General features: G+C 40.7%; 3 protein-coding genes and 1 long non-coding RNA gene across 7 annotated transcripts; 2 read left to right on the top strand and 2 right to left on the bottom strand.

The window, feature by feature from the left end:
• The first annotated feature begins 5,615 nt into the window (after nt 1-5,615).
• On the top strand, nt 5,616-8,006 carry INSL5 (insulin like 5). Its single transcript, XM_005300163.4, has 2 exons — nt 5,616-5,887; nt 7,460-8,006. The coding sequence occupies exons 1-2, from the start codon at nt 5,710-5,712 to the stop codon at nt 7,702-7,704; spliced, it is 423 nt and encodes a 140-aa protein (XP_005300220.1). The 5' UTR covers nt 5,616-5,709; the 3' UTR covers nt 7,705-8,006.
• A 5,358-nt stretch (nt 8,007-13,364) lies between these two features.
• Nucleotides 13,365-26,347, bottom strand: DYNLT5 (dynein light chain Tctex-type family member 5). Of its 3 annotated transcripts, none has more exons than XM_024103845.3 (5): nt 26,038-26,347; nt 25,043-25,212; nt 23,083-23,168; nt 16,127-16,251; nt 13,365-14,767 (listed from the first exon to the last, which is right to left on the bottom strand). In XM_024103845.3, the coding sequence occupies exons 2-5, from the start codon at nt 25,153-25,155 to the stop codon at nt 14,564-14,566; spliced, it is 528 nt and encodes a 175-aa protein (XP_023959613.1). In that variant the 5' UTR covers nt 25,156-25,212; nt 26,038-26,347; the 3' UTR covers nt 13,365-14,563. The 3 variants fall into 3 exon arrangements, with proteins under 3 accessions (XP_023959613.1, XP_005300154.1, XP_023959614.1); XM_005300097.5 differs by having other exon boundaries at nt 25,043-25,166; nt 26,038-26,268; XM_024103846.3 differs by having other exon boundaries at nt 25,043-25,195; nt 26,038-26,183.
• A 14,415-nt stretch (nt 26,348-40,762) lies between these two features.
• SGIP1 (SH3GL interacting endocytic adaptor 1) lies at nt 40,763-205,307 on the bottom strand. Of its 2 annotated transcripts, XM_065553994.1 has the most exons (27): nt 205,140-205,307; nt 204,406-204,511; nt 134,352-134,415; nt 126,000-126,024; nt 122,920-122,997; nt 120,780-120,836; nt 119,129-119,183; nt 116,966-117,141; nt 109,093-109,104; nt 102,446-102,457; nt 101,554-101,578; nt 100,510-100,561; nt 98,715-98,800; nt 97,880-97,972; nt 96,141-96,215; nt 93,198-93,653; nt 87,215-87,342; nt 85,341-85,467; nt 80,218-80,277; nt 79,239-79,298; nt 53,205-53,316; nt 47,158-47,313; nt 45,738-45,870; nt 45,218-45,420; nt 44,358-44,422; nt 43,452-43,616; nt 40,763-41,677 (listed from the first exon to the last, which is right to left on the bottom strand). In XM_065553994.1, the coding sequence occupies exons 2-27, from the start codon at nt 204,470-204,472 to the stop codon at nt 41,655-41,657; spliced, it is 2,565 nt and encodes an 854-aa protein (XP_065410066.1). In that variant the 5' UTR covers nt 204,473-204,511; nt 205,140-205,307; the 3' UTR covers nt 40,763-41,654. The 2 variants fall into 2 exon arrangements, with proteins under 2 accessions (XP_065410066.1, XP_065410065.1); XM_065553993.1 differs by lacking the exons at nt 79,239-79,298; nt 80,218-80,277; nt 109,093-109,104; ... (6 more) ...; nt 204,406-204,511; nt 205,140-205,307 and adding an exon at nt 103,053-103,439 and having other exon boundaries at nt 102,446-102,491.
• On the top strand, nt 114,357-121,781 carry LOC112059299 (uncharacterized). The gene is made up of 3 exons (XR_002888585.3): nt 114,357-114,613; nt 114,706-114,766; nt 120,253-121,781. It is a non-coding gene; the product is annotated as an uncharacterized LOC112059299 (long non-coding RNA).
• Nucleotides 205,308-214,889: the final 9,582 nt, after the last annotated feature.

Here is a 214,889-nt window from a genome sequence, read left to right as displayed (position 1 = left end):
TCTAGGATTTCACCCCAGTCTTTATTTTCAAAGCACTAAACAGCCTATGTCCAGGACACCTAGTGTAGTGCTTCATCCTTCAGTACCTCAACAGCTCTGCTCAGAGACAACAGACCTGTCGGCCTGAAAGACAAAGCTCATTTATCCAAGAGACAGGGCTGGCCTGAAACTGTCCCCCTGAAAGAACCACCATGAACCTCACAATGTTCAGGTCCAAACATCACACATACTCCCTCAGCCTTGCCTTCCTGCCAACACCACATGGCACATCAAGGGCCTGAGCCAAAACCTAGTGAAGGCAAGAGAAAGATACTCACTAGAGTCACTGGGCTCTTGGTCAGGCCTTAACTTATTAGAGGAAGAATAAGAAAACACCTGGAAGAAAACTCCTATTTAGGCTACCACAGTGGGAATCAAGACATTGCCTCAAGTCTGCATTAGAAGCAGTCAATCTTCCGTCTCTTGCTCTCAACCTGGCGTTCTCTTGCCTGGGAATACCTCATATAGTGAGTGAGCAAGATCTTTTTCAGATCCCATGTGATCTGCATTCAAACCACAGCTAACGATAAAGGCAGACCTCCTCAAGCAGTTACAACTAAACTTCAGCAAGTAGCCAGTAACAGCTACTAAGGCAGATACACAGTACCCCCACAAATCATTCCACAGTGATGAATGACTGGCCAGATTTGAACATGGATTCCTTGTACAGAGGCACTTTACGCTCTTTGTAGACCACATTGCTAATTCTATTGAATAATGATACTGGACCTGGGGGTCCTTACATGAGGACAACTATATTATCCTAGAGGATTTGGGGTATTAGTTGTCCATAAAAATGAATCATCTTCCCATGTGACCAATTAACAATATTATTCCAAGTTCTAGCCCGTTATCTGCAGTTAGGGGGAGATTCATCTCTAGACACCGGAAAAATATAATCAAAGGCTTGAAGTGAAATGCTCTGCCTGTCAATTGATGAATGCAATATCTGTTCTGTCCTTGAGTGTTGTTATGCAGTAGGCCTTATTTTTTAAATGTACAGAACATTTAGTCTGTCTCATTTGTTTTACAGTGAATGTTCAATGTTTAAACACAACCTCAAAATTGTACATCATTTAGAGACCCATTACCATTAATTTCCTTTGACATTATACACTTTATGACAAAACTGCAAGCTTGACCCTTGACAGAGAACAAATTCACGTATGTTTCTGGGACGACAACCATTAAGGTGAATCATGTGTTAATCATTATTAAAAATCTGACAAAAACCACACCATTTCTTTTCATCAATGAAGATAGTTGTTTACTTACCGGTATTAGTAGTGAAAATGCCCTTTCCATCACACCCATAACACGCAGTAACTCACTCTGCACAAAACAATTAAAGTTTAATGTTATGGTGCTGGGAAACACTTCTGATGCTAGGAAGTGATAAAGATCTTCAAGGTTGCTCATGTAGTTTGTTTCGAAATAGTGAATTTCTGACCTCAATTGTCCAAACCATAGCAATTTCCTTAAGCATGTGTTATTGCAAAATAATGCTTTAGCAACCTACAGACACAGCAATACCATACCAACAAAATAATACAGATAGATCATAGAGCAGTGTCACAGATTTCTAAATCTCTCTTTATAGGGTCTATGCAGCACAGTCATAAAGCTTCTCAATCGAGCTCTTTTAAAAATTCCCATTTTTCAGATGTTACCAAAATAAAATACAGGCAGGGTCTGATCAGAAACAGTCAAATAAAAAGAGAGTCCCATTCAATTATATTGTGTAATGGCAGACAGCTAAAAGGAGACAAGTTTTTAAAGTGCTTATATACCAATGCTAGAAGTCTAAATAATAAACTGGGTGAACTAGAGTGCCTTGTATTAAATGAGGCTATTGATAGAATAGGCATCACAAAAACTTGGTGGAATGAGGATAATCAATGGGATACAGTAATACCAGGGTACAAAATATATCTGAAGGACAGAACAGGTCGTGCTGGTGGGGGAGTGGAATTATATGTGAAAAAAAGCGTAGAATCAAATGAAGTAAAAATCATAAATGAATCAAATTGTACCATAGAATCTCTATGGATAGAAATTCCATGCTCTAATAATAAGAATATAGCAGTAGGGATATATTACCGACCACCTGACAGTGAAATGCTCAATAATAATAATGGGGGATTTCAGTTATCCCCATATTGATTGGGTACATGTCACCTCAGGACAGGATGCAGAGATAAAGTTCCTTGACACATTAAATGACTGCTTCTTGGAGCAGCTGGTCCTGGAACCCACAAGGGGAGAGGCAATTCTTGATTTAGTCCTAAGTGGAGCACAGGATCTGGTCCAAGAGGTGAATATAGCTGGACCGCTTGGTAATAGTGACCAGAATATAATTAAATGTAATATCCCTGTGGCAGGAAAAACACCACAGCAGCCCAATACTGTAGCATTTAATTTCAGGGGGAACTACACAAAAATGAGGAGTATAGTTAAACAGAAATTAAAAGGTACAGCGCCAAAAGGGAAAACTCTGCAAGCTGCATGGAAACTTTTTAAAGACCCCATAATAGAGGCTCAACTTAAATGTATGCCCCAAATTAAAGAACATAGTAAGAGAACCAAAAAAGAGCCTAAACAACAAAGTAAAAGAAGCAGTGTGAGGCAAAAAGGCATCCTTTAAAAAGTGGAAGTTAAATCCTTGTGAGGAAAATAGAAAGGAGCATAAGCACTGGCAAATGAAGTGTAAAAATACAATTAGGAAGGCTAAAAAAGAATTTGAGGAACAGTTAGCCAAAGACTCAAAAAGTAATAGTAATTTTTTTTTAAGTACATCAGAAGCAGGAAGCCTGCTAAACAACCAGTGGGGCCACTGGACGATCGAGGTGCTAAAGGAGCACTCAAGGACGATAAAGCCGTTGCGGAGAAACTAAATGAATTCTTTGCATCGGTCTTCATGGCTGAGGATGTGAGGGAGATTCCCAAACCCGAGCCATTCTTTTTAGGTGACAGATCTGAGGAACTGTCCCAGCTTGAGGTGTCATTAGAGGTGGTTTTGGAACAAATTGATAAATTAAACAGCAATAAGTCACCAGGACCAGATGGTATTCACCCAAGAGTTCTGAAGGAACTCAAATGTGAAATTGCAGAACTACTAACTGTAGTCTGTAACCTATTGTTTAAATCAGCTTCTGTACTAGATGACTGGAGGATAGCTAATGTGACGGCGATTTTTAAAAAGGGCTCTAGAGATGATCCTGGCAATTACAGGCTTGACTTCAGTACCAGGCAAATTGATTGAAACTATAATAAAAAACAATATTGTCAAACATATAGATGAACATTATTTGTTGAGGAAGAGTCAACATGGTTTTAGTAAAGGGAAATCAAGCCTCACGAATCTACTAGAATTCTTTGAGGGGGTCAACAAGCATGTGGACCAAGGAGATCCAGTGTTCTTAGATTTTCGGAAAGCCTTTGACAAGGTCCCTCACCAAAGGCTCTTACGCAAAGTAAGCTGCCACGGGATAAGAGGGAAGGTGCTCTCATGGACTGGTAACTGGTTAAAAGATAGGAAACAAAGGTTAGGTATAAATGGTCAGTTTTCAGAATGGAGAGAGGTAAATAGTGGTGTCCCCCAGGTGTCTGTTCTTGGACCAGTCCTATTCAACATATTCATAAATGATCTGGAAAAAGGGGTAAATAGTGAGGTGGCAAAATTTGCAGATGATACAAAATTACTAAAGATAGTTAAGACCCAGGCAGACTGCGAAGAGCTACAAAAGGATCTCTCAAAACTGGGTGACTGGGCAACAAAATGGCAGATGAAATTTAATATTGATAAATGCAAAGTAATGCACATTGGAAAGCATAATCGCAACTATACATATAAAATGATGGGGTCTAAATTAGCTGTTACCACTCAAGAAAGAGACCTTGGAGTCATTGTGGATAGTTCTCTGAAAACATCCACTCAATGTGCAGTGGCAGTCAAAAAAGCAAACAGAATGCTGGAAATAATTAAGAAAGGGATAGATAATAGGACAGAAAATATCATGTTGCCTCTATATAAATCCATAGTACGCTCACATCTTGAATACTGTGTGCAGATGTGGTTGCCCCAACTCAAAAAAGATATATTGGAATTGGAAAAGGTTCAGAAATGGTCAACAAAAATGATTAAGGGTATGGAACGGCTTCCATATGAGGAGAGATTAATATGACTGGGACTATTCAGCTTGGAAAAGAGACGGCTAAGGGGAGATATAATTGAGGTCTATAATATCATGACTGGTGTAGAGAAAGTAGATAAGGAAGTGTTGTTTACTACTTCTCATAACACAAGAACTAGAGGTCACCAAATGAAATTAATAGGCAGCAGGTTTAAAACAAATAAAAGGAAGTATTTCTTCACACAACACACAGTCAACCTGTGCAACTCCCTTCCAGAGGATATTGTGAAGGCCAAGACCATAACTGGGTTCAAAAAAGAACTAGATAAATTCATGGAGGATAGGTCCATCAATGGCTATTAGCCAGGCTGGGCAGGGATGGTGTCCCTAGCCTCTGTTTGCCAGAAGCTGGGAATGAGCGACAGGGGATGGATCACTTGATGATTACCTGTTCTGTTCATTTCCTCTAGGGCACCTGGTACTGGCCACTGTCGGAAGACAGGATACTGGGCTAGCTGGACCTTTGGTCTGACCCAGTAGGGCCATTCTTATGTTCTAAAAAGAATGGATTGAATAATTATACTTATTTTGCAGTTTGTTTTGAGCATGTGGAAATAATCCATTTTCCACCGTATTCCCTGTTGTTTTAAATTTAAATTTCCTTTTAACACCATACATCTACAGGGTCAGATTTTCAAAACTAGCCACATACAACTGCACATGTACACATGTGCACCATCTAATTGATTGCATAAAGATACCTTGTGTGCAGAAGCAGATTAGGTGCCTATTTTGCCATGTGCATGTGCAAATCCCTGATTTACTGGTGCACAAAAAGAATCCACATGAATAAATTCATTACATGAAATGGGTCTGGGTACCTAACTTTGAAAATCTGGCCCATATTTTTAAACACAATTGCCAAATTACCTGAAGGAACACCTAGCAAGAGCACAAATGATGAATAGGCGTATGATTAAATAAATGAGAACTAAAGAACTGAAAAAAGTGAAATCACTCTGTAGCTTGAGCTTTTCAGTACAACAGAAATGACCAGATCTCTATTTAAATGGTCATCATTAGCACAGCTGTGAAACTGGCTGTTGAAGACTGAGCTTTTCCACAATCAAAACCAACATACACAGTTAAATGTGTGAAACATGCAATAAAACTTCCATTCATTTTTGCAGAAAGTACTCATTAGTAGTGTTGAGCTAAGCTAGTGCTCTATAAATATGCTGCACTACTGGATATGCTTCCATTGTTAAGCAATAGTGCTACCTAAATATACCCTTTAATAATTGTTTGCTCAGAATCCAAGTGGAAATCCTAAAGCACTTAAAATGTTACCAGAAACAGCTGATTAACTCACATGCTTGACAAACATTAAAGCCTCATGAAAATGAGCCCTTGCCCTATAGAGTCAATGGACATTGTATATAAATAGGCTGGATTCAGCAGAATCCTCAGATCTTGGCGTTGCTGGCCCTCTTACTTCCCCACTGAATTCTGATCCAACAGGTGCCATTTCTGCAAAATGAAGGGTGCAATCCAGGGTTTGGTTTTGATCTCTCTCCTGATAGCAGTCTCTGACGTAAAAGGTGAAGAGAATTTTATGAAGCTTTGTGGGAGAGAATTCATAAGAGCTGTCGTCTTCACATGTGGGGGATCCCGATGGAGAAGGCATCTGACTGACGATCCACAAGATCTATTTGGTAAGTGTTGGGTTATGTGCAGTGGGCTCACTGCTTCCCTCGTATGCATTCACAAATCTAACTGAATTCAACAGGGGGTGCTGTCACTTGGATGGCTCTAAGGGCCCAATTGGATGCTTAGTTTCTTTTATCTCTGTAAAATGTATTTCTTGAGTCGGTATTGTGGGGGCTTTGTTTCAGATAAGGAAGTGAAATTATGCACTATGTTTCTCTGAAGCTTATCTAGCTTAGGTTTGTTTTGTTTTTTTAAATAAAAAAGCATCTAGGTTGAGATTTTCAAGCCAATTGTGTGCTAAACACTTAGTTTTGAAATCCTCAACCCTAGTTTTTATGTCAAGGGGGGAAATCCTGCCCCCTTTGAAGTGAATGGAAGTTTTGCCATTGTCTTCAAGAGGCATGGCTTTCCCACAAGATATTTTACAGTACAAACTGATTTGCAAATTACTGGGAAGTTTCAGAAAATTCAGCAATATACATTAAAAGTCATACCAGGGTAATACACATTGCTAGTGATTTGTACTCAAAATTTGGGACCTTAATTATAAAGGATTAAATAAGTGAGTTTGGTTTTAGGAAACCATTCTTTGTATGTATTTTATATTTTCCAGTCAAGCATCTACTTTCATGGAAACTCTTATACTAGTCCATTCTATATGCATCCGAAGAAGTGGGCTGTAGTCCATGAAAGCTTATGCTCTAATAAATTTGTTAGTCTCTAAGGTGCCACAAGTACTCCTGTTCTTCTTTTTGCGGATACAGACTAACACGGCTGCGACTCTGAAACCTGTTCTTATACTAGTGAAAGCTTGAAACTCATGGCTACATGCAGAGAAAAAGGTTTGGCTAGAAATACTTCTGCAAAATATTTTAGAGAACTAGCCAAATGGGGAAATCACTTAACTCTGTATTAGGCAAGGAGTGGATGTTGCTGTACTTTATGATCCTTATTCTCTTTTTTAAAGAGCGCACCACATTGTATTGAGAGCTTCAAAATACAGTATTCCTTAAAATGCACCTGAATTACAAACAGCTGGGAAACAATTTGCAATACTAGGGTATACATTTTTGAAGATCTTGGAACTATTCATATCTGATATATAAAGCAATGGCACTTGAACTTTAGGAAGGAATGTACCATATCATAGTACAGTATGTTGATTTTAAATGTAATGGTCAGAATGAAGCGGCACTGTTAGTACTTCGAAACAAATGTACAGTTCGTTTCAGCCATCAAAGCAACTGCACTAACAGATTTGTTGTCCTCATTTAAACAGCTGCACAGACAAGCTGTAAAAGAATTACAGATTCTTTAATGGGATATTAATAGGCTCTTTAATTCTTAGACATCTGTTTCAGTGCAATTCTGGTGAAATAAATGTTAAGGATCAGGTAAATCCTAATCATTCAGACCACAATAGACATGCACAATGAACCAGCATGAGGTGAGAATACCTTTGACCTTTTGGTTTCTTTGGTGTAGGCTACCTTATCTTTTCTGTTAGAGCTGAAAGTCTACACTTTACTAAGGAGTCTATGCCCTCTAATTTTAGTTTGTTTCTAATTTTTATGCAGAAGACAGAGAAAGTCACCTGCATTTGCCACGTGAAAACAGTGATTCAACAGAACCCTTGGAATATGGCATTCAGAATCCAGAACCCATGAGGGAAGAAACCCTTAACAACAAACCCCAGTCTCAGAGAGACTTAAGAGGCACCAGGCAAAAGTCTATACAAGAAAGGCGGGAAGTGGTTTCGCTGCTTACTACATCCTGCTGCAGCATTGGCTGCAGCGAAAAAGATATAAGTTCACTGTGCTAAAATGTATCAGATGCTGGACGGATTATATCCATAGCTTTAATACATTAAAATAATCACAACATGTAACTGTCTGAAACTAGACTATTACAATTGTGTTTCTTGAATTCTAGCTTTATTTTCTGCATCACACCGAGACTTAAAGGTTAAATTTTAAATAGTATAATGCAAAGCAGCTTTGAAATGCCTTTTTGTGATGATTGTTCAGCTCTTTGTACAAGGCATTTAACATGTTTTAAATAGTTAAATTTCAAACCACATGTGCAAATATTTTTCCCTGTCCAATTATTGTACTAGTTTCAGTTTTTGTGGCTAAATTTTAATAAAATGTGCCATGTACTATGTATGTGTCTCATTGTGCTTTCTCATTTATGAACACCCCCAGCAGGATTACAAAGCTGGGGGTGTACATAGCTAATAGTGTCACTCAGAGATCAAAATCATAATAATGCAGTACATGTAGTATCCATAATGCCTTTACAATATGGGTATCAGAATGAAACTGTGATTCAAGCACCCACTCTCAACATCAGACTTGCAATATCAGATCAGACCAGTGATCCATCTAATCTAGTGTTCAGTCTCCAACAATGGCCAGTACCAGAAACTCCAGAGAAAGTTGCTAGAATTCTCATAATGGATGATTATGGAATAACCAGCAAAGTTTCTTCCTTGAAACCGCAAAAATTCGTAGCTGGCTTTTGCCCTGGGCATAAGGGTTTGTAGCCCTTATACTTGTATCTTATTGTGAGCTGTTGTTGTCCCCACATTTCTCCAAATAAAGTCTACACAAGGTCAATTCTGGGTACAAAGTCAAATTTTCCCCCTTACACAGAGATTGAAGATACAGTTCCGAGCTCAAGGAGGTACATTTCCTCTTGTAACTAGAGACAGATCCCAAAGTCAAAATACTTTTTTTTTTTTTTTTACCTTTATGCACCTTAAAAAAGGACATTTATCCAAAAGCTCTAAGCTTTTTGGATATTACTTAAAAATACATATCAAAACTCCTCCACTGCAATCAGGGCCAACGAGAGGGGGGGCAAGCCGGTATAAATTACTGAGGCCTGGCGGTCTGGAAGGGGGCCCGGTGTCGTCCCCCGCCTCGTTGGCCCTGTTTAGCCGGTCCGCCCTTGCTGGGGGGCCCAAAAAAATTCCGGGCCCGGCTTCCCCCCCGCCCCTCTCGTCGGCCCTGTTTAGCTGGTCCGCCCTGGCTGGGGGGCCCGAAAATTTTTTTTCACTGGGGCCCAAACCCCCTCTCAGCGGCCCTGACTGCAATGAGACAACAGCTATATCCTCCAGTATGACCCAAACCAGCAAGACAAGCAAACAAAAAGCTAGAACTACCCTCCTTCTCCAGCAATTCACCAACTTCCCAAGTCTCTCCCACTTTCAAATCCCTGGAATAAACAAAATGTGGCTTGCAGTTTGCCCTGAAGATCATTAGATCTGGCATAAAGTTTTTCCAAAAGTATTCAAGTGGCTTAGGACCCTGAATCTAATTTTCAGAACCTATGGCCAGGTCTACACTAAAAAGTTAGGTTGACCCAGCTGTTTGGACTGTTCAAAGTGTAGACATAACCCAATTCCCATTGACTTTCAAAGAGACATAGGCTTCAAAGTGCCTAAGTCGCTTTTGAAAATTAGAGTCAGGCTCCTAAGAATATTGTGCTGTTGAAATTTTACTCCGAGGGCATTTTGATTCAAGATCATGGTAGTAGAACTAGTTTATAAGCTGTGGGGGCAGCCTTAACTTCTGTGCTCTGACTGGGCTATTGGAGATAATGGTACAGACAGCTCTAACGCCCTGCACCAGCCGGGCTCTCAGGATGGCTCCAATATAGAAGAAAAAACAGTGCTTGCCTGGGAAGTTAGATAGGCACCATTGGTGCTAGAAATATTACCCAGTCAGAAGACCTGGTTGTAACACAATTAAATTTTGTAGCATGGATGGTACCTACTCATACCCCCATAACCAGGCCAAAGCCTTGGACTGTTCAAAGCTTTTGCCCAGTTATAAGGAAACCAGGAGGGGTCCCATCCACACTTCAATTTTTAAGTTGTATTGTAGTTGGACCAGGGGAGTGTTGTCAAGCAGACAATCCTGAAGTTAAATTGTGACAATATGGCACAATGGTCGATTCAGTCACTGCCCTTGATCTGTAACATCTGTGCTATTCTTGCAGCGAAACTCTCCTGAGCAGAGAATGAGGAATTGAGCCAAATTGCAGGGCTCCACTGAGGCCAAACGCCTTTCCCTTGGAACAAGTTCTGCAAAGGGGTAAAAATGAGGTGGGGTTTATTAAACCTCATCTGCTTTTCTATTTAGTGTTTTCAAAAACAAAACACATTGAACGACCCATTTTAAACAGATGGCGCCAAGGAGAAGTTCAGAACATAAAAAACTTGCATTAAAGATTAAGTAGTAAACCTAATGCTGCAATACTGGTGCAGAAGAGATGTACCAGTATACATTTATAATAATCAAATGTATAATCAAATATTAGGTATTTTTCCTTTACAGCAGTGGGTCGCAAACTTTTTTTTACTGGTAACCCATTTCACAGAGCAAGCCTGAGTGAGACCCCTCTAATAAATTAAACACATTTAATATATTTAACACCATTATAAATGCTGGAAGCAAGCGGGGTTTGGGGTGGAGATTGACAGCTTGCGACCCCCCATGTAATAACCTCGTGACCCCCCTGAGGGGTCCCAACCCCCAGTTTGAGAACCCCTGCTTTACAGTATTAACAGTAATTGGCCTAAGATTAAATATTCATATATGTAAGAAAATTAGTCCTGACCTTAGATCTTCTACAGCAATGGTTCTCGACCTTTCCAGACTACTGTACCCATTTAAGGACTCTGATTTGTCTTGCGGATCCCCAAGTTTCACCTCACTTAAAGACTACTTGCTTACAAAATCAAACATAAAAATACAAAAGTGTCACAGCACACTATTACTGACAAATTGCTCACTTTCTCATTTTCACCATATAAATTATAAAATAAATTGATTGGAATATAAATATTTTACTTACATTTCAGTGTGATACTTGAGTCTGTTTTTCACTTGTGAGCCTTGTCTGTGGGGCTGAAGCATGTAACTTAGCTTTGCAGGGGCCCCGGGTGAATGCCCTGCTTCCCCCCTCCCCCCCAATGCCAGCCCTGCACTTCCAATCCCCCTAAACCCATCCAATGACCTTCCCCCCGGGCTGCACACCTCAGGTTGTGAAACATTGATCTAGATTAGTTGAGTACTGCCTGAAAGACCTCTGTGTACCCCCCGGGTATGCATACACCTGGTTGAGAACCACTATTCTACAGAAGTCTTAGAGGCTTTTTTACCAGATTTTTACCATCTTTTGGAAACACCCCTGCTTTATCTTATAAAAAAAGGAGATGAAAGACTCAAAAAAAGTAAATGATCCATGGAGTAACGTACATCAGCTGGTTAAGCAACAAGCTATAAAAGTTAGGCCCTGGACACTCTACAACAAGATAAAACTGAATCCCCTGCCATATCTGGGTCATGGTTTTTTTTTCTTTTTTCTTTTTTACAGTTCAGTATATGATTTTTTTATGTTGTAAAGCTAAGTTTATTTAACATCAAGAGCTAAAACCAGTTGGTTCATATTGCAGACGCTGCAGTGCTATTTTCACTTTTGCTAAACTATAGCCACTTCTGATGGAACATTAACTATAAACCCACATGGCTCTATGTATAAAAATAAATAGAAACCAGCTCAGTGTTTCTCAAACACCAAGAGAGATTTATTTTTGACACTTTAGAAAGTCACTTAATTTAAAACCTGAGTTCTACATATTTGTTTTCTACTATAAAATTAAAACCCAAGCAGACCTGCTTGGAATCATGGTACATTTTGATCTTCCATGAAAATTCCTGGGTAAAGCTTATTATGGGAGTGATATGTGCATGAATATGATCTCATCCATCCAATAGATCAACAGGTCTCTAAAGTGCACAGATCTAAAATGCAAGCTGTATGGAAGGCGGACTTAATCAGGTGAAATTGACCTGCATACCATATAAGGACATTTCTCCCCTCCTCCTCCCACAACTCTGTGATGTTGCACTCTGTATGCTTTATGAAAATATGCTTATGAATGTGAATACGATGTAACTGGAATATGCTTTATGCAAAAGGTCTCTTGTAAGGTATCATTACAAAGCTTATAATCTACTGACTGGCCTAGCTTGATTATCACTTCAAAAGTTTTTTTTCTCTTAATTAATTGGCCTCTCAGAGTTGGTAAGACAACTCCCACCTGTTTATGCTCTCTGTATGTGTGTATATATATCTCCTCAATATATGTTCCATTCTATATGCATCCGAAGAAGTGGGCTGTAGTCCACGAAAGCTTATGCTCTAATAAATTTGTTAGTCTCTAAGGTGCCACAAGTACTCCTGTTCTTATAATCTACTGAGTGTGTTCATCCTATTTATTTGCATGTATTATTTCTATGTCTGAAGTTAGGAGAATAAGACAAACTTGTATTACTGATGTAAACATATTAAGTGGAAGCCATTAAGGGTGCTTCAGAATCAATGAACTGTAAATAGATGTTTACTTGCAAAGCTTCCTGTGTATGTGTGGGCCAACCCTGGAAGCATGGAGGCTGGGGGTCTTACAATGACAAGTGACCATGTCACCGGATAATGAAATCCATCTTAAATCTGGTACTTTTCCATTTAGGGTGGAAGCATCTCCTGCCACCCCTCAGGAGGAGTCCCCTTAGAACCAAAAGAAAAGGTTTTTAATGGTGCAAGGATGCTGCTTCTCCCTATACCAGAAGTTTGGAACCTGGCCCACAGAAATGTAATATAAAGGGTTTTGTATGGGGTAAAAATTCCATCTTTGTCCACAACATTTTTTGTATCAATGGGGATTCCATAAGTGAATCCAGAGCAGCAAATATCCCTAATATCTATATATTCTGTTTTCAGCATTTAAGATGACCTCATGCTCTGCCTTAGTGGTACCCTGATGTAACAATTAAAAATCACTTGGTACGTTTGGGTAGAAAATGGTATCTGGCAATGTCAAATTTCTTATGCTATTTAAAGAAAAGTGTTTTCCCCTTCTATTCTGAATATTGTCATCTCAACTTTTGTGGGTAATTTATCAACTGTTTTCAAGGTGTGTACTTGTAGGTATAAAAATGACAAGGAGCAGAACAGATAACACATTTAAGCCTTTTAAGGAACTACGGCTTTGTCTACGCTACCTCTTTTGTCAGTCAAACTTTTGTCGGTCAGGGATGTGAAAACAAACAAACAAAAAACCAACCATCCCTGACCGACAAAAGTTTGACCGACAAAAGTGCTGTGGACACGCTGTGTCGGTAGGAGAGGCTCTCCTGCCCACATAGCTAATGCTGCTCATTGGGGGTGGCTTAATTATGCCAGCAGGAGAGCTCTCTCCCCTCGGCATAGAATGGCTACCCACAGGAGACCTTACAGCGGCAAGGCTATAGCGGTACAGCTGTTCCACTGTAAGGTCTGTAGTGTAGACATAGCCCAAAAGATAAAGGTGAGTAGACAAGGATTTAACAGGATTTCTATATTAATCCAGAAACAAGAAAGAAATAAAACCACCTTAATTAAAACATTAATTCCAAGTCTTGCACAGTGCAGTTTTAACTAATTAAATTTACTTTATTATAAGTAAAATGGAAACGGAATTTCATATACATACCACAGATTAGACACATTGCTGCTTACAGTACAATAAAACATTTCTGAACATAATTAACTGTTGTTACCTGTCATGATTCTTATCCAGATTTTCCTCAGAGCTCTTAATTCTTACTAGTTAAGGGCCAAAATCCTCTCATTGCAAAAACAAAAAACCCCAAACAAACAGTGGAACATCTACAGTTCTCCAACACTGGAAATAGGAGCAGGAGGAAAGGAAAGAAGGTCTGATGGGGTATATGTAATTGGCCCCACCCTGCTTCACCTGCAAGAGCTGTCAGGCATGGAGAGGGCAGTTAAAAGCAGAAAGCCATCTTACTTGGGGACCAACCAGGAAGGACAGTTTAATTTGTTACCAGGAACCTGTTGGTGGTGGTGAAGACAAGCTGCTACAGCTGGGATCTGCGCGAAAGGAAGGGGGATGAAATTTGAGCCCAGAAGGCCAAAGATTCTTGTGGTTTGTGTTTACGTTGGACTTTGACTTGGGGACTTCGCTAACATGGAAGGGGTAGATCTTCCTCAGTGACTTGGCAAGAGGCCTAAACCACATCCATAACTAAAATGTGCTGAAGACTCCATTGGGGAAATTGAGCCAGAGATGCCACATGAGAAGGGGGTGGACATGGACAGTTCCTCTGCCAGAGGAGGGCTGAAGACAATGAGTTGTGTGGATCTCCCACTTGTAAAACCTTTTAGGGTACTGGTCAGAGCTCATGACATGGTTGTGCAGCTGCCCAACATTTTAACTCTAAGATGAGGGCGGAAGGGAAGGATTTTTTTTACTTCTGCAAATCCCATATTGGCCTTATGCACAAAGCCCTTTTACTTGGGACTGAAACTGAGGACCAGGATTTAATTAGAGCAAATAACAATGATACAAGTCAATACAGTGATATGTGGTTCTAAAAAACAATTAAAGAGTCAGGTGCAAAATGTCATTTTAGTATGAATCATTTCCTGTGGAAAGTAGCAAGAGTAGAAAATGGTTTAAGTGTGCATGATTATTACATTTACCACTGAAAGGTTTATTTCCCCCATTTTAAAACAAAATGTAAACTGACTGTCTTCTAACAGTTTTTCTACAATATAAACATGGTAAGTTAGATATTTTTCTTCCACTGATAAATTAGAGCTTTTCATTATTCAAAATAAACAGCATAGACATTTGCAAGACCAAACAGGGAGGTATTTTTGAAAGCATACGATGAAAACGTATCACTCGCAGGATCCCAAATGCATCTGCTTCCAATTCGCATGCTCTGTTCATTTAGTTGTCCAATATGTACAATCACAATAATTTTGTACCTTGGTATCATAAGGTCTTTTACCCGAGCCTTAATAACCTATAAGAGAGAAACATGTTCAGTAGGTTCACAGGTAAAAATCACTGCACTGATACAGTATTGTATAAAAATGTCTAGTAATACTGTATGCAACATGTTCAAGAATCTTGTTGGTAATCACCTAACCACAGACTTGCAACATCATCCTGTAAGTATTCCAGTACCACTAGAGGGTGGAATATGTGAGACTGAGGTTACAGTGCCAACAGTATTTTCAACACTGATTATAGTGATATCAGTTCTTGGAAATGCCATATCCCCAAAGGATTAACTTTAGGAGTTGCATTTAAAAAAGTAGTGGCAGCTTCTTGAATAGTTAGCGAGAGCAAAGCACAGTTCAAATATGAAAACTGTCTATGAAAAAGATGGCACCTTCACTCTTAAGAGATTGTCTCCATGTGTGTATTCAGTTGTTGACTAAAATGTACAAAACTAAACAAAAATACGCAAACACACAAGTTTTTACTGCCTTTTACTCCTGTTAGCCTTACAGACCCATTTTTGCTAAAAGAACAAGTTGCATATGCTATTCTTTCTCAACAAACAAATCTGTTGATGATGCCCAAGTTTCACTCTATTACACCTAAGCAAACTCACTGAAGACTTGCACATGTTACCAAGCAGAATTTGCGACAGCACAAATGCATAAGTATCACTGAGGGGCTATTCTGGATGTTTCTGGAGGATTAAGTTCAGTGAACTGAGGCCACTTAACTTTTAAATGAGAGCATCCACACAGGGATTTAATAGATTTTAACTTCATACCTTTGGTTCACTCGTTTTAGTTTCCCTAAACCCTACATTCTACTTACTAATATTGTGTCTTCCGACATGAAAAGCCAAGGAAAGGAGATTTTGAAGAAAAAAAATCTGAGGCATTGTCCTGCCAGGGGTACAGGGTTTGCCTATCCCCAAATCTGGTCCATGCTGGGGATCCATAGAAGGAGAGTTAGCACTATGCTCCCACATTGCCTCTGGTACACCTAATGTCCACTCACATGGTTCCTTGGGAGGACAAGTTCAATGGAGCCATTCCCCACTGGTCACAGTAGTCCCTGTGACCGTCCCAGGGGATATGCACAATAGTTACTACAGCTTGGGACTGTTCCATTTTCTGGGTAAATTTTGAGGACCAGAGGAAGGATGATGTGCAGTCTCTGGCCCGCCCACTTGTCACAAGCCTTACAAGTCATGTTCCCCTCCCCAATGCATACCCCAGACATACAGAAAAGGGTCCACCAGAGAAAGTGGGGAGACTGTACATGAAAGACCCCTCAATACATGGATTTGAGAAGGGGGTGAATCTGACCCATAATTTACTCCAAAAGCCTAATTGTACTAATAATTTATTTTTTATACCTCAGAGATGGTCTTGGTCATTTGTCTGCATAGCTCTGCTTCATATTTTTCTTCTTGAAGATAATTAGTCAGCACATCCTTCAAAATATTATTTACTGTGACCACTGGAAAACGTTTTGCAGGACCTGGTATATGTAGATATTTTATAGTGCTTTAATTTATAAATCCATGTTGAGAATAACTGAACACATTGTAAACTGCCTTTTTAAACCGACTAATCAAAATGACCAATGAAAGGGGGTTAATTAGAACAGTGAACTAGTATACTAGTTATCTCTCTCTCTCTCTGAATTCAAATCCTGGATCAGGTGAAAACTAAAAATATTTTTATGGATCTCTAATTATAAAGCTATCACACAATTTGGTATGGGTTTAAGTCTATTTAAAAGAGCCCCAGAACTGAAACAGGAGGGATGCTAGAGATCAGGACTGAGATGCTTCGTTTAACCTTGCACAGCAGCTCTGGTTCTAACCAGTGCTATGACAATATTTCATTTCAAGAACATTAATTCACCCACAAATTAAACAGAGAAAGAGTGGTTTTTATTATTGGAAAATAAAGCACCTTCAAATTCATATTTTTTCTCTTTAACTACAAGTTTGTAATAGATTTACCAGGAAATTAAGTATAAACAAGTTAAGGTTTGTAGCACTTTGGGAATTTTTAACGAGATTCCTTGTTTGTTCTCATTCCCCTCCAGAATTTTTACCAGAAAATTAAACTGACATGTAAAACAAGAATGTAAGATATCAATGGATCTTTCTAATTGGAAAAAGAACGAGGAGTACAGGTACTTGTGGCGCCTTAGAGACTAAGGCCTTGGCTACACTTACCCGCTAGTTCGGCGGCTGGCAATCGAACTTCTGGGTTCGACTTATCGCGTCTAGTCTGGACACGATAAATCGAACCCGGAAGTGCTCGCCGTCGACTGCGGTACTCCAGCTCGGCGAGAGGAGTACCGCGGAGTCGACGGGGGAGCCTGCCTGCCGAGTGTGGACCAAGGTAAGTTCGAACTAAGGTACTTCGAACTTCAGCTACGTTATTCACGTAGCTGAAGTTGCGTACCTTAGTTCGAATTAGGGGGGTAGTGTAGACCTGGCCTAACAAATTTATTTGGGCATAAGCTTTCGTGGGCTACAACCCACTTCATCTGATGCATGGAGTGGAAAATACAGTAGGAAGATTATTTTATTATATATCTACCTACATCTATACACACACACACACACACACACAATACAAACACACAGAACATGAAAAGATGGGGGTTGCCTTACTAATTCTAACGAGACAAATCAATTAAAGTGGGCTATTATCAGCAGGAGGAAAAATCACCTTTGTAGGGGTAATTAGGGTGGCCCATTTCAAACAGCTGACAAGAAGGTATGAGTAACAGTAGGGGGGAAAATTAGCATGGGGAAATAGTTTTAAGTTTGTGTAATGACCCATCCATGCCCAGTCTTTATTCAGGCCTAATTTGATGGTGTCCAGTTTGCAAATTAATTCCAGTTTCTAGCTGGGTCTGTTTTTGAAGTTTTTGTTGTTGAAGAATTGCCACTTTTAGGTCTATAATTGAGTGTCCAGGGAGTTTGAGGTGTTCTTCGGCTGGTTTTTGAATGTTATAATTCTTGACGTCTGATTTGTGTCCATTTATTCTTTTGTGTAGAGACTGTCCGGTTTGGCCAATGTACATGGCAGAGGGGCATTGCTGGCACATGATGGCATATATCCCATTGGCAGATGTGCAGGTGAACAGACTAACACGGCTACGACTCTAATTGGAGAGTAAATATATGGCTAGCTGTGATCTGCTAATAACCACTTGAAACAAATGTTATGACTAGGGCCCTACCAAATTCATAGCCATGAAAAATACATCACGGACCATGCAATCTGGTCTCCCCCAGTAAAATGTGGTCTTCTGTGTGCTTTTACCCTATACTATACAAATTTCACAGGGGAGACCAGTGTTTCTCAAATTGGGGGTCCTGACCCAAAATTGAGGCACGGGGGGGGGGGGAGGAAGTGGGGTCAGACGGTTATTTTAGGAGGGTCATGGTATTGCCACCCTTACTTCTGCGCTGCCTTCAGAACTTGGCAGCCAGAGAGTGGCGGCTGCTGATTAAGGGTCCAGCTCTACAGGCAGCAGTGCAGAAGTAAGGATGGCAGTACCATACCGTGCCATCCTTACTGCTGCTGGTGGTCGCTCGGCCTTCAGAACTGGGCTCCTGGCCAGCTGCCCAGCTCTGAAGGAAGCGCCGCCACCAGCAGCAGCGCAGAAGTAAGGGTAGCAGTACCGCAACCGCCCCTACAATAACCTTGTGACCCCTCCCCCACAATTCCCTTTTGGGTTTATTTTGATCTACGGTTTTTTTTAAACCTCTTCTCCATAGTATCTGAGTGTTTTTTGATCATTAACCAACTAAGGTGCACACAAAAAATACCTACAGATTGTTATACGCCTTGCATGCTGGATGGAATACCCTTCAAAATACTGGAAGTACTATAGGCATCAGAATACCAGCAGCTGGAGTATTTCCTTCCTCATTTGCCTCAAAATTCAAGCATACTCTATCATCTTCTTGGAAAAATGTGGTTGTGGATCAGGCAGTTATGTGGCAGAAACGTACACTTGTTTGATCCTATAAAGTGTTCTAAGTACATTCTTATGCACTGCCTTACAGGAAGATAATTTGCAAGATCTACAAGTGGGCCATGTACAGCTAGTCAGAATTTTTCAGCAAATCATCTTCCCATTGAAAAATGTTGATAGTCCTCACTGAAACTGTTTGTGGAAAAACGTCAGTTTCAATAAGTTTCTTGACTCGAACAATAAACATGGTGGATAAAAATCAATGATTTAAAAAAAAATAAAAATCGGATTTTTTTTTTGATAAAATGCTCTTTGAGGAAAAAACCTGCCTAAAGATCGTTTTAATCAAGCAAGATACATTGTAGCTCAAAGATATCTCATCATGGAATAGGGAATATAAATTCTAATTCTATAGTATGAGACAATACATTGATGTAATGTTTAAGAAAAGTTTTGTAAATGAGTTCCAATAGTTCATGGTTTAGGGACCCAATCTTATGGGGTTCCAGGGGCTTCTGTATAGATTATTTCGGTTAATCTTTCTATTTACCCCATGGGATTCAGTGTTCAGTCTAGAAGATACCATCAGAGATGCTTAGTTTTGCAGTTCTCAAACGGTGGATGTGTATCTCCAGAGAGAACATGCTTGTTACCAGCAAAAATGTTTTTACATGAATATATAAATAATATATAGAGGTGAGAAATAACAGACCTCAACCCTATTGTCCCTCTGCAAATTTTTGTACACGGAGTCAATCCCTTACTGCTCTCTAAAAGTGAAAAGTTTCAAAAAGTTCAATGAATAGAAGATTGTTGGGGGCAGAACAGATCTGGAAAAGGAGAAGAAGTCTGGAGATAAATGTGAGAAGGGAGAGACAGGCAGTAGAAACAAAAGTGAAACTGTTTGAGCAGTATATTCCAGAAGTCTTGAGGTCTTTCTGAGTGTAGCCTTTATTGATTTGAGATCTACCATACCATTCTCTCACTAGAAGGGAAAAACTATAATGGCAGCAGGCCATAAAAGAACACCCAGTTTGGGAATAAGAACCATTCAAGAAATATATGTTTGCTGATGATGTTTTAAAGAAAGTCACACCAGTGAATTGGCGGAAGTCACTTAAGCACTTGGATTCAGAGACTGTTGAAGTGATAATCTCATTTTTAACACCAGTAGCTTCTTCTGCCGGTGTAGAAAGAATATTTTCTTCCTTTGGACTAATTCATTCCAAATTGAGAAATCGTTTGGGACCTAGGAAAGCTTGTTTTTCTTTTCCAGATTATGAACAATCAGGAAAATGAAGCTGAAGATGACTGACTTAGCTGCAGAAGCCAATGTTTTAAGTTTCTCATGTTGGCCTGGCTGACATAGTCGATTTAATTTTTTTTTTATATTTCATTTAACTATTTTAGTTAAAAACCATTTTAACAAAAAGAAACCTGATTTAAAAAAACTTGAATGTTTAACTAAATTCAAAAATTCATATGCTTGTTTTGTTAAAATATTATATGTTTGCTGTTGAAGAAAAAAATCCAAAACACATAACGTTGTTGTTTTAGTTAAATAAAACAATTTAAATGTCTGTCTGGTGATGTTCTCCTCCTAATACAACATGACAAGAAAATCCTCCAAATATTAATGATTAACCTGTTGAATTGGAGATATTTATGAAGTCATTGGGAGGTGAACTATCTGGTTCAATTACCTTTGTAAGTGAAATAACCAAACATTCATTTTCTGATATAACTGTAAAATTAATCTGAAAAGTTTTCAAAATAAATCACTTTAAAAATGTATAGTGTGTGCCTTCTAAAAATGAAACCTACATCTATCTCTGAGTTGTGAAGATATGTATTAAGGTTATAACAACCAATAAGAATGCATTTTATGTAGAAATCCATGATTAAATCAAGTCTTCCTGACTCGTGATTTAAATCCACCCTGACAATAAGTTTCAAAATTGACCTTCTGTTTCAAACGGTTAGAAATGAAAAATTGCCGTTTCCTGTTTTGAAACATTTCATTTAGAAATTTAAGTTAGTTACAGTAAAATAGCACCAGAGAAAGCATTCACCAAGAGGTTGCAGAAGAGAATGAAGAGGAAATGGCACCTGCAAAGGAACAGGCTGGATTTAGACCAGACCGAATTACAACAGATCAGTTATTTGTGATAAAACAAATATCAGACAAATACACAGAACACAACCAAACCTATTACTACAACTCTATAGACTTCAAAGAGGCTTTTCATTTAGCAGAAAGGGTTATGGCAAGTTATGACAACGTATAGCAGCGCCCCAAAATTGATCAAGCCGATAGAAAATATCTACAGCAAATCAATGAGTGCAGCGAGAGTAGCCAAAAACCTGATGGAATGGTTCAGCACGACAACAGGAGTGCATGCAATCACCAGATTTGTTTTACTTGGTACTGGAAGCAATAATGGCTGTAGCACTGAGAGATGAAAAGGGAGGAGTCTTCGATTCAGAGATGACATGGACCTCCCAGAATTGACTAACGAGGATTTACAGAGAATAACTGACAAGGTAGAATGGGAAGGAGTATCAAAGAATGGGAATTGTGAAGATGACATAAAAAACAAGAATTGGACTAGCTACACCACTGCATTTGAAAAACTGCAAGATCTGGAAGGCTAAAGACATTTTGATAAAAACAAAAATCAACATATATGAGACAACTGTCATGCTGATACTTGCTATACAGATTGGAATGCTAGTATATGAGGAAATCTGAAGGACAAAAGATTTTACACTCCAGAAATGAACTGGCTGAGGGGAATATTGAGCTTCAAGACTGCAGAAAATGAAAAATGAAGAGAGAAGAAAACAGCTAGGGCCAGATATAATACACTTCCAGAAGACTCAAGAAAGACAACTGTGATGGGTTTGCACACATATCAAGAATGGACTCAGAAAGGATACCATACATGGCAATAAATACCAGAATGCATGGAACTAGAAACAGGAAGATGGAGGATGCATTGGATAAATGCAGTGAAGAATGACAGAACAAAAATGTTTAAAGATGTACCAGCTTCACAGCTTTGTTCAAGATAGAAAGTGGAGGAAAGACTTCATTTGGCGCATCATTGCTGTTGAGCTGATGGATGGGAATTAAAAAAAAAAAAAAAGTAAAAGATTAAAAATGAAAAATGGTTGAAATTTAACTGAAACAATTTGAAATTATCAAAACAAAATTTTGAACCCAACCTGAAATCTTTTTTGGTTTGTTAGTTCACGAAAGTTTTCAAGGTTGCAACTTTTTGTCCCAATTCAAAATGGGATTTTTTTTATTTTTTTTTAAATCTCAAATATCATACTGGGATGTGAAAACTGTTTCCCACCTAGCTCTAAGGACATGAAGTGGACAAGCTTTATCCATCTACCATGCTCCTATACCTTTTGCCAAAAAGGATAAACTCCTTCTCTTGCTATTATCTGGATTAGTAGTACCTTACACACGCCAAACTTTAGACACCTAAATTTTGTTTTCAGTCAAAATATACATCATGCGGTTTTCGATTCTAAACTAAGACAAATGTTGATCCCCAATATTCTCTTGTGCTGAGACTCTTATTATGATAAAGCTGTTTTATCGGGAGCCATCATGACCATAACAAAAAAACTGTCCCTGCCCCAAATTGTTATGAGTTTGTACAGTACCTACCACAGAGTGGACTTGATCTGGAGCCCTTAGTATTACCTCAATATAAATAAATCAAACCGATAAATTACTGTGCCTCCCAGTCTACAAATTAAGAGAAAGCACTCTTGATAAAAGAAATAGTTATCTTAAAGAGATCCTATCAACTTCAAAATCCCACTGCTCCCTGAACATTTTCAACTTACCATTGTTACAGATGGCACCTAATATTATAATAACTGAAAGTTTAGAGAAAAACATTTTTCTCTGAATTTTAAATTGTTAATTTGATAACGTGATGCATTTAACTGCAATTTGGCATCTAGCCTGTTTCAGTGTTTCCCCTGTCGGTTTTTTACACAGCAACAGGGAGAGGTGTGATGTGTTTTTGGTTTTGTTTTTAAACAGGGAGAGGTGATTGTAAAACCACAAAAACTGATAAAGAGGACTCAGGGGCAAATGTATTAATAGAAATGACAGTAGTTTTAATTATTTTCAAAACTGACTACATTTTGACTGTTTCTCGATTTAGGCAATATCTGAGTTATACAGTTCACATTTTGGATTCATAGAGTTTAAGACCAGAAGGGAACATTAGAGCAATTAATTTAACAGATATATCACAGACCATTAAATTTCACCCAATCACCTGTATTGAGCTTATTTTTTTAGTGTGAGATGGAGGAGGAAGTGTTCCATACCCAGCTGATAAGTGTTCTCCAACTGAATGGCAAGACGAGGAATATCATGGCCAGGTTCATCCATATAAGATACTGTACTCATGGAGCTAAAAATAATTCAAAAAGTGACTGTATAAACTAGTGTATATTGAAAACTATGTTGATAAAAATAGATTCAAAATTTTAGATGGTACAGAAACACAGCTCTTTCTCTCAGAAAATGTTAAGATAATTTTGGACTTGTTTAATTCAAAATGGGATCAGTTAAGAATGCCTTTTCTCAGGACATTAGGGACTAAAGAAATATGCTGCCACTCAGTGGGACACATCATTACACCCAGTTAAACACTCAAGAGTAGTGGAAACAAAAGATCTGCTCTTTCTTGTAAAGCTACCTATTTTCAAAGGACATAATGCATTAAATTTGCCAGACTGCATTCTAAACAAAGGTTATGTTTTGGAAATTAATGTGCATTTAAGAAAAAAAATTGAATTTTCTAGCTGCATGGGGTTGAGCAGAGTAAAGCAAAATGATCACTTTTAAACTTTAACTTGGTTTTACTAGAACAGAAATACAGCAATGAAGCCCAGCATTTAGAAGCAGCTAGGTGGCCAACTACTTAATTTTAAGTAGGATGGTGGGATCGAGATAAATAAAATCAATCTGATAGGAACTCTAATACCACAGAATTGGGTGCAATATAAGAAGCAGACAAAATTCACCTTAAAAATACAGCTTTACAAAATATAATTTTTGTAAATACTTTGTTATGCTTCTTTGTATCCAAACCACTGCCAAGCAAGTCTGTGGACTGAGGTGTCCCTTAAAGGAATACTCTAGAATATTTCACCAGGAGTCAGAGTAAATCTACCTTCTGGTTCCAAATGGAACCCGCTGGCGAATGGGTTATTGTTTCCCACTGTGCAAATCCACAGGGGATATGAGTTGTTATAGCCTCCACGCTTTAGCTCACAATGTAGCAGCTCATAATTTTCACTCTGGAGGTTCCTGGTTCAATCTCCAACATGGCAGCCATCAGCTATGCATTTATAAAGGTGATTGGAGAAACATTGCATTCTAAATCCATTCTAAATTCTCGGCTTCATTACTGTGTTTGCTATAGTAAAACCAAATTAATGTTTAAAAAAGTGATTGGTTTGCTTTACTCAACCCATCACAGCTAGCAAATTCAAAATGTTTTTTTCTTAAATACACATTAGTTTTTAAAACAGAAGCTGTGCTCAGAATGCACATTGGAAGGAATAATTAGAAGAGTGAAATCCCAGATATGAACTTTCCCTCTTCCCTTTAAAGATGGTGGAGGGAAAGGTTTCTGAGAGGGAGCTAGATCTTCAAAAAAATCTCTAAAAAAAAGGAATTTAAGCCTTTAAGAAGTTCCTCCCTCACCAAGACAAAAAACAAGGAAACCACCCAGTTACAATGAACATTTTAAAGTGGGTACTCTCCATGGGCTTGATCTCAGCATACGGGCCCTGATCCAAACATTTAAGCACTTGCTTAACTTTAAAATGCGAGTAATCCTACTGACTTCAGTGGGATTACTCATATCCTTAAAGTGTTTTGCTGGATTGCAGCCAGAGCATTAAGCAGTTTGAGACATGGGGCTAAGGATGAACCTTTACCATAGTTCTTCTTGAAGTAATCCCCAAAACAATTACATCAACTAACATTAAACTTGTTGCTTATGACTATAGGTTTGGACTAAAAGGGTCCCAAACATTTATGGGTTCCTCAGATTTAGTGAAGTAATCATGATGAGAAAAAGCACTCTTACAGTGATGCTTGAATCACAGAACTTTTTTCCTTTGTAATTACTGTGCAAAGAAGCTCTCTCATAATGCTTCAGAAACAGGAGTTAGATTCAAAACATCCCCTCATCCATTACCTTTTTTTATTTCTCAATGCAACATTTTCCTGATATATTTACATTTTATAATCCAAATTAGAAAAACTACTTACTCTTTGTTTTTTCCAGTGATTTCTTTTGCTCTTACTTCATGACTGCTTAGAGAGGATACGCTGCCTCTTTTCTTTAACAGGCGTGCTGCCTTATCCTTAGCTATGTCCGACATGTCTATTAAATCTGAGAACGTACATAGTATGATAGAGACCCTGAAACATACAGGTGGCTGTAGTAACAGTATAAATAAGTTAGCAAATCAAGTATATGGAAGTATGTGCTCTATCAAAAACTGATTGGTCCAAAGGAGATTTTACAATATTACAGTGAACCTTGGCCTAAAGTTTGTTCCACGTACCCAATCAGAAACAACTGAACTAGGAGTGGGGCATCATTGACTACAAAATGATATCTCTGTTTTGAGTTTGCAGTAAAGAGTTAGTACAGAAAGTAAAGTGATAGGATTTTAGCAACAGAATTAAGATGTTATAGCCCCACAACTAGGTTTCTCTTGGTGTAGCAATAGCCACGCTATAGTTAAGGATCGCTAACAAACCCTTTATCATCTCGCAGGACTAACTGGAGTAAAAAGTAATAACATTTTCGTCACTACAGTCAGCAGAGGTGAGTGACTGACACACAAAGGGGAGAACTACTGAGTAAGAAGAGGTCTCTTTTTACATAGTCTTCAGAGCAGAGCCACCTCTGAAAACCTGTGGTCTGATCTGCTGTTGGGGGACACACATTCTACTCAGTCCCTGCTAATCCCCGCCCTGCTGCAAAGCGCAGCCCAGGGCTACTACAGACAGAACGGGTGTGGCGAGCTCGGGGGTGAAAGGGGCTACAGAAGCGTTAGCCAGGATTCTATATGGAAAACCACGGGTTCCTTGAGGATACAGAGCAAACAGATGGGAGCTTTGGGTCAGCCCAGCCCCATTACCCTGCTTCCCACCCAGCAGCACAGCCCCCGCCATACCTCCAGCTCCCCCACGCCGATCCACCCCCGACCAGCCCCGCAGGGCCCGCACTCCCCCGGACCCAGCCCCGCACTCACCCCCGCCCGCAGCCGAAGTGCCGCTTGCCAAAGAAGCGGCGGCCGCTGCTGGTTTCCAGGGTTACGGCCAAACACGCCCCCCTCCAGGGCCTCCTGCCGGGGGCGGCTCCCACCCTGGGCCCGGCCCAGACGCTGCGGAGAGGGGCTTACCCCGGCCAGCGGGGCGGGGGCAGCATGTGGGAGCCGGGTTCTATCCGGGCCGGCTTGGCTCGCCCCCTTCCACCTCTGATTGGATGGCGGCAGGGGGCGGGGCTGCTGGCTTGACCTCCCCGCGGCGCTGCCCTCGCCTCCTCCCCTCTCGGGCGGGTCTGGCCTGGGAACGTTCGGGGGGGGTGCGGTGACCGTGAGCGCCCAGCCACGCGCGCGAGCCGCGTTCTGCCGCCCGCCCCTTTGGAACGCGAGGACTAGCGCGGGCAAAGGGAGCCCGGCCCCGCGCCGTCTCCTCGCCCGAGTTTCTCTCCGCAGGCTGCGGTGCAGCGTAGCAGCCCACAGGGCTCCAGCTCGGGCTACGCTCGTCCAGGGGGTTGCTGGGACCGGCGGGCCCTGAGCACGGCGACGCCCTCGGAGAGGGTCTGTCGGGCGCAGAAGGGCGGCCGTAGAGCCCGCGCAGGGGCAGCTGTGCTCTGTGGCTGGCGGGGTCCCTCTCTGCCCAGCAGCAGCATGAGGAGATCAGGCTCCTCCTCGCTGCCTCAGCCCTGGTCTACACTACGAGTTTAGGTCGAATTTAGCAGCATTACGTCGATTTAGCCCTGCACCCCTCCACACGACAAAGCTGGTTTTTTTACTTAGGCTGGGTCTACACTACCCGCCTGAATCGGCGGGTAGAAATCGACCTCTCGGGGATAGATTTATCGCGTCCCGTCGGGAGGCGACAATCGATCCCCGAATTGACGCTCTTACTCCACCAGCGGAGGTGGGAGTAAGCGCCGTCGACGGGAAGCCGCAGAGGTCGATTTTGCCGCCATCCCTACAACGGGGTAAGTCAGCTGCGATACGTCGAATTCAGCTACGCTATTCGTGTAGCTGAATTTGCGTATCTTAAATCAACCCCCCCCCCCCGTAGTGTAGATGTAGCCTTAAAGGGCTCTTAAAATCGATTTCTGTTCTCCTCGCCGGCGAGGGGATTAGTGCTGAAATCGACCTTGCCGGGTCGAATTTGCGGTAGCGAGGTGGCAATTGGATGGTGTTGGCCTCTGGGAGCTAACCCAGAGTGCTCCATTGTGACCGCTCTGGACAGCGCTCTCAACTCAGATGCATTGGCCAGGTAAGACAGGGAAAGGCCTGTGAATTTTAGAATCTCAGTTCCTGTTTGGCCAGCGTGGCAATCTGCATGTCAGTGCAGATCTCATCAGCAGAGGTGACTATGATGGAGTCCCAGAATTGCAAAAGAGCTCCAGCATGGAACGAACGGGAGGTACAGGCTCTGATTGCTGTATGGGGAGATAAATCCGTGCTATTAGAACTCCGTTCCAAAAGACGAAATGCCCAAACATTTGAAGAAATCTCCAACTTTTTTGGTGCAGAGCTAGGGGGAAAAGCTCTATAAACTGTTCTACACTGAAAAATTAGATTGACCTAGCTACGTTGTCAAGGGCCATGAAAAATTCCACACCTTGAGCTCTGTAGTTAGTTTGACCTAAACTAGTATAGATGCAGGTAGCTCAATCTAATTTTTAAGTGTGAAATTTATAGCATGGACTGCCCCAAGATCAACTATTGAACAGTAACAAGGACCAGTTTAGAAGTATTTTAAAAGTCATTGCACTACAAAAAGCCTTAGTACCCCGAGTTTCATTGTCCTCATTCAGTTGAGAATATCTCTTTGAAATTAATGGTCTACTTCATAACTCCCTGAGCTTCCTGTATTGAAAGTGAAGTGCAGAGCCTCTTCTCCACATACTAGGCCAGACTGTCCTGGGTCTAGCTGATACATGAACTTCTTACAGCACCACCAAATTCCCTCCTCCCCATGACCCTTCCAACTTTACCAGGCAGGTAAAGGTGACTGGTATGGGGGTGTATGGGCTCACAGCAGCAGTGGATGTGGAGTGGTCAAAAGCAATGGGCATAGCAGAGGAATTAGAGCAGTGAAGGAAGTATAGGGGGCATTGGAACAGTAAAAGGGGTTTGGAAGGTTATAGGAGGGTACTGCTGCCCTTTTGTCAACTTTTGCCCCTCAGTGCTGTGTGCTGGCACAGATGCTGAGTTCTGAGAGGGCAGCACAGCCCTAGATGATGACCCTCAATAATATAAGGAATTTCAGAAACCCTGTTCGATGACTAGAACTTTAATGAAGAGCTAGGTTTTCAAAAATGTCATTTTTTCAGATCATCATCAAAGGGCCCTTTTACACTGTGGGAGCTCAGAAGCGGTGATAGCAGAGGGAAAGTTGAGCATCTTCCTCTGCAATGAAATACTGATTGGGGGTGAGGAAGTGGAGCCATCTGTGCCCTCCTGCCCTTCCCCCCCTGCCTTTTCCTACAAATACCCCTCATCCCTAACAGTTCATCTCCATGACTGCTCCATTAAGCTGATGGAGGGGGCTCCAGGTCTCCCCTTTCCTCCACTGCTGCTGTTCCTATTATAAAGGGGAGGTCAGAGCAGTGCAGGAAAAATTTGGACAGGCATTGAGGAGACTACTCCAGCCAAGGGCATTCTCTGGCTGGAGTAATAGTTGCCAAGGAGCCTGAGGGAGTTTACGGGCAGAGTTGGCCTGTAGAAGAGGAGAGTGCTGAGAAAAATATTTAAAAAACAAAAACGAGGAAATTAATGGCCCAGAAACATCATTAACACAGAGTTAAGGTTGCCCAATGCTGCTTGTACTCTTCCAGAATGTGGGGAATGGCTAAACTTAAGCTTCTGAAAATTGGGAAATAAGTTAAGGTAAACTTATATCGCTGAAAACCATGACATATAAAGTTAAGATACATACCACCCCCACATTGCAACCTTAATTCTGCCCTCAGTGATGCCCCAATATGCCAACACCACACAGACTAGCACTCTACCCAAGTGCTGTAGGACACTTCAAAAGTAGAGTAGGAACCTCTGAGGAAGGAGAAACTTTCAGTTATGAAGAATGGTCATTTCTCCCCAATAACCGTAAACAAATTATTTATGTAGCCTCTGTACAAGTTTCCAATGAGTTTGAACTACATAGAAAGATTGAGTGAAGAGTGTGTTATTGTGTTACTGAGAGCGCTATGGGAAAAATTGGTCTGATGCTGGGTGATAAATTTCATGAAGGATCCATTTTTAAATAATTTTAAATCCTAAAACTAGTTGAGTTGCTTGTGAATTTTGAGAAGAAAATTCATTTTGTACTCAAAGAGTAAGTGCTGTATTTTTTGGAGGGGGGGAGGAGGAGGACGACATGCTGTATTTTTCACAGTCTCTGTTAAGTGCAAAATTCAACCTTAACTATGGAGTCATTACTCCATGATTAAGGCTGCAAGTTTATAGGAGGGTACTGCAGCACGGATTCTGTGAACTCTGTGACTTCTGCAGCAGCTGGTGCAACTGGCCCAGGGGCTGCCCGAGCTGCTCAGATGGCCTCTGGGCCAGGCGCACTGGCCACTGCTGGGACAGTCTCGGGTCACTGGGCCTCCCTTCCCCAGCAGCAGCAGGAGTTTGGGTGTGGGAGAGGACCAGGTTGGGGCACGGGACAGGGTGAGGGCTCAGGGAGGCGTTTACCTCGGGGGGGTGGGCTCCCCAGAAGTGGCGACATCCCCCTCCCTCAGGTCCAAGGCGGAGGCATGGCTAGGCAGCTCTGTGCACTGCTTCCGCCTGCAGGCACCACTGTGGGGCCCGGCCAATGGGAGCTGTGGAGCCGGTGCTCTTGGCGGAGGCAGCACACAGAGGGTTTTTTTATTTACTGCCCGTGACTATAACGTAGCCTTATCCATAATATCCTTTCCGAATACAAGTTATTTACACATTAGTGACACATTTGCCTCAAAATCAAGTCCACATACATTTGATAAATGTTAAACATTTATAAATGCTACATATACATTACTATTAACAAACAGTACATTACCAAAAACTATCACACACATCTGATTGCATGATCACTACCTATAATATATGAGAGACACAGGGCAGTGCCAGGGACCCTTCCCTTTCTTCATTAGCAAATTAGCAAAAGTGACTAAAATAAAACCATATAAATGTTTTGACAGGGGAAAGCATTACTCATCATTTATGGTGCCAAGGATAACAGCAGAAAATTCTGATTCATTGTCATATGTTTAAACTTGTGGTAATAACATTGCAAATACTACATTTGGAAACTGATCAAAACAAAAAAAATAGAGTATTTTAATGTTTTTCATTTATTTTCAAGAAAAAAAATCACATTTAAATTACAACTTAATCAGGTACTTAATTTTGTTCTTATGTATAGAATTAATAAACTTTGTTCTGAAATTGGGACCTTATTTGTTGTAATAGTTTATATGGTAAATAATTGCATATTCAGAATTTTGTGAAATGGGTCATTGGGAAATATCATGAAGGAAAGACATTTATAAAAAACATTATTTACAAAAATGATATCCACATATTTGTATCCTAATCTATAAGGCAAGTAACATTTAAAATATGTTGTTTCATGATTATCCTCAACAAGTCAATACAACACATTCATATTACCAGTGATCAAATACAAAGCTTTGCTGCACTATGTCAAGTGCAACAAATCTTTGTATCTTTTACAGTTTTTCTCTGAGAACATTAGGTAAGCAGCAAAGTTTTCATCACAGACTAAGCAGTAACTAGGGCATCATAGACTAAAGATACAGTATATTTAATTGCATGTGTAGGCTAAAAAGGCCAGACTAACTTTTTAACTTAAATCTTAAAAATATACTTGTGAAACTTAATCCACATATTTAAACATTTTATACACAAGGTATTTTATAAAACAATATATAGGGTAGTACACTTGGAAATCCAATTCACTTCTGGGACTTAGTGTGGGTGTTTGGAGCATTACTAACATAAGAGTTAGTAAATAGGGCCCAATCCTGTAAATACTTGCACTCATGCTGAAAGTTAAGCATGTGCGAAGTTCCACTGAAGACACATACATAAATGTTTGAGGGTTAGGGCTTTACATTGTAATATCTTAATTTGACTCAATCCACCCAATGACAATAGCAACAGAGGGTCCTGTGGCACCTTTGAGACTAACAGAAGTACTGGGAGCATAAGCTTTCGTGGGTAAGAACCTCACTTCTTCAGATGCAAGTAATGGAAATCTCCAGAGGCAGGTATATATCAGTGTGGAGATAACGAGGTTAGTTCAATCAGGGAGGGTGAGGTGCTCTGCTAGCAGTTGAGGTGTGAACACCAAGGGAGGAGAAACTGTTTCTGTAGTTGGATAGCCATTCACAGTCTTTGTTTAATCCTGATCTGATGGTGTCAAATTTGCAAATGAACTGGAGCTCAGCAGTTTCTCTTTGGAGTCTGGTCCTGAAGTTTTTTTGCTGTAAGATGGCAACCTTTACATCTGCTATTGTGTGGCCAGGGAGGTTGAAGTGTTCTCCTACAGGTTTTTGTATATTGCCATCGGGCATTGGCACTCTCACTGAAGGACTGTCTGGATATGTGGACTCCCTACTCAGACCCTACGCCACCAGCACTCCCAGCTATCTCCGTGACACCACAGATTTCCTGAGGAAACTACAATGCATTGGTGACCTCCCAGAAAACACCATCCTAGCCACCATGGATGTAGAGGCTCTCTACACAAACATCCCACACACAGATGGAATACAAGCTGTCAGGAACAGTATCCCTGATGATGACACAGCACAACTTATTGGTGAGCTCTGTGACTTTATCCTCACGCACAATTATTTCAAATTTGGTGACAATATATACCTCCAGACCAGTGGCACCGCTATGGGCACCCGCATGGCCCCACAATATGCCAACATTTTTATGGCTGACCTGGAACAACGCTTCCTCAGCTCCCGTCCACTCATGCCCCTTCTCTACCTACGCTATATTGATGACATCTTCATCATCTGGACCCATGGGAAGGAGGCCCTGGAAGAATTCCACCATGCTTTCAACAGCTTCCACCCCACCATCAACCTCAGCCTGGACCAATCTACACGGGAGGTCCACTTCCTGGACACCACCGTACAAATCAGCGATGGCCACATTAACACCACCCTATACCGAAAACCCACCGACCGCTACGCCTACCTTCATGCCTCCAGCTTCCACCCCGGTCACACCACACGATCCATCGTCTACAGCCAAGCACTGAGGTACAACCGCATCTGCTCCAACCCCTCAGACAGAGACCAACACCTACAAGATCTTCACCAAGCATTCTCAAAACTACGATACCCACACAAGGAAATAAAGAAACAAATCAACAGAGCCAGACGTGTACCCAGAAGCCTCCTGCTACAAGACAGGCCCAGAAGAGAAACCAACAGAACTCCACTGGCCATCACTTACAGTCCTCAGCTTAAACCTCTCCAACGCATCATCAGTGATCTACAACCCATCCTGGACAATGATCCCTCACTTTCACAGACCTTGGGAGGCAGGCCAGTCCTCGCCCACAGACAACCTGCCAACCTTAAGCATATTCTCACCAGCAACCACGCACCGCACCATAACAACTCTAACTCAGGAACCAACCCATGCAACAAACCTCGATGCCAACTCTGCCCACATATCTACACCAGCAACACCATCACTGGACCTAACCAGATCAGCTACAACATCACCGGCTCATTCACCTGCACGTCCACCAATGTTATATATGCCATCATATGCCAGCAATGCCCCTCTGCTATGTACATTGGCCAAACTGGACAGTCACTACGCAAGAGGATAAATGGACACAAGTCAGATATCAGGAATGGCAATATACAAAAACCTGTAGGAGAACACTTCAACCTCCCTGGCCACACAATAGCAGATGTAAAGGTTGCCATCTTACAGCAAAAAAACTTCAGGACCAGACTCCAAAGAGAAACTGCTGAGCTCCAGTTCATTTGCAAATTTGACACCATCAGATCAGGATTAAACAAAGACTGTGAATGGCTATCCAACTACAGAAACAGTTTCTCCTCCCTTGGTGTTCACACCTCAACTGCTAGCAGAGCACCTCACCCTCCCTGATTGAACTAACCTCGTTATCTCCACACTGATATATACCTGCCTCTGGAGATTTCCATTACTTGCATCTGAAGAAGTGAGGTTCTTACCCACGAAAGCTTATGCTCCCAGTACTTCTGTTAGTCTCAAAGGTGCCACAGGACCCTCTGTTGCTTTTTACAGATTCAGACTAACACGGCTACCCCTCTGACCAATGACAATGTACATTTTCACAGAATTTCTCTGACCTGAAGTAATTGGTTGATATCATTATCTTTGGAAAATCTTGGACTTCCTATAAGATGCCTATAAGATTTTTATTGTCTTAGATATACAGTGGGGGAGAAAGATGTGGTTTTAAACAGTGCACATTTGGCTTAAGAATTAAACTGCAATACCTCATTTACACAAAGATTTGCCAAGCAACTTGTAAGAAACAAGGAAGTTAATTTCAAACAGAGGATCAATAATATTCTAGACCCTCTCATTAAAAATGCTGATTCTGGACTGACTTTTCACATACTGCTTGGCCTGTAGTGAAGTCCTGCTTATATGTAAACCTTTGAATAACATCACCAAATGAACACATGAAATTGTCAAGAAAAATTGACCAAGCAGCAACATCTGTACTCCCACTCTTAAAGATAAAGGGGAAAATCGCACAGTGAGAGACCATTGCCTTACATTTCTATTGCTCATTTCTAGCCTTGTTTAATGGTGCAATAACTAAAATACTGGCTAGCATAAAAGATGTCCAACTCCACAAGAATTCCCTTCCTAGTAAACTTGCAAGGAAACAAAAACTCTGGTTTTGGAATGCAGTCTTTTGAGAGAGTAATTTCCTTTCAGGAAAATAGCATTTTGTGTAATAATAAATATTTTGGTCACGGTAAGCTTTAAAATGAAGTTTTTTAAACAAAGATTGTTTTTACATAAGATTACCCATTAATAAGAGTTGGGGAAATAAATCTATATTCCGTATATCAAACTGGTTCTGTTAAGTCTATGCCAAAATAGATGTCAGAAGTTTAAGTGTGACAATATTTTGTACTGTATTTAGGAAATTGTCAAGCTATTTTGAGTTCTTCTGTAAATGCAGAATTCTGAGTACCTTTCAGTGAAGTGCATACAGACAGGAACTGTACTCAACTTAATGTCAAGTTACTGTACAGCTAGAAAACTGAGGAACAAAGAATGGCATGAAAGAGTGGAGGAAAACCATCATTACCTTTTTATGTTGCATTGTAAACATTCAGTAAAAGATGTTTCACATTGTTCCTCTCAGGCTAACAATTACTGTTTATTGTGATCGAGCCATTTTAAAATGTCTTTGATTCAAAACATTAAACAGTGATTGTTCATATTATGCTTATGCTGAAAAGATCTTAGAAAGAACCATTAAAACATTTGCACAGGGTCATTCACCGGTGTCTTCTTGTGTGCAGCTCTTTAACATTAGCATTTCAATTCAACAAATTGCCATCATTAATAGGTGTTAGTCCAGAATTGTGTTGTAAAAAACCAAAAATATATTTTTCACTTTAAGGCCAAAACCTTTTAAGGGTCTCAGGCCAGCCTTCCAATTTGCTTATCTAGAGGACAGCAGGTGCAATAAATTGTGAACCCAAATTATATTATTTAAATGCTCAACAACTTGATTTTTGTGGGTATGTAGATACCGAAATGCCATGATGTGCACCTACAATTAATTCTGCTCACATTTATGAGTACAAAACTGCAAGTGCAAATGAGTGATACCACTTTTTAAAACTGAACACTAGAAGTTCAAAATAAATATCTAATACTTATCTTTGATAACATTAAAACAAAGCAAAAGCTGGACCTTCATTGTCAAAAGTGCAGATGTACATAATTTCAGTTATACATTTTTAATGACAGTTTCTCCGGCCCAGACTGCAAATATTGCATCATCCTACCAGCAGATGGCAAAGGGAAATAAATCCTGAATTTTTTTTGCAATGTTACTCTCTTCCAGTCCTGTCTCTAGCAGGCTGAAATAACTTTCTGGTTGGTTGAACATAACTCCCTGTCTATAAGGCTATGCTTCTGGGACAAATATTTTGTGTGCCATTTAAATCGCATAGGTTATACAAAAGGACCTTAATGGATCTGAGCAGAAATAGGAGCTTTGTGGCAAGTAGCTTTAAAACAAAAAGCTACACAGAAAGGAAGTGATATTTGAGAAGCAAAATAATCAAAAACCAAGTTGGGTACTTATTATATGGAATATTATGAAATACTACAATGATTTTACATAGCTATTAAGAGAAACATAAAGGTGGCCTAAAGAAGTCTTGCATAAGGAGGAATATAGGCTAGCTGAAAATTGTCCACAGTCAACCTGTTTAGGCTGAATATTTGGCTTTCCTTAGACATATACTCTGGTAATGAATGCTACACAGTTCTATTTAAAAAAATAAAACCACACAACTCTGTCATCATGAATTGAATGGAAACTTCATTTTGAGGTGAGACCACCAAAAAAACCCCTAGCTAGCAAAATCTCCATTTCCGATACTGTTCTGTACCGTATAAGGGAAACTAGAACTCTTGGAGTGACACATTCACATACAATGCTTACCAAACTGAAAAAGAAAAGAATGAATATTCTTAACATCTAAAAGACCCAAGTCTGTAATCATCATGGAGGTAAAAACTCCAGTTCAATTCAATGGGAGTCTTGCTTGCCTGCATTGAGATTTTGCAGGCTTGGGCCTTTGAGGGTATCAGAAACAATGGAAGAAAAAGCATACAGTGACAACTAACTGAGTACATCCTTTTAAGAAGACAGTCTACTTCTGCGAACTATTTTACTGAACCAGGCAAAGAGATGGGCCCAAATCCAAATCTGGATCCAGATCTGAATTTTGCTAATGATCGCTATCTTCACAATGGGCTAAACCAAACCCTGGATACGAGTGCTGCTGAACTTAAAAGAGCTTTACTCCCAGTTAATAACTCTGGGATACTTGAAATCAGAGTCAAGGTTTGCAGCTTCAGCCCACCTTTAGAGAAAAATATTATACTTGAGCATATTTTAATAAATTTGTGTAAATGTGGATGCTATTTAGTTATTGAAAACTAAATCACGCTACTTTAAAACAAATCTTATGTTCACACATGTTCTTCCAGGGATCTTGTATGTAGCAAAAAGAATGTATTTCCTGAATGGTACAGAGGTATACATATGTAAAGAACACCTTAACTATACATCAGCTTCTGAGATGGAGTTTGGTGTTTCTGAATTCTTTTGACTTTACACGGTAATGTCATATCTTACTGTATACTTTCTTGCCATGAAGAGGAAGCTTCCACTAGCTGCTAATGTAACATGAGAATCAAGTGGTAGGACTATTATACTCCCCTCATGCTCAATATTAGCATCTAATATCCCCCAAATTGCTGCCCATATATCCTTTTCTGTTAGTGTCAGCTCACACTCAAGTCGTGGGAGAAGGTCAAGTGCTCTTAAGCATCAAATATCAAGATATGATTGACACATTTAAATTCCTCCACCCTGAACAGGACCACTGCTGGAAGAGTAATAAAGTCTGCCAGTTGCCTCAACTGCAATGGCAAACAAAGACCTGAACCTAGAAGCTAGTCTTACTATCACTCTGAGGAGACGCTAACAGGGACAGAAGAAAGCATATATTAATGGAGTTTTCTCACAAAAGAACCTAAAGGGTTTGATTTGTTTGGATGGAAAGAGAAGACACAAGTAAGTGATACTGAAGAAAAGCCTGTTTGTCCTTAACATATTTGACAAACTGTTCTTGAACAATTTCTCCATTTGGCAAAAGTACAGGGGGAAACCTGATGATCTCTGATACTCTGGCCCAGATCCTTCCAACCAGTCATGCTGTGCTTGATGCAAGTCAGGGGTTGGGATGGGTATGCCAATATGATGTTAAGCCATCTCTGTGGGTCTTTGATTCTGGAGCTTTGACCCAATCCCCAGACTTTAGGCTGCTCTATTTTACATCAGTTGCCAACAGCCCACGGGGTCTGTTCTAGCAGCTAGTGATCAGCCAAGATGATCCTGAGCCTATGTGCCTCCTTCACTGTGGGGTAGGAAGGCGAGTGGTTTAGGTACCACTATGGCAGCCTTGGAGCATTGGAGAATTCAAGTATCCAGTTAAGCCAGGTTTAAATCTGCTTTGTTCCACTGGAGCCCCTCAAAGCGGAGTAACGGGCTGGAGAGTCTGATGCTATAAACTAGAGATGCAGAACACAGACCTAATGTATAAAACTCTGGAGCCTTGACATGTATGTACCCTTGTTTTCTTAAGACAGAATTGTTTAATTTTTATTCAAGAAAAGACGACTTGAAACTTATCCATCTAGCCCAGAATTTCTATGCATTTCTACCTAACCACACATTGTGAGAATTGTGATTAAGGGCTCAGTTTGCTGTCTCCATACTTTGCTTGCTCACATCTGAACATATGCATGCAATTTGCATGCATACACACTTGGTTGAAAGCTCACCTACAGCATCTAGCCATGTATGCACAAGGGTGCAAATGCACACTTACTCAAAGGCTGGAAATCAGACACATGATGCTGGTAAAGGGTGTTGAAGGACAGGACTATACAAGTGCTAAATAATATAATTTTGGACAGCCTGGCACAATGCTAAAGACACTCATTCAAAGAGCAGAAAATCTGAGATATGCTGAACGTAAGCTAGGGCAGAACAACGCTCCAATGTATAAGACTCGTCTTTTCAACAGAACTTCCCTAGTTACATGATCTTTTTTAATAATGAAAATTGTAGTGATGGATGTAATTATAGATTTGATTAAATCAGTCTTTCAGTTCTTGAAACAAAGTTATGGTTACTGCACATACTTGTTCTTCTTTGTGAAAATGTCCTGTTAGCCTCACCACAGCTTAGTCAGTGTAGGAGATTCATCTGCTATGAGAGTTTTCCTGAACTGAACTGAGTTTACAATATATGGATAACCTCTTTCCACAAAGAGTTAGTATTTACTACTTTTTTTTGGTACTTTTGATGTAGTAGAGGTGTATATTTATACAGGTACCTAGACTCTGGTCTATTCATATTCAGTTCACATCAGGGAGGCTATGCAGTTTAAGGACAGTTCCTGAAGATGTGTGTGTGTCATACTACAGTACGCACACTGTACTCTTGTCAAAAGTTACATTAGTTTTAGTGGGCATTTTACAGTATAAATAGAACAAGTTCTTTTTTGCAACATTTTAAAAAGCTGCCATAATTTGTGTTCATCATTATCAAGTTCTAAATCTCCTTAACATAAAATATAAAGTGAGTTACATGTGTACCAGTAATATTTACATTTAAAAAAACATTTTTGTATGGATTACAATTTTTGAAGCTTGGTTTTGCAAATTATGTATTGTATATTTCATAAACTGATTCGTAGAACTTCTCTTTTCTTGTAGGTTTTTATTTTTAAATTACTTGCCCTATATTCAGTTCCTATTTCAAATAGATGTTGGTTGTATAGTCAATACAGTCATATTTCCAATCAGGGGAAAAATCAAACCAGATTGGCAAATATCCTATTTAGGAATACTGTCATGTTCACTTTTAAATGTTTGGAGGATGTATGAATTTTGATAACTTAATTGTATTTTAATCTCTACCCTGTTACATTTTATTTTTTGTGAACATGCACAAACCAACAAAAGTTGTTTATCTTTAACATACATCTCAATTTATTAATCTAGGACTATGCTCAGAGTGTCAATATTTCCAGGTTTCCTTATTTGCTCTCAGTACATTTTAAAAGAAAGGTGCACTTAAAAAAAAAAGTACTAAAAGTTCAGCTGCTAATAAGCACTTATCAATATGTATGATCTGGGACATGTACATGAAAATAATGTTTTTATTTTTGATTGACATTTATGAGCCTGTTGCTGGCAACTTTTGGGACACTAATGATATGGGGAATGAATTTAGAGGCTGAAAATTAGCATTATTCAGTATTACACATATTTCTATAATACCAACATCATAATTAATGGATACTCCTGTAGTTCTCTGTGTACCTCAACATTAGAACAACTTTAATGTTTAATTTTGAACAGATATTTCATTTTCACACAGCACAATTCTTACATTAAAATAGGACAGAAACTACCTTTCTACCATTTCAGCTGACAAGCCATTAATGTCACAAATGACAACACTATGTTTGCCAGCAGTAGGCTAACACATGCCAATTTTACCTCAAAAATAATTTTCAATTGCATTTCACACAGTAATGGGTCTGTGTCACAAAATGTAAATTGCATTTGGATTGTCTAGAGCTGGGGGTGTTTGGATCAAGGGCTTGGTTCAGGCCCATCTTTAATTTTGCAGTTCATCCAAGATGAAACATGTTCCTCACTCAGTGACTTTTCAAGTATAAAAGCAAGATGTAGATACCTGTTTTTTTACAGCAGATGAAGATTTGTGAAATTAATATTCTATTACACTCTAGGATGACAGAACTCAAGAGAACTGTGAAGACAAACATAACTTCCTTTTTCTACTGAAGACTGACTCACCTATTAGGCTGCACATTGTTAAATCTGCAGTTTCATGAAGTTTTCTTTAAAATAAATAGTTTCCTATCCAAAAGAAAAATTTGTCATCTTAGAACCTCACAAAATCTTGATTGACATTCTGCTCTCCTTACATGCATGAAACTCAGTTCCACAAGCACAAAGTAGTATAGTGGAATTGAAATTGACTATGCCAATCTCAGAAGAAACATATAGGGCAAAATTGTCAGCCACAGACTCCAATTTTAAACACGCACTTTTATGCATACAACTATTTTCCCCAAGTACAGCTATTTTCTTATGCAAATGAGAAAACTGGGTATAAGATTTGCATGTACAAATGTGTACATTGTGCATGCAAAATAGACAATGGACAGTTAGCTGACAAACTAACTGTTAACCCCATTTTCATGTTTCCCTTTATAATATTTTAATTTAGCTCACATTACAGCTCAGTGTAAAAAAATGCTAGATTACCAAAATAAATAAAATAAATAAATAAAACCACAGACCTGACAAGTCATGTGACAAATATACAGTGGGAGCACTTTACAATTTTTTACTGGTTCTACTGGTCTGGTCTATTATAGACACAGGAGTTAGCTCTCTCAGTTCAAAATATTTGAAATATAGCCATTTTAACTACTCAGTCTTTGCACAACACAAAATCGTCCAGTTGACAAGATAAAAGACAGTGAGCTAGGAGACCTGGGTTCTATTTCTGACTCTGCCATTGACTCAACTCTGTCACCTTGGGCGGGACTTAAGTTTTCAGTGCCTCAATTTCTCCATGTGTAAAACAGAGCTAAATCCTTCTTCACTTGTATAAAGCACTTTATGATCTATGGATAAAAAGTGCTGTATCGGGGCTACATAGTAGGGATATATTGCATTCTTTCTCCAGTTATCTTTGTGAGGGTTTTGTTTGCTTGCTTAGGCTCTTAATTATTGAGACAAGGAACTTTTCTTACATGTCTGTGAAGCATCTTACATAGGGTGCTCCAAAATTCCCCAACAAACAGCATTGCAAAAGTGGAGGCGGTTGCTGAAAATGTGCTCTTTAATACAATTACTATTTGTGGACATACAGACTCCTGTAGGCTCAGAGTCATCACTGAATGTCTTAAACTGCCTGCTTATTTAATAATCTACACATTTGTGAAGTGTCAGAATATTGAGAAGAAACAAGAGTCCATAAAAGTAGAAGACAGTGTTTGGAAAAGTTGCATTATTTGTTATGAAGTTTGAAATAAGTATTTTAAGAAGTATGGACATTGGGTTTTAGTATTTTGGTTGATTGGAGTTTTTGGGGGGGAAGAGGAGAAAATATGTTATAACCTCAGCATTTATTAAAATATTCTTTTGGAGTTAAACCAGCTAAACAATTGAAGATAGACCTTTTATTTAGCACTATTATAAGACATACTAAGGACTGAAGAAAAAGTAAATCAGTTTGCAGGTTCTACTTAACTCTCTTTTTTCATGAGGCACCCCCTTTTTAACAGCTACCAGTATTGTATTTAAATCGTATATATATTGACAAAATGTAATCTACCTCTGTAAGCATTGTGCCATTCAACAGTACTACTATTAAATTTGTATACCACAGTTTAAATTACATCCATTTCATGAATGGTAAAATTCTAAAACTCAAGTGTCTAACTGCCAAAATACAGCCTTACTGGAATGAGTACAATTTACAAATACAATAATTACATTTTAAAACCATTAACAATGTTACATCTAGAAGTAAATACTGTAGGACTGGTCAAGACGGTGTCTTCTCAGGAAAAAATGCTGAAAGTTGCTGACACTTCCAACAGAAGTGCCCCAAGTGCAGGATTTAGTTCATTTCCCTTAAACCGTAATTCAAACCCGTTCCACACAGCAGTCCTTGGTTATATGGATTTTCCATATACTTGCATAAGCTTCCGTTAGTTATCAGCCAAGTATTTTCCTATAAATAGAATATGTTAAAAAAACAGGTTACTGAGCATATGCTTTCCCCCATCTATTTTGTAACTAGATCCATAGCAAAGTTAAACAGTGATACTTGATCTCACCCTGGTTCCACAGTGCCATAGTCCTGGCTTTACACTGATCACGGCAAAATCACACCCTGATGGTGTTTTTTGAATATGCATCTGTCTCACCCATTTACCAAATGCCACATTTCACACACAGCTGCTCATTCTCCCTGTCCTAGAGGAACCCAGGCCCTGCATCCCCAGATGCAGGAAGTCCGCTGAGAGCAGGGGTCCAGTGGCACATTATCTTCCCCCTCCACTCCAACCAGGGCCGGCTCCAGGCACCAGCCGACCAAGCACATGCTTGGGGCGGCACCTTGGGGCGGGGCGGCGCTCCGGTTTTTATTTAATTTTTTTGTGGTTCGGCGGCGCGGTGCTCGGGGGGGGCGGGGCTTTGGGCGGCGCGGCGCTGGGATTTCGGCAGGGCGGCGCTCTTCTTTTTTGCCTGGGGAGGCAAAAAAGTTAGAGCCGGCCCTGACTCCAACAAGGGGCCTGAATCCAGACAATATTATTCACAAACATGAAAGAAGTGGGGTTGGGCCAGCCTGGCTGGGAGCTGTGCTTATTCAATACATGTCCTGTGAAGATTCTGTCAGTGAAACACCTATAGAGCCCTTGATGGCACTTAAAATTGCTGTCCCTGGCGTAAAACCCAGTGGAGACCAGTGGTGATACCACTGCTTGCCTCTCTTAGGGATGAACCCTCCCCTTGTGCCTGCGAGAGTGAATCAAAACATTAGGCCAGAGTTTACTTTAACTAGGTGTAGGTAACAATAGTGAAAACTACTCAATCATTGTTTTTTAATATGTATATGCATGAAGGTCAAGTCTGCTCCCTGGATGGATAGACATGGACATACATACATACATACATGCACATAGAGGCGTGCACAAGAAGGGGGCAAGCAGGGGCATGGCCCCCCAATAATCAATGGGGGCACAGAGCTCCGAGGGCTGTGGCGGGAACACAGAACATGCCCCTCCTAAAGCCATCAAAATTTTATTTCTGAGCACTCCCCTGCACATATGCTCACACACATGCATCCCCTTCCAATCTTGTCCTTCATGCCTTTGAGAGTCAGTAACATATGTACCAAGAGCAAAACAGAGCCCAAACTCAAAGAGCGGAAGAATTTTAGCAGGATATATTAGCAATTTTTCAGAACAATATCGGTCTCTCACTCAGTTGGCAAAGCAGTGATGTTTCTTCAACGTTTAATTTCTAATAGCTTGTGTACAGTTAAATACACCTTTGGAAGATGCAGTAAAACCAGTCTTAAGTAGTCATCCAAAGGGCCAACAAAAATCAATCACTTGGAAGAAGTGAGTAATTAAACCCTGAACAAAATGGTTCTAGAAATCTTCATGAAACTTTAAAGCAGCCTCTTAAGACAATGGGTAGCTTTTGGGGATGTTTCCAAGTGTAGACTGTACTGTACTTTGTGCATGTGTGAACTCTTGGAAGAATTCTCCATATTCTTGTTGGTTAAGGCACAAAATGTAGTTTTTTGGTAAAACAATAATTGGTATTTTATATAGACACCTTTTATCAGAGCCCTATGTACAGGAGTTATCCCCTCTTCTTAGTACCTTATCTTGCAAACTCTTTCCTCACTGCAGGGATAAATGTATGGCAAGTAGCCAGCACCTGTGACTCTTACTGATACAACCCCCACCCAGTTAAGGGGTTTGTGACATGCTTACCTGCTGCAAATCTCTTTTTAATGAGTGAAAACCGGTATCCTGCTCCAACAAGTTCGATATCACAGCTGGAGAGAGTGCTCCCTTCACTCGTAAACTGCACTACCAATGGCGAAGGTTTGCTTGGTCCTTCAGACAGCTGGAATCTTGCCAGCAAAGAACCCACACCTTCGGATTAAGAATTCCAGAAGATCATTACAAGAGAGTAACACATACACTGCTTCTGGGATGGCTCTTAGCGTGGAATCCAAGTGAATGGAATAGTAAATAACATTCTTTAGTCCAAAAGTGCCCGGAAATAAATCTGGTTCCTCAAGTTATATAAATGGCAGCAAATGTACATTGATAAGAATGTGAGCATTTCATCAAATCATACTTCAGAAGACTGTTACCTTTTCAGACTTTAGAGATATAAATTAGATAGCAAATAAACTGCAGGAGTCACACCAAATAGAAAGTACATGCAAGTGTGCTGGATCCCTAGTATGTACAATATGACATGCTGAAGGGCAGTTGGCCCAAGGTGATACCTTGACAATAGAAAATGTTATGGGGGAAAATAATGGGGATTACTCAATCTTGGAGACAGACTTGTAGGACCTCCATGGGGCTGAAGACACTCAGTTGTAGAAATCAACTGGTTTTTCTTTGATGAAATTAGAGCCCAAACCATTACACATCTCCCTTTACACTCCTAAAATGGGCAGGAAAATGTGCGACCAAACAGTTACACTGATCTTGTTCACACTTTACATAGCTAATTTGCTTCTGTGCTGTGAACAGTACCCTATAATGTCAAGTTTCATCAGGAATTGGTTTGTTGATGGATGTGCACAAAGATAAACTAGTCAACGTCTTTAATTAAAAACAATTAACTGACATCAATTAAATGTAAACTTGCATTATTACCTCCATTTTCTGATTTTTGCGAGATATCAGGAATCTTCCACAATATTCTTTGCTGTTCAGCGTTCCTAAAAAAAGGAAGAAAATAGTGTAACTGTAGGAGACAATGGAGGTAATGAAGGAGCCCGTCTAAGTCATTTGCGTTCTAAAATAGGTAGTGGGAGCAGTGCAAAATTTGTTGAAAATGCTTTCTTCTGGTTAGGAGTCTCATGAGGTTGTACTGCGTTAGTTTTGCTTTAGGTTTGAATGTAAGTGCCATTCTGGCAGTTATCTGTGCTGTCACAGATGGACAGTGTTAACTGAGGAGTTAATTCAAATAAATGCAAAAAAATATACTAATAAAAAACTAATAGAAGGCAGTGTGGTGAAGTAGATAGGGACCAGACCTGAAAAATTTGAAGTCCTGAGTTCTAGCCCCAACTCTGCCAATGACTTACTCTGTGACCCTGAGCAAATCACAAATTAGATGCAGCAGTTCCCCTATCTGCAGGATATGGTCAATAATGCCTACCTATGATTGTAAAGTGCTTTGAGTTCTATGATGAGAAGCACTCTAAGTGCTAAGTATCATTAATATTAAGATTATTGAAGTGACTTTCACCTTAATGCATGCTGGTTAAAATCAGATCATTCATTTGTGAAAATGACAGAAAAAAATCAGAGTAGCATTTCATGTCTTCCTTTGCAACAAAAGGTAGATTCTAATGTCTAGCATCCCCATTGTGATCCTGCATGCCTCAGCTAGAGCCGTATAAATATCAGCATGTCTCTATACCTATTGGGGATGAAGTACTGTTATAATCCCGAAAGTGACAGGGTTGGCAAACAACAGGGAATGGCTTTGTTGAACTAGACTTTCATACCAAACAGCAGGTGGAAGCACAGCTTGAAGTTTCGTTACTCCTCCATCTATGGGAACGAGGAACTGGACATTGTTTAGAGCTACTGGTGTAGTCATTGCCTCTGTATTATATTTGTAGTCAATGCGAAGATCAGTGCTTGTAGATTCACACCGCCAGCTCACTGCAAGGTTTAATGGAGTAGACTGAATACCCTGGGCAGATACCTTAGAAAATGACAGAAAAACAATATTTAGTTTCCTCAGGGATAGAGGGAGAAATCTGCATCTATGGATATAAAATCGTTGTTGATTTTAGAGCAGAGAACTCCCCGCACTTCCCCAGTAAGTTTTTGTAAGGGACTTAAGTTACACCCAGTCCAGTGGTATTGAGAAGGCAACACCTCTGCAAAACTTCTTTCAATTCCTGGATTAAAGAGCAGACTATTTCAGGCAACTTACTTTTCTGTACTAGAGACAGGTTCTATTAATGCTACAATGTTAATTACCTTTTTGACAACGTTTTACTTTGCAGAAGAGCTTACCTGGTATTTGAGCATATCCACGTTGTAATACGTTGCTTGTGGTTTCTGTTCAGACACTTTTTTTAGATGAGTCATCAGATTTGGCATGTTTACCCAGAATTCCTTTGTGTTGGCATCAGTTTGTGTACTGTCACTATGGGTTTATAAAAAGGTAAAGGATGAGCTATTTTCATAAACAGAATCTGTAAACGGAAGTTCTTCTCAAAATGATCAGAGGACATAATCTTGGGCATGTTGTAGAACAGGATTTAATTCTACACTTATAAAACAATGCCCTTCCGTTTTTTGAAATGCTTCATGAGAACTCTACCATGGCCTCAACGGTAAACATCTCCACAGATGTATTATGTATATATAACTTTGTCAGTTAATTTCTCGAGAATGAGGGCCTAATAAGCACTGGCTAGAGCTGGACATAGTGAGAGAAAACTCTTAAAATTTTCTACTTAGCTGTCAGACTGGTATGTCTTTGGTGTGGCTAGCCTGTCCTGCAGCGTGCACTGCCAAGGCTACATTCTATTTTTAGCGCACTAGCTTGGATGAGAGTTAGTGGGAATACGTCTCCTCGAGCTGGGAATTGCACCCCCAGTTCAAAGTGGACACATATCCAAAGTGAATTTAGTGCCTGAGAGAATTGTAGCATTGCCAGGGTAACATTTTCAAAAGCACTTAAGTGACTTAGGAAACTATGTTCCATTTTCAAAAGTGAGTTAGGTGCTTAACGATGCAGAACGGCACCTAGTGGGATTTTCCGAAGCACCTAGGTTCGTAATCCCCCTTTGATTTCCATGGAAGTTAGGAATCTAGGTGCTTTTAATAATTGGCCCCTGAATTTACTTTAAAGTTTTGAACCCATAATCAGTGGTGAAAGCCTAATAAAGTATCACAATGCTTCTTCCATATGCAGCCTCCAACCAATAGCACTAAATTGGTTTAACATCAACAATATTGTGTAGAGGCTTTTCTAAATGAAGCCTGGGGATGGGGATGGGGATGGGTAGTTTGGTTGGTAGCCAGCCCCAGAATTAAGGAAGCAAAGAGGTGGCTGGGTCCTGCATAGAGCGCAGGTTGCCAAAATCTGAGGATCCGATCCATACTATCCAGGATACATTGACTATAAACTAAGTGTTGTCAAATGCACAAAGCAAATGAACAAGAAATGGAGGACTCATTGATCTTAGGCATTATTCGAACAACTAAAACATTCAAGCTAAAAATATTATTTTAAAATGGACTGTATCCTATTCAGCCTTATTCTCAATAATATTAAGAGAGGTGGTTTTATGAACAATTCTGCAGGTCAAGGTTTAAACCTCCATAGGATCACAGTATTTTATTCCCTTGAAATGTGTCTTCTAACACAGCTACCGAGTAACATTTCTTGTTAGTTTCTACAAAGTTTTTGTAAAATTATATTTACCAGCAGAGAAGTTGGGGATTTGGCAGGACGTGTTCTAACCTGTTGTAATTTATCACGCGGAAGGTTAGAACAGATGGGGCTGGATTATTGGCAAAATGTCTGGTAATTCCTGCAGGAAACGACAGCACCATTTCTCCAGTTATCTTCACTATACATCTTCAAAATCAAATAAAAGGAAACAAAGGGAGAGAAGAAAGAAAGCAGCTTAAAATATAGCCCGGAAAGTGAATAATCTGGATCAAGCTAGGCATGATGGAGATGGTGACATTTCATTCCTTCCCTATTATACTGGAAAGAAAATCATCATCTTCCTAAAACAGCATTAGTGTGAATAGAGAAAAATTCTGGTATTTGGACAACAAATTGAAAATGTGATCTTTCTGTGAATGCCTCTGGACTTGCTTTTAGAAACAATCTGCTTTTCTCTTCATAACAGAAAAACAAAACCAACCATCTTAAATCGAACAGTTGCCAGCAGCCCAGTTTTGCCTGGGAAAGCCCAAACTTTCTGCTCTCTGACCCAAGCAACTGGAACTGAGCTGTAATTTCATTGCAGGTCCCGATCCAGCCATATTTCCTGCTGTCTTGTGGCTGCAGAAGCAGCCCACTTTCAGTGCCTGTGCTGTATCTCAGTGTCTCTGCTTGTACAAGGGGTGGGGGGCAGCCATCAGCACCCTCACTAGCAGCAGCTCCAGTTTAGCCCATTCCCCCAGTGGATCGGCAAGGAAAAGGAATGAGTCCAATACAGATGCTGTGAATGTCCAAAATGCAGGGATAGTTATTTTGAGAGAGGAATACAGAAGATACTAGAAAGCATTGTTTCTGGGAGTCAGATGGCAAAAATCAATGAACTTACCAAAGGAAACTAACATACCCCACCTTGTCTGAGTTTTACCCACTCCACTCAGTGCTTTCCGATGCCAGGTTTATACATACATGATAAGCCCACAGCACTGCCGGAATTAGTGCTAAGGCTGACAATGTTTGTGTTGAGACCAGCATCTTTAATAATGAAGCAGGTGGTTTTAGGATTCCAGTATTCATGGAACAGTGATTCCATAAATAAGAGGTGGTGGATGAAGTGCACTCTGGATACAATATATAGACTAACTGGGAAACCTCCACATTGATTTTTGCCATTTTTATTTCCTTGCTGACTGGTTGTTTCTAGGCCTCGAACTAATTCAGTGATCACACTATTAGTTCTTTGCTTGTTGCTGATCCATGAACATTAACACAAAGAAGCAGACCACACTGTGCTCAGTATCCATGTGTTGACAGCAACTGTCTTATAGGACCTATCACTTCAAAATATAGGCTCTGAATTTATATTCCTGTATCTTTTAGAGGTCATATTATATCTCCAGCCTTCTTACACAGAGAGCATGCAATAAAAAGTTTAGTGCCAATGAACTGGAGTATATCTTTCTTTGCTGAAAATACAGAATGTGGCTGTGTATCAAAGTTATGCTGTAAATCTAAGTTTAAGAGAGAGTCATAGCAGGGAAAATATATAAATGGAACATGACTGTGACTTTTCTTGCTTCAAATTCAAGTATTGTCATCTGAAAACACTCAGATCTTACCAGTGCAAAGCAGTCATGAAGCTGGGGGTGGGGTGGGGTGGAGAGGGCAGCAAAGGGAGTACATGGTATGCTGCCAGTTTCTGGCTATGGTCTATGTGGCACCCATGGTCTATGTGGCACCCATAGGCTGTTCTAAGTTATGCCACAGGCTGTTTCAACCCCCATTTGGCCCAGTATCTTGCCACTCATTCTCAGTTGCCCTGACTCTGAACTCAGGGCTGAGAATCTAGCTCACTGAAGGAGATACATACATATATATTTAATGTTTGCAGGGAAATTGTTGAGGGCATTGCTCACTAACATGGATAGGACAACCCCGTCTCTCCAGTGAGTGGTAAAGAGCATATAAGGATATTCTGGCAAGGAGATGTCCTTTAGTACAGTACCATGTCTGCTGTATCAAAGGAAGGACTGATGGGTGAAATGGTATTCTAGTGGTATTAGTTTGTGTCTATCAACTACATGCTGAGGGAGGCAACAAGTCCACAGGACTGGAAATCAGGAAACCTGGGCAAATCACTTCACCTCTTTGTGCCTCCACTTCCCCATCTGTAAAATGGGAATAATGATACCCGATACCTTCCTTTGCAAAGCTTCAGAATAATACTCCGCTCCTATACAGCGCCTTTAATTCATAAATCTCAAACATACAAAAACTTCATTGAAAGCACTTAAAGCTGTTAAGGGCAAATAAGGTTCAAGCTGAAACACAAAAATCAGAAAATACAGACCAAAGCTAAAAAAAACCACCCCCTATATACATCACCTTTCTCTCAGACACCCACCCACCATCCTGAGAAAATCAACTATAATCACCAAGTATAAAGACAGGCTTTGAGTCCATCCATTTCTTTGTAGTTCTCTATGGTTGCAGGAAGTATAGACAAAGTAAATCTTGGTTTCTGATTGCCTGCAGGGCTTTGAAGAACAAAAAATCGCTTTCATGGAAAGTTGAGTTATTATGCTGGATTTATGCCATTGGAAATGAGAACAGAATTTGGCCCAGTGTACTGGTGTAGGAGGGATAATAGGTTAGTATAGCCACACTAGCTAGCATCAGGTCAGATTTTCAGAATGCAATATCCAGAAAGTAGGGAGGGAGAGAAGAATTGCAGATTACATGTATATTACGCCCCCAATAAACCCTACAGACTCAGTTTCTGGTCCCTCTCTGTAACGACATTTAAAATTAATTCCTTGATGAAGAGAAATAGATGTTAATTAAAAGTATTTTTCAGGCCATAAAACAGATAAGCACAGAAGCAGAACTTTTCTCTAGTTACTTGGGGGCATGAGAAAACTGGTAATCTTTTTACCATTGGAAAAATCAAACCTAGGAAGAGGATTTAACTATCTGTGCATCTCTAACCTATGAATAGCCCTTAAGAGAATATTATTTCACTCATATTTGTAAGATCTTTTATAACCAGTATTGCATATTTAATGTGCATAGTATATAAGTACATTAAATTATATTGATAAAACAATTAAATAATGAATTTAAAACTACTCAGTTATACCTGTTGTGTTAAACCCTATTCCAGGTTGAATTTTTAAATTGCTCAATGTGGGTGAAAGGTGGCAGAAAGGTAATTTTTACTTGCAACCGTATTATTTAGAATTGTTGTTAGACTATCACAAAACAGACAGAGAAGTGTTCAACTAAGCTCGTTAGAGCTAAAAGAATTGTTGATCAGGGGTTTTCAAGGCTTCTGGTGAGGCTACAAAATAGTCATAACAGACCAGAACCTTCTTAAAATGAGAGGAACCATCCATTCAGGGACCATCAGAAGCCTGTTTTGATTGGGTAGTTTAATGTGGTAGGGTAGCAATTCTGCCCTTTTTGCACATTTATTTTTTGAGGAACATTTGGCAACGTACACACAAGGCCGGCTCCAGGCACCAGCATTCCAAGCAGGTGCTTGGGGCCTCAATCTGCAAGGGGGGGCATTCCAGGTGTTTTTGCCGCCATAGCAGCGCGCCGAATTGCCGCCGCGGACGGCGGGGGCAGTCCATGTGCGTTAGGGCGGCACGCGTGTTTCTGCAGCGGCAGCAATTCGGCGGCAGCTTCTATGTTCAGCTGCCCGCGGGGGAAAATCAGTGGTTTCTGTCTTCCGGCTGAAGACAGAAGCTGCCGCTGAATTGCCGCCGCCTCACAAACATGCGTGCCGCCCTAACGGCACACGGAGTGCCCCCGCCGTGCACGGCGGCAATTCGGCGCGCTGCTTGGGGCGGCAAAAACAGTAGAGCCGGCCCTGCGTACACACCTGAACATGGCAGTGAGCTCTGAGAATGGCAGGGTGCTGGAACATTAGCACCATCACACTGCCCAGCATGACAGGACCTAAAGTACCATAATTGGTAAGTCATTTCCTTGATCCGGAAAGATGTTCGGGCAGTATCAGATGAGATGAGGGAACCAAATTACATCACTGTCTCTATGACCATATTCATTTCTAGCTCATCCTTATTCCCCTGTCTTTTTTATCCTTCTGTCTAGCCATGCAACACTTTGCTGTGATGAGGGAGACTGGCTATAAACAATGCCTTACCAGCCTGATTCCAGCAGAAGCTTGACTGGACACAGAGTGGCTAATAAGGTGGTGTGCCATGAGTTGTGCCTGCAGTTTCCCAGCAACTAAACTGTGAGCTTCAGCGACAGGAGCTAAGTTTTCCTATCTTTTGCTCTTCTTTTGTCTCTTCCACGTAGTGTTTGTTTTTGTTCTCCCCCACACCCTCCAGTGTTCATTTGTGCTGAAAAACCACACTTGAATCACAGAAGCTAAAAGCAACCATTTAGCCTGACCCTCTCTCTTCTCCTAAAGAATCACATTTGATGCCCTTCAAGAGCGTTTCCCTTTAAAAAGCATTATACCAGGAGCAACCACCTCTTACCTGTCTTGTGGAAACAGACAAAGGGCCAAATGAGAACCTGATAAGACAGGGTTCTCAACTTTTTCCTTTCTGAGCCCTCTCCCCCTACATGCTATAAATACTCCACAGCCCACCTCTGCCACAACAACTGTTTTCTGCATATAAAAGCCAAGGCCGGCGTTAAGGGGTAGCAACCAAGGCAATTGCCTGGGGCCCCACATCACAGGGGCCCCCATGAAGCTAAGTTGCTCAGGCTTCTGCTTCGGCCCTGGGCTTCATCCCTGTGTGGCAGGGCTTAGACTTTCTGCCCTGGGCTCCAGTGAGTCTAAAACTGGTCCTGCTTGGTGGACCCCCTGAAACCTTGCGGCCCCCTAGGAGGCCCCAGACCCCTGGTTGAGAACCACTGCGATAAGAGACATCAGTAAAGAGTGAGACAGAGGAGAAACTGACATTGATTTTCCAGTTCACTGTCCAAAAAAAAGGAGAAACTTAAGAAAGAAAAGTTATGCACTACCTTTGAGGAAATGAAAACAATAGCAGTCACATCTCTCAGTGTGAACAATAGTACAAGATGGTCTATTTCTGTCTACAGGATAGACATGCTGTATAAAATCTCCATTATCAGTGGGAAATCTATTCTAGACACAGATACGAGGGATGACATCCTGGCCCCATTGAAATCAATCGTTTTGCTAAAATAGGATTTTATCCTAGACCTTTTAACTTTGGCAACTCCTGTCTAGCCAATAAAATCATCATTCAAGAACTGTGTGTTTCTGTTTTATGGGAATACTTTCAGCTAGAAATGGGCACAAAATGTAACCCCAGAGCTGAATGCCCTTTGACTTTGGGTAAGATTCAGATACACCCAGACCTAAATCCTTTTTTGAACTTGGCTATTTGAGTATAGCTCTACCTAGCACCTATCTACCTGTAGCACTCTATAATCTGATTTCTATAAGTGATGAGCATCTTCAGCTCGCACTCAAGATTCTTATATAAAATGTGACCTTCAAAATGCTATCCAGACTTCATTGTCAGAACATCCCTGTAACATAGGCAGGCAAACATATTCCTCACTTTACAGGCGTGGAAAATGAGCGAAAGAGTGGTTGAGTAATTGTCCCAAGGCCTCACAGCAAGTCAGTGTCAGAGTCAACCATGTTATTGAGACAGTGCTATTACTCTTCAGGAGTCCCTGGTTCTTTGTGCTGTGCTCAGACCATGACACCACTCCACTCTGCTATGCATGCTTTGCACTGAGTTTTTTAATCTCTTCACCCACCTTTTAAAAAAAAAAAACCACCACACACTAACTAGTGGGTTTGAACAATAAGATGCGTTCACAGTAACTGATAAGTTTTACTGACAACCATCAATAAAGGAGGTATTTTCCTTTGATTCACACCTATAATTTCCTTTAACATTGATGGGACTTACACACATCCAGAGGCGTTAGAGCCCTGCTACATGTTTAAGTTGAGCCATGCCCCTGGAAAGCTCTGGAAATAATGACTAATGACCCAAACATTACATTGAAAAGATTTGTACCTGAAGTTGACTATTCCACTGGGTAGGGGTACCTACTTGTTAGGATCCGCTCCTTTGAAGTATGCATTAACAGTTTCTGTGAATGCTGCCGCTACAGGGAGGGTATCCTGTGCCCCCATCGTCAAAGGACTGGGTCCCCTAGAAGAGCCTGCAACGCAACAGAGGAAAAACTTTCACTTGTTATGTGCGTATAAAACATTACAGTTACTCAAAGCCAATTGTATCAGGGGTGGGGGAATAAAGAACCATTTACTGAAAATAAAAAGTCAAGTCTGGCATTTTGCTTTTATTTGTGAGCAGTAAAAGTCCCCTTGGTGTTCAGAATGGGACTGAATATGTTTACAGATGGTCATTTACTCTCTATATAACCAAAATTATTTAAGTTCTTTACTATGAACAGCATGTGAAAGCAGAAAAACACAGGTAGGGACACACATCTGTAGGAACTTCGATGCTTTATGAATAAGGCAGTATTTGCATGACAGTTTGTGCAGTACACTTCTGTGTTCTACAAAAGAGAGTTGGGTGATTTTTTAAACCAAAAAACTCAGTCGCCCCACAATTTACAGTAAAGCATTTGGCACCGTTTTGTTTTGAAGGGATGAGGCCCAAGGCCGCCTTTTCGCTTTTGTGCCTGATGGGAAGCACTAACCTATTCATCTATTCCAAGGCAGCACTGGCTCTGCAGTTCCCTTCCCTTTCCCCTCTACCCAAACCTAACTGCAGCTGCTGTCTGCAACATTCTCTCCTCTATAGGTAGCAGATAAATGTTGCTCCAAGCAGCGTTCACACAGACTAAATACCTGCATGCCTTTCTGAGATGGAGGTTTGTACAGGCACTGTTTGCCTGCCCCGCTGCAGCCAGGCTCTCATAATAACATGGCCAACAGAGGAGGGGTAACCTAGAGCAACAATGCAGAGGTCCAAGCTTCCATAACAGTAGGGATTCCTTTCCTTTTGGGTCTTGGAGAGCTGTGGGAATATTTCAATGAAACTCTAGCCCTGATTCAGCAAAACTGTAAGCACACATTTAAGTCCTATTGAAGACATTAAATAGGAATATGCTTTAGTGCTTTGCTGAACTGGGGCCTTTGACATTCACCTCAGGGCATTTCCAGCCCCTCCCCCACACAGGCACATCTGTAGGAGGATACAAGTTGGCCTGGGTGATTTGTGAACCTTTCAGCATGGCTAAGCCCACTTACAAGCAAGACTAGTGTAAATTATGGTTTCAGATGGAACCCACGCGAAGTTCTGAATTCAACCTGGAATCAGACAAAACTTGGCAGTTCAGGTTGAGTTTTGGGTTTAAATTAAATTCAGAGTGAAACTCAGGGATGCAAACCCACAGCAATTAATTCAGGAGAGTCATATAATTAGAAGAAATGAGGATTTCAGTGACTAATGTACCAAGAGATTTGCTCCAATCATGCACTGCATTTCTGTAATGGAGATTCTATGCAGCTACCACCAGGCATACTCACATGAACACTAAAATAACTAACCCCTGGGTGTTTGCAGCCATTGATTTTTCCTTTCCTGGCAATGAGCTTGCTTCTAGGTAAGAAATCCTAAATTAGCACCAAAGGGGTAAAAGCTGAATAAAGTCATGTTAGGGGAAAAGAGCAGATGAATTCAGAATTTGCATATAAATCAAAGATGGGCATGTCGGAAATTTACACACTACTTTCCACACTGACAGCTAAAGAAGGTGCCTTGTTTACTGAAAACAACAATAGAAAGGAGTATTTCCAATAACAAGTGCCTTGGGCATCAAATATTGTTTGGCAAAGATCTAGTTTCTCTCTTAATGGAAATTCTAATAGATTAGAATGACATTAATTAGTAGTCATTTACTAATGGCATGACATACTAAAGCTTTGAGACAATAATAATGAATGCCTTATACCTGTCATTCCTTCTCTGGGAATCTGAATGCCTGTTCAATCCTTCAGTCCGTATTGTGATAGACTATGCAAATCAATAAATTAGGGATGAGAATGGGGTTAGTGTGTGGGGGGTAGGGAATGTAGCATTGGCTTGATTTTCAAAAGGTACTGAGCAGTCATCGCAGTTCCCATTAGTTTAATTAGAATTGGAGGTGCTCAGCACATCTCTTAAAAGCAAGCTTTGTATTTTAACTAAAACCAGCCTGTAAAGTTCTCTATCCTACCCTGGCTAAATCTCTCCCAGAAACAAAAACCAATATGGATTATTTCAAAGGTAAGGCTGTGTTTTAGAGATGGGATTTTAAAATATAGACATCAAACTATGCCTGCCAAACCTCGGGGCTTTTATTTTGCAATAGGAAGTTTGTGCACTGCTGGCATTAACATATTTTGCAAATGCAGTTCAGTTTATTCGAGCTTCCAAGGCCTTGATGCAATAAAGATTAATGGGTTAGGTCATTCATTCACCTGCTGCAAGTGTAAATGCAGCAGCAAATCCCTGGATGTTTTCAATCCACCCATAATTTACTGAGCGAAGATACTGAGGTATAGGGATAAAGTGACAAATGGGGGGAGCACTAGATTTAAGCATCCTAGTATGGAGCAGGATTCCAGTGCCTGTCTGCCATTGAAATGCCTGTATCATCCATGTGGGACAGTTATCCTTACTGATGCATTTTGACTTAGAGTTCTTGAAGAGAGAAAGGATCAAACCCATGCAGAAGCAGCAGTAGTAAGGGAAATACAGGTCAGAGAGCTGTAGCTTTTAGATCTCCTCCCCATGAAAAGGCCCCAGAGATCTACCTATCAGTGAGAACACAAAACAGGTACAGCCAGGGATCAGCTGGTGGATTCATTACCCACCACCCTGGCTTTTCTGAATCTTAGAAATGGATACACCTCCACAGATTTATTCCAGACTTTGAACTGAAAGGCATATTCATTGTTGAGAAACATCAGAATGTTGTGACTAAAAACCAACCAAACCAAAAAAGCGGGAGAACAAAGCTGCTTCAGAACTGGAGACTGTGGAGTGTTTGTAAAGCTCAATGCACTCGGCTATTCAATGGACTGAGTGAGGATATGGAATTTAGGAGAATGGACTATATGCTGTTCTCATCTGGAGCTTTCTTTCCCCTTATGGGAACAATTTGAGAGTCTGAGTCTATCCTTCTTGAAGAAAAGGTGTGTGAAAAGTTTTCAAGGATCTATCAACTGCTTTTAAAATATCATTCATTGTCATATCTAGTCCAGACCCTCTATATAAGCAAACACATTTAGACCTTCATTGTATCTTTTGATTGTCCTTGGATCTGGATGTGAGCAGGGGTTTCTATCATGACCACATTTCTTTCAAACATTTATGATTGAACCCATTTTTTTAAATATGGGTTTGATCATTATATATTTATATGACACCACTCCCCACAAATTTGGATCTTTATGCAAATCTGATAGTACAACCTGGATCAGAATAGTATAGTAACTGAGATTAGCATTAAAGGAATAATTAAGTAAACTTTGGATGAAACATCAAATATCTATGTTTAGACAACATATATTCAATAAGAAAATATTAAGACATTTTAGACATTCCCCTCTTTCTCATACCCAGTACCTAAGGCATACCACTAGGTAGCTAAGTAACACGCACAAATGACCATTGCTTATTTTGATTGCTGAAATTTTCCCTTTTAATTTCGAATGTAGCTTAAAAGTGTGTAAAAATTAAGATAGCCAGGCATCTCCTCTTCGACTGGACTTCTGAAGAGGCTCAAGAAAGTGGGTTATTTCAGCAAAGGTCTGAAATAAAAGATGTTCAATAAATTTGCACCAGATCAACTTGTTTCAGTCTATAGGACAAGCAGAACAGACATTTGGATAATTGGCCCACTTTTTGTTAATCACACATACATACACATGCACTGTGTAGAAGGACGCATCGAACACACATCTAAATAAGATTCTTTTAGGATGAGGGCAGAAAACAAGTGCATTCACAGTTTAATGCAACGGTGCTAGAAGCTCCTTAAATGAGTTTGCCCAAAATTCAGAGATCCACCATGTAAACCTGAGTCCACAATTAGGCCTAAGGGCACGTCTTCACTTACCGGAGGGTCCGGCGGTAAGCAATCGATGTTCTGGGATCGATTTATCGCGTCTGGTTAAGACGCGATAAATCGATCCCGGATCGATCCCGGAAGTGCTCGCCGTCGACGCCGGTACTCCAGCTCACCGAGAGGAGTACGCGGCATCCACGGGGGAGCCTCCCTGCCGCGTCTGGACCCGTGGTAAGTTCGGACTAAGGTACTTTGAATTCAGCTACGTTATTAACGTAGCTGAATTTGCGTACCTTAGTCCGAAGTGGGGGCTTAGTGGGGACCAGGCCTAAGTAAAAATCCCCACTTTTTCCCTTCTGGACAAGCTAATTCATCCCTAAAAGCAAATATATTCACAAGTATTCCACAAAAGATTTGATTTCCGAAGCAGACATCATACTGAACTACAGAGCAGATTTTTCCAATGCAGTGTGAAGACTGCATGATTGTGTGATAACGTGCTATCTACTAGAATAGCAACCGATGCAGAAAATGATTGCTGTGCAGATTAAACAAGCCCTCTTGCACTCTCACACAAACTTCACTTCTGCACCTTCATTCCAAATTCCATGCTGCCACATTCTACTGATGTGCTACTGAAGTCAACAGACGTATTGTATCTGTCCAGACATCCCTAATACCAGCCCAGCCGGTAACAGACCTGATGAAATCCCTGCAGCTAGAGCCAGAGAAAAAAAAGTCTGAACAGCAGCAGCTAGATCCTTAAAGCTTAAACCTTTCTTGGTCATGAGGAAATATTCCCTAGTTTTCAGCACTCTGCAGACCCAAACACTATTTTGAGCCTGTGACTGCAGAATTCATTTTAAAGGCAAATATTTTATTTCTGCTTAAGTAATTTTGTGGGAGGCATCTCCAGTTTCCCTACACTATCACACACACATCTCCAACTTGGCAACTCTGCACTGAGCAGCATTTTGGAACAGAAGGTTATGGGTGAATGTATGAGACCCCATCCTTATCATAGAGAGTAGCTAGCTCTGGAAAGCAGATGGGCTGACATCATAAGATCCCTTGTACCTGAAGGAAGGAATGTCTACTAACAGCATTTTCCTTTCATAGACAGTACAGGATTTGAAACAAAGAATGAACAATAAAAAGATCTTCTAAAATACCCAGATACCTAGGAAGAGAGAGAACTGGGCATTGCATCAATCCAAATCATCCTAGGCAAGTATCTGTTATGACATTTACAAAGGCAGCACAGAGAGTTATTTATGCTAATGTGAAACAATTAGAATAGGGATGAAACAGGTAGAATAATGGGATACTGAAGGGCTGCAATATGATGAAGAGTTTCGCTTACATTTGGCAGAAACCACATCCATGTATTATGATAAATACAGAACTAAGATAGCACTTAATTTCCTATTTCCAAAATCTTAGTTTTCAACCAGTAGAAATTATTTAATATCTCTGCATATCTAAATTTTAAACCCCTTATTATTTATTCCAACTTGCAAAGCACAGCTTTTATTGTAAACATGTTCCATAATGTCAAAAATCAAAGTTCTGTTGGAGGAAGAAATGAGACTAGTAAAAAGATTTTTGCATTGATACTACAGCTGAAGAACTGAACTTCTTGGAAGTGAAATTCTGATATCTTTAGAATAGCTTTGGACGTGTATAAAATGATCAAGTAGGATAAAAGCAGATGATCTTTGACTTTAAGTACAAATGATGCTTTGTGAATTTGAGAGTAATGGCTACACATTTCTACGTTTGGCTCTTCAGCAGTCCCTAAATATAAAAATGATTTAACACTAGTCTTTGACTGATGTGTGTTGGTGAACTTGGTGCATTCTCTACTAATTTTCAAAACCAGTTCAGCCGGAGTATCCACAATACAATTTTCCCCAGACTTCCCCAGCTAATGTGCCTGAAGTCTGGCTTGAAATGATCATCATCTAAAATCAACAGGGTTTAATTTCCGTGCCCATTCAGTCTTAGCTAAAACTAAGTACAGAAATGCCAATTAAGATACAGTTCTTGTGATATGGACAGCTGCCCACCAGGAACTAGACTGAGACCACTAACTCATTTCACATAGCCCAGTGAACAGCCATCAGTTGGCAACAACTATCAGTCACAGAGCAAGGTGAATGAATGTTGTAAACAATTATGAATATTCAGTCATATTTCAAAATGAATTTCTTGGATTGTTATCACATCTCCTTTTGTGTTCATCTTCTGTGATTATTGGAGTGGATGAGTTTACCTGCAGGAATCTTCATTGAAACAAAACTCTCAGTGAATTGGGGAGAATATTTGTGGAAAGCAAATAGTGAATTCATTAATATGAATAGTCACTAGGAGTTAACCTCATACAACCAGGTAACAGAAATACACCCCGTGATCTTTGTGTCCAATCAAAACTAGGCATTTTTAATATTCACAGTCAGACACTCGCAGCAAATGAGCTACAGATTTAGAATTCTGTGAATAATTTGAATACAGTTCAGACAAATGTAAGCTTTTCACAGACAATTCATAAACAAAAAAGAGGCAAAGTTAATCAAATATCTGATTCACTGAAAATTATTAGCCCTGCTCTATACACTAGTGTCTTGTACTGGATTCAAACTGGTGGCATATTAGTGAAAAGCTACACAGAGCTCATTATTACAGACAGAATCAAACTACAAAATTCAGACCTGGCATGAGGAGACCTTGGAGTTCAGGGGTGTACAGAACCAGGATTTTGGTTTGGTCAGGATGGGGATAGAAGATTAGATTTCAGCTCCACAACATTTTTTTTCTTTCTTTCTTCTCATCCTGCATCCTCAGGAACATAGAGCATCCACCAGTTTATGCCACTTTTCAGTCTTGTGCTAGTCTGTTCAGGTTTCTGAGTGCCCTGCTGATGGACTTGCCTTCTTTCGCTACTGTTTTGCATAATGTTTCTCTATGTTTCCCTCGTTTTCTCTTCCCAGGTGGTGTTTATGTTATCACTTCCTGTGGAAGTTGTATTGGGGGCATCCTTCAAGTGTGTCCAAAATGTGTTTGTTGTCTACTTACACCATATTTGATGCTTTAGACTGCTTTGCTCTAAACTTAGAATATCTGATGTTGCAAGATACTCTTTCCAATGGACTCTGAAGATCTTCTACAGGTATTTACATTGGAATGAGTTGATCTTCTTATCAATTTCCATGACTCTGCTCCATAAAGGAGGACAGGCCTGATGTTAGTGTTAAAAATTTGTATTTTTGTGTCAGTGCCATCATGCTGCCTTTCCAAATCTTTTCAAGTTTATGAAAGTTGTTAGATGGTTTTATATTTGTCATTTGATTTCTAGCACGGTGTCATCATAATGGGACATCTCACACCCTAGATAGGTAAAATGACTTGCTTCTTAGTATTTCTTCAGCCCCTCTAATGGTTACTTTTGTGACACTGATGTTTTACCTTCCCCTTGCTGATGAACAAACCAACTGGTTTTGCTGTACTGCCAAAAGGTGAGTCTTTTCCTCCATTAAGGGATATGTTGAACTAAGCTGGAAAATGTCATCAGCAAAATCAAGGTCATCCAATTGTGCTTTACCATTTGTCCATAAAATCGATCATGTGCCTTCTGCAGTTATTTTCCTGATGATACGGTCAATGTCCAACAAAATTTGTGACATGTCTAGCGTAGGGCCATCTCTTCTTATTACCAACCCCTATGCGCACTCCAGTCCACCTACAAGTTATTCTGAAATATGCCCTTCTGGTCAAAACATTATTGTTATCTTTACTGACAATAGTCAACATGCTTTGATCCTTACCTTTATTCTATTAGCAGCCTGCACACTGATATAGCACTTTCTACCTCCACCTACTCTACTGCTTTTATCGTTCCCTTTTTAGAGACAGCTTTCGATAACAAAGGTACAGACAACAAACAGTGAATCAACAAAAACATTTTAATTTTAGGCAGTAGTGGCTGCCAGAGGGTTGTAGAGTGTGGATGCTGTTATTTTGTCATAATTTGTTTGAATGCAAACACCCAGCGGGGAACAATTCACTTGTTGTTCAAGCTGACACAGGACCCAGGATAAATCGAGAGTATTAATAGAGGAACTCTTACTCTGTTTGAAATCAGAAAATTTAGCCCAGGTCCCTCAAAACTGGAGCAGTGACAACAGCAGCAAGTGTGGGTTTGTAAAACCTCATATAAGAATAATAGCCAGGTGGGTGCAAACGTCCCCACCATATTTATACAAATATGACACACATTTGAAAAATATTATCAGGCATCAGAATCAGAACCATCAAAAATATCTTGACAGGAAAAGAGGGACTAAGGCTCGTTAGCCACTAAGCAGCAGAAGCTATTGTGCAATTGTTATCCCTTGAAGAAAAACAATCTGCACTTGGGAAGCAACATCATTAATGGCATAAGGATTTTTGGAGTAATTTATCTGGCCATCTATTTAGTAATTCAATTACTAATCACAAACCATCAGTGATCAACCACACCAAAAATTAAATAGGAATAAGGTTTTCCACATTTTTAAGACTTCGGCGCTGAGGGTTTACATGCATACAATGGAAACTAGCGTGTGTTCATTTGTTAGACAATGGGTTAAGTAGCATGTAGATTCTGCTCATAGGCAACAGATCCTAGAGGCATTAGTAAATTGCAGGAGGAGATTATACAATCCCATACTATTATTAATGAGAACTGCTTTCCACATAAACTCTGCTATAGGAAAGTTTCAGAGTAGCAGCCGTGTTAGTCTGTATCCGCAAAAAGAAGAACAGGAGGACTTGTGGCACCTTAGAGACTAACAAATTTATTAGAGCATAAGCTTTCGTGGACTACAGCCCACTTCTTCGGATGCATATAGAATGGAACATATATTGAGGAGATATATATACACACAGACAGAGAGCATAAACAGGTGGGAGTTGTCTTACCACCTCTGAGAGGCCAATTAATTAAGAGAAAACAAACTTTTGAAGGACACTAAACTAAAAGGACACTAAACTATCTAAACTGCTACATGCCACAAGCAGCCACAACAGCAGTTCCCTTAACCCACCCAGCAATATTGTTAATCTTTCCAGTTATACTCTTAGCCCAGCAGAAGAGTCTGTCCTATCTCGGGGCCTCTCCTTTTGTCCCTCCAGACCCATGAATATGATACAGTTCTGCGGTGACCTAGAATCCTACTTTCGACGTCTCCGACTCAAAGAATATTTCCAACATACCTCTGAACAGCATACTAACCCACAGAATCCTCCCTACCAGCACTACAAAAAAAAGGATTCTGCGTGGACTCCTCCGGACGGTCGAAACAACAGACTGGATTTCTACATAGATTGCTTCCGTCGACGTGCGAAGGCTGAAATTGTGGAAAAGCAACATCACTTGCCACATAACCTCAGCCATGCAGAACACAACGCCATCTACAGCCTCAGAAACAACCCTGACATCATAATCAAAAAGGCTGACAAAGGAGGTGCTGTCGTCATCATGAATAAATTGGAATATGACCAGGAGGCTGCTAGACAGCTCTCTAACACCACATTCTACAGGCCATTATCCTCTGATCCCACTGAGGATTACCTAAAGAAACTACACCATCTGCTAAAAAAACTCCCTGACAAAGCACAGGAACAAATCTGTACAGACACATGCCTAGAACCCCGACCAGGGGTATTCTATTTGCTACCCAAGATCCATAAACCTGGATATCCTGGACGCCCCATCATCTCAGGCATTGGCACCCTAACATCAGGCTTGTCTGGTTATGTAGACTCTCTCCTCAGACCCTACGCTACCAGCACTCCCAGCTATCTTCGAGACACCACTGACTTCCTGAGGAAACTACAATCCATCGGTGATCTTCCAGAAAACACCATCCTGGCCACTATGGACGTAGAAGCCCTCTACACCAATATTCCACACAAAGATGGACTACAAGCTATCAGGAACAGTATCCCTGATAATGTCACAGCTAACCTGGTGGCTGAACTTTGTGATTTTGTCCTCACCCACAACTATTTCACATTTGGGGACAATATATACCTTCAAGTCAGCGGCACTGCTATGGATACCCGCATGGCCCCACAATATGTCAACATTTTTATGGCTGACTTAGAACAACGCTTCCTTAGCTCTCGTCCCCTAACGCCCCTACTCTACTTGCGCTACATTGATGACATCTTCATCATCTGGACCCATGGAAAAGAAGCCCTTGAGGAATTTCACCATGATTTCAATAATTTCCATCCCACCATCAACCTCAGCCTAGATCAATCCACACAAGCGGTCCATTTCCTGGACACTACTGTGCTAATAAGCGATGGTCACATAAATACCACCCTATATCGGAAACCTACTGACCGCTACACTTACCTACATGCCTCCAGCTTCCATCCAGGACACACCACACGATCCATTGTCTACAGCCAAGCCCTAAGATATAACCGCATTTGCTCCAATCCCTCGGATAGAGACAAGCACCTACAAGATCTCTATCAAGCATTCTTAAAACTACAATACCCACCTGCTGAAGTGAAAAAACAGATTGACAGAGCCAGACGAGTACCCAGAAGTCACCTCCTACAAGACAGGCCCAACAAAGAAAATTACAGAACACCACTAGCTGTCACCTTCAGCCCCCAACTAAAACCTCTCCAGCGCATCATCAGAGATCTACAACCTATCCTGAAAGATGATCCTTTACTCTCACAGATCTTGGGAGACAGACCTGTCCTCGCTTACAGACAACCCCCGAACCTAAAGCAAATACTCACCAGCAACCACACATCACTGAACAAAACCACTAACCCAGGAACCTATCCTTGTAACAAACCCCGATGCCAACTCTGTCCACATATCTATTCCAGTGACATCATCATAGGACCTAATCACATCAGCCATACCATCAGGGGCTCGTTCACCTGCACATCTACCAATGTGATATATGCCATCATGTGCCAGCAATGCCCCTCTGCCATGTACATTGGCCAAACCGGACAGTCTCTACGCAAAAGAATTAATGGACACAAATCTGACATCAGGAATCAAAATACTCAAAAACCAGTGGGAGAACACTTTAACCTGTCTGGTCATTCAGTGACAGACCTGCGGGTGGCTATATTACAACAGAAAAACTTCAAAAACAGACTCCAACGAGAAACTGCTGAGCTAGAATTGATATGCAAACTAGACACAATCAACTCCGGTTTGAATAAAGACTGGGAATGGCTGAGCCATTACAAACATTGAATCTATCTCCCCTTGTAAGTATTCTCACACTTGATCTAACTGTCTGTACTGAGCTAGCTTGATTATCACTTCAAAAGTTTGTTTTCTCTTAATTAATTGGCCTCTCAGAGGTGGTAAGACAACTCCCACCTGTTTATGCTCTCTGTCTGTGTGTATATATATCTCCTCAATATATGTTCCATTCTATATGCATCCGAAGAAGTGGGCTGTAGTCCACGAAAGCTTATGCTCTAATAAATTTGTTAGTCTCTAAGGTGCCACAAGTCCTCCTGTTCTTCTTTCTGCTATAGGAGTCTCTAACATTGACTTAAGCAGAATGAACAATAGTCAGGATAGTTGGGGAACAATGTACTCAGAGGATGTTCTTCCTAGTATGGTTAGAAGAACCAAGAGTGGCTTTGTCTATCTAAAGGAATCTAAGTGAGTCACACCGTGCCATAGGTAAATCCAGGTTGCATAAAGCATGTGTGTGTTTCTTTTATGGACAGGAGGGATATTTTGGTCCTCCTTCACTGATAATCAACCAACTGTTGGCATACCTCAGTTGTTCCAGGTTATATATTCCATTCTGTATACATCTATAAGAGACTACAGTGTGGAGACCTATGTAATTACCTTAATAGGTAGATAATATACATCTTTTCTTTTTCTAAACTTTATTTTTCAGACAAGATGCATTTTCCTTAAAGGTGAAACAAAGCCTTTTAGCTGCCAAGTTTTCTGTCCCTGAACTCAGGGACCTCATCAACTGTAGCTGGAGGCACAGAGAATCCTCAAGTCGGGTCTTGTCACAAGTCACTTATCACATAATAGTTGGAAACATTTTCCTCATTTAGGGGCTCAATCCTGCAATCCCTTATGTATATGAATTGTCCCTTTAAAAGAATACTGCTCATTCCTGTTACTATTTTCAGGATTGGGCCCCCAACAGTGTTTCCAAACATTTGGTTTAAAAATCAGGGGTGGACTGAGCAGGCAAGCCCAGATTTTAAAAAAAATGTAGGCATTGCTGTACTCAGTGTACTTAAATCCCATTGACTGGATCTGAATTGGGCTAGGGTCTGAAACCAAATCAGAATGAGCAATCAGGTTTGATGGTGCCAAAATCTCATGAGGTGTTTTCCCAAGATTTCAGTGATTTCATGAGATTTCCACACAGTTTTATGAGTTTATGAGACTTCACCCATCTTGAAGAGTGCAAGTCACATAAAAATCAGCTCCTCTCATATTTCCACAATTATCAGCACAATACTCTTCATATAACAGTCCCCTTTTGAATTCAGGAACAAGAAAATAAGTTCCATCATATTTTAAATTCAACTTTGAAACAAAATCACAGGATGGGTTTAGGATTCAAACTTGTTTTGGATTATTTTTAAAATTACTACTTTGTATACAAATCTATAAGATTTTTCTGTTAATGATTTGAGATACCTAACAGCTTTTATGTAAGAAGGTTCAAGTTTAATGATGCTCACACTTATTTTTTAAGCACTAACATCAGTCATGCACTCATGTACTGGGGGCTATGGGGGAAGGACTAGCTAATATATGTACTGTGGCATCCCTTCCAGAGATTTTAATTGTTGCTTCAAGGTCCATATTTTATAAACTTTTCATTTTGGCAGGATGATCTGACAATGAAGATGAAAAACCTCCATTTTTAGGAGTTTATAGCGTTACATTCAATTTCTTTTCATAGATTCCAAGGCAAGAAGGGACCACTGTGATCTAATCTAGTACAACAGAGGCCCTAGAACTTCCCCAAAATAGTTCTTAGAATAGATCTTTTAGAAAACCATCCAAAATTGATTGAGTAATTGTTGGCGATGGAGAATACTCCATGACACTTGGTAAATTTTTCCAATGGCTAATTACTCTCACTGTAAAAATTATGACTTATTTCCTGTCCGAATTTGGTTAGATTCAACTTCCAAACATTGGCTAGTGTTATATTTTTCTCTGGTAGGTTGAAGAGCCCGTTACCCATGTCGACACTTATAGACTGCAATCAAGTCACTCCTTAACCTTTTCTTTTGTGACAGACCCAGACCAGTGGGGTACAGGAGTCTGATAGAGGGCAAATATACTGGTCACTGGATGAACAGTTTTCTGTTCCCTGAGTGACCAGAGAAGGGGCTGCACTAGAGTAATCAGGAACCTGCTAGAACCAGTTAAGGCAGGCAGGCTAATTAGGACACCTGGAGCCAATTAAGAAGCTGCAAGAATCAATTAAGGCAGGCTAATTAGGGCACCTGGGTTTTAAAAGGAGCTCACTTCAGTTTGTAGTGCGAGAGTGTGAGGAGCTGGGAGCAAGAGGCGCAAGGAGCTGAGAGTGAGAGGGTGTGTTGCTGGAGGACTGAGGAGCACAAGCGTTATCAGACACCAGGAGGAAGGTCCTGTGGTGAGAATAAGGAAGGTGTTTAGAGGAGGCCATGGGGAAGTAGCCCAGGGAATTGTAGCTGTCATGCAGCTGTTACAGGAGGCACTATAGACAGCTGCAGTCCACAGGGCCCTGGGCTGGAACCCGGAGTAGAGGGCGGGCCCGGGTTCCCCCCAAACCTCCCAATTGACCTGGACTGTGGGTTCCTCCAGAGGGGAAGGTCTCTGGGCTGTTCCCCAACCCACATGGTGAATCTCTGAGGCAAGAAAATCTGCCAATAAGCGCAGGACCCACCAAGATAGAGGAGGAACTTTGTCACACTTTGTTAAGCTAAACAGATTGAGCTCCTTGAGTCAATCACTGTAAAGCGTCTTTCTAATCTTGTAAACATTCCCAGGGCTCTGAACCCCCTCCAATTTATCAACATCCTGTTTGAATTGTGGGCACCAGAACTGGACACAGTATTCCAACAAGAGTCACATGAGTGCCAATGCAGAGGTAAAATAATCTCTCTGCCCCAACTTGAGATTCCCCTGTTTATACATCCCAGGATCACATTAGATCTTTTGGACATAGCATCACATTGGGAGCTTATGTTCAGCTGATTATCCAGCATGACCCCCAAATCTTTTTCAGTCACTGCTTCTGAGGATGGAGTCCCCAACCCTGTAAGGATGGCCTACGTTCTTTTTTCCTAGATGTATACATTTCGCTATATTAAAACACATATTGTTTGCTTGCGCCCAGCTTACTTAAGCAATCCAGACGACAGATCGCTCTGAATCAGTAACTTGTCTTCATTATTGACCCCTCCACCAATTTTTTGTCATCTGCAAACTTTATCAGTGATGATTTTATGTTTTCTTCCTGTTCATTGATAAGAATATTAAATAGCATAGGGCTAAGAATCAATTCCTGTGGGCCCCCCAGTGGAAACACCCGCTTGATGATGATTCTCCATTTACAGTTACATTTTGAGACCTATCAGTTAGCTAGTTTTAGGGTTACCATACGTCCGTATTTCCCCAGACATGTCCGGCTTTTTAGTTGTTAATTGCCGTCCGGGAGGATTTTTTAAATATATAAAAACGTCCGGAAAATACGGTCGTATGATAACCCTACCCACTGCCCCCTCTCCTCTTGGGGTGTCAGCTCGCTCAGCCTGCGGACTGCAACCCCCCCATGCTGCTGCAACCCTGCGCCCCACGGCTAGGGACCCGCAGCCGCTTCTCTCTCCTCCAATCATCCCCCGTGGCTCTGGCAGAGCCTCAGTCTCCCGCCCCCTGTCCTGGCCATGCAAGGAGCCCCCCGCCAGCAGTTCGTGCAGCCGGGGCTGTCTCCCCCCGGCGGAGCCACTGCCCGGGGGCGGGTCCCGGCGCAGGGGAAAGTTTCTCGTCGCGCGGCGGCGGCTCCTGGGAGCCCGAGCTCCCCCAGCCGGGAAGGGCTCGCGCTGCAGTACCTCCCGCAGCCTGAGCTGCTGCAGCCTCCCCGGGTCCAGCTGGGAGCAGGGTGAAGGCTCCCCTGAGGGAGGTGAAGGGTGGGGGGGATTCTGAGGGGAGGGGGCTATAGGAGGGGGTGGGGGGCTCTGAGGCAGGGGCTGTGGAGAGTGGGGGGCTGTGGAGGGGTTGGGCTATGGGAGGAGGTGGGGAAATAAAGGGTAGGGGTTATGGAGGGAGGTGAAGGGGAGGACTGAGGTGGGGGGTGCTATGGAAGGTGGGGGCTATGGGAGGGGGTGCAGGGCTCTGAGGCAGGGGCTGCAGAGGGCAGGCTCTCAGGAGAGGAGGCACTAAGGCAGGAGAAGGCTGAGGATGGGCCCTGTGGAGAGCGGGTGGCTCTGGGGTGAGGCCTGGGGGGTCTGGCGGGCGGGTGGAAGGCGGCTCTGGAGTGAGGCCCGGGGGTTGGGTGGGTGGGCAGGAGGCACCTCTGGGGTGAGGCCTGGGGGGGTCTGGCGGGCGGGAGGAAGCGGCTCTGAGGTGAGGCCTGGGGGTTCCGGCGGGCGGGAGGCAGCTCTGGGGTAGGGTTACCATACGTCCGGATTTTCTCGGACATGTCCAGATTTTTGGTCCTCAAATCCCCGTCCGGGAGGAATTTCCAAAAAGTCGGACATGTCCGGGAAAATAGGGAGGCATGGTAAGGCACCGCCTCCTCCCTGGGCTCCAACTTTCCCGGCTCCCGCCGCTCTCCACCGCAGCGAGGGCCGAAGCAACTTCCCCAGCACAGCAGTAGCCGGGGGGCGGGAGGGAGGAGGGGGAATGCGGGGTGCTCAGGGGAGGGGGCAGAGTTGGGGTGGGGACTTTGGAGAAGGGGCGGGGAAGGGGTGGAGTTGGGGCGGGGCCAGGGCCCCGTGGAGTGTCCTCTTTTTGCAGTATTGAAATATGGTAACCCTCGCTAGTTTTTAATCCATTTAATATGTGTCATGTTAATTTTATTTATTCTATTTTTTAAATAAAAATGTTGCATGGTACCAAGTCAAATTCCTTCCAGTATATTATGTCAACAATACAGTATTTTAGCTTTATCAACCAAACTTGGAATCTCATCAAAAAAAGATATCCAGATAAGTTTGACAGGATTTATTTTCCATAAACTCATGTTGATTTGCATTCATTACATTACCCTCCCTTAAATCCTTATCAACTGAGTCCTGTTTCAGACGCTCCATTATCTTGCCCGGAATGAATGTTGGGCTGACTTGATTATCTGGGTCATCCTGTTTGCCCTTTTAAAAAGTTGATATTAGCTTTCTTACCGTCTTTTGGAACATCACCAGTGCTCCAAGACTTATTGAAAATCAACATGAAGGTCCAGCCAGCTCCTCTAAAATTCTTGGATGCAAGTTATCTGGACCTGGTGATTTAAAAAATGTCTACCTTTAGTAGCTTATGTTTAATATCCTCCAGAGAGACTGGTGGAATGGAAAGAGTGCTGTCATCACAATATGATAATGTAGGAGCAGGATTTTATAATTGTACTATGAGAATTAATGTATGATTTGATTTCATCCTGCCAGCCACCCTTGTTGAATAACAGAAAGGAATGACAGACCAGAACAATCCTTATGACTGATTATGGTCACCCTTTTGTTTTAGGATAAGTTATAATGTCTACTATGGTTTCCTATATGTATTACACATTAGACACTCTATTTAAATATATATTTCTTTGTTTTAAGGTTTTAGTAAGTAAGAGACAGGATCTTGTATTGTATCTATGTTAAGGAGATTAGAGGAATGTTAAGGGCCTGAAGCCCCAATGGGAATTGTTTTAGTTATAAGATTTAGCAAGGCTTGATTTACAATGTATTCTGCTGAATATAAAATACTGCTGTCTGTATACCTTTGAAGGTTTCTGTAAGAGATTGTTTGTGTGAATGAGGAATGCATGCATCAGGAAAAGATAAGGTGTGAAAGCCATCACAAATGTCCAGATGGTCAAGAAAAAGTGAGAGACTTGAAAAAACCAGGAGACAATCAGAAAACATCCATTGGATCCGATGCTAAACATTCTTGACGACCTCAGAGGTGAGGCAGGCACCCCCGAAGGCGAGACAACAAATAGAAGATAACGATGGGAAGCCCGACAATAACCATCAAATGATAACAGCAGAAAACCCCGAGATTAACACCACTTAAGGACTAATGATTACAGGATGACATTGCAAAATGCGTGGACTCAAATGGGAATTTACAACTATAAAGCTGGGGTGTTTTGCCATGGAACTGTGGGTTCAGTCCTGCAAAGCCTCGGAGCATCGGATTGCGACCGACAGAGCCCAGCTCCACACTCGTGCTCAATCTAACTGGCCATTAGATTGACTTGGAGCTACAACAAACTGGTAAACATCAACTGGCAGGAGAGAGAGAGAGAGTGTGTGTGTCTAAAAAGCATATGCTAACTGTTGTATTTTTAATAAATGCGGCGTATTTGCCTTCTCCTCTATAAAAGATCCTGTGTGCTTTGTATAGCATAACAATGAGACTATATTATCTGTTTTTTCCCAGATACAGAACAGAAACATTTATTGTACACTTCTGCCCTTTCTGCATTATTATTGATAGTTCTACCATTTTCATCTAGTAATGGACCAACAACATTGTCAGGATTATTTTTGGTTTTAATATATTTAAAAATCTCCTTATTGTCCTCAACTGCTGGCTATAGATTTCTCTTTTGTCCCTTGGCTTTCCTTATCAATTCATTGAGAAGCAGCATAGCAATTGAACCTATGCATATTACATTAAATGACTTAGATAGGGTAGATTATAGTCATTGCACAGAGAATATCAAGTGAAATACCGTAATGAGAGAGTGCCTTATTTTGGACCAGCATTTGGGTCATTGACATTTATTAAACTAGGCAAATTTTAAAAAATTAATGGATTAAGAAACAGTATAAATCTAATCTATATAGCAGCAAATGTAGCCTGTGAATTTTGCAAGTTCAGTGCCTCCTTTAATTCTCTTAATATGATTTAACCATTTAATTTTATCAAAGACCCATCTATTGTACTAAATAACAGTGTACTTTTTCATTTTATTGCTATAAATTCAAGAAGGACAAAAAGTACCTGTTTTTAAATGCATGCTGCACCTTCCCCAATTAAAAACCTCCATTGTGAATGATGAATAACTGCTTTTTTTTAAAAAAAATCTAGTCTATTTTTTTCCCTTTAACATAGAGGTATCCAACATCTTTGTTAATTTTTAGATTTTTTTAATATACTTTTTTTTGCACTGATGATGATCCAAGCATTCATTTGGTCACGTCTGTATCAGAACTGCATTTTTATTTGTTGCCTTTTGTGGCTGAATTGCTTCAGCTTACTGCCCAAATTATAAAACTCTGCCCATGTTACCATGCTACATTTTCAGTAATCTATGGAAAACATGGTAATTTACAAAGGAAAATTAGTGATGTAAATCATATTAAGCACCATCAGTTTGGTAGATCAATTTCCAATCTCTTGAAACAACTTGCCAGCTTATCCAATCACTTTTTAAAAAATCCTGAACTTGAGTGTAACTCTAGAATTTAATGCATCTCTAACCATCCCTTGGGGACGCGGAGGAAATGATGCATCTGGGTTTTTAGGCCAGGTTAAACTAGGTTTTGTATTAGAAAAAGCCAAATCTGGTGTTTTGCCAATTGTCTTATCCAACCGATGCAATCCATTTTAACAATCCTCTTCTTTTCCTGTTTTGATGCCATACTTCATATGTGGAAGTGATAAAAAATTATTTAAATATACCGCTTCCTAGAATGAAGCCATGCTAGACTGATGATAGTATGGCAGGCATCACAAAACAAGCACTTACCATGCCATGGTATTTGATTTTAATCACAGTATCGGTGATAGATGCTATACATATTAGCATAAAATGCTGCCAGTAGTAAATGTTGCTTTAAAAAAATGTTGGTGTATATCTGCAATTTAGCATGCCAGTTTCATAACAAAACTGCATTACAAACTTTCTGTAGCACTCAGGGAGAAGTAAGCATTGAAAAAACTACAGCTGGTCTAACTAGCTTGGATAATAAATAATAAAACTTTGCACTTACACAACATGGCACCTTTCATCTAAGCATGTGTTGTGATAATTGCACCAACAAATTTACCTAATTGTGAGCTCAATTGTAAAAAATGAGCACCAGTTTATAAAGTATAACAACACAATTCGATGGATAAAGGAACACGGAAAGACTGAATTAGTCCAACCAAAATGGCCTACTGATGTAACTCAAGGACTGTGTTAAGATCATGGTAAACAAGGAAAGTGTGGGACTGGAAATTAATGAACCAAAACTGGTGTGTTAGAAATCAGGCCTAATTGGTGGACAAACTAACAAGGGGACAGACTATTATGCCCATCACTACCTTTTGGGGTTCTTAAAAAAAAGGGGGGGGAGAGTTGGAGGGGGGAAAATACGGATGGACAGAGGCTATCATGATACTGGTAGACTGAAAGAAGGGGAAGGAGTGAGCTTCACCCCCACCATCTCCTGAGTCCCTGGACCTTCTTCATCCTAATCCTGAGAGATCTCTTGACCAGACCAGGCCGGAGTGGGAACCAGATGGCACTGCTGCCTTCACCAGCTCAATCCCAAACACTATCTGGATGTGAGACTTTGTCTCTTCCTTCCCTAGTTCTTATCTCTCTTGTTTTCTTCTGTCTAATAAGAGTAGAGATTAGCTGGCCCAAACTGTTTTTGTTTGTTTGGGTTTCTCTGCGGGGGGGACATTGCTGTAAGCCTGTGAACAGGAAAGGCAGCTAAAAGCAATGTCTTGAATAGCTCGATACCAGCACAAGTTTGCCAGGTCTCAGACTGGCTGATCAGATTGTATGCACGGTCTGGGTTTTTCCAGACGCAAGGCTGCAAGTGAGAGTGAACACCAGAGACAGAAGCTGCATTTTCTATCTTTGTTGTTCTTTTCTTTCCCCTTTTCGGTGTTTTGTCTTATTTAGTCTTCTAGGAAACAGGACTGGACTTTAACAACAGCAACAGCACATCTCCAGCTCAGCTCAACTAACTTTTCTCTTTTCCCCAAAAGGACCATCTTTACTGCCATCTGAGAGACTGTCAAACCAGGTTCCCCCCTCCCCTTCTAAACATTCTCTCCAGCTAAAGGAACAAGGGATGCTGTTAAAATAAAAGTCTAATTTAATACATTTCAAATGCTTTAACTCTTTTTCCTTCTTTTCTGTATTTTTAATAAAGGGTCACAAATATTTTAGTGGTGTGTTTCCCATGGAACTAAAGGCTAAAGTCCCTATATACCAAACCCCGAAACTTGTTTAACACCCTTTACTGTTGGACAGTGACAGGGTCATATTAACACCTTTGACTTTTGGGGCCCATATATTCAATTTAAATTGATATAACAGATCTCCAAGCACTTTACAAACATTAATGAGTTAACTACCTCACAGAAGTGTTCTGAGAGTTAACTATTGTTATTTCCCTTTCTACGATAAGGAAACTGATGCTCAGATGACTAGGCCAAGGTCACACAAGAAATCCATGACATAGGGAGAAACAGAACCGAGATGTCCCAACATCAATTCCTGAGCCTTAATCAGAAGGCCATATTCCTAATTTAGTCGACACTCATCCAATGAGTATACCAGCACCATACAAGTTCCAAAGGAATCATACATGTTTCTCCCTCCCTTTCTCTGTTCCCCTAGTCTTGTCTACACTAGCAAAAAGAAGCACTCAAACCTTCAACAACTGTAACTTTGGTAGCAACATTGTAAGTGGTAGAGAAAATAGGTTTTCATGACACATAGGCAAGAATGACTGAACTGCACCACTGTTGGCAATTGCTGGAATACTGGAATATATAATTTTGAATAAATACTGTCCCCAAACAGGATAGTTAAATATAGTCAACTTTGAACAAACATTGAGATGGCATAACATCAGAACAAAATCATGCAGAACCCTTTCATATAGCACCTGATTCCCAAATCTACAGCAGCTGACTTCATCTTTAGCAAGAAATCCATTTTTCTGGTGTATCATTCACTGAGTTAATAGTGCTAACAAATTCCAAATGCTATAGATCTCCTTTTATACCATTATAGAACAACTCATAGGTCAAATCCAAAAATAAATCTGGACTCCAAAACTTAGGGATAGATAAAGGAATATTGCAAAATTAGAGCTGTAATGTGTGGAAGTGCAATTGCTTTATTCAATTGTATTAATTTCAAACTACCTATATTATTGTCTCACCACTTTTCCAGCAGGTACTCATCAAGATATACAAAAAAGTACAGATTACCCAGTGGGGATCTGCATGTAGAATGGGGGTGGGGTGAACAAGGGTGGGTCAGCTGTCGCTGAGACATTGCCACCCTACTAGTTTGAGAGGGAGTGAATCAAGGACTGGGGGATGGGTATACCATGTGTACATGGTTTTCCTATTGACAACCAGCAGAGAATCTCTGGAAAAATACAATACTGCCTAAGGTAGTACCATCATATCTACAAAGCCCCTCCATCCATCCACCAACACCCTCTCTTTGAGGAAGAGGATTGCTGATAGGAAAATGAATAAGAGTCCAGGAGACCGAGCAGAATCATAGGGCCTACATGCTGAAGGCCTTCTGAGGATATCTGGGGAACCAAAGCACATGTCTGTCTCACACAGATTGAGCAAGCCAACTCTGTTTAACGTCAGTGGACCCAATACCTCACTTGCTTTCACAAGCCACAATGAGTATAGGTCCACCTCACAGGCCACAGACTATGGTTCCCCTCAGCCCATTCAGAACCAAGGTGAGGAAATCTGCCAAAGCACTCCAGAGAAGAAATCCCAATTGTCTCCTCCAGACACGAATCCCCCTGAAATCCAGCTCCATGACCGGGCCACATCTAGTTTTGTTGATGAAACAGAGGGAAAGTTCTCTCAGTAAACATGATCTGACTATATTGAACAGAGGCAGCTGATATTTAGCAAACTGTCAACTGGTCAGAACAGCTACCTGAATAACTGAATGGTTGCGGGTGTATAGGATTGGCAGCAGTGCTTAACTTGTGATCCAACAGAACTCTGCCATGCTCTTCAAAATGTGAATCTTCAAGCCTGCATGGTCTCTGTCTCTATGATGGCCGATCTATTATCTCCAGATTAAATGGCCCAAGATACTTGGCTGAGTCATGTATTTTATTCTAATCTGGGGATTACTGAGCCAATTTGATGAATGTTAGAAACAATTAACTTTTGAAGGAATATGTAATTCTCTTGCATCTGCAGACATGTCTATCCAAAGGGGGAGCTATGTACAGGATTTTCTTCTTCCCTCTCTAACGTAGGAAAAAGGAACTGCATCACTGTAGTACACCTAGCCTGGTATCCTGTCTCCAACAACAGCCAATACCAAATACTTTGAAAGAAGATGCCAGACACTCCCGTTATGAACAATTATGAAATAACCTGCCCGTAGGGAAATTTCTTCCTAAACCCTGTCAGTTAGTGGTGGTTTTTACACTCCGGCTTTAGATTTGTGTAAATGCAGGTTTAAATACATGGCCTTTCCATTTCACTGGCTATCCCCTTGCTTTTGTACTATTAGAGTAAAAAACAGATTATGTGATCTCCATAAACCAATTAGGAGATTACATTGATCCACATATGTAGTGTTTTGTGACAGCAATAATATTTTGTTTTTACAATTTTATGTTTTTCTTTCAATGAATTTTTACAAGTTAAAGTACGTTGGAATATTATAAGAAAGCACACAAAAATCAGATTATAAAAATTGTTGTAATACTGAAGATCAAGAATGAGAGTGGGGGGAAATGAACTAATAGGGATTAAATAAATAAATGACAATGGTAGAATATACACCTTAGAACTGTGTAGTAAGTCTTCATATCAGAGAAGAGAGTAACTGTTTCATCATAGAAAACAACCAGGAAAGTCCCATCAGGCTATTGTGTCCATTCCCTTTCCCAGTACAGAACTGTTACCTAGAGTAATAATGTCACTAAACATCAAGACTAAGATCAAAATTATCAAAAACCTTTTTCTGTACCATTTAGGGATGATCCGCTACAAATGTTTAATATTCAGTCTGCCCGAATTTTTACCAGTGGTCTAGTGATTGTATAATGCACTAGATCTTAGCCAAGAGGGTAACCCTGGCCCACCTTCTTGAATACTCTCTGTTCCAAGACATCCACCTTGTTTCAGAACCAGTTCGGCATTATATTGGCAACAACTTCATTAAATGAAGCCTTAGAAAAATATCTGGTAGGAGATGGAATGTGGGCACTTTACCTCAGTTGAGCCACGTCAGATTAGTCAAGATATTAGCAGCTCAAAGGAAATTCTTGGCAGCTATAACTCTAATCATAGAAGATGCTGAAAGCCAGCTGATGTGTGCAACAATCTAAATGCTGAGTGATGAAAGCAGATTCTAGGATTGTTTACCCATAGTAGAGTTACTACAGAAGAAACCTGAAATAGTACATACAAAAGCCAAAGAGTTTTCTGTTTGGGGAACTTTTACTAGAGGGAAAAGAAAGAGAATGCTTTTTGGCTCTGATTCAGAGGAATCAGTTATCTACAAACAAAAAAAGTAGTAAGTCCCCCGAATCATCTGGCTCCTTGATGGTGAAAAGATCTGTTCAAGAATTAGTGCATCCAAAGAAGCAGCTAGCGGGAAAGAGAGCTTCAGTAAACATAAGCACAATCATAGAAGACTTCAGATAGCAAGACGGTGATGAGACTCTTATGATTTGCCTCATTATTCTTTTTTTGAGGATTCTAATTTAAGAAACAAGACTTGGCACATCTTCACTCTGGATGTCTTCTAATCCAAACACTTAGAAACAACTGTAGAATAAGATGCCAGATCTCACAGACCCACTGATACGACAACCATTGGGATAAAGTCAATGACCAGAAGGAAAGAAATAATTCCATCACGGATTTTGTAAACCTGAAGGGAGTTTAACCGTGGCAGCTTCCAATAGATGTTCAGATGAAAAGATTGTAAGAATGATACTCCTAGTTTTAGTTAAAATCAAATTGACTTACCGAGGTTATAGAAGCACTGTCCATTGTTTGCCTACCACTCTTTGCCTACCTTAGAGCTCCTGAACTAGACTCAGCATTTTAGAGGTGGATATATTCTAGCCCGGACTGAGAGAGGACTATAACTCCTCCCAAATACTGTGTATAAGTACTATATAAATTGTATTTTAAAACCCTGGAAATGTTGAGAAGCTTGCCATAAGTTAGGAATCGGATTTTATCCCTCCGTGCCCATCTCCCTGACCCACATTCTAGCTCAAGAACTAATTTTAAAATATAATCTATATACTTCCCTAAACACCACAACATAAGCTTCACATCTCTGCAGCATCATTTAAAAGCACTAAGACTGCCCTCATCAAAGTAGGCAAATAGACCATAAGACTTGTAGTACAGGTTTTACAATAAGGCTTATTGTAAAACAGGCATGATGTGTAAGCAGTAGCTGATTTTCCAATGTTAATAACTCAGCCAAAACTTTTTAAATATCAAAAAGCAGAGGAAATGGATGGCTCAGAGGATTACTCACTCCTGTTCTATTCAAATTAGCCATAGATACACCAGCTAGTTAAGTTGCTAGTGTCCTACAGTTACCACCATTTGATGGCTAATCTGCTGCCTATGGGAAAATTGATGGTCTCAGTCCAATCTCTATTAGACAGGTGCCCAATTCACTAAGCCACCATCACATTTGTCATCACATATAGTCATCTCTAATGGCAGACTAAACACTGAATGGGCATAGAGACTCAATTACTCTTTCACTTCTTAAAGTTAGTCCCCCCCAGATCAAGCTTGAGGTCCTTAGTGGGGAGGGGCAGCTTGCACTCCTTTTGTCCATGGTGCCTATTCTCTTTACACACAGACGACTTCAGTCTCCAGTGTTGTCAACCTGGTCATTCTTATTAGCAATAAACTCACGTAAACCACCCAACCAGTCAAGTGGACTTTTTTTTCTTTTGCACACACTTAAAACTTAAAGGCCAAACAGATTGTGTTTTAATTTGTCCCCAGGATAGATGATTGCATTTTTAGCCTCAAGTGAGTTTTTAAAATTGACTTAAATAAATCTCTGAAAACCAAAATTTATAAGGGACAGATTTTACAGACTCAACTATAATACAAGAGTTGGTAAAGGTTACTTGTAATTCAAAGTGAACAGACTAATTGGACTGCTCTCTAATTCAGAAGGATAACTCAATTTTATAGACTGACTGAAAATTAATTAGATACAATGCTGGGATTATGCAGATGCTGATGAATTTTGTACAGCAGCTGTAGGGCACATTTCCTGATTTCCTACTTTTACAAAATGACGAGTAGTACCCTCAAGATAATCATATAGATGTTATTTTCACATTACTCTCCAATATACCTTAAGTATGTCACAGGTTTTCTAGGAAGTTTAAAATAGGCAGTGTGCTAATACTAGTTAAATCACCCAGAAGAGGGTAAAGGCCAATAGAAAATAAAATAGTAATTTAGGTTTCAGTCATCACATTGTGTAGCGATACATTTAGTGTACCAAGTGGTTTGCAGAAGAGTGTAAAAAGAAGCCCTTGTTGACAGAGTCAAGTTCCTTGGCAATAGAAGTGATTTTGTTCCGTAGAATATATTCATGATTTACACAAGAATAGTCTCTTTTTGTCCTTTAAAAAAATGTAATTGAAGGGAGACAAATGTACAAATCAAATTTAAATGATCCTTGTTGAACTTGTGAGATGATGTCATCTAAGTAGCCATAGCATTTTCATACAAAAAGTTAGAAGGGAACTTTTGAAGGAAACCGTAGGACTTAAATATAAGAGCAAAGGGGAGTAAGTTACAAGCTGGTATGCTATGTACTACTTACCTTCAAAAGTCAAATAAAACTTTCCTCTGTCAAACCAAACGAGGGAAGGCTGTTCATTCTCTGTATGGCCAGGAGTTGAAGCGGGATGGGAAAGGTTAAGGAGAGGGAGAGAGAAGGACACAGTGTGAGTCACAGAGCAGGTAACTTATCTCACTATGGGGGAGGGAAGAGGCACTGCAAGCCGTTAACGTGCAAGGAAAAGGGGGATGGTGTTTAAAACTCTGTTTTTTGGTTTAGAAAACAGAAAGCAAAAAGCAAGCTATGGAAGACTAGATGGAGGGGTGTTTTTGCCAGCTTGATAGTAGTTGCCTATGCGTGGAGTAGAAGAGGCTTCCTGTTCATGCAGGCTGGGTTAGTATATTTAACTGCACTTGTTTAGACAAACTTTGTCACTTGCATTATCCTCTTCATCTCCAGTGGTGTCTCTATGGTGCTTAAATAGGATTAGCAAACTGTATTGGGCAGGATGCTGTACTTTGCATTGTCTGTTGGTGTTAAAAATATGTTTTCGTAAAATGTATGTATTTTTTTAAATTGTATTTTAGGCCATAAAATTCCAGGTCGAGCACCTGGAGTGAAAGTTCTAATTGAATTTTTTCCCCTTCCCACCAGAATTACCAGTTTACCTGGACTCACACCACCTTGAAAGTACCGGAGAACAAATATTAAAGATATTATGTACTGTTGAAATAATTAAAAAATGTACTTTTGAGCAGTTAAATTTATTCCTTCAATTTAAATTCACAAAACAGTAGCATATCACCTCTCTCAATCTTTTTGGTCTCTGAGAAACTGTCATGCAATGTGCTGCTATTTTTTGTGGCCCGAGTTCCATTTTTAAACATATGTATGTCATATGCACTGGACATTCATGGTGGTTGAGGAGAAAGCATGTCCGTAAGTTTTATAGGCATTCTTATGAGACAATGGCTGGGAGTTTTAATCCAGATTTCTTGAAACCACTCTGCTAATACAGTACCTGCAGGCGTTTCACAGCGCCTTTCAAACGTGGGCAGTTTGTCAATAAAAGCATCATCTTCTGATACCATCAGCAAAAGAAACGTAAAAGACAAAAGAATGAAAACACAAATCCCAAATGAAATCAAGCAGTGCACTATATCAACAAAACACAAGAACTTAAATGAGAAAAATAATGAAAAGGTCACTGAAATAAAAACGATGGCGTCTTTTTCTTTCTACAATGTGTTATTCAAACTGCACAAGCAACAACCAAGAAAGAAAACCAAATCACAAGAAGAGACAAATAAATAAAATCATTCTGTTCAATATTCTTTTGGATAAGGTCTATCAAATGGTATAATCTTTGCAACTCCGAAACAAATCTCTAACAGCATAGTGGAGATAGTTAAAAGCTCTGTTCATTACTATATTTGGACTTGCACAGATACGTATTTCAAGTGGACAGACAAATGGACAAGGAATATCTTTTTTATGGCTATATGAGTCTAAAGAGAAGCCAGTACATCTGTGCCTCAACACAATGCAAGTCCAATACTCTTAAAAATTAAGAAGACAAGACCACTTACTGTGCCACAAGGTAAACCTGTGGGGTTGTCAAATGTAAATACAGAGATCCCCTTCTAAGAGGCTAGTTCAGGAGTGGCCAGATGTAGCTTTGACTATGAGTCACTGCTAATGTAGGCTCTGAGCTACACAACTACTGCTCTTTTCTCTTGATGACACATAGCTGCCTTAAGCCAACCACTGATTGCTTGCCTCTCTGCTGCAGCTTATAAGGAAGTACTACTTCACACAATACACAGTCAATCTGTGGAACTCATTGCCAGGGGAAGTTGTGAAAGCCAAAAGTAAAACTGGGCTAAAAAACAACAATAATTAAATAAGTTCATGGAGGATAGGTCCATCAATGGCTATTAGCCAAGATGGTTAGGGATGCAAGCTTATGCTCTGGACATCCCTAAACCTCTGACTGCCACAAGCTGGGACTGGACGATCACTTGATAGTTGCTTGGCTCATTCCCTCTGAAGCATCCGACAGTGTCCACTATCGGAAGACAGGATCCTGGCCTAGATGGACCATTCTTATGACCCAGTATGGCCATTCTTATGTTCTTATTCAATACTCTTTTGGCAGCAAAAACATACAACTTTATTTGCTTTAGCATAGTTGCTACCCGCTGCCTCTGTCCCTATTAATTTGTAGCTAAAAAAAATCAACATTCGCTCAAAATGGAAGCAGTCAATGGCATATTCGGCTGCCATAGAGAGTGTCACACATTAACCTTTCTATTACACTGGGGAATCCTGGGGTGGGTTGCAGTTGTTTTCTGAGTGGCACTTGAATCACCTTTATATAAAATGACAACACACTAATCCATGAAAGGTTTAGCCATGCTTCTGAACTGCTGATACCTCTCAAGAACCCTCCTACCTCTGCTTTCTCTGCTAACATCTGTGCACACTTCCAGGTAATATGACAAGGATACATTTTGATTTTAAATGAACAGAATCTCAATCACCCCTCAGAACCACTCTGCTTCTGGGAGAAAGCAATAAGCACTCCCACGTGGCTTGTGACACGGGACAAATGAAGAAGGACTTCGGCAAAACAAAGATATATATGAGGAATATGCTCCCACACTCCAGCACTACTCAGGAAGAGGGTTCATATGGACACAGAGGAACTAGAACGTGAAATGGAGTGCATGGCTGTCCCGTCAACAACTACAATAAATACACTTGTTTACTAAAAAGATGAAGGGAGAAGACATTCATTCCTGATGCTAAAGAAAAGCCTGTCTGTGGCTAGTGCATTGAAGAATTTATTCAGTAACAACTCATCTATGTTAAAATAGGAACCCTGTAATGATGCCATGGTATGTAGAGATATACTGTGACTGGCTGAGTGAGCCCCTGATGAAGGAATTAGACTTGCCCTTTCTAGTACGTATACTCCCTCATGCAAAAATATTACTTCTTTCAAATTAGAGATCTAACATACGCAGGGGCCATTAGAAAAAATGGGAGGGGCTGGGGAGGGAAGAGTCCTGACACAACTGTTCCTTCTGCACTTGCTTTACCAAAAAGGAAGCAGCTTCCCTGCACTGTTACCTCTTCAAAAGTGTTGAAATCCTACAGGACTGAGTGGAATTTTGTGGGGCAATCTAGGAGCCACAATTTTCAATTTGCTCCAGGTGAAGTGTCAGTGCCTAGGGTCACTTAGGCAGCTTTTAGAAGGGTGGATCTTCAAAGCAATTTAAATATTGTTTATTGGAAGCATTGCCTACGTCTACTAAAACTGAAAAAACCCAACACTTTAAAAGCTTAAGCAGCAGCCACGGGGATTAATTTCCTGAAGGAACAAATCCAAGATGGCACCCAACAGAACATTCCATAGATCTTGTGATATGCAGTTGTGCAGGCTCTCTTATTTTTATGGTAATTGTACTGTGTGCTCCTAGTGCACAAGAAAAAATTAATTTATTATCTTGATGTGGGAACTATCTCAGTATAATTAGGAAGATCAGATTCTTAACCCCTTATTCAGACAAAAGCTACTTACTTCTTGTGAGATTAACCACCTGATTTTTAAACAAGAGAAGTTTAGATAGTTCAGTGATGGTTATAATAAGCATCTCATTTTTGGATGCTGCTCTGATCAAACCTCTGAACCTTTTGCAGTTCACCTATCACTCAGAGTAATTAACTCGTACCAAAGTTATACCCCAATAACCTTGATTCTGATGCTCAAAGCTGTAACCTTCACCTCAACTAGTATTGCTTTCATCCCCCAAAAGTACAATCCAACAATGAAAAGGGTAATTAAATACCAGTAGCTGCTTTTTTGTGCTAGAACCTTAAAGGAAGTATTTTTGCAACATTGTCCTGTGTTCTCCTCCTGGTACATTCAATACCGACTGAAGGAATGGAATGAAAATCATATATGAGAGAAGCAGAGAGATTTTCCTTCCACTGACAAAGTATATATGTCCAAGAAATTAAATAGGTAGAAAGGAATTCAACATGATTACTGAGGGGAAGCATTTTTATTTTTCTTACATTGGAAAAGATTGTTCAATTTAGTGAGAACATGAATGCTGAAGTGTTGGGAAAACGTGGCATATTTATCTCAACAGTTTGACCTGCCCGGAGACTCATCTAAATTTCATTCAAACTTTTCATAGCATATCTGAAACACAAATCAGCTTGCTCTTTATTTACCCTTGCTTTCTTTATGCTATCTGCTATTCTATTTTCAAAGTGTGCTCACTGATAAGGATCCAAATATTAAATGAAAACCTATGTTAATGAATACCAATTTCAGAGCTGCTATATGAGAATTACAAATCACACATTTTTTGCCATTTAGTCCTCATGACATTTAGCATGGATCCTTGCTCTGTGCAGTAGAGGAAAATACATCCTAATTTGGATTTAATAAATTATATGCTGACTGATTGAAATACATTTATTTCATGGACATGCTACTGCTGTAATGGTGACACCAGGAAGTGGGAACAGAGGATACAAACGTAAAGAAGGCTAGTGGAAAGCGAAAAAAAATGGTAGAATGGAGACATAATAAATCAAAGCTTCAGCAAACAATAAATAAAGAAATGAAAATGCCCTTGGGTTTAAACCAGAGACAGATGCAAACTGCAAACATTCAGATCTAGACTTTCTCCACGTTTGAGAAGAAAGGTTGAATCTAGGGTTCAGCTCAAACCACCTCCATTTTCAAACAAACAAAAACAATTCCTAAAATCCTCTCTTTGTATTGGGAATAAAGCCTAGGAATAAAGCCTGTTAATACTATACTTCAAGGCTCTCCAAAAGTAACGCCATTCAATATCAAAGTGGGGACAACACACATACTTGAGTTAATTCATTTTGATTTTCAGATGTCCTGGGTTTGAACATTCAACAATAGCAAATTGACTTCCATGGGGAAAGAGCTACACTGTTTATTTCAGACTAACCAGGAAAAACAATTTCAGTGGCAGTACAAGTCCCGTTTCCCCATGAAGCAAATCCCATATAGTAACTGAACTGAAAATGGTCCTGAAAGAAAATGGAGAATGTAAGCAGCAAGCAATAGGAGAACTGGCAAGACATAGTTCAGTCAGATGGTGGCGATGACAGTGGGACAGAGATAAGGGGCAAAAACAATGGAAAATGAGGAGAACACCTGGAACAGAGAAGGGATTGAAGATCTACAGAAGCGAGAGAGAGGTGTCCTGATGAAGACAGAGGGAATATGAGAGAGGAGAAAAAATTGACCTGCGTCTGCAGCAGATAAGAGTCCATATGAGGAGATGGAGCAAAAACCTCGTAAATGAGAAAGACGCAGAGACAGAGAGAATAAAAGAGTTTCTTGTACCAAGAAAGAGGAGGGAGGAGCCCCAGAGGGAGAAAGCCATGACTCAAAAGCATCCAAACCTAGGAGCTGTCAGCCTTACAATATTTTTTGTATTTATTTTTTCACACTACAGAAAGTGTTACCTAATCTACTTAGCAAGTGAATCAAGTTTTTAAAGAGTGTTTTAGTTTCCTCTAGAAGGAAACTGCACCATTTTTTCCAAGTTCTAAGATGTATCAGAAACACTAGTTGTTTTGAAAAGTTCTAAAGCTTTTGCAAGACCCCAAAGTTTTGCTATCTACCACTTTAAAGGCAAATATCAGATTGAAAACTTGACATGGTTTAGGAGTAATTGTTTCCAGGATGCCATCATCCAATTTCAAATCTTGGCTCCCCCAACCCGCCTCCTGCCAAAAAAGAAAAGAAAAATGTTCCCATTCTTCTTTTGACTAAGTTTACAGATATCAATTAAAACTAACACCATACCTCATTGGTGAGATCTTTTACTTTTACCAAATACCCATACTCTTAACAAACTTTTATATCCAACAGAATAAGAAAACTCCTGTATAGGCTGGGTAATAGTTTATAGTTCATATATAGTTCATATTTCTTTCACTTAAAACTGATTTAAAAGAATATGAACATGAAAGCAAAAATTTAGAAAATGATACAACAAAGTAGAGGGTTTCAGAAACTCAATTTTTTTAAAAAGCCATTCAACTCTATAAAAGATTACAAAAGAAACCTGTGGTTTTTACCAACTGTGGGAGTAGTGGCTGCACTCAAGGAATTGGTGGATGATATGGAAGAAGTACTTTCAGCACGGGCTAAAGGTGCTACCGGAGGAGGACTGGATGAGTGAATAGGAGGGCTAAAAGGCCTGGACTGTAGAAAAACACAAAATAACGCAAGATTAAAAATATACATACTGTAACATTTACACCAAATATAAACAGATGCCTTTGAACACAGACATAAGGCTTTTATATATCAGTAATCTTAATACCATCTTCACCCACAGTAAATAATGTGGATCTTAATGGGTCTCACACCTTTAATACAAATGAGGCTTTAAAGAAGATAGGGCCTAGGAAAATCGATGAAAAATTCTGTCTTGCAAGTCTAAGTTTGTTTTCTCCTCTTGGGCCACAAAGTATTTTTACAATTTTCAAAAAATGGCAGCGCTATAAAATTTTAAAACAAGCAGGAGAGAGACGGGAGAATTCTAGACATGGAAGGCCCAGCGTTTGCTTTAGACCCCGCAACACCATGTAACTACGAGATGGCAATTTAAGACTAGAAAATGCAGGACGGATGGTATGTTATGGGTAAATACCACACAAAGTAAATATTTAATGAGTTGCCACTTGTGGCTGGATTCACACACATTAAACCTTGTGATAAATCACTTGAAGCAGTAAGTGTGCATTAGGTCCTAGTGGAGCAACCCACTGTGATGAAAAGATATACGTATACATCCAAAGAAAGAAAGAAAATTATTTTTTCAGGGCATGATTCTGGAATCCTTCTGCAGGCCAAACTCTCGCTGGCTAGTAGAGTTCTAAACAGTACTGAGAGTTCTACATGCAATGTGCTTTCAGGAATGGGCCTTAATTCCACAATGCATTAATATAGAGAAAGTTTGTAGAAATATTTTACAGCATTATAAATCATACCATTTTAATGATACATTTTGTTCTTATTTATACAGCATTTAAAAATGGGGACACAGGATAATTATTAGGATAATGTAGTGTGATATGCCACCAAGACTAGAACACATCTTTCCCTCCTCACCAGCCAATCAGGATTTCCCAGTGTTCCTATGACAAGACACTTAAGCAAAATACTGTAAGAATGATACTAAGTCCCATGCAAACTAGAATACTTGCTAATTCTGTTGGCACAAGAACAGCAACCTATTATAATCACATGATCATTTCTAAGGATTTTCAATTGAATGAAAGTTTTAGGATGTGTAAAACATGTGTGTGAATGTGCCATCTTCCATCATTTAAAGACAATGTACACTTTACTGCAGGATACTCTTGGTTTTTAACCTGTAGGACTGAATAACTAGCTGAAAAAAAAATTATTAACTCAAAAATAATTCACTTTGGCTGCACTGGTGTCCCTTTTGTGTTGGCCTTCTGCAAACATTCTAGTGAACAAATTTAGTGGCAGGAATGTTTCAACAAATAGCACATTTTAAGGCAATGTCAGAAAACGTGTTAGGAAAGTGAATCTTGAATTCATAAACATGAGTATTTGCACCAAAAATCCTGATTCTAAGAGTTAGGGTGTATCCAAATCAGGGAACAGACAGTCTACTCTGTCCAATCAAAACTACCAAGCAGCTCATACTGCACATACTGAATACTCACAGTGAACTGTTAGCAAGCCATCAGCAAATCGAGAATCATTCACAGAAATTCTCCCATGTGTAATTTCCAATAATGAATAAATTATAGAAAACTGAACTGGTCAGGGACCATTTGCAGACTTATTTATTTGCTATGAATTACTTGCTCAGTTCTATTAACTTGTTTTATCAGACTGGAAACAAACACGAAATTCCTGATTCATTTTGAATTCCCTCTCTCATTAGTGGTTATGAAAAGGGTGAACATACCACATCGCCAACTCCCGGCTTCCCTGGAGGCAGTTTTGGCCGAGATGGGGGCCGAGGTGGAGGAGGCGGTGGCGTGGTGCTGCTGCAGGCAGCCAGTGGAGTCGCTGGACGAGCCGGAGATGAAGAACCTGAAATAAACACAGACTATAAATACAAGATTAAACTCAAGCTGCTCTCTCAACACCAAACTCCCCACAGCGTACTGCGTGCTATCAAGCAAACAAACACTAATCCAGCTTCCAACTCACATTCATAGCTACTGCATTGCAAGTCAATCTATAAACGTGGCAGTGTGGAAGAGTAAGTTACAGCTGATAACCAAGAAGGCCATAGTAAAACCCAAAACTCAATGATCTGCTGTGGAATTACAGTATGAAAGTTCTGGTTTGAGCTGACTTCCTACCAAGCTCTAAATTTGCACGTGCACATGGTAATGCAGACTTTGTTGGTGTGATTTTCTGAACACAAAATCAGAGGCTAAAATTTGCTCCATGGTGAAAAATTTTATTTTTATATTTGAAGTATCAGAAGTTTTAAATCTTCTCTCTTGAACACCAGTATCATGTCTGTAAATTACATGCTGACAGTTTGGGAGCAAGTGGTTACTTTGTACTTCTGTTTATTGCAGTGAGTTACTATGAGAGGCAACTACTGATACCGTAACAATATTTTTCAGTTTAGCTTTCACAATCTCTTCCCTTAGCCCCTGATTTCTCTTCTGGTTATATGTATGCAAGTCTCTCTTCTCTACCTCTGAATGTTTTAAATTCAAAATGTTGATACAGTCACATGTTTTTTGGATGAGGGGAAAAACTTTTAGTAATTGACATTTACTAATATATTTTCTGTAGTAAGGAGACAATTTTCAGATGTACGTGCAGTGGGGGCCTGCTTTTCTCAAGCATATTCATTGGTGTAAGACATTTGTTATTTCAGACATCATGGATTTACATGAAAGACTGTAAATGCAAGACAGGAGAGAGAGACATTTTCTTAGAATTCACTGAACATTTAAAACAATAGCACTGTGCAAACCACTGAGAGGGTGAGTGGGTGGGAGGGGGAAGGTCCATGCTACAAAACAGCTTTAAAAAAATGTTTTCAACCAGCATTATTTGCTAGTATGATGGCCAGGACATAACTGACTGGGAAGAATTTATCCTATTTTATAGCTGGAGAGACTGAATTTCTCTCAGTTTTTCTCATTATAAACACAGTAGTATGGAGGGGATTGAAATAACTGCAGTAGGCACTATGGTGACCATAATGGTTTGTAAGATTGGGCTTAATTCTTGATGCTGAATACATGATATATTCAAGTTTTACTTCGGATTTGTTCCTTTTTGATCTTTGTTACAAAATTACAGTGAGGCTCTATCAAATCCTGGTTATGCCACCGATATAAAGGCTGAGGTTAACAAAGATGACATTTCAGATAACTGACTCTGAATGACTACCTGGGTTTAAAAAAAAAAAAAAAAAGTCCTTGGCAGAAGTGGTTTTGATGGGGACAAACCTTGCACAAATCTTTTAATTTTAATTTCATTGCCTATTATCGTAAGATGGCAATCATTAAGCAAGAGTGAGGACCAGAATGGGGAAAGCGCAGAATGTTATAAGGTCTCTGGAGAGCCCCAAAGAATCCATTTAAGAAAATTATTTAAAAAAATATAGTTACCATAAAAGACAAATTTTAAGTAGCTAACTGTGAAGCTCAAATGTTTCATTTTGTCATTGATCACTGTCACCTTGCTGTGAAGATCGACTAGCTGCAACTTAATAAAAAGGAATGAGATGGGGTACTTAACAGAATACTTGACATACTATTTTGATGTAACTAAGAAAATTTAACATACCAGGATAAGTTCAGTACATTTTATAGTGTATTGTGCAAAAAATATCTTTAAAACTCCTTCAACCCCTAAACTAAGATTTACCGACACCTCTAAGTAGAAAAATCCGAAGATTAAGGATAGATACATTGGGTCTTTCAGGACCGTTGTTAATGAGTTTTACAGAATACTTGAAAGCACATTCTGTTTGGCACTGTACTGTCTAATTTTCTAACTATATATTAGGATGGGCTGCTTTGTTTTTCATTTTTCCATTTAAAACAGAATCATTTGCCATAAGAATCTAACATTTGATTAATTTAAAAACATGGAAGTTTGAAAATGAAATTTATAGAAACAAAAATTCGCCCCTATGTTACATAAAATCTTGGGTCAAAAATTAGGTTCTGCTTTTTTAAAATCTTGGCCACCAATTTCTGCACTTTGGAAAATCAAGCCACTTCTATTTAGGAGCCTAAAATTGGATTTAGGAGACTAACCTGAGGCACCAGTGTTTGAAAATTTTCTACTTCGGACAGAACCGGCTCCAGGGTTTTTGCCGCCCCAAGCGGCAGGGGAAAAAAAAGAAGCCGCGATCGCAATTGCGATCGGGGCACTCCAGCGGCAGCTCCACTGCGCCGCTTTCTTCTTCGGTGGGAATTCGGCAGCAGGTGCCTCCCTCCGAGAGGGACCCGCCACTGAATTGCTGCCGAACAGCCCAACGTGCCACCCCTACCCCTTGGCCGCCCCAAGCACCTGCTTGCTGGGCTGGTGCCTGTAGGCGGCCCTGACTTCAGACCATAAAAAACTTATTGCCCTACAAGAAGGGAATTATTCTAACAGGACTGCAGGAATTCTAAGGGGATAGGATTATAACTTGTATTCATCCATATTAATGTTTTAAGTAGTTAGAGAAGCAACAATTATTAATGTTCTAGATATAAGAATTTTAAAATGGATGATATTTGTTCTTGAAACATTCAGGATCCCTTGAATTCCACTGCGCTTCTACATCACTTTCTGCACCAAGTATATGCAGCAGAATTCCACTAATCAACATGTAACTGAATGTAATCCCACATCTGCAAAATCCAATTATAGCTGCAGAGCTACAGAATTCTTTGTCTTTAAAAAATGTTCTGCCATCAAACCATTTTATAGCTCTGGAACATATCCAACATCACTCTACTTAAAGTAAAGCATAAGCAGAAACTAAAAAATAGATATGCATAACAGACATGGGTGAGCATATATGTGTGTTTCTTCAATGGGCTACTGAAAGGGTTAAAAATCAGAGATTAGCCAACTAATTTGGAACAAAAAGAACCAACCCAATCATCCGCCTCAAATAAGGATCAGAAGCCAAATCCCTGTCCCCCACGTCTCTCCCCTTCCAGCCTTTTTTTTTTTTAAAGGTTTAGATGGCTGAGGCAAGGACCTCTCCATCTTTTCCTCTTATGACCCCCAACAGGCCTCCATTTTGGTGTTTGAGCAGAGCCAAGAGCCCCTGCTGCTGTATTCAAATCTCACAGCTTCCAGGACTTCCCAGGAATAGAAAGACAACACATTCGGGGACAGCTCTGACCTGAGGACATCCCAAAGCAAGTGGAACCTGAATGCCCAGTTAGTCAGAGCCTAGCAGACCAGGTAACTAAAGGAATATCACCAAAGGATTTGGAATGGAGTGGGAGAAAGGCCTGTTTAGAGTTTGGAGAAGTACTTATTATAGAACACAGGATGTGGCTGAAATGAGTAGGGAAGGGACTTATACAAACCCAAACTGTCAAACTTGCCCTCCACCAATGGTAATCTTCTCAACTGCTGGCCCTTTAAAAGTCACACAAGGCATTCTGCATCCCACATTCTTGTAGGGTGGCTTCCCACATCAGCATTATCAAGGAGGTCAGACATATGCTGACTGATCACATGCTACAAGAATAGTGGTTTGTTAATCACACACACAAAGGCCAACACACAGCTATCAGGGAAAAGAGGATGGATCTTCAAAAACACAGCAAAATTAAGGAAGACATTGTTTAATGAACATATATACAGCATGTTCAGAATTCCACCTTACCCCATAGTAGTATGGTCATCACTGGGTACTGTTAAATGACAATGGTTTTAAGTTTCTCTCACTCCCATCTGCATAGTATGTTCCATGCTGCCCCCGCCCCTTTGTGTGGACCATCCTCTTTATCCCAGTCCCCCAAGCCACCACCCTCTCCTCATAGAAATCCATCCTAAAAAAAATCCAATTCTGCAGTGTTTATAAGGGGTTTATAATTATTACAGGAGGTAGCCCCACATTTTCCAATGTGCTACATCTTCTGTGTGCCTGCTTTTAGAGTGCAAACACTTCAGAGCAGGGAACGTCTGTATTTCTGTGCATTGTACAGAACTCAGGAAACAGCTGGTGCTAAACAAAAATATCACCAGTGTCCAGGGTCCCTCTCTCACAAAGTGTGGAGCACCCTAAACTCCAACAGACATTAAGTGTGATCAGTAGCTTGCAGTACAGAGCACGTTACAAACCCAACACAGAAAAATCATTTTACCCACCACAGAAATGCTCACCTCCAGGGCAGAAGTCAGGATTAGTTAAAAAAAACAACCACCACCATCCCACCCTTCCCCACCTGGGGGATTTCATTGAGAGTTACATTCTGCCACATGAAGATGAGAATGTGAAAAGGATGCAAAATCTAACTCAGGAGCGTTCTCCAGTTTTTCATGCCCTCAGACACTACCTACTTGCTGAATACCATAGAAATGCTTATACATACAATTAAAACCATGGCCTAATTAAAGTAATCAGAAAATATCTGTTTTAAGTGGGAAATGCACTAATGTAAACAAAGAATTTCAAAACAACATGTTCAACACTAGCATCAGTGCCCAGTGCAAAACATGGGATTTTTTTTCTCCAAATACCAATAACTTCTATCTTGCTTAGGGCTTGTCTACATGGGGAAGTTGATCAGCAGAACTACACTGTATAATTATACCTCTATAGTTATACTGCTTTAACTTCCCATGTGGACATTCTTATTCCAAGAAAAGAGTGTCTTTTGCTGGGTTAGCTTATGGTGTTATGTCCATGTGGAGACAGGTACTGGTATAATTACAGCAATATGTAATTATATTGAACTATACAGAACTATACTGGTATAGTTCTGCCAGTAAATTTCCCCACGTAGACAAGCCTTTAAGTCATTAAAAATAAGGTGATCAAGTTGTACCCCTCTTGAGAAGGACATGAAAGACACTGGGAAAACCAACCTCCAACAAGGTAATTTGACCTAATGGACGTATACCAATTTAGAATTAAACTGGTGAAGCCAATCAACCAGCAAACTTCAAACAAATCCATGTTTTACTCTACAGTGTTTACTTTAAAAAGCCATTTATCAAAGCCTAGTTCAGCCTCGCACTATCTAGGATTCTCAAGGACATTCTCAGAATGGTGAAGTAGAGATATACTGAATTTATTGCATCACAACTTATATCTGCAGGGCTTCTGTTTATTTGGCTTTGGTAGCCTTTAAGGTGACTTGGCTGCACATATGCTGTCAGTGTCTCATAGGAACAGACAGTGAATTCAAAGAATTTCCTGCTTTACTTAAAAGTGACAGTTTTGTTTTCTGAAAAGTCAGCAAAAATTTGTCTGTTTTTCCATTATTTTTGTTCATTTTGCAGTTCCTGGAGGATATTATGGCAGGCTGGCAACTGTGCCAAATTCTGGGGCTGTCAGCAGTTTGGGGCGCTGCAAATATTCATGTATCACAGGTGGATATCTGGGAGAGAAGTTCAAACTGTTGAGCACGTGCACTTAATTTAAGGCAATAAACATGATCTTTGGTGAAAAGCTGTCTAGATTTACACCTTGGAGTCTGATTTGCGGAGTCACAACTCCCCCTCTCATGTCAGACATTCAACAATGACAGGGTAAAAGGAAACACGATATTTATGGTACAAGCTCAACTTGGACCACAAGAGCATTATATGAAAAGAATACGCCACTGGGGGCACAGTACAATCAAACAAAAGGGAATGACTGATGCTTAAAAGCCAGCTAAGAGGTTGTGTTCACACTGCAGCAAAAAGGCATTCATGGGCACACTGAAGCACACTCAAGCTATAAGACATACCACTGGTGCTTCCTGTGCCACTGATAGGGCTGGGTCCAGGTGATGACACCACTGTTCTGTAGGTAGGTGGTGGAGGGGGAGGTGGTGTAGCTCTTTGTCCCAACCCAAAATCTTTAGGAGATGCTGTTGATTCTAAGTTATCATCTTTAACGTGGGTTTGCTCAGAAATTTTCTTCTGAACCTCTTCTAAATTGAGAGGTGATGGAACATTGCGGGAGGTTTCAACAGCTGGAGATTCAGCTGGGATTTCTGATGCCACAGGTGGGGACACCACTTTTTCCCTTGAAGTCAACTCTGCTGTTACGTTTTCCGGGGACTGATCAGAAAAATTGACCCACTTATCTTCTGCATTAACAGCAATAGACTTGGGGGATAATACTGGACCAAAAATGCTGTCCAAGTCATTGATTGATGGTAGTTTGTCACTTTTGACCTCTGTTGCTGTCTGGTCACTTCCTGTGGTCAAAGTAGTTTATTTTAAACTTTAATATTGATGGTATAGCTGAAGTTGCACTATACTCTACATTTATATGGGGCTTGCAAAGTCAGCTACATTCCAGCAGAGATACTTAAAAAGCATGTTTTCTTACCAGCTATTGGAGATATAGTTCATGTGCATGAAAATATCTACGTAATACGGTTATGCACAATGTACAAAAGCATATATGGGATTAAAATATATACATTATATGAAAAAAGCATGCACTATATACCATATGTATACCTTTCTTGTATATTACTTTACATCATATCTGCATCCTACTGAAATATAGAATTGGCTAGTGATGTTCATTATGCATTGTCTAAATAACTTAACATTGTGTGAATTATTACTAAATTTTAAAAATACACACACAGCACAGTAACCTGAGATAACCTGCATATTTATACATGCACATATATTATTTTGGAACACTTATAAAATATACTGGCAATGTACATGCAGTATACTGTAGCATACAGTGTGTATGTATTTCAGTTGTAACCTACTGTGGATCTAGGTTTTTTAAAGGCTTTACTCATGAACTGAATCCTCACGCACCATTTGTTGTTAATTTTTGAGCAAATCTAGCCTTGTAACCAATATGGAAATAGAATTCATCAACATAGCTGTATTGCAGCCAATGGAAACAAACTCCACATATTCCTCTAATACTCAGATTTTTGTCTGTCCTTCTTCCTGTGGAATATTGATGATCAGACTGGACACTTACACGGTATAAAAAGAACAGGAGTACTTGTGGCACCTTAGAGACTAACAAATTTATTAGAGCATAAGCTTTCCTGGACTACAGCCCACTTCTTCGGATGCATATATATATCTATCTATCGCGCATCCGAAGAAGTGGGCTGTAGTCCACGAAAGTCCTCTAATAAATTTGTTAGTCTCTAAGGTGCCACAAGTACTCCTGTTCTTTTTGCGGATACAGACTAACACGGCTGCTACTCTGAAACCTTACACAGTATAGCATCTTTTATGGAAGATCTCAAAGTTAAGCAAGCCTAACCACACCCCAGGGAGGTTGTATTATACTTATTTAATGAAGGGGTAACTGATTAACACAGTGATCTGTCCAAAGTCTCAAAGTCAGTGGCAAAAGATGGTCAATCCAGGAGTCCTCGGCTATACCCACTACACCACTACTATAATGACTACATACCCTCCTTTGTACATCCATCTACATCTATTGCATATTCTTAGATTTTAGAAAACCACTCATGCTGTATTTTAGGGAGTAAAATGTATTCAATTTTAAAAAGAGACCTTTCTGTATTACCACATTTAATACACATACTGAAATATGCTGCAAGCCAAAAGCCAGCAAATATATAGTCACACATGGCTGCGTATTTCATTTGCTCTTGTTGATGAATGCTATTTTATGCAGGTTGACAACTGCCATCTGACTGCATAGCTATAAAATGGAAAAATGAAGATACGTGAGTATGAATAAAGATATTGATGAATAGAGCACTAAGTTCATTGCATAGAGATTCTATATGACTAAATGGATCAATAATATACCACATTTGCATTGTATGTTCATGTTGCATAATGTAACTATTGTTTTCCATACAATGCATCTGTTTCAAAGAACGATTGTATTTCTTTATGTAAACATACAGTTCTGATTTTAGTTGATAAATTTATGTCTGCTAGCCACATACGGCTATAAGCACCTCATTTACTCCTGTTGCATTCCACACAGCCTAGATTTCTTTCACCATACATCTTTACAAGTATTATAGTTAACAAAGCTATTTGGCATACCTCTGCATGAACAACACTGAAATTTTCTAATTCTAGATTACATCCTAACTTCGCACCCAAGCTTCCCATTGAAAAGCAACAGGAGTTTGGGGTGCAAGAATTACAGGATCAGACCCCGAATTGCTCTTAGAAAAAGGAACGTTAGTTTTGCACCCATATTTCACAAGAATTGAACCTTAAAAATACAGTCAAAATGAAAGTTAAAAGCCAATTTAAAGAGCTACAATAACAGTTTCAGGTCTAACTTTAGAACTAGTGTCACATTTCTTTACTAAAATGGCTCAGTACCAAAAAGTGGGAGAGGAAATAAACCAATAGATAGTAAAGATGACAAAATCATTCAAAAAACCAAGGGCTCTGTATGTAGGACTTAGGTAGTATAATTTTGAACACAATAGATGCAAAAACATCGGAAATAAAAAGGAAACATAAAATGCATGTGTTTTAAACATATACAAGTACGTTCAAATAGGTGGTCCTTATGCAGATTTCCTCAGAATGGACCTGATTCTGTAAGCATTTACACATGCAGAAATTGCACTGAAGTCGGTGGGGGGGGGGGCGTTCTGGAATCAGTGGTTACAGGACCATGCTCAGTTATGCACAGTACCCGGTATATATCTTATGCAGTATTATTTCATGAGCTAATAAACGTAATGCCTCATTCTTACCTATTCCAACTGTTAAGGGAGAACCAGTCCTAGGTGGTGTAGCTGGAATGTTTTTTGGTGGAAGTGGTGGAGGTGCTGAAAAACAGGTCAGAGGAAAGAATATAAATTCAAGAGACGCATTAAGCTGATAAAAAACTGTGTTTGATTCTTTGTAGGGTCCTCCTGTTCAGGGTGTCTTCTTTTTAATGCCATTGAAGGTGCAGAGTTGGTAAAGATTGCACACCTGTCCCAAGATTCAGGAATGTGGTACAGTGATATGACTCACTGCTTTTTATCATGGTAGATTATTTTAAAATCCTTGCGTAATTAAATGATTATAGGGCAATTAGTGTGCATCACCACCAGGGCCGGCTCCAGGCACCAGCTTAACAAGGTGGTCAAGGGAGAGGGGCGGCACCTGCGGCAATTCGGGGGCGGTAGGTCCCTCACTCCCTTTAGGAGCGAAGGACCTGCCGCTGAACTGCCGCCGCCAGTCGCAGCTTTTTTTTTTTTTCCCCCTTGGGACGGCAGAAATGCTGGAGCCGGCCCTGATCACCACTATCTGTATCAAGATGAACTTCAATAAAGGCAAGTGCAAAGTACTACACTTGGGAAGAAAAAAAAAATCAAATGCACAACTACAAAATGGGGAATAACTGGCTAGGCGGTAGTACTGCTAAAAGGGATCTGGGAGTTACAGTGGATTAAAATTGGAATATGATACAACAAAGTGATGCAGTTACTAAAAGGATAATATCATTCTGGGGGTGTATTAACAGGAGTGTCATATATAAGACAAGAGGCAATTGTCCTGCTCTAGTCAGCACTGGTGAGGCTTCAGTTGGAGTACAGTGTCCAGTTCTGGGCACCACACTTTAAGAAAGATGTGGAAAAAAATTGGAGAGCTCAGAGGAGAGCAACAAAGATGATAAAAGGTTTAGAAAATCTGACCTATGAGGACAGGTAAAAAACAACAACAACTGGGCATGTTTAGTCTTGAGAAAAGAAGACTGAGCGGGGCCCTGATAATCTTTGAATACATGAAAAGCTGTTATAAAGAGGATGGTGATCAATTATTCTCCATGTCCACTGAAGGTAGGACAAGAAGTAATGGGCTTAATCTGAAGCAAGGGAGATTTAGGTTAGATATTAGGAAGAATCTTTCAAACTACTGGAGGACAGGTAAGTACTGGAATAGGTTTACAGGGGATGTTGTGGAGGTTTTCAAGAACAGATTAGACAAACATTTGTCAGGGATATCTAGATATATTTGGTCCTCCCTCAGTGTAGCAGGCTGGAGTAGATGACCCATCAAGGTCTCTTCCAGACCGACATTTCTATGATTTCCTCTGGAGATATAACTGTGAATCGAATTTAGGATAGCGGGATCTTTCTTGGAGATAAGCAGGAGCTATAGTATCCATCATATGCTGTATTTGTTCCTAGATCTCTCTCTCTCTCTCTCTTCAGATAAATAGAGTCAAATTTAGTCTTGCAAATTCAGATACATTACAGGCAGAAGCTTCTCTCCCCAGGGATGAAGTGAATTGTTTCCTTCATTCTGAAAGCCGTCTATCCAACACATTATTAAACTAATGTCACCTTTTCCCATTCTAGTATGTTGCAGTTAAAGTCAGTCCAGTAAAAACAAACTAACTTGCCACATGATTACAGTGTTAGAGAATTTCATAGTATACCTAGCCCAGATAATAAAAATGAAACACCTGATTTTTCAGACTGATAATCCACACTTAACTTACTTCCAGTTGGAAAAGGTCTTGGTAGCTTTGGAGAATCTAGACTGGAATTCACTGGCTGGACAGAACCCCATATCTCTGTCTGATCTAAAGGAGCTAAGAACACAAAAATAAATCACATACACCAAAGCAATACAAAATACTTAATTTCAATTATAGAATCCACTAATTAATTATGAATATCAATTTCTACCAGACAGAAGATACACACATTCCATCGATACTTGGATTGGCACATGCTTCTCCCTGACTCAATGTCTGGCTGGAGCTGATGTTCCTTTTAAAAGGGTTTCAAACGCCTGGTCTATCTGCCTAATATAGAAAATCACATTCACAGAGAAAATGCCATGATGTTACATCCTCTGGGATGCTGTTTATATTTAACAGAGATACTCTCCAGGAAATTATAAACTTTGTGGTTCTGTTTATATTGGATTGAGGGGCCTACACCAGGAGCATACGATCTCCCCTGTGACTATGGTTTGGTTTGGTTTGTATCAGAAGTGTAAGTTCTTATGAAACTGATCACTGATTAAATTTTATTTTGCGAGAGGGTAATTATTTTGCATGCACTGGAACTACTAGTTAAATGTTTATCATCAATTTATAATCTGCAAACTGTGCCACTTTCTATGTATTGTACAGGAAGGAGTTACCCAGGTGCAATGTCTCAACGGCAGGAAGAGTGATCAAGTAGACTTGTTGCACATTTGACCTTATTACAGAATTCACTTATTTTTTTAAAAGGCTTATTTCAAACTAACATTCCCATTTTTTAAAAATGGCCAGGCTAGTAAACAAACAAGCAAGCAACCCACCCCTCTGTCAATTTTCATACCTTCCAACTTTTGTTCCTCAAATGCTGACTCCAGTGGTGGGCCAAACAGTGGGGCGAGGGCTGAAGGATCATCTGGGGCTTTTTTGCTGCAGGATAATACAAATATTAGCATAAGAAATGTAAGGAACAAACTGTAAATGGGCTTAAAGGATGAAGAGGTCCTGAGGTGTTAGCCTCTCGGTGCTATGTGTGGGATTAAAGGGCTAACTAGCAAGCATGCATACCACACTCTCTACTGGAGATACTGCCAGCATTGATCAAGTGTGACTATATAGCCTGCAAGCGGCTGACCCACAGGGAAGATGAAAACCCTTAGGTCTACTGATAATTGTCTGTACTGTCCTGTCGTTTGGACTACAGGGGTGTGAGGTGCAGCACACACCAAAGTGCTGTAACTGACCCATGTGGATGCTGCTGGCACAAACTAAAAAGTACCTGGTTTGCGTTAATGTTGTCCTATTTGAAAAGCACTATGCTAATACAAACTAGGTTCCTTTTAGTTCATGCCTGCACTGTCCACACAGGGCAGATACAGAGCACTGCAGCATTTCGATGTGTGCTGCGATTCACCCCCCCACCCATCCATAGTTGCACTACGGTGCACTGTAGACACAGCCAATGTGAAGATTCTTCTTTAGTTCAGGTGACAAGGATCTGTGCTATTATAGCAAAGGTGCCAGACCTGGGTGGCCATGGACCCATTAGATTGTTGCTCAAATAAATTTGTTAGTCTCTAAGGTGTCACAAGGAGCTAGGCACTAGAGAGAGAACTAATATAGACAGATTGCATACATAACTCCTGTTAATACAAACAAGTATTATTTTGGATATGAATTACTTGCACATCAGTGGCAGAACATCACCCTTAGGGTGATGTTTCACATTAAATGTTTGGCTTGGCTATCTTTTTTTCTGTTTCATTCCATACATTCCATAGCTTTATTCCAAAGATTAGAAGAGACCTGATTGTTTTATGATCATGGGATCATCCCAACATGAATAAAGAAAACTATAAATGGCCTCAGCAGGCCTTTATTTCTGCATTTGCTTTTGGTATGCTTCTAGATCTACTGAGATTTTTATACAGTGCCTATCACCATGGCATCTGATATCGTTACAAAGTTGTTACAGTCAGCATGAGAGGAAGCATCATGAATACATACAATCACTGACATTTATATAAGATTTGATTGCCCTTTCAACCAAAGGTCCCAAATAATATAGCTTGGTAAATGGATTACAAACAAGACAGACAATAGTGTGATTACACACTAGACACCCATCATTGAAATACAGCAAAGCCACCTGTGAAATGGAAGGTGGCTGTGTTAGTGATAACCAGACAGCTAAGTTGTCACAGGTAGGGAGCTAAATTTAGATAAATAAAGCTTTCTTATCAGCCTTAAAGCACACAGTGAACTCTTCAGGCTGGCACTGAGTCATCTTGACTCAGTAGGCAGAGGAATATATTAATATGATTTACTTTACTTCATGGAGGGCACTTCCACTTTTTTACATCATTCTTACAATTATGATTGGTTCCAGGAAGTAAGATGAAATGCTGGAGATGGTGTTTTTAAGAAATGCTTCTTTCCTGAAGTTGCTACCAAGAATGGTATCAAATCTAGATAGTTTTGCAGATTTTCATGTACAAACCTAACAGGGTATCAGCTCCCAAAGTAGTTGTGGGTTAGGTAATAAGTTAACTGCTCATCTCTACCTTTGGTGCAAGGATGGATCCAAGACTAACATTTGTGCAATATCTAGATTAATTTACAATTTCTTTCATACTGACCTTACAAGTTCTGGAGTTGGTGTTGAACGCCTAGGTCTTGCTATCTCTTCACCTGTCGCATATGATAGTTCTGTTTAGATCAGTTCTCACTTGAGTTCTCTATCTCAATTTTTCATATGAACTACTCAAAGATGTGGATCACCTCAACTACATGAAACTAGCATGCACTTACATGCTAAAAATTAAACGTGGACACTATGACATAGAAGTCAGAGGCTGAGTGATCTCAAGCCATAATAAGGTGATGAAGTGTAATTCCGCTCCCCAATACATACAAATATATTAATCTCATCCCTCTACGCAGAGATTTACAGTATGTGTGTAACTCCTGTCTCATATTCCCTGAATATATGTATTCAGCAAGTCGCCACATACCAAGCCCATTGTATAGCTGTCTGCGTAGAAAGCAGAATCTAATTGTCTGCTATCTAATTTTTCTGACTTGAGAGCACAAACGCGTAAGCACTAGCTTTGCCTTCTTTATTCCTCCTTATTAAAAATGTTGTGGTTGGGACTATTTGACATTCTAAGAAATATAGTCTGTTGAACAGGGTTGCATGCCACCAACTTAGAATGCTCCATGTGCCTTTTGAATTTAGAGGCATCATATCACATTAATAGTGGGGGGACCAGACAGCAAATGTGAAAAACCGGGACGGGGGTGGGAGGTAATAGGAGCCTATATAAGAAAAAGACCCAAAAATCGGGACTGTCCCTATAAAATCGGGACATCTGGTCACCCTACATTAATAGACTAAGTTAATTTTATAAGCAACACATTCTTGAAGGGTGGAACACTAGATACAGCAGTTCAACGGCACATGCATTACATCCCCCATCCATTTCAAGGATTCAGTCATTAATAATACAGTACCTAGAGTTCTCCTTTAAGAGTTACTCTTTGGGAAATGAAAGTTTAAGTGTACTTTGAAAACTACGTAGAGGAGCGCGTTTTGACATAAATTTGCCTTCTTTAAAGTTCACGAGAGAATCAGTCTTCTTGAGACACTATCTGTTCCTGCAAACTAAAAAATATATACTTACTGGATAAATTCCTTTTAATCGCACCCTGGAATTAGAAACAAACACTAAGGTTTAGGACCAGGTGAGCATAATTTATATGTAAAACAGGTAACAAAGCCAACATCTCAATTTGATTAAGAAGACAAGCATCAATACTAAGGAGTAAATGAAATTTGACTCCAATCCACCATCTATGCTGGTAATTACCTTTATGACACACATATACACGTTATGGAATCAGTTTTGCTCCTGAAGAGAATGGCAGGGGAGACAAGGATAGGGCATGGTTGAGGAATAGGTACTTAAATGCAATTGATATGAATGGCAGCCATTTTCAGGATTTTCATTTATTCCTACCACCTATCAGGGGTAGCACCTATTCCTGTGTTCTTTTAAGGCCAGCTCTCAAGCAACAGGGCAGGGGCAGCCATGGGAGAACACTTCAGAAGGGTCTCATGGAACATCTTCCGCAACAAGCTGCTCAATGCTTTCGTGTGTATGCTGGGCACAGTGTTCTTGCAATTAGCCTGAATCACCTTCTCCCTTTGGTTTTCTTCACCCTGTTGGACCGTGAGAACAACACTACACCATGCTCAGCAGCCCAATAACAAAGCACTGATGGCTCAGGCCTGCTTTCATAACTATAACTCATTCACACCGCTGCTGGACTGAACCCTGAGTGACTAATACAAATACATATGTATTTGAACAAAGAAGCATGTATATTGACTTCTCTCTGATACATCATTCAGAAGGTTAAAAAAAAAAACTTATACCAAATAAAGTGTACATTCATTTACTTCACTACAGATACGCAGAAAAAATGATTTAAGGCTAAATAAACCAGACTCCAACAACTAGTCAGCCATTTTCACAACAAATGTAAGGACTACAACATTGTAAGAGTTCTTACCGGGCTGCGCCTCTGTGATCAGCAAGAAGGAAGAGAGAACAGACACCTAGTCAGAGAATGACAGATCAGTAAACAGACTTGGGTAATATGAGATTTTTCTAATTAAATAAATAGTGTTTTGAAAAGTAAACTCCTGCACCCCCACTCCTACCCGAATTTGGGTTTTGCTCATTAATGGTGATGACCTTGACCCTGCTTTTTAGAGATTTACAAGGCTGTCAGGAATTTGGGGGGTAAACTACATAAAACATTAGGCTCCAGAATCACAGTGGGATGGAAGATGTCTGTTAGGGTGCCTGAAGTTCCCAACTTTAGGTGTAATAAGTACACCACTCAGGCATCTCTACAAACATCTTCTCCCTCCCCTCATTCCTGTGGCAATGGAGCTCTCCTCCTCACAACTCAGTTCTGAAGTTAGAAACCTCTTTACAAGCACCTTCCCCCTCTCAGGAGTACTGGGCAAGCAGATGGGCTCATTTCCTTTGCTCATGTTGTCCTCCAGGCTCCTCTGTTCTCAGCTACCATACTCCTCACAATACAACCAACTCATGGAAAGCAGAGGAGCTGGGAGAGTGCACAATGGAGAAGAGTTGTCTGAACCACTCACATAAGCAGTTTCAAGAGAAAAACCATGGGAGAAAATGCATGAGATTTCTTGAGGAATCCTGAGAGATGGTATCCAACCTGTGGAGACTTAACAGGTGTGCATCTGATCTCAAGATCAAGTTCCCTTCCTCTTGTTCTGTCTTTCTTGCTTGCAATAATTCCTCAGTCCTTTAGGACCATGCCATAAAATAAAGCTGAGTCAATGGATAATTTTTCAAGAAGAGGCAAACTAAAATGATCAACGGCACTATTTTAATTATTGTTAGGGGTCATCACAACAACAGAGTGAGAGAGAGAGCTGAACACTGGTGTGTACAACGCATTCCAGATTGTCCTTGAACCCAAGAAGCCAATGATTTAGGGCAGGCACAGTCCAGACATACGGATCTCTCTCTCCCTCCCTCTGAGATAGTAATATTAGAGCTACAGGGGATAGCTAATACTCAACATGTGTGGAGTGTTTTATATATTACATTTTTCAAAGTGCTTCGCAATCAATGCTCAGTGCACCTGGGAAGGAGGTACCACATTCTTATCCAAGTTTTACAGAAGAAGAAAATGAAAAGAGATAGAGGATTAAAGGCATGACTCTGAGGTGCTGAGCAACCTTAATTCCCTCTGAGCTGAGCTGTAAGAATGGTAAGTATTACCAATATTAGAGTGACTGGAGCTTACTGCAGGACTGGGGGCACGTGATTAGCCCAGAGTCATGATGAGCTGCTATTAGAACTCATTAGTTCCAAGCTCAAAGTGTCAGGAACTAAGCACTAGGTCATGTTGCTTTGTTACAGTAAAAATATCTACCAGAAAAAACAACAGTGTGTCCTAGTGAGCCCTATAAGAATAAGCTCATTTTGTTCCTTGTTCCTGTAGCACCTGGAATGGTCTCTGCACAATTTTCAGCCACATTAGCTTCCCTTACACTATGAGACTAATAAGCTAGAGTTAGAGGCACTTGTAATTCACAGTTCAAATCTCTGACCAACAACCCACTGAAGCACTAAGCTTAAAATAAGATATTAAAAAGCACCAAGTATCTAGCTTGGGGCACTAGCCTTTCGGCTCAAGACACCTGGAGTCAAAGCCCGGGTCAGATTCCAAGTGAACAGCAGTTGGCTGGTTTAATTTTAATCCACATTTGTAAACCACAAAATGCTGCAAAGCAATTTGGTAGATAATGATTGAAAGATTGACAGTTTCTTCTCAAGAAGAAAAATCAGGGAAGAGGCATCATTAGCGCTCACAGGACCCTTCCATGAGGAGGGAAAAAACCCAGGATTTAAAAAAAGATATATTAATATAAGCATAAACCCCAAAGATTTGAAGCATCATTTCCCCATTTAAAATATATATTTAATTTACCAGGCTATAGGAAGCCTTTTGTTAAAAGAAATTAAGTATTTTTGGGTGCTGAGTCAGGTGTCAAATGGTGTTTTAAAGACACCTCAAGTCTCATCCAACTCTACAAGGCAGGATAATGGGTTATGCAGTCTATGCAGGGTGTCGTCTCATCCTGAGGCATCTTTAAACTTTGAGAACACTGCCATAAACAAGCCACAGACTTCCCCTGGGAAGAGATTCTTCAAACCCAAATCTTGTGAGGATAAAGAAACTGCAGCAGACCAGCAACTATTTCAAACACGTGGCACCTAAATACCATGGTGGTGAGTACATTATATATGCATTTGAGAAACAGACCTGGACTGAGAGGCAGTTGGTTTTGAATGCCAAGGCAACAATGAATTTTTAAAAAAAAGCTCTACAGGAGAGAAATAATTGCCATTAACAAAAAGAGGAAATATTTCCTTGGAAATTTTCAGTTGATTGAAATGAAAATCACGGGGTTTGAGAACATGCTGTCCTAGCTCAATGACGACCCTATTATCAATAAGGAAAAATACTTGTTAATGTGAGCCAATGTAAAAAGAGTGAGTGAGAATACTCAGCCAGAGGCGGAGCACAAGAAGAATGGATTATGGGGAGCAATTACCCCCTCCCACACACACACATCCAAAAAAGGTCTGAACTTGTAAGGACACAGGAGTACCCAGAACCACTACTGTACAGAGGAAGACAACCCAGTAGCAGAACAAGAAAAGAATATAATAAGCCAACACCTTGGTGTATGCTTCAGAGGTATAATGGGGTAGAAAGTTGTACATATACATGGAGTCTATCAGTATTCTCTCCTAAGTGTCTTCCAATGAATATGAAAGCCCAAGGAGGTTGTAGAATCTCCGTCACTGGAGATTTTTAAGAACAGGTTAGACAAACCTGTCAGGAATGGTCTAGTTATTACGTAGTCCTGCCTTAAGTGCAGGGGATTGGACTAGATGACGTATTGAGGTCCCTTCCAGTCCTACTTTTCTAGGATTCACTTCTACGTTTCTATGAAAATCCCTTCCCTATTTAAAGGACACTAAGTCCCAATGAGAATCTTCTATGTGTGCACCAATCAGCTAAGTTACTAGCTTCACAGACCATGTTTGGACAACACAACACAGGTGGTTATTTCTTTGGCTTGGATTTCCTTCGGTATCACTATAACTTTACCTGCTGATACAAGCAATAAAGAAGATGCCAGCATATATCTTCAGCTGACAAGTTTGGTGCAGTGGGTGGGAGGTGGGGTATGCTTTGGTACTCTGAAGCTCCCTGATCCTGGGGTTAGGAACTCCAGCAACCTCAGATATCCTTTAAATTGCTCCTAGCTGCCTATGACTCCTAAGTGCTGTACAAGTAGCTGGGAACTATGAGAGCCCACTGGTGTTCCTGTCCACATCTCCTAGAGCTACTACATAGGGGTTCCTCCTATGCTGGAGGAATCCACAGAGGGCTGGATTGGCAGGGGTTTTTGGCTGCTGTGTGCTGCCAGAGCAAAGCAAAGCAACCAGAGGAAGGCTGAACAAATGGCCTATTGTGTGTGCTTGTATATAATTGAATGTATATACATATACAGCATGTGAGTGTTACAGCAGAGATAAGTTAAAATGTATGGATAAAACTAACAGTTTCATGAAATCAGTGATAAAGTTGAGAGTAAGGTACTACATATTCTTCAAAACCATTAATATTCTTCTCGCACCTGCACAAATACCTGAAAGAGAGACAGTCTCTTTGGGTTAATGAATTTGATACAAAGTATTAACCATTTTTGAAGACAATGCTAAGCTGAACTGTGGTGTATTTACTGCACCTAGTAATCGACAGTTCCGTAACTGGGGCAAGGACATCTCCCTTTTCCCTGCCAATACACACACACATTCGTAATGTCAAATGTCACATCAGAAGTGGAGGGGGAATTTTTCAGGGACCTGTAATCTGTAATCAAGTAAAGTTAAGTTCATCTAAGGTTTTAGAAGCAACTGGCGATGTTCCAAATCAAGAACCATACAAGTTCTTATGACCTCTCTGCCACATAAGGTCGGGGATTTGAGATGTTCACATTTCTCAGTGTTTGAGGTTCTTCTGTAAAAAGAAACTGGAAAAGCCATGGTACATGTGCCATTATGGCCAATCATGCCAAAGTCACAAAGAAAGTAAATGAAGGGATCAATGTCATTTTCCCACAGTTTTCCAAGGAACCTCCTAATCTGCCTTTGAGGGTTTTTTGTTTTTTCCTTTGGTGTAGCCAACTGGTAAAAATCTTTTTCCTGTAATAAACAACTGCAACTTACTATCACCACGTATGCGTCAATCAAAATTGAAGTTACTCATGACATATCTCAGAGTTGTGTTTCAGTTATCTAGGTGTTCTGCAAACAGATGGTGTAGGGTTTTGGAACTTCAAATGCTATCAGTCAGACATGTCAAAATCACAACTGCCTTGGGCATACTCTTCTCGTTTCGCAAAGCTTCGCAGTCAGTTTGATGTACAATAAATACAGGACTGTTCAGCTGATGTTTTACTGGACTTTTCCCACAACTCTGTGATATTTGTTAATGAATACTTGTCAGTTCCACTCAAGGTAGTCTTTGCTAGGTTAGTCCTTTTTCTATGAATTAAGGAATCTGATATGATTAAGAATGTTTCATTAATGGGGTAGATGTGATAAATTTATTAGTCCAATGAGGCTTCTGTATTTGTGCAAGTTTGAGAAGAATTTTATTTTTTTAAAAAACAGAGAGCACTTCAGTGGTTTTACATAACACATGAAACCTTCATTGCATACCTTTAGAGTGCCCCTCTCATTCTCCATCCCCCTAACCCTCCACTCCCCATTATCCCAGTGACATCTCATATTTTGGTCTTTTCCCTGATCCGTATTCTCCCCTTGTTCTGCACGTATTATTTCCATTAAGGTTAATGGGAGTTGTGTGCACAATGAAGACTAGACCAGACCTCTGCATCTTTGGTTAGCTCATCTATCCTACCATGGGACAAGTCATCTCTCATTTTGAAGCAGGTAGGCCATTTTATGTATATGAATGCAGCTGTCTATTCTGCCCAGCAAGGGAAATAAGTAAAGCAGGAAAAAAAACTACGTGAAATTCAACAGACCAGTGACAAAGTCCATGGGGTCACTGGGTAAACAAAAGTACCTTAGATAATTTAAGGCATGAGTGTTTTTTTAAAAGCCAGGAGAGCATTCAAATTCTGATTTAGATTTTCTAATAAAACTTGACTGTTATTTGTGAATGGTTATGCAGACAGCTAAGATCAAAAAGTCCCAGATTTCTGGAAAAGGAACAAAAGCCACATCGATACAGACACACCACCTGCAATACAGACAGACTGCAGGAAAGCTCCACCTAAAATTTACTAATTAACTTCAAGTTGAAGTTGCAGTGGTATGGAGAAAATGAATCAGAAAGGTATTTCTGTTATAGTGGGATGTTTATAGACCAGAACCTCAGCCAGTGTCAGATGCAATAGCTCCATCAACTTCAGTGGTGCGCTACCGAGTTAGGTGAGTTAAGGATCTGGCCCTACATTTTTTTCTACGACAAGGTCTATTTGCATAGTGTTCTTCTTAGTTAGCAAGTCCTCTTATAATTTATTTATTTGATCAAGGTAGTATTTTCTTCCATATTAAAAATTAAGATGCTTTGTAAAATTTCTTAAACATTTGGTTTCTTTTAATGATGAAACAAGTGGACTTTTACTTTACTTCAAATCTATTCAAAACTATTTTGGGAGAAAAAATATTTACCATATGCCACAAGAAAACTTAAGTAATAAGAGGTACTGTAAGGTAGCAAAGTGAAGAAAGGAGAGTTCATCTTTAGAACATGTACCTAATACGCCTAAATAACTAGAACTTATCACTCAGCTTATCTTACAACCCACTTCTCAGCCCAAACATTAGCCAACAAAACTCACAAGACTCCTGACTGTCAGGAAAAATCATTGTTTTACAGATGGCAAATGAGGCAGAAAGTTCAAGGGACTTGCCCAAGGCAATAGGAGGAGTAATTATAAGAGATGAGACTAGAATTTAGAAGTTCCTCTCTTGAGATCTGGTGCTCAGACCACACAACTCATTTAATGTTCAAAACTCTGTGTAGGCCTACACATTAAGGGATGAAAATTTATAACCAAGTATTTGGCAAGAACACATTAATATTGTTAATGTTACTACAGCAGCAAAGGTTACGCTATAAACTTTTGGTTTCCCCATCATCTGTTAACTGGACATGCAATGTAATGTGCATTAAACATATCATGGGTGAAATCCTGGCCCACCCAAGTAAATGGGAAAACTTTCATTGGCTACATTGGGAACAGGATTTCATCCCATAAATCTTTGGGCAAAAACCACCCTCAAACTTTCCTCTTCTCATACAACCAAAGGGGAAAATAATTAAATTTAATGGAAGCGAAACCTAGCTCATTTTAAAAATAGCTTTGAATTAAATCCACAGGAGAAAGAATAGACACCATCATTTGTAAACAATGATATACGGTATTTGCATTTTACATTTCAGTTCTACAGACAAGTGAAAAATGGACAGAGGAAACAGAAAAAACACCAAAGGAAAGTATTCTGTTAAAAAAAAAAAGTTATAAAAAGGTAGAAAAAGAGCAAATTATTTCTTACCGGACTTTTCCTCTAAAAGAATGCAGCCAAAATAAAAAAAGAAAATGAGAAAATAAGATATTTTCTAAAAGTAATTAACACACGGAGAAACAAAAAGATCTACATCTATGGAAAGCAGCATTAAACGGACCTGTTAAACGGGCAGCAAAGTGGTAATATTTTATACAAACAGTCTGAATATTATTCAGGTAGACATAAGATTATAGTAAAAAAATAGTATACAACAACACAGCACTTTTATTTAAACCATTTACAGAAATGATTACATGCTACTGACATAGCTGGCTATTTCTAACTACACTCAAAGCTAATTTTCAATTAAAAGTTTAAATTCTTAAAAGGGTTTATACGACAGGAAAATAAAGTGCCATACTCTACAAGCTTTGACAAATGCAAGAATGATGAAAGGATCCGATCTCAAGAAGTTGCAGGCTTCTAAAAAAACATTGCACCTAAGCTCAGCACTCTAGTATTTTAGGCAGGGGATGGAGAAATAGAGCCCCGCATGACTCAAGGGAGGTGACCGCAATTGCATCTGTTTCATCAGAAGCTCTTCCATTTTTAAATAAACTTTTTCAGCAGTCTTCCTGTCCCATAGTGAGCTTCAGCTGCTATGCTAGTTAGAAAGAGATTTAAATGATGCTGCTCACAAACTTGAGAACAATGGTCCATCTAGCTCAGTATCCTGTCTTCCAACAGTTGCCAATGCCAGGTGCTTCAGAGGCAAACAAACAGTACATGGCAATTAGTGCCATCTCCAGTTGTCCACTCTCAGATTCTGGCAGTCAGAGGCTAAGGACACACAGAGCATGGGGTTGCATCCCTGACCATCTTGACTAATAGCAATTGGTGGACCTATCCTCCATGAACTTATTCTTCCAAGATCTTTTTCTTGAATGGTACAGCTAATTTAGATCACTTAACACTGAATTTCATTTGCCATTTTGTTGCCCAATCACCCAGTTTTGAGAGATCCCTTTGTAACTCCTCGCAGACTGCTTTGGACTTAAACTAACCTGAGTAATTATGTATCATCTGCAAATGTTGCCACCTCACTGCGTACCCGTTTTTCCAGATCATTTATGAAGATGTTGAACAGCACTGGTCCCAGTACAGATCGCTGGGGGACACCACTATTTACCTCTCTCCATTCTGAAAAATGACCATTTATTCCTACCCTTTATTTCTTGTCTGTCAACCAGTTACTGACCCATGAGAAACTTATCTGTATGGCCACTCCATGGAGGAACTCAGAGAATGCACTCTAAGTTCCCCCAAATGAGTAAACAACCTCTCATAAAAGACACATTTATTTATATGTCATAAATACGGTAAATCTTTACTGGAAACAACTGAAACCGCTGTATATGCTGCCATGATGATGGCTGCTGCAGCAGCTATGAAACATAATTACACTTGGAAAAAACCTCATCTCTCTAAATGAGGTATTGTCTTCCAGCCTGGCTGTATCTGATTGGTGGCCACTCTAGCAAAGGCAACCAGCACTGTTAGGTTTTAATGGGTGGTTATATTACTGCACCAAATAGGGTGATCTATCACCTTGAAGTTCAGAGGTCAGTTGTGCAAGAAATAGAAGAAATACTGCATATGGTTGAGTTTTAATTTGTAAATCAAGAAGTTAACTTTTACAGTGAATGGTGAATTTCTCTTTTATTCAGAACACATGGGTGCACGTTGGGCTTATTAACAAGTTCTCTCTAGCAAAGCTGGTTCATTTACAAAGATCTGAAGAGTCCAATGCAATGAAAATAATGATTTCAAAAGTTTTCTAATGATTTTGACAGTTTCAAAAAGTTAATACTATTCCTGTAAACGTGTATGATAGCTTATTGGGTCACCCCGACTAGCTCTGGTTTTCCTACCAGGATGTTAGGTTCAGGAAAAAAAAGTGATTTATTCAGGTAATTATTCCTCTACATATGGACAAAAGGCCATGGCACCTAAATAAAAGTGACACGATTTTCAGAGGTGGGGAATGCCTTCACATCCCAAGGTCGTCTATAAAATCTGTGAGAGCACAACACTTCTGAAAAATCAAACCACTTTTATTTGGTTGTTGCAATATTGAATCGTGATTCTATCTTTTTCAAGCATGCATGCATAAATTTAGGTCAGGACCTAACTTATTAGCTTGTACTATAAAATATACTCATTTTAGCATAAATAAACATTGCTTAAGACCACTAAAAAACCCTTACTACTTGGGGCTGGATTTTCCATGGTACAAATAGCAGGCAACATGGCAGGGATTGCAGGTAAAAAAAAAAAAATGGAAGGAGGCTGGGGATGTAAAACTCTGGATATAGTATCTGATGTCGTCAGGTTGCATCATCATCATGAACTATCCCAACAAGTAAAGAAACATAAATTAAACTACTTCCAAACAGGAAAGAATAGGTGTATTCAAGCAAGCTAGAAAGAAGCATCTATCTGACCTTATTTATGTACTGAGAGATTCTAACAAAACAGAATTGAGCGATCATATATTCAAATAGAACTGTTCCTCTGGTAGTCTGACAAAACAGAGTGATTAAAACTTAGCAGGAGGCTCTCAGCTGTTCTCTCACCAAATAACTGCAGAGGTTTCATCTCTGCTAGGGTCAGCCAAGGAAGGTTTTGTTTGGCATCTCTGTAAGGATACAGTTGACTTTGACAGGACAACATCCCACTGTTAAAATCTGTGATTCTCACCTCAAAGCAACATATTTAACAGCTTAGAACTACTTGAGTAGCTGCAGTTTTATTTTTTATGAAAAATGTGGCAAGTGACTTTCCAGCTTCCTTCCCTAGTGACTGTACAGTTCTTTTTATTTCTATAGATTATATTTATGCTTCTAGACAAGTCTAATTATTCTTTCAGACCCTCCTGGGCCCACTTCCTGCTTTCCCACTGTACCTCCTTAGATCATTTCAGCAGAGCTCCAAATGCTAAAAGGGACAGGATGCAGGTAAATATTGTCCTGACAGTAAATATCACCCCAACATCCTGTCACCATGATATTTACCTGCATCCTGTCTAGGGAAGTTGTAGAAGCTGCTTCACTCCAAGAGGAGGAAGGTTGGGTAGCCATCTGTCTTGGATGGTTTAGACACAAACTCTTGCATCTTGTCTGGAGGGTTGACCCTTGCCTTCCCTTCTAACCCTATTGTTCTATGACAAGACTAGTAAGTTTACTTTTGTTTAGTCACTAAAAGGGTTTTATCCATTTGTACAAGGATGCAGTGCTACAGGTTCAGTTCAGTTTCCTTCAGTTCTGAAAATAATACCTCCTAGCACTTCTATAATGCTTTTCATCAGTGGATCTTAAAGCACTTTAGAAAGGAAATCAGTATCATTTTCATTTTACAGATAGAGAAACTGAGACACAAGGTCACCCACAGGCTAGTAGGAGAGTCAGGAATAGAACCCAGCTCTCATAAATCTCACTCCAGCATTCAATCCACTAGGCCACACACCTCTAAGTTAACTATTAAAAAACAAACCAACCTCGTTAAGGCAACTTTTAAAATACATGCATTTTTAACTTGACAGTGTTCTTTTCCCTGAATTGCATTGACAGAATTCAATACTGTGTTTGCCCATGGGAGTGAGGCAGACAAGTTGTAGCAGGAGATTAAAAGGAAGATAGTTTGGTTGAATGCAGGCTAAAATCCTTTCACTTTGTGGACATGCACTTGCATTCAGGGTTGCTGAAACAAATTTGTGTTTGTGGGGGTGCTGAGAGCTATTGAACCAAACTGTAAACTCTGTATATGATTGAAACCACTTCAAGCCAGGGGGTGCGGCAGCATCTACGCTTGTGTTAATATTATCTCGTAAATAAAGCTACATTTTCAAGGAAGCGTACCTAATTATTGAACCAGAAAGGGGCTCTAGTATATGGACCAGATCCCCAGGTCATCATCATCAGCAATCTCTCAATTCGAGATTCACATATGGGTTTAGAGATGACTCAGGATCCTGGAACCACAGATCCACCTGCAGTAGGTACAGACATTTCCTGGCGAGTCAGCTGCCTGCTGGGAGAAAGTGCTTTCTTTTTCCTTCCTCTTCTCTCTCTCTTTTCAGCTTGGAGGGCAAGGCACTTCTCCTTGAAGCGGGCCACTGCCTGATGGAGGATGCGGTGCCATTGAGGTTGGTTGGTGGCTTGCTCCTCCCATCTTGTGATGTCCATCAGTTTTCTTGAGATACACTTTCACTGTGTCTTTGTAGCATGTCCTCTGATCATCACAGGATCTCTGACCATGGGTGAGTTGAGAATAGAGGGCTTGTTTTGGAAGGCGAGAGTCTGGCATCCGCACACAATGTCCCCCCAGCAAATTTGGTGCGTGAGGATCATTGCTTCAGTGCTGGTGACGTTGGCCTCAGTTATATCGGCCAGATGCCCGGGGCACTGTGTCTGCTTTGTGCCAAGTTGTCACTGTTCTAAGATTGCAGAAATTGAGTAAGTGAGCCAGGGAAGATCACCAGTGTGCAGGGTTGATCCTGCAGAGGGCTACATCCAACGTAGGGTTTACATGACACATGCCTTCCTTTTTCAGTGTATGAGGAAAGGGGGACATAGTTAGAACACATATCTGCTATCCAGTCCTGGCCTAAGTATTCAGCCCTTCATGGTTCTTATAGGCCAATGTACGCAAGACCAGCCCTCAGGCTAGTTTAACACAACATATGGTGGTAGCTGCTAAAAATACCACCAGAATCAGAGCAGCACAAAGGAGTGCTTTATGCCAGCTGTGCACACTGCCCCTTGACTTCTGCTGCATGTATTTTGGGAGTGTCCATGAATCTGGATCTATGCCTTCATCTTACATAACTCCATGAGTGATTCCTCATTTCAGACAGACCACATATAATCCAGTTAAATTTAATGTTAATATTTTAGGGTCAGGTCCTCCAGCTGATGTGAACTAGTGTAACTCCATTGAACTGAATAGAGCTATGCTGATTTACCGTAGCTGTGGATCAGGCTCTTAGAATCTCTCTCCCCCATTTCATCTCTGCCTAATGTTTCTTTCTAATTCACATATTTCCCTTCTATGATCGGCATCGCAGCAACTAGCCTCAAGTCTAACTTCTTCCAGGCAGTGTCAGTGGATCAGGAAGCCGCATGCTCCACAGAACAATAAAGCCATCATTCTGCACGATTTACAGTCCCCACAGCTCCCACAGCCCAGGAAATGAGAGTCCCAAATTGACTCTTGAACCTAGCTTCCGCACACAGCAACAGAATACGCTGCTGTCCTGCCTCCAGGCCAGCTGCAGCATCTTTACGATTTCATAACTGTACAAGTCAGCTCACTAGAACAAAGACTAGCCACAAACCAAACTCTGACACGTTTGCATGCAAAAGGGAAGAGCTTCATGCAGCAGCAAATTAACAAACATGAATTTGTTTGCAAAGGGACTAAATCCTGCTCCATATCAGTCAAAGGCAAAACTCCCATTCAGTGGAAAAAGCATCACAGAAACAAGGAAACAGATACTTTCATTTAATTTGTAAGTGAAAATAGGCTTTGACCTGGCAATGTATTTAGTAGTGTGTGCAGTTCTGTGGGATTTAAGTTGTGTTTTTCTTATTTCAATTTCAGGAACACAAGGCACAAGAGAGCAAGTGGCCACATGAGCCTAATTCCTTTCATGTTGCTTCACGTGAGTTTTCTTTCAAAATTATTAAAGCAGGGTAACAGCTAAGAAAAATGTGATTGCCAAGAACCGACCAAATTTTGATGCTCTCTTAATGTATCTTCATTTGCCTGCAAACATATTTCGTGGTCTTTAATATTCTTCAGATGAGATCAACCCCAAATTCATAAGCTTTAGGGCAATTAGATGACCAAAGTACAGAATTACCTGATGAGTTAGTACCACACATCTGACAATCATGAATTATGGAGATATGAGTTATTAGCGAGGGTGATGGACCTCAGAATGGGGGCTGCATTGTGGGCTAACTGCTCCAATTTATAGATTTCAAATTCTACATAGAGCAGCTGCTACTTGTGAAGAATAGCAGTACTGGAGTTTCTGCTGCTTAAAATGAGGATAAATATTTTAATCCCAGAAGCAGAAATCAGACATTGAAGAAACCTATTAGGTCTTTTTGCCCCTATCTCTGCACCTGACAGTAAAAACCCTTTGGTATATTTTTAGTGCTTTCTCTATTTTTAAATTTTCCAGTATTTGTCCTCTCCCCACAAAATGATACCCTTGCCTATACAGATACACACAGACATATGCACATTGGACTACTGTGGCTGTGATGTGGCAAAGAGAATCACAAACAGATTTGGTTTAGATGATGTTGCATGATCCTAGAAACTTTAATACAGGTTCTGGGCTTTGAATGTGAAACTCCAGGAAGCACCCTGGTCACAATGAGGAGAAAGCATTTAAAAAAAAAATCACTAAATGGGCCAATTATCAGAGTAAAACTTCCATAGAGAAACCACACAGATAGGTTATCACCAGAGTTTGGGTTTCATCCCAGATCTAAAACTCCCCACTTCAGGGAAGGATAAATGGTGTTAGACACTCACAAAACTTAGTGATGTTGCACTGGCCTAGAATAAGGAGGGTGGGGAAGACTGCAGTTTTGGTTCATTTTCCCTTTGAGTTTTGGGGTGTATTCTCATCGCAAACTCAAAGCAAGATGCCAGACTTGCAAATCCATGCAACTTCAAAAACATTTAAGCTTTACCTATGGAGAGAAATCACAGAGCTTTGCACAGCTGAATAGATTGGGATAGCAAGTCAGAGATCTTGGTAAGCTTTGAAAAAGATACATGCTAATGGAATGAAAAAGAGGAAGGATTTAATGAACTATGGTTCTTCCTTTTAGAAATCTAGATTTATTTCTTCATTAAGGAATGCACATGTAACATTGTGTATCAGTATTATTACAAAGATGCATAGGTGTGATTGTGATCTGGAAAGTAACAGATCAAAACAAGAGGTAGTTCTGATGGATTTTTATGTACTGCAGAAAATGAAACAAAAATTAAAATTAAAACGTGAGGATGAAAGAAGGAAGGTAAAAGCAGGGAAATACACGAGGCTTAATTCCGATCTTACTTTTGCCATTTTTACATTTTGTAACACCAACAACTTCAGTGGAGTTTTGCCTTATTGTCTTATTGCTATTACAGTACAATCTCAATTACTCAAGTGTCATGAGAGATACTGAGGGCCCAATTTTCCCACCCTTACCCATGCTGAGAAGTAATTTTTTACATGAATTATCCATTCCATTGATTTCAATAAGATGACTCGTACGCTACTGCCCAATGTAAGATTGGCAGTATCAGGCACTAATAAGTTTTGACATCGGAGGGAAATTTCCACGCAATTAACAGATATGAGGGGAACATGACCCTGTTTTGGATAATGGGGAGTTTCAGATAACTGGAGTTTGGATTGTCCAGATTCTACTGTAATAGCAAAGACTAATTTTTTTAAATAAGAAAATAAGAAAAAAGTATACATGTTGGGTTTTGGTCATTTGGAGATGTGTGAAACTCACTAAAATAAAAGAGTACATAGAGAAGTTGTTATAAGAAGATTCTTCATAGTATTTTAACACATTCAGGAAACTTTATAATATTTTAGCACATTCTGAACTAAAAATATCTATTAAAAAGCATGACACAATCTCCCAGAGCTATTCGTGGCTGCTGGGTGACTAAACTAAGAAATAGTGTCTAAACTAGACAAAGTGCAAAAAAAATTGTATTTAACTATGAATCAGTTTGATGCTCAATTAACAGATTTGCTGACTACTAATACAGTTAACCAGGATAGGATGTTATTGTTCTCCCAACTCTGTAAAAGATTAAAACACAAGGCACTCACCACTGGAGATGGAGAAAGTGCGATGTTGCCTATTGATGCTTTCAATTCATCTACAGTTGCTGCACTCTTAAGAATGTCTTTAGCCTGCAAAGGCTTAATCTTAATGTTAAATTTCTTGTGTGACTCTTCTTCTTCTTCTGATTCGCTTGAGGAATAAAAGTGCTTTCCTTTGGTAGGTAGATCACAGTTAAAGAATTTTTTGTTCTGCTAAGAGGTAGGCTTTTCATACAGAGTGGAGGCAAAAGAGTACCCCCATCCCCATCTTTTCAAACTCCTAAAATCAAGTTTTCAAAAAGTGCCTTAGGCCCATGCTTTAAAGTGACATAGGTGCTTAAGAAGCCTAAATCCCTCTGATTTTCCGATAAGATTTAGGGTCCTAAGTCACTTTGGAAAATGGGATTTAGATGTTTTTGAAAATTTTACTCCAACTGTACACCAGCAAGAATGGGTAACAAAGGATACACATTTTTGCCAATTCTGTCACCAGTATTCCATTTTGTCATATTTGTATATAATACACACACACACACACACGGATGTAAATTGCTGACAGCTCATAAAAGTAGGTAAAACTGCACTGTGGGATAGCATTCATTTACGAGTCGTCTTTTCCCACCAGTCAGCACTGTACCAGTTTATACTCTGTACATTAATACGTAACCAGGAAGTTTCAGTGGCAGCAGAGGAGGAAGTTATGCGGCTATTTTCCCACGGTCTACTTACTAAAGGCAGCTCACGGCACAGGCCAGATTCTTGTATGCAGTGTGGCTGCTTTGTATCGCACCATTGACACAGACTACCTGTAAAGTGAGCAAAGCCAGTAAGGGAGATCACCCCCCGTGTAAAGGGTGTAGTAGCACCAAATCTTATGCCACTAACTTTCCCTGCAACATGGATATGGTTGGAGGAAAGGGGATATAGCCACAATATCCCTTCACTGTGCCAATCCTCAGCTGTGTGTTGTATCCTGGGATAAGAGAGAATCTTCAGCCTGTTCAAACAAAATGCAGAGGTCCTGGCCAGCAGGAGGAGGATGAAGGGAGAGCACATGAGAGCTTTAAGTCTCCTTCATATGCACACCTCATACCTGTGCTCTGTGCGTCACAGTGGAGGAGATGGGCCAGTGTGTATATATTGTTCTACATTTTGAGAATATCTAAAATGTTATGACTCCTCTGTACCTGGTAAATAAAATGTATAGCTATCTTAAGGGCTTTCTAGGGTGCCTATCACACCCTAGACACATGTATTTTAAATAAAATATGTATCTACGCTTTCACAGCCTCTTACACGTCAATGTAAATGAATGGTGATTTTCAAAAGGGAAATTCATTTGTGCTTAGATTTGCTTTTAGAAAAACAAGATGTCTCCTCTTGCTCCTGCTTACGTCCATTTAAATGGATTAAAGGAAGAGTGTCAACAATTAAACAGCTATTAGATCAGCATAAACAAGCTGGAGACTAAATACAATACTTTGCACATGTCTATATTAACTTCCATCAGAGAATCACAGCATGATTTATAAACACTCACTAGTGTCACTAGTTCGTTGAGAAGGAAAGTAGTAGCACCCCCATTTTATAGATGGAGAAACTAAAGAATAGTTAGGTGACTTGCCCAAGTGAATCTATGGCAGAGCTGAAAATAGGCTTGAGAATCTAGAGATCTGGGTTCTGACCATTAGATGATGATTCTTACTTTTCAAGACTCATAAATGTAACATTTGCTCAGCTCCTCTAGTTTTAATTCTCTCTTACAAGGCCAAAGGCGTTCTGCAGAGAGATGTAAACTGCTTCTTTCCTCCAATGAATGAACACACTGCTTCTGCAATCCTTCTAGTTTCTGCCAACCCAGAGAAAAGGGCTAGAAATCTGCTTCTATTCACTGTAAGCATTATAATCAGATCTGTTTTAGTGGCATGCACTTAACGTAATTATTTCCCAGTGCACTTCCTATCCACTTACTCCTTTCTGTTAATTTCTTATGAATAAAACAAGGCAATTAGAAGTGCCTTCTGGTTAACTGTATCAGGTGATTTTCCACTGGGCTTCACTTTTAGCTGAGGAATAATAGTGTACAGAAAAATTTGAGTGACCACTCCATGAACCCATGATCATATTACAGTTTGCAAACCAAGATGTAAGGCTAACAATAAAGGATATAGCCTGGTTCTTCTGGTCTGATGCTGTATCCCTCTTCATCAAGCTCAGGTGAATTCTGGGTGGGGTATAAACAAAGCAAAGTAATTAAGTTCTTGTTAAACATTTTATTAAAGAGGAGCTTAAGCTATTTCTTCTGTCGGGAGGATATGTCAAAGGCAACACTGGGCTGATTAAGTGAGCTTTACCCAAAATTAGAAAAAAATACTACAAGCTGAAGGGAAGGCTTTGTTTATAGGAGGCTTAACATGGCTGGAGCTGCGCTTGCTAATATCTATAAACTACCCTACCATGCCAAGGTAAATGATATTGCTGTTAACTCTGGCAGTGCCAATCAAGTCCACTGCACAGAGCTGACCTGGCAAGTGTAAGGGTTTGGAGAGAAAAGAAAGGCAGGATTGTAGGAATTGCACAAGATTTTAACAGTCTCGGTTGGGTTGCTGCAGAAACTACTGCAACTATGGTCCACAGAATTAGGCAGGTAAAAAGTGCTGGGAAGAGGGATGGAAACAATGGAAGGCAGACACCAAAAATAAGAAGCCATATAGTATAGAAACACAGTCGTTCTAGGGAAGGACTTCTACTCTAGAGCCCATACATCCCAGAATAGCATTCGACCTGGCAGGCCTTTGAGCCTGTAGAATAGGCTATAGAGTCAGACCTGTAGGCAGTTAAGACAGAAGTTATTAGTGCTGCATTTAACAGTTTTGAACTGTTCGTTTCTTTGCAGGTAAACGTCCTCAATGTTCAATTGAAATGTATTTTTTTCCTCAATTAACTTTGACATATTCCATATTGATGGTATAATCGGTCTCAAATAGACCTTTCCTTATTACTCAGGGTAATTGGTACTTAATGGGTAATTTGAGCTACCCAGTCTCTGGATAATTTTACACAATCTAATTAACATCCGGATATAAAATATATTTCAGAATAAGGTTAGGTTTCAACTACACATTTGTAGGGTGATAAAATAGCTGAATTCATTTTTTTCTCCACAGTGATGTAGTTCAACAGTAAGTTTCACTCCATCACTTAAAGAGGCACACTCAGCATGAAAAAACGGGTTAGTTCCCTCATATCCATTTTTGTGGTTTTACAATTACATTTTCCTATTTTTATTGCAGGTTTTTCTCTCTCCCCTATTGCTGCAGGATACATGAACAACAGGGGAAAACTACTTATAGTTAAATCAACTGCACATGAAACATGTCAAATTCACATCAAACAAAAAAAACCTGGAGATAATATTGTTTTCATGAATCACTCCAAATTCCAGTAATCTTAGGTGTAACTCATAACAACAGGCAAAAATTTTCTGAGGGAAGTTTGCCTTGTGACAGTCCCCTCCGCTTGCTCTAGTAATAGTCATTTCCACATAATGTGGAAAGGAAAACTGTGTCTTTGTCTGAAATATGTGGTAACATTTGAGCCAGGCTGGAGTTGTGAATACTCCAGGATGTGATCTTCATTCTGAAGCGGAGAGAGTGAAATGAAGATGAGGATGCTGCATATGAAGCAAAAACACTTGGATCAGTGAAAACAGTTGTCTACCAGAGTGAGATAATCCTGCAGCATATGAAGGTATATGAATTCCTCATCACATAGCATTGACATCTATTAAATGGGGGAAGGAGATCATCCAGATACTTACATATCTTTCCCAGTCAATCTCTGCATAAAATCCATTTGGAGCTCCATTACTTTTCTTCTGTAATACATTTGAGAATAATTTTACAATTTTTAAATTCAAGAGCTAAGAATCACACACAGTCTATCTGGAGCAAACTACTGAAATCGGTCACAGAATGGCCAGACTAGCAACACTCTAAAGAAACTGGTCAGTACAGTTAGCTGATTGTGATGTCCCTATATAACAAACAGCTATTTCATACAAACAATGAAATTTTTAAAATAATGTAAAAGGCTGATTTTTTGTAACGAATAGGGCAATTCAAAATCCACAGCCCAGCAAATAAATGATGGTTTGCATTTCTGTAGAATCTTCCACATGTCTGTTTCAGTGCACTTTATAAACAACCGTTAATTGAAATCCACAACACTCCTGTGAGGAAGGGAAGCAAAATTATTAATTCATTGTGCTGTGCTGAGACACTTCAGCACGTTTATAGTGCTATAGGTTCATGACCAGCAAGTATTGGACAGATATCCACAACATCTTCACTTATTGAGTATATATAGCTTTCTTCAGATTGCAACAGTGGTAGTTGTGGGGTTACATATACATGTGTACATGTAGAAAGCCTTGTCAAAAGTAATGTTTCATTTATATAATGAGCCTCCTTGCTTAGTCATCATCCACTGCTTTAGTCTTTTCTGGAAAAAAATCATGATATGCCAACAGGTATTATTGGTTTCTGCAGAAACTAATGTTGCTTTCTTATAGGCAGTAAACTGTATTCATTGCAAAAATGGTGCTAAATGGTGCAGCAAAAGTGACTAATTTTCCACCTGAGGTGTGTGCTGGAAGTCTAAAGAGGCTCAGATTGATCTAGGGTCAAACTCTGCTATTATTTACCACACACACACACACACACCCACAAACCCCACCCAGGGCAAAAATGGTTCCCTTGTCAATATCCGTTAATTAGCAAAAACAAAAACTGATAGCTGGGCAGAGTTCTGGCCTTCGCTTGAGAACTTGTACTCTCAATGTAAATTTTAATTGCAAAGTTATAAAACATTTACCCAAAGGAGTTTATAAAAGAAACCCTAATGCACCTTTCCTCAGAGTGGCGCAGATGAAGACCACTATAATGTTCAGACAGGAATTGCGCTGCATTTCTGATGTCACTATGGTTAGGTTCATCTTAAAGCAAAGTCAACTGTCTCTTCACCACACAATAAAAAATGCCAAAGAAGTGTCTACAGTTAAAATGTACTGTACGTGCAGCAAACCAATCTCTTTTCAAATCAACAAGCTGTTTACCAGTCGGAGAGATGTCAAACTAAGCACACTTATGCATGCTAAACATGTCAGGCCACACTTAAGGCATTAAATAGGTTTAAACAATCCTCTAATTTAGATACTTAATATAGGCCCAGTTTTCAAACTCAGGCAGCTAAATTAGACAGCACCCAGACTGGAACTGGGTTAACAGTAGCACGAGGGCACTCAAATACCCAAATTTAAAGGCCCAATCCAACCTCCACTCAAATCAGTGGAGAGACTCCTATTGATTTTAGTTGGATCAGGCCACAAATCACCTAGGGGCTTGTCTATATGAACATTTAGTTTGCAGCAAGCTGGTGTGTGACGCTACCCTGATGTAGCCTCCTGCAAACCAGCTGTCTGTGTGGACCCTGCTGATGCACATTAACAGTTCTCTAATGCCTTTTGAGCTAACTCTCTTTGAAACAGGACTAATCAAAGCACATTAATGAACTATTAACGTGTCCAGAGGGTCTGTGCAGATAGTTAGTCTACGGCAGGCCAGTGTGGGGTAGAGTCACACCCCAACTTGGTGCAAACTGCTCATGTAGACAAGCCCTAAGTCTTTCTGTTTTTATATCATGGTCATCACTGTAGTATCAAAGCACCTAAATGCAGAACTGAGTACCTTATTTTAGAGGCTGAGAAAAAAACTGAGCTTTGAATGTGCTCTGCATAGTTGTTAATCCTTACATTTTTAGTAGTAAATTTGTATTTATAGCTAACATATCAGAAGTCTGAAAGGTAGTTTTCCTAATTTGTTCAACAATTTTTAAAACATTTTTTTACTCACTGTTTTTATTACCCTTTGGAAGCTTTAAACTGAAATCTGTTTCCTTACCGAAATTTTTTTTCCTCCTTCACGTGCACACTCTGGTTTGTTATTGAAGGGTGGTTCATGAGGATGAGGGCTGGGAAGCTGGAATGGATTTTGTTTTTGTAGAAAAAGTGTTAAAGGATTGGGAGGGGTTTAAACACACAAAGAATGACATGGAGTTAGCAAACATACTATACAGTTTAAAAAAGAAGGTTGGCCAAATTTGGTTCCTTTAAATGTAAAGGAAACATTGGGACTCATTCCAGGGCTCTATTCACCAGACAAAAGGCTTGGTGGATATTGGGTTACAGAAGCTTTATGGTATTTTGTATCTGAAGGACGCATCAGATCCTATTCCTGGTTCAGCAAGCACTTAATGGGCCTGATCCCACAGGATTAGGCCCTGAATCTGTAAAACGGGCAGGAAGAATCAGGTAGGGTATCAGAAGCTCTCACACTTTTCGTAACGTGTACTCCTTCTTAATAAACATCCCTTCTTGACTGTCTCATGGACACCTCCGCTCTACTTGATCCACAGACCACCTTCCCTCCCATTCACAATCACCATTTCACTCCTGTGGCAACTACAGCAGTTGCTTGCATGGAAAGGTAATATTAGGAAGGGATTTACTACATTTTGTCGGTCTATTAATGCATGTTAGCAACTGGAAATGGGGAAGGAGATGTCAGCACCATCTGGCCACGGACCACAACTTGAGAACTTCTGCTCTATAAAAAAAGATCAGCACATGTCAACAACTGATACAGTCAGAATGGTTGGGATTCTGTAGTTTGGGATTTCAAGACCATACCGTGAAGACAGAATACTGAAGGAGGTTACACCAAGGGTTAGATTCACAACAGGACTTATGAGAATAACTGCCACTTTAGGTGTCTAAGTTGCAGCATCCGGTCTCACTGGGATTCACGACACCCCCACTCAGCTTCTGTCAAACCCTGCAGCCTCCTAAATTTGCTTGGTGCTTAAGTTTTCACAGTAAAAATTTCCCTAGGCGCTAGGGTTGCCACATGTCTGATTTTCAACTGAAACACTCAGTCAAAAAGAGACCTTGTTGGCTCTGGTTAGCACTGCTGACCAGGCCTTTAAAAGTCTGGTTGGTGGCGCGCGGAGGCAGGCTCCCTACCTGGATCCGCGCAACTCCCGGGAAGCAGCAATATGTCCCTTCTGCTCAGGGGGTGACCACGGGGGCTATGCATGCTGCCCCTAACCCAAGCACCAGCTCTGCAGCTCTCATTGGCCAGGAACTGCACAGCCCCTGTGGCCACCTCTCCCACTAGGAGCTGAAGGGACATGCTGGTTGCTTCCCAGGAGCCGCCTGAGGTAAATGCCATCCAGAGCACGCACCATTCCCTCCTCCCAGACCCCAACCCCCCTTCCCCAGCCCTGGGTCCCCGGCCAGACCCAAACTCCCTCCCAGAGCCTGCACCCCCTCCCACACTCCAAATATCCCTCATCCCCGGCCCCACCCCAGAGTCTGCACCCCAGCCACAGCCCTCACCCCCCACACACACTCCAAACCCCTCTGCCCCAGTCCGGAGCTCCCTCCTACACCCCAAACCCCTCATCCCCAGCCCCACCCTGGAGCCCGCACCCCCACCTCCGCCCCAGCCCAGTGAAAATGAGCGAGTGAGCGAGGGTGGGGGAGAGCGAGTGACGGAGGGAGGGGGGATGGAGTGAGTGAGGGAGGGCTGAGGGGAAGGGGCAGAGCCTCAAGGTAGGGGGCAGGGTTTTCTGCAATTAGAAAGTTGGCAGCCCTACTAGGTGCCTATGTTTCTGCCTCTGCACCTGCACATGTACTCTCTGCACACATACTCTCAATGTGATGCACAAACCAGGGGAAGATAGGTATTCCTTTGCCTAACTCACTTGCAGGACCCAATCCAGGTTTTTTGCCACCCCAAGCGAGAAAAAAGGGGGGGGGTCCGGAGTGCTGCCGCCAAAGGGAAAAAAACGGGGGCCAGAGTCCAAGGGCAGAAAGAAAAGTAAAGGAAAAGGAGCAGAAGAAGAGAAACAGAGGTTGAAGACTAGGGAAGACAGATTTGTACATTCCACAGTTTCATGTAATCTGGAAAGCTACATTTTTTTCCTTTCTTTCTGATGAATAGAGCCTTGATTAAAGTGTTACCCAAAGTTTAGTATTCTGAACTTAATTTCTTAACAATTAATGACAAGGGGCTCTATGAGTGCAGGGTTATCACGAAGCTAAGGATCTTGGGTCAGATGCCAAAAGACTTGTGCCTCTTAAAGCAGTAATTAGGCCATCCAATTTTTGTGTGATTTTACGGGAGACACATTTTATTTTTAATGACTGGTTTAGTTTCCACTCCAGAGCTCTGAGTATGATGCAGAGCAACTACAAACAGTTTCCCAGTTGCACCAGTTTTCCTTCTGAACATGTTCCTGATTTTTATTTTAGGCATGAGCTTTTTAAATCCGAGTACAAAATCTCTTTTAAAAAAACAACTTACAGTAAAATTGATGTCTGAACCCAACATACTTCTTTGCAAACTTGAAATTTAGGAATCAAAACCCCTCTAAAGTCCAGTTTTAGTAGGGACATTCATTCCTAAAACCATAAATTAAAGCAGCCATAATTTTAAAGTAACAACTCTCCTATTTTCAATTTAATATAGAAAATAAAAATTGCACAGAAAATAGTCACATGTATCACATTTCTCTTAATAACTAATCCATTGTGCAGAAAATGCTGTACCACATTTTCCCATAAAAAGTAAACATTCATAATAAAAAAGCAGCTTTCAAATGCTTGATTTTCTTTAACATTACCTTTGAACTATTTTTATACAGGATTTATAAAGTGGCTGTATGTCCAACAGAGATGATTTTGGCACTGTAGCTATCCTGGCTGCTTATTTTTGACAAATAATCTTCCCAGACTGAATTCCTCTGATTTAAACAAACAGCTGTCTCGTAAAGAGAATTTTTAATGTATTTACTACATTAAATGGAAAGAGAGAGAAAGTGTAAGTCTTCCTCACGCTGATTTGCAGAGAACAATGCTTTTAGACAGACAGCCTGAATGCTATTAAAAATAATTTTATAAGAAGAGTTCAGTACTTACAATTCCATCCCTGTCTGGTGATCCTCTGCCACAAAGAGAAAATACATATTAGTCAAAAAACAGACTAATGCAGCCTTTGCTGTTTAACCTTTGGAAACAATTTTCTCAGCTAATTCACATGATCTGTGTTTTTTATGGTCAACTACTGTCACCCACCTTCCAATTGGTAAGAATCACAGGACTGCTGTGGTAACAACATTTTCATAGGTCTTAATATCTCTTTCATGGGATTTGTACACCGTACCCTTCTTATGGAGGAATGTGGACTTCTGTTTTCAGTGTTTGTTCTTTACATTCACATTCTGATATTCCTTTCTCCCAAACCTTCCTAGAGACATGTTGTACGTTCTTTCAGAAGACACAGTAGAAATAGATATACAGTGACAATTTAGGGCCAAATCTGGCAAATACTTTCTACTGAACATTGTCCTTTCTTCTGAGAGTAGTAATTGCACTGAAGTCAGCAGGACTAGTTATCGTATTAAGGACTGTGCTTAGTAGCGTTTGCAGAACTGGGCCTTAAGCTATAGCAAACATGGAACAGCTACAGATATGGCAGTCATGTTTATTTAGCATTATATAAATATGATCGAGTGTTGAGTGAAAAGATAAGTAATTATTAAATCCAGCCCCCACTCTTCCCTCTCCCATTCCCCCCACATCTTTCAGTCTCATCTAGTGCTATAGATATTCCAAAGACTGATGGTCAAGACTTATGACATTGCAGAAAATCTACAGGCAGCTACTGCCAATTCAAGTATAATTAAATGCACCAATGTCCTTCATTGAACCACTCGATAATTATTGTGTATTTGCCTTTTCTTATTCTCTGATTTAATATTTAAATCTTACTCATTACACGAGGTTCCCAAAATATTCTTCTAAAGCAGCAGATATAATATAAGATTCCATATTCCACATGTGTTCCTTAAGCTTAGTGATTTTGGTTTTGGGTAGGGAATATTTAAACTCCCTAGAACTGCATGTTTGAATCCCTGCAGAGATGGCTCAATTCTTCCTCCTTCAGAGGTATTAGTGGACTGCATATTGTGTGCTTGTGCCCAGGTTACCAAACAATCCAGATCTGTCTGTATCGGTGACCTGTCCTCTTATTTACCATTCCAACTTCTGTGTCAACTGCAAACTTTATCAGTCATGATTTTTGGTTTTCTTCCATGTCATTGATAAAAATGTTAAACAGTGTAGGGCCAAGAACCAATCCCTGCAGGACTTCACTAGAAACACACACATTTGATGATGAGTCCCTGCTTACAATTAAAACAAATTTGACTTTCAAATTAGCTCAGGATGATGAACACTGTGCACATCAATATCAGACAAGTAGCTTATTTTATCAACTAATTAAGTAACTTTAGAGTTTTTTCCTGGTCTCAGAATTCCTTCCAATTCCATTTCCCTTCACTCACTCAAGCAAATGTTCCCATCTCCTGTAGGCTGTTCATATGCTCTCTTGATCTGTGCTGGTTTCCAAAGATCGCTGACCTGATGGCCTCAAAGGCACCGCATAGGATTCCTGGCTCTGCGACCATCTGAATCCAGATGCGTTCTCTGCTTTAGTTTAAAACTTTTGAATGTGGAGACTTTTTAATGTTTTTACCTTAAAAATAAATGTGCTTGCTTAGAAGGAACTGTGTGGTAACCTACAACTGCAGGCAATAGACCGGTCTAGCCTTCAGAGAAAGCAAAGCACAGGGACCATTCTGTTTAGTGCAGTCCAGGGAGCTGTATAGCCTTAAAACCCCTGGTGAGGAGGGAGTGAGGCCTGGGTCTGCTCCCAAAAGAGGTGATGGCTGGGAGCTGGAAATCTGTAAGTAGGTGCCATTCAGGGACCATGGAGGGGAAAAACACAAATGCAATTATCCTGAAACTGTGACAGCTGCATCATGTCTGATTGCTGACATGCCCATAGGTCTTCTTGGGATGTGGCTATGGTAAGAGAATCAGTGCTGTTGCTGCAGCTTCTTCCAATGGACAATTCCTGTATGTTCTTCCAAATTACATCTCTTCGTGCCTAATGTAGCCAATTATTTTAGTTTATTATTTATTTATTGTGTGATGTTATGATTAATGTGTTATATTACACATTTATTGTATGTTAATTAGAGTTAATTTGAAGGATTATAAAAGTATAAGATTGATCAGTATTTAGAGGAACCTAGTATTAGACATGAGTAAGACAAGCTGAAATGCAAAAACCTGTAGGTTGAGGCCTGCAAGATTTTAGCTTAGCTATTTAAGTGACCAGGAAATAACCCGATGCTCTAGGATTATGGGAAAAGAGGTACGAACTGGTAAGATTGCAAACAATTACCCAAAAGATTAATATTAGATCATAAAAATACTGTAAAGGTGCATCTGTCTCTGACATGTGTCTTATCCACAGAATACAGGTTGTGTGTCAATGCTAATGAGAATAAAGGGAACTTACACTGTCTATAGAAAACTGGGTCCCTTAAGTTTCCAGGGGACACAAACCAATAAGAGAAAAGAGGGTTGGCACTTTTATGGACATGTGCAGAATGTAGGTATAGACAGAATCGCATTATAAAAAGGGGATGCCCAGAACTGGAAAATTGAGCTCCCTCTGAGAGACTCCAGGAGGAACCATCCCTCTACTGATGATCAAGCCATGAGAGACCCATCAGATCCTAACACTGTTGTTAAGGATGTGTGTATAACTATATTTGTAACTTGTGCATAGGTCTGTATAGAATTTCTATATGCTTGGATAATCATAACTTTAATAAAACTTGTAAAACAGTCTAGACCTTGTACTTGTGAATGTATGTGTGGTCACTACTAGAGAGACTAACTCTGAAGCAAGTAGCAGAGGGGACTTTCACTCTGTTAAGCTTGAAACTGTAGCCGCCAGAGCCGAACCCACTACCGCATTACAAAATTCACTTTAAATAAAATAATAGGCTACACTAACAGCAGCATTCAATGTCAATACAGCCAATAGATTCCTGTCTCCCTTCTGTCCTCAGCTTAAAATATTGCAATCAGTTCAGTTTCCTCTCCTCTCCACACCTCTACTTTATTGAATTTGTCCCTTTTTATGGCTTCAATCCCTTTTGGAAACTTTGGAGTTGATTGACATCTCCACTTTCCTCCTTATTTGAGCATATGCAGCCAAGGTCAAGCCACCTGCTCTTTGTCCCCGGTGCACTGTTACCTGTGCTCTTGCAGACTGAGCTAATTATCCCTTCGCAATCCACAGTTACATTTAAATGTATGGAGATATCCTATCTCCTAGAACTGGAAGGGACCTTGAAAGGTCATCAAGTCCAGCCCCCTGCCTTCACTAGCAGGACCAAGTATTGATTTTGCCCCAGATCCCTAAGTGGCCCCCTCAAGGATTGAACTCACAACCCTGGGTTTAGCAGGCCAATGCTCAAACCACTGAGCTATCCCTCCCCCCTTTTATGAAACATTTATGAAATGTTAACAAGATTCTTTTATAATAAATCTAGCTATAAATATACATTTCATTCTATTAATCCTTGATTATAATTACAGAACAAACTAGCATGATAAAGCAAATTGGATTACTAAAGCACCGTTGAACTTGGTTAATACCAAAGTTGCCTATTTTGAGTTGGCATCTTCATCCAAGTTTTCACTGACTTTGCTTGAGTTGTTCATACCTCAAGCCCATGGGTGATATGTTTTCAAAGCAGTTACAGACATAATTAGAATCTTCAGAGCCTCTTCAGCTGGAGAGACTCAACCTGTTAGTTGTCTTTAAGGAATACTTGATCTCACTACTGACTCGCTCATTGTTGTAATTTTTTACTCAGGAGCTCAGGCACTATGGTGATGGGGCACCAATGTAAGACCCTAGCTACCTAGATTTGAAGATTTTGGATCTTCAAATATGACAGTCATATACTTACTATTAAGGACTAAGTACAGGAGGCCTGTTACTGACTCTATGGAGAGCCCTTCTCCTTGCCCTAAATTTTCTGTCAAAGGGTTATGTTTTTCTATAACAGTTGCCAATGCACGAGTAGAAGTAGAGAATGTACCCTAGTGTCTCGAACTGTATGAGTGTGATGGGGTGGACCAGGCCCAAAGGCCCCTTGCTGGAGGCCTCAGGGTTCTGCCACACCCATCCCAGGAAAGGAGCAGTGGAGAGGTCCTCCAAGCAGGCTAGAATGGCTGCAGGGGAAACAGCCAATCAGGACCCAGGAGGGCCATATAAAAGGAGCTGCAGCACAGAGCAGTAGTTAGTTGCTGCATGGAGCAGGAGAAGAATAGACTGCAGGCCTGGCTGCCTGGAAGAGCAGCAGGACTACAGACAGCTAAGTCTGCTGGCAGGGACAGGGGGACCAAGAGGCTCCTGTCTGGCTGCTAGGGACTGAGTAAGGACTGAGCCTGGGGAGGGCTACAGAAAGATAAGTGTCTCCAGGGAGGAACCCTGGGGATACTGCCCCATATCAGGACTGGACTACTTAAATACTAAAGCCCAAGGAGGGCTAGAGAGAGAAACCACCAGAGGGGTACTGAGATAGGCCCCTGTGGACTATATACCGCAGAAAGAGTTTGTGCTGGCTAATGTGCAGACAGTATGACTCGGACGGAGGGCTGAGTCAATGAAAACCCACCTGAGAACCACTGAAAGGGGTCTCCAGACCAAAAGAACATAGACATGCCCAATCAGAAGGGGGCACTCGTGAAAGGTGGGTGCCAGCCCCGTTACAATAAGACTGACTAATAAGTGTCTTCCACTTTCATGCTATGCTGTCTCTGCACTGTGAGCCAAAAAGCACTCATTACACTTATGACAAGCATGTTTTAAAAAAAATTCCAATAACTGCCACAATGGCAGTAGGACATTCCTACTGCTCCATGCATGGGGGTCAGCCGACCCATGGAAAGGAAAGGCAGAGCGTGAGAACACTTGTAGGACCTCATTTTGGGGTGAATTCTATTGAGGGCAGGGCCTCATGCATGCATAACAAAATAGAGGCTAGACTGGTAGACAAACTCAAAGGAAGTGGGGAGTAGTGAATGACAAAAGATGTAGTCCCACATTTTCTAGTGGTTGGAGGCCGAGGAAGTAAATATTTGTGGTTCTGCATCTACAAGCTAATGAGTATTCTCCTTTTGCTCAAGTATTAGCACTACCAAGTTTTACAATGGACACATTAGCATAATTACTGCTTCTGGTTGCCATTGTTTCCATCCTACTAACTTCTATGCTATGGCACCCTCATCCTCCTCCCCACCCCACAAAAGGAAAAAAAATCACCCCACCCACCCCATCAAAGCAGAAAGATAAGCCACCTCCGTAGCTTGCTAATTAAAGTATTTTCCCTAATATAGTCTCTCCTACCAGCTCATTATCAAAAACATCCTCTTCAGGAGTCATTATCTTAACTCTTTCATCAGCGTTCCTACAGCCTCTATAAAAACACATCATTTGTAATTAATTGCTTGAATTATGTTGTGCAACTGGTTAGATACAATGTAGTAACTAGATGTTGGTTTCATTGATTTTCTTTAAGCAAAAAATATTTATGGTCTTTGTTTCCTATATCTTTATGATAAATTATAAATGAAACTACATATGACCTATGTGGGTGTCTTTGTAGTCGGGCTGGCTGACAAATAGGCATTTAAGTATGCATCTCATGTTCTCTTACTAAATCACTCCAGGTTTGGTTTGGTTTTTTAGGTTCTCTGTGTTTTTAACCCACCCCTCTATCATTTTTCATATTATTGTCTGATTTCAGACTCCAATCCACTCTTTATTCACTGCCTTTTCCTTTTATTTCTGTTCTACCCATCCCAGCCCACCTCTACCACCTCATGGCTATTTGCTTTTTTCCCCCATTTCTTTAGTTTTATCTGTCCGTTCCCTTTCCCTTCTCACTATTATTATCTACCTCCCCATCTCTTTGCCTTCATCCCATCTCTTCTCGACTTGCCTCACCTGAAGGGTGACCAGAGAGCAAGTGTAAAAAATCAGGACAGGGCATGGTGGGTAATAGGTGCCTATATAAGAAAGAGCCCCCCAAAATCGAGACTGTCCCTATAAAGTCGGGACATCTGGTCACCCTACTCACCTGCCTCATAACTGTTATTTGAGACAGCTCAGGGGCTCACATGCTGTTCCCTAGTCAATTTCAATGAGTTCAAGTAGTTGTTTGAGTCTGTGGTATCTGTTGCTAAGCAACCCATTCACAAGCAAAGGTTGCAATATAACAGTTGTTACCATTTTGCTGATGCAATGGCCCATTTTTTTTTTTTTAAATACAGGCCTTTTCGCTTTGCTTGAAGCACAGATTTCCAGGGATTAACGGCTTGCACGGGTATTTTCAGGTTACTGATGAAGATGTACGGGAACTTCACCTCCTCTTTTTGAAGGCAGAAGCAGCCATTGCCTGCGGCATCAAAATGTAATTGGAAACAACATATTTATTATTCTCCACTTTGCCTATGGCAGCAAAATCCTACAACTAGCCCCATTTCGATGTGGATCTCAGTGACACAGCAGCATCAAGCAGAAGCGGAGAACTATCAAAATCAGAAGCAGCACAGAGCCCTCTAACTACCTATAGAAATTCTGTTGCAAACAAGGGGCTAGATTCTGGAAGCTGTCTTCTGGAAAGATTGCTCAAAGGCCTACACCAGGACACTAATTATCCACAACCTCCCTTTCATCAAAGGGAAGGGAAGCTGGTCAGCACCACCTAAAGAGATGACAGTGGCTAAAAAGGGGACATAGCCAGGGTAGCTAGGGATGCATTGAATCAGTACATCTGCTGGGCAGATTTCAGCAATGGGGTTCCTATGGCATCTCAACTGCAGATTAAAATGGTCCTCACTAGGTGGAAGTCAGAGGGAGGATGTTGTAATCAAAAGCACAATCTGTCCAGGGAATGCTGGATATGTTCACAGAGTTCTAGTGATGGTCACATCGGTATTAGATAATTTAGCAACCACGTGACTGTGGTATTAGTGTTGCCACCCATCCAGGTTTTCCCAGGATCATCCCTTTTTTGAGGTGACTGTCCTGGGAAGTCTGTAAGGATGTTCGGTACACATGGCCAGCTGTCCAATTTTATGGGCTCAGGAATATCCCAGATGTTCCTTATTTTTTGTACCTCAGAGGTAGCAACCTTATGTGACACATTTTATCTGGGCAAAAAGATATGGATTTCTCCATTGTCAAAAGCTAAGCACATCTGAGAAGCCTTAATTCCCTACCCCCACCCACCCCCACTTTCTTCCAAAAGTGTATCACTCCTCCAGAGGTTGCTGTATGCTCACTTGTACAGCAGGTGACATTTTCTGTAGTCTTCTTCTGTTGCTCTTTCATTTATGATTCTAGTTGAACAAGGTATGTTTTCAATTAAAACTTTTCCAAAATACACTTCTTATAATGGTATATCCCTTACCAAAGAACCCTACAGCATGTTGCAGCAATAGGACAAAATCATATACTTGAAAAGGAGCACACTAAAATATATGCCACTTCTCCTAAGTGGCTGCAGAAATTGAATATTTTCCATGAAATGAAAACAGTACTTAGAACAAGCCAGTTTAACAGCGAGAACCCTTAAGAATTGGTAATCCTATTATGCATGAGCATCATCTACTCCCAGCAATGAAACATCACCTTGAGCCATAACTACTTCTGAAAGCACATAAATACAAAGCCAGTTGAGTGTTTTACTACTCCAAGGACTGGCCTTGACCTGTTAAGACAGCATATTTAAATGGATGGTGCATCTAAAGAGGATTCTCAGCAGACCACATGCCAGTTGGTAGTTTAGACAGAGACACTCACAGCAGTAATATTCCTCTAATTTGCACACCATCATCACCACAATCGGGAAACGTGTCTGAAACTAAATTGTCCCTACAACATTAGATGAAAACAAGCATCACATTCATTTGGCTACTAGATTAATATGAACATAGGACACAGGATTAGAATGGATCCCCTGGTTTCTTGAGTCTCATGCTACTGCAGGCAATCCTGCCATATAATCCTTGTTCATAAATTTGTCCAGGTCCACCTTCAAGTAAGTTACGTTGCTTTACCCCACTATTCCTAGTGAAAGGCTGTTCTGGACCCTCAAACCTTCTTTTGGATTTCCAGCCTAAATTTATTCATGGCCAGATTATACCCGTTTGTTCTTATGCCAACATTGTCCTTTAGCTAAGGGAAATATTTTAAAATGTATTGTTGAATACTGCAGTGACAGTTTTGAATAGTAACGTATACAACATATGTCAAGTGTATATAGCACTTCTACAATGTCCTGGTATAAACATTTCAGTCATTCACAAATACATGAACTTGTATTGCAGACTTACGTGGAATCAGTGTCCTTTTCCTTCTTCCGTATTCCAAAGGCCTTCCTTGTACGTTTTTTCAATCCTGTGAACAAAATGAAGATGACTCAGAGGGAGATATTAATATCGTGGTAAAATAAATAATGCTAAAATAAAGGTCACATGCTCCATTAGTAGCTGTAACTAAAAACAGATAGGGTTTTACAGCTAATACATACACCTCTACCCCTATATAACTCTGTCCTCGTGAGCCAAAAAAAAATCTTACCGCATTATAGGTGAAACCGCATTATATCGAACTTGCTCTGATCCGCCAGAGTGCGCAGCCTCCCCTCCCCCGAGCACTGCTTTACTGCGTTATATCCGAATTAGTGTTCTATCGGGTCACGTTATATCGGGGTAGATGTGTACTCTCATACCTTTTACCAGTTCATCTAAAAATATCTATTACTTTACTCCATATTTATTGAACATCACATGTCACTCAGTAATTATGGTCAACAGTTTTAATCATCCATATTAATTTTTGGTATTAAGACAGAATTTCATTAAAAAATGCAGTACACCACGACTGATTATTAGACCACTGAAATACATTTTAAGGAGTAAAATGCTCAAACTAGCTTACAAACTAGCTTGTGTCAAAAGTTCAGAAGAGCACACAATACTTCTACCAACATCATGCTTTTCATATATCCGTAGTAACATTTTATACATGTGTATGTGTGTGGAAGGGGCTGTGGGGGGGTGGGTCTGCTTTTTTTTTTTTTTTTTTAAGCCACATGGAAGCAAAAACATCCATACACAATTACCATTTCAGCCTTGCCAATAGATCAATATACTATATATCATTCTGTATGGTCAGTGCTTAATTTGTAATGATAGAGATGCCGGGGCTCAAATAATTTTTTTTTACATTCATAACTGATGCAGGAAGCCCAAAGGTGCCGGGGCTATGAACTGCCAAGCCTAGAGGTGTCGGGGCTCAGCCCTTGCAAGCCCTGGCACAAATTAAGCACAGTAGATACTTGTATTATAAGTATTATGGAACGTAAATTAGCCATCAAAGAAAACAACCAAAAAACAAAGTTTGCGTATCCAACCTGTCACATTGTATTAAGGATACTTTAGATAGATTGCTTCTTGAATATTCCCTGATGGCTTATCTACAAAACAGTGCCAGTGCAATCTGCTCATCTTGCTGGAAAAAGGGTGCTGTAACAGCAAATGCTACCAGAGGATTGAGGGGTGAAGCAGAGAAAGCAGTTACAAGTGCTTGTTTGGAGCACTGAAATGCAGCTGTGAAGCGTGGTCATAGATACCCTAATGACTTCAGGATTTGGCTAAGTGTATCCTTACTTAGTGGTATGTCATTTAGTGCCAACTACTCTCCTTTGTTTACAGCTGTTTTTACAGGAATTTGTACTCTGAGCCACCATTCCACCAGCATGACTGGAGGTGCCATCCATGATCAAGAGTCACAGAGGTACAGGAGCCAGGAGTCACAAGGAGGACCAGAGCCCACCAACAAAAGGAGCAGCAGGAGAGAAAAAAAACAGGCAGCATGAAAAGGGAACCAGTGATTATGGAATAGGGAAGCACGTGCAGGTAAAGGGAAGAGAAGAAAAGATCAAAACGGGCGATAGTCCAAATTATTGTTTTAAAGAAGATGAAACAAACTAAATTAAAGAGTTAGGATACCTAAATACCTACCTACTGTTACTTTTACAGAAAAGTCACTGTAGTTGCATTAGCAAACAGGCCATTGATGGGGTGAGAGGCGGTCAGCAAAGACCACATCTAAAAAGATGGTTATCTGAAACGCCTCTTCTATAGTTTTATGGCCCAGATTTTCAAAAGTACAAACACCCAGCAGTTCCCATGACAACACTTCTGGATAGATTTTCAGAAGATCTCAGCACCCAATGTACTGTGTTCTTTTGAATCTAGCTGCATATTGCTAATATGTGAATTAAATTAGTGTCCTTGAGTGCTAATACTAACACACGTGATGTGTGTGACTGAACATACCCAATGTGTATCAGAAGTCTCCAGGGGCCTGGGAAGACTAAAATGAATACTTATACAATTAAAAAGTTTTATGTTCTATTTTATATCAAGAAACTTGACCTATCAGTATAGTGTTAATAGTGATGGGGATTAGAACACAAAGCCTAAAAGAAGGTATGATGAGGAGCACAGGGAATTAACCATCGTGAATGGAGCAAGATTTTGGGACCTGCAAAACCTGTAGATATGGGCAGAGGGCCACCCTCAAGATAGAGAGCATCACCAAGTATGTGGGATGTCTCAGCACAATGATGAGTTGCTTCATTAGCTTAGGATCATAATACATGATACCAACTCCAGAGGAGAAAGGGTGTAAAGAAACTGACGGACAGCCTCACCTCCCCAAAAAATAACTTCACTGGAGGCCTGAAACATCCTAAAGCCAGACTCAGTCCTGAACAAAGAATTTCAAGCCTGATTCACAAGATAAACGTTAGTTTGGAAGTTTAAATGCAGAAATAAAGTGCCTCAGTGGCTGCTTTAATACACCAGTCAGGAATTACAAAACAGCTAATCCATGCAAATACTGACCTCTTCAGCATTACAGGGGTAATCTTCATGGAAGGATGTACTGTTCCTGAATATTTTCTCTAAGATCATCAGGCTAAAACCGATGTTTCTTCCACATCACTCATGTTTGACTCACCTTTAAAGGTATCACACATGTATGGCATCCCAGTTCCAATTCCAAGATACTAATGCTATACAGTGATGTTCCACTCTTAGCCAAATTTGTATTTGGCACTAAAAAAAACCCTAGAGCAACTAGTAGTGCTTAGTCAACTTTTGTACTGATACTTCTCTTTTATGGGACATTAAATTCGCTTTACACCTATTTAGTATTTAAAGATTCAGTCTATGCCCTTTGCCCAGTAGCGTTATGCAGAGTGGTATCAGACATCACAAAAGCAGCAAGGGCAGAAGACTAACTTGATCTGTGACTGGGTGTTTCAGACCAGTTAAAGGCAATAACTGGCAACTCTGCTGACGTGGATTATTTTTGTTGTTAGGAGAAAGGGGATAACGTGCCTGGTGACAGCACAAGCAACGTTCTACAAAAGGACAGCTGTGATATCACCGCCTTGGAGTATTTTCCTGTGAATTTCTTACTCTTTTGCTGTAATGATCATGTTGCAGAAGTGCACTGGGAATAGATTTGGTGGCATTTCAGGCTGAAAATAAGTTTCAGGGGTTTATTTAGGGTTTATAACTCATGGCTTGGGCAGTCCTGATGCCATGCCAGCCTCTGCTAGGTCACTGGTGACAGTCTATTCCCAATGGGCCTCTCTATGCAGGTTGAAAAAGGCATTCAGCACTGCAGGACTATCTTTTCACCTGGGCATCTACCCTGCTTCTACTATCTAATATTGAAATGCTTCCCTGCCTTTCACAAAGGAAGTCCTGGCATCGTAAATGTATTTTAATGAGCTGTCCCAGTCCCAAACACTTCTTAAAAAAAATTCTAAGTAATGAAATTCCATCCTTGGGCAATGACAGACTTGACACTTCCTGAGACCATTTTAATCTTCAGGCAGCAGCTTTTAAAGTGATGGCTAGGTACTAAAGCAGACTGCCAATTAGCTGAATCCCCCATCTGGCAGCTGCACTCCCTGTATGTATGTTATCCTGCACACTCCTGCATTAGGTCAGGTTCAAAATTAGCTGATCTACTAGTTGGGCCAAGGAGATCCTTCTCCTTGGCCAGATGAGCCTGACCGGTGTTAAATCTGGTCTCAGCTGGAAGTCACTATCTGTGTATCATTCAGGCTCTGATGAAGTACATTGTTGGTCAAACCTGCGTAGTGCAATCAGTGGTCATGGTCTATGCCACAATCAGAGACCTTGTTTGCTGACTCCAGACAGCACAAACTGAGTTTAGTTAGTTAGTGAGCTAGTGAATTATAAGGTTTTGCCAAGATCCTGTAGCAGCAAAAAGAATCATCCTAACAGACCAGTTTCTTTTCTACAAGGAACACTATCAAACCATGCTCCAATATACCTATGCTGGCTTAGATGCGGAGACAACACATATCCTTGTATGAAAATTATCCATACCCTTAAGTGTGTAAAACAGTTCAGTATAGAGGTTAATTGTTTTGAAAACTGATCCCTATACCAATTCCCTTTTTCCTTTTATTATTTACAGTTGCTAACCCCAATTAAATCAAGAGTATATCAGGTATATATTTGACTTTTAGTGGGAAACAAAAATAATGTTTTTGTTTTCAATAAATGTTAATTTCAGTCAAAATTCTCCACCAGTTTTCATAATAGATTTTTTTTTAAAAGCAGATTTTATTCAAAGGTTCAGGAATTAAATTCAAACGTTTCACTACATTAATGCAAAACAAACAAATTTATTTTAGGATAATACAATGTGGTAGCATGGAAACATTCATTGAGGACTGGTATTTTTAATCAGGAAAGACTGAAATGCTGGGTATTCCACTAATTAAGTACTAGTTATATTTTACTAAGATATATTAGGGAAATTGCATATTTATTTTTATTCATATGGTAACAATTTTAGACAATTACATAACTGGTGTATTGTCTGTAGTATCGTACATAGTGCATACATGCATTAGAGTTAATCAGTATGGAGAAGAGCAGAGATTCACAAACTGTAGTCAGAAGGAGAGGCAGTTGGTCACATGAAGTTAGCTCTTCCTCCTTACTTCCAGCTCCTAAGATGCCTTAAAATACAGGTAAAAATATATTCTCTGCTTCCCCCTAACTTTACTTTTCTAAAGTAATTGCTATAGTTGCACAATAATGTTATGGGATGGCAAATAGGAGGGCATGTGTTGATACAGAGATTGCCTCAGAGAAAATTAGGTTGACATGAAAAATGTTTGGACACCACTGTAGCAGAATGCTATTCAACACTAATTCATTCCCATCAGCATACAGGAATATAAAAATACTATTGCCAGTAAATAGGAAATAACATGATAATGATCACCTTTGGGAACTGAGTAACTGAAGGTAAATCCAACAGCACATAATGAATGGGGACATAATTATACCCCGCTTTGCTGGGTATTAAAATAATCCTGAAACATTTTCAGCAAAAATAAATCAGTCATTAGTGCATATGCAGAATCATGTACACAAAAGAATAGAGGACTTCAAAATTAATTCACAAAAAAGTTAATCATATATGACTCTTAATGGCATTATTACCAGCTTAAGCAATCGCACAATCCTATTGCTGTAAACTCTTGTCTTTTCTATCCTTACACCAATATTCACCACCCTTCCTCCTCATGTCTTCACTCAGACTGTCAACTTGTTTAGGTACTTATGAGAGTCTCTGTAATAATTAGTATCCAAGCACCTCTCAGTATTCCTGTGAGGTATACAGCTATTATACTCATTTTACAGAAGATAAACTGTTACACAGTTCAAATGACTTGCCCAAGATCACACAGGAAATCTGTGGCAGAGCTGGAAATTTAATGGACATCTCGCGATTCCAGTCCTGTGCCATAACTACAGGATTATTCCAATAAATGTTGCTGACTTTGTATTGAGAGCTTTACCAGACATTGAGGTAACATAAACCCACATGAGGGTTGCCACCTATCCAGGTTTTCCCAGGATCATCCCTTTTTCGAGGTAGCTGTCTGGGAAATCTGTAAGGATGCTCAGTATACACTGCCAGCTGTCCAGTTGTATGGGCTCAGGATTGACCTAGATGTCCCGGTTATTTGAATCTCAGAGGTGGCAACCCTCGCATACACAAGGAGGCACAACCCAGGTTCCAACAAACAGACCAGAACTGTTGTAAAGTCACAGCCCATACTACATGTGCCATAACTGAACACAGCCAGTTGTACTTCCTATTCCATACTACTGTCAGGTCTCTTAGATGGATAGGCTAAGATTTTCAAAAATCAGAGCCAAAATGTAGGCTCCTAATTCCATATTCAGGCATATAAATATGAGGCCAGATTTCAAAAATGCTGAGCACCCTACAGTTCCCCTTGAAAACCTGCCCATGTATTTATATGCCTGACTACAGATCTAGGAGCCTAACTTTAGGCACGCTCCCTCTCTTTTTTCCCCTCCCCCCTCAACCTTGGTAAAGTCCACTACACTAACTCCCCTTTGGGGCATGAAAATTTTCTTTTAGTCTCTATTGTAAAACACTGAGCATATTTGTGGTATTTTACATATGAGAATTAAGAATAATGTTATAGCTGACAAAACCAAGAACTAAAAAATGGCTGTTGGTCAGGTCCTTTTGTGCAGATATTGATGTGAACGGCATGCAGGAGAAATCCCAACCCTTAGTAAAATTCCACTTTTCTTTGTATGAAATGTTTTTCTCCTGGCTACCATCAGATAGCCAAAGACACTAGCATCTTATTTACCCTTCTTGATACCGTTTTCTTCATATCCAGTTCTCAAATATTCTTTGTGTGTCACATAATGTTCTTCTGTAAGGAAAGGCCTGACAATGATTCTGCAGAAGTAAATTCAATTTATCTAATCTTTACATATTTCAAATGACAAAATTAGTGCAGAGGACGACACACAGCGCCAGCCAAGGAATGCTTTTATTATGTTCATTCTGCAAGCCAAAGTGCTCGTTTTCAACTCATATGATTGATGCTTTATTTTTCGCTACACTGCTTACTTTGAATGTGTCCTTGAGTTGCAATTCGTTTCAATATTCCCTGACATTCTGCACTTGTTGATAGTTTCTGTTACAAGTTTCAGTAAGTATGTCTAAACACTAGTTTTCTCTGCATAATGTCAAAATCACATGGGCTAGCATCACATGCAGTAGCACAGTCGACGGGGGAGCCACGGCTGTCGATCCCGCGCCGTCTGAACCCCAGGTAATTCGATCCAAGATACTTCGACTTCAGCTACGCTATTCACGTAGCTGGTTGCGTATCTTGGATCGATTTCCCCTCCCCCCCCCCACAGTGTAGTCCAGCCCTTAGTACCCTCTCGGTGACAGATTTCAAGAACTGCAGTGGTATAAAAATCAGCCTAGTTTCAACATTTTAAAAACACAGCATCATTACCAATTACAGGAAACAGCATTTACCACACCTATATGAGCCACTAAGTTTTGTACTAACTTGAAAGGTCTAGAACTTGGGGTTGAAATCCTGGCACCTACAGAAGTCTGTGGAAGTTTTGCCATTGACTCAATGGAACATGGATTTTGCCAGGTATTTGAGAGACTGCCTTATCCTTAGTGCCCCACCATGAAAGTTAAGATGTGCTCAGGGCCTTTTGCTGCTGATGCCCACATGGCAGGACTTCTTAAACTGAAGGATCACATCTATGGAATTTGCACCTTCTAATCCAACAGAATGAGTTTGTCAACCTTCAGGGAACAAGGCAAGGCTTTATTTGTTCCATAAAGTCCTTCAATATTTATGTGTGAGAGAGGGGACTTGTGCTGGGGCCCCATTGAGACAGTTGCTTAGCACATAAGGACGACACTGGAACCCTGATTTTATTAAGTTACCCTATGGGGTAAATAAAATATTTTGTAGTCATTTTGTGAAACAAAAGCAGCAACAATAGGTACTATGATACTAAACATGGTATGATTTTTTTTTTTAAATAAAGAAAACAACCCCCCCATATCAGGTTTTGAATCCACGTCTCCAACAGTGCACTAAGTAGTCAGCATGAATTTACTAAGAATAAATCATGCCAAACCAGCTTCATTTCCTTCTTTGACAGAGTAACTGATTTGGTGGATGGGGAATGCAGTAGACAAAATATACCTGGACTTCAGCAAGGGTTTTGACACAGTCCCACATGACATTCTGATAAGTAAGCTGGAGAAATGCAGGCTTGCACAACTACCATTAAATGGATACATAATTGGTTAAACAACCAAAAAAAAAAAAAAAAAGTGTAACTATTAAATGGAATGATGTCAGGTTGGAAGGAGGTCTTGAGGGGGATTCCACGGGGATCTGTTCTGGGTCTGGTGTTATTTAACATCTTTATTAATGACCTGGATGTAGGAATAGAGAGCATCCTGATCAGGTTTGCAGATGACACACAAAACTGGCGGGGGGATTGGAAACACTTTGGCGGATAGAGCTAAAATTCAAAGGGATCTGAATAAACTGGAGAATTGGGCTATAGACTACGAAATGAAATTCAACAAAGACGCATGTACAAATACAGAATGGGTGATAACTGGCTTGGCAAGCAGCACTGCTGAGAGGATCTGGGAGTCGTGGTGGATCATAACCTCAACATGTGTCAACAATGCAATGCTTTTGCAAAAAAAAAAAAAAAAAGCAACTTTAGGTTGCAATAACAGAGGCATAGCATGCAAGTCATGGGAGGTGATAGTACACTCTATTCAGCACTGGTTACGCCTCAGCTGGAGTACTGTGTCCAGTTTTGGTCAGCAATGTATAGAAATGATGTAGAGAAACTGGAAATGATCCAGAGGTGAGCGACAAAGACAATCAAAGGGATGGAATGCAAGCCCTATGAGCAAAGGCTGAAGGAACTGGGTATGTTTAGTTTGGAAAAGAGGAGATTAAGGGGGGACATGCTAGCAGTCTTCAAATACTTGAAAGGCTGCCATAAAAAAAATGGAGAAAAGTTCTCATAGACTCATAGACTTTAAGGTCAGAAGGGACCATTATGATCATCTGGTCTGACCCCCTGCATGCTGCAGGCCATAAAACCGTCCCTACCCCTTCCCTGGACTCTGCTGTTGAAGTCCCCAATCCTGTTTTTAGTGACTGCAATCGGCAGAGACCCTCCTGCTAGAGATCCCTGCCCCATGCTGCGGAGGAAGGCGAAAAACCTCCAGAGGCTCAGCCAATCTGCCCTGGAGGAAAATTCCTTCCCGACCCCAAATGTGGCGATCAGTAAGACCCCGAGCATATAGGCAAGAGTCTCCAGCCCGACCCCGTTAGCCATTATACTATTTACCCACCATTGCTTGGCTTTCCTTGACTACTATGTTTTACCATTAAACCATTCCCTCCATAAACTTATCTAACTTTATCTTAAAACCAGACAGGTCCTTGCCGCAGAGGGCAGGACAAGAGGCAATGGGTTCAAACTACAGCATAGCAGATTTAGATTAAATCTCAGGGGAAACTTCCTAACTGTAAGACAATGGAAAAGACTGCCTGGGGAGGTTGCGGAAGCTCCTTCACTGGAGGTTTTCAAAAGGAGGCTGGATAGTCATTGGTCTTGGATGGTTTAGACACAACAAATCTTGCATATTGCCAGGGGGGTTAGACTAGATGACCTTTGTGGTCCCTTCTAACCCTGTGGTTCTATGATTTTAGGTACAACCACTAATAATGAATAGAATAGGAATCTGTTTACAAGAACAGAAAGGCCAGCAAGTAGAACTTCATTTCACACTCAGTGTAACCCCTTTGGGGTTTAGAGAGCATGGCCCCTTTAAATCTTTTTCCTAGGGTAGAGAGTGAGAAAAAAGGAGGGAAACTCCAGGGGGGGGCTTTGGAGCTCGGAGGGAGAGAGTTGGCAGCAGCCCGCAGGCCCTCGCAAAGGAAGCAGCAGAGAACCTGCCTGAAGCCTGGGGAGGACAGGGCGGCCGATCAGGTACATCCCAGGACAGGAGCCAGGAGGAGCCCTGTGCCAGGGAGGAATTGCCCGAGAAAGACAGGCCGGAGCTGGACCCAGTATCACGGCTGCCCAGACCTGCATGGGGCTGTGAGTACTGGGGCTTGTAACCCTGCATTGGGAACAAGGAGGGAGGCTGCTAGCTAGTTAAGTAGGGAGGTGGTCGCTCTGTGTGGCTTTGCAGAGAGCAGCAGAAGAGGGCACCGGAGGGGTTTGTTGGGGGAAAGTTCACTGGCGCCGAAGACGACCAGGAGCACCCAAGACTCACTACTGGACTGGAACTTTGCTCAGGACTCCTGAACTCTGTGTGCAGACACATTGCTCGGTGTCTGCCCTTCCAGACTGTGCTACCACTGGGCCCGTGGGGCCTTGGTTTGGATGCAACCTGGTTTTACTGCTCGCCCTATATTTCCCCTTGTTGCTTTTCTCCTCTCATCCCTCTGTAAAGAAATATTTCCCTTTCTTATTATATCCATTGTACTTTTCCTGTGGTTGTGTGTCTGGGGGGTTTGGAACAGGTGCCCCTGTCGTGGAAGGGATTTTTCCTGCTGGATTCCTGCGCATGCCTTCTCTTGGCCAGAGCTGCCTGCAGAGCAGACTCCATTTTGGCCACGAGGGCGCTAAAGTTACATCAATATAGCGAAGAACACCTTTCTGAGGAGTAATTCAGTAGAGCTATGCCCAATGACCCTACTACACTGTGAAACTTCTGAGACATGTGTTCTCTACTGTGAAAGGGGAAATAAATCTCTTTACTGCTTCTGGAAACCACACACTGTAGGTTTTGCCTGAGGTAGGAACGTGGGCATGAGAGAGCTATTCAGAAAAAGAGAGGAAGAAGAGGCTCTCATAACACACCTCTTTACATAGCACTAGAAAGTTATAGGGGAATTAATATATTTGCTGTTTATGCAAATAATTACAACTGTTCTGAATACAAAAGATGGCCCCGCATCTAAAGGAGAAGGAGCTGCTGGTAGGGGACTGTCTGTGAGAGGTCATCCGTTTTGGAAACTGCACCTGCTGTAGGTCCAGATTTGTTAACTTTATAGGCACACTGCAAAGCTCATTTCCCCCTCCCCCCCACTCTTTGTTGAGGAACACATGGGATGCAATCTATATATTTATGGGGAGTCCTTTTATGTTGTGATTGTTCTCTACAGTTGTACTTTAAACATAGAAAATTACTTCTGGGTCTGGGTCAGTCATTCCGAGACATGTTTATTGCATCTTTCTGTAATGACTATGTTACATAAGAGTTTGATTATGTAGGGCTGCAGAGATTCTCAGGTCAGCGTGATCTTACATACACCAAGTATGATGCCGAGCACAGGCACAGTTGGATAAAGGAAACTGTTACAGTTGCTTTGGCAACCTCAACTCAATTTCCTTGATTTTGTACATTTGTTCAGTATAAGGCACTGCTTATACTGTATCTGGTTTTTGGTTTAAGTGCAACTTCTTTCATAACAGAGTATGTTAATAGCTAGGTGAGACCTACAAGGATCTCACTGCACAAGCATAACTTTACCCCCTATGCATTAAAGGTTGGAAAGAAAAAAAAGTTTAGCAAAGTGATCTGTATTCTTAGTCAAGATAGACCGCAATGACTGACTTGACTAAATATTTTGACCTAGTGTGTTCTGCTCAGTTGCATCCGAAGAAGTGGGCTGTAGTCCACGAAAGCTTATGCTCTAATAAATTTGTTAGTCTCTAAGGTGCCACAAGTACTCCTGTTCTTCTTTTTATAATGGGTTAACTGTCTAAAGTCTGCATAAAATGATAAAGGTTAGCAAAAAAGATTTATGAAATGAAAGACTAAAATAGAAAATGGCATTGGAGACAGTGTCTTCACAGCCTGAAGAAATGCCCATTGTTGAAGCATGTTCTCTAATCAAACTTTATTTTTATAGCATGCTTTTAATACCTTTCCCCCCCCTTACTTGACAGGCAACCCACTCAGGAGACAGCATGCTGAGGCAAATCCATATTGGTTTGATTTTCCCCCTCCCCTTTTTATGTTATTTCTGGTCACAAACTAGCTATTTTTAATTTGAAATCTCCTGTCAAATCCTTACAGGCCTCCTTCCCCTCACAACAATTTAATGTTTATCCTGACATTAAGATAATCTTATTTGTTCTATAGGAAATGCAAGACCCATTAAAAGTCCCTCCTCCCAGTTAGGTCTTACCTGTAATGACACACAATGTAGGGTTTTCGTTTTACACTTTGCTACAGACACCTATTTTGATGCATGGTTACCTTGAAGTAGGGTGACTAGATAGAAAGCGTGAAAAATCGGGATGGGGGTGAGGGGTAATAGGCGCCCATATAAGAAAAAGCCCCAAATATCAGGACTGTCCCTATAAAATCAGGACATCTGGTCTTGAAGGCAGGCCCAGCAGGTACGGAGGAGGCTCCCTTTTCAAAGCCTATGCCAAAGCAATCATACAGATTAGCGGTATGAAGGTATTTTAAGATACTCACCTTCCATTCTACTGATTATTTCATTTCGAGGTTACTTAATCAGCTAGTCCTGACTGGGGTAAGGCCTCAGGCCATGTGGTTTTCTGCTGCAGCACTAAACTGTCACCTGCTTCTGGCACAGTTATTTGGTTCAAACCTTCCCAGCAGAAAAGCAACCTTTTTAGCTATGGTAAAGTAACTATGCTTGAGACCGGTAGCAGGAGAAACTGAAGACTAGCTCTTTTCATTAATGACCATTGCAGAAAGGAGAAAAATACAAATACGCAGCGGAGAGACGTCATCTACAGATATTTGCTGCCCACAGGCTCCTCTTCTGCTCCTGTCAAGTGTCCCAGGGAATATGGTCAGCTATTGGGAAGGGGAACCCTAGGAATGCCAGTGAACAGGGTCAGTCTGTCCCACTTGCAATTCAGGGGAATTAGAAGTAATATAATGAAGGAGGTGCAATGGGAGTCTGCATTATGATAAGGCTAAAATAGTGATTCAATTTGGATGCCATTTCTCTCTGATAGAGGTTACATATTCTGAGATTAACTCACCCAAGCCCTGGCTTTAGTGGGAGGAAAACTGTTAGAATGTCATATCTGTCTTTGAAGAGACAGAGAGAATCATTTGAGAGGTTGAAATATATGGACAGTAACAGAGTTCTGTATTTTATTTTGAAAGTCTCCAATCCCATTTCCTAACTGCTTGAGGTGCTGAAGAATTGGAGAGTTAAACGATTCTTAAAAATTCATCCTTATAATGCATCAAATGAAAATAACAACGCTGTGTCCATTTTTATAAGTTTGGCAAAACATCCCTGATACACTGGAAATGCTGCAGTTCTGGGAGGGTGCTTGTAGACAGAGGTGAGGAACTGACTGCTAAGACAGGAAAGGGTGGTGGCAAGTGAGAAGGCACTTAGCTGGCAGAAAATGGACACAAGAGAAGGGAATGAAGGCCATATGGCAGCGGAGGGATCCTGATACAGAGAAACAAGGATCGGAATTCCCCAGTTCAGAGAAACTAAAAGTTCAGCTACACAGACTTTTAAAGTGATATTTGTCTAAAGCAGGGCACATACTCCTCACCTTTCTTTACCAAGTACCACTTTCACTAAGCCAGCATCAGGGCATTGATTTTAATTCTCTCTCTCCAGCAGAGCTAATTTAAGAGCAGTAACAGTCCCATAATGGCAGTACTGAGATACACTAGCATGAGTAGGTTTAAATCTCTGCTGGTACATATTTTTTTAAAAATCCATATCTTCTTATTTGTTACAGTATTTGAATTAAAAAAATGTTTTAAAAAAATCTAAGAATACTTATTTGTGAAAGCAAGGTTACAGCTAGCGTTATTTGAGCCTAATAGAAAGTTAATCCGACATCATTTAAAGCTTCTGGCACTATTTTTCCTGTGACCATCATCTCATATCTTCCATTTTGTAGCCTATGTTTGGGCTTTGATAGTCCAAGAAACATTGCTTGAGGTTGAGGAAGGAACTTGCTTTTGTTTATTTATTTTCCAGTTATGCACATGTTCTTCAACCATACACAGCTTGTTAACCCAACTGTTTAAATTAGGGTTACTATTTAAGTAGCAAAAATAATTGTTGGTGACAAAGGTAGGTCAATTTAATGTTGCCATGGACATAGTCCATGTGCCACAGTTACTAGCCTAATTGCACTTCTGACCTCACCTGGTCTCTTTGAGTGCCTCCTTTCTCAAATTCAGGTCTCTAGCATTCAACTGTCTCTCAGGGTAGAATCATGTGATTCTCCCATTGTTAGACCAGGCCCTGGGTTGCAGTTCCTTGTGCATCAACAAGAGCTGGCTGAAATTGTAGGAGCTGGATTTTATAATGTACTATGAGAATTAGTGTATGATTTAATTTCATCCTGTCAGCCACCCCTTTTGAATAGCAGAAAGGAATGACAGACCAGAACAATCCTTATGACTAATTATGGTCATCCTTTTGTTTTAGAATAAGTTATAAAGCTACTATGGTTTCCTATATGTATTACAAATTAGGAAGTAAGAGACAGGATTCTCTATTGTGTCTATGTTAAGTAGATTAGAGGAACATTGAAGGCCTGGGTCTCAATGTAAATTGTCTTGGTTATTGATTGTAAAACTTAGACAGGTTTAATTTGCAATGCCCTGTTGCTCAATATAAAATACTACTATTTGTATTCTCAATCTGTTTGTGTGAATGAGGAATGTATGCATTAGAAAAAGATAAGGTGTGAAGGCCATTGTTATAGCCAGTCAAGGAAGAAACTTGAAGAAACTTAAAGGACATCAAAGAATCATCAACACGCATCCATAATGAAGGGCAGATTGCCAACCTTGAGGTAAAGGCTGACACCCCTAAAGACAATTGATTAAATCGGAACAAAGGACAAGATGACCCTCTCGGAGGTATATTGGAATGTTTACACCAATTAAGAAGTAACCGGTCACAAAGTGACACAGCAAAATCCATAGGCTTCAACAGAGAAGAAAACCTATAAGAACAGGGTGCTTTGGCATAGGACTTTGGGTTCGTCTTGCCACAGTCCAGGAGCATCGGATCGCGACCGATAGAACCCCGCTCCCCTCTGCGACCAATCTGGCTGACCACTAGATTGATCCAGACTCTGGACCGGTAACTATAAACATCACTGCAGGACTGTGACTGTGTGTGACTGTGTGTGTGTGTAAAAAGCATATGCTAACTGTGGTATTCTCAATAAACACTGTGTATTTACCTTCCTCTATAAAGATCCCGTGTGCTTTGTATGAGCATAACAAAATGTTTCAGAAAAAACTTCTCACCAAAAAAATTTATATTCAAGTCAACTGAACCAATTCATAAATTGGTACTGAATTCACCAAATTATTTAACTCAAAAAACAAAACAACAACAAAAAAACCCACCCTCAAACAATTCCCCAAAAATCTGTTTTGTTCTGACATTTTTTACTTCAAATTTACTTTAAAAAAAAGTCAAACCCTTGAAAAAGAACTATTCATTTGAGCTGAAATTTTGTTTTAAATTATTGGGAGGAGCTTTTCCAGTTCGGCCAGTGAACTGAAAATGCACTTATTTGCACAGCTCTAGTATCAACTGTGATTTATCTCAGCAAGTCTGACTTGCGTCCAGATCCTGCAATTCTATTCACTCCGAGAGCAATGACAGTAGTTAACAGACTGATCAAACAGCTTCCTTAAAGTATTCCTTACTTAGAGTGAAGGCATTGTGATGCTGTAGGATTGAAATATGGCCATGTATATCATTGATATTGCCACTGTTAGACAACTGCAACAAATCTTGTATAAAGTATGTCATGTAAGGGGTCCATGAAAAAGTTCTGAAGTGCTAAATAAGATTATACTCTTTAAAGCCATGCATCATCACTGTATCCAAAGTTATGAATATTGACTATATACCTGTATCTCAAAATGTGTTTGTTCCTGGGGTAACTCCCACAAGGTAGTTTACATCCAGCCTAGCCAGCACCTTGTGAATGGACTATTCAAGCTGGATAGCCCATTAAAAATACTTCACTCTAACCATGGGCCATAGGAGAAACTCATTCTGCCCAGATAAGCCTTCCTGTGGATGGCTCAGCACAGATATGGGCAATGACTGCCTCTGAGAGTCATCAAAGCATGTAAGGACATGTGGTATGCTCATGTGACCTTGTACTCCATCTTAGAGCAGTAATTTTCCACAGAGGCTTCTGAGCTGTGTTTGACCCAGTGAATTTCCAGGCACATGGCAAAGGATATAAAAAACCTCTGAGATGTCTCCATTTTTCCTCTTTCTGGCCCTAATTCTCCGGACTGTGGATTTACAACTAAAAGGAGCATATTGAACTATGGACTGCGGACCTTCCAAACTTTTAGAAGTTACCAGAGAGACTACAAGTCTATAACATCACTGCTACAAACCTGATATACATACAAAAATTACAACGTTCTTATAAGATCTATTAAAAAAAAGTTAAAAATGGTTAATAAACCTTTAGCTTTTAGTTACTAAAAAGGATTGGCAGCGGCGTGATTATAGGGTAAGATCGGAGTTTTATATTGACCTGGCTAAGTGGCTGATCTCTTGATAGTAGAAGGACCCTCTATATGATTAAACTGATTTTCATGGATGGTGAAATAAAGGCTGGAATGCCTAAGGAGACTGCATCTCTGACTTCCTGTTAAGTAGTGTGGTAAGAAAGAAGTTTACTTTTGTTACTGGCTTGATGTATCTAATGATGAATACCACCAGTTGGGGGTGAGTCTGCCTTTTTTCTCAGCATTTGGTCCTGAATCGTATTTTCAGCTGTGACCCACTGAGGCATGGTGACATTTCCGAGAAAACATATCTTAAAAAACAATGAAAACAACTGTACGCGTATCTAGCTTTTCCAGTGCTGTTGGAACAATTTTTACAGTGGGGGTGCTGAAAGCCATTGAACCAAACTGTAAACCCTGTATATGATGGACACCACTTCAAGCCAGGGGCTGCTGCGACAGCCCCAGTCCCAGCACCCCTGAGCTTTTCCCTAAGGCTTATCATTCCTTGGATCTGGGAAGGCCTGACTACTTTAGATTCCCTCCGAGAGTCTCTCACTCTCGGTTGTCTGTCTCACCAGGCAGTTCCTGATGAGTGAAGCCTCCTTTTGCGCCTCTGAGAGACATTTTAAGTGTTTAGTCTTCTTTTGCGCTCTAGCCTCCAAGCCTGGCAAACTAGGTTTGCAAGCGGTTGGAATAGGATTCTTGAAACTAACTGCTTGCTCTACTGTGTTTTAAGCATGTGCTTGGGGTTGCTTCTCTAGAACTGGTATGGCTTTCCTGATTGCATTTCCCCACAGCCCCCTATTAAGTTAGATCAATACATTAGGGTTGCTAATTTTGGTTGGCAGTATTCCTGGAGGTTTCATCACATGACAATCTCTTATTAAAGATTAGTCTGTAATTCTTGGAGACTCCATGGCAATCCTGGAGGGTTGTCAACCCTATAATACATTCACACCGGAAATTCTAATAACCCTCTGTAGTCATACAGCAACTTTACCTCACTGATCAGGTCAAGTACAATATTCATACCATTATTACATATCATTATTCAAATATTAGTACATAACAGCTCCATGACCAACATACCTACTTGCAATTAAGAGCTCAGCTCATTTTTATAAGGCTATTCTATAATTTCAGTAACTACGTTCTGAATATATTGCTCTTCTAGTTTTGTTTTGTTTGTTTTTTGGGTCTGGGTGAGCTTTATTTGAAGGTCCTGCTATAAAGCTAGTGTTTTCTTTGACCTGCTTTATAGGGTAGAGACTGAGGCATAATTTGCAGCAGATGATCTCAGTCACTGTCAATGACTAATAAGTCAACAAACAGCTTTGCTTTCAGGTTAATGAGTATTATCATATGGATCTTATTTCTCTTTGTGTTCCTAAGCAAAGAGCGTGATCAGTCTGAAGGCCTGGAAACTTGCTGTCTTGACATCAGAAGCAAAACATTTAACCCCTCAGCACCAAGACAAAGAGGGGTTAATGTTATTTATCTAGAGATACCAGCCAGGACTTTTCATTAGCATTAAGCTTTCACAGTTGCATGCATGGACCCACCCACACTTTCAAAGAGTTTAAAAAGTTGAAGAAAGAATCAGTGTTAACCTTTGGCAGCAAGACACTAGAATTCAAAACAGAGCATCTTCTTCTAGGCTAGCCCCATCATACAAACTAAGTAAACATACTTTAGCAGATGTGTCTGGAAAAGAAGACTGAGATCCCTATCTTTGCTCTGGTTTCTTTATGCCACACAAAAAAGGCTGGGAGCAGCATAAAGGGGACCTAAAAGTCCCAATTCCAGTCAGGGGAAGACTCCCCCCAGTGCGGGCACTGAGGAAAATAGCCGTAAGGTTGCATCCTGAGGACCCTTTCATAACCTTGGTGTAGAGGGGATGCTGTGGCCCATATGGTGGCTCCAGGGAAGCTAGTTAAGTTAGGCCCAGGGCCACTTCTGTTCCCAAAGCAGCCCATAATTGGGAAGATGCAAAAGGTGGCTTAAAGCCACTACAGTACCCCCTGCCCCAGTGGTGCAATTTTTGTGAATCTCAAAAATCTCAGCCTCTCCCCCTGAATTGCCACTAACACTACATGAATACTATATTAACAGCAGTTAGTCAGAACAAATTAACATTAAGTCTTCTGTTAAACAATTGTTTCATTTGCCTTTACCTAAGCATGTATGAGGTCAAATCACTGCAATACAGAGCATCCTTCTACTAACATATGGGGGCTCTTTTCAAAATACAACACACAATTATAGTGTGTAGTGCAAAAATACTTCAACATAAGTAAATAAAATATATAATACCAAGCTTTCATTCTGCAAAAATTTAAACAAAGTCTACTGTATCAGATATAATTGTAAATGCGTGTCAGTGTTCTAAAACTAGCATCTTACAAAATACATTTTCGTTTCCTGCATTCCACAGAAATTCTCTTGGGAAGTGTTTCCTTAAAGCTTATAATAATTTCATAGAACAACGTTCTAGCCTCCAGCCAGAGAAACCACATCAGTGGGCCTAGTACAGTAGGTGATAAAGTTGGACATAGCATCCAAACACCATTAAAAATAGCAGAATGGAGGTGAGAAAAGTGATTCAGTATCCTGTTAACATCAAACACCCGAGGGGAAGAATTTTAAATCCATTTCCACAGTTATGGGATTCCCTGCCTTCCGAGATGTGTACTCTGAGCATTTCATATGCTATTGACTTGAGGTACGTTAATGCTTCACCTTTGAATGTACTCGCAATTGCATGCTCTGGTCCCCATTAAAAGTCAACATTACTATTACCTATTAATTCTAAGTGACAATTCTGAGGAAAGGGGGCGGGAGTAAATGTTGGCTTTTCAGTGGCAGTCACCACCCTCCATTTTCTGAACTCTTCATTATCCCCACCTTTTTAAATTCATAGTGAAGATTGGGTGAGGGAAGGGATCCCCCCTCCCCCAACAAGATTTGAAGACAAGGCCACAATTTTCCTTAATAATAATGGAAGTTGGGTACACCGGGGATCAAATTGTTTCTTTAGGTGTCTAACTCCTTTACAAGATTGTGCACTAACTATACAACTAAGGGTCACCTGAGAAAGTGAAGGAAGATACCATGAAATGTCTCAGGATATCTGGTTACACGAGAAGACAAAGTTTTCACATTGTCTGCCTGCATTATATTCAAAATAGCTTACTCAGGCTCTTTCAAAGAGCATAGCACATCACAGTTCTAGGAAAGAATGCTTACAATACTAATAGCAAAGGAACAAGGAAGATAAAAAAGAAAACCTTAAAATTGTTTTGATAATGCATTGACTGTGGCTTGGGATAGTGGGAGCACAAAATGACCAAGTCCACTTATTTGCCTCAAGGGACTTCACATTCCTCATTCTAGGGGAAGGTTAAAATATAGAATTAGATACATTTTTGACAGCTATCTAGGTTTGGTAGTATAGTAAGAATGGTGTGTGGGCAAGATCCACTTGGGGAGCTCCAGCTAAAAAATAGGCCTCGATATGCCTGGACAAAGGGACCTCTTGTGGTGATCCACCAATAACCCACACAGATGATCTGCAAGCATATTCTGTGCCCCAAGTGGTGGACTGCTTTCAGAAGTATAGAGTTGCTGATGCAGAAGTCCCAGAGCAGGATTGCTTCCTGAAACAGTAGAAAGGACCAGGTTCCTCTCTGCTTGTTTACATAAAACATGGCATGCATATTGTTGGTCAGCACCAATACTCCCCTTTCCCTGATGTGAGGAAGGAACGCCATCCAAGCCACACATCAGGGATTTGCGGGCTATGTGTAGACTGACATCTGGGAGAGACCAGGGACCATTTGTATACAGGGGTCCCAGGTGAGATCCTCCACCTCAGGTAGGTAGAGGGTCAAAAGGAACTCCCTTGCAGATATTAGTCAGGTTTATCCACCAATCTAGGGAGGATAAGATGTGACTTAGTACATGCACTAACATGTCTATGTGGTGCCTTCTTGGAGAATACATCTCTGCCACCCAGCCCCTGAAGGAGTCTGAGATACAGTCTGGTGTACTGGACCACATAAGTGCATGCCATGTGTCCCAGAAGCCTTAAACGTTTTCTCACCCTGGTGAGAAAACAAGCCTTTAAGTCCAGAATGAAGCTATGCATTGCATGATGCCTTGCCTGAGATAGTAAGGCCCTAGCCATTGTCAAGTCCAGGACCATGCGAATAAACTATTTTCTGTTCTGGCAACAGGAGGCCTAGTGCATCAAAGGTGGATTGGATTATGTGAATGCTGACCACCACCTGAAACGCAGATCAACCTCTTATCAGCCAGTCATCCAGGTAAGGAAATACATTGACCTCTAACCACCAGAGGAATGTTGCTACCACTGCCACACACTTTGTAAAAACACCTAAGGCAGCTGAGAGACCAAAGGGGAGGACAGAAATGAAAATGGCAGCCACTGACAGTGAAACTCAGAAATTTTCTGTGGCTCTGATGAATGTGAAAGTAGCGCTTTAAGTCGAGAGCAGCATGCCAGTTCCCTGGCTCCAAGGAAGGAATAATGGAAGCTACAGTGACCATCCAGAATTCTCATTGTTTTTAAAAAGGAACTTGTTTAACTACCTCAGATCTAAAATATGCCTGAGACCTCCTTTTGCCTACAGGATCAGGAACAAAGAAAGGACCTCCTCTCCCTTCTTCTTGTAGGAGCTGTGTTGTATCTCTTGCAGTAATATTGTCTCATGAGAAAGATCCCAGAACAGGGACAGGGAAGGGGAATGGGAGGGGAGGGATAAAAAAATGGAGTGCATATCCCATTACCACTGTGCTTAGAACTCACTGATCTGTTGTGACCTGGGCCCAAGCACAATGGAAGTGGGACAGGCAGTTTTCAAAAATTGGAAAACCACAACTCTTGGAACTGTTAGACTGCTCTCCACCTGTCCATCAAAATGAGTTCTTGGAAGATGCTGCCTTCCTTGATGAACTGCCAGCTGTGGAAGCAGAGGGTAGTGGTGGTTTTCATTCGTAACTTCTGCTTTTTCTCTTTGGCAGGTCTTGGGGTTGAGGAGCAAACCCCCTGAAAGTGCAGGGACTGATAAGTACAGAATGCCTTCTGCTTTACTGCTACGGTGTAAATGCCAAGAGATTTCATGGTTGCTCTAGAGTCTTTGATACCATGCTGAATCTTGTCTGTCTTTTCTGAGAAGAGTGATGGCCCTTCAAGGGGTAAGTCCTGGACAGTCTGTTGCACCTTTGGAGGGAGGCCAAAAGAATGTAACTAGGATGAGCGCCTCACAGTGATAGCAGAGGCCGTGTTGTGTGCTGCAGAATCCACTGCATCGAGACCCATTCTGGCAACCTCCTCTACAAAATACTGGAACTTCTGTTTCACCTCATCTGGGAGCTTGTGTTTGACCTTCAAAACTGTATCCCACAAGGTGAAATTGTAGCTCCCCATCAAAGCTTACAGGTTTGCAAGATGAACCCGTAACCCACCTGTGGAATAAAGCTTGTTCCCAGAGAAGTCCAGCTTCTTGTCCTGTTATTTTTGGGGATTGATCCCTGGTGCCTCTAATGTTCCTTTTCATCGGCTGCTGCCACTACAAGAGAGCCTGGAGGAGGATGGTTATATAGGTGTTCAAACCCCTGGGAGGGGACATAGTATAATCTCTCCACCCTTCATGCAGTCAGAAACAGGGAAGCTGGGGTCTGCTAGAGGACCTTGGTAGGCTCTAAGATCGCTCTCCCAATTAAAACAAAGCTATTCTAGCTGGAGACACAAATGTCAGAATGGATTTCCCAGACACCTCCAGATGGAGGTCTAGGGCTACAGCCATTCTCCTCAACTCCTGATGAGTCTTAAAATCATCAGAGGTAGAGAAATAGGCTCCACCAAAACTGTGTGATCCGGGTAAAAGGATGCTAACAGCACTGGGGGCTGGTCCAGTTTCTGCTTCTCTTGTGGCTGTTCATGAGATGGATCCCAACTTTGCTTGGTGCTGGGCTTTGTACTTATACTACGGTGTTTGTGGCATCGATGCCCCGGATGACCAGTAGATGAAGCCAGCTGAGTTGGCTGGGGGAGGGGGGGGACACTTTTGATTGAGGGGGAAGCCCCACAGGGTCCAAGAGGGCCACTGGTATGGCCCCAATCCCCAAATATGTGTAACGAAAGAGTTCTTTCTAACAGACCCCTTCTGGAACTGAGGCCTCAGTGGAATTGACATGTGCAAATCATTTGAAGAACCACCTATTATTGTTATTGTAAACCACAAGCCTTTAGATTTGTTTTTAGCTTGCTTTGCTGAAAAATATTTAGTTTGCTAAACCAAAAAGAAAGACTCAATCAAGACTCCACTCAATCAAGAGTTACATCATATTTAAAGAAAGATAATGGTAAAAATGAAACAAAAACCACAGACGAACACCCTGTTGAGCATCTAGGAAATAACCTTAACTGCAGTCTAATAAAGCTGCATTTTATAGGTCAGCACAGAAAAGGACCACATCATGACTTATTCTACACCCAGTGTAAATTTAGGCTCTAGATTAATAAACATTATGACTGAAAAAAGTGGACATGTCCTATTCATTTTGGAAGCAGACTTTCAAATACTGTAGCAAGGAAGACAGCCCGGCTGGTTGTCCTAATTCAGGGTCTAAGGGTGGAAAGCCAGGGTCTCAGTAATTAAGTTACTGCAGCCCTCAATTTTTATGAGTTTCTCTTTATGTTTTATAATTTAATTTAACTAGCACAATGATGTACTCATTCAGTAGTTTTCAAAGACATGGCACATTATGGATCTATACTAATGCTTGGATCAAATCATGTAACCAGACCTCTTCAATAGGCTTATTAACTGAAAAAATACGATGAGGATCTAAACAGCGAACATGGCAACTTGATACAGTCATTAATTTATAACTCAACTCATTTACAAGTATAATTGCAGATGTTACACAATGAGGGTAAGAGAAAGAAAGATGATTAAAAACACTGAAATGAATGTGTGATCTCAATTACATTTTCTAGTGCACCTAGACAAGAAATATGGACCAAACAGTCAAGAATTCATCTAAAACCACAGATCAGGGCTTGACTTCATGGGCAGAAGTTTTTGAGCAGTCTTCAAAATTCTACCTGATCAATGCACTTGGAAGATACTGTGTGCATGAGTGTGTGTGTATTTACATAGACATACATGCAACCTGAATTTATCATTTGACAAATACTGTGCATGGCCCCAGTCTTGTAAGCAGATCTCTTTGCGTGACCAGGGCTTAAGTACATACTATATATAACATATAATTGCTATCAAATTAATCTTTTCTCCATCACCACCCTCCAACCAAAAAATCCACCATTTTCATAAAAAATCATTACACAGGTGCCAGAATGGGATGGGGGAGGGAGGCTGAAATATGCAAATACCAATATTACTTATCTAAGCTATGTGATTGGATTTACTCTGGTTAAATTATTTCTGGTTAAAACATACACCAAAGCCATCAAACTAGTTTTACCTCTTATCTCCTGGATTCTCTCACAGCCCAGTGTATTAGTACCACATGAAGAGTATTCACCCCCCCCCCCCACACACACACTTGTTCTGAAGAGTCCTGAACCCTATTACCTTATACAACACTGAAATGCTTAAATAACGGCTTCGCCACCCTGTGAAGTTAGTGATTAGAAAATAGAATGTCAGGAGACTTGGGCTCTATTTCCAGCTCTGTCGTGGGTTTAACCTATGCCTGTTTCCCCAAACTGGAGTTAATAATGCTTACCTAGTTCACAGAGTGCTGAACTTGTGAAGCTTTAATTAATGTTAACAAGGAGTTAGGAGTCCATGGGGGGTGGGAAGGGAGAAGGTCCTACAGAAGTGCCAAGTACTATCACTGTGATTACTACTATGCTCACCCTCCCTTCTGCACCATTTAGAAACAATCAGCAAATTTCTTTACCTTTTTTCATGGTGTTTCTTCTAAATGACTCCAACAAACCAAAAATTCATCCTAACATTCGTATCACTAGATGAGCTATTGACCAGCTCAGTCTGCTTCCAGTCGCACGTAGTCGCTACCTTATACATCCAGCTGACTGTAGTTTTCTCCACTCAAGCAGCTCACTCTTTATTCCAGTCTGTCTTACTGACCTTGTGTAATGCTGCAGCTTTCATAAGTTTAGGTGCACTATGTTCATTGTCTCCCTTCCCCACCCCCACATCAGCTCTTGTGTTACACTCTCAAGAAGTGTTATGTAATTGTGGAGGCATGTTCTCTGTCTTACTAAACTATTTGCCTTTCCTGTGGTTCACCGGCAACAGATATTGTGTTATGGAAACTACAGTTCAACACAACTGTATTACATCACTACATGCAGCGGATTCCTCTGTTCTGCACCTAATGAGTTCTCCCAGTTTCTTTCATCATTGCTGAAGCCAAACTGATCAGTTTGTAGTTCCTGGATATTCCCTATGGGTAAATTGCTTTTTAAGTCAACCCGCCTTAGCATCATTCAGTACATTTTCAGATTTCAAGGATATCCTGCTCATTAAAAGATCTACAGTGTCAATCAACAACATACAGTTGCCACCACTGTTGTCACAGTTATTTTATATTCTAAGTATAATTAAAAATGTTAGTGTCTTAGCTGCCATAGTGGGGTAACTGTTGGCAAGTGTGGGCTTTTTAATGGTAACCCCAGTATCTGCCAATTTGTTTTGCCACTTGTAAGAATTCAGAGATGTCTCGGATTTGAATTTCAGTATGATTTTATTAGGCTTCAGATTTTGCAAATATTTTTTCCATTTGTTTTGGCATGAGCCTGGTTTCCTCTGATATATTTCCTAGTCAAGGAAGAAAATATGTCTGGCATTTGCTGTCTATCTTCCTCTGTGAAGACTGAAATAAATAATTCATTACATTTCTTTTTGCCAGTGTCTATCTTCTCTGTCAATAATTACCTTGGTTATCCCCTTGAGGGACTACTTTAAAAATGTTTCATTTGACTTGACTGGCTGTTCAATTTTCCTTTCTTTCTCAAAGTTTCCTTTTCTTACCACATTTAGACTTATTTTATATTATTTCCAGGAATATATTCAAACTCCCTGTCCCAGTAAGTGCAACAATTCATCACCTATTTAGGCTTCCTCCATATATCCACCAGAGCACTCATACTTGTGAAATTTGTTTGGGTATGTGTCAAGACTTCTAGATTTTCCCTATTCAAGCAACAAGGATTTTTTTCACATGAGTTGTGATGACAAGCACCTAGAAGATATGACCTTAAGTATTATGGTTTGACTAACCTGAGCATTTCTACCGGATTTACTGATTCCATCACCTGAATTATTCAATACTGGGTGCACTACTTATACCAGCTGTAAATCAAGTAATGGGCGTTCAGAGGAGGACTCCTGAATTTTACCCCTCTCAGTTAGCTTTAAATAAATGGGGGGAGGGATAAGCTCAGTGGTTAGAGCATTGGCCTATTAAACCCAGGGTTGTGAGTTCAATACTTAAGGGGGCCATTTAGGGATCTGGGGCAAAAATCTGTCTGGGGATTAGTCCTGCTTGGAGCAGGAGGTTGGACTAGATGAACTGCTAAGGTCCCTTCCAACCCTGATACTCTATGATTCTATATTAAACATTTAACAAAAGGCACAGTTCTTACAATTTATCTATTGATTCTTACATATAAAGGCAGTCTATAAAAATGTAACAACTATTAAAAGGATAAACTGGACCATTGTTCTTTGACAAAAGAAAAAGCACGAGAACAAAACTCACACTGCAGTCATATATTTGAAACATCCATCCTCAGGGCTAAAGCATGGGGAGAGGGGGCAGAAGGCAGAGGGAAGGAAGGTCCAACATGCTCAGTGACATCAACTGACATTTTATCTGACATTTACCATTCTCATTTCAGCGGGAATTGAGGCTATAAAGCACCTTGCAAGATTAGGACTAGCTACCAACAAAAAATTATAGCCATAAAAGTGTAAATCTTTCAGGGTTACTGTAACTTATTGCAGTAGAATTCTACAAGGCACCTCCCAACAGGGAATCTAAAGGGGAAAATTTCCAAAACAAGTCATACCATGGTAATTTATTTTTCAATGTGGGTTATTCCTGTTGACCACTATTCCTATTCTATTCATCTATTCATTCCATGCCCAACACCATGGGATCTGAACAACCACAGTCTTCTACTTGTTACCATCAGACTCACTCCTGCAAACACCTTTACTACTTTGACAGCTTTAAAATGTTACACCAATGGGGGTTGGACCCTTAAAAAGTTTTATTACATCATGTTATTGATTACCATCTAGTGGAAGGACGGCAGCAAATATAACTACATGGCCTAACAGCGATCAACAAGTTGAGCTTTACACACTTCTGCCATCTTTCTCCCCTGTAGGGATCTCTTAATTTTGATCAGCAGTTTTATAAAATGCTGGCACAATGAGAGTTGAAAATGTTTGAATGTGTAGCTTGAATGCGTACAGCATCTCTGAAGGTTCATACAAGAATGAAGCAATGCTGGCCAATCAAGTATTCAGATTTGGTTTGGGATACAGGAAGTCGCATTGCCTGGAGAGATCTGGAGTGTTTGTTGCTTGCCCACTTTTCACCTGTGGAGTCTGTTTAGTCAAAGAAGCTGATCACTGAACACCTTTTCCTTGAGAAGCCAGAAAGTTAGCAGGCTCTTTAGTTTGAAAAAATTATCTTCAGTAATAACTATGGCACCGATGCCCACTTGCTAAGATGAGAATTGGACCAACATGACTATGCAGCTTGTTGGCATATTCATGACTTTTAATTCTTAGTTTCAAGTAGTAATGAATATGATTAATACTTCAGATGTGACTCAGCTGTGCATATGGCTAGAGAATGAAGGCTACGTTTGGTAATGAAGCAAGTGGAATTTCATTATTAATCTACTGGTAAGTGTGAGAATAAAACTGCAATTCTCAAAGGAAGCCAAGCCTGTCTGAATATGAATCACTAAGCAGCGCTATCACATAATGTCCCGAATTTGTCTTTCGGCAACAAAGATGGAGAAGAGACAGACATGCAATTTTCACTTAAGGTCGTAACCTTTCAAATTTCATGAGCTAAGCAGGGTCAGGGCATGGCAAAACTTAAATGAGACTCCTTAAATGAGAGCCTAAGGGTCCTTTTGTCCCATTGCAGGATACAACTAATGAGCATTACTACTTCTGGTTAATGGGAGTTCTTCATATCCCACAGGAGCTGGGGGTAATAAGGCCTCAGGTGCAGCAGGAAGTGGTGCTGGTGACTGAAGGCCTGATCCTGAAAGTTGATGAGCCCTCTGACTGAATTAAATGAGAGCTACATATGCTCACCATCTCTCTCCAGGCACTCTTCCTTTTGAGTAAGTACTGAACCAGTGCCGTAGCTAGAGCTTATACTCTCAGAATCAAAGGGGAGACTGAGGTTGTTCAGGTTAAATTATCATTCTTGTTTTGAAATGGGATGGCAATGGGCTGTCAAATTCTAACCTTAGCAGGCTTTGGGGAAGAAGTGGATTTTCAGGAGGAATTTGAAAAATAGAGGGAAGGAACCTGGTACACTGGGAGAGGGAAACTGTTCAAGGGGAAGTATGAAAGATATGGGTGCTGAGTCAGGAGCAGACAGAGGACATGAAGAGAGCAGTGAGAAACAAGTAGCAGGTTGGGGAATTTTTAATTATTGTGTACCTAAAGAAATTAAGAAAACAAGAGAGTAAACAAAAACAAAACAAAAAAACCACCACACACACTTCAGATTTTCATAAAGCTACGGGGTAGTACTGCACTTTGATTATTAGAATCTACCACAAAACCTAGAATTAGAGAGGAGGCAGGAAATCAGTAAATACTGATAAAAACTTGCTCATATGTAGCAATACAGTTTGTATGATTTAAGTAAGGGCATTTGTTTACATTAAATTGAACCAGGGTCAAATTTTTCTGACTTAGGATCCAAAGTCCCACCAACTTTCAATGAGCGTCAGGCTCCTAAATCATATCTGAAGAAGGGCCTTAGACCTTTTTGAAATTTGACCTGTGCTTACCAAGTTGCTAGTGGAGGATATTATATACTGGTTTTACCAAATTTACTCTCACCCCCTTCTCTTAAGTAACACAATACATTGCTAAGATATACTGCAATTTAATGGCCTCATGTCGACTACAGAACTGACGAAGACAGAGCATAGGTTATTAGCAAGAGTCACATAATACATGCATTATGGGACTCTTCCAAGACCACCAGTTTCAAACAATAGCACAAGAAAAGCTGGTGTGCTTTGATAACTTTACCTTATTTTGTCACTCCATGCTGATCTTTCAGTCTTAGTACTCTATGTGGAAGTCTAAATGTGGAAAACATGCAGATCTGGAATTCTGTGCTCCTTGAAGGATGGAAAAAAACTTGGCAGTTTAGCAGTGAAGTTGCTGGCTGCTCCCTAATGCATAGGTTATTCCAGATATCAGATTCAGCAGTACAGATCTGATGGCAAAGTAAAGCCTAAGTCATATTTTGGGGGGAAGGGGAGGAGAGGAAGGTGGGGGACGGAGATGGAAAGGGAAAGGAAGAAGAAAAAAAAAATCAGTTGAAAGATGTCCCTGCATGAAATGCATTATTGGTTTCAATCTTGTAACTATTGAACAAGTGTCCTTATCACAAAAAGGATCATAAGTCGCACCTTGGCTCACAGTCTCACCGGAGAGGTCAAAGACTGGAAGGAACTGAATTAACTCCCTTATTTCTACAGGCGGGCCATGCAGGATACAGGCACATTAGTGGGACAGTGAGAGGAAGCTTATAATTGCTCTACCGGGGGAAGGAATGTGATCTCCAAGCCTCTCAATTTGGCACCTTTCAAAAATACTAAATGTGATGTTTTTTAAAAGCAAGTCTTACCTGTGAAATTCACACATCCCACTGCCTGATTAGTTTATACTGTCATCAAATAGGCTGTAGACTTGATATTCAGACTGAGATTTTTCATGTGTTGGTGAATTTTTAGAGATTAAGTAGCAAAAGCAACATTTATTCTTGCAAATGGTTACAGTAAACATTGCTCTGGCTAATAGATACAGCAAATCCCAAGAAAATTAAGGTTGAGACACATTTGTTCTTTCCAAATACCTAATAAAGAGCTAACAATCTGGTCATGTCATAGAAGTGGCATGTGCTACATTTTAGACAAACAGAAAATAAGGAGCATTCAGAAAGGTACACTGATTTTCTAAAAGTTTACTGCAGTTTTATGAGGGAGTCTATTTCTGATGTGATATACTTTATGTGCATGCGGACACTGTACAGTACTCGTCTTTAGTAAAGATTAATTTAGGCAAAGCATAAAGCTGCTCATGTGCTCCAGTTTCCTTCCTCCTTTCCTGGAGATAGGAATTTCCTTCTTTTCCTCCCCATTTCCCAGGCTCTGCCCCATCCCTCCCCCCGCCCCTTTTTTTTTTAATTGTTTATATTGATCATTGTGGGAACGCTAAAGCAGGCTGTTTTACACTTTGTTTGGAAAGCGGAGAGATCCATGGCCATTCTAACCTGCTTCTGAAGGACAAGCTACCAATAAAGTTGTGTCCCCAATCTCTCACAAATGGATAGTTCCTGAGGTATTTAGCTGTCCAAGGAAACAGTGGGCTCAAAGAAGTAGTCTCTTAGATGGCTTAGACTAGTACTATGGAGAGTGTTACAAATGAAAACTAGGACCGTGAACTGGACTCTGTATTCAGTGGGGAGCCAGCCAGTGCAGCAGAGCACTGGGGCAACATGTGTATCTATGTAACGGATAGTAAGGATCACTCGTTCTCCTGGACTAGCCATAACTTACTGGTGTTTTAGAACACTTCTGGTAACTTCCCTCAGATAACTTAAGAAAAATCTCTCCTCTCTTCCCTGCCCCTTCCACTGGTGTGCCTATTTTCTTCCTTTTCTTCCACAGCCTCTCCACTAGGGTGAGGAACTTTGGCTATCAGAAAGCAATCTCCTGTTGCAACCCATACTTAGTGGACAGAATCCCAGTGCACAGGGGTGTTCCTTCTGACTATAGGATGTTTTCCTACAGTTAAATGCTTCCCAAAATCATGGTATCTTCCTGGGACATGATGGATGAGGTAGCTGCCTATTCAGTCTCTCTCTACAGTCACCTCTGCAATCAATGGCAATGCTTTGTGCTCAGACAGAATTCACATTTTCAATACACATACAAACATGGACTGATTAACCCTCAACACCATTAAGAATTCAATAATTACTAGCCTATTTTACAGATTGGGGAAAATGGCATAGGTGAAGTGACTAACCTAAGGCCATGCAACAAAATTAGTGTCAGTTCCAAAATTAGAACCCAGAATATAAAGATTTAGAATCAGAATTCCCAGTGCTCTGAGCAGTTGACTAGACCATGTCTCTCTCGTAGCATCCACATAACTGTTGTTTAATATAATCAATAACAGAAAAAAAGAGAGAGTTCTTTTGATGTTCCTTTTTTATAAGGAACTTGAAAAGCAAATAAATTTGAAAATTGTATTGAAGAGTTATTGCTTTAAAAATGCCCTTATTCAAATCATACTACACAGGTAGAGATAATTCTCTAAAGCTTTGCTTTCAGTAAAATCTGCAAACATCTGAATAGGACTTTTTGGCCCCCAAACTTACATTTAAATCTCATTTGTTGGTCAGTAATTCAATTATGTACCGTTTCCTGTAAAAACTAGCTGCAGACATTTTCCACCATGAGAAACCTCAGGAACCATTAACAAGCCACCTAAGATCAATTAACCCAGCTTTAGCCCTGGACACACATCAAGTAACACTGAGGTCGCAATTCATTGGGTCTCCGGATATATTTTTAGAATGAGAGAAAGCTCTTGTGAGGTCCAGAGGACTCACCTGAAGGAGGTTAATTGCTTTAAGATGTACCCAAATGTGCAAAAAGTGATTTTAAAAATAAATATTTGACTTGCAGAACCTTAAAAACCATCTATAGGGCAACAGGCTCATGGCATAATTTGTCTTTTCTGGTTTTTGCAGCATTATATATTTAATATTAGGCAACAATAAAATCACTGTCTAGACAGTAAACAATCATTAAACCATTATGTTTAGCTTCATCACAAGGAATTTGTACACCTTATAGTTTTCACACATGCGTTCAACAGTGAGGGTAATTAAGCAATGGAACACCTTACTAAATGTTGTGGTGGACTTCCATCACTGGACATTTTAAAATCAAGAACGGATGTTTTTCTAAAAACTGTTCTGGCTCAAACACAACTTTTAGACTTGACGCAGAATTTATTCAGGGAAACCCCATGCAGAAGGTCAGACAAGATGACCACAGAAGTCTCTTCTGGCCTTAGAATCTATTAATTCAGTTGCTCCCCCAACAAAAACTAGAACAAGATCACTTTTCTGAAGCCACAGCACCACAGATTGTGCCAGATCTTATCTGATCTCACAACCTATGCAAAATTGAGCCTTGTCGGTACCATGTGGGAGACTACAAAGGAAAAAGTAATCATGAGAAATACATTAATCTTTTATACCCCAGACTTCAGCTGCTATTCAGTTTCCCACAGCACACATTATGCAGCTTTGCTTACACTTCTACCCCCATCTCTTTATTAAATTTATCACAGTCAGTTTATTTTTCCATCATTCACTTTTCAGATTTAGAATGGTTTGGCACCTTCAGGGGACAGATGAGTCAGGAACTTGTCAGTGGTAATAAGCCAGCTTGGGGTTATGCATTTTCTACCCTCCTTCTGACCCCATCTGCCCGCTTTCCTTTTCAAAACAAAAGCACAGAAGCCTTCATTGGTACAAAGTGAAGGTAAACTATTTAAGTGCTACGAAATCAGGATAAGGTTAATATCTTCACTGAATATATCCTAACTCCTTACATTGCATGTATGCATTGCAGTTAGGGACATTGGTTCACTCAGAAAATAAGAATGGAGGTAAAAAAAAAAAAAACAAAGAAAAAAAAACTTTTGTCCACTCATCAAACTGAGCCAGAAATTTTGAAGGTCTAATCCAGTCCAAGTAACTCCTCCCACTCCATTTTGGGGATAGGATCTGAGCCCTTAACTGCTGAAGCAGCTCTTTTCTAAGTGTTGACAAGTAGTGATGCCCACAGATACCCAGCACACAGTTTCATGCATCCAAATTGCTTATCCTTTGGTGCTTCATATCAGCGCCACTGGAAAAGTTCATCACCTTTTGACTGTAGCAAAACAGCCACCAAAGCATCTCAACAAAGCCTCCCTCACACCAAGACAACAAGGGCTTAAAGTGGTGCTGTAGGAAGTGGGAGAGATGCCTTCACAAAACAAGTTTTAACACCAAGAACTTTTGTAAATGTGAATGCAGGGACGTGCATAGGAATTTAAATTTGACTGCTTTTGGAGGGGCATGTTCTGTGCCCCACCCATGGCCTCGGGGCTGGAGGATCTCTGTGCCCCCGCCATAGCCCCTGCTTGGCTCCCCTTGTGCACGCCCCTGTGTGAATGCATGTAGCTGAGTAATGCATTCAATCTTACGGAATGAGCACGCTGTGCCACTACATACACATTACATGACTATATGATAAAATACCTATTATAAGGCATATATGCATGGAAGAGTTAATTTGGTGTGGGCCTCTCACTATGATTTTTATATAAATTGTCAACCCTAACTTTACATTAAAATATTTAAGATATGCTATCTAGAGACTTCCATTTGCAGTAAAATATCTACATGCATTATGAACTCCTCTTTTTTCTTTTTAATTTATATAGCATTTACAGAGTAATATTGAAAATGTTCATATTCTGTGATTTTTTATATGGCATACAAAGAATATTAAACAATTTTCAGATAACGTGTTCGCATCTAAATTATTTTGTCTCTAAGATTTTAAAAATTACACTGAAATGTTTATGTTCCTCCACATATAAAGCTCGTTTATTACAGAGGCGAACGTCTGTTATAAGTATTAAATTAATTCAAATCAATGGTTAGGATGTGCATGACAGAACAAAAAGGTAGAAGTGGGAGACCATGAAATGTCTAAACAATCATTTTCTATAGGGCATAAACTAGGATAACACAACTTATAACAAACCTGAATTTGGAGGGTGAGAGGGGATAGCTAAAGGAACTAGGTCAATGTTTCAAAACAAAGAGCTGTTACCATACATCAGCTTTATGGTAGTCGACATGAAGCAAGTAGGTTGTCTTAGTCCAATTCCCAATGGCCAACGATCCACATCACAAAACCTCAAAATTAGTACCAATTAGCATCTCCCCTGGAGGTGTGAGCTGAGAGGCTGCAGATTTAATAAGCAGGACACCAAGCCACCCCTTTAAAACTTACAATCGTGCTGGATCAACCAAGACTGCATATCCATTTGCGGGGGGAGGGGGAGGAAGCTTCTAGGATATCCGTTGCTAACCACGGGGTGGGGGAAGGGGAACATGTGTGCTACAACTAAATCTTAAGCAACTCTTTCCAAATGAAAAGTGGAACAGAATTAACCATTCCACTCTGGGGTATTTTCCTCTAGAGGTTACTCTTTTCAAGACAAAGTGCCACTTGCACTAGTGCCACAAGGTATGTAGTGCATCATGAGGGCTTTGTGAATGGATTGTGTCTGCATTTGGGAGTGGAAATAAGACTGACTATTTTGAGTTCTCTTATCTATGAACTCTGATTAGGCAGAAGTGCCATTTGTTAGTCTGGGAATTACACACAACCTGCTGATACCCCACCACTTTCGGTCCATCCCCGGATTGAATTTTAGCAGATAGTGACTCAACACTCCGCAGCTGGCAGGTTCAGACCACAGTACCTTGGTATCAGGGTGGACTGATTTACATCATCATCATGTTTTGTATTTGTACTTTAGTTATATTAATAAAGAAAGGTTGATTCTCAGTAGTTGGGAATCATTAAAACACGTTACTTTGCAATTAAATGTAGCCTTTACACTAAATTTGGTTCTTCTTTTTGCTATCCAGGAGGATTCACTAAAACTATACACATTTACTTAAACAATTTTATGGCTTAACTTACATTTATTCAGATTCTGATTTTTTAAATTTATTATTTTAGAAAAAGTGAATGGCACATTTCTTGTTTACTATATGATTCGGGGTCAAGCTCTATTCAGATGGAACTACTACAATACAATTCTGTTTTTGTGCATTTTAATTGAATTTGTAGCTAAAATTACACCTTAAATGTGCCATCTTTTAAAATATATTCTCTATATACAAATAAACACACGTTTCACACTCAAAACTGATTCATTAAACAAAAGGAAGTGTTATCTGTAGTTAGTGAATTGAGCTGATCATTCTAAAATCTTGAAGCACATGGTGACCAAAAACAAGTAGTTCTTGTCTTCTCACACCTAGTTTTTAATTCATAGATTGGAGAGGAAAACAAGGTTTCCTGCTTTTTCAATTTCCAATGTGTTTCTTAACTTTGAATGAACAAGTTTTGAATTGAGATCGTTAAGTAAACTGAACATAAGATCAGCCATACTGGGTCAGACCAAAGGTCCATCTTGCCCAGTATCCTGTCTTCTGACAGTGGCCACTGCCAGGTGCCCCAGAGGGAATGAACAGAACAGGTAATCATCATGTGATCCATTCCCTGTTGCCCATTCCCAGCTTCTGGCTAGGGACACCATCCCTGCTCATCCTGGCTAATAGCCATTGATGGACCTATCCTCCATGAATTCATCTAGTTCCTTTTATAGTCTTGGCCTTCACAACATCCTCTGGAAAAGAGTTCCACAGGTTGACTGTGCGTTGTGTGAAAAAATACTTCCTTTTGTTCGTTTTAAACCTGCTGCCTATTAATTTCATTTGGTGACCCCTAGTTCTTGTGTTATGAGAAGGAGTAAATACTTCCTTATTTACACTTCCTTATTTACTTTCTCCACACCAGTCATGATTTTATAGACCTCAATCATATCCCCCCTTAGTCATCTCTTTTCCAAGCTGAAAAGTCCCAGTCTTATTAATCTCTCCTCATATGGTAGCCGTTCCATACCCCTAATCATTTTTGTTGCCCTTTTCTGAATCTTTTCCAATTCCAATATATCTTTTTTGAGATGGGGTGACCACATCTGCACACAGTATTCAAGATGTGGGCGTACCATGGATATATATATATAGAGAGAGAGGGGGCGGGGGGGCAATATGATATTTTCTGTCTTATTATCTAACCCTTTCTTAATGATTCCCAACATTCAGTTAGCTATTTTGATTGCTGCTGCACATTGAGTGGATGTTTTCAGAGAACTGTAGAATAAAATGTAGAATAAACCTCTCTGCACCTGCTGAAGAGGTTACTGCTGTCAAAAGCGGATTTAACACTTCAACAAACTCTCGTTCCAGGTACTTAGCCAGTAACTTCCACCAATTCAGAGGTTTGACTTTCTTTAAAAACTTGCCAAACATGTACTACATATTTTTGTATTTAATTTTAGTGGTTTTAAGTGGATTTATTTTTAAATCATTGTTTTTTTATCCACCCTGGTCAGTATCTGTTCTGCTTTCTAGGATTAAAATGCTTCCCTACCCCCTAAACTAGTGGTTCTCAATCAGGGTTACATGTACCTGGGGGTATGCAGAGGTCTTCCAGGGGGTATGTCAACTCATCTAGATCAGTGTTTCTCATTGGGAGTCACGGGGTCGCAAGTGCAGGGCTGGCATTAGGGGGTGGCCTTGTTTTCAGAGGAGCTGAATTAGAATCACTTGACTAAAATCTATGAAAGCCTTGGATCTTAATGTAATCAAACACATCTGAATTACACATTTAAGATTTATACTTGTCCTTTGCTATATTTTGACTGAAGACCATCTGTTTTTAAAGGTTCATAGAGGAAGCAGATCTAAGTTGTCATTGGTTCCCCATTCCTATCTGATTTTTTCCCCTTACTATAAGATTTAACAGAGAATTAAGAAGAGCAGCAGTCTATGTGAACAATAGAGGTGCTCCAATTAATTTCATGTTTTAATGCAATAAAGAACATTTAAATATAAAAATTGTTTTATTTAAAAATAAAAAAATTTATTCATCGACTTCAATAATGTAATTATATCAAATGCTCAATACCTGCTTTTAATGCAGATTAGAATTTTTTTTTTTTAAATATAAAGTCTTACAGTATGTACACACAGCAGCCAAGGGATTTCTCCTGCCTGTTTTCTGCAAGAGAAAGAAGTGACCCAATCGTTATGAAAATAAGTTGGACTTGGATAAAGTTTGTCAATTTAATTCACTGCTGGCATAAAAGAGATCAAATGCCTTTTTCAAAGGTTTTGTGTTATTATTTAGAAAGGTGCCCAGAACAGTAATAGTATAGAACAGGATCTTTCTCCTTTAAATAGCTCCTGGTCAAGACTGACTTTATTGTTCTTCCCTGTTGACTAATTAACCACTTGAGATAATACCTAATAGCAATGTAGAACCTTTCCTTTGAAGGTCTCAAAACGTTAAAGACACAACATCTCTGTGAGATCACTTTATAGCTTGGGAAACTGAGGCAAAGGTGATATACTAAGTGACTTGCCAATACACCAGAGTTAAACAGAAAAAACAGAAGGGATGGGACCCAGGAGTTCTGGCTCTCTGTCCCTTATTTAACCGCTAGACCCTGCTTCTTTGCCCCCCACCCCCAGTTAATCATCTGTAAAATGTCAGGTCCAAATTCTCAGCCCTGACCTCTGATAGCAGGCAGGTGCTATCACTGCATTGCTTGGCGTATCAGCTGCGATGCAGCTGATTTAGATGCACAACAATGCACATCCATGTTTCAGAGGGAAGGATCAAGTTCTAAAAGATTCCAGGTTTATGTTAAAGAGAAGACAAGGAGCTTTCAACTTGAGAAAACGTCAGCATAACTTTGCTCTATCCTAACTGGACAAAGCTGATATTCCCCCCGTCCCCATGGCTAACAGGAAACAATCACTAATACTCAGCTGAGATTTTAGCAGGTCACATTTCTGTTGGGAGGCAGTTCTGGGACCTGAGTTGTGCGCCATCTCAGCAGATTGCTGAAGAGCTGCAACACACATTTTTTATTTGGCCTGTTTTCTGATGAGCCGTTTGCTGCACACAATCTATCTACAGACACCCACGCACATTATACTCTGCACGCCAATATCTCCTGAAAAGAATGCTGCAAACCTTTCATTTCTTTTTCAATGGATTTAACATTACTTCTGGGGTTACACAATAGTGTCCTTGTAATCTTCTCCACAGTACTCATAAGCAAAAGTAACTCTTTAGTTACGGCATAGCTTTAAGGGATATGACTGCTTAAAAAAGAGAAAAAAAACCATTCACCTTTACATACATGTACTGCAGACCGAGCAATGAATAGTCCTGAAAATTATTGATTAAAAATAGATTGGATAATTTCACAGTGTATCATCAGTGCAGAACTGGTTATTTTAGAAGTCTTAGTATTTATACAACACAAATACTTCAGTATTTATCAAGACTATAACAGGGTTCAAAAAAGAACTAGATAAGTTCGTGGAGAATAGGTTCATCAACAGCTATTAGCCAGGATGAACAGGGATGGTGTCCCTAACCTCGGTTTCCCAGAAGCTGGGAATGAGCGACCGGGGATGGATCACTTGATGATTACCTGTTCTGTTCATTTCCTCTGGGGCACCTAGCATTGGCTACAGTTGGAAGACAGGATATTGGGCTAGATGGATCTTTGGTCTGACCCAGTATACTATTTCTTTCTGTTAAACTTGGGATATTTGGCTAGTTACAATGTCTAACAGACTCTCTTATTTTATACCCTTGGCCTGTAAACTCAATTTCTGTGCTAGATGCAACAGAAATTTCTATGATGCTCCTTGTAGTCTCACTGCAATAAAGAAATGTGGGTTTTATTAAAATAAAACTACATTAAAACAAAACAAAAACTGTACTATAATGCTGATGAGCATTTGTAATTGAACTGTATTTGGGTTAACAGGTTTTGTGGACTATTTTCTAAGGATCAAAGGTTTTGTACATATTAATGGCAATTTATGCTGGGCTGTGAAGGTGAAAAGCCAAAAACACGTTACAGAGTAGAACTGACAATGAAAACATTACAAAATTGAAAAAATAACGCATGATAAAACCAGATTTTTTTAAAGTGCCCTCTATTCAAACCTTTCCGTGGCTCCCTTCACCATCTTGTTTCTGCCCAGTTTCTATTCAGGAACTTTTTTTGTATGAGGCATGTGTGACAAACCATTTCATTAGAGAAAGTCAACTCTGACTGGGATCTCACTGTAAGATTGAAGTTTTTGCTGCTGCCAGGGGCAGTTTGGTTTATTCAAGTGCATGTTGTATATTTTTCAGTATACTGTCAAGGGTGCCCAGAGGTTGGGACTTTTTAGTTTTATAATAAAGTGAAAAATATATAGACATATTAAGCATTGACTCCACATCCATGTGCCCTTCACCCTTTTGTAGCAACAGAGGTCACACATTTCTATTTAGACTTTTAGTCTTCTACAATAAGAGAGCCCATTTGATGCTATGGTTGCCCTTGACAAAAAAGCTTTTGAAAATATACGTAAACAAACAGACCTGTCAGTTACCCCATGAGCAAGTCAAATAACCCAGCAACAACATGAGCAGAAACATTTGACTCCCAAACAAAGAAAAACACCGAGCATTCCACACCATCTCCGTATGAGCAAGAAAGACAAGATGTACCTTGAAGCACAGCCTGATGATCAATAAACTTGGGTGGTTATAGACTAAAGGGAAGAAGTGAGTTATCAAGACATTAAGGCCCAGATTTTTAAAGCTATTTAGGTGTTTCTGTGCTCAGCATTGCAACACCTACCTGATTTAGGAGCCTAAATCCCTTTTGAAAATGAGATTTAGGCTCTTAAATCAGTTAAGCATTGCAACACTGAGCGCAGATACCCAAATAGCCTTAAAATCTGGGCTTAACATTGTTATTCTAAAAGGGTTTAGCCGTTACACTGGTAGGACACTAGTAAGCTTTCTTTCAGGGTAATTCATTATTTCTGTGATGACTGAACACTATTTACATTAAAGCGTAATGGAATGTTCTACTCAAAATTCTGCTTTTCTTTATATGGTGTATCCAGCAAGATAATGTGGTGTTGGCCTGTCCCTCCTCCTCCTGGAAACCTTTTGAGTGGCCCCTCTTCCATCATCATCAAATACCAATTCCCTAATAACACTGTTGCTTTAAACTTAACTAATAGTGCAGGAGACTGGGAGCCAAAAAGACCAGGGTTTTTTTCCAGACTCTACTACTAAATACCTCAGAAGCCTCAGAACAGTTAATAAATTGTTTTATGCTTCCATGTCCCCACCAGTAGAGTAGGAATACTTACCAACTTTTAAAGTGATTTGAGATACTTAGATGAAAGGAAAGTTATAAAGGCAAACTATTACATTATATAATCGTATTATTGTAGAGTTATACAATGTGATGCTGTATATTTCATGCAAAAGAAGCCACTTTTTCATGTTCTGTAACAAGATTTTAGCCAAAGTTGGGAGAAAAACTACAACTAAAAAGAAAATCCATAATTTTTTTAAAAATATTTTTTCTTTTATTGCATTCATGCCCCCGTATGTTTGCTTTATATTAATTTGCTGAAAAGAATATTCACCAAAACTACATGTTAAGCAAATGTTGCAGAACAATTGTCAGATTCACCCCAGAAATAAGAGATAGACTCATCCAAGCAGAGAACAGAAATATGCCATTTTGACCTGTGGGTCTCAACAAAAAGGTGCAAATATTCAGTATTTGCAACAAACTTCTGTGAACAACCTAAGCGGTATGAATAATTCACAGAAATAATTTCCCACATAATTCTTAACAAAACTGGAATGAACTGGTATGGATTATTTGCCGTGCTCTCTTTTTAATTGTTGTGACTTTCTAAAAAAGAAGCCGTGCTTAAAATCTTACCACCATATACCAGCCAAATAAACTATACAAAGTTTTTCCGTTTTTTTCCTTGTTACTTTCTGATAGAAGTCTGAAGTGAGTTTTAGATCCTACACATTTAGAGACAGATAGAGAACATCAAGGGAACATTCTAAATCATGTAGATACAGCTGGCCCCTACGTTGCCTTTGAAATGACAAAGCTCTACTCAGAACAATTGTTAGAGGAATTATTTTAATCTGAAAAACTTTTCAATAAATGTTTCTTAAGAATTAATGCTTAGGGAATTAATTTATTAATCAGTCACACTAATGGATTAAAAACGTAAAAGGGAGACAAGTTATAAAAGCTAGAGACAGAAGAGACCTGTTATCTTCTTGCCTATCCTCTTCAGAGCTTTGTGAATAACTGATTTTTTTAGTTCTCTGGCAGTTCTGCGAAGTGTTTGTTTTGGGTCAACCAGAAATTGAATTTTATCACAAACTGAGGTGTCTGAAATTTTTCATTTTGGCCATTAACCCTTTATTAACAACAGTGAATAAAAGCCGAAATTGAAAGGCTAAATACAAAAACCAAGGAGGAAGAGCTGACCTTATACCCAAGAGCCCGATGGCTAGGATACTAACCATCCAGGTTCAAATCCCCACTTTGGACAGGGACATCCCAGTTGAGTGCTCTAACCACTGGCCTATCTATAAGAGGAGGGGCACCTCCTTCTCCTCCTGTTTTGTAAATTTATTCAACTGGAAATTTGCTGAAATCAACACGAATTCATCAAATGTTTCAGCCTGAATTTGCATTTTTGGCAAAACAAGTTTCAGCCCAAAGTTTCACCCAATTGTGCGTTTCATCCCCTGCCATCGCAGATCCTCACAGAATCTTCTTTTTCCTGTTTAGATTTAAGGAACGCAGGGGATGGGGCTTCTGCCACTGCCAGAGATTTTTCCAGTGTAAGGTCACTATTTTTCTTCCCACATCTACTTCATCCCATTTTAATACACTGAAAGTTTTGCATTGAGTAAAACTTTCAGGATTAAACCTCTTGTTATTTCAATGGGTATATTAAATTCAGGCATTTAAGAATAGCTAAGAATAGAGGGGGGGGGGGGGAACTTCTTACCACATCTCTAAAGCCACCTACACATCCCCTATTACACATTGGTAATGATCAAAGCAGAACTAAAGAGAGTGTCTACCGACTCATCTATAGAGTCTATCAGAGGCTCAGTCTTCATCAGTAGAGAGAGAATAAAATATCCAAAGGCCATTCTTCAGTTCCATATACAATTCTGCCAACCATGCACAGTATGTTTTTTGAATGCTTCTGGAAAGGCTTCAATGTTTTATTAGCACGGTCACATGATGCCACAATCTATTTTTACTTTCAGGTGATATAAAAGCTGGAGGTGAGACTATTTATGAACAAGCCGGTTTTCAATTATTATAATGGAGAGAGTGGTGTATGGTAGTAGGGGGATGGGGTGAAGACACTCAGAAGAAACGGAATATGAGAACATTACACTGAATGGAACATGGTTAAAGTAATTAAATATTTATGTATAGAAAGCATAAAATGTATAGGAATTGTGTGATATTAGATGTAATGTTCAAAGTTGTTTTAGGGAAATCACAAAACTGAACACCACATTTATACATGAATGGCATGCTTTAACTGCATGCATGTGTATTATTTATTGACCAGCATAGCAGTGTGCATGCTTAATGAGTTCACATCCTGCTTCTACAGATCATAATTTTGAAGGTTCCTGGTCAGGATACCAAATCCTAAATCTGCCTGCTTGACAGCTGCAAATGGGTGTGGGAGAAAAAGATGTGAAATGCTGCCTTGATGCAATCACACGATGTTTAAATGACTTCCATATTCCCTCTGAACAGGATGCTGCTCTTCCTTAATTCAGCCTATTTCAAACTGTGCACAAACACATTCTCAACACATCCCACGCTTGATGAAGCTTAATTCTCAAGTTGATGTTTTAAGTTCCCTACAGCATGTTGGTGTAGGTCTTTTAAGAGTATTTCTCTCAATAACTCATCTACAAAAAGAGTTGCCCTTAATAGCAATAATTTTTCTGACTGCCGTGGGCCTAAACAGTAATAATCTCTGATTATTTTTTAAAATTGTCAAATGTTATCCTTTGCAAGATGGCTTTTTCTTCAGAAAAAACACCATGCCACCGAAGGCTTTATCAGAAGTCTGAACAGCCACTTTGCTGAGGATAATGGAAACCGGCAGTTACTGAGCATAAAATGGATCTGGGATAAATTGCAAAATGAAAAAAACAGAGCAATCTTTGAAACATTTAGAGGTTTATAGCAGATGTTTGTTCACATTTTCCCTGCTCCCCTTACATTGTTCCTATTAATTTGAGGTTTAAAAGAGAGGCAAAAAACCAACAACCCTCAAAGCGTCTCCCAGTTGCTCACCACCTCAGACTGTACTTCTATTAAGAAAAGAATGTAAATCCCAAAGTGTCAGAGCTTTTTAGAAATTTTGTCACATTTAGTTTGCTGCTGCTTCTTTCCTTCCCATCAGTTAGTTTTGACTCTGGTCAATCTGAAGGGCGTTTCTGTCAAGTTGTGTGTATTGTTGAGAGAGACCTTTGTAGAGATCTTAAACCCTAAGTTCCAGGTCCAGCACATTTTGCCAATCTTGGGAGTGAAGGAAATTGACCGAGTTGGGACTGTCACACATATCACTAAAACCCATTTTTCTCCCACTCCCATCATTCAAGACCTCCAACCCCTATTTATTCTTACTGCTAGGAGGGAATGCCCTGTAGCTTTCTTCCCTTTCCTCTGCTCTATTTGGTGCAGTGCCCTCTGCCCTGAATCTTTGGGATGTACCAGCTGGCTGCTCTCCCACATCTTTTATGTTCAGGGAGCCACCAGGGAAAGCCATTGATCCTTCACCCCTATGGGCCTTCTGCAGTCAGGCCATGGCTTCAAGTCTTGTTCTCCCAAAGATCAGTGGAAGAAGAAAGCTGGCTGTCTTCTCCCACTGTAATGGTCTTAACTAAGCCACAAGGCCTGGTAGCACCATAGCAACCTTGGAATTGGGGGCTTATAATTCTATTGAGTGAGGGTAAGGGAGGCCTAAATGTTCACTAGGCCTTATGGAGCAATACCTTTCTTTACGGCTTAGAGGAAAAGCTCTCTTCCCCACTAGGGAGGTCAGGATGTTTCCTAGCCCCTGCCAAGAAGGGCCTTGAGATAAGGGACTAGGGAGACAAGTGACCTTGTCTAGCAGCCTCACCCCTCCAAAAAAAGAAAAGGCAGGAGAGCATTTAGATAGTGCTCAGGCCCCTAGAAAACCCAGGGAAGGCTCAACAAACCCAAGAGATAGTTGAGAAGAGGGGGAGGCCATTGAGTAGATGATAGACGGGCACCAGGGTCTATTTGGGAAATGGGAGGAGTGTCGGAACGTCCCTTGCTTTGCAACCAGCCTTAAACTTAAAACCTCCAAATGAACACACAGGACCGTGGGTTAGTGAACTGTATCCAGGGAGGTTTCACACAACTCTAGTGAGAAGCTCTAGCATTTGACAACACTATGGATATCAGGACCTTTATGAAATAATCAAATCAACTCAAGCCTTAAAAGATAAGGCTGAACATGTTTAAAAAAGGGGGAGGGGGCTTTATTTCTCTCTCTGGTACCAGGTACACACTCCTGACACACATGCCCTAACTGTACAAAATTAATCAGTGAGGGCAGAAAGAACCTGACCATCTAAAACATATGAGGAGTTACAGTTCTGATCTGACATGCATCTGACGAAGTGAGTATTCACCCACGAATGCGTATGCTCCAATACGCCTGTTAGTCTATAAGATGCCACAGGACTTTGTCGCTTTTTACAGATCCAGACTAACACGGATACCCCTCTGATACTTGAGTTCTGATCAGGCAAGCTACTGCAAAAAAAGGTGTGTTTGAAAATTACATGACTTAGTGTCATGAATTTTATACAGAGGAGCTAAAGGAAAGAAAGGAAAAAACCCAGCCTGAACTACAAAGATTCATATTTAAATTCCCTGAAGTTCAGATTTCATACATTAGCCCTTTACAGGCCTGGGGACAGACAGAAAGTTGGGACATGGGACTGCATCTGTATTTCCCCCAAAGATTTCTGGATCTGGATATTTGTGCCCTTTTATAGGCTACAAGCGAATACAAATATTACTTACTTTGGTAACACGACCCATTTTGATACGTGTCTGCTACTTTCCATAGAGCAGTGTTTGACCCCTGGGGGTCTGCGAGGGTACTCCAGGGGCCCGCTCATCAACTCCTCCCACTCCCTCAACTCCTCCTGCACGCTGGGGAACAGCTGTTCAGTGGCAGGACGGAGGCACTGGGAAGGAGGGGGAGGAGCAGGTATGGGGCGCGCTCGGTGGAGGGGCCGGAATCATGTCTGCGGTGCTGGCCCACTGATCAACTACTCCCCCTCCCTCCCGGTGCCTCCTGCAGGCTGGGGAACAGCTGTACAGCAGCGTGCAGGAGGCGCTGGGAGGGGTGGGGGGGAGGAGCAGGGAGGGAGAGGAAAGAGGCAAGGAAGAGACGGGGCAGGGGTGAGGCCTTGGGGGAAGGGGTGGAGTGGGGGCAGGGCCTGGGGGCCTTGGGAGTCCAGACATTTTTTAAAATTAAAATGGGGGTCCTCGGGTTGCTAAAAGTATGAGAACCGCTGCCATAGAGTATTAGCCAGTGAAACCTGAACTGGATTCAAATCCAGAGGACACCCCACCCCTTCTGAGTTTCCTAAATTTTTGGAAACAAATTTGTTATCTTCTGCCATTCTTCACTGGGAACATTCATAGAGCAATCACACAGATTGTTTTCGGCAATTGCACTGAAATCCATACCTTGACAGTACTGCAGTTAAACATCTACTAAAAAGGATCAATGAATTGGTCTAGAATTTCTTAATCACTCAAGTTAAACAATCTTTCTAGCCACAGCCTGCACTGCAGCAAAAGGGATTATGTGCACATCAACATTGAAAATGTTCCTTAATGAGGAATACACAAAGCTGTCACAATAAGAAGCCACAAATGAGGTTTAATGAGCAAAATAGTGGTGGTTTTGCAAAACTAGAATGTGATCATATAAGTGATTACGTGTTCATTTCAGCCTTTTAGTTCCACATGCATGTACATGGTGTGTGCGTTGTGTATTTTAGAGATCATTGTGCATGCCACTTTCAGTACAAAAAAATATATGTGCATTCCACCAGCAGTGAGGGTGCATGAACTGCATGCCTGGAGCCTACAGCAAGAACACCGCACACTGTATTTGTATTTCTCAGATGGAACTTCACTGAATGGCCATATGTGCTTCAGTAAGTAAAATGTCGGTCAAAGAGGGTTCCAGATTCTGATCTCACATTAGTTTAAATCTGGAGTAACACCATTGGAAGCAAGTCAGTTTACATCAGTAAATTAGACCAGAATTTACAGACAGGAGCTTTGATTCAGGAAAACATGCCAACATGCTTAAGTGCATTCCCATGTTTGGGCCAGGATCCCTATTATTCCAGGTTTGTAGATAATAGGCAAAATTTACTGCTGCTGCAAATTGGCACAATTCTGTTGAGTTCAGTAGAGTTGTGCCAACTTATATCAATAGAAAAAACTTTGTGATGCATTTGGTTCCTGCTCCCTTTCTTTTTTTCTAAATACATTAGTTTAAAATGGGAATTTATTATAATAGCTGTTCTTAGCATCTGTGAAACACATTCAAATTAAAAGAAATGCCATCCTGATAATATTGTGAGGCTTTAAATGTAAAAACTGTAACCATGCTACAAAATGTATACTCAAGCCAGGGCAGCCTTTCTTATTCCTACCATTAAACAAAAATCACTCAGTGATTGAACATCAGGAAAATTAAACATGTAATCATAAAGGAAATAGGGGCATATGCTCAATAGATTACTAAGCAAACTGGGTGAAATGGAATGCCACTATATCATGTGTGATTAATATATTCAGCTAACAAAAGCAAAATTTCAGATCAGCAATGTGGTTTGGTTGCTGTTACTCCATTTGTTGAAATTCAGATATATTGGTCTAATAAAATGAAAGACTGCAAAAAGATTTGAAAGACGTACTGCAGAGAAACAGAAAGATTTTCAAGCAGCATAATCTTAAAGATAGAAATGATGGCTGAAGTTATTTTGTTTTTATTCCTGGATCTGTATGATTAGAGTATAGTGGCACTTTACCAACTCTCATGCTCTATGAGCCCTGCACTCATGAAATTGCTCCCTTATATTTCACCCTATGCTAATAGGGATTATTTTGCAAAAATAATTCATCTTATATTACTAATAGGAGTTCATTACAGAATCTGCTATTAAATCTTAGCTGAGAGGTAGGACAAAACTAGCAATTTCCAAAGGCACACAAGGGAGTTAGTTGAATATCAATTTCCACTGACTTTCAAAGAGAGTTGGACACTTAGCTGCCATTGTGCCTTTCAAAATGTCCCCGTAAATAATTAAAACTAATCTGCAGTTATCAAAATAAATGAACCAAATGTGTTTTGGAGATGCATTATGCTTGCTTTTCTACGTTTATTTAATATTTTACATTGGAGAGTAGGAATCCCAGATATTAGTGCGAAATAGCAAGATACAGCTTAAGTCAAACTAGAAAATTGGAAAAATTGGAAAGAGTCCAGCGGAGGGCAACAAAAATGATTAGGGGTCTGGAGCACATGACTTATGAGGAGAGGCTGAGAGAACTGGGATTGTTTAGTCTCCAGAAGAGAAGAATGAGGGGGGATTTGATAGCAGCCTTCAACTACCTGAAGGGGAGTTCCAAAGAGGATGGAGCTCGGCTGTTCTCAGTGGTGGCAGAGGACAGAACAAGGAGCAATGGTCTCAAGTTGCGGTGGGGGAGGTCCAGGTTGGATATCAGGAAACACTATTTCACTAGGAGGGTGGTGAAACACTGGAATGCGTTACCTAGGGAGGTGGTGGAGTCTCCTTCCTTGGAGGTTTTTAAGGCCCGGCTTGACAAAGCCCTGGCTGGGATGATTTAGCTGGGAATTGGTCCTGCTTTGAGCAGGGGGTTGGACTAGATGACCTCTTGAGGTCCCTTCCAACTCTGATATTCTATGATTCTATGATTCTATGAAAAGCTCTGTACTACTACTCTACACCTACTATTGTACATGTCCTGTTTTTATACACATCCACTTTTTAAATATCCACCTTTACCTGACTCTTTATACTTTTCACATGATAAAAATAAATAGGAAAAAATAATTATTTTAAGCACTAACATATTCAAAGTGACTTTAAAATTGAAAACATACAAAAGAAATTTGAGAGCCTTGAAACTCGGCAGAGAAACCCAAACCCTAAAGTTTGTATCCAAATCAGACATGCCCAAAAGCAGAGTTCTGGTTGGGCCCAACTATCAAACAAAATGGTCCTTATAAGCCTGCATATACTTTGGTATCTGCACCATTGTTAAGCATTGCTATACGTTTAGCTTTCCTGTATGCACAGCACCACCACTGAAAATCCTGAACGAATTTTTTTATAGTGTTACAAGACTCCAACTGACTGGCAATATGAGGAATCCCAAAAAATGTCCTCTTCTAAAAATGGTACTTCTTTTAATGACAACAAAACACAGGAAACTGCCTCATTTTCCTAAGCGTTCATAAGTCGGCAAGAATGTTTGTAGGTAGCAGGCATTTTCGTGTCCCACTATTTAAAAATGAGGTAGTTTGTGATTTTGCTCACATTATACAAAATGTAACTCTCTCAACAATAGACTAAGGCAAATGCAAAATAGAGTTTTCATTTCTCTCTCTATCTCTTCGCTGCAGATGTGTTCAAGTATTAGGATCAATAGCAGGGGTGCTGGAACAATTTTTATAACGGGTGTGCTGACGGTGGAAACCATGGAAATCATGTACTTGGTGTTTGTTATTACTACTTCAAGCCAATGGTTGCAACAGCACCCCCAACACCCCTAGTTCCAGCACCCCTAATCAATAGGGAATTTACTGTGAAGATCAAATGCTTTGCATTTGGAAATTACTCCCTCTGAAATGCCATTTTACTAGAGCATCTGACAGGAGGAAATGAGCTGTTTTTCCTTCCTTCTTTGACTTTATGCTAGGCTTACAGGGTCCCTTGTCTTGTTACACAAATACATATTGATAGGCACAGCAAATCTTTAATTAAAAATTGTACACATTTTACACCACGATCGTCCTTCACATGGTTCTACAGCTGTACAACCTGGAATAGGTTGCCAGGGAGGCAGATAATGATGCAGAGATGAAATTCAAAGACAGAAACAAGACCAAATTATTCAACACTCTGGCTTTCAGATTGAGTTGGCCAGAGTGTTGAAATGACCTGGGAAGTCCTGTATCTGGCTTTTCACCTAGTCCACGAAAGGGCAACATTTTCAAGAGGGGCCACTAATTTTAGGGATGCCAATTTATGGGCATCTAATTTAAGATAGCACTTCTGAAGATCAGGTCCAGGGTAAGCCCCACAATGCAAGCTGAAATTGATGGGAGCCAATAATGCTCAGAACATCTGAAAAAAACTCAAGTCAGGAATACTAAAATGGGGGAATTCAGCGGTCATTTAAAAAAAAAAGCTGTAAACCTTCAGGAAGCTAGTCTTGGAAAGGGTAAAGGCACTGGTCTGGGACTCAGGCAATCATAGGTCAATTCCCAACTCTGCCTCAAGCTTCCGGTATAATCTTGAGCTAGTCACAATCTCTGAGCCTCAGTTCCCCAATGATGAAATGGTAATAAAACTTTACTGCTTCACAACAGGAGTATTGAGAGACTAGATTCATCAAAGTATTTTAGCTACTCAGATACTATGGTGTTGAATGCTATTATAAAGAATCTAGATCCCCCCAAAGGCATTTTACCAGTCATGAATCTAGATCCCACCAAAGGCATTTTACCAGTCATACTGTTTCCATCTTATTTGGCCGTGAATAGAATCAAGTCTAGTCTAGGCCAGCCTCAGTTAGTTATTCTATTTATTTATTTATTTATATAAAGACATAGCTCGAAACTGGACAATCGAGTCCATTACCCAGCCTCTAACAGTAGCCAACCCCTCAGGCTTTAGAAGGGCACAAAGCCTTTAAAATGGAAGATTGGTGGTTAAAATTAACAACATGTGACATGCTGTACAAAAGGACAGCAAATAAAGATATGGTAACAGACCATTTTGGCTGGAGAAGAGAATACACTACAAGAGAGATACTATCCATTTGGACTATATACTGTCAGCTGCATTATCAATGCACAATGCTGTCTTGCCTGAAGGACAAACAATGGATTTTGCTGCATTACGCTTGCTTCTGTCACCATATCTATTCTTTAGGTGCAATGCATACTGAAGAGATTTTGCTGTTTTAATATTTTGGGGTTTAAAATCATTAAATCATCAACCTAGGTATATAAATTGCAGCATGTTGGCACAAATATTGAATTTAACCAGCAAGAGATGTACCTTTCCTGAACTGCCAGTCCCAGATCCATTTTTGACCCACTCTTTGACACTTTTTAACAGTCAGTAAGATTTATTATTTTACATTCACCTATCTGAACAACTATGATAAATGTCACGCTAGCTGCAGAATTAACAGTGTTTGAACTGGAGATGAATTTCTCCACCTGTCCTGGAAGTTATCCCCTGTTCTCTGATGAACCCATACAAGCCAGGACCTACTTTAATCCCTACCTCATGAAGGTTCTTTCGAAGCCTTTGAAATATAACAATAAATGTAATGTTTTGCTGGGGAGAAGATAACCCTCAAGCAGGGGTGGGTGAACTACAGCCCGGGGGCCACATCCGGCCCTTCAGACATTTTAATCTGGCCCTCGAGCTGTCACCGGGGAGCAGGGGCCAGGGTTTGCTCTGCTCCATGTGTGCCATGGCTCCGCACAGCTCTCGGAAGCAGCGGCATGTCCCCCCACCAGCTCCTACGCATAGGGGCAGCAAAGGGGCTAGCATGCTGCCCCCACCCCAAGCGCCACCCGTGCAGCTCCGATTGGCTGGGAACCCCAGAAATGGGAGCTGCAGGGGCGGTGCCCGTGGACAGGGCAGTGCACAGAGCTGCCTGGCCATTCCTCTGCATAGGAGCTGGAGGAGGGAGATGCCACTGCTTCCAGGAGCTGCTTGAGGTAAGCGCCACCCAGAGCCTGCACCACTGACCCCCTCCTGCACCCTAACCCCTGCCCTAGCCATGAACTGCCTTCTGAGCCCCTTGATCCCAGCCCAGAGCACCATCCTGCACCCCAATTTCTCATCCCCAGCCTCACCCCAGAGCCTGCACCTCCCCCCCCCACACACACCCCAACCTGCTGCCCCGAGCCCCCTCCCACACCCTGAACTCCTCATTTCTGGTGCCACACCAGAACCCTCACCCCCTCCTGCACCCCAACCCCCAATTTTGTGAGCATTCATGGCCCGCCATACAATTTCCATACTCAGATGTGGCCCTCGGACCAAAAAGTTTGCCCACCCCTGCCCTAGGCACACCAGGAAGATTTTATGCACATAGACTAAAAAACTGTAAGTGGCAGAAGAAGCGTAACAGTCACAAAACACAAGGGCCAAATGGTTTCCGAAGTTCTCATTAATTTTGTGTGACCACAGGATCTCCAGAAGTGCTGGGGATTAGCTGCTTCCAATGAAGTGAAGTTGCAGATGGGCAACACTTAGAAAAATCAGAGCCTCCGTTGTGTATCCTGACAGGGCCTGTGGGTGTCTCAGGATTTAAAAACCTATCTGAGGGTTCTTTATGACCCTGTAGCCAAATAATCCATTCACCCCCTGCAGCCACGAGTTACATGCACTACACTATCCTTGCAGCGAAGGCTAATGGGGTGTGTACGTGCATGGGGGCTGGAGAGAAGAGTGGAAATGAGGATCCAAACAGAACTGCCCCATCCCACATCAAAAGAAGCTCACATTCTCTGCCTCTGTGTTCCCCTACCATAGTAGGTTGACTCTCTGCCAAGCTACTAGTCTAGCTAGACGGGTCAATACTTTGATTTGGAGAGGAACAGAAAACAACAGTGAAAGGATTCAACTATGCATATAAGAGAGGACCCAGAAGTTGGCTTTGCCTTTCCTTACAAGCTATGGGGAAAATCAGTTTACTTCACTTGGGTAACCCCCAGAAGCAGAATTATTTTATACAGGGAAATTTATGTTATTTCCCCAAGACTGTATATAGTTGGGCCTGATCCAGAATATTGTAACTAGCCATCCCCTCACACCAAATTCCTGGCTCAAGCCTAGTGCATCTTGATATCAGACCCACTCAGAACATCCCCAGAGATGGGGATGCTCTGATTCAAATCAGAGAATAATTAATCTCTAGATTAAATAAACTTGTTTGTCTGGTTGTTGGAGACCAACCTGGATATATTTTGTTGAACACATTTGACCCTAGGGATGCAATGACAAAAAGAGCCATACCATACAAACTTGAAATGTAGGTATGTATCTACCTGCAAATGCAGCATTTTCATTGAATGGAACAGAAAAAAAAATACATCTCTTAACCATACCTTCCAAAAGAATAGAAGATGGACCAAATTATCCATTGCAGACGATGGTTAGTTATTAATTTGGATAGTGACTGATCAAACCATTTGTGAAACAACATAGACCAGTAAAAATGTTAATATTGTTTACAAGGCTGTTTTAAACAGCCAGTACATCTACAAAAACCCAACAGTAGTTTAGAGAGGTTGCACAGATTCAATGCCACATTAACAAGGAACAAAGATTTTGCTTGGAATGCATAACCCTAGAAGTATAGTGTGATTCTCTAATATCTTTGTTGAAGACCTAGGGGTAACATACAATATTCTGTATCAACAGTAAGGTGCCAAAATACAGATATAATAGTTGTGAACAGAATTGTTTTTCAACACTGTTTTTATTTTGAATGAGCATGAAACAAATTCCAGATATAGATCCACTTCCAAACATTCCCATAATCAAGGGGTGAAGGATCTTTTAGTTTGTTTGAGGCTACATTCAGCACTCTATGTTTTGTTAGTATACAACATTACTATTAAATATGTAATTATGAAATGTTAGTGACTGATACTGCAGCTCCTATCAATTGTGTACTAGCAAACTAGAAAAATTCCCTTTATATCTTACTATGCATAACTACAAGTGTTCCAATTAGCAATATTATCCAGCCGATTTGTGAAACCAAAGTATTTGACTAGTTACCATCGGCCAAAAAAAAAAAAAAAAAAAAATCGAGAGAACCATTGCTTGTGCACACACAATTGTCTGCTATTGGTCACCATTACTGATTCAGTCCTTACACCTTTCCTGGTAACTTTTGCTACTATGGCCTGAACTTGTTGCATCAATTATCACCCCAAACCTACCAGTAGCTTTGCTCAGAAAACTACAAAAGACAAAAAAAATGCACATAAAAACACTTCCATATAAGAGCCCTTAGGATTGCTAGTATTGAGGAATTCATGTATGGAACAATAAAGCATCAATATCTAAGAATATAGTGAAAGCATCATTCTTGCTTCTCCTCTTGGTAACCAAAGGGAGACTTTACTAACCACTGTCAATTACCTGCAGTCCTGACAGTAAGAGAGTCTGGTCCTGCAAGTGCTGCAACACATTGAAGTCAACGGAACAATGGACTTGCAATACTGGATCTATCCATCTATTCTAGTTATCTTATTTCTGACAGTGGCCAGTGCCAGATGTCTCAGGAAAGTGCAAGAAACTCTGTAGTAGACAATTATGGAATAACATGTTCAGAGGGGAAGTTTTTCCCCTAACTCCTTGCAGATCAGGGAATAAACCAGCCCCTAAGAATGAAGTTTTCTCTCTCTTATAAAAAAAAGTTATCTAGTCTAATGTAACTGTGGATGTGTTCATTGTTCATATAAATGCCTAATCCTTCTGGAACCCTACTGAGCTATTAGCTTCAATAATATCTTGTGGCAGAGAATTCCACCGGTTAATTATGTTTTGTATAAAGATACTTCCTTCTATCAGTTTTTAATTCACTGCCTTTCAATTATATTGAATGTTCCCTTGTTCTTGTGTTATGAAAAAAGGGAGCACACAATTTACCTCTGTTATGCCATCCAATCAGATTATTTGAGTAAGGCTTACAGGATCAGGCCCAGAGTTACTTAGCAACTCAGTGTGAAGATCCAAATCGCTATAACAAGCCATTATACCAAAGACTGTTGAAAAGGTGGAATTTCATACCTGGTTTTTAAGTGATTTGAATACAATTTGTGTAGTTGTGTCGCATGATACAATTTTGTTACAGGTGTGTTTTCTCTCAACATTTTAAAACTACAGGAGATTACATGCTCTTTGAAAAAGGGACTGTCCTTTCCTACATGTTTGTACAGTGCCTGGTTGGCCTCCAGTAGGCACTAAGGCAATATACAAGTTAAACAATATAGTATGCACTTCTTAACTGTCAGGGTGGTTAAGCACTGGAATAAATTGCCTAAGGAGGTTCTGGAATCTCCATCACTGGAGATTTTTAAGAGCAGGTTAGACAAACACCTATCACAGATGGTCTAGGTAATACTTAGTCCTGCCATGAGTGCAGGGGGACTGGACTAGATGACCTCTCGAGGTCCCTTCCAGTCCTATGATTAATTATTGTGAAATTCAAGACTGATTTACTTCTGTATGCAGGGTAGTTGTAGCCATGTAGGTCCCAGGGTATTAAAGACACAAGGTGGGTGAGGTAATATCTTATATTGGAACTTCTGTGGGTGAGCAAGACAAGCTTTTGAGCCACATAGAGCTCTTCTTCAGTCCGATTTACTTCTTTTAGCCTAGATATTCTATGGCATATATTCAGAATCCACTGTTCTCTGAAGGCAGCTGCCATGTTGGGATTTTTTGGCTGCTTTTTAAGATGCTCATTATGATTTTTAAACATACTGTGAAATATAGGTGCCTTTCCTTGGGTATTTTTAGATATAGCAAATATACCCTATTACATGTCAGGCACACACACAACAATTTAATAAATATGATTAAAAATATATATAAATACAACTTTTGCCTGTTTAAAATAAATCCAGCAAGACACCCACTCAAGAGTCAGAAGAGGTGTCTGACACTGTGCCAAAAAAGGTCAATAGAATTAGGTTCTATCTTACTGGCAGAGGAAAACATTACAGAGTCCAGGAACATCCATCAAGAATATTAGGCTCCCAGATGTTTAAACCTAGGGGCTATTAGCTAGAGGTGACCCACATTCATTCTCCGCCCCTTTCCCACTTTGGATAATGAAAATAGATTAGTAAATTTCACTTTTCTTTCTAGTTAACTTCTCTTTCAGGTTCTCAGACACTAGCACAGTATCTCAATGTCACGGTGGCAAACACTGCAGAGGACTTAAGAGAACTTTTAAAAAGTTGTAGTTTAAGGAAACAGCGTGGTTGTAGGTTTTTATAATAGCTTATTTTTATAAAACCTAAATTTCAGGTCAAGTTTCACTGGACAGTGACACTTTAAGAATGTTCTGGTACCAAAGACATGAGTCTTTGCAAAATGATGGTCTTCACAATTAGGATGTTGATTGTATTGTCTAGTTATGGTCCTTAAACAGAACTCTTGTTTTAAACTATTAAAAATTAATCAAACTTGTTAATGATTGTATCCACTAATTCTATTGTCTTGCTTCCTTTCTAGACTCCCTGAAGCATTAAGGTAATTGAAAAACACAGTAAGCAATTTCATAAGGAGTCACAAACATCCAACCTGTAATTTTTAATTTCTTTTTTTTTTTAATGCAGAAATGTTTTATAAAATGTTATTTTCTTCTCTCAATAGAGTCAACAAGAGGCCCTTAATATTTACAGTGTCATTTCTCTTTTCTCTGTAAGGCACAAGGTAAGCAACCTGTGTAGGATGCATCTTTTAAATTGCTATTAATGCGGTCCATAAAGCTCAATACAGGCCTTCGTTTAATTCCTCACTTTAGTTTAGGCAGCACTTTGATAAGCTTATCAGAATGGACCGAACTGACAGTCCGATGACACAGTGGACTACACTGCAAGGGGAATCAAAGGGTTACATTAGTGTATCATCTCCAGAGAACACACTTTAACCATATAATTCACTAGACAAATAGCCAGGGGGAAAAGACAATCACGAGATTTGCTAAACAGTACAAGGAAAGTAGTAAAACTGAACAACTTCTATTTATTCCTATGAATTCTTCTTGAAATTAAGCCACACTTTCGTGAAATACATATGTTGTAAACAGCAAATGATCTAAATTTACATGTTTTTTTTCAATCCTGCAACAGCCTAAGTGTCTCGCTACCAAACACACACACACTCCCCCCTGCAAAAACACAAACAAAAAACCCAACGACCCATAGATGAATTAGAGGTAAAGGAAAGGATTTGAGCCTCAGGCCATTAAAGACTGTGTTTTTGAAAATTATACCTGATACTAGTTTATATCTATATTTTAAAGTTAAAGAATCAGACAGCAATAGCCTTAATTCTTTTAATAGCTAAATACCCCCCAAAAAAAGTTATGGAACAAAATAATTATTATGTGGAAATCAATATGCACTATAGGATCCAATTTCTGTAAATTTCAAAGTAAATATTTAAAAATCAATCCTCAAGATCTTTGTTCAATATGCAAGATAACTACATAACTATTTTCAGAGTTGATATGAGTACCATAGCAGATTGTAATCTTTATAGTTAAACCTATTCTAGATTCAAAATCCTGCCTGTCATCCTTAGAGAGGCCAGTATTTTTACACCATTGTACGGTGTGAAAACCTGAAGAACTGCAGTCTCAGTACAGCTGCCGATATATGTCCTGATCAATTACTGTATTGTAGGTGGTCCGTTCCTATCTTTATCCAAGGGACTGTAAAATGATTAAGAAGAATCTGATTTTAACGACCAAGAAGTATCTACTCTATTGTTTTATAGTTCCTTTTCCTAGTATCTTGCTCAATAAAGCATAAAAACAGCTTTATATATGGCTGAGTAAAAAACGACAGGTTGAAATATGTTCAAGAAACAACAGGAGGCTTTTGCCATATATGCCCAGATTTGCATCCTTACGACATTCCTATAAGTATCTTATGTCCCCCAGCAGGCCACATTTCCTTTGCAGCCCTTTCATTTCTTTCCGAGTCTCAAATACATAAATAAAAAATAATTTTAAACATTTTTAAAAGCCTGCATCTTCAATCCAGAGACACTTCATGGCAAATATCACCTTGGGTTCAAATGCATTTGGTCCCCCTCAAACAATTGAGCTGCATACCCTTAAAACTAGATTGTGGGCAAACAAAATTCTATCCCGATAAATTTTAAAGAAAACCGACAGAATCTGGCCTGGGCAACATTTTCAATGACCAGCCTTGTGCCAATGTCAAATTCAGAAAGTGAATTTCCATGTAAGTGATCAATTAACACTTAATCAAATGAGCTTTAATGCAAAATACCCCATATTCACATTTATTTTGTGATCAGGACATTTCTACACTACTATGAACCATTGTGAATGCTTCTGTTTTATCACCCTGAGAGGATCAGATTAAATAGAAATGTGCATATCTTGAACACCACACACAGTACTAAGGATTTGACTGCAATAATCTAAACATGCTGCATATTATATCATCATTTGCAACATGCCAGTTCTGAAAAAGCTTCCAGACGGTTTTTAGGAGAAACATACAAGTCCTTCACACACACACACAGCACATTTTCCTGCCCCCTCCATTAATGTGTTTAAAACTCTAGGAATACTGCAAGACATACTCAGAAAATAACCTACCTTCCATCATGGTGGCAGAATTGCATTCCTCAATTTCCAAGAAGCCTGAAAAAATACAGGAAAATTCAATTCCAGTTACCAGATGCTTAATGTAAGTCCTTAAAATAAATGCTTTAGATCCCTGATTTGTACATCCGCCAGAGCAAAATGAAAAAGAATGCTAAGGCGAAAAACAGGCCATGGATGCTGCTGTATCCATATCACCTACAGTATCACAGAAGGATGCTGAAAGAGAAAGGGAGAGAAAGAGAGCTTGGCTCACACGCCTGCCAGCGTCTCAGCCAATCCCTCCTGCTCTGTACCTCGTCACATGGTAGCTTGCTTGCATCTCCTGACACAATACCCCTCGAGAACACAAGAACCCATTTCCCATTTTCCCCCCACTTTCACCAAACGCATAACCCCTTTTCGTACCTTGTGACGCACTTCCCCTCTTTATAATCCTATTGCAGCAGCTGGGTGAACAAGATTAATTATCAGCCACTGTCAGATTAAGAGAGGGCTCTGCCGTGAAATGTGCACATAAACAGGACTGCAAAAAAAAAAATCAAGTCTGAATAAATAATCAGATTTTACTAGCATTGTATGTCTCCCTCCATTCAGTGCAATTCCATTCTAATAATATCAGTGCATTCAGAATGTCAGTTTCTGTATATCTCTGAAACAGAGATCTGTGTAGCTTTGCTTCACATTAGTGTCTGCTGATCCCTCTTCTCTCTCTCTCAGCTATTCAAGAGAAAATCAATTGGACTGACGTCACATCATCAACAATTATCCCCAAAAGGATGATGCAGAAGAAATTTCATCCAGACCGCCTTCAAGACAGCCTTGGAATTAATTTCGCATGAAGAGCATCAGAGCCAAAAAGCAGGGAATTGCCATTAAAAAGAGGAAACAAAAGACACACACAAGGGAGTGGGGCTCTCAGATCAGGCTGGAAATGCATGAGAATTTCAGGGGTGAGGTCAGGGGAGGGAAAAAACAAAGCTGCGGATAGCAGATTGCAGCCATTCAGCATGTACAACCCCTAAAAACAGAAGCACAACCTGTATTAGCTTCAGCAGTTATCAGAGTCATCTCTTAATTATAGTATTGTGTGTGAAATGCTCAAACAAGCCTTTTTTTTCCTGCCAAGCATGCTGAAATCATCCTTCTACAGGATTCCACTTGAGTCTGATACTGTAAACTGAGAAAGCGTTCTCTCTTAGAGAAGCAAACTGCTACCGCTCATGAATTTCTCTGCCATTTATAGCTACCTCTGGATTTTCTATGGGACCCATCACTCCAGAATCTGAGTCAATCCTTATCTCTGGTCATGGTGTGCGTTTTTTTAATGTCTCCATAGTAGTTTTCTGCTATGCAATTTTAAACCAAGTCAGATGGGTCAGGATAGAATTTAACCTAAAAAAAAAAGGGGAGGGGGCACACACAGAGATGATTGAGAGATTTAACACTTTTAGAGCAGTTATCAGACATGTTACTGGAACTATACAGGTTATATTCTTGACACACCTAATGAGGTGTATCTGACGCAGAAAAGGAATTTTTGCTAATAAGAAAATGCTTCCAATTCCCCCACACTTTGTGCCAAATATGCCATTTCCACAACTGCAGGAAAAGGGAGAAATCTCTCACGTCTTCATTTGGAGCATTACTACTTGCCATTTCCTTCCACGGATAGGCAAAATTTTGGCCCAAGGCTGCATAATTAATCTGCTCTGGTGCAGAGGTCAGCCCACAGGCAGCATGTTACAGAATCAAGGTCTTAGAATGCAGGGTCTTTGGGGTAAAACCCAGGCCTTACTCTCAGTCAGTTTATTTAGTTAAGTGTCTTAGGTTAAGAGAGGACAGTGACTGTAAATGCCAAAAGTTGTTTAAATAAGGGATGGATTGGGAGAGGGAGTCTCGGCATGCCTGACCAACTCCAAGATACCCCTAGGCCATGCCGTCTGCCTGATACAGTGCAGCCCCAGTAGGTGCCAGTGTTCCGTGCTGCTCTTTTAGAATTTCTCCAAAGAGGTGGGGCATTTGTATTTAATGAACACAGGGTTTATTATAAAAGGAGAAAAAAAATGAAAATCAATCAGGCAGAGGAATAAAAGTTTAACACAGTAAAGATCTTCCAGTTCTTATGTGCATACCTGCTTTGGGACCTCTCTCCACTTGCCTCAGCTTGTGACGATTTCCTTGACTTTTACAGACAGAAAAGCTGCCCTCCCAACCCCTAGCCAGAAATCTAAAGAGGCGGCTGCCAAAAGTTTTCCATAGCGTGGACCACACTTTAGTAGGGAGAACATTCCCCTTCCATTAGGCAAATGACAACCCTGCAGCAACTACAGCACAACTCAATATTAGGAAAGCATGTAAAATGTATTTAGCGGTCTATGAATGCCATGTAGCAGGTGAAATAAGGAGTTAGCACCTGCAGATTACCAGCAAGTGATCCACTGAGCAGTGTGGAAACACTGACCTAAAGGAAAGAGGAGTGGCACAGTTATTTGTATACCCCACAAGCTTACAATCTAAGTAGTCAAGACAGATGGATAGGTGAGGAGAAAGGAAGTATTATCCCTATTTTATTGATAGGAAACTGAGAAACAGAAAGATTAAATGACTGCCCAATGTCATTTAATTTCCCCATTCCTGAGCATACAGGTGCTGCAACTAGGGGTGCTGGGCATGTTACCGCACCCTCTGGCTTGACGTGGTTTCCATTACATACAGGGTTTACAGTTTGGTTCAATTTTGGTCAATTTCCTGTATGCCCCCGGTCATACAGAAAATTTGTGGCGAAGACAAAGTATTGAACCCAGATATCCTGGGACCCAGCCCAATGTCCCAACCAGAAGGCCATCCTGCCACTCACCTCTACTTTAGTCACTCACCAAAACACCTACAAAATTTAAATTAAATCAATTATTTTTTAAAACTAAAATCAAAATTCAAGTTCTCTGTAAAAGCCCAGAAATCTTTAATCTCTCACCTCTTGGCCTAAAGAATTGATTGGCCAACCATCTCAGCCTGGAATAAACCTAAAACCTCCATTTTCTAATACTTTCTCCAGGAATCCTGCTACATTTAAAGAATATTACAAAATATGTGGACAGTGGCGAGAATAAACTTGGCAATAAAAGACAACAGAGAAAACGGAGGAGGATCCGGGGAACTACAGGGGAACTCACCTCAGTCCCTGGAAAAATCATGGAGCAGGTCCTCAAGGAATCAATTTTGAAGCACTTAGAGGAGATGAAAGTGATCAGGGACAGTCAGCATGGATTCACCAAGGGCAAGTCATGCCTGACTAACCTAATTGCCATCTATGATGAGATAACTGGCTCTGTGGATGAGGGGAAAGCAGTGGACATGTTATTCCTTGACTTTAGCAAAGCTTTTGATACAGTCTCCCACAGTATTCTTGCCAGCAAGTTAAAGTATGGGCTGGATGAATGGACTTTAAGGTGGATAGAAAGCTGGCTAGATCGTGGGGCTCAACGGGTAGTGATCAATGGCTCCATGTCTAGTTGGCAGCTGGTATCAAGCGGAGTGCCCCAAGGGTCAGTCCTGGGGCTGATTTTGTTCAATATCTTCATTAATGAGCTGGAGGATGGTATGGATTGCACCCTAAGCAAGTTTGCAGATGACACTAAACTGGGAGGAGTGGTAGATGCTGGAGGGTAGGGATAGGATACAGACAAATTAGAGGATTGGGCCAAAAGAAATCTGATGAGGTTCAACAAGGACAAATGCAGAGTCCTGCACTTAGGACGGAAGAATCCCACGCACTGCTACTGCTAGGGACCAAATGGCTAGGCAGCAGTTCTGCAGAAAAGGACCTAGGGGTTACAGTGGATGAGAAGCTGGATATGAGTCAACAGTGTGCCCTTGTTACCAAGAAGGCTAATGGCATTTTGGGCTGTATGAGTAGGAGCATTGCCAGCAGATCGAGGGACGTGATTATTCCCCTCTATTCAGCATTGGTGAGGCCTCATCTGGAGTACTGTGTCTAGTTTTGGGCCACACACTACAAGAAGGGTGTGGAAAAATTGGAAAGAGTCCAGTGGAGGGCAACAAAAATGATCAGGGGGCTGGAGCACATGACTTATGAGGAGAGGCTGAGGGAACTGGGATTATTTAGTCTTCAGAAGAGAAGAGTGAGGGGGGATTTGATAGCTGCTTTCAACTACCTGAAGGGGGGTTCCAAAGAGGCTGGAACTAGACTGTTCTCAGTGGTGGCAGATGACAGAACAAGGAGTAATGGTCTCAAGTTGCAGTGGAGGAGCTTTAGGTTGGATATTAGGAAAAACTTTTTCACTAGGAGGGTGGTGAAGCACTGGAATGGGTTACCTAGGGAGGTGGTGGAATCTCCTTCCTTAGAGGTTTTTAAGGTCAGGCTTGACAAAGCCCTGGCTGGGATGATTTAGTTGGGAATTGTTCCTGCTTTGAGCAGGGGGTTGGACTAGATAACCTCCTGAGGTCTCTTCCAACCCTGATAGTCTATGATTCTATGCTTTAAATGAACAAATTGAGAGGTTGTGAGCTTTAGACTCCCATACAAAGTCATTCTGATCATAGCCCAGTGTATCATAGGATTATACTACAGCACTGATCATTGGGAACTATTGAGCACTGCGTTTTATGAAAGCTTCACAAATACACAAAAATCATAACGTGCATATTAAACACTGAACTTATACGGCACCAGCATCCAAAGATCCCAATCAGAGGTGAGACACCATTTCACTAGACACTGTACAGGGACATACAAAGACACCATCCCCACCCTGAAGAGCTTATGGCTCCCGCATCTCATTTCTTACAATATCTGTAGCCTAGCTTCTGCTGACACTGCCTTTGGAAATGCTACAGGAGTTCAATGCTGTCTAAAGTTATCCTGGCTGCTTTATTTAACGTACTCAAGTTTTTTGGTTCTATATAATAATTAAAATGGGCAAAGCAATTAAGATGCCATTGAGGCAGCCAGTTAAATATGAGGAAGGGGGAGAAGGAAATGTCAAAGATTAGCCTTCCAAGTTCAAGGCCAATGCTACAACTAAGTGTTCTTAAAAAACAAACAAAAAAAAGCCACCACGGGTAATACGCCACATGAACAGGTAAGAATAGCCTTGCATGTGGTTTGATAGCTGTTCTTTATCCATGTCTATTCCAAGGTGGTGTACTTGTACAGCTGGGACATACTTAGATAACACTTTTACAGGCTTTGGAGGTATTTCAGCAGGTGAGGAGAGCATTCAAAAAAGGGCTGCTAGAGGGTTAGCCTCGGCAGCCTTTTCCCTAAATAGGTTGAACCACTGTGCCTGCAACCTATGTGGCCTTTTCCTAAGACAGGTCAGCAGCTCACCTCATCCAGCATTCATGACCTTTCATCTGGTTACATCAGCTTGCTGTGTATGCAGCATATGTGACCTAACACCTTTTCTCTGGACAGGCCAGCCCATTATGCCAGGTGTGTTTTCTGACTATCAGAGCTCATCATCATAAATCAAATTACCCATGGGTACCTTATCACTGGAGAGGAGAGTATTTTTCCAAAAGGGTTCAGAAAGTGCCAGTAGTTCATTAATTCACTTATGCTGTGTGCAACTAACACAGCATACCAAATCTATTATTTACCTACCTTCATTTATCTCGATTTACACACACCCTAACATCTACACAGTTGTCTGTATAAAAAAGGCATTTGCATTTATTTTTAAAATATGCAATTTAACTCTCCATGCACTATACAGACTGCAAAAAAATTAAACTGATCTAGTTTAAAATCAGTGGGTCATCCCTGGTATAGCTTCCATACAACTCGACTGTGTTCAGTGGAGTTACGATCAGGGATGCATGTCCCACTTAGTTTAACAGGACAGAAAATATTAAACCTGTCTGCAGAGCCACACTGTTAAATTCTTAACCTTTGAAATAATTACACCTTTGAAATAAACTAGCACCATTTAGCAGAAGTGCTGTTGCACGCATTCAGTGCTGTGTGACTATATTTCCAATTTGTTAAATTCAGTCCTACAATATATATCCTGTTGCTCTCTCTCTAAAACACATGGTGCCTTATTTTGCAGGATTTATATTCCTATCAATATTTCTAAAGCAAGTAAAAACGGGCATGACTTTTACTGCAAACCTGTCTCCCATGCTGGGTAATAGGCCAAGAAATTATATTTACTGTCTGTAGGGTTATAGAAGCAGCCTGGGAGAATTTGTCAGAGTTTTATTTCTGAAACTTACAGTGGTCTCCATATTACTTTGGCATTTATTACATTCGTTTAAGGAGGGCACTGGAAGGTGACAGCATCAATTATTATTTTAGTAGCATGCAATGCCAATATTAGTTTACAGAGGAGACAGTGTAGCCTAGTGGATAGTGACTCAGGGGACCTTATGGCAGTTCCTGGCTCTATTACTGCTTTGCTTGATGACCTCAGGGAAGTGACTTCCCTTCTCTGTGCCTCAGTTTCCTCACCTGCAAAATGGGGATAATCACACTGACCTCCTTTGTAAACAGCTTTAAGAACTATGGATGAAGAGCACTATATAAAAGCGAAATATTATTATATGGTTTTTTCAACACCAAGGACAATCAGTGCCTAACCTTCGTAACAAACGGCTCGGGACAGACCCCAAGAGGTCCCAAGCACCTGCAATTCATGTTGACTCTACTTATAGTTGCAGACGCTCAGCATCTCACAGGATCAGGACCTAACATGCAGTACATGACACTGAAAGAGTGCCCATCTGTGTGAGATAGCCATAAGCAAGTTCTTACATTTTAATCTGCGCTTTTACAATTTTTTTTTAAATAAATACTATTAAAATCCATGCATTAGTCAAATTAGTTAAACATCCTCCTACACTCGGGGTGCTCTATAAAACTTAAGACAATAATTCATACCAAAATTTTAAACTGTAACTCATTCATCAGATTGCCCCAAATTAACCCCTTAAACAAGGAAGTCCATTAACAACTCCATCCACGCGCCTCCTTCCGAAATGCCCATAAAGTTAATAAATCCAGTCTCTGATGGACCAAACCCAAAGATCCTGCACAGAGCATGCCCGGCCGGCATGCTACTCTTTTAAAGTAGCTTAGCTGTAGTTATTGTCAAGTCAGGATTTCACAATCTTTTAACACTGTATTTACTGATATTTGGATAGCAGAAGTGCTTGAATTTTCATTTGGACCCTTAAGGAAATGCTTTTGCAGCTTCTATATAAGCAGCCTAAGCTTGACTGACTGGAAAAAAAGAAAATGAGTCATACACACACATTACTCATCTCTGAAAATAAAGTCAGGCTTTAGGTACACGTGACAGGCCCCTGTTGTAGCCCGTGCATGCCTGGCTCCTCCTATGCTATTTGCTCCCAGTGGTTCTCCCCATATGGCTTGATAGACAAGGTACCTTCTGGACACTGACTGCCAAGTACAAGGAGCTTTAGATTCTGAATGGAGAGGGATTTGCTAAATAAAGCTTAAATCCATCAGATTCATCCCCAGTCAGGATATGGCAACAATAAATCCCATCGTATTACTGGAAATAACTAGGTAGCCAATGAATTGTTTACATATTAGCATTCAAGGTTTGACAACCATTTCATGAATCCATAATTTAAATGTTTACTAAAAATAAGCTCATACATTTATGCTAGTTTAAATGAAAAACAGAACCTTTATGAAAGAGGCCTTATGCGCCGAATGTCTAATTAGACATGAGACGCTGTAATTAAGCGGATTTCGTGATTCCTCCCCATTTGCTTGGGAAACAGATTTCTCACAATTAGTGACCATTTGTGCATTCTGATAAGAATACCATTGTGCAGAATCTGGTTTTAGATTTCTACTGTGTAGTACTCTGCAGACTGATATTCATTTGCCTTGGGTTATAAATTACTGTAGGCAAGGGATTTTAGTTTGGCATTTAGTGTACTGTGAATCATGAGATTTACATTTCACTATAAGAATTAAAAAGAAACTATCTTGGTTGGTATAAAAACATTGACTAAAGTGGCACTTTAAAAAAAAAAAAAAAAGCTTGTTTCAAATGGTTTCTGTAATGTGAACTAATTTGTTATTGTCTGTGCTAGAAAAAACATCCTCACTAGAACCCTTTTATCTAAGACTATCTTCAGATTACAGAGTCAGGGAGATGTTGATTAGACAGTCGATTGGAAACACAGCTCTTCAAAATACACTTGTTCAATCTAGAAATGCAGCCATGTTTGAACATAAAACAGTAAAGGCTATATAATGTAAATCAACTGAGCCACCCAGCCGGTCTAACTGGTGTCAGAGTTGATTAGTATGACCTTTTCAAGCTTCTTGGGTCTGAAGTACAAATAATGTTTTACAGTGTATTTGAAATTCACCCCCCTTTTGTATGTAAAAGATAGAAGCTGGGTATCTTCTAAGAGCTTACGAAAATGAAACCTGACAGACACCAGTCTCTGATGTCTCTGGTTCATCCCTGTATGTCAGTACAATGAGCTAATTGACTTCCAAGCAGAGCACACGGATATTAACTGAATTGTTCAATTACACTTCACAATATTCATTTCTCTTATGTAGAGCTGTGGTGTTTTATACTATCATAATAAACCTACACAAAACTGATTCCAGACACAGAAAGTTCTTCCAATCCCCCTTTACTGTCACTTTGTGACACACACAAAGTTCCTATTCAGGACGCAGCTGCTCCATTAATTCCCCGAAGTTTCTGGCATACCTTAGTTGCAGCCTGAAGGGTTAGGTTTTCCCCCATGGATAATGAACAACCGTATACTTTTCATCTGAATGACCTATTTTGAGATTAAAAGAAACAAACCAAGCAAGAAAGAATAAAAAATAAAATCTCTAAAGAGAGCACAACGCCTCCCCCCCTCTCTACAGCACATGCCACTCAAGCCCTGCCCCACAAAACGGCCCTACCCCTGCAGACAAAAGACTGCTAGAGACTTGCAGTACACAGAAGCCATAACCACAGCACCTAAATAGCTACAGACACTACATGGAGGTCCCACCAGAAGCTCCTTTGTTCAGACTCTCTGGCTACTATTTGTTCAGTCATCTTCTCACTTCTTGACTGATAGCTAAAGTTTCAAGAGACCTCATCTCCCCTTTAGGCACCAAAACAAGTAGCCACACACAGGGTGCTGAGTTCTTCTGAATATTCTTCTTTGAGTTCCTTAGTGCTCCTCTAGCAGGGGAGGGTAAGTGGATCTTATCCTTAAAGGATATATATTTAAAGTGACAAGGGCCAGCTGTGCCCCTTGATAAGCCCAATATCTGATTTCTGTTTATTGATCATTGTGCTTAAGATTTGTACTATATTTTCTCACTGACAAAGTTATTTTAAAATAGAAATATGCCGCGATTTAAAAACAATTGGAACAAGCAAAGGCTTAATTAAACAATAAAGAAAGGTAATTATTTCATAGACTCAGGCTCTGCACATTGCTGGTCCATAAATAACTGCATAATCTTATTAGAATCATAGAATCATAGAATATCAGAGTTGGAAGGGACCTCAAGAGGTCATCTAGTCCAACCCCCTGCTCAAAGCAGGACCAATTCCCAGCTAAATCATCCCAGCCAGGGCTTTGTCAAGCCGGGCCTTAAAAACCTCCAAGGAAGGAGACTCCACCACCTCCCTAGGTAACGCATTCCAGTGTTTCACCACCCTCCTAGTGAAATAGTTTTTCCTGATATCCAACCTGGACCTCCCCCACCGCAACTTGAGACCATTGCTCCTTGTTCTGTCATCTGCCATCACTGAGAACAGCCGAGCTCCATCCTCTTTGGAACCCCCCTTCAGGTAGTTGAAGGCTGCTATCAAATCCCCCCTCATTCTTCTCTTCTGGAGACTAAACAATCCCAGTTCTCTCAGCCTCTCCTCATAAGTCATGTGCTCCAGACCCCTAATCATTTTTGTTGCCCTCCGCTGGACTCTTTCCAATTTTTCCACATCCTTCTTGTAGTGTGGGGCCCAAAACTGGACACAGTATTCCAGATGAGGCCTCACCAATGTCGAATAAAGGGGAACGATCACGTTCCTCGATCTGCTGGCAATGCCCCTACTTATACAGCCCAAAATGCCGTTAGCCTTCTTGGCAACAAGAGCACACTGTTGACTCATATCCAGCTTCTCGTCCACTGTGACCCCTAGGTCCTTTTCAGCAGAACTGCTACCTAGCCATTCGGTCCCTAGTCTGTAGCAGTGCATGGGATTCTTCCGTCCTAAGTGCAGGACTCTGCACTTGTCCTTGTTGAACCTCATCAGGTTTTTTTCGGCCCAATCCTCTAATTTGTCTAGGTCCCTCTGTATCCGATCCCTACCCTCTAGTGTATCTACCACGCCTCCTAGTTTAGTGTCATCTGCAAACTTGCTGAGAGTGCAGTCCACACCATCCTCCAGATCATTAATAAAGATATTAAACAAAACCGGCCCCAGGACCGACCCTTGGGGCACTCCACTTGAAACCGGCTGCCAACTAGACATGGAGCCATTGATCACTACCCGTTGAGCCCGACGATCTAGCCAGCTTTCTATCCACCTTACAGTCCATTCATCCAGCCCATACTTCTTTAACTTGGTGGCAAGAATACTGTGGGAGACAGTATCAAAAGCTTTGCTAAAGTCAAGAAATAACACATCCACTGCTTTCCCCTCATCCACAGAGCCAGTTATCTCATCATAGAAGGCAATTAGGTTAGTCAGGCACGACTTCCCCTTCGTGAATCCATGCTGACTGTTCCTGATCACTTTCCTCTCCTCTAAATGTTTCATAATTGATTCCTTGAGGACCTGCTCCATAATTTTTCCAGGGACTGAGGTGAGGCTGACTGGCCTGTAGTTCCCCGGATCCTCCTTCTTCCCTTTTTTAAAGATGGGCACTACATTAGCCTTTTTCCAGTCATCTGGGACCTCCCCCGATCGCCATGAGTTTTCAAAAATAATGGCTAATGGCTCTGCAATCTCACCCGCCAACTCCTTTAGCACCCTCGGATGCAGCGCATCCGGCCCCATGGACTTGTGCACGTCCAGTTTTTCTAAATAGTCCCGAACCACTTCTTTCTCCACAGAGGGCTGGTCACCTTCTCCCCATGCTGTACTGCCCAGTGCAGCAATCTGGGAGCTGACCTTGTGCGTGAAGACAGAGGCAAAAACTACTGTTACCCTCATCTTTCTGCAGCCTCCCCCTGGTTTGTTACTCTCACTTCTTGCATTTTAACCAGACACATATGCACATGAGCAAAGCTGCTCATGTGAGTAAAGGTATGTACTGTGCATAAGATCGCAATCCTGCTGTGAGAAGGGCCAGCCCCTCTTGCAGGATTGGGGTCTTATAGGGTTTGGGACAGAGACAATGACATTCTATAGGATTGTACAGAGCCCAGTATGCTGGGGCCTCAGTCCTCATTGAGGCCTCTAAAGATTATTGACATACAAATAATAATTATAGTTCTCTACTGGTACAATATAATTTGAAGCCACTTCTACCTACGGATGTAGTTTCTGTTTCTCAAATGAAACGAGTAAATACGTAACTATAACTTTTTCATTCCTGGTATTAGTACACTTAAATGTGCAACCTTCAGACACTCAACATTTTAAATGGAATTTCTTCTCCTCCACCCCCCAGAAAGTGAAATTCCAGAACATGAAATTATTTTGCTAGTCACCCCTGAAATGCCTTGCCCCACACATTTGCAGGCCTCCTAAGAGTAAGTCTACTCTGCAATCCGACATACCTGAGCTATCTTTGTTGTAGCTAGCTCAAATAACAACAGTGGCGAAGCTGTGCCAGCCCAGGCTGGCCACTTGAGTACATTCATAGGTCCATGGGTGCGGTTGTACAGAAATCAGCCTCTATCTTGAGAGAATTAGGAGCTACAGATCACCTGCTTTCAGAGATCCAAGCCCACAGAGCAAGCGGACAAGTGCCAAAGAACAGCAGCAACCTCAATCTCTGACTTGTTATCAAAAAGCAAGAACCTCCTGTGTTCTTAAGCAGGTCTGCAGCTACAGACGTTTAGGGGGATGAAGACCGAGGGCCCAAATGGAAGAGCCATTGAAATGGAAAGTGGGTTTGCATGGAAAACTCTAAACCCTACATATGTTGGTTTCCCCCACACACACACGAACCAAGAGTTTGGTGCTATTAAAACTTCTACGATCCCAGGACATAAAGGCACAAATGTTTTCCACTGATGTCCAACTATCAATAGCTTCCCAAGACCCTCCTTCGTCAATGTAGTCAGCTCATCTCCTGCTCCTTCTGCAAACCTTAGAGGTTCACAAGAGGACCCCCCCTCAGTCCTTACACTGAGGCCAGGACATGCAAAGAGAGCTTCCCTCAGCTCATGCCAACTTCAGTTCACTTTCAAGATGCTGTTGGATCAACCTCGGACTCCCCTGAACCACTGACTGCCTTAACTGCACACTGAATTTAGAAGAAAACCACATTCTAAAAAGCTACTTCCATGCCAGATTTCAACTCTCTGAATCAGTCTGTAGAACGCTTTAAAAATGTGTAAAGGAAACTAAACGTATTTGCTGAGTTGTGGGTGAGTGGAAAGACAGTGGTTCTATTTTGTTTTGTCCTTTTCATTCACACACACCTCTCTCAAACGAGAAATATAATAAAAGTTTGATAAACAGAAGAAAGAAAGAAACTATGGGTAGAAGCATGACATAGTAACCTGAGCACAGGACTGGTTGCCAGGAAGACCTGAGTTCTATCCCCAGCTGTTACCATAGACACAGGGAACAAAGCCATGAAGAGTCAAAGCTTCCCTTTTTAAAAAGTGGGGCTGATAATACTTGACTATCCCCAGGCACGCTGGGGGATTAATTAGTTGATGTTTGTAAAACCTCTCAGAGGCAGAAAGTGATACACAAGAGAAGTGTTATTACTTCCAACAGTTCTGGTAGAAAGTGCACATGCTGAACTAAAAAGCAAGCCATACAATAAAAACAAGAGAAGCGAAATTTGAGGTAATTTTTCTTACCTGCAACAGACACTAGTGGTGCTGACGTTTTGGCAGCTTGGAAGGACCGCCCCCCTCTTTCAAACATATTCCTCCTTCACTCTTTTAAAGAGCCCACCAGGTGGTCCTAGGGATGTTGGGAAAATCTATTATTTTTTCCCTCTTCTTTTGAGTTTGCTTGGCTTGAACATTTATCTGAATTAGATTCAGAGAGATAACTCATAAGAAGTCTTTAAAACAAGACAAAAAAGCCCTTAAACTTGGATAGAGCCATGTGACCGCAGCTCTGAAGCGAATAAAGGGAAAGAAGCAGTGTGTTTCAGCTGTGATAGGAAAAGGGAAAAATCATGCTTTTTTAGGAGCTGCCAACAGAAAAAGCCAGAATGCAAAGCTTATAATTAAGGGAAATCCCTCTTTCTCTAGGGACATTAGAAAGAAAGTTGTAATGCATGTGCATTAAGCGCTTGCAATTCAATGGGTTAGCCAAGTTTTCTAATGCCTTTTGGTGTTACTTCCCTGACTTACAAGAGCCAGTTTGTTTTCCTGAAGCTCTTGAGGCTGATGCTAGTACCTGATGTCAGATGGTTTTTTAAAACATGAATTTACCATATAACTTTTTTTGTCTTCAAGTGTGTGACTTTAGAAATTAATACAATGTGTCTTAAAACTACATTTAAAGACTCTTTGCCTTTACGTAGAGGTGGGATGCAAGCCACATTCTTTACTGCTACTCAAAAACTGAAATAAAAAGAGACCTTGCAGTAGGAAAATGTTGCACTCCTTCTTCCTGATTAGATCTGCTACTGGTTATACTTTGCAACACGCTGCTATCATGGTGGCCTGTAACACTCTCAAACAACATAGCTACTGGTTCGATGAAGTCCTGCATGAATTAGCTCTATAGTGCCTCCCACAACAGGGAGGGTGGAGATAAGACACAGCTGTTAGCACAAAGCATCCTAAATTAAAAAAAACAAACAAACTACAGCTTCCTTAACTTGGCTATTAAGCAATTCTTGTCTGCAGCTCACGCAAATTAATCCTTTTAAAATCAATTTTAGTTCTAGCATTCAGATTTTTTTGTTATAACAAACATTTAGAATTCAGAAGTCTTTTCACATCAGACTATAACCTCCTTAAGGGGTCAAAATCTTCACCAAAGCTACCAGACAAGTCATTTATCTACAGGAAGGGCAAGTCTAACTGTATCTTTAGAGGAGGAATGAGAATCAATTAGCGGACAGCACTTCATTTCTTCTCATCTCACCACATGCCCCTCCCTTGCCCATGAAGCTCCCACCATTCTTCCTGACCCCCTTCCACCCTCTATTTTCTTTTAAAAAGAGAAACTTAATTTATTGCTGCCCCTGTCAGCCCCACTGTTATGGCTTCCAAGAGAGCACCACAGCCAAATGTGTCTCCATAGGACCATCTCCATCTGCAATATTTGATTTATGGTTTCCTTCAGATTTGCAGTGCTGGGTTTATTGGGTAGTGTTTCTTTAACTGAATGACCCCAAAGGACCATCAGATGAGGTCTTTCAGTGCAAGAGGGAGAAATGTACTGTGCTGTACAGCTGTGATCCATAAGCATAACATATCCTGATCCATTAGGACTCAAAAGCCAGAAATTTAACAGCAGTGGAGGGCATCTCCATGAAAATTGGGTAGTTCCTGTTATATATCACATGTGTAATCGCCCTTTGGAATCTAGTTTGCTTATACAGAGCTATTCTCTCCTATTGAATGGGGAGACAAGAACCTAATTTATAAAATGTCCCTAAACACATCAGATGAATTTTGCTTATAAAGCACAACTTTACTGGCAATATCCATAACATCTTGTGAGCATGTGGAATGGGAGTGTATTGTAAATAATGATGTATACTGCTGACAGAAGTTCTGGTAATCCCTTTTGGTGGTTCTCAGGTGGGTTTGTCAGTGACACAGCACTCCAGCCATGTCACACTATCTGCTTGTTAACCAGCACAAATCCCTTCTGAGGATTATGGTCCACCAGGGCCTATCGCTAGCCCTCCTGGGGCTCTGGTCTTTAAGTAGGTCAGCCCTAATAGGGGGCTGCATGCCCAGGGCTTCCTCCCTGGAGACACTATCTTCCTGCAGCCCTTCTCAGGCTCAGTCCCTACACAATCCTAGCAACCAGCCAGGAGCTCCCTTAATGGTCCCACAGTCCCTCCTAGCAAACCATTCATGGGCCCACCACTCTTCCAGGCCTACAGTCCTCTCTTCTTCTACTCCAAGCAGCAACTAACTTCTACTCTGCTCTGCAGCTTCTTTTATATGGCCTTCCTGGGCCCTGATTGGCTGCTTCCCCTGCAGCCACTCTAGCCTGCTTGGAGGACCTCTCCACTGCTCCTTCCCTGGGATGGGTGTGGCAGAACCCTGAGGCCTCCAGCAGGGGGCCTTTGGGTCTGGTCCACCCCATCACAGGTGCACTTAAAAATTAATTTGCATCTTTCTAAATTTGTTACTGAACAAGCTAGATCCTGTAGCAACATGGTCTAGTGCCCTGGTAAGATCACCATTGCCCTGCACTTGTGTAGGCATTTGCACCAGACTAAAGTCAGTCTTAAAATGCTAGTAAATTAGAAGATGGGATTTTACACCCATCATGTATTCTGCACTCGTGTAAATGGCTACGGGAAGTGTAGGGTATTAGTGAATTGATCTCCTAGTTCTGGCTATACAATAGATTTGTTGTGTGGCCTTAGGCATGTCACTTAACTTTTCCATGCCTCAATTTCCCTTCTATTTAAATGAGGGTAATGGTACTCTTGTAAAGTACTTTGAGATTTTGATAAAGGCTGAGAACTCTTAATAGTGTAATACATATAAGCAAAGCTGGTTAGTATGAATGGTGAATCTTGATAAACAAACCACATTGGATTGAAAATGAAAAGGTGGCTCCATGCTGTCAACATTTTTGCGCTTTAAAGAGAAAATTTTATTTGCATACTTTGTCTCTTAGTGAAGCAGCAGCTTTAATGTTCTGCCCACAAGCCTATTCATAGGGAACTTCAGCAATGTCACCTGCAGGGTGAATGCTGTCCTTTTCCCTCTTGCAAAAAATGATTTGCATTAGAGGCATTTTTGAGGCAATGTGCAGCATGAAGCCCCTAAAGGAATCTGCCGCAACATGAGGGTACCAGTTCCAACGGGTGGTGAGAACGTATTGTCCCTATGCACTGGCTAGATAAATCTAAAAGGAAAGATGGACTAGAATACAAGGGTAGGTAGAATGCTGATTTTAAAACAAACAAACAAACATGCTAGCACCATTAATGTGTATAGAAAAATGCCTCTCTCGTGATAAAAAATATCTGGAAAAACTTTCCCTATTACAAATATATAGAACCTATGGGTTAGGTTTAGGGTTAGAGTTACTGCTAGGCCTAGGCTTACAGTTACTAGACCAGGTAATGGGGATATTAACATTTTCTCAACGATGGAAATATGTTTGAGATCCATAAGGGATGTGCGCTACATATTATTATTCATTTATTAATGGCTGGAAAATACTGTATTAGAATTTGCGTGGGTATAATTTAAAGTGGTTAAGTGACAGGAGAAGGCGGTCTCTAGTGCAGGTTTTATTGTATCTCGAATTAGTTTTTGTGGCTGGTTGCTAATTCACTCTCACTAATTAGACAGGATTTCAGGAGTCACCTGAGTGGTCCACAAGTCATGCCCATAAATCTTCTTTTACCACCAGACTGCCTCATCTATTCAACTATTAACAAGCAGAATCAAGAAAGGAAACAACTGCTTACTGGGTTTAATTTCAACAGAGAAGGTTGGATAGGCTGCCGAGGTATTAACAGAGCACTATGTGAAGCCTAAGAGCAGAGGGGAAAAGGAAAGCAAGAGGCTATAACTGGAGAGCCCACCAACTCTGATCAACAAAGAAGATATTGAAAGTAACAGTCTACAGACAGCTGATTATGATGAGAACTTGGACATGAGGAGTCAGGTTTCTGCTTATGGCTGGTGATTTGTTTGTTTATTTTGTCGATGTAAACAAGCATGATTTGGTTTCATTTTAAATTTGTCATGTAGGTTATAATCTATCACAACCTACCTGTGGTTGCAACATTTATAATATCATCACATTCAAGAATAGCTAAAGCGAAGCTGCTTTAAAGGTCTCATTCAAGAGCTGTAAAACCACAAACTTATCCTCTTTCACGTCCCTCCTCAAAACTCCCCATGCTGTAATGCGTAGCAACTCCAGCAACCTGACAATGAGTAGGCACTAGGCAGGCAGGGAGTTGTGATCACTGAGTGGTTGGGTAGGAATTTCTTTTCTTGCCTGTCCTCACTGCACCCTGCTTCAGTCCGCTTGTTTACCTCATCCCTCCATTATGTCTCATCTTTTAGAGTGCAGACTCTTTAGGGCAGGGCCTGTCTCCTACTATGTATTGCGCAGCACCTAGCACGATGGAGCCCACACCCCCGTGAGGCCTCTAGGCACAACAACAAAATCAATCAATCAGTGGTTGCCTTTAACTTTCCTTGTTCACCCTACTTGTTAGCCCACCATGGCTAACTGGAACTCCATCTTGAGAGTGGGGATAAAACTCAGTCTTCCCGCTCTAAAAGCACACACCTCCTACCACCTCAGCTAAAGGCAAAGCTCCAGAAACAGAGGTGGGTAGTTCCGAGTCGATCCAGTAGATGGCAGTGATGAGTGCACCTGGGTTCAGTGGATATGCTCAAAAACCCACCACCCACTAGCAGTAACACTAAATATGGCATAGTTGGTGGGGCACAGATCTGGGAGTCAATAACTCAGTGACTCATTGTGTGGCTGTGGACACGTTATTACCCTTTTTGTGTCTCTTCCCCCGTCAGTAAAATGGGGAAAACCCCAGGGCTGTTATGAGGAATTGTAAAATATTTCTTAAGATAGAAAGAGCTAACTGCTAAAAAAAAGACTTATTATAGCTGTCATCTCTAACATTATCAGAATGCCATTTGCTGTTTTAATGTGACTAACATGAAATAAGAGTTCTTCATGACTATAGCTGCATTATGAAAATTAACTAAATTATACTTCAATTGACTGAGTAACCTCTGTCACAATCCAATAAAAATAGCCATATGTTGTTTGATAACTCCCCTGAAATCAAACCGTAGATATAAAACAAAACAAAAATCTCACGATGGGTTATGGAATAGCAAAAATTTAAGCAATTGTATATGGCAAATAAATAGACAAACAAACAAGGCAGAGAGCCGGGGGCGTTTTGCCTACGAATATCAGAAAAATGTCATCTTGTTAAATTTCTCTGTGATCCATCATTTATTTCAAACACAAAAGAGACAAACTGTGAAATTGGTTAGAAGGGCAGAGGTAAGAAGAATTATTATCAACCTGTGCCCAGCACTAGGGTTGGGTGGTTTTGCTGGCCAGATTTTAGATACAGAGGAAAAATTAGCATGCAAAGGCTGTGGCCAGTCACAGTCTCTTCCTTTGAAATGGCAAATCAATGCCCTTCTCCCATTTGGCAAAGAATTATTGTATACCTTGGGTCCCTGCAGATATTTATACACTATAGCATGAGTAAGTACCCACAATCTCCTCATTCAAGGTTGAACATGTTCCATTTAATAAGACACAGATCTGCTGGTGTAAATTGGCATAACATTGACTTCAGGCTGGTCTACAGCAGCTGGGGATCTGGCCCACTTTTTCTAATAAAGTTACGTGGTTAAGAAATGTTATTTTATCAAACCAGAGGCTACATTCTCACACGGAGCTATGCCAATTTACATGAGCTGAGAATCTAGCCCTATATTTATCACTTGATATTATCTCTGTGGTAGCTCATTGTCTGTTATATAGTGTTCTTAGCAAAACATTTTAAATGCACAGATTTTGTTGAACTTGAAACAGGTCAAGTTACAAACCTAATTAAAGGGGAGGTAACAGACACTCTTCTTAATGCTGTGCTAAATATAGAAGATCGGGGAGGGGGGAATGATTTGCACCTAGGATTATCTACAGCACAAAACTGTCTTTATTATCTGTAACAGCTCAGGCCCTGCCTGAGCTTAACTAAGGAGAGGAAGCAGTTGACCTGTGTGGGCATCAGTGGGATGATTGGTATAATATTAACTATCTGATTACCTTTTATGTTTTCATAATGTGGTTCTCAGACTTTTTAGTGCCTTGCATCTCTTATTGAAGTGTCCCATGAATACTTCTGATCCCAACCTTGACCCCACAGCTCTATGTTGTAAAACCCTGCAGCGACCTAACCCTAGAGCTTAGGTACATGGGGAAAAACTAGTATTAGGAAAATAATCAGAATGGGTGGAAACAATCAATCAGTGTTGCCAACTTTCATGATATTTTTGTAAATCTCATGATTTTGGAGCGTTTTTACCTCCTTCTCCCAAGAAGTTCCTGGCAGTTCAGGATTTCAGGCTGAGCTTTCATTGATTCTACTTCAGCCATCGGGTGCTGGAATCTGCTGGTGGCAGCCTGACGTGCAGCCAGAGGCAGCACCTGTACTTCCTGCTGAGTCCTGCCTTGAAGCTTATGCCCAGTCTACAAGTGCTACAATGGCACAGCTACAGCTACTCTGCTGCCTGTAGCGCTGCAGCAGACGCTCACTTCAGCAACAGAACTGGTTTTTCTGGTGCTGTAGTAAATTCATCCTTCCCCTCCCTCTCCCCCCTGAGAGGCAGCAACTAGGTCAACAGAAGAATTCTTCCGTGCAGCTGATGGTATCTACAGTTTGGGTTAGGTCAATCTAAGTGTGTGACACAGGGCATGACATTTTTCACAGCCCTAAGTGCTGGAGCTAAGACAACCTAAGTTTTCGGTGTAGGCCAGAAGCAGGGAAGCAGCAGCTCATGTGGGCGGGAGAAACTGCCAGGAGCCAGCAGCAGGAACAGCTCCAGCCACCTCATTCATTCCCCATAAAGTGATGCACTAGAGAGGAACAAAGTGAGGGGTGAGAAGAAGGGATCTCAGGACCATATGACCCCATTTTGCCCTACTGCACTCTTCCCCCATTCCTCCAGTGCTGCTGGCATCCAAAGGGTAGAGACAGTGGGAAGGGTGAGCCAGTGTCCTGGAGCCAGCTTGCAAAGGGTAGGGACAATAGCAAGGACAGGGAGAAGAGACAGCTAGTGGGGGTGATTGGGCTGGGACATCTATATTCAGGAGAAAGCAGGCAGGAAGTTAGGGACAGTGCCTGAGATGCAGTGGTTAGAGAGCTGGTGGAGAGTGGGAGATGTTGGGGAAGTGTCAGAAGTAAACAGGAAGAGGTCCCCATACTTGTGTGTGTATTTTTTGTCCATTTCAGGTTGAGTTTCCTGAAAGGGGTGCACATGAGGAGCGATACCACCTCAGCACTCAGAAAACAGGTCAAAAAGAAATGGGATTTTTAAAACAATAGGTCATGTCATGTCATCATTTTGTTATTGTTCATCTCATAATTTTTGGACTTGCAGAGTTCACAATCCCGTAAACTCTGCAGGGGAGGAAACTACTCCAGTCCCTATAGTGCAGGGAAGCCGCCTGGCTCAGAAATCCCCCTCTCACTGGCTATGGTTTTGTAGGTGGGATAGGAGTGCCCCTAAGTTTTGTGCTGGCCTCCTGTTTGTGCCATCTTCAAGTTTGGCCATGGATGAATTTTCAGCGGCTGACAAAGAAATGCATGGGAGCTGCTGTGCAGAGAGCAGAGCGACGCCTGGCTCTGTGACTTGGAAATCTGAAAACGAATCCTGGTTAGGCTGCAACTCACAGGAGGAGTTGCTGCTTGAAGAGCGACAACTGCGTCACAGCTGTGAAAGCAGCAATTCTGTGGAGTGCTTGGAAATGGATCTCACAAGTAGCACAAGCTGTGCTTTTACCATAGGAAAATCCAGAGTTTTCATGACAGCTGTCAAAGTTCATTGCGGCTCTATATTATTCAGTTTTTTTATTCTACTGCCTGGTTCATTGTGCTGCCCCGGCACCTGGCTACACATCTTTTTCTACCGTCTACCTCGCCCCACCACGCCCACACACATTTGTAAGTACCTCTTTCTTTTAATCGGGGAAGGAGAAGTAAAGCTGCAGAACCCAAGGGAATGGTATTTCTGTTCTCAACTCCTTTATCAAAGAACTTGCTGGGATACTTGACAAGGAGCTGGACAAGTCAAAAAGCTGCAGTTGTTGGGCCTGATTTCTTCATCACCTTGCACCTTGGGTAGCTATTCATGCTGTGGCCAATATCATTTTACAGCCTCTTTGCACTAGTCTAAAAGTTATGCAAAGGGCAAGGTAAGAATCAGACCCATTTTGGGGAATCACTACTGCATATTGGCAAGAGAACTTCTTAGGGAGCTGCATCCCCGCCCCCACCAAGAGGACTCAGAAGAGCGGGCATCCCTGGCACAAAAGGGGGCCTGGCAGAAGCAGAAAGGGAATATTGTGGAGGTGTTCTTGTGCCTGGTGATTGTGTCCATGCAATGGTCTATAGGGGCTTGTGACAGGATGCTGGGCTGGGACTCCTGAGTGAGCCCTCTGTCACGCCAGCTCCAATCAAGGACAGAGACTCCTTTATGGTGCAGGCAGTCCCGCGTGGAGCACATTGACGCATGCCTTCCTCTGCCGCCGCCGAAGGATCTGATACAACTGGCAGCTTTTTCTCCACCCAAAAGGTCTTCCGCGAGACCTCTCCGAGCTGCCGGTCTTCTACCAGGACCTCCTCCAGACCTGGAAGCTGTTCTTGGCAACCAGATCTGTTGTGGCCATCAAGGGGGCAGACCTCCTCGCAAAGCCCCTGCTACACAACCCCTACCTTTGTGTGCAGGTGGCGGAGTCCCCCTCGGTGCGTCAGAGGTTAGTCCTGGCAGAAACTATCAGAATCGGAGACCTCCTGGACTATGACGGGTGAGCCATGAGCACGGGCGTGTGCCTGGCATGGTTCACCCCCATCCCCAACACCTGCCCCTTTTGTGGCGTGAGGGAGAGCCTGGTGGATGCTTATCTTGAATGTGCCGGATTGCAGCCCCTATTCTGGCTCCTCCAGAACCTCCTGTTGAAATTCTGGCTGCACTTTTCCCCACACCTATTTATATTCTCATGCCCTGTCCGTGGCCCCACGAAGTCATGAGATCGACTCATCAACCTCCTCCTGGCCCTGGCCAAAGTGGCCATCTTCAACACCAGGAGGAGGATGCTAGACAAGGGGGTGCTCTGCGATTGTGGGGCCTATTTCCGCTCCTCCCTGGTCTCACGCATCCGGGCAGAGTTCCTCTGGGAGGCATCCGCTGGCTCCCTAGACAGCTTTGAAGAGCAGTGGGCGCTATCTGGGGTTCTCTTCTCGGTGTCCCCCTCTGGATCCCTAGCGTTGAACCTGTGACCTTCACTCCTGACCCTGTTATTCATTGGTTGTTCCCCGCATGCAGTTGGTTCCTGGGTCCAGTTGTCCTTCCCACAACGCTGGGGGAGGGGCCTTTAGACGTGGGCTGGCTTGTACCCGCCCACCTTCCAGGATTCCCAATAAAGCTCCAATCAAGCGTGTTAGATTGGAGCTGCCTAGAGAAACTTGCACCTGATTGGAAAAGAGCTGGTAGTCTGGGGCTGCATACAAGCTTTAGGGGAAGTAAGCGAAGGAGGGGCAGACAAAAAGGGGGACACCAGAGAGTGGAAGGAGAGTAGTAGCTCTTCCTTCCTGGCTGCAGGACTGAGAAGCCCTTAAGGCTGAAACCCCCAACTGAAGGTGGTGGGATTATGCACTGTAAATAAACTGCACTGGTGATTGCTGAACCCAAAGATCTCTGAGTGGGTTTTGGAGCAGAGCAGAGGAAGGAGCAAAGGGGGCCCCGCTACGCCCTGTGACACATGGGGGATTGTCCGGGATCCTGAGCCAGCATAAGTGTTTGGCGGCCCGGCAATGGAGGAGACCCTGCAGTGGCTGGTAAAGCAGCAGGAAGAAATGCAGAAGGCTATGCAAGGTTTTCGGCAAGGCCACCAGGTAAAGAGACAAGCCTTGCTTACCTTGCAGGCCAAGCAGCAAAGGAGCCGGCAGGACTTTATATGGGAGCAGACCAGCGTCCAACAGCAGCTTCTGCAGAGGACGGCGAGTCCTGTGGGGGTGGATGGCCCACCCGGCCTAGGACTATGTAAAATGGGCCCTGCAGATGACCCAGATTCGTTCCTCTGCACATTTGAGCGGATAGCCATGGGGGCTGGATGGGATAGGGCAAGCTGGGCCCTGAGACTGGCTCCCTACCTCACGCAGCCTAGTGAAGAGCAGGCCAGGAACTACGACACGGTTAAGGAGGCCGTCCTAGATTGTGTGCGGCTGTCTTCTGAGAAGTACTGGCAGAAGTTTTGTCCAGCAAGATGGACGGGGGCTTTGCAGCCCAAGGCGTTCGCCCAAAGGTTGATGGACTGGGCCACCTGCTGGCTGAGACCCAGGACCCAGACAGTGGGGGAGATTATGGATGCACTGGTCCTAGAACAGTTCCTACAGGTCCTC

Source organism: Chrysemys picta, chromosome 8, assembly GCF_011386835.1.
Source record: "Chrysemys picta bellii isolate R12L10 chromosome 8, ASM1138683v2, whole genome shotgun sequence".
NCBI lineage: Eukaryota > Metazoa > Chordata > Testudines > Emydidae > Chrysemys > Chrysemys picta.
Note: the sequence above shows the minus strand (reverse complement) of the source record. Positions and strands in the feature narration are given on the sequence as shown.

What these genes read in the sequence shown, in the direction of transcription:
- INSL5 (XM_005300163.4), top strand. Translation starts at nt 5,710, where the DNA reads ATGAAGGGTGCAATCCAGGGTTTGGTTTTGATCTCTCTCCTGATAGCA. An exon ending in CGATCCACAAGATCTATTTG is followed by an intron (nt 5,888 to 7,459) that starts GTAAGTGTTGGG and finishes ATTTTTATGCAG; the next exon opens with AAGACAGAGAAAGTCACCTG.
- DYNLT5 (XM_024103845.3), bottom strand. Translation starts at nt 25,155, where the DNA reads ATGTCGGACATAGCTAAGGATAAGGCAGCACGCCTGTTAAAGAAAAGA. An exon ending in GGAGAACACTTATCAGCTGG is followed by an intron (nt 16,252 to 23,082) that starts GTATGGAACACT and finishes TACATATACCAG; the next exon opens with GTCCTGCAAAACGTTTTCCA. An exon ending in TGACCAAGACCATCTCTGAG is followed by an intron (nt 14,768 to 16,126) that starts GTATAAAAAATA and finishes TCTCTCTTATAG; the next exon opens with GTTATTAAGGCTCGGGTAAA.
- SGIP1 (XM_065553994.1), bottom strand. Translation starts at nt 204,472, where the DNA reads ATGTTTGAAAGAGGGGGGCGGTCCTTCCAAGCTGCCAAAACGTCAGCA. An exon ending in AGCCACTACTCCCACAGTTG is followed by an intron (nt 80,278 to 85,340) that starts GTAAAAACCACA and finishes TGATGGTATCAG; the next exon opens with AAGATGATGCTTTTATTGAC. An exon ending in GTTTTATTTGACTTTTGAAG is followed by an intron (nt 53,317 to 79,238) that starts GTAAGTAGTACA and finishes GTTGCGTTGCAG; the next exon opens with GCTCTTCTAGGGGACCCAGT.